This window comes from Gadus morhua, chromosome 8 (assembly GCF_902167405.1).
Source record: "Gadus morhua chromosome 8, gadMor3.0, whole genome shotgun sequence".
Classification (NCBI taxonomy): Eukaryota; Metazoa; Chordata; class Actinopteri; order Gadiformes; family Gadidae; genus Gadus; species Gadus morhua.
Genome location: NC_044055.1, coordinates 1 through 245,000, shown reverse-complemented (window position 1 = coordinate 245,000; position 245,000 = coordinate 1). Strand labels below are relative to the sequence as shown.

Below are 245,000 nucleotides of genomic sequence, written 5' to 3'. Positions count from 1 at the left end.
AGAGGAGAGAGGAGGAAGAGGAGGAAGAGGAGGAAGAGGAGCCTCTCTCTCTCTCTCTGTGGAGGAGAGGTGTGGATGGGAGCATGCAAATCATTTATTTCCACAGTCAAGGTCCGTAATGCATATGGAGGGAGCTATCTCCTTGATGTGTGTGTGTGTGTGTGTGTGTGTGTGTGTGTGTGTGTGTGTGTGTGTGTGTGTGTGTGTGTGTGTGTGTGTGTGTGTGTGTGTGTGTGTGTGTGTGTGTGTGTGTGTGTGTGTGTTAGGGTGGGTGTGTGAGGGGTTTTATTGGCTCAATCTAGCATTGAGAGATAAGGTACCTAATGATTCACATCACATCGGTCAGTTTCATTGATTTATTGATTGATTTAATTTTTTATATAAAATATGAAACAGCACCCTGTGTCATACATTAAAATACATAACTAGTCAGGGATAACACAATAAAGCCCAAAGGCTTGTTCCCATTGAGTCCCCCGAGTGCCTGGGCACATCTCAGGACTTAATAACTACTGGGTATTAATAATTACTGGGTATTAATAACTACTGGGTATTAATAACTACTGGGTATTAATAACTACTGGGTATTAATAACTACTGGGTATTTATAACTACTGGGTATTAATAACTACTGGGTATTTATAACTACTGGGTATTAATAACTACTGGGTATTAATAACTACTGGGTATTTATAACTACTGGGTATTAATAACTACTGGGTATTAATAACTACTGGGTATTAATAACTACTGGGTATTAATAACTACTGGGTATTTTGTCCGTTGTTTTGTATGAGTGTGTGTTTGTGTTGTGGTGTTAGTCAAACTAATATCCTAATTAGAGGATAATATATATATCTTTGTGTTCCTTATGGACAGGACAGTGGGTCATACCACAACGGAGAACCAAACAGATGCACAGGGTCAGAATGGAACCCGTGTCTCCAGGGGGGGTAACGCCAGCGTGTCTCCAGGGGGGGTAACGCCAGCGTGTCTCCAGGGGGGGTAACGCCAGCGTGTTGAGCGGCTGCGTGTCGGGGGCTGCGTGTCGGGCGGCTACCTGTCGGGCGGCTACCTGTCGGCGGCTACCTGTCGGGCGGCTGCATGTCGCGCGGCTACGTGTTGCGCCTGCGAACTGTCCCGGCGCCGTGACGCTGCCCTACCTTTCGTTTGGACTTGAAGACGTTGCAGCGGAACACGTTGCTCTGGCCGTCGCGGGCGATGTAGCTGAAGATCTTCAGGTCCTGAGCGTCGTGGGACACGTAGAAGATCCTGGAGGCGGGGCGTCAGAGACACGTGGTTAGCGTACGCCCCGCAGCCAGCAGAGGAACATGTTGTTGTTTTATCGGTTACTTAAAGGTCCCGCATCGTAGCAACAGGGGCGAGTAACGTCGGCTGCTGCCCGCTGGGTGGGCTGGTACACTGCAGCCCAGGAGCACATTGCCCCTCTGACTGTGAACAGCGCTGCCTCTACATCGAGACCTCCAACACCACGGACGACCCCGTTCCACCCTCAAGGCAGATTAAAGAGAGACGCTTCACGATGCGAAAGCAGCGAGCAATCGCTGGGTTCCTATTGGTCACAATGACAAGACACCGCCCCCTGCTGGCCAGGAGGGCCCCGACCCAGGGGCCCTCCTGGCCAGCAGGGGGCCGCTGGGTCGGGCCGGGCCCTGTTCCTCCTCTACAGGGCGTTCCCTTCATGGCGTCTAACGATGACGGTCATTAATCACCTGTAGATGGGGTCCTGGGCCACCAGGGCGGCGCTGTCGTCCCAGGACCACTCCTTCCTCTGCAAGCACCAGGGCACAAACATGAAGACCTTCAGGAACCCAACGCCCAGAAAACAAAGAGGATCAAATCCGCTGCACACGACTGACCTTCCTCTTCTTACGCAAGATCACCCGGACGAAGTCCGTCGACACGATGATGTTGACCTTCTTCTTCTTCACGTTCTTCAGTTTGAACTCGTACTGCAGAGAGAGGAGAATCTTATTCAGTTCAGTTCAGTTCAGTTCAATTCAATTCAAATTTTAAATAAATCTAATTAAATTAAATTAAATTAAATTAAACTTGATCTACAGCCAAGGCTGTCTCACTTTGCTCAACACAAACATACTACTACATAACGTGCGTATTGTATGGAGATATTATGGAAGAAGGCGTTGTGAGTTCAGCGTCCGTGTTGCAGTGAGGGAGAAGCTCTGGTCACCAGCAGCATGTGTATACGGAATGCTATCTCCATCTCAATTCATTATAGAGACAAGATAATATGTCTCTATAATAAGAAGAAATAGAGCACTCTCTCAACCCAACTGTGTGTGCTGAGAACGATGCTATGGTCCTACGCTCGCTTTCCTTAAGGTGTCAAGTCTTTCAGACAGGCGCTACATAGCCGGAGACCAACGCATGACACGGACAGTGATTCCTCCTTCAAGAAGCCCCGCGTCAGGGCCAACGAGCCCAGGTCAGAGAGCCGATACCCAACAGGCCGCGGCTTCAGCCTCTGCCCTGTGAGGCCGACACGCAGGGGAGAGACTGAGGGAGAGGAGACCAACGCTGGGGGAGAGGAGACCAACGCTGGGGGAGAGGAGACCAACGCTGGGGGAGAGGAGACCAACGCTGGGGGAGAGGAGACCAACGCTGGGGGAGAGGAGACCAACGCTGGGGAGAGGAGACCAACGCTGGGGGAGAGGAGACCAACGCTGGGGAGAGGAGACCAACGCTGGGGGAGAGGAGACCAACGCTGGGGGAGAGGAGACCAACGCTGGGGGAGACCAACGCTGGGGGAGAGGAGACCAACGCTGGGGGAGAGGAGACCAACGCTGGGGGAGAGGAGACCAACGCTGGGGGAGAGGAGACCAACGCTGGGGGAGAGGAGACCAACGCTGGGGGAGACCAACGCTGGGGGAGAGGAGACCAACGCTGGGGGAGAGGAGACCAACGCTGGGGGAGAGGAGACCAACGCTGGGGGAGAGGAGACCAACGCTGGGGGAGAGGAGACCAACGCTGGGGGAGAGGAGACCAACGCTGGGGGAGACCAACGCTGGGGGAGAGGAGACCAACGCTGGGGGAGACCAACGCTGGGGGAGAGGAGACCAACGCTGGGGGAGACCAACGCTGGGGGAGACCAACGCTGGGGGAGAGGAGACCAACGCTGGGGGAGAGGAGACCAACGCTGGGGGAGACCAACGCTGGGGGAGAGGAGACCAACGCTGGGGGAGACCAACGCTGGGGGAGACCAACGCTGGGGGAGAGGAGACCAACGCTGGGAGAGACCAACGCTGGGGGAGAGGAGACCAACGCTGGGGGAGAGGAGACCAACGCTGGGGGAGAGTAGACCAACGCTGGGGGAGAGGAGACCAACGCTGGGGGAGAGGAGACCAACGCTGGGGGAGACCAACGCTGGGGGAGACCAACGCTGGGGGAGACCAACGCTGGGGGAGAGGAGACCAACGCTGGGGGAGAGTAGACCAACGCTGGGGGAGACCAACACTGGGGGAGACCAACGCTGGGAGAGACCAACGCTGGGGGAGACCAACGCTGGGGGAGACCAACGCTGGGAGAGACCAACGCTGGGGGAGACCAACGCTGGGGGAGACCAACGCTGGGAGAGACCAACGCTGGGGGAGACCAACGCTGGGGGAGACCAACGCTGGGGCAGAGGAGACCAACGCTGGGGGAGACCAACGCTGGGGCAGAGGAGACCAACGCTGGGGGAGAGGAGACCAACGCTGGGGGAGACCAACACTGGGGGAGAGGAGACCAACGCTGGGGGAGACCAACGCTGGGGGAGAGGAGACCAACGCTGGGGGAGACCAACGCTGGGGGAGAGGAGACCAACGCTGGGGGAGAGGAGACCAACGCTGGGGGAGAGGAGACCAACGCTGGGGGAGAGGAGACCAACGCTGGGGGAGAGGAGACCAACGCTGGGGGAGAGGAGACCAACGCTGGGGGAGCCGTTGGTCTCCACAGACGCACCCGGAGCCTCAGCAGCTCAGCTCTACCTGCTTTTGGCGCATCAGTAGGCAAACAATTATACAGTCTATAATATTGATTCCCTCTTATGTACTTTGTTTGTGTGTTTATGCGCATACCTGCGTGTCTGTGTGTGTGTGTGCGTTTGTTCATAAACTGAGATTCTCTGTGTGTGTGTGTGTGTGTGCGCAATAATGTGTGTCTGTTTGTGTGTGTGTGCGCGTATGTGTGTGTGTGTCGGTGTGTGCGTGTGTGTGCGTGCGTGTGTGTCGGTGTGTGCGTGTGTGTGCGTGTGTGTGTGTCAGTGTGGGTACGTGATATAGTTTACTGTAGTGATATAGACTACCACCCCAAACTAGACTAGTCTACACCAGACTTAACTACACTAGCATCATAACCTCACACAGACAACCTTCCAGGCTATGGGTGGGTGGTGTTACCGCACTGGGGGGGGGGGGTCACCCACTGAGACGGGGGGGGGGGGGGTCACCCACTGAGACGGGGGGGGTCACCCACTGAGACGGGGGGGCGGGGGGGGTCACCCACTGAGACAGGGGGGGGCGGGGGGGGGTCACCCACTGAGACGGGGGGGTCACCCACTGAGACGGGGGGGGGGTCACCCACTGAGACGGGGGGGGTCACCCACTAAGACGGGGGGGGTCACCCACTGAGACGGGGGGGGTCACCCACTGAGACGGGGGGCGGGGGGGGGTCACCCACTGAGACAGGGGGGGGGCGGGGGGGGGTCACCCACTGAGACGGGGGGGTCACCCACTGAGACGGGGGGGGGTCACCCACTGAGACGGGGGGGGTCACCCACTAAGACGGGGGGGGTCACCCACTGAGACGGGGGGGGGGGTCACCCACTGAGACGGGGGGGGGCACCCACTGAGACGGGGGGGGGGGGGTCACCCACTGAGACGGGGGGGGGGGGGGTCACCCACTGAGACGGGGGGGGTCACCCACTAAGACGGGGGGGGTCACCCACTGAGACGGGGGGGGTCACCCACTAAGACGGGGGGGGTCACCCACTGAGACGGGGGGGGTCACCCACTAAGACGGGGGGGTACAGCCCCACCTCCCGCTGACATCAGAGGATCTGTTCCTGTCGATCAGCCCAGCTGCCCCCCCCCCCCCCTACGGCTCCAGACAACACGCTGATCCTCTCCGACGGCCGCTACGGGGACACAGCGTCCCGCCGCGCGCTGGATTAGACCACGAGGGCAGGAAGGAACTGATGGTTCAGAGTATAATCTGGAGTTAGGAGACTGTGACGGACGAGGAGGAGATACCAACGCTCGCTTGAGATTCTGAGAATAATCTCACAGACTGTAATCCCCTCGTATCTCATGATTTAGGCATTATACAGTATATACAGCCTTAACATAATCATTATACAGTATATAGAGCCTTAACATAATCATTATACAGTATATAGAGCCTTAACATAATCATTATACAGTATATAGAGCCTTAACATAATCATTATACAGTATATAGAGCCTTAACATAATCATTATACAGTATATAGAGCCTTAACATAATCATTATACAGTATATAGAGCCTTAACATAATCATTATACAGTATATAGAGCCTTAACATAATCATTATACAGTATATAGAGCCTTAACATAATCATTATACAGTATATAGAGCCTTAACATAATCATTATACAGTATATAGAGCCTTAACATCATTATACAGTATATAGAGCCTTAACATCATTATACAGTGTAAATACAGAGCCTTAATATCATGTCTTAGAAATCAGCAGGATGCATGACAGACTGGTTCCCATGGATAATAATTAATGCAGAAGGTGGGAGTGACTAAGGGTTCTTTAGACATATGCATAGCAAATTAAGTGAAACAGAGAGAGATGGGGGAGAGAGGATGAGAGGGGGGAGGGGGCAAGGGTTGGAGAGTGTCTGGGGATGGAGGGATGGAGGGATAGAGGGATAGAGGGATAGAGAGAGAGAGAGAGAGAGAGAGAGAGAGAGAGAGAGAGAGAGAGAGAGAGAGAGAGAGAGAGAGAGAGAGAGAGAGAGAGGAGAGAGGAGAGAGGGAGAGAGGGAGAGAGGGAGAGAGAGAGAGTGCTCACGAAAACATTTTCTGTTTTAAAAGAATATAAAAAAAAACGATGCACAATAATGTCACAAACACAAACAGTTGTACGGGTCGGTTATCAATAGTTGGTTACCTAGTTACTAGTTCAGAAGGGTCACTTATGTCACTTACCCGTATTCTCCTCATTGCAGCTACTATCTCCATTCGGCTGCCTGGCCGACCCACCTCCAAACTGCCAATGTACTGCACATTCCATGAGGAAAGAAAGAAAAAGAGAAAAAGAGAAATCCTAATTCTATGAACATAAAATACTCCCAGCTAGCATCATAAGGTCCAGTCTCAAATCGCCCACCAGAAGGAGAAAGCGTACTGATGATCATAATAATAACTGCATGACACCACTATGTGTCACTTCAAATGATCTGTTGCAGCAGGAATACGTTTACCTTCGCCTCGAAGCACACCCCATGTTGAAACACGTCCTCGTTGTGCATGGGGATCCTCAAATCGTGTACATCGTCCACTAAATTGTACTTTGTTACGCCTGGCATTGCTTCAACGACGGCGTGCGACTTGTCACCGCCGCCACACTTGTTTTATGACAACGCTAGTGACCCGCACGAATGCGCATCGCGCTCAACATCGCCACGCGCACGCTGATTTGCGCGAGTCTGCGCCCAGAGGTCATTTGAGGTTGGAAGAACTGGGCGACGGACTGATTGATCGATGTATTGGGAACAATTAAATCGATCTTTAAGTGATCCCTTAGCTTCTTCCCCCCACTCTCTCCGTTGTTCAACGACACGAAGACACCCGAAGGGCTGGGATGGATGCTGTAGGGTTTCCGATGACGCACGTAGCTGAAGACACGCGTGTTGTCATGTCTCTATAATCATGCAATACTCCCGATAAACGTCCACTTATATCCATACAGGGCAGAGCATTGAATACAACATTAAAACAAGCCCAATACTGCAGCCGTTTATGTTGTTCAGTAGCAGGCAGCCTGTTGTAGACGCAAGCCCCCCCCCCCCCCCCTTCCCCCTTCTTAGGACAGTACAGCTACAGTTGGTGTATGACGATGGTATGACATCTAGTGGCAGGATACTGTACTGCAACAGGTACTTTATCACTGCTGTCGCGGTGCAAAGTTTGTCTTCAGGTAATGTAAGATAGGGGGTTGTAAAAGTCCTACTGTTGCACTGAGTGAATAATGACCAATGTCTTATAACTGAAGAATAAAAGTAAGTTAGCCTATTTAAATCTAAATATTACCAACAGATTATTTACGATTATTCATTTGCTAGTGATTGCTGTTACTTACTTTAAGATATTGATGGTTTTGTATCAACGCCTATCTTTCCCGACAGAGGTCAGTATAACTCTAGTTTCCAGACTCAGTCAGAAAAGACTTGAAAGATATTAGGGCTAAGACCCACCAACGTGATTGTTCGACACCATTGAAACTCTCAAACAAATAAAAATTGAAATGGATGTAAAGAAACTCCGGGTCATTTTTGAACTTCATGTGGGACCTCGTCGCCACGCCGTGTCGCCTTCCAGATGATATCAACCAGATGATATCTCCTCTTCTCATCCTTCCCGAGCCAGACGGGACACAGCACCCAGGCACCTTTCCAGATAATACAGTCAGAATATAGGCCTACTTATATACAGGCTGTATTCCCGCCCATATCAGACGGCCCTTCCTTTCTAAATAAACGTAATCCGAGCGTTGGGACGACGATACTTTTACACATGAAATCGTGCACATTTTGATTTTATTTGAAATGATTATTTTTGACCATCTCAATTCCCCACTAGAAGAACGGAGCCAGGCCCCGCCGTCGAGGTTTCCTAATAGGCTATGTATGCAAATACATAACTCACACATCATTAATCATTATATCATTCGTATGCCATAGCATCTTTCTAATTTAAATTTAAAATAAATGTAATGAGATAAACTTGGAAGACTACTGGCTTAATATAGCGCTTGCTTATCTGTGCTTCAGACTGAAGATATTCTCGTGCTCATTGCCAGCAGGTATTTTCCTACACAAAGAATCTTGAACGTATTATGGCACACTGTGAATACAATTTATATTGTAATTAGGCCTACCGCACGGATGAAAACGCCGATACACCTTCCACACGTTGGTTGCACGGTGCTTCAGTACGGTTACAAGTGAGGTCGTTTACACGGCAATAACAATTACGCTGGACAATGAAGAAGCAAGGTCTGACTTTCTGTTATTAACGGTGTGAGGGTATCTCCGTGTCGGCCACGTTTTCCCTTCAGGCTCAATAAGTCGACGAATGGCATGTAACAACAATATCCCACATGTGTTTATTTGGGATGAAATTAACGACCGTTTACATTACAGTCCATGATATAGGCCTGTTAGGCCTATATGTGTGGAATGTTTCACATTGAATGGTTTAACATCCAACACCCAATGAGAACCTACTATCCAATCAATAAACCCACACATTGAACAACCAGTACATCATTTTGTCAATCCAATAAATAGATAAATTAATCATCCACACATTTCGGCTGTAGCCTACATTTCCATTCCTGTTGAAGCTCTCCGGAACTCCTCAAACCTATTTTTACTTCTGCTTCAGAGAGGTTTTGGGAGGGGTCCTTTTAAAATGTCGAAAGTCTTCTTCTTCCTAATATTCGGCGCTGCCAGGGCCAGGGGGAAGGGGGTGTTCCCCGGGACCTCAGCCGGACCGAGCTCCCTGCCGCTCTCAGGACCGCAGAGTCGCTCACTATCTTCCGAAAAGGACTCAAGACTCACCTGTTCAGGGTCCACCTCGACACTGCATAGCCACCCTCCCCCTTCTGGCCACCATTGTACACTGTATTGTATTGTATTGTATTGTATTGTATTGTATTGTATTGTATTATAGTACTTAACTGTGTAGCAACTGCAGTAGGCCTACCTGCTATCATGGCTGTAACACGGGGAATTGGTTAGCCTAGCGATTGTGGTAGGCCTACTTGCACTTGGTTCTATGAACATCCTTTCTGTACCGACAGCGATATATTGATGCACTTCTTATGACAAATGTACTTATTGTAAGTCGCTTTGGATAAAATCTTTCTGCTGAATGCCCTAAATGTAAATTTAAAGGTCCAGGGGAGTGTTATAGGTCCATCCGGGGGTGTTCCCCGCTGCCCTGGGTTTTCCAGGGTCACTGAAACCCAGCCCCCAGACCAAACCAATCAAACATCCAACCACGCTCCCTGGTTCCAGACTTCTGGACCTAATGTGTTATGTATTAAGAAAATAAAGTGTTGCTAATAAAAACAAACTAAAAACAGATCTTTAATTAACATCGTGCTGTACGCCATACCTTGTCAAAGTCAAGACGCAGTCTACTGTAGGCTACGACTTCAACTGTAACCACAGTGACTCATCTTCGCCACGATCGATGTATTTCCCTCGTGGACCTTTACTTTGACAGGAGAGCAACAGTAGGCGCCAATTAGCAGCGGTAACGACAGGAGGAGGAGTAGGGGCCCAAGGTGTAATGCTCAGACCACAAATCAATAAACCGTTTTATGGGATCAGAGAGGAGTGACGAGAGGTTTAGGTGCGGAAACGTGGTTCTTAAACCAATCTTGCGTTTAAAAATACGACCGCCGCACGTGATGTCGTGATTCACGTTGTCTCCGCACATGTCACCGCTGCTCAGCGCTGCCCAGTTTGTTCCCTTGGCAACCTGGTAACCATGGCTTTGGCGCTCTCATGCGTTTTTTTTATGCACTCTTGAAAACCTAAGTGTAATTTTGAAATCTATCGGCCGCGTTTCGTGGCGTATGAGCAGGCCTGGTGTGACTCAGGCGGCCACCAGGCCATCGGGCTCTAACTTATTAGTCCCCAATGATATCTCTGACACAGAGAGACTTCCAACGGCTCCATGATGACTGTCACTGTGTGACACTCAGAGAGACTCGGCTCCATGTGACCCACGCTCATCATGGACTAGTCTAAAGAATGACTTCCCAGATGTAAGGGGTATTTTTATCAGATAGAAGAGGGAACATATGTGCAACGAGAAGGGAATGTTTTAATGAGGCAGCAGAGGATTAGATTAATTTGGGTTATTTTAAATAATAAATATTTTGTTTGAAAGATCATTGTATTCCAATTTATTTAAAAGTAGGGACTATACACTTACACCGTAACATACCATCTGCCTCCGAATCCAGCAATCGTCACCTAAATAAACAAGATTTAGCATAAATAAATATATATAGAGTGAAATAAATGGGATATTAATTGGAAATTGATGATAAATGACATTAATCACTTTTTAATTGCTTCTTTCACATCTGTATCTTACCAGAATATTTCCAAATCTATTTAATTTGATTAAATTTGATTGAACTACAATGACAACATTGACTGAGGATTTCTGTACTTTCCAACAGTCTCTTCAAGTCATTCAGGCCTTCCTCTATTTTTGGTTTTCTCTGTGACACTACATCATGTTTCTTTCTGACAGATAATCCCTACCCCAAAAGTCACTATTTTCGTCCCAGTTGAGCGGGTTAGCGAAACCTGGAGGAGGAAGTGCTTCATGTGACCGAACGGCGGGCTGTGGTAATGTAAAGTCACCACACTGTGTGAGAGTTATTGATGCCAAACTTATTTCCCCTTGTATGACATATCGAGAGCCCACACACACGCTCACACACACAGACACACAGACACACACACACACACACACACACACACACACACACACACACACACACACACACACACACACACACACACACACACACACACAGACATACACACACACACGCACACAAACAAACACACACACGGTCATACACAAAGAGACACAGACTCACACAAACACACACACACACATACACACACAGACACAGACTCACACAAACAAACACAAACATACACACACAGAAACAGACATGCACACAAACACACAACCACACACACACACACCCGCACACAAACAAACACACGCTCATACACACACAGACACAGACTTACACACACGCAAACAAACACACACACAGACACACACACACACACACACAAACAAACACAAGTACAGAGTGTTAAACACACACACACACACACACACACACACACACACACACACACACACACACATCGTTAGACAAACACATACCACACTACAATTATACATATATACACACACACACGCACACACACACACACACACACATCCAGACACACACACACATGCACACGCACAAATTCACTCACACACACACACACACACACACACACACACACCGGTATGTAAATGTCTACACAGGGGGCTAGTCCGCTGGGTTGCCATGGCGAGGTGGAGGAGCGTAGGAGGAGGAAGGGGGGGGGGGGGGGGGGTGGACCTCGGAGAGGATGGACGTATGGACGGGAGGGAGTGAATGGAAGTGTACGTGAGTCACAGCCCCCCTCCCCCCACGTGCAGACACACGTTAGGCGACTGCACCGTCGTCATGGAGACCGCCCCTCGCCCTCCACACAGATGTTTGCTGGTGAGAAACATGTGACGGTGATTCCTCTTTGTTTGGATGGCACACACACACACACACACACACACACACACACACACACACACACACACACACACCCACCGTCGTTGTGGTCTGTGCGTAAGGCTTCATTAAGGGGGCTCCATCCATCCACACACTGAACCCCTCAGAGAAACACACTATATCGTTATTCCGAACACAGTAAGGATTTTTATTCAGCAAATTTTTGCATCCAGCATTTCGAGTAAAAAAATATCAAATAGTGATAAACATTATTTTCATTTGAAACAGCAAACATTTAAATAGTGTTGTAAAAATATATATTTAATAATATATAAATATAATAATATTAAGAAATAATAACAAATAATAAATATTCCTTTTAAAAAGGTAGTGCTTCTAACGGTAAAAGCTTTAATTTGACATTCTGCTCGTTGTACAGTTCAATAAATACATTCAGTTGTAAATCATTCCAGAATCTGGTAAAAGCTTTAGTTGAGCTGAACTGGCAATCGCAAACAATCCTTCATATAGTATACAGTGAACTCATATCAATGAGTTCACTGTATACTTTAATAAATAAATCAGTTCAGTGGTAAATCATCCAATAGTACACTGGGCCTACGCTTCGCTTAAACTGAGGTGGCTTTGGTCCTCAGCCCTTCACACACGTGGCTCACATCCAATGAGTTCACTGAACACGCAATAAATAAATCAGTTCAGTGGTAACGTCGTTCTGGAACGCCGCTTCCTCCAGAGGTCTAGAGTCTCATGTGCCCCCCGTCCAGCAGCGCCCCTTCCTGGATGAGTGGGGGCCCCTCTGAGACGAGGGCCCCCCTGAGACGAGGGCCCCCCTGAGACGAGGGCCCCTCTGAGACGAGGGCCCCCCTGAGACGAGGGCCCCCCTGAGACGAGGGCCCCTCTGAGACGAGGGCCCCCCTGAGACGAGGGCCCCCCTGAGACGAGGGCCCCCCTGAGACGAGGGCCCCCCTGAGACGAGGGCCCCCCTGAGACGAGGGCCCCTCTGAGACGAGGGCCCCCCTGAGACGAGGGCCCCTCTGAGACGAGGGCCCCCCTGAGACGAGGGCCCCCCTGCGTCTCGTGGCTGCCGGGGTAGGCCGAGGGCCGGCTGGCGGGCCCCCAGCCGGTGGGCCCCCAGCCGGCTGTGGCAGGGCTTCAGTTTGATCGGTTGCAGCTGTTTGAGTGGCCGTCTGTTTAGCGGGTCTTGGCGGTCCCGACCAGCTCCAGGTAGGCGGGGCTCTTGAGGAAGCGGGGGTAGGAGTCCCTCTGCATCAGGCCGTGGATCTTGGCCTGGGCCAGGTCGAAGGTGGCGGGGCCCGCCTGCCCCAGCCCGTCGCGGGTCAGCGCCTTGGTCGCGTGGTCCAGGTTCACCTGCCAGGGGAAGACGTACGGTGTTGTTAGTACCACAGGGTCAGCAGGGCGCTTTAGGGGGAACAGTGGGTATCACCGCCTCACGCTGGATGCTACATTGAGTCGTTTGGCAGATGCCGTTTATCCGAGCTAACTGTCGAGTTAGGTTGCAAGACCAAGTTTATGGAATCAAACAACTTGAGTGGAGAGTAGCTATAGGCTTCTTTAAAACTCTTTACAACTCTAAAAATAACCCCCAAAAAAATGTAACACACACACAAAAAGTCATGATGTGATAAATCATTGTTTGCATTATGTACTTATGTCCACACAAGGATTGTATCCGCTTGTATCATCCAGTCACCCGATGGTCACTGACTCACTCACTCACTCACGCCCCTGTGCTGTTTACCTCTCTGGGTGCGTCCGCGCTGATGAACTCCTGGTAGATCTTCTGGGCCTTAGCCGGCAGCTGGGAGGTGTTGGTGGCTCGGTAGTCCTCACAGGCCAGGTAGAAAGCTATATTCTCCTCACTGAACTCGGAGTGCAGGAAGGCTCTGAACAAACACAGTCCATCTGGAGAGAGAGCGAGGAGGAGGGGCAATAGAGGATTAGGATTTTAGCAGCTTTGAGAGTTTAAGGTGAAAAGTTTGAAACACTGCGTCTAAACTTTGCATGTCAAGGAGAGATTTACTTACTTGGGCTGGACAGAAGGTCCTCGAAGGACCGGCTCCAATTCAAGGGCTCGTTCCTGTTCAACCTGCGACAGGTGAAGAAAGCAAGGTTAGAAACATGGACGGAGACAGATGGCTGACCTGTATCAGACATGGTGGAGGTGGAATAGCAGCTCATTGTTTTCCTCCTTGTCTTTTTATTCATACCTTTGCGTGTTGGCTTTGTTCGAGTGTCCCATGATGCCGGTGTGGTCCTGCCTGAGCCTCAAGCCACTGAACAGAGCTCTCAGTTGCTTCGCCCTGGAGGAGTGAAAGGTAAAGAAAGAGAATCGCTTTAGAATTGGGTGCATTCCCACATCAACTTCCCCATGAAACCACAAGAGAAAGCTGTGTTTCACGACAGCATGGTTTCAGTACTGCTTATGCAGAGAGAGAGAGAGAGAGAGAGAGAGAGAGAGAGAGAGAGAGAGAGAGAGAGAGAGAGAGAGAGAGAGAGAGAGAGAGAGAGAGAGAGAGAGAGAGAGAGAGAACTAACTGATAAAAACTAACGCAAAACTTATACACTGAAAACTAGCAGAAAAAACTAAACATACCTTTCAAGACAGGTGAGGGGCAGTGCATCTAGTCCTCTGCACATGATCAGGGGAGCAAAGTTATCCAGTGTGCTGGTGGTATCTCCACAGAGCCGGCAGAGCAGAGCAGAGCAGAGCAGAGGGGGAGATGTTGGCAGCTGTGGTTGCTGTGGAGCTCTGCTTGCTGGGTGTGATGAACTGCCTTTTATAAGACTGTCTCCTCCGTGACATCACGCATCTCGGCCAATGGGGCGAGGGAATGCATTAGGATAAGAACACAGAACTCTTTAACCCTAGGCTGCCTCCTTTGGATGTAGCGCGTGTGTGTGTGTGTGTGTGTGTGTGTGTGTGTGTGTGTGTGTGTGTGTGTGTGTGTGTGTGTGTGTGTGTGTGTGTGTGTGTGTGTGTGCGTGCGTGCGTGCGTGCGTGCGTGCGTGCGTGCGTGTGTGTGTGTGAGACACATGTTCAACAAGGGGTTCTTCTGTGCATGAGAATATATAATATGAATAGTTATAAATCGAGATGTAGTTGAATATTATTTGCATCGAGTTTTGTGTCTGTATGTATGTGAGTGTGGTCGTTTGTGTGTTATATTGTATGTTAGCCTGTATTTGTGTGTGTTTGTGTGTTTTTTTGCTTGCGCAATATGGGTTTGTCAGTAATTGGGTCTATATGTGTGTGTGTGTGTGTGTGTGTGTGTGTGTGTATGGGAGTGAGTGTGTAAGTGTGTGTGTATTTAAGGTTTTGTGTGGGTGTGTGTGTGTCACTGTCATATTATTAAATGTTGTGGTTAAATCAAACCCCTAAGTTGCCACGACAATCAGTCACACTTCCTGTCAGCAAACCTTCCTGTAGGCAGTCGCCGGCCAACAGGCTGAGGGTGTGTGTGTGCGCTGGCGTGTGTGCGTGCGTGTGCCTACAGTGTGTGCATGAGCCTGAGTGTGTGTGTGTGTGTGTGTGTGTGTGTGTGTGTGTGTGGGGGGGTGTGTGGGGGTGTGTGTGCGTGTGTGTGTGTCCGGATATGTGTGCGTGTTTGTGTGTGTGGGGAGTCCGGGAAGGGAGACAAGGAACGCAGAGGTCCTTTTGGGAATATTGGGAGACTGCCGCTTCCAGAGAAAGTCTCAACAATAGTGGGGGGATCAGGGAGGGGGGATCAGGGAGGGGGGGCACTTCCAAGTGAAATAGCGGTTAGAAAATAGTGCCACTTCCTATTAGTGTGTTGGTCCCTGACGGGGCTCTGAACCCGGACACGGACCCCGGACACGAAGACCACTTGACTTTCTGTCTGGAGGGTTGGACAATGTGGGTTCCAACTGGGGGGTGTTGGAGAGGTTTCTGAGTGAAACCAGTTGCTTCGTATTGGTGAAGAACAGGCAAGCCTACTTATAAGCCAACTGATTTGTTTCGGATCTGTGCTAATTGCCTTTTACTTCTTGCGGTAGCATTGCTCTCTATAAACTTCGGACCTTTAGCATACACTTGACCTTTTGAAATATCACAATTACTTTATTTAAATTTGAATGTCTATTATTATTTAAAATTAAAACAGAATTATTTCCTTGTTTTATATATATAAGGTAAGGTATCAAGGAGCCTAACTGCTGGAAGGGTTGTCGCCACAATTCATCCAATATTCAGGCATCTTCTTAATACCCATCAAGCTTCTGGGTACATTACTATGGATGTATAGATAGTGACTGGGTACATGTACTATCTAATATCTGATATCTATATTGTTTTATTCAAACCACTGCTAACTGCTTGAGTCTCATTCAAATTCTGTTTACCTCGCCAAATAAACCCAACCATGACTACCATAACCATACCATAACCAGCCTGGCCCTGGGGTAGCCTCCAGCTTGTTCAATGGCACACATTAATAATAATAGCTAAGAAGACCAAATTGTTGTCCGTGTTCCACACCCATCTCTTTGAAGGTAATGGTCCATATTTAACAGCCTTATCAGCCGAATGGGCACCGCATTACCCATGTGATGTGTGTTGTGTGTTGTACCTGCTAAACATTGCTGTTGTAATCATCATCATTCAGCCATCTTACGGTCATTACAAAAGGTTTGGGTGTGTGGATGCCAGTTTGCAACATAAGCAAACTAGGTCAGTTATACAAGAAATGGTCATTCAGTGGTCAAATTTAATCAAAAGATAATTATGTACCCTTCCTCATAGTTTATAAAGCTTGCCTGGACACTGTGTTATTTGTCTCTTTGTGTAATTTTGGAATGAGATTGAAGCACTGCTTTTTACTCTAAATGACCGCTGTTTGGCATCGGGCCAATGCTAGGTCAATGTAGCACAACCGCTGAATGTATATGTATATATATATATATATATATATATAGTTTCATTATTGTGATTTTCCTTTACATTTATTTATTTGTGTCTATTTATTTGTTTATTTATAAATTAGCATAGACAGTCCTGCCGGGGATCTCTTTCATTTTTTAAAACTCAAATTCAATTCAATGAAATATGGCTGCTTATAATAGAAACCCTTCCTCTGGAGGTTAGGGTTAGGGTTAGTGACAGTGACAGATATCAGCTCAGCCAGCAGGTCCAGAGCTGTCCCTGACTCAGCTGAACAGCTTCCTGCTAAGCGACGGTACTAAGATGAGTGGCCTCGCCTCAGAGCACTTCACTTGCTGGATAGCCGTCCAGTCCCCTGGAAACAGCAGAGACCTCGGACTGATTCCCAAACCCCTTGACCCATACATGGCCGGCCTCCAGGAAGGACTTCCTCCCTAGCTCCTCGCTTTAAATGGAGTCCCGTGATCCCACTGAATGCATCCAGTCCATCATAGCCATGATCCATGGCTTTTCTGATCCCCTTCCGTGCATTGTTAGGACGAGGTACGATAATCCTTCTACAGGTAAAGAGGAAACACGAAGAAGAAGATGTCTTTATGAATCCCCATGGAAAACTCTGGTCTGCATTTAACCCTTCCTACACCAGGAGCAGGGGGCGGCCAATAAGGTGCTCTTTGGGGTTGGAGAGTTTGAAGTCCAAGAAGACCCGTTACCTGTTGTCCTGCATATTGGACTGGCTAGGTACCATTCTGGCACACAGAGGGGGAAGGCGCGGTACAAGCCTTAACGACAACGGCCTGCTGACGTCCGTCCCTCTGCCAGCGAAACACGAGCCTGGTACGCACTCTCAGGTTCCCAGCACGCCCCTGGAAACCACTCACAGCCCCCAAGGAGCCCTGACCACCCATCAATGTCTGGTGAAGCCCATCCTGGTTCTGATCTGGGCAGGTGCTCACGGTGATATCGACAAAAACAGGTGGCAGGAGAGAAGATACCTCACGTGAATGAACCATTTCTTTATAATGTTCCGGTGCTCCTACAGATGCGTAGGCAGTACAACAGCTGCTGGTTTTCAATGTAGTCAGACCATCTTTAAATTCATGGTTTGTGTTACAGTGGCCGTAGATCCTCTATATTTTCATATATAAACTTTAATCATAATTAAAGTAGAGAAGCAAAAGAAAATGATGACGACATATTTGATGATTTAATCTCTTCATAAACCCATTCCCCTCTGAGTCTGGTCCCTGTTGGGGACACAGGAGGCTCATTTGCATGGTTGATGACCCCTAGGTGTCTTCCTAGAATAATATTATGCAATATTAATTGGGGACAGCCAACGAATAACAATTTGAGCTTCTCTTTTTCAGAGAAGACTCAGTGGGGGGCTTAATGAGAATGCCCTCGCTAACATTCCCAACAGATATTGCTGTGGATGGGCTAGCACTGAGCTGCTGATTGGGAACATTGTCAGTGACCTATCCGGACTAAAGAACATTTAAAGGAATTGATTAGAGAGCCCGTTGGCGTTGGCGGTGGTGGTGGTGGTGGTGGCGGCGGTGGTGGTGGCGGTGGTGGTGGTGGTGGTGGCGAAAGTATACACATTCTTTACTCAAGTAGAAGTAGAGATACTGGGGCGCCCCAGGGGCTCAGCGGGCAGAGCCTGTACCATAAAGGCTCAGTCCTAAACGCAGAGTCCTCCCCTCTGTCTCCCATACCTCCCTTCTCTCTCCCATACCTCCCCTCTGTCTCTCCCCTCTCTCTCCCATACCTCCCCTCTGTCTCCCATACCTCCCCTCTCTCTCCCCCCTCTCTCTCCCATACCTCCCCTCTCTCTCCTCTCTCTCTCCCCTACCTTCCTCTCTATCTCCCCTCTCTCTCCCCTACCTTCCTCTCTATCTCCCCTCTATCTCCCCTACCTTCCTCTCTATCTCCCCTCTCTCTCCCCTACCTTCCTCTCTATCTCCCCTCTCTCTCCCCTACCTTCCTCTCTAACTCCCCTCTCTCTCACCTACCTTCCTCTCTATCTCCCCTCTCTCTCCCCTCTCTCTCCCCTCTCTATCTCCCCTCTCTCTCACCTACCTTCCTCTCTATCTCCCCTCTCTCTCCCCTCTCTATCTCCCCTCTCTCTCACCTACCTTCCTCTCTATCTCACTCTGTAATAAAGCATTAAAATAAATCTTTTAAAAAAAAGAAGTAGAGATACTTATGTAGAAACACTTTTTTATTTCAGTGAAAGTGGAAAAGAACAGGCTTTGAAATTAAAAAAAGTATCTCTCTGACATTTCTACGGGCAGTTTCTGTGGAAAGCTTAATCTGAAAAAACTAACTCTCAGTTTATATTAATATATTCGAAGGGTCCCCCTCTCGGCTCCGTCTGATTGGTTGATTATTTTAGGTCTTTCGTGCCTGATATGCCCTGATGCACTCCATAGGGGACCGTCCTTTCTAAATGTTATGGACCTATTCATTTAGGGTTAGGGGTTAGGGTTAGGGTTAGGGCTAACCCTAACCGTCTGGATGTTGGGAAAGCGCTTAATGATAATTCCCCTCAAAGGCATTTGCCTGTACTTTCGTTTCCATATAGAAAGTATTTGTACTTCATTACCTCCCACCCCTACTGCTAATTTATCGGCTGATATTCGGTCACGCGGTCACCTCATAGGAAAAAGACTCACAGGGCGAGCGGAAAAAAAGACTTAGTTTTGGTAAACGAGTCCAGAGTGATTTATTAGGAAGGTAAAGGTGATTTGCAGCTGGATTGATGTCACTACCAGTATGGTATTGATGTAAAAGCTCCAGGCTTGACACACATCAGCAGAAATACATACATAATATACATCACAGTGCTTTGCTTGTAATAATAATGTGAAACCTGTCTTATAAAGTAAGGGGTAAGAGAAGCGTAGTTGCAAGGGTGTTGGTTTGATTCCCATGCCCATGGCCTTGCTGTAAACATCATTGACCCAAATGCCCCTCTCCTCAATTACCTACATTCATTTGTATCCGTTTTAGCAAAGTATATTTTTTTATAAAAGGTCTCCGAGACATCCTGTATTTAAAAACCAACAACTGACTGCCTAAACGAGCAAATCACAATTATTGAGTCGTGGAGCAATTGGATTAAGTTCATCGGTACATTGATATTACCGGCAGATAATGATTGGGTAAAAACAATCTATGTGGAAACGGATGCAGAAATGTCAATGTTGTGGTCGTAAACATTTTCAGAGCTAGAAAGGGGTCAGGGGCAAAAACAGGTTGGGAGCCAATGCATCCCAATAATAATGTTATTACGGCTGTGCGAACCACAGGGAGAATAGGACTCAATAGCACAACTCAATGCATCCCAATAATAATGTTATTACGGCTGTGCCAACCACAGGGAGAATAGGACTCAATAGCACAACTCAATGCATCCCAATAATAATGTTATTACGGCTGTGCCAACCACAGGGAGAATAGGACTCAATAGCACAACTCAATGCATCCCAATAATAATGTTATTACGGCTGTGCCAACCACAGGGAGAATAGGACTCAACAGCACAACTCGGAGGCAAAAGTCTGGATAGCAAGAATGGTCTTTGCTAGAAGATGTAGGGCTAAGCACACTGTTCACATTTAAAAAACAAAATCTCCCATTTAAATAAAATACAAAACACAAAACACGTGGAAGGTGGGATGAGCCCTCGTGGAATGGGATGAAGGTGGGATGAGCCCTCGTGGAATGGGATGAAGGTGGGATGAGCCCCCAGAGGAATGGGATGAAGGTGGGATGAGCCCTCGTGGAATGGGATGAAGGTGGGATGAGCCCTCGTGGAATGGGATGAAAGTGGGATGAGCCCTCGTGGAATGGGATGAAGGTGGGATGAGCCCTCGTGGAATGGGATGAAGGTGGGATGAGCCCCCAGAGGAATGGGATGAAGGTGGGATGAGCCCTCGTGGAATGGGATGAAGGTGGGATGAGCCCTCGTGGAATGGGATGAAGGTGGGATGAGCCCTCGTGGAATGGGATGAAGGTGGGATGAGCCCTCGTGGAATGGGATGAAGGTGGGATGAGCCTCCAGAGGAATGGGATGAAGGTGGGATCAGCCCCCAGAGGGGGGTTCCACGATGAGCCCCCAGAGGGGGGTTCCACGATGAGCCCCCAGAGGGGGGTTCCACGATGAGCCCCCAGAGGGGGGTTCCACGATGAGCCCCCAGAGGGGGGTTCCACGAGGAACTCTGTCCGGGTCTGGGATCAAGACAGCGAAGACCGGTCTCCAGCTCCAGCTCCTGGTTAGGGTTAGGGTCATCACCCCCATCAGCCCCATCAGCCCCATCAGCCCCATCACCCCCATCAGCCCCATCACCCCCATCACCCCCATCACCCCCATCAGCCCCATCAGCCCCATCACCCCCATCACCCCCATCAGCCCCATCAGCCCCATCAGCCCCATCACCCCCATCAGCCCCATCACCCCCATCAGCCCCATCACCCCCATCACCCCCATCACCCCCATCAGCCCCATCAGCCCCATCACCCCCATCACCCCCATCAGCCCCATCACCCCCATCACCCCCATCAGCCCCATCACCCCCATCAGCCCCATCACCCCCATCAGCCCCATCACCCCATCAGCCCCATCACCCCCATCACCCCCATCAGCCCCATCACCCCCATCAGCCCCATCACCCCCAGTCCAACGGCCGCTCTGACCGCCCGTTGGACTGGGGGTGATGCCAGAGGAGAGACCGCCCGTTGGACTGGGGGTGATGCCAGAGGGGAGACCGTCCGTTGGACTGGGGGTGATGCCAGAGGAGAGACCGTCCGTTGGACTGGGGGTGATGCCAGAGGAGAGACCGTCCGTTGGACTGGGGGTGATGCCAGAGGAGATACCGTCCGTTGGACTGGGGGTGATGCCAGAGGAGAGACCGTCCGTTGGACTGGGGGTGATGCCAGAGGAGAGACCGTCCGTTGGACTGGGGGTGATGCCAGAGGAGAGACCGTCCGTTGGACTGGGGGTGATGCCAGAGGAGAGACCGTCCGTTGGACTGGGGGTGATGCCATTGGAGAGACCGGCTGTGGCGCAGAGAAGCAAACGAAAGGCCTGCCAGAACCGGGGCCCGATGGATGACCTGCGCTGGTTCGGGGCAAAGCCCTCGGTACTAGAACACCAACAGCTGCCTGTCTGACCCCTTCCTCAATGCCCCAAGGGACCACCCACCATGCAGGGAGGGGGCAGGATGTTGTTGTGGGGCCTCGGAGCTTGTTTCAAAACTCTCTGAGAATGTCATTCCCCAGACCCTGAAACATAGCTGGAGAATAGGTGAGACCGAAAGGCCTCATGCCTTAACATCACCGTATTATAAGCATTGCTAAGATCTAGCTTGGAAAATATCTTGCCAACTTGCAAGAGCTTGAAAGCAGAGGAGTTTAGAGGAAGGGGGTTCAGAGGAAGGGGGTTCAGAGGAACGGGGTTCAGAGGAACGGGGTTCAGAGGAAGGGGGTTCAGAGGAAGGAGGTTCAGAGGAAGGGGGTTTAGAGGAACGGGGTTCAGAGGAACGGGGTTCAGAGGAAGGGGGTTCAGAGGAAGGGGGTTCAGAGGAAGGGGGTTCAGAGGAAGGGGGTTCAGAGTAAGGGGGTTCAGAGGAAGGGGTACCGGTTCAGAGGAAGGTGGTTCAGAGGAAGGGGGTTTAGAGGAAGGGGTACCGGTTCAGAGGAAGGGGGTTCAGAGGAAGGGGGTTCAGAGGAAGGGGGTTCAGAGGAAGGGGGTTCAGAGGAAGGGGGTTCAGAGGAAGGGGGTTCAGAGGAAGGGGGTTCAGAGGAAGGGGGTTCAGAGGAAGGGGGTTCAGAGGAAGGGGGTTTAGAGGAAGGGGGTTCAGAGGAAGGGGGTTCAGAGGAAGGGGGTTCAGAGGAAGGGGGTTCAGAGGAAGGGGGTTCAGAGGAAGGGGGTTCAGAGGAAGGGGGTTTAGAGGAAGGGGGTTCAGAGGAAGGGGGTTCAGAGGAAGGGGGTTCAGAGGAAGGGGGTTCAGAGGAACGGGGTTCAGAGGAAGGGGGTTCAGAGGAAGGGGGTTTCAGAGGAACGGGGTTCAGAGGAACGGGGTTCAGAGGAAGGGGTACCGGTTCAGAGGAAGGGGGTTTAGAGGAAGGGGGTTTAGAGGAGGGGGGTTTAGAGGAACGGGGTTTAGAGGAAGGGGGTTCAGAGGAAGGGGGTTCAGAGGAAGGGGGTTTAGAGGAAGGGGGTTCAGAGGAAGGGGGTTCAGAGGAAGGGGGTTCAGAGGAGGGGGGTTCAGAGGAAGGGGGTTCAGAGGAAGGGGGTTTAGAGGAAGGGGGTTCAGAGGAAGGGGGTTCAGAGGAAGGGGGTTCAGAGGAGGGGGGTTCAGAGGAAGGGGGTTCAGAGGAACGGGGTTCAGAGGAAGGGGGTTCAGAGGAAGGGGGTTTAGAGGAAGGGGGTTCAGAGGAACGGGGTTCAGAGGAAGGGGGTTCAGAGGAAGGGGGTTCAGTCAATTCAAGGAGGCAGCGACTTATCCTTCTTTACCAACTAAGATGAACCCTGCTCCCATCGAGGAAGACGACGGAGGAATGATGCCGGAAGCAAGGGAAGAGAAGATATATTCTTTCGTTGACTCCCTCTCTGGCGCTGACAGTGAGCAGACCTCTGGGAGCTGAGGTTCGTCAACTCCCTCTCTGGCGCTGACAGTAAGTAGACCTCTGGGAGCTGAGGTTCTGGGGAACAGATCAAAGGAACCATCAAAGGGTCGGTGAGGAGGCAGGGAGATGGCACAAGCCTCGCTAAACCCCTCCCCCAGGTCGGGGTGACTGGACGGAACCCCGGAGAGGCCCAGTAGAGGGTTAGGGTTAGGGTTAGGACCGCGAGATGGGAAGAGGGCGAGGTGTGACCATTATGGGATGGTTATTGGGGACAGCCAGGGAGTAACAATATGAGCTTCTTCTTTTCAAAGAACACACCGGGGGGGGTTAATGAGAATGCCCTCGCTGCCCTCTCTACAAATATGGCCGCGGCATGGCTGGCAACGCAGCGGCACGGCGCTGCTAATTGGGAACATTGTCAGAAACCTATCCGTAGACGCTTCCTTTAAACTATAGGGTTTAAAGAATTGATTATAAATTAGTTGCTGCTAATATATCGGCTGATATACTGTCATGTGGGGATAACCAAGAGGGTGAGCAGGAAAGAAGACTAAGCAAAGTGTTGGATTACGGTGTCCATGGATTTTACTGGAGGAGTCCAGAGTGTTTTATTAGGAACGCAAACTGTTACTGCTGCTGGAGAGATGTCCCTACCAGTGTCATAGCGATGAAAAAGCTCCAGGCTTGACACACATCAACTGAAATACATGCATAACAGTGCTTGTAATAATAACGTTAAGCCTGTACTTGTTAACGTAAGGGATAGGTATAGAGGCACGGGCGTTGTACCCCCACACTAATGAGCAAAATGCAGCCATCTACACTCTTCGTAATGAGCTGTACTTTTTAATGAGCTGTAACTTTAAAATACTAGCGGGGAAAACAAATACATAGTCAGAAGGCAATGCCAACAGATCACAACCACCTGGATCCGATATAAAGACATGTCAGAAGAATACTTTGGTAAAAGAGTGAGCATACAGATATTTGGTGGTCTTCCATTCTGGCTCATAGCAGCAGAGCAAGAGAGGAACGCCCGCGGAAAACATTAATCCAGCTTGAGCAACATATACAGGCATTGTTGAACCGTCATTAAAAATATTTGTTCTGGACCACAAAAACAAGATCCCCCTGGCCAGCCCTGAACTACACAGAGGCAGGTTGTGAGGCTCTGAATCAGAGCTGCTCAGACGTGTTCGTCATTGGTTGGTAACACCTTCCACGGGGAGCGTAGGCGGCCACGCCGAACAGAAAAGGAGAAACCCTCTCTTGCTACAAACAATGGATGTATGGCAGGTAGGTCTGCCCCCGTAGCAACCAGCCTCCTGCCCGGGCGCGACTGACATCAGCGTGCGCTACGGGAGTGACTAACCGCCACAGGTTCATCTCTGTACGCTGGGGTTTTTCTGGCCGCGTAACCATGGCACCGTGAAACGTCCGTCAAACGAATGGTGATGTTAAACCACGACTCTCAGTTACATTCAAGTCTGAATGCTTTTCATTTTGAACCGTGTCCTCATGTTGCTGAACAGGTGCTCACGTGTTCAGTCGGCTCAGGTCTATTCGTTTTGTGCCACCCTGAGTCACAGTTAAAGCCTCAAATGGCTTCACAGGTCTACATTACATGTTAACCACCTAACTCTAAGCCCTCTAAAGGGCCCCACCTTAGCCTACATCCAAGGGAGGAATCATGATAACATATACATAAGAGGGATCCTCCCTCTTTTCAGTGCAATAGGTGTTGAATGAAGTGGGATTGGTTCCATCAATCATAGGCCCAAAGGTTAGGATAACATTACCATCACAGTATGATAAATTGTAGCAGAATCATCCTCTCATTCTGGTTTGAAGCACAGCCTTCATAATAAATCTGGCGTGCAAACACACACACACATACACACACGCGCGCACAAACATATCGGACTCGCACACGAGTGCAGGGCAGACGCACACTAGCGCACACACACACACACACACACACACACACACACACACACACACACACACACACACACACACACACACACACACACACACACACACACACACCACTGCAGACGTGCGCGCGCAGACACATATCCACTTGCCTGCCTGGAGGGCGGCTGGTCGTATTCTACTTTACAGTAAACGGATGAATCTTTGTCATCTTTCTGAAGCCCGTTATGTTTAAAAATGTATAAATCATTCCACCGAACATCGATAAAAAAGCCCTTGGTTGGAAACCCCCGGCCTCTCCCTCCCACACTGCCCCGACCCCCAAGGGACAGGAACCACAAGCCACAGCGATGTCCGGGAATAGCTGTCCCCCCCCCCCCCGCTGGGGTTTAAAGACCAGGACTCTGGTCCCGATATCCTTCACTGTACGATGTGACGCATACATGATACCGGACAGTTGGAAGATAGGGGTAAGAATACATCCGGTCGGCAACAGAATATCACAGATGGATATCGGTGATCTGGAGCTTCTAGAGCTTCATTCATTGTGAAAAGGCCCAGACAGCATCAGTAGTCCCTTGCCACCAGAGTAATAATATCCTGGCTACGCCCCTGGGGCAGCACCATGTGGTCAAACTGATCATCGAATCGATACAGCAGTGCGATGGGTTCATAATCTTGTGACGTCAGCGCCATAATGAAAATACACTATACACACTATTCAGTGGTCTGTCTGCCATTCTAAAGGACAATGAGCAGCATACGCTAAGACTCCGGAGAGGAAGCTGCGTGGGCCGGAACAGACTCGCGTACATGCCAATCAGTGCCTCAAGGTCCATCGGGTGCAGAAGCTGCACGGTGAAGCCCACCGGAACCTGCACAAAGGTTCCTGCTGCTCAGATTTTTGTCCTAATTTGGTCTATTTTTGACGTTTCTGCTTGTGTCTGAAATGTATCGAAATGAAGAAACACAGAAAGGAAGATATCGCTGATATAATAATAAAGAAACATTTGAATAAATCAACTGGGAGATTTTTTTCACCGTTTAAAAAAAAATCACTCATATAGTGGGAGTTACATATCGTATTAAAAACGTCACATTAGTAAACATAAACGCATGTGTTTATTTTATTATGTAAATCCAAACGGTTCCACTCTCTGCCAGCAGACGGCAGTAATGCAACACTGTCATTGTTGTTCGACGCTTCAAAGCAAGCAAGAAGAACATTTTCGTCAGCAGTAGTAATCAGTGCACATTTGACCATTTAAATCTGCAACCAGTTCTTCGCAGTGAAAGGTAATAAACAAATCACGTGTCTGAACAATATCTCACCTTGAGCCAGATTCGTCTATATTTCTATACCTTTCAAATGAAAAAGATGTTGTGTTTTCGTCCTGCAGCATCTTGTGGCTAATTTTAACCGCTAACTGAACTGGTGGTTCTCTAAATAACCAGTGCATTTAGTAAAACCACCATAAGTACTGACAGTTTTAGACCTTTTGTTTACAATGCGGGATAGGTGACAATGTGTCCGAAGCTACTAAAACCATGACACGGGGACTAGGTCATCTACCGCCAGGGTTCATTTCATGGCCTAGCACTTTGAAGCCGCAGTTTGTTTTTAACAAGTGCGCATCCAACCTTTTGTGGAGCATATTTGAAATAGTGCGATGAATCAATGGGTTCATTATATTTTAACCTGTTTATAACTAGGATGAAACTCTGTTTAATTGTGAATGTGTCTCATGTCCTTCGTCTTATTATTATCCTGTTATGTAACTTGGTTATAATGGTCTTTTTTTAGATATCTCATCCAAGGAGTGCCCCATGGACTCTCCCCTCCAATCCAAGAGGGTCGACCGGCGACGCAAGCCCTCGAAGCGCAGCCCTAATCAGTCGAGCACCCCCCCTCAGAAAGACGCCTACGCACGCCTCCTGGCTCAGCACCACAGCAGCAAGTTCAGGTCCTACCTGGAGCAGTACGTTCAGGAGTCCCCCGCGCAGGCGGACGACAGCGGCCCTGCCTCGCCCTCCACGCAGACCCACAGCGAGCGTGTGGACATTCCCCAAGCACCTGAAGGCCGGAACCAGGCCGCCGCCGTCGACCTCTCGGACTCCAGCGACTTCTCCCCCTGCTCCGCTAAGGGTCGGTGTGAGGACAGCGCGCTGTCTCTGTACATGGAGAAGCTGAACGGGCGGGGCGGGGGCGGGGGGGCCCTGCCTCCCCAGGACGTGGACAGGAAGCAGGGGGTGTGCGAGCGGCGCGGCCAGCGGCGGGACACGGCCACCAGCCATGACGGGGACGTGGACTCCGCCGAGGAGAACGGCTCCTCCCACAAACCCTCGGACGCCAAGCCGCCGCCACCGCCGCCGCAGCAGAGGCAGCCAAAGAGAAACAAAGGCCCCCACAGAGACTGCCCCCTCCAGCTGGACGCCCAGCCCTCCCCCCTCCAGCCCAACGCGGTGGCCCAGGATCCGGAGAAGAGGAGGAGGCAGCAGCAGAAGAACCTGCTGGAGGAGAACCGGGGCGCCGAGGTCTCGAGCCCCAAGGGCCCGCTGGGTAAAGCCAAACACGTGCAGAAAGCTCCAGGTAAACACAAGGCTGTTATCCACCTGACTCAAGGCTACAATTCACCTGACTCTGGGTCAGATTTAACCCTAACCCTAACCCTAACCCTAACTCAAGGCTATAATCCACCTGACTCTGGGTCAGGGTCAGGGTTAAACCTAACCCTAACTCAAGGCTGTTATCCACCTGACTCTGGGTCAGGGTTAGGGTTAAACCTAACCCTAACCCTGACCCAAGGCTGTTATCCACCTGGTTCTGGATCCAGTAAGCCCACAACACAACTCGTCATGCGTTTAGGTTCACATTTGAGTTGTTTTATCCAAAGCGACGCACAGTGCCATGTATTTTTATTAGGGGTTACATGAATGATGCTGGCAGGTTCACAGCAGAAATGGCGAGTTGAACCCAGTATTTATTTATTAAATTATTTAGGATGGTAGTTTAATCCCTTTAGCCGCTAGACTAACCTGATTAATGCCTTTAAAAATGTTTGTCTTCTGTCTGGACAGCAATGGTCGTGTCTGTTTTGCTCTTCCTCCACTCCAGGGAACTCCCCCGGTGATAAGAACCTGAAGAACCGAGGAGGCCGGGGCTTCAAGAAGCAGGTGTTTGAGGCCTACATGAGCCACGAGGTCGTCTCCCAGGGGCTGAAGAGAGGAGAGCTGCTCCAGGTAAGGTGTTTGAGGCCTACATGAGCCACGAGGTCGTCTCCCAGGGGCTGAAGAGAGGAGAGCTGCTCCAGGTAAGGTGTTTGAGGCCTACATGAGCCACGAGGTCGTCTCCCAGGGGCTGAAGAGAGGAGAGCTGCTCCAGGTAAGGTGTTTGAGGCCTACATGAGCCACGAGGTCGTCTCCCAGGGGCTGAAGAGAGGAGAGCTGCTCCAGGTAAGGTCGGAAGAACACCATCCTGGCTGTGGCTTTGATGTGGCCATTAAAACCAGCATCCGTCCAGCATGGGTTGAGTCAACTAAACGTGTGTGGTAGGGTTTGCTGTAGGGCTGGGCGATATGACGATATATATCGTGTGATGATATAAAAATGTCTATCGTTTGATATTATCCTCTATCGTTTATATCGTCTTGTCGCAAATCACACTCTTTACGGTAATATTTTACGTAATTTGGACGACGCTTTACATTCTTCCACACGGCACATGAACACAACGCAAACAAACATGGAGAGTGAACGTGACAATTCTGAATAGGAGAAGGACTCCCACGACCAGCCAGGACAAAGTGAGCTCGTACCTAAAAGAGCGGCTACGAAGTAAACCTTTCCATGTGGACACTTTATATAAACTACCGTAATTTTCGGACTATAACACGTGCCTTTTTTTTTCTTATCTTTCGATTCTGCGTCTTATATAACGGTGAGGCAGAGGACGGCTGATTTGGAACGGAACAACAGCTGTTCGCTTTCACAGGGAAAAACTAAGGAACTTCAACCTACTTAGGCCTACTAATTAACCTTCAAAAGCTATTAAATCTTCAACAAAATATGCAGATACTGTCAAAATCGGTTCCAGGGAGTGTATAGGGATTATTAATGTTGTTTTTTATGGTGTTTTTTTTCTGGAACGAGTATTCGAATATTTGCTCGGAAAAATCTAGGAAGTATTTTAAGCCTGAAAGATGGCATATGGGCCAGCCCTAATGGTTATTAAACATTAAAACACCTGTGATTTATAGTCCAGTGCGGCTTATGTACACATCATTCAATTTAGCTGCTGTGGCTTATACTCCGATGCTCCTTATAGTGCGGAAAATACGGTATTTATTCATTGAATTTACAGAAAATGTGCTATATCGTGATATATATCGTTATCGGGATATGTATGACCTATATTGGGATATGATATTTTGGTCATATCGCCCAGCCCTAGTTTGCTGTAATCTGTACATTCCAGTTAAACTTTGAGACTACACAGCTGTTGCATGGGTTTGTTATGTATTGGTCTGATAAGATGTGCTAAGTGTACAAAGTTAATATTTTATATTCTTTCCCCCAGGGCCCGCTAAGAATCAACCCGAAGAATTACAATGATGCCTTCATCCCCTCTCCTGTGAGCTCCTTCCTTCTAATTACCTTCTCATTTACTAACGAGTAAATTACTATTCGATTGTTCATTTCTGACACCTGGAGATATTGATCACTATTATAAATGTCTCACATTACACAACCTCAAAAACGACTTAAGCTGAAAATAATGACTTGGTTCTGCAGGACGGAATGAGGGACATATTCCTGGACGGCATTGTGTCCCGGAACCGGGCCCTGAACGGAGACGTGGTGGTGGTGCAGCTCCTCCCCCGCGAGCAGTGGAAGGTAAGGCCCGGGGGGCCCAGAGAACAGGGCTGGGGGGCCCAGAGAACAGGGCCTGGGGGGCCCAGAGAACAGGCCCTGGGGGGCCCAGCAGAGGGGGGTTATGGGGCCCCAGCAGAGGGGGGTTATGGGGCCCCAGCAGAGGGGGGTTATGGGGCCCCAGCAGAGGGGGGTTATGGGGCCCCAGCAGAGGGGGTTTTATGGGGCCCCAGCAGAGGGGGGTTATGGGGCCCCAGCAGAGGGGGGTTATGGGGCCCCAGCAGAGGGGGGTTATGGGGCCCCAGCAGAGGGGGTTTTATGGGGCCCCAGCAGAGTGGGGTTATGGGGCCCCAGCAGAGTGGGTTATGGGGCCCCATCAGAGTGGGTTATGGGGCCCCATCAGAGTGGGTTATGCGGCCCCATCAGAGTGGGTTATGGGGCCCCAGCAGAGTGGGTCATGGGGCCCCAGCAGAGGGGGGTTATGGGGCCCCAGCAGAGTGGGTTATGGGGCCCCAGCAGAGTGGGTTATGCGGCCCAGACATGTTTACGGTCCAGCTACGTATAGCAGTATCTATCAGTCCTTGATGGGTTCATGGCGGGACTTGGTTCATAAGCTTTGGATGTGGTCTTAACTGCATCACATTGTTTTAAACGTCAGCGCTCATAGTTCTGTACCTTCAGCAAAAGGGACATAAACTCAAAGGTTGATGTGATGTCCGTGCTGCGCTACAAAGAGGGACGGGACAGACGCGCATCCTTCAGCAGCAGGGGAGGGACTGGCCGTAGGTAGACTGGGCATCGGGCATCGAACCCAGACCCTTTTGGGCTGGGCCTGGAACACCCTAACCCCTGCACTACCCCCCTGACCCCCACCGGTCCGGTCCGCCCGCAGGTGGTGAGGTCGGACACGGACTGTGAGGTGAGCAGTGAGTCGGAGCTCCAGGCGGGACGGGCCCCGCAGCGCAGGAAGTCCCCCCAGAAGAAGAGGGCGGTCCTGGAGGAGCAGCACAGCGACGGGGACGACCTGCCCGCCAGGGTGGCGGCGCTCGGCCTCGGGGCCACAGGTACGGGCGGGGGGCAGCTTCAGGTACCGGGGGAGTCCTCCGCTCTCTGGATCTATGACCACCAGGCGGTAGCCCGTTGGTGGATATATGGGTTGTGGTTGGTCAGTGCCCTCTCAGTCTGGGTTGCAATTGGCTGACAGTTCTTTCTTTGTGACCGCTTTTCTGTTCTTTGTCCCGTTGAACCGATGGGTTCCCGTCCGGCTTGCGCCCTATCGTGTTATGTAGTTTGATCCCCTCGTTCTGGTTTGTGTTCTTCTTCTCCTCCCAGAGAACGGCAAGCGTGGCAGAGCTCTGGAGGACCTGAGCTCTGACGGGGACGTCCTCCAACGGACGGCCAAAGTAGGCATAACTAGAGTTGGATCTTTCTGTTGGTAATTCCCATGATGCATTGGGAGCCATAAAGTTGTTGAGTTCGAGATCCAGGGTGGCCGAGCTCGGCTATATAGTAACATAGGGTCCAGGTTGGAGATGTTATTGGGTTTGAAATGGTTGACGTTGAGGCAAAGTGTTTGAAGTTTAGGGAATCGTAGGGATCTTTAAAAAACCATCGCTGGAACCTCCACCACCAGGTCCCTGTGGCTGTACACCCTTTCCCCTAACCCCATTAGTGTTCATTAGCCTAACTAATACCCTAACCCCATTAGTGTTCATTAGCCTAACTAATACCCTAACCCTAACCCCATTAGTGTTCATTAGCCTAACTAATACCCTTTCCCCTAACCCCATTAGTGTTCATTAGCCTAACTAATACCCTAACCCCATTAGTGTTCATTAGCCTAACTAATACCCTAACCCCATTAGTGTTCATTAGCCTAACTAATACCCTAACCCCATTAGTGTTCATTAGCCTAACTAATACCCTAACCCCATTAGTGTTCATTAGCCTAACTAATACCCTAACCCTAACCCCATTAGTGTTCATTAGCCTAACTAATACCCTAACCCCATTAGTGTTCATTAGCCTAACTAATACCCTAACCCCATTAGTGTTCATTAGCCTAACTAATACCCTAACCCCATTAGTGTTCATTAGCCTAACTAATACCCTAACCCTAACCCCATTAGTGTTCATTAGCCTAACTAATACCCTAACCCCATTAGTGTTCATTAGCCTAACTAATACCCTAACCCCATTAGTGTTCATTAGCCTAACTAATACCCAAACCCCATTAGTGTTCATTAGCCTAACTAATACCCTAACCCCATTAGTGTCCATTAGCCTAACTAATACCCTAACCCTAACCCCATTAGTGTTCATTAGCCTAACTAATACCCTAACCCCATTAGTGTTCATTAGCCTAACTAATACCCTAACCCCATTAGTGTTCATTAGCCTAACTAATACCCTAACCCCATTAGTGTTCATTAGCCTAACTAATACCCTAACCCCATTAGTGTTCATTAGCCTAACTAATACCCTAACCCCATTAGTGTTCATTAGCCTAACTAATACCCTAACCCCATTAGTGTTCATTAGCCTAACTAATACCCTGATACCCTAACCCCATTAGTGTTCATTAGCCTAACTAATACCCTAACCCCATTAGTGTTCATTAGCCTAACTAATACCCTAACCCCATTAGTGTTCATTAGCCTAACTAATACCCTAACCCCATTAGTGTTCATTAGCCTAACTAATACCCTAACCCCATTAGTGTTCATTAGCCTAACTAATACCCTAACCCCATTAGTGTTCATTAGCCTAACTAATACCCTAACCCCATTAGTGTTCATTAGCCTAACTAATACCCTAACCCTAACCCCATTAGTGTTCATTAGCCTAACTAATACCCTAACCCCATTAGTGTTCATTAGCCTAACTAATACCCTAACCCCATTAGTGTTCATTAGCCTAACTAATACCCTAACCCCATTAGTGTTCATTAGCCTAACTAATACCCTAACCCTAACCCCATTAGTGTTCATTAGCCTAACTAATACCCTAACCCCATTAGTGTTCATTAGCCTAACTAATACCCTAACCCTAACCCCATTAGTGTTCATTAGCCTAACTAATACCCTAACCCCATTAGTGTTCATTAGCCTAACTAATACCCTAACCCCATTATTGTTCATTAGCCTAACTAATACCCTAACCCTAACCCCATTAGTGTGCATTAGCCTAACTAATACCCTAACCCTAACCCCATTAGTGTTCATTAACCTAACTAATACCCTAACCCCATTAGTGTTCATTAGCCTAACTAATACCCTAACCCCATTAGTGTTCATTAGCCTAACTAATACCCTAACCCCATTAGTGTTCATTAGCCTAACTAATACCCTATCCCCATTAGTGTTCATTAGCCTAACTAATACCCTAACCCCATTAGAGTTCATTAGCCTAACTAATACCCTAATCCTAACCCCATTAGAGTTCATTAGCCTAATTTATACCCTAACCCCATTAGTGTTCATTAGCCTAAATAATACCCTAACCCTAACCCCATTAGTGTTCATTAGCCTAACTAATACCCTAACCCTAACCCCATTAGTGTTCATTAGCCTAACTAATACCCTAACCCTAACCCCATTAGTGTTCATTAGCCTAACTAATACCCTAACCCTAACCCCATTAGTGTTCATTAGCCTAACTAATACCCTAACCCTAACCCCATTAGTGTTCATTAGCCTAACTAATACCCTAACGCTAACCCCATTAGAGTTCATTAGCCTAACTAATACCCTAACGCTAACCCCAACCCCATTAGTGTTCATTAGCCTAACTAATACCCTAACCCTAACCCCATTAGTGTTCATTAGCCTAACTAATACCCTAACCCTAACCCCATTAGTGTTCATTAGCCTAACTAATACCCTAACGCTAACCCCATTAGTGTTCATTAGCCTAACTAATACCCTAATACCCTAACCCTAACCCCATTATTGTTCATTATCCCAACTAATACCCTAATACCCTAACCCCATTAGTGCTCATTAGCCTAACTAATACCCTAATACCCTAACCCCATTAGTGTTCATTCCAATAGAATGCAGGGGTTGACACTAAGGTTTCAAAAGCACTTGCCCATCGGGCAAGTACAGGTCAGGTTCAACTTGCCCGAATGTAATGTTCACTTGCCCAAATTATAATCAGAATCGTTTTGCCAGGCACCCGGCCTGGTTTTTGGGGGCTCAGAAAACCCATCCTAGCTCAGACTGAAGCTGAATGTTAGCTTCCACACATGTTGTGTTTAAAAAATAACAAACTTCTCCTTGTTTACTTATTTATCGAGCGGTCACATCGTGCCATGAAGTGATTTCGGTCCACCGTTGCAACCTATTAAAGCTATCGCCAAGTTATATGTGGACCTGCATGATTTTATGCAAATGTACTTAACTAAATGTCAGAGGTAGTAGCAAAGATATGTATTTTTTAACTTTCAAGTTTCTTGGAGCTCTAACTGAGTAATCACAATCGCGTTTCTAGTAGTGTTGTCAGTCACAATACTGGATTTTATAACTTCGACACTATACCTGGAAAAATATCGATATTCTATACCATTTTCGATATCGGGGGAAAAGTTTTTTTCAGGAAAGAACATACCCAAAGTAAATAGAGTATATCTCCACAACTGCAAGGGCGATAATGTCATCTTTGTGCCAAAAGAAAGATTGTTGTGAAAGTGAAATATTAAATGGGGATAATACTTGGTTAAAGTGAATAAAGCCATGGAACACAGCATAAGTGGAAGATAACATTACCACCTGAAATAATTATCAGTTGGTCGTTATCAGTTGGGAGCACTGTCTTACTATGGCACACAAATAAAGGTAGATATCTTACAATTTTGACACTTGACACCTCTATTTAAAGTTCAGGGCAAATATAATCAAATGCACCAAGCCAAACACTCGCAAATACACATATGGCCACTAGATTGCGCTGAAGAATATGTCTTCTGATTGAAGGCAATTTACCTATTTCCTAAGAAACCTTCTCTTATTCATTGATTGAAAACACCATGTTTAGTTGCAAAATTTGGCCCAGACACTGGATTATCTGTTTATGGTAGTTTCATTCGATCAGAATCAAGTTTGTGGACAAATATCACAAAGGTAAAACTTCATTTTTGGTTGTTAAAAGAAAAGGGGACGTTTCTTCTTAAGTTGTTATTTGTTTTAGTTTTAGCCACAGAATTATATGGTCTGGACTGTTGGAATAAGTGGAGGCTCAGCTTTCATGTAATATATAGTTTGTGAGGGTCCAATTTCGTGAAAAAGATTGCTATTGCTGTGCATGTGCACAGTTATGAAACCGAAAACTGTGTTCTTGCATATGACTTTCTTTGGTAATTTGCCTCAATCCAAAGTACTTCCAAACCGCACTCCTCCTTCTCTACTCCATTTTCTTTTTGTCTTAACCGTTCACGGAGGCGCTGCACTTGAGATGCTAGCTGTGTTGGCTAACCTTTAGCTAACACCTTCGAATCACTGCCAGAGACCGCACTGCGAGTGAGTGACAGAAGGCGGGGCTATATTCGCGCTGAAGCGATGCGTGTCTTGTTTACTCGCTTTCCGAGAAAAGAGAAGACGGCGCGCTGATCAATTGCAAATACTTCTATTTTGTGTGTTGCGGAACAAAAGGTTGTTCTGCAGTATATAAAAACACTTGAATAAATAGCCTTTATATTAACATCCACCCAAAATCCACTTGGCCGTTCAGGCAATCAGAAATCAATCTCAACTCCTTTAGCGGCCATCTGGTTCCAACGCCAGCCGGGCGCTAGACTCATTCCAGGCCTCGACATTAACGGTTACCCACTTGCCCGGGGCAACTAAAAGTAATATTTGGGCAAGTTGAGATTGATTTCTGGGTTCACCCAGCTGGCGTTGGAACCAGGTGGAACCCAGATGGCCGCACTGTGCTGGCCCAGAGGAGGTCAGCCCTCAGGACGGTGGTCTGACCTCTGGCCTCTGACCTCTGACCTCTGACCTGGCGGCAGGTGGTGTACATCGTTGAGCGGAAGCACTCCCGGGCCGTCACCGGGTTCCTCAAGCTCCTTCCAGACCTGCCCTTCGCCAAGTTCTCCCCGGTGGACCACCGCGTGCCACGCATCAACGTCCCGCTGGCTGACTGCCCCCCCGACTTCAGCTCGCGGCCCGCCGACTACGCCAACATCCTGTTCATCTGCCGCATCACCAGCTGGGCCGAGGACAGCAGCTTCGCCGAAGGGTGGGTGGTGGTGGTGGAGCTAGGGGAGAGGGGGGGATGGTGGGGGAGGGGGGGGGGTGAGGGGGGGGGGGGGTGGTGGTGGAGGAGCTGGGGGAGGGGGGGGGTGGTGGTGGTGGGGGGGTGGTGGTGTGGGAGGGGGGGGGGGGGAGGGGGGGGTGGTGGTGGAGGAGCTGGGGGAGGGGGGGGGTGGTGGTGGTGGAGCTAGGGGAGAGGGGGGGATGGTGGGGGAGGGGGGGTGGTGGTGTGGGAGGGGGGGGGGAGAGGGGGGGGTGGTGGTGGAGGAGCTGGGGGAGGGGGGGGGTGGTGGTGGTGGAGCTAGGGGAGAGGGGGGGATGGTGGGGGAGGGGGGGTGGTGGTGGGGGAGGGGGGGGGAGAGGGGGGGGGTGGGGGTTGAGAGGGGGGGGGTGGTGGAGGAGCTGGGGGAGGGGGAGGGGGGGGGTGGTGGAGGAGTAGAGGGGGTACGTGGAGGAGCTGGGGGAGGGGGGGGGTGGTGGTGGGGGAGAGGGGGTACGTGGAGGAGCTGGGGGAGGGGGGGGGTGGTGGTGGGGGAGAGGGGGTAGCTGGAGGAGCTGGGGGAGGGGGGGGTGGAGCAGAGGGGGAGAGGTGCTTTAAGGAGCTGGGGGAGGGGGGGGGAGCAGAGGGGGAGAGGTGCTTTAAGGAGCTGGGGGAGGGGGGGGGGAGCAGAGGGGGAGAGGTGCTTTAAGGAGCTGGGGGAGGGGGGGGGGGAGCAGAGAGGGAGAGGTGCTTTAAGGAGCTGGGTGGGGGTGGAGGAGCCGAGTTGGGGGTACATGGATACTGATGTATCAAGGACAATACTAAAGCCAGTGGGCTTTAGTATTGTGGGGGTACATGGATACTGATGTATCAAGGACAATACTAAAGCCAGTGGGCTACTTCCTGTTAAGGGGGTACATGGATACTGATGTATCAAGGACAATACTAAAGCCAGTGGGGTACTTCCTGTTAAGGGGGTACATGGATACTGATGTATCAAGGACAACACTAAAGCCAGTGGGCTACTTCCTGTTAAGGGGGTACATGGATACTGATGTATCAAGGACAATACTAAAGCCAGTGGGGTACTTCCTGTTAAAGGGGTAGTTCGGAATTTTGGACAGGGCCTGATTCCCAAGTGAGCATTGGTATACTTTATCATTGGAGACAGTTTAACACATTTCATTCAGTCCTTCTAGTTGCAGAGTTTGCTCGTGCTAGCGCACGGCAACGGGCAATGCTAGCCTGCTATTAAAAACAGTCTTACCCACTCCACAGTACACCCGAGGTAAATCAATTATAACGACAGACTATAGATTTAAATGTCTGTGTTGATAGAATAATGTTAGAAATAAACCAACCTTGCATTGCATTGCATTTTGAGGGAATTGCTGGGTCACAGCAGCAGTGTTATATTCCTGGTAGTAGGCATCCATGGTAGTAGGCTACGGCAGCGGCGGACTGATACCTAGGTTACCGGCTCGAGTTTGTTTACCTGCCGCTGTCATTGCTACAAACGCAGAGTACAGTGAACGAAGGAATTCTATTAGCGTATTCAATTAACAAGATATGGCCACGTTTGGAGGACTTAGCGATGCATCTGCTTTTGAAGACGATTATGAGGAATTTGTTGTATCCAACGAACAGTACATGTACGAGCCGGTGTTTTGATGTCCAAGCCAGCAGCAACAAGCCACAATCGAGTCCTTTCTGGATCTCGCACTGGAAATTGGGGGAAACTTTGTGGTGCCCATCTGTAGCGTATATTTCTACAATTTCTAAAAGCACACTGAACCACCATGTTGCCTAGTCGTTCAATTGCGCTTCTGTCCCACGCTTCTCTGTTTACGTTCTTGTGTCGTGATTCGGTTACAAAACTAACCGGCGCATAGTAAAATTCCACTTCTGCTGAGAAAGTAGTCCCTCGATGATTCATGCGATTCAAGGTTAGTTTTATTTCTAACATTATTCTATCAACACAGACATTTAAATCTATAGTCTGGCGTTATAATTGATTTACCTCGGGTGTACTGTTGAGTGGGTAAGACTGTTTTTAATAGCAGGCTAGCATTGCCCGTTGCCGTGCGCTAGCCTAGCACGAGCGAACTCTGCAACTAGAAGGACTGAATGAAATGTGTTGAAAACTGTCTCCAGTGATATAGAATACCATTGCTCACTTGGGAATCAGGCCCTAAGTCCACAATTCCGAACTACCCCTTTAAGGGGTGGTTTTGTTACCTTAGTTAGCAGTTTTATTTAGCATGGCTGTGTTTGAATTTTCTTTGTGGACACAAATATAACCATTGCCATGGAGATGAAAGTGTTGGTGATGAATTTGGTAGATAATTAATTGATAATAATATAAATAAGTCTGGATATCAGCACCAAAACATACCAGGATCAAATTGCATTTAGCAAGACAAGAACAACCTTCTGCTTAATTTAGATCATCCAACAAGCTAGTGAAGGCTCTCTCTGTCTCTCTGCCGCTGTCTCGTCTGTCTCCGTCTCCATCTGTCTGTCTTTGTGTATGTCTCTGTATCTGTGTCTCTGTCTCTGTCTGTCTCTCTTTACCTCTGTGTCTCCGTCTCTGTCTCTCTCTTTACCTCTGTGTCTCCGTCTGTCTCTGTCTTGGTGTCTCTCTTTATCTGTGTCTGTGTCTCTCTCTCTCTCTGTCTCTCTGTCTCTCTCTTTGTGTCTGTCAGTCTTTCTCTGTCTCTCTTTACCTCTGTGTCTCCGTCTCTGTCTGTCTCTCTCTTTACCTCTGTGTCTCCGTCTGTCTCTGTCTTGGTGTCTCTCTCTTTATCTGTCTCTGTCTCTCTGTCTCTCTCTCTGTGTTTGTCTGTCTGTCTGTCTGTGTCTGTCTGTCTCTCTGTGTCTCTCTCTGTGTGTCTCTCTGTCTGTGTCTGTCTGTCTGTCTCTGTCTCTGTCTCTCTGTGTCTCTCTCTCTGTCTGTCTCTCTGTCTGTCTGTCTGTGTCTCTCTCTGTCTGACTGTCTCTGTCTCTGTCTCTCTTTACCTCTGTGTCTCTCTCCCAGCTGTCTGGCTAAGACTCTGGGCCAGGCCGGAGAGATCGAGCCCGAGACGGAGGGCATCCTGATGGAGTACGACGTGGACTTCTCCGAGTTCCCCGCTGTGGTCCTGGACTGCCTGCCCACGGACCTTCCCTGGAGCGTCCCCCCCGCGGAGCTGGGCCGGCGGAAGGACCTGCGGTGAGACCCCCTCTGGAGGTCCACACACGCTGCACTCGTACCAGTACTCCCACTAAACGTCTCCCATCAACCCATACAAGTACTCCCAGTAAAGGTCCCCTCTGGGTTCACTCTGTTGGTGGTCTGTAGGGAGGAGTGCATCTTCACCATCGACCCCGCCACCGCCAGAGACCTGGACGACGCGCTGTCCTGCAAACAGCTGGCGGACGGTGAGCCTCTGGGCCGGGCGCCACCGCGGCCGGGCGCCACCGCGGCAGTCCCGCCGTGACCTTGGATGTTATCTGGCTGATCATGGATACCACTGGGCTGTGGCTTGGATAGGGTTACTTGGATGTCACTTGGCTGTTATTTGTCCGTTACCTGGCCATTATTTCCCGGTTAACTGACTGTTGCTATTATTTGGACTTTCCTTTTATGTCAGTATCTGTTTTCTGCGTGAGTATCTTTGTTAAACGGTTAACTGTGCGACCGCAGGTAACTTCGAGGTGGGCGTGCACATCGCAGACGTGAGCTACTTCGTGGAGGAGGGGAACGCGCTGGACGCCATCGCCAGCCAGAGAGCCACCAGCGTGTACATGGTTCAGAAGGTGAGTCTCACATCCACTGTACACCTCACTGTTCACATCCCTGTACACACCCCTGTTCACACGCCTGTACACCTCACTGTTCACATCCCTGTACACCTCACTGTTCACACCCCTGTACACCTCACTGTTCACATCCCTGTACACCTCACTGTTCACATCCCTGTACACCTCACTGTTCACACCCCTGAACACCTCACTGTTCACATCCCTGTACACCTCACTGTTCACATCCATGTACACCTCACTGTTCACACCCCTGTACACCTCACTGTTCACATCCCTGTACACCTCACTGTTCACATCCCTGTACACCTCACTGTTCACATCCCTGTACACCTCACTGTTCACACCCCTGTACACCTCACTGTTCACACCCCTGTACACCTCACTGTTCACATCTCTGTACACCTCACTGTTCACATCCCTGTACACCTCACTGTTCACATCCCTGTACACCTCACTGTTCACATCTCTGTACACCTCCCTGTTCACATCCCTGTACACCTCACTGTTCACATCCCTGTACACTTCACTGTTCACATCCCTGTACACCTCACTGTTCACACCCCTGTACACCTCACTGTTCACATCCCTGTACACCTCACTGTTCACACCCCTGTACACTTCACTGTTCACATCCCTGTACACCTCACTGTTCACATCCCTTCCCCGTTAACTTTCTGATAACCGGGGGGTGAAACCATCAGCAGCCCGAGTGGCTCCAGGGAGGTGGTGCCGTGAGGCCTGCCTCCCACTGCCCCCCAGGGAGGACTGGTTCACTGAGGGGGGGTCTGTGTGCTCCAGGTGGTCCCCATGCTGCCCCGACTGCTGTGTGAGGAGCTGTGCAGTCTGAACCCCCTCACCGAGCGCCTAACCTTCTCCGTGGTCTGGACCCTCAGCCCCCAGGGCAAGGTGAGGACCCCCTCTCACCGCCATCCCATAATAAGGATTTATCTTCATGTTCGCTATCTCTTGCTTCTATATTATAGCACAAAGAAGCAGTCGCTTTGGTTATGAAATGTCTGTGCTCTAAGGATTCTCACACCTGTTAGGGTGTCACCCGCCGTTCGGATGCACGGTCACTCGAGTCCCCGTGAAGCGTGGTCATGTGACACCTCACTGTGCGTTCACACCAAACGCGAAATTTTTCGCCCGTTCGCGTTGTCGCCAAAGTTTTGTCACGCCACATCTGTCGCTGTGCAAGTTTTGTCGAATTTGTCGCGCCACAACAAGATAACCACCATTGCATGTCTTTACCTTTTGTGGAAGAGGGAGAGACGTCGGAGGACCCGACGCAGTATATTCATAATATTGTAATGACCACGGAAGAGGCAGTGAATGAAGTATTGAATAGACAGAGATTCATTAGATAGGCCTACCTAATAAACCGTTGGAACACACAAGACCGGAAACCATAGCAACGCCGGTAAACAAGCTCCGAGAAGCCCAATCCCTACGAGAGCTCCCTGCGCTACGGCCACCCGGAGGCGCACAGAGCTGTTGGCCGTGATATTATATATACAAATATTATATCATATACTATTATATTATATATAGAGCTCCGGGAGTCGCAAACGGTAACAGTCACTTTCTCCTCCATGCTGCAGTTCACCCCGGACTGCACTGCACTGAGTTTGACGGTTGAACGCTGATTGGCTGTTACGTTACACATGTCACTCAGTGGCCACGCTGTTGAACGCTGATTGGCTGTCATCACGCGAAATTCGCGTCAAAGTTCAAATATTTCAACTTGAGCGAATTTGTCGCGCTACAAATCCTCATGAACGCGCTCGCCTGTGCATGGCAAAAGTGCGGCGCGATAAATCTAAACATGTCGCCAGTTTTCTCTCGCGAAAAATTCGCCCGATACGCGTCTATTCGTTCACTTTGTATGGGATCCTGTCGCCCCGTCGCGTTTGGTGTGAACACACAGTTACCCTGAGTCACTGAGGCGTGGTCATGTGACGCCTTCCCCTGAGTCACTGTGAAGCGTGGTCATGTGACGCCTTCCCCTGAGTCACTGTAAAGCGTGGTCATGTGACGTCCTCCCCAGATCCTCAGCGAGTGGTTCGGCCGCTCGGTGATCCGCTCCTGCGTGAAGCTGAGCTACGACCACGCCCAGAGCATGATCGACGGCCCCGACAGGCTGTTCTCCCCTGGGGAGCTGCCCTCCATGGACCCCCGCCACCCCCTGGACGAGGTCCACCAGGCCGTGCTGCGCCTGCACGCCCTGGCCCAGCAGCTCCGCCAGCAGCGCTTCGACGGCGGCGCCCTGCGGCTAGACCAGGTGGGAGGGGAGGGGGGGAGGGGAGGGAGGGGAGGGACGGGGGGGATGGGATAGGGGCGGGGGGGAGGGACGGGGTTGGAGGGTAGGGGAGAGGTGGGGTAGGGAGGGGGGGAGGGGCGGGGTAGGAGTTAGATAGTTGTATCAGCCATGGTGGTGAAGACGACTTCCACACTAACTCACAATGTCCCCAAACTACTCTTTTGTTCTGATTTTGATTGAGACCCTTGCAGCGGATATTACACATCCAGAAAAACGCGATTATGCGATCGCATAATTCAACGCATAATCAGCCTAAGTCCGCATATTCATGCGGGGGCCGCATCTTTTCAAATATGCCGCACTTTCACCGCATAAACTGCCAATTTCCGCGAAAAAAGCAGCCATTTCCCCCTGTTGCCATGGGAACATTATGAAGTGACGTAATTACGCGACGTGAACGTCATCGCAAACCCCGCGACGAAGGCAAGATGAAGCGGTCTCATTTGCCAACAAAGATAAGTGCAAAAGACCGTGCAAAGCAGTTTCAACAGCTTGCGCCTGTGGTCCAACAGCTGCGTGTTGGACCGCACCGCCTGTGGTCCAACACGCAGCTGTTGGACCACAGGCGGTCCACGCAGCTGTTGGACCACAGCTGTTGGACCACAGCTGTTGGACCACAGGCGGTGCGGTCCAACAGCTGTGGTCCAACAGCTGCGTGGACCGCCTGTGGTCCAACAGCTGTGGTCCAACAGCTGCGTGGACCGCCTGTGGTCCAACAGCTGCGTGTTGGACCACAGGCGGTGCGGTCCAACACGCAGCTGTTGGACCACAGGCGGTGCGGTCCAACAGCTGCGTGTTGGACCGCACCGCCTGTGGTCCAACACGCAGTTGTTGGACCGCAGGCGGTCCAACAACTGCGTGTCGGACCACAGGCGGAAGTCGACGCTGGAAAACCACTTTGCCGCAGCCAAACATGCAAGGATGGTTAAAGAGATGGACGTTGAGGGAGAGGGGATGGAGGATGAGGATGAGGAATGATTGGCTAGTGTTAGAGGCTGCAGTTAGTTTTCATTTGGACTGTTGTAGTTTCATTCAATGAGTTGATGCAACTTTACAGTTGTAAGATTAAACTTTTTTGCTACTCTTTTGAAAAGCTTCCTCTGTAAAACAGGAACTTTTATTTATTTATATTTTATTTATTCATTTTTTAGCATTCTGTTTGTAAAGCCACAGAGGTTGTACTCAATGTTTTGTAAGTTTGAGCCATGTTTTAAGGTCTCAAATAAAACAAGATGAGAACTTAAATATTCCAATTTACAATTAGGGCATTTAGCAGATGCTTTTATCCAAAGCGACTTACATCGTTTAATACACACATTGACACACAGACGGCAGAGTCAACCATGCAAGGCGACAGCCAGCTCGTCAGGTCAAATTGTAAATATTCAGAGCACTTTCTGTGATGTAGTATGCTTGTTTATCATAGAAAGTAATAAGAAATGACTCTTTACATTAAGGTAATAGCCTAGTGAGAACAGGGTGTTGGGGGAATCACTCTTTTCCCCTCTTTTTCAAACCCCAATTTTCGCACGTTCCCGCATTTTTAGCAAGTTCCCTGATTTCTTCACGAGTTCCCACAATTTCATCGCATAAAATTGCATAAATATGCCGCATATTTCATCGCATTTTTTAAGAAAACTTGCCGCATAATCAAGGATTTTTGGCAACATGAATCACAAAAAAACGCCGATTTTTCTGGAGGGACTGATTAAACCTTTTTAAATCCTTTCTGGAACAGAGAGGTTATTTCAGTATGCAATATGAACAGTCTGCCTTTGGTGAGTAATGCTGTTCCCAACCCCAGCTGAAGCTGTCCTTCACTCTGGACAAGGACAGCATGATGCCGCAGGGCTGCTACGTCTACCAGTACCGAGACAGCAACAAGTGAGTCACCATCTCCCCAGGCTCGTCCAATCACATCTCTGGATTTGAAAAAACAAACTTTTCCTCAAAACAGGAACCCCCACTTTATCACGACCATGAGAGAACCTGGTGTGATAGACTGAAGGGTTATAAACGCTGCGTAATGTTATAAACGCTGCGTAATGTTCTGGGTTCTGTCCTCCTCCTCCTCCTCCTCCTCCTCCCACTCGTCCTCTTCCTCCCCCCCTCGTCCTCCTCCTCCTCCCACTCGTCCTCCTCCTCCTCCTCCCTGCATAACGTTCCAGGGCCTGACCACCTCCTCCTCTTCCTCCCACTCCTCCTCCTCCTCGACCCACTCGTCGTCCTCCTCCTCCTCCTCCTCCACCCACCCACTCGTCCTCCTCGTCCTGCTCCTGCTCCTTCTCCCCCTCCTCCTTCTCCTCCCCCCCTCCCCCTCCTCCTCCTGCCCCTCCTCCCCCTCCTCCTCCGGCTCCTCCTCCCCCTCCTGCTCCTCCTCCTCCTCCTCCAGCACCCACCCATTCGTCGTCGTCGTCCTCCTCCTCCTCCTCCTCCACCCACCCACTCGTCCTCCTCGTCCTCCTCCTCCTCCCACTCCTCCTCCTCCTCCTCCCTGTGTAACGTTCCAGGCTCTGACCTCCTCCTCCTCCTCCTCCTCCCACTCCTCCTCGTCCTCCTCCACCCACCCACTCGTCCTCCTCCTCCTCCTCCTCCTCCCTGCGTAACGTTCCAGGCTCTGACCTCCTCCTCCTCCTCCTCCTCCTCTTCCTCCTCCCTGCGTAACGTTCCAGGCTCTGACCTCCTCCTCCTCTTCGTCTCCAGGCTGGTGGAGGAGTTCATGCTGCTGGCCAACATGGCGGTGGCCCACCAGATCTACCGCTCCTTCCCCCAGGAGGCCATGCTGCGCCGCCACCCCCCCCCCCCAGACCAAGATGGTGGACGAGCTGCAGGAGTTCTGCGACCAGATGGGCGTGGCCGTGGACCTGTCCTCCGCCGGGGCACTGCACGTCAGTACTGAGCGTCAGAGCGTAGCATCACAGGGTTAGCCCTACGCTAACTCTTATTACTGCACGTCAGTACTGAGCGTCAGAGAGTAGCATCACAGGGTTAGCCCTACGCTAACTCTTATTACTGCACGTCAGTACTGAGCGTCAGAGAGTAGCATCACAGGGTTAGCCCTACGCTAACTCTTATTACTGCACGTCAGTACTGAGCGTCAGAGAGTAGCATCACAGGGTTAGCCCTACGCTAACTCTTATTACTGCACGTCAGTACTGAGCGTCAGAGCGTAGCATCACAGGGTTAGCCCTACGCTAACTCTTATTACTGCACGTCAGTACTGAGCGTCAGAGCGTAGCATCACAGGGTTAGCCCTACGCTAACTCTTATTACTGCACGTCAGTACTGAGCGTCAGAGCGTAGCATCACAGGGTTAGCCCAACGCTAACTCTTATTACTGCACGTCAGTACTGAGCGTCAGAGCGTAGCATCACAGGGTTAGCCCTACGCTAACTCTTATTACTGCACGTCAGTACTGAGCGTCAGAGCGTAGCATCACAGGGTTAGCTCTACGCTAACTCTTATTACTGCACGTCAGTACTGAGCGTCAGAGCGTAGCATCACAGGGTTAGCTCTACGCTAACTCTTATTACTGCACGTCAGTACTGAGCGTCAGAGCGTAGCCTCACAGGGTTAGCCCTATGCTAACTCTTATTACTGCACGTCAGTACTGAGCGTCAGAGCGTAGCATCACAGGGTTAGCCCTATGCTAACTCTTATAACTGCATTAACTAATGCAAAGTAATGGTTAATAGACATTAGTTGACTGTTAACCATTGGTTAGTTCGAATTTTGTTAACGCATAGTACTGCATTAAGTAATGTGTTAATCATGATTTTAATGTCCTGATGTCTGATCATAAGAGGATGTGCACCTGTGTAATCTTTAAGATAAAGGTTTATGGTTTCAATCAAATAATCTGTTTTTATTACGGCCGTTCCAAAGTAGAAGATGAATTATTCCCGAAACCCGCAATAAAAAAGCAATCAAAAGTTAGTCTTGTCCCAGAATGTATCGCGCCGCTGATCCACGGTGTGTTTGTCACGGCCCCCCCCCCTGACCCCCCTGACCCCCCAGGCCAGTCTCCACCGCTCCCTGGGGGACGACCCGTACGCCGGCGCCAGGAAGGAGGTGCTCACCAAGATGTGCTCCAAACCCATGCAGGTCAGAGGTCGCCCACACAACCCCCAGTCTAACCCCCCCCCCAGTCTAACCCCCCCCCAGTCTAACCCCCCCCCCCAGTCTAACCCCCCCCAGTCTAACCCCCCCCAGTCTAACCCCCCCCCCCCCAGTCCAACACCCCCCCAGTCTAACCCCCCCCCCAGTCCAACACCCCCCCAGTCTAACCCCCCCCCCCCAGTCCAACCCCCCAGTAGCCTCTCCTTGAACAGTGCCGTCTGTTTCGTTATGTGACTGAGCCTCGTGCCCCCCCCCCCCACCAGATGGCGCTGTACTTCTGCACGGGGGCCCTGAAGGACGAGGCTCTGTTCCAGCACTACGCCCTCAACGTGCCGCGCTACACCCACTTCACCTCCCCCATCCGCCGCTACCCCGACCTGGTGGTGCACCGGCTGCTGGCTGCCTCACTCGGTACCCCCCCGTGTGTGTGTGTGTGTGTGTGCTGGTACTAAGTGTGTGTGTGTGTGTGTGCGCGCGCTGGTACTAAGTGTGTGTGTGTGTGCGCGCGCTGGTACTAAGTGTGTGTGTGTGTGTGCGCGCGCTGGTACTAAGTGTGTGTGTGTGTGTGTGTGTGTGCGCGCTGGTACTAAGTGTGTGTGTGTGCGCGCGCGCGCTGGTACTAAGTGTGTGTGTGCGCGCGCTGGTACTAAGTGTGTGTGTGCGCGCGCTGGTACTAAGTGTGTGTGTGCGCGCGCTGGTACTAAGTGTGTGTGTGTGTGCGCGCGCTGGTACTAAGTGTGTGTGTGTGTGCGCGCTGGTACTAAGTGTGTTTGTGTCCAGGTTGCGGGCCTGCTCTGGGCCTGGGTGTGGAGGCGGTCCAGAAGCAGGCCTCCCACTGCAACGACAGGAAGACGGCCTCCAAGAGGGTCCAGGAGCTCAGCAGCGAGCTCTTCTTCGGGGTGTTCGTCAGGGTGAGGGAAAAGTTGTCATGGTTACCACATGTGTCGTCATGGGGATCATAGCACCTTATTATGTTCACTGAAGTTGGGATTAGGAAAAGCAGTATTAGGGTTGTTGGGTTACAGTCTTAGGGCCGTTACATAGTCAACACGAGCAACGCGTGTAAACGACGCGAGTGACGCGCTTCCATTCATCGTCTACACAGCATACGCGAACATCGTGGGCAAAGCATGACATGCAATACAGCACTCACGCCATGGGTGGCAGCAGAGTCACCGGTGTTTTCGCGGGTGACATTCCAGGTGACATTCCGATCAAAGTGGCTACGGAAGAAGAGTGATGAGTCATCCGATATCTTCCCGACTCTCACCAAAACCGGCCCTTGTCAGGGAGCAGCTGGCAGATTATTTTTTGTCAGATGCTGGCATGTTTCCCCACCAGTACAATGTGCTACGATTGGGTATGCGCACTGACCAATAAATGTATACACATTGGTCACTTTGAAGCATGACTTTTGATTAATTAGTTATCATGTTACAGAAGTTACCTAATTTGGTTTACGTCAAACTCATTAATTCATATCCATATAAAATGTTTATACAACGAGCTACTGCTTTGACGGATGAATGAATTATTTAAGTGTAGGCCTATAGCCAAAGCTATAGCGCATAATGTCCACAGAAATTATATGGTAGGAAACATTATTACTCTCCGGGAACCGTCACCTTATCGTGGTGGAGAGGTTTGCGTGTCCCTGTGAACCTGAGAGCTGTGTTGTCTGGAGCCTTGTGCTCCTGGTAGGGTCTCTCATGGCAGAGTGGTCTCAGGTGAGAGGCCAGACTAAGAATGGTTCAAAAAACTCCAATGAATAACGGTAAAAGAGGAGATGTGACCCGGCCCGGAGGAAGCCCGGGGCCCCCGTCTGGAGCCAGGCCCAGACGGAGGGCTCGATGGCGAGCGCCTGGTGGCCGGGTTTGCCACGGAGCCCGGTCGGGCACAGCCAGAACAAACTACGTGGCACCCCCCCTCTCTTCATCCCATGGGCCCACCACCTGTGGGAAGACCCGTTGGGGTCGGGTGCGCAGCCACATGGGTGGCAGCGAAGGTCAGGGGTCTCGACGGACCAGACCCGGGCGGCAGAAGCTGGCTCTGGGGACGTGGAACGTCACCTCGCTGTGGGGAAAGGAACCGGAGCTTGTGAGGGAGGTGGAGCGCTATCAGTTAGATCTGGTGGGGCTTACCTCCACGCACAGTCTCAGCTCTGGTACCGTACTCCTGGATAAGGGTTGGACTCTATTCTTCTCCGGAGTTGCCGAGGGCGTGAGGCGCCGGGCGGGTGTGGGGATACTCATAAATCCCCGGCTGAGCGCCGCGGTGTTGGGAGTTTACCCCGGTAGACGAGAGGGTCGCCTCCCTGCGCCTAAGGGTTGTAGGGGGGAAAACTCTGACCGTTGTTTGTGCGTATGCACCAAACAGCAGCTCAGAGTACTCGGCCTTCTTGGAGACCCTGAATGGAGTCCTGTATGGGGCTCCAGTAGGGGACTCCGTAGTTCTGCTGGGAGACTTCAACGCCCACGTGGGCAACGATGGAGACACCTTGAGAGGCGTGGTGGGGAGGAACGGCCTCCCTGATCTAAACCCGAGCGGTCGTTTGTTATTGGACTTCTGTGCTAGTCATGGATTATCCATAACAAACACCATGTTCGAACATAAGGGTGCTCATAAGTGTACCTGGTACCAGAGTACCCTAGGCCGAAGATCGATGATCGATTTCGTGATCGTGTCATCTGATCTGAGGCCGCATGTTTTGGACACTCGGGTAAAGAGAGGGGCGGAACTGTCAACCGACCACCATCTGGTTGTGAGTTGGATCAGGGAATGGGGGAAATTTCCGGATGGACCTGGTAAGCCCAAACGAGTAGTGCGGGTGAACTGGGAACGTCTGGAGGAGGCCCCCGTCCTAGGTATCTTCAACTCACACCTCCGGCGGAGCTTTTCTGGCATTCCTGTGGAGGTTGGGGGCATTGAGCCGGAGTGGGCAAAAAGCCTCCATTGCTGAAGCTGCGGTGGCTAGCTGTGGCCTCAGGGTCTTAGGCTCCTCAAGGGGCGGTAACCCTCGGACACCGTGGTGGACACCGGTGGTCAGGGAAGCCGTCCGACTGAAGAAGGAGGCCTTCCGGGATATGATATCCTGGAGGACTCCTGACTCGGTTGCAAGGTACCGACAGGCTCGAAGGGCCGCAGCGGCTGCCGTGTCGGAGGCTAAGCAGCGGGTGTGGAAGAAGTTCGGAGAGGCCATGGAGAAGGACTTTCGGTCGGCACCAAAGTGTTTCTGGAAGACTATCCGGCACCTCAGGAGGGGGAAACGGGGAACCATCCAAGCTGTGTACAGTAAGGATGGGACTCTTGTTGACCTCAACTGAGGAGGTCGTCGGACGTTGGAAGGAACACTTTGAGGAACTCCTGAATCCGAATAACACGCCCTCTATGTTGGAGGCAGAGCTCGAGGTTGATGGTGTTTCATCGTCAATTTCCCTGGTGGAGGTCACTGAGGTAGTCAAACATCTCCGCAGTGGCAAAGCCCCAGGGATTGATGAGATCCAGCCAGAAATGCTAAAGGCTCTGGGTGTTGAGGGGCTGTCATGGTTGACACGCCTATTCAACATCGCGTGGGAGTCGGGTACAGTGCCAAAGGAGTGGCAAACCGGGGTGGTGGTTCCCCTGTTCAAAAAGGGGACCAGAGTGTGTGTGCCAATTACCGGGGTATCACACTTCTCAGCCTCCCTGGTAAAGTCTACTCCAAGGTGCTGGAAAGGAGGGTTCGGCCGATCGTCGAACCTCAGATTGAAGAGGAACAATGCGGTTTTCGCCCCGGATGTGGAACTACGGACCAGCTCTTCACTCTCGCAAGGATCCTGGAGGGGGCCTGGGAGTATGCCCATCCGGTCTACATGTGTTTTGTGGATCTGGAGAAGGCGTAAGACCGGGTCCCCCGGGAGAAACTGTGGGAGGTGCTGCGGGAGTATGGGGTAAGGGGGTCTATCCTCAGGGCCATCCAATCTTTGTACTCCCAAAGCGAGAGCTGTGTTCGTGTTCTCGGCAGCCAGTCAGTTTCGTTCTCAGTGGGTGCTGGTCTCCGCCAGGGCTGCGCCTTGTCACCAATCCTGTTTGTGATATACATGGACAGGATATCGAGGCGTAGTCGTGGTGGGGAGGGGTTGCAGTTCGGTGGTCTGAGGATCTCATCACTGCTTTTTGCAGATGATGTGGTCCTCATTTGATCATCGGCCTGTGACCTTCAGCACTCACTGGATTGGCTGGTGGCCGAGTGTGAAGCGGCTGGGATGAGGATCAGCACCGCTAAATCTGAGGCCATGACTCTTAGCAGGAAACCGGTGGATTGCTTACTCCGGGTAGGAAATGAGTCCTTAGCCCAAGTGAAGGAGTTCAAGTACCTCGGGGTCTTGTTCGCGAGTGAGGGTACTATGGAGCGTGAGATTGGCCGGAGAATCGGAGCAGCGGGGGCGGTATTGCGTTCGCTTTACCGCACCGTTGTAACGAAAAGAGAGCTGAGCCGCAAGGCAAAGCTCTCGATCTACCGGTCGATCTTCGTTCCTATCCTCACCTATGGTCATGAGGGCTGGGTGATGACCGAAAGGACGAGATCGCGGGTACAAGCGGCCGAGATGAGTTTTCTCAGAAGGGTGGCTGGCGTCTCCCTTAGGGATAGGGTGAGAAGCTCAGCCATCCGTGAGGAACTCGGATTAGAGCCGCTGCTCCTTTACTTAGAAAGGAGTCAGTTGAGGTGGTTCGGGCATCTGGTAAGGATGCCCACTGGGCGCCTTCCTTGGGAGGTGTTTCAGGCACGTCCAGTGGGGAGGAGACCTCGGGGAAGACCCAGGACTAGGTGGAGAGATTATATCTCACCCCCCGCGACCCGACCCCGGATAAGCGGATGACGATGAGGATGAGGATGAGGAAACATTATTAGAGAAAAGGGGTTTATTTATCAAATACAGAAACCACTCACGCTTTCAAATTTCATTCACTCAAAGAGGCTACTGAACTTATGTTTCACACAGAACATGAACACTTATGTTTCACACAGAACGTGAACACAAAACATTACGTAATTAATTAAAATAGGCTAACACTAAAACAAATAAGGCCAGTAATAGAACGAATATCGGGTGACAAGAAGATCATTAAAATGGCTCACAATCCCGCATCAAAATAGCACTTTTCCCCTGTGGAAGGGTTCGCATAAATTGGGACAGGTAATTAGTAAAAGAGACTTGAATGTCATTCTTATCACGTTGCCGCATCCTCTCATATGTTCTTCTGTAAATATAACCTATAGTGGAAATAATGTACAATATTTGCAGTATCGCCCCCACCGACAACGCATAGTATTGCATTGATCGGCGCGTCGCGTATCAAAAATTGGGAGGACGTGTTTTGCTACGCGTCGACGCATAATGGCGGCCGAAGCGTAGCGTTGCGTCGCGTAGCCTTCTGGACGCGTATGCGTAGCGATGCGTCGACTATGTAACAGCCCTTAGGGTGGTTGGGATCAGGGTAATGCGTAGCGATGCGTCGACTATGTAACAGCCCTTAGGGTGGTTGGGATCAGGGTAATGCGTAGCGATGCGTCGACTATGTAACAGCCCTTAGGGTGGTTGGGATCAGGGTAATGCGTAGCGATGCGTCGACTATGTAACAGCCCTTAGGGTGGTTGGGATCAGGGTAATGCGTAGCGATGCGTCGACTATGTAACAGCCCTTAGGGTGGTTGGGATCAGGGTAATGCGTAGCGATGCGTCGACTATGTAACAGCCCTTAGGGTGGTTGGGATCAGGGTAATGCGTAGCGATGCGTCGACTATGTAACAGCCCTTAGGGTGGTTGGGATCAGGGTAATGCGTAGCGATGCGTCGACTATGTAACAGCCCTTAGGGTGGTTGGGATCAGGGTAATGGCGGCCGTTCTACAGAGGTCTCTTACTGAAGGGGGGTGTGTGTGTGTGTGTGTGTGTTCTAGGAGTGTGGACCCCTGGAGTCTGAGGCCATGGTGTCGGGGGTTCTTGACGAGTCCTTTGACGTGCTGGTCCTCAGCTACGGCGTGCAGAAACGCATCTACTGCAAGGTGAGCTCCTGGTACCACCTCCTGGTACCCCCTCCGGGTACCAGGTGGTACCAGGAGGGGGTATCACCTCCTGGTACCACCAGGTGGTACCAGGAGGGGGTATCACCTCCTGGTACCACCTCCTGGTGGGCCATCATGCCAGGCAGGAAGCTGTATTGTGGGTTCAAACCGTGATGTCTGCCCTCTCCCCATAGGCTAAGAACATTGACCAGAGTTCACTACTCGTGTCCCATTGGCTAGATTCTTCTCCTCAACAACGAGCAATAATGAATATCAATTAATCTGTCTGTCTGTCTGTCTGTGTGTCTCTGTCTCTGTCTCTGTCCCTGTGTGTGTCTGTGTTCAGTCCATGGTGGGTCTGGAGTCCTTCCAGCACCACCGGGTGGGGAAGAGGGGAGAGATCACCCTGGTGTGGGCCCCGGAGGGCCCCGGAGGAGCTGCGGTCCGCCAGGTGAGAGAGAGAGAGAGAGTTAGAGTCTAATATATAGAGAGAGAGAGAGAGGGCGTTAGAGTCTAATATATAGAGAGAGAGAGAGAGAGAGAGAGAGGGGCGTTAGAGTCTAATATAGAGAGAGAGAGAGAGGGCGTTAGAGTCTAATATAGAGAGAGAGAGAGGGCGTTAGAGTCTAATATAGAGAGAGAGAGAGAGAGAGAGAGGGCGTTAGAGTCTAATATATAGAGAGAGAGAGAGGGCGTTAGAGTCTAATATATAGAGAGAGAGAGAGAGAGAGAGAGAGGGCGTTAGAGTCTAATATAGAGAGAGAAAGAGGGCGTTAGTCTAATATAGAGAGAGAGAGAGAGAGAGAGAGGGCGTTAGAGTCTAATATAGAGAGAGAGAGAGAGGGCGTTAGAGTCTAATATATAGAGAGAGAGAGAGAGAGAGAGAGGGCGTTAGAGTCTAATATAGAGAGAGAAAGAGGGCGTTAGTCTAATATAGAGAGAGAGAGAGAGGGCGTTAGAGTCTAATATATAGAGAGAGAGAGAGAGAGAGGGCGTTAGAGTCTAATATAGAGAGAGAGAGAGAGAGAGAGAGAGAGAGAGGGCGTTAGAGTCTAATATAGAGAGAGAGAGAGAGAGAGAGAGAGAGGGCGTTAGAGTCTAATATATAGAGAGAGAGAGAGGGCGTTAGAGTCTAATATATAGAGAGAGAGAGAGAGAGAGAGAGAGGGCGTTAGAGTCTAATATATAGAGAGAGAGAGAGAGAGAGAGAGAGAGAGAGAGGGCGTTAGAGTCTAATATAGAGAGAGAAAGAGGGCGTTAGTCTAATATAGAGAGAGAGAGAGAGGGCGTTAGAGTCTAATATATAGAGAGAGAGAGAGAGAGAGAGAGAGAGGGCGTTAGTCTAATATAGAGAGAGAGAGAGGGCGTTAGAGTCTAATATAGAGAGAGAGAGAGAGGGCGTTAGAGTCTAATATAGAGAGAGAGAGAGAGAGAGAGAGAGGGCGTTAGAGTCTAAGAGAGAGAGAGAGAGAGAGAGAGAGAGGGAGAGGGAGGGAGGGAGGGAGAGGGAGAGAGAGGGGGGGGGGGGGAGAGAGAGAGAGAGAGAGAGAGAGAGGGCGTTGGAGTCTAATACAGAGAGGATGGAGACAGAGAGAGAGGGCGTTGGAGTCTAATACAGAGAGGATGGAGACAGAGAGAGAGGGCGTTGGAGTCTAATACAGAGAGGATGGAGACAGAGAGAGAGGGCGTTGGAGTCTAATACAGAGAGGATGGAGACAGAGAGAGAGGGCGTTGGAGTCTAATACAGAAAGGATGGAGACAGAGAGAGAGGGCGTTGGAGTCTAATACAGAGAGGATGGAGACAGAGAGAGAGGGCGTTGGAGTCTAATACAGAGAGGATGGAGACAGAGAGAGAGGGCGTTGGAGTCTAATACAGAGAGGATGGAGACAGAGAGAGAGGGCGTTGGAGTCTAATACAGAGAGGATGGAGACAGAGAGAGAGGGCGTTGGAGTCTAATACAGAGAGGATGGAGACAGAGAGAGAGGGCGTTGGAGTCTAATACAGAGAGGATGGAGACAGAGAGAGAGGGCGTTGGAGTCTAATACAGAAAGGATGGAGACAGAGAGAGAGGGCGTTGGAGTCTAATACAGAGAGGATGGAGACAGAGAGAGAGGGCGTTGGAGTCTAATACAGAGAGGATGGAGACAGAGAGAGAGGGCGTTAGAGTCTAATACAGAGAGGATGGAGACAGAGAGAGAGGGCGTTAGTCTAATACAGAGAGGATGGAGACAGAGAGAGAGGGCGTTGGAGTCTAATACAGAGAGGATGGAGACAGAGAGAGCGCCCCCTGCTGGTTCGGCCTTCAGAATACTGTTGGTATTTCGGGGTGCTTCTGTCGACCAGTAACCCCTCCTGTCCACCCCGTCCTCCCTGCCCCTCCCTGCAGGTCATCTCCGTGTTCTCCTTGGTGGAGGTGCAGCTCCGAGCGGACGAGGCTGCCCTTAAGTACAGTGCCTTGCTCAAGAGGCCCCTGGACAAGGAAGCCTAAAGAACAAACGACCAAGTAACCTCATCACTGACATCCCGTGGACACATCTAGGGCAGCATACAAAGAAAAAGAATAGGAGTACTTTTACCTTGCTCCGTTGAATTGCACATGTTTTTAAGTTGTGATTTAGATGTTAGCGACAGTAGGATAGGACGGATGAAAATGTGATGGTTTGATTAGGGAGATGTTTAGTTGCAGTTAAAGGTAAAGTCAACTACTGTTTAACTCGCTGGCAGTTAAATCAACCTATCCGCCTTCTTTCCAAACGGGCCTTAGTATCATTAATGTCTGATAAATGTTTTGCATGCAAGCTTCTATACACCGTATAAAAGCAACTCAAACATATATTCAAACAAACCAGAAAATTCGTTAATTAACACATTATCTTATTAACACAGCCTGTTTTAACCAAAGTGACTTTTTTTGGTCATAATCCTTTTTAAAATCCTTGTTGGGTTTTTATGTGATCTGGTCATATGTTTGAAGACCGTAACATTTGGGGAATTGGACTTGATTTTGATTAATCTTTACACAGTTCAATTTAAACGAACAAAGCTGTCGGAGAAAGTTTGCATTTTGAGAATCATATTTTATATCCCAGCTTTCTGGATATTTGTCCGTGCCAATTTAAAGTCTGTGTTATCGGGAAACCAAAAATCATTTTAATTTGAAAGTGAAGATTTGCTTGTCAAATTGATTTCCTTCTTGTACATTGAGGTCCAGGCTGTTCTCAATATGCCTCTTATGTTTCTAAAAGGACTCGTACTCAACATGTTCAAGATACCCCGCCACCTAATGTAAAAATGATTTCTTTAAATAATGAATGTATTGACTTTTTTTTACCTCTACCATATTTTTCGTGCGTCAAATGTAGTTAATCTGTTGGATCCCAGAGGGAGTCTGACGACGGCTAGAGAGACTTGCACGAGTATAAAGACATTTCTTTTAATTCTTTAAAAGTTAAGTGTCTATTGTGGAGGAAATGCCTTGGACAAATGTTAACTGTCATTTTAAGTTGTGAAGAGGCCTTGAGATTCATGGTATTTAATGTGTACCGGAGTTCCTTGTTCTGCCTTTTTTCTAATTTATTTTGCGGAGGAGGGGGTCGCCCTTAGCTCAGTGTGCGGTAGAGCTACAGCGTTATCGAATCAGCTGTTAACGTTCTCGGTCTGTGACGTATTCATCTACGAACACGCTAAACTTATCCATAAGTTACGATTTAGGCTTTGTCTGATGTGCTTCAACGTACACTCAGGCCACTCCAACCACACATTATACTTCTACTGGTTCCGTTTTTTGTTGTTCATCTCCTTAAACACGTTCGCCGTCAAAGATGAATGGCATTTTAACCGCTTTTTTTTTATCTTTGTTTTTAAATTTGAACAAGGTTTGGGTCGATTCCCGTTACACATTTGTAGTATTATGTTCATGGACTGTGGTAAAGACTGGATATTTTATTTATTACAAACATAGTTACAGTTCATCGCACCTTTTTCCGTTATTTTAAAGTGCAGTATTTTAAAATATTTTTTTAAGGCTAAAGAGAAATGTGTATGTGTATTGACAGATCTTCAAAGCTTCAAATATATTCTCATCAGTTTCATTTACATTGCTAGGTTTCCTTGGTTTTCAAATGTGTGAAATTGTTTCTATTGAGTTATGCAAAAACAAACTGTATATTTAATCAGAACCATTTCACGCAGCGCCAATGTTTGAGGTCTTCATTAATTGTTCAATAAATCCATTGACACCAGCTGTCCTTTGCGGACAAGAACTCTGGCTCTTCACTTATGTATTGTCTTATTTATTCATTGTTAAGACTAAAGCAAGCCTTTTTTTTTTTCCAACTGGCAACTTAATTGATTCGTAGTCCTGTGACGTACATGTTGACATCACAGTTTTACAATTATTAATTACATCCTCTGCGTCTTCGGGAGGGTATATTTAAGATAATGGGCAAATGACGAATCTCATGTGTTCTTGATTATCATCCGGGTGTGTCTATTTATGAAATGAAACCATGATCCCCGTGGCACCGGGCTGTTTCTAGGTGCGTCTTCGGTCTACTTCGTGGGATTTAATATTAAGGTCAACATTGACCCGGGTCCACCTTTTGGTATTTAAATTGGAAACTTCTTTACTTTTATTAATGATGGTAGTACTCTAATGATAAATCTTAATTATAAAATTATCGGCATCAACCGTTTAGGTAAATGCATTATTTTAAGATCTTAATTTGTTGGTTGACTCATTTTTGACTAACGGAGGTATCACTTGAATTTACCAGCAAGCATTCCTACATTAAGTAGAATTGATTGCCTTTTAAGTTACATAATATAAAAAGATCACCATAAAATAAACAACGCATTGTGAATTGCACAGCGATCTCTTCAGGAACTCCCCCAGACCTCTGTAAGCTGCATCGCTCTTCCAGGAGTCCTGCTTTCTCAGCGACCCTGACGTCTTCCGCTGGGCGATGGATCTCCGCAGGTCAGGCTGAACACGCCCTCCTGCACTCGACCGCCCCCCCCCGCAGTTCTGTGAACTAAACTCTGCTTCCACGTCCGCACAGCAGGGCGTCCACCCTCCTAATGAGGCGAACAATGCCGTGGTTTACGGCGGCCATAAATACATGCTGAATGATAATTAAAATAAACGCAGCAACCAGTTAATTAAGTTCATCTATATTATATATAGAATGATCAGATTAACTGGTTGCTGTATGTTTTACAGGCCGCCTGGGGAAAAGTCCTTCCTGGCATTATTAATGCACACATGTATGTTTGAGTACACAACACCAGATAATACAAAGACGATGGGAAATAGTTTGATCACACTAATTGTTCACTCTGACCTACAGGTTTGCCTGTGCTCTGACGTGAGGCTCCAGTAGCAAAGCTTATTTAGGTTACGTATTTCTTTCGCCTTAGGTTTCTAGTACCTTCCCCGCCTTAGACTCACCCTTATCCACCAGCATACCGCATAGCACGCTTTGGAGTTTGTCCCAGAGAAGCCGGGAAGACTCACCCCTCAATTACTGGAGTCTTCATTTATAGACGCCTTTATGGTTTTATTACGGAGCCAGGGTCACAGCCAAGGTCCAACAGCGCTCTCTTGCTTTCTACCTTATTTTGTTTACGGTTTGTGTACAGTACATGTTCCTCATATTTGTACGAATATTTTGTATTTCAAGGATAAAATGTGTCCCAACGTTCATTTGTTTGTAAGTGTTCTGTAACAGTGATATATAAACTGTATATGCATATTATATTGTGTATATATTTTATAATATAATATTCTAAATATATATGTGTAGTGATTTTTCACATTTTGGATTTGGATGAATAAATAAAAGATACATAACTGAATGTGAATTCCTTTCTCAGGCGTTTGAAGTTGGAATCCAAGGCCTTCCTCTAAGCCAGCCCTTAAACCTAGTCTAACTAGTGAACCCAGAGGAAAAGGACCCCAATCAGGTCGTCCCCAGTGGCCCGCCCCGCCGCCCTGTGACCCGCTGGTTTACTACCCGCTGGTTTACTGTAAAGTCAGAGGGTTCTTCTCTTTTCCAACTCCTTCTTCGTGCAGCTTGAGGAAGTTCAAAGTCAAAGATCCATAAATGATCAGAATCTGGGTGCTATCAGCTGGGCCGTTCCTTTGCCCTCTCACTCTCCTGCCAGAAGGGAAGCAGACCACAGCTCGTCTCCCGGAGGTACCATCTGAGGTTCATTTAAATTGTCAGGATTGTCAGGTAAACCTGTCTTCTATCATGGCATGGTGATTATGTGCCAATAATCATTCTGCCATCGTTTCCCGACCATCGATTAATGGAAACTTGGGAAGTTAAACTTGATCATTTGAACATTTATTTTAGAGTCGACATTGGCAGGAGAAGCGTTTTATCTTCCTAGGTTCTTTTCATCGGTCTACATGTTTACATTCACTGCCAGGAGTGTATATTGCATATGTATATCGATGTGTTTCTGGAACGAGGTCATTCACTCCCTGCACATCTCTGACAGACCTGACAGACCGACTATGCCATCGAGCCAACCTCTGCTTTGTATGAAATAAGAAAAGCTGGGTGATGCTGCGAAAGGTAAGTCCTGACAACGTATGAGTGAATTGAACCGTTAAACACGACTGCTGGGTGATCTGTGATCAGTATTGGTGATCTGTGATCAGTATTGGTGATCACAGATCACGAAGCAGCATTGGTGTTGCTCAATGCTTTCTCCTGCAGCGGTGTCCTTTAAGAAGTCAGTTATTCAGTTATGGAAGAACCATAAGCCGCCAGGAAGGAAATAGTTGATCAGTGGTTTATCTTGAAGGCTTCATGACGCCAGCAGATTGACGTCATATTGATATTATATTTGATATTCAACATGATGTAACTGATGTTCATGCTTTGTGTGTCTCTTTGAAGGGGGAGTGGGTGTGGGTGGACTCCACAATAGGGGTCCCCATCGGGGCCAGGGTGAAGAAGGCCGATACTAACCAATGTCTGTTGGTGGACGATGAGGGGAAGGTAACTACACACACCATCCCTGTGTGTGTGTGCGTGTGTGTGTGTGTGTGTGTGTGTGTGTGTGTGTGTGTGTGTGTGTGTGTGTGTGTCAGAGATTGTGTGTGTCAGAGATTGTGTGTGCCAGTGTGTCTATATGTGTGTGCCAGTTTTAGTGTCTCTATATGTGGTGGTTTGAGATACCAAAACAACAAAAGAACTCCTTGTAAATACCGAGTGTCTCTCTTGAATACTGCTTGGACCCAGTTCTCTGTGGAGAAGTAAATATACGTGTTGTATATATTTGGAGTGCTGATGCGTTACCTGCAGGTTGGTGGATTGCTTGGTCGCACGGTTGCAAAGTTTTCAGCTTGTTGGTTGGTTACTTGGTTAGCTTGTTGGTTGGGTGGTTGGTTATTTGGTTAGCTTGTTGGTTGGTTGGTTGGTTAGTTTGTTGGTTAGTTATTTGGTTAGCTTGTTGGTTGGTTATTTGGTTAGCTTGTTGGCAGGGTTGCCAACAGTCACGCCCCTGGCGTGACTCTCACGCTTTCACCATCAATCTCACGCTGTCACGCACACGCAAGAAATGTCACGCCAAAATAAAAAATCCTCCCGTTCATTTTCTGCGGGAGCAGACTAACAGCTGTATCATCTGCCTACCTACACTGTGATCACGGCAGTATTCTCTGATCGTTGATTCGCTGAAAACCACGCACATGATACTAAGTTGCGTTTGAAAAGGTCAGAGAGAGTTCAGAGCCGGAGTCGGAGCCCACTGATGCGCGTTTGGCGATGGGTCGGTCGCGACCGATTCGTTCACAACGAATGAATCCCGAACGTGAACGACAAGAACTTGTTCCCCAAAACAAGAAGAGCTGGTTCTTTGATTCTTTTTTTTTTTAACATAAAACAAAAATATGGTTACGTAAATAAAATATACAAACGAACAGAGCTTCGTCTCCCCGCCACCGTATATCGATTGAGTCTACAACGTTCTCAAAAATTCAGCCAATGAGAGGTAGCAATGGTGTTGCCATGGCACCTGGGTAAACAAATGACAAGGTGGTACCGTCGAATTTGCGCGCTTTCTCTGTCTGACGTATCTTGGGTCATACCATTCGACGTGGGGGCACTAATATATCCCCCTACATTTCCGAAAATAGACTTGACCTCCATCTGTTTATTGGATAAACGCATTTCCCAATCCCATGAGCCTTTTCTCCATTCTACGTAAATTCAAGAACAAACAAAGAAATTAAACTGCAGTTCGTATTTTTTATTTATGACCATGAAAGTTCTTTAATGCCTGAATTATGAAGAATTAAATGTAAAGTAAAATAAAAATTATAAAAATAAAACCATGAATGACATATAGAGAGTAAGCAAGTGGTATAAATATTGGTCGGACGTTTGCCTATACAAAATAGTATATCTTGTCGATTTTCACAGGGGGTAGAGCTTAGCCCATGGTATATCTTGGAATACTTGAGAATCGGGCGAGCGGCACTTTTAAATTCCCCAAATCTGATTCAAGGTGGCCCAGATTGTACATTTTGAAAAAGCGTTTCCATTCTTTAGCTTTTTTTCATAGATGAGGCTTTATACTAAACGAGGACTATTTTGTTAGTACACTTTTTTAGGGTTAAGGGTCGTCCAAAAAATTAGCCGCTCACACTAATATTTTAGAGTCTCACTCCAGCCAAAGTCCCAAAGTTGGCAAGTTGGTTACTTGGTTAGCTTGTTGGTTGGTTGTTTGGTTAGCTTGTTGGTTGGTTGTTTGGTTAGCTTGTTGGTTGGTTATTTGGTTAGCTTGTTGGTTACTTTGTTAGCTTGTTAGTTGGTTGTTTGGTTAGCTTGTTGGTTGGTTATTTGGTTAGCTTCTTGGTTGGTTGGTTGGTTATTTGGTTGGCTTGTTGGGGGAGCGTGTCTATGTTCCCCGGGTCCTATGTTCCCCGGGTCCTATGTTCCCCTCTTTGTATGAGACTGGGGAACATAGGACCCTTTTTTTATGCGGGGGCATTCAAACCCGGTCTCCCAGATGTCAGTCGAGGACGTTAACCACTGCTCCAAGTTGGACACCTTGGCTGAATTGGAAACCTAGGCTTTTTGGTCAGTGGTTAGAGTTTGTCTTCCATGCCATGGGTGTGTTGTAGTTGATGGGCTGGCAGGTTCGAGACTTGTGAAGCCCTATGTTCCCATAATAGGTTAATAAAGTTTTTTTTTTTCCTGTGTTCCCCTCCTGAAGTCCAATACAAGACTAAGCTGACAATTAAATATATGTTTTGTAAATAAAGTGTGCCAGTGATTATTCAATAGATCAGCGACTCAATAGTTTCCGTTATTAGAGGTGAAAGTATAATGACATTTAGTTTTAAACTCTCCACAAGGGTGCACAATACAATGGAGAACAGGTAGGATAATAAAAGGAAGAGCTAAGCCTTGATGCAAGACAATATGATTAGGGGTGGGAATATACAAACATGAGTAATTCTAGATTTAAAAAGCAAAAAAATGAACTGCAAGGTAACCAGAAAGTAGCTGCTGTGCACATGTAAGTTTTGGGCTGCTTGAGCCAAGGTGCTCCATGCGACGATAGACCTGCTGGCCGTGCTGAGAGTCTACCGTAAAGATTGATAGATTGCGGGGAACATAGGACCCGGGGAACAATAGGGATGACCCCCTTGTGGGATGGTTGGTTAGCTTGTTGGTTATTTGGTGAGATGGTTGGTTGGTTGTTTCGTCAGCTTGTTGGTTATTTGGTTAGCTTGTTGGTTGGTTATCTTTATGGGGTCAGCCCTATTTTCCAACAGTTTAGGACATTTTCAAAATTAGGTCTTGTGTTCCTCATATTTCCCTTCCATTTATGCCCTATCCCAAAAGATTTTTGGAAGCACTTTATAGTAAATTAATGAGTAATCTTTTTGCACAATATTTGGTGAAAGCATAGCAGACAGGATTAGGGTTGGTGCTAACCCGAGCTCAATGCAAGATGTTGTGGCTCAAGTGAGGCCGGATCCAACGGTACCAGTGAGATGTGGGAACATAGGGCTAGGTTAGGGGTGAGAGGTTAGGGTTAGGGGTGAGAGGTTAGGGTTAGGGGTTAGAGGTTAGGGTTAGGGGTTAGAGGTTAGGGTTAAAGCTAGGGTTAGGGTTAGGGGTTAGAGGTTAGGGGTTAGGCTAGGGTTAGAGGTTAGGGTTAAAGCTAGGGTTAGGGTTAGGGGTTAGAGGTTAGGGTTAGGGGATAGAGGTTAGGGGTTAGGCTAGGGTTAGAGGTTAGGGGTTAGAGGTTAGGGTAAGGGGTTAGAGGTTAGGGTTAAAGCTGGGGTTAGGGTTAGGGGTTAGAGGTTAGGCTTTAGGCTAGGGTTAGGGGCTAGAGGTTAGGGCTAAGCGCCTGCGTCTGGTCCCCCAGGAGCGCGTGCTGAAGGCCGATCAGCAGGCCTCAGCCCGGCCCATGCACGCCACGTCGGTGGAGGGCGTGGACGACATGATCCAGCTGGGAGACCTGTCGGAGGCCGGCCTGCTCAGGAACCTGCTGGTGCGACACCGGAAGGGCCTGATCTACGTAGGTCCACGCACGCACGCACGCACGCACACGCGCACGGCACGCACACGCACACACACGGAGGGATGGTCGTTGGCCATGGTTCTTCTGATTCTGTCCGGTTTGAGTTTATGTTTGAAAACATGAAATCGTTTACAGCTGTTCGAGCTATGAATGTATCAAGCTATATATAGATACAAATAAGCCACGTTGGATAATAACATCTGATCTAAAGTCAATCTATGACGGATGAAGGGGAACCACGTGTTGTTGTCTTGCCAAAGCCGGGCGAATGGCAGCTTTGTGTTTCTGTGTGGGCTGATCGTCACGGCGACATGTAACTGTCCTCTGCACTACCACAGACATACACAGGATCTGTTCTGGTGGCAGTGAACCCGTACAAAGACCTGCCCCTCTACACCCAAGAACAGGTGAGGCTTTAAGGACTAGAATATGATTATGGATCATCTTTATTTATACAGCCTTTCAAAACAAAGTGGGCGGTAAAAGCTGATTCACAATGAAATGTTTTTTTTGTCTGTTTTCATGCTGAAGCTAAAGTAACTAAGGATAAATAGCTTCCTTGTAGACCTCGTTTGTGAATGCCCATTCGGTTCCCATTCTCTCCTGACCATCCCTGGTGAGATGGGATCCTCTTCTCATGCTTCCTTCTGAAGGTTTCCTTTCTCCGGATGAGGGTTTTCCATTCCTTCCTCAATAGGTTTCAGGGTGGCCTTGGACCGCTGGGCCTGACACCGTGTGTTGTTGTCTCCACCCACAGGTGAAGCTGTACCACGGACAGAAGCTTGGCGAGCTTCCTCCTCACGTGTTCGCCATCGCCGACACCTGCTACTACAACCTGAAGCGCTACGACACCGACCAGTGCTGCATCATCAGGTCCCACACACACACACACACACACACACACACACACACACACACACACACACACACACACACACACACACACCCCTTTAACCCCAGTATAAGGGAAGGGTTTACGTAAACACACCCACCCACAAACACACACTTAATGAGGGTGTCAGGGGATACACTTTATTACTGTTGTAATGGTTTTTATTCTGGTTTCCTTGAAAGAACAACCAGAGTTACTTATTCACTGATAACTCACTTTCTTGTCTTTATCTATTTCTACCATCCTGTTTCTCTCTGTCTCTCTGTCTCTCTGTCTCTCTGTCTCTCTCTCTCTCTCTCTCTCTCTGTCTCGCCCTCTCTCGCTGTTTCTGTCTCTCGCTCGCACTCACTCACTCACTCACTCACTCACTCACTCACTCACTCACTCTGTCTCTCTCTCAGTGGCGAGTCAGGAGCGGGGAAGACAGAGAGCTCCAAGCTGATCCTCCAGTACCTGGCTGCTATCAGCGGCCGGCGGTCCAACCTGGAGCAGCAGATCCTGGAGTCCAACCCAATCCTGGAGGGTACTAACAGAGACACTGAACCCCCTCCTGGAGGGTACTAACACAGACACTGAACCCCCTCCTGGAGGGTACTAACACAGACACTGAACCCCCTCCTGGAGGGTACTAACACAGACACTGAACCCCCTCCTGGAGGGCACTAACACAGACACTGAACCCCCTCCTGGAGGGCACTAACACAGACACTGAACCCCCTCCTGGAGGGCACTAACACAGACACTGAACCCCCTCCTGGAGGGCACTAACACAGACACTGAACCCCCTCCTGGAGGGTACTAACACAGACACTGAACCCCCTCCTGGAGGGTACTAACACAGACACTGAACCCCCTCCTGGAGGGTACTAACACAGACACTGAACCCCCTCCTGGAGGGTACTAACACAGACACTGAACCCCCTCCTGGAGGGTACTAACACAGACACTGAACCCCCTCCTGGAGGGTACTAACACAGACACTGAACCCCCTCCTGGAGGGTACTAACACAGACACTGAACCCCCTCCTGGAGGGTACTAACACAGACACTGAACCCCCTCCTGGAGGGTACTAACACAGACACTGAACCCCCTCCTGGAGGGTACTAACACAGACACTGAACCCCCTCCTGGAGGGTACTAACACAGACACTGAACCCCCTCCTGGAGGGTACTAACACAGACACTGAACCCCCTCCTGGAGGGTACTAACACAGACACTGAACCCCCTCCTGGAGGGTACTAACACAGACACTGAACCCCCTCCTGGAGGGTACTAACACAGACACTGAACCCCCTCCTGGAGGGCACTAACACAGACACTGAACCCCCTCCTGGAGGGCACTAACACAGACACTGAACCCCCTCCTGGAGGGCACTAACACAGACACTGAACCCCCTCCTGGAGGGCACTAACACAGACACTGAACCCCCTCCTGGAGGGCACTAACACAGACACTGAACCCCCTCCTGGAGGGCACTAACACAGACACTGAACCCCCTCCTGGAGGGCACTAACACAGACACTGAACCCCCTCCTGGAGGGCACTAACACAGACACTGAACCCCCTCCTGGAGGGCACTAACACAGACACTGAACCCCCTCCTGGAGGGCACTAACACAGACACTGAACCCCCTCCTGGAGGGCACTAACACAGACACTGAACCCCCTCCTGGAGGGTACTAACACAGACACTGAACCCCCTCCTGGAGGGTACTAACACAGACACTGAACCCCCTCCTGGAGGGTACTAACACAGACACTGAACCCCCTCCTGGAGGGTACTAACACAGACACTGAACCCCCTCCTGGAGGGTACTAACACAGACACTGAACCCCCTCCTGGAGGATACTAACACAGACACTGAACCCCCTCCTGGAGGGTACTAACACAGACACTGAACCCCCTCCTGGAGGGTACTAACACAGACACTGAACCCCCTCCTGGAGGGTACTAACACAGACACTGAACCCCCTCCTGGAGGGTACTAACACAGACACTGAACCCCCTCCTGGAGGGTACTAACACAGACACTGAACCCCCTCCTGGAGGGTACTAACACAGACACTGAACCCCCTCCTGGAGGGTACTAACACAGACACTGAACCCCCTCCTGGAGGGTACTAACACAGACACTGAACCCCCTCCTGGAGGGTACTAACACAGACACTGAACCCCCTCCTGGAGGGTACTAACACAGACACTGAACCCCCTCCTGGAGGGTACTAACACAGACACTGAACCCCCTCCTGGAGGGTACTAACACAGACACTGAACCCCCTCCTGGAGGGTACTAACACAGACACTGAACCCCCTCCTGGAGGGTACTAACACAGACACTGAACCCCCTCCTGGAGGGTACTAACACAGACACTGAACCCCCTCCTGGAGGGTACTAACACAGACACTGAACCCCCTCCTGGAGGGTACTAACACAGACACTGAACCCCCTCCTGGAGGGTACTAACACAGACACTGAACCCCCTCCTGGAGGGTACTAACACAGACACTGAACCCCCTCCTGGAGGGCACTAACACAGACACTGAACCCCCTCCTGGAGGGCACTAACACAGACACTGAACCCCCTCCTGGAGGGTACTAACACAGACACTGAACCCCCTCCTGGAGGGTACTAACACAGACACTGAACCCCCTCCTGGAGGGTACTAACACAGACACTGAACCCCCTCCTGGAGGGCACTAACACAGACACTGAACCCCCTCCTGGAGGGCACTAACACAGACACTGAACCCCCTCCTGGAGGGTACTAACACAGACACTGAACCCCCTCCTGGAGGGTACTAACACAGACACTGAACCCCCTCCTGGAGGGTACTAACACAGACACTGAACCCCCTCCTGGAGGGTACTAACACAGACACTGAACCCCCTCCTGGAGGGTACTAACACAGACACTGAACCCCCTCCTGGAGGGTACTAACACAGACACTGAACCCCCTCCTGGAGGGTACTAACACAGACACTGAACCCCCTCCTGGAGGGTACTAACACAGACACTGAACCCCCTCCTGGAGGGCACTAACACAGACACTGAACCCCCTCCTGGAGGGCACTAACACAGACACTGAACCCCCTCCTGGAGGGTACTAACACAGACACTGAACCCCCTCCTGGAGGGTACTAACACAGACACTGAACCCCCTCCTGGAGGGCACTAACACAGACACTGAACCCCCTCCTGGAGGGCACTAACACAGACACTGAACCCCCTCCTGGAGGGTACTAACACAGACACTGAACCCCCTCCTGGAGGGTACTAACACAGACACTGAACCCCCTCCTGGAGGGTACTAACACAGACACTGAACCCCCTCCTGGAGGGCACTAACACAGACACTGAACCCCCTCCTGGAGGGTACTAACACAGACACTGAACCCCCTCCTGGAGGGCACTAACACAGACACTGAACCCCCTCCTGGAGGGTACTAACACAGACACTGAACCCCCTCCTGGAGGGCACTAACACAGACACTGAACCCCCTCCTGGAGGGTACTAACACAGACACACTGAACCCCCTCCTGGAGGGCACTAACACAGACACTGAACCCCCTCCTGGAGGGTACTAACACAGACACTGAACCCCCTCCTGGAGGGTACTAACACAGACACTGAACCCCCTCCTGGAGGGTACTAACACAGACACTGAACCCCCTCCTGGAGGGTACTAACACAGACACTGAACCCCCTCCTGGAGGGCACTAACACAGACACTGAACCCCCTCCTGGAGGGTACTAACACAGACACTGAACCCCCTCCTGGAGGGTACTAACACAGACACTGAACCCCCTCCTGGAGGGTACTAACACAGACACTGAACCCCCTCCTGGAGGGTACTAACACAGACACTGAACCCCCTCCTGGAGGGTACTAACACAGACACTGAACCCCCTCCTGGAGGGTACTAACACAGACACTGAACCCCCTCCTGGAGGGCACTAACACAGACACTGAACCCCCTCCTGGAGGGTACTAACACAGACACTGAACCCCCTCCTGGAGGGTACTAACACAGACACTGAACCCCCTCCTGGAGGGTACTAACACAGACACTGAACCCCCTCCTGGAGGGTACTAACACAGACACTGAACCCCCTCCTGGAGGGTACTAACACAGACACTGAACCCCCTCCTGGAGGGTACTAACACAGACACTGAACCCCCTCCTGGAGAGTACTAACACAGACACTGAACCCCCTCCTGGAGGGTACTAACACAGACACTGAACCCCCTCCTGGAGGGTACTAACACAGACACTGAACCCCCTCCTGGAGGGTACTAACACAGACACTGAACCCCCTCCTGGAGGGTACTAACACAGACACTGAACCCCCTCCTGGAGGGTACTAACACAGACACTGAACCCCCTCCTGGAGGGTACTAACACAGACACTGAACCCCCTCCTGGAGGGCACTAACACAGACACTGAACCCCCTCCTGGAGGGCACTAACACAGACACTGAACCCCCTCCTGGAGGGCACTAACACAGACACTGAACCCCCTCCTGGAGGGTACTAACACAGACACTGAACCCCCTCCTGGAGGGTACTAACACAGACACTGAACCCCCTCCTGGAGGGTACTAACACAGACACTGAACCCCCTCCTGGAGGGCACTAACACAGACACTGAACCCCCTCCTGGAGGGCACTAACACAGACACTGAACCCCCTCCAGGAGGGTACTAACACAGACACTGAACCCCCTCCTGGAGGGTACTAACACAGACACTGAACCCCCTCCTGGAGGGTACTAACACAGACACTGAACCCCCTCCTGGAGGGCACTAACACAGACACTGAACCCCCTCCTGGAGGGCACTAACACAGACACTGAACCCCCTCCTGGAGGGCACTAACACAGACACTGAACCCCCTCCTGGAGGGCACTAACACAGACACTGAACCCCCTCCTGGAGGGTACTAACACAGACACTGAACCCCCTCCTGGAGGGTACTAACACAGACACTGAACCCCCTCCTGGAGGGTACTAACACAGACACTGAACCCCCTCCTGGAGGGTACTAACACAGACACTGAACCCCCTCCTGGAGGGTACTAACACAGACACTGAACCCCCTCCTGGAGGGTACTAACACAGACACACTGCAGTACTGACAGTACATCACCCAGAGGCAGGGGCAGTGCAATGAGGAGGGAGGGATGAATGCATGAGGAGGGAGGGATGAATGCATGAGGAGGGAGGGATGAATGCATGAGGAGGGAGGGATGAATGCATGAGGAGGGAGGGATGAATGCATGAGGAGGGAGGGATGAATGCATGAGGAGGGAGGGATGAATGCATGAGGAGGGAGGGATGAATGCATGAGGAGGGAGGGATGAATGCATGAGGAGGGAGGGATGAATGCATGAGGAGGGAGGGATGAATGCATGAGGAGGGAGGGATGAATGCATGAGGAGGGAGGGATGAATGCATGAGTTTTTCGATGGAGTGAGTGAATCGTTTGGGAGTGAGTGAGTGAAGGAGGGAGGGAATGAGTTTGAGTATGGGTGGGTGATTGAGTATGGGTGTGTTTTGATAGTTAGGGAGTGAGTTAGCGTGTGAGTGAGTGAGGGCGGGATGGAGTGAATAAGTGAATTTGTGCGTTATTGAGTAAGTAAGTATATTAAAGACTAAGCGGGGCGTTATGTCATGGAGCTAGTGAGCTGAAACTCATGAGCGCCTCCGTCCTCCCCCAGCCTTTGGGAACGCTAAAACCATCCGCAACGACAACTCCAGCCGCTTCGGGAAGTACCTGGAGATCTCCTTCAACCAGGACGGGGCCATCGAGGGGGCACGGGTGGAGCAGTACCTTCTGGAGAAGTGCCGTGTCTGTCACCAGGTGGGACCCCCCCCTCAATACGCCAGCAAGATGGAGGATCCATAAAATACCATACCTTTACCAGTCACATCCGTTACATGTATTTAACCTCTAGACCTCCGGGTTAAGCCCCCCATCACTGCCCCTCCCAGAGCTAAACTAAACTCAAATATTTGGTCGATATTTACTTTTATTTTATTTTACTTTGCTTTTCAAAACCTCGTCTTTTAAAAAAACATTTTTCTTTGGCTTCGTCAGAGAAACGTCATAATGAGTGAAATTAACCATTCTTCCTGTTATTTAACGGTATTGTTTTGGTAAACATTTGGGCTAAATGCTAACGACCCCCCCAGGCTGAGGCAGAAAGGAACTTCCACATCTTCTACTGTATGCTGGCCGGGCTGACAGCAGAGCAGAAGAAGAAGCTGAGTCTGAAAGATGCCAAAGCGTACAAGTTCCTCACTCGGGTATGGAACTCTCTGTTGGATGTTTGATTGTTCCAGTCCCGTCAAGTGTTATTGTGTATTAAGATTTTGTGAATTATAACCGAATCTCATACATACTGAAAATACCTCCCCATAAATACTTAGACTATAGCTCTTACTCATAGTCACAGGGCAAACAGTTGGTAAATGTACATTTGTTAGTTTCTTCGATGGTTAACCTCTGACCTATGAGCCGACTCCCCGGTCCCCCAGGGGGGCAGCATCGTGTGCAACGGTCGGGACGACGCCAAAGACTTCGGCCGCATCGGCAGCGCCCTGAAGGTCCTGACCTTCAGAGAGAGCCAGAGCTGGGAGATCTACAAGCTGCTGGCGGCCATCTTGCATCTGGGAAACATCAGCTTTGAAGGCAAGGCCTTCCTTCTGGAAGGGCTTCTGGAACGGCTCAGTTCTGGAAGCGAAAGCAGGCCACTGCTGTTTTAACGAAACAAGAATACTGTTTTTAACTATTGAGACTGAAATAGAGTATCACAAATTCAGTCCAGATAATTAGTATGGACCTACCCAAGTAAATAAAATGTATATTTTAAACTACGTTTAATGCATTAAAATTGTCTAGAAGATGTGGTTTGATGGATCTGTGCCTCTACAGAGACGTCCCAGAACAACATGGACAGCAGTAATGTCTGCAGCTCAGAACATTTCTCCCTGGCCTCCAGCATGCTGGAGGTAAGCTGACTGTTATCAGCCCACCTCACCCTCGCTCCTTCACAGGCAGGAAGCACAGGGACGCACTACCCTCAACTGAACTCTCTACACAGGGAGGGTAACAGAAGGCCCTCTACAGGGAGGGTAACAGAAGGCCCTCTACACAGGGAGGGTAACAGAAGGCCCTCTACAGGGAGGGTAACAGAAGGCCCTCTACAGGGAGGGTAACAGAAGGCCCTCTACAGGGAGGGTAACAGAAGGCCCACTACAGGGAGGGTAACAGAAGACCCTCTACACAGGGAGGGTAACAGAAGGCCCTCTACAGGGAGGGTAACAGAAGGCCCTCTACACAGGGAGGGTAACAGAAGGCCCTCTACACAGGGAGGGTAACAGAAGGCCCTCTACAGGGAGGGTAACAGAAGGCCCTCTACAGGGAGGGTAACAGAAGGCCCTCTACAGGGAGGGTAACAGAAGGCCCTCTACACAGGGAGGGTAACAGAAGGCCCTCTACAGGGAGGTTAACAGAAGGCCCACTACAGGGAGGGTAACAGAAGGCCCTCTACAGGGAGGGTAACAGAAGGCCCTCTACACAGGGAGGGTAACAGAAGGCCCACTACAGGGAGGGTAACAGAAGGCCCTCTACACAGGGAGGGTAACAGAAGGCCCACTACAGGGAGGGTAACAGAAGGCCCTCTACAGGGAGGGTAACAGAAGGCCCTCTACACAGGGAGGGTAACAGAAGGCCCTCTACAGGGAGGGTAACAGAAGGCCCTCTACACAGGGAGGGTAACAGAAGGCCCTCTACAGGGAGGGTAACAGAAGGCCCTCTACAGGGAGGGTAACAGAAGGCCCTCTACACAGGGAGGGTAACAGAAGGCCCTCTACACAGGGAGGGTAACAGAAGGCCCACTACACAGGGAGGGTAACAGAAGGCCCACTACACAGGGAGGGTAACAGAAGGCCCTCTACAGGGAGGGTAACAGAAGGCCCTCTACAGGGAGGGTAACAGAAGGCCCTCGACAGGGAGGGTAACAGAAGGCCCTCTACACAGGGAGGGTAACAGAAGGCCCTCTACAGGGAGGGTAACAGAAGGCCCTCTACACAGGGAGGGTAACAGAAGGCCCTCTACACAGGGAGGGTAACAGAAGGCCCTCTACAGGGAGGGTAACAGAAGGCCCTCTACACAGGGAGGGTAACAGAAGGCCCTCTACACAGGGAGGGTAACAGAAGGCCCTCTACAGGGAGGGTAACAGAAGGCCCTCTACAGGGAGGGTAACAGAAGGCCCTCTACAGGGAGGGTAACAGAAGGCCCTCTACACAGGGAGGACATAAGATGGAGATGAGGAGCAATGTGTGGGTCCAACATAGGGGATGTTAGGTGATGCCTACTCTCCACCTGAATACAGGTCTGCTGAACGTGGGTGCGTTTGTTTTACCCTCCAGGTGCCAGCGGACGTGCTGGAGAAGAGCATGACCCAGCGCTCCTTCCTGACCAACAGAGAGACCGTGACCAAGCCCCTCAACAAAGAGCAGGCTGCAGACTGCAGGGACGCCCTGGTCAAGGTATCAAACGCACCCCTCAATCTCTGTCAATGGACAGCAAAGGTGAAAGCAGGTGGAGAGGTCCTGTGTGCGCGTGACAGTGGGAACGTTGTGTATGTGTGGAACGTCCCAGGCCGTCTACAACAAGATGTTCCTGTGGATCGTGGGGAAGATCAACGGCATTATCGGCAAGGCGGTGAAAGAGGACTCTGGCTCCTCCCATCGCTCCATCGGCCTGCTGGACATATTCGGCTTTGAGAACTTCTTGATCAACAGGTAAAGACCGTTTCTGACCGCAGCCCGCGGCCGTCTATTTGACCATCTCATCAAAACTGTTGGTTTATGAGAGGGTGAGCTGACCCCATTCTACAAGGAGAACCTCTGCATTAAAGTGTTGGTTTATGAGAGGGTGAGCTGACCCCGTTCTACAAGGAGAACCTCTGCATTAAAGTGTTGGTTTATGAGAGGGTGAGCTGACCCCGTTCTACAAGGAGGACCTCTGCATTAAAGTGTTGGTTTATGAGAGGGTGAGCTGACCCCGTTCTACAAGGAGAACCTCTGCATTAAAGTGTTGGTTTATGAGAGGGTGAGCTCACCCCGTTCTACAAGGAGAACCTCTGCATTAAAGTGTTGGTTTATGAGAGTGTGAGCTCACCCCGTTCTACAAGGAGAACCTCTGCATTAGGCTACATGAGAGCGAGTGAGAGGGGCGTGGTCAAACGTTGCCAAACCCCAGGTCCCTCTAGCACGAGGTTAGGGTTAGGGCTAACCCTAACCCTAAACCCCAGGTCCTCTCTGGAAAAAAGCGATCTCGCCGAAAAGTAGAAGACTTTTTGTGTTTACAGAGAATTTCCACCAACATTAATTACCAACATTTATGAGCAACAGTAATAAATGTGAGGGTGCCTTCCCCTTTAACGTCAGCTGATGCTTTATTGCGGGGGGACAGTAATAAATGTGAGGGTGCCTTCCCTTTAACGTCGGCTGATGCTTTATTGCGGGGGACAGTTTCGAGCAGCTGTGCATCAACCTGGCCAATGAGAAGCTCCAGCAGTTCTTCGTGGTGAACATCTTCGAGCTGGAGCAGAAGGAGTACCTCCGGCAGGGCGTGGTCTGGGACAACATCACCTTCAGCGACAACAAGCCGACCCTGGAGCTCCTGGTGTCGAAGCCCTGCAACCTGCTGGCCATGATCGACGAGGAGAGCCAGTTCCCCAAGGTAGGGCCTGGGTACCCCTCGGAGCAGAGCGCTGGATCCCGCCCCTGGACCACTGTTTGGAGACGGTGGGACGGACTAGTGGAAGGGTTGGATGGATGGTGGATGAATGAATGAGTGGGTATATGGACGGATGAATTGGAGGTTCGATCTATGTATTGTTGGGAGGGTGGAGGATGGAGGGATGATGGAATAACAATGGATGGATACATGAATTGCAAGGGCGGATTGAGGGATGAATGGATGAGAGGACAGATGGGAGGACAGATGATTGATGGGTGGATGAATGGATGGATGATCTCTTCGTGTTTCTCGTCGTGTCCCAGGGCACGGATAGCACTATGCTGTACAAGATGAACCAGCAGCACAAGGAGAACAAAGGCTACGTCTCATCAAAGAATGAACACGACAGCCAATTTGGCATCAAACACTTTGCCGGACAAGTTTTCTACGACTCTAACGGTATCCAACACATTACCAGTCGAAACGGATCGTTCAAAACATTGTTCAACATGATTGGTGAAGTTAAGGAGCTTTTTTCTCTTTCAGGATTCTTGGAGAAAAACCGCGATGCCATCAGCTCCAACATCATCATGATGATCAGCATATCAAAGAATAAGTTGCTTCATGACATATTTAAGAGTGAACTTTCAAACAAAGGCGTGAAGAAGTCTGCGAACAACAAGGTCACCATAATAACTCCCACGCATTCCCTACGGGTATGTAAATTGTGTGGCAAACTTTGGGGATTTGATCAAAGGCAGTTCAGAGTGAACACAGATAGTGGTCTATGAGTAGCAGATCAGAGTCAGGCATCTTAACTTGGACGTTGATTAGAGGGGATTGAAGCCAGGACCTTCTGGCTCAAAACTCTTTTGGTCACATGCATGAGAACACCAGTACATTAAAAAGCCTTTCATAAACATGAAATGTTCAAAGTCCAGGCATCCTAAACTGTGCCCACAAGTAAAGAAATGTAGTACATATGATCAAAATAAAAGTAAAAATAATAAAAACGAGAGAGAGATAAAACAAAAAAAAGTGATTACCGCTGCTATTTAAATTGCTCCTGACCACTAACCGCTACAAGACACAGACAACCAAAACAAACCTGTTGTCGAGTCATTAGATCCAGTTTAGCCTCCAACCACCCCCCCCTAACCCCCCCCCCCCCCCCCCCTAACCCCCCCACCACCACCCCCCCTAACCCCCCCCCCCACTCTGCCCTACAGGCCATGGGGGACAAGAAGCAGATGCCCACGCTGAGCGGTCAGTTCCGCCGGTCGCTGGAGTCCCTGATGAAGGCTCTGGACGCCTGCCAGCCCTTCTTCATCCGCTGCTTCAAGCCCAACAAGGACAAGAACTCTGAGGTGAGCCGCAGGGCCAGCGCGCTGGGGTTACCCTTATCAGCATGCCGTCCGCAGCGTCCGCAGCGTCCGCAGCGTCTGAGGATTTAAGGTTCCTGAAAAACGGAAATAGGAATAAATAATAATAGTTACTCAAGATTTTTTCAACAGTTCAAAAGTACATAAGTGTTTTTACAATAAAGTAACACATTTATGCAAAACTGCATAAGTTCAGTCAGTTCATCAAAAAATTGGGGAGGGAGGGTTCCCTCCCAATAAGTTATTGGGGAGGGAACCCTCCCTCGGTGACCCCCCCCCCGGTGACTCCCCCCGGTGACTCCCCCCGGTGACTCCCCCCCGGTGACTCCCCCCCTTGACTCCCCATCGGTGACTCCCCCCGGTGACTCCCCCCGGTGATGCCCCACGTTGCCCACCACCACCGCTGAGTTGATCGTGACCCCCTCCCTGAGTTGACCTTGACCCCCTCCCTGAGTTGAAAAAAATAAGACTTTGAACGAAATGACTTGCACATACACAAGCAGCATTGTAGTGTGCGGTCAACTCCCTGAGTTGACCGTGACCCCCTCCCTGAGTTGACCGTGACCCCCTCCCTGAGTTGACCTCGACCCCCTCCCTGAGTTGACCGTGACCCCCTCCCTGAGTTGACCGTGACCCCCTCCCTGAGTTGACCGCTGCCCCCCTCCCTGAGTTGACCGTGACCCCTCCCTGAGTTGACCGTGACCCCCTCCCTGAGTTGACCGTGACCCCCTCCCTGAGTTGACCGTGACCCCCTCCCTGAGTTGACCGTGACCTCCTCCCCCAGGGCTTCGACAGAGAGCTGTGCATGGTGCAGCTGCGCTACTCTGGCATGATGGACACCGTGCGCATCAGGAAGTTGGGGTTCCCTATCCGCCACACCTTCAAAGACTTCATGTTCCGCTACAGAGTGCTGCTGAACACCGCTGTGTGTGACCCCAAAAAGGTGAGTCAGGGGGCTCTAGTTAGTCAGGGTTAGGGTTAGTCAGGGTTAGGGTGAGTCAGGGGGCTCTAGTTAGTCAGGGTTAGGGTGAGTCAGGGGGCTCTAGTTAGTCAGGGTTAGGGTTAGTCAGGGTTAGGGTGAGTCAGGGGGCTCTAGTTAGTCAGGGTTAGGGTGAGTCAGGTTTAGGGTGAGTCAGGGTTAGGGTGAGTCAGGGGGCTTTAGTTAGTCAGGGTTAGTGTGAGTCAGGGGGCTCTAGTTAGTCAGGGTTAGGGTGAGTCAGGGGGCTCTAGTTAGTCAGGGTTAGGGTGAGTCAGGTTTAGGGTGAGTCAGGGTTAGGGTGAGTCAGGGGGCTTTAGTTAGTCAGGGTTAGTGTGAGTCAGGGGGCTCTAGTTAGTCAGGGTTAGGGTGAGTCAGGGGGCTCTAGTTAGTCAGGGTTAGGGTGAGTCAGGGGGCTCTAGTTAGTCAGGGTTAGGGTTAGTCAGGGTTAGGGTGAGTCAGGGGGCTCTAGTTAGTCAGGGTTAGGGTGAGTCAGGGTTAGGGTGAGTCAGGGTTAGGGTGAGTCAGGGGGCTTTAGTTAGTCAGGGTTAGGGTGAGTCAGGGGGCTCTAGTTAGTCAGGGTTAGGGTGAGTCAGGGGGCTCTAGTTAGTCAGGGTTAGGGTGAGTCAGGGTTTGGGTGAGTCAGGGGGCTCTAGTTAGTCAGGGTTAGTCAGGGTTAGGGTGAGTCAGGGGGCTCTAGTTAGTCAGGGTTAGGGTTAGTCAGGGTTAGGGTGAGTCAGGGGGCTCTAGTTAGTCAGGGTTAGGGTGAGTCAGGGTTAGGGTGAGTCAGGGGGCTTTAGTTAGTCAGGGTTAGTCAGGGTTAGGGTGAGTCAGGGGGCTCTAGTTAGTCAGGGTTAGTGTGAGTCAGGGGGCTCTAGTTAGTCAGGGTTAGGGTGAGTCAGGGGGCTCTAGTTAGTCAGGGTTAGGGTGAGTCAGGGGGCTCTAGTTAGTCAGGGTTAGGGTGAGTCAGGGGGCTCTAGTTAGTCAGGGTTAGGGTGAGTCAGGGGGCTCTAGTTAGTCAGGGTTAGGGTGAGTCAGGGTTAGGGTGAGTCAGGGGGCTCTAGTTAGTCAGGGTTAGTCAGGGTTAGGGTGAGTCAGGGGGCTCTAGTTAGTCAGGGTTAGGGTTAGTAAGGGTTAGGGTGAGTCAGGGTGCTCTAGTTAGTCAGGGTTAGGGTGAGTCAGGGGGCTCTAGTTAGTCAGGGTTAGGGTGAGTCAGGGTTAGGGTGAGTCAGGGGGCTCTAGTTAGTCAGGGTTAGGGTTAGTCAGGGTTAGGGTGAGTCAGGGGGCTCTAGTTAGTCAGGGTTAGGGTGAGTCAGGGTTAGGGGGAGTCAGGGGGCTTTAGTTAGTCAGGGTTAGTGTGAGTCAGGGGGCTCTAGTTAGTCAGGGTTAGGGTTAGTCAGGGGGCTCTAGTTAGTCAGGGTTAGGGTGAGTCAGGGGGCTTTAGTTAGTCAGGGTTAGTGTGAGTCAGGGGGCTCTAGTTAGTCAGGGTTAGGGTTAGTCAGGGGGCTCTAGTTAGTCAGGGTTAGGGCTGAGTCAGGGTTAGGGTGAGTCAGGGGGCTTTAGTTAGTCAGGGTTAGGGTGAGTCAGGGGGCTTTAGTTAGTCAGGGTTAGGGTGAGTCAGGGGGCTCTAGTTAGTCAGGGTTAGGGTGAGCCAGGGGGCTCTAGTTAGTCAGGGTTAGGGTTTGTCAGGGGGCTCTAGTTAGTCAGGGTTAGGGTGAGTCAGGGTTAGTGTGAGTCAGGGGGCTTTAGTTAGTCAGGGTTAGGGTGAGTCAGGGGGCTCTAGTTAGTCAGGGTTAGGGTTAGTCAGGGGGCTCTAGTTAGTCAGGGTTAGTCAGGGTTAGGGTGAGTCAGGGGGCTCTAGTTAGTCAGGGTTAGTCAGGGTTAGGGTGAGTCAGGGGGCTCTAGTTAGTCAGGGTTAGGGTTAGTAAGGGTTAGGGTGAGTCAGGGTGCTCTAGTTAGTCAGGGTTAGGGTGAGTCAGGGGGCTCTAGTTAGTCAGGGTTAGGGTGAGTCAGGGTTAGGGTGAGTCAGGGGGCTCTAGTTAGTCAGGGTTAGGGTTAGTCAGGGTTAGGGTGAGTCAGGGGGCTCTAGTTAGTCAGGGTTAGGGTGAGTCAGGGTTAGGGGGAGTCAGGGGGCTTTAGTTAGTCAGGGTTAGTGTGAGTCAGGGGGCTCTAGTTAGTCAGGGTTAGGGTTAGTCAGGGGGCTCTAGTTAGTCAGGGTTAGGGTGAGTCAGGGGGCTTTAGTTAGTCAGGGTTAGTGTGAGTCAGGGGGCTCTAGTTAGTCAGGGTTAGGGTTAGTCAGGGGGCTCTAGTTAGTCAGGGTTAGGGTGAGTCAGGGTTAGGGTGAGTCAGGGGGCTTTAGTTAGTCAGGGTTAGGGTGAGTCAGGGGGCTTTAGTTAGTCAGGGTTAGGGTGAGTCAGGGGGCTCTAGTTAGTCAGGGTTAGGGTGAGCCAGGGGGCTCTAGTTAGTCAGGGTTAGGGTTAGTCAGGGGGCTCTAGTTAGTCAGGGTTAGGGTGAGTCAGGGTTAGTGTGAGTCAGGGGGCTTTAGTTAGTCAGGGTTAGGGTGAGTCAGGGGGCTCTAGTTAGTCAGGGTTAGGGTTAGTCAGGGGGCTCTAGTTAGTCAGGGTTAGTCAGGGTTAGGGTGAGTCAGGGGGCTCTAGTTAGTCAGGGTTAGGGTGAGTCAGGGTTAGGGTGAGTCAGGGGGCTCTAGTTAGTCAGGGTTAGGGTTAGAGAGAGGAATAGATTGTGTTGTTCAGGGGTCAGTATGTCATTGGATAGAACGGTATCATCAGTGTACGTTTGTGTTCAACATTTACGGTTAAAATATGGTATTATTGACAGAGCTAGAGGCAGACAGAATCAAAGACCTGGATGGATGGACAGACAGTCAGTGTGGTCAGATAAACGTGGATTACATGCGTGTTCTGTCCCAGCAGGAGTCAGACGGGGCCTGTTGCCAGGCCATCTGCACTGCTCTGATCCGTGGGAAGGATCAGTGGAAAGTGGGCAAGAGCAAGCTCTTCCTGAAGGTACGGCAACGGCACACAGCACCTCCATCATAACGGCCTCTGGTCTCCTCCCATCATTGGTCTGATCTAAACACACAACCAAGGAACTGATACTAAGGAGGTTACTGTGTGCTACTATTGAGCTACTAATCAGAGGCTTCATCCAAAGCCACTTGCCTTCAAGTCAGACACAAGTCTTTAGGGAGAGTAGGTGCTGAAGGATGCCTATAGGTTAAGCTGGGGACATTGGAAATCAAACCCAGAACCTCTAAAAAAATAATAAAAATGGGTGGCACAATAACATCTCAAAATTCATCTTTCAATTCACAACCTCATCTCTACTAAAACTGTCGTTGTTTGACCTTCCAACCCATAGGGTTAGGGTTAGGGTTAGTGTTGTGTTGACAGATTGTCCTGACCTGTGTTGTTTCAGGACGCACATGACTCCATCCTGGAGCAAGCCCGGGAACTGGCGCTGGCCAAAGTGGTACTGATCATCCAGAGAGTCATGTTTGGATTGCACGACAGGTACTGTATACTGGAACACACACACAGCGAGAGAGAGAGCCAAAGATCATCATATAGATGGCAAATACCGATGGGGGATTTAGTCTGTGAGGGAGCCAGGGATCGACTGAGTGGCTGAATGGGAGCGTTGGTGCGTGTGTCTGTTGGGGACATTGGAGTTTAAGTGCCAGTGAGTGATTGAGGCAGTGATATAATGAGTCAGCTGGTGTGTGTATTGACTCAGGCACACTGAGCCGCTCATCAGGCCTACTATCATGTAGTCCAGGTCACGTCCGCAGCAGACGGCAGGATGGCGTCTGCTGTCCGACTGTGAGTAATGGCGTCGGCCATTACTCACAGTCTTGTTATTAATCACAAGGCGTGTCCCTCCTCCTCTCGTAGGAGGAGCTACCTGAAGAAGAAGGCGGCGGTGAGGGTCCTACAGACCAACTGGAGGGCCTACAAGAAGCGTGAGCGAGGCCGAAAGGTAGGCCTCCACCTCCACCCAGTATCGGCCCCATCACAGCTACGTCACAGCTACGTCACAGCACCAGCCCACTGCCGTTAAGCTACGTCACAGCTACGTCACAGCACCAGCCCACTGCCGTTAAGCTACGTTACAGCTACGTCACAGCACCAGCCCACTGCCGTTGAGCTACGTCACAGAACCAGCCCACTGCCGTTAAGCTACGTCACAGCACCAGCCCACTGCCGTTAAGCTACGTCACAGCTACGTCACAGCACCAGCCCACTGCCGTTAAGCTACGTCACAGCACCAGCCCACTGCCGTTAAGCTACGTCACAGCTACGTCACAGCACCAGCCCACTGCCGTTAAGCTATTTCACAGAACCAGCCCACAGCCGTTAAGCTACGTCACAGCACCAGCCCACTGCCGTTAAGCTACGTCACAGCACCAGCCCACTGCCGTTAAGCTACGTCACAGAACCAGCCCACTGCCGTTAAGCTACGTCACAGCACCAGCCCACTGCCGTTAAGCTACGTCACAGAACCAGCCCACTGCCGTTAAGCTACGTCACAGCTACGTCACAGCACCAGCCCACTGCCGTTAAGCTACGTCACAGCACCAGCCCACTGCCGTTAAGCTACGTCACAGCTACGTCACAGCACCAGCCCACTGCCGTTAAGCTACGTCACAGCACCAGCCCACTGCCGTTTAGCTACGTCACAGCACCAGCCCACTGCCGTTAAGCTACGTCACAGCACCAGCCCACTGCCGTTAAGCTACGTCACAGCACCAGCCCACTGCCGTTAAGCTACGTCACAGCACCAGCCCACTGCCGTTAAGCTACGTCACAGAACCAGCCCACAGCCGTTAAGCTACGTCACAGCACCAGCCCACTGCCGTTAAGCTACGTCACAGAACCAGCCCACTGCCGTTAAGCTACGTCACAGCTACGTCACAGCACCAGCCCACTGCCGTTAAGCTACGTCACAGAACCAGCCCACTGCCGTTAAGCGACGTCACAGAACCAGCCCACTGCCGTTAAGCGACGTCACAGAACCAGCCCACTGCCGTTAAGCTACGTCACAGCACCAGCCCACTGCCGTTAAGCTACGTCACAGCACCAGCCCACTGCCGTTAAGCTACGTCACAGAACCATGTCGGACACAAGCGCGGCGTTATCACAGTGTGGCGTCAGTCCCATCGCCGGCTATCATAGCAGTATCAAAGTTCAGAGGAGGTTTCCTTTCCAGCACTCCTTAGTATCGTTAAGATAAACGTCAGCATAGTTTAATCAGAGCCCCACACACGCTCACCTAGCTGGGATTAGCTTCTGTGGCGAACTGATTTCCTGTGTTCCTGTTCAGCTCCGTCTCGGCTACGCGCGTCTCTCAGCTCGGGTCCGCGGCCGCCGACTCCAGCTGCTCTACGAGAAGCAGCGCAGCGCTGCCGTTGTCCTGCAGACACAGGTACTTTGATTATACTAAGAATGTACTGCGATCATACCGACATTATAGCAGAGTTATCCTAGTGCAATAACTGTCTGTCTGCATTCAGGAGCCTTCTGTTGGGCTGTGTTATTACATCGTGTGTCCTGGGTCTATGAACTGTGTTTAACTCTGAGCCCCATTTTCTGTGTCAATAAATATCCTCTCTGAGGACAATAAAGGACTATCTATGTCACTATGCACACAGTGGATTAGAAACAAGTAGATATGGCGATGGTGATGATGGGGTGATAACACCTGTCTACCTGTCCACCTGAAGGTTCGGGGCTACTTGGCCAGGAAGAGCTGGAAACAGCAGAAGGAAGACGCCTTCAATGCGGTAAGCCGGCCCTCGTCTTCCTCACAATTTACCAGGCTCAGAGGAAAGAGAATAATCCCGGTCATTATTAGTAGTATTGATGTTCAATGTTTTGAATCGAGCTTAATGGACATCTTAACCCATTCATATGCATGCTCTCTCTCTCTCTCTCTCTCTCTCTCTCTCTCTCTCTCTCTCTCTCTCTCTCTCTCTCTCTCTCTCTCTCTCTCTGTCTCTCTGTCTCTCTCTCTCTCTCTCTCTCTCTCTCTCTCTCTCTCTCTCTCTCTCATTCTCTCTCTCTCTGACTCTTTCTCTCCCTCCCTCCCTCCCTCCCCCTCTGCCACCCTTCCCCTCCCTCCTCTCCCTCCCTCCCCCTCCCTCCCTCTCTCCCTCCCTCCCCCCTCTCCCTCCCTCTCCCTCCTCTCCCTCCCTCCCTCCCCCTCCCTCCCTCCCCCCCACCCCCTCCCTCCCCCTCCCTCCCTCATCTCCCTCCCTCCCTCCCTCCTCTCCATCCCTCCCTCCCTCCCTCCCCCGCTCCATCTCTCCCTCTCTCCCTCCCTCCCCACTCTCCCTCCCTCCCCCCCACCCCCTCCCTCCCTCATCTCCCTCCCTCCCTCCCTCCCTCATCTCCCTCCCTCCCTCCCTCCTCTCCATCCCTCCCTCCCTCCCTCCCCCGCTCCATCTCTCCCTCCCTCCCTCCTTCCTCTCTCCCTCCCTCCCTCCCTCCCTCCTTCCCTCCCCCTCCCTCCCTCCCTCCGTCTCCCTCCCTCCCTCCCTCCGTCTCCCTCCCTCCCTCCCTCCGTCTCCCCCTTCGTCTCCCTCCCCAGGCCCGGGAGCAGGAGCTGCTGGCGCGGGCGCATCAGGAGCAGACTCTGGCGCTGGCAGCCATCGAGCTCCAGAAACTGGCCGACGCCGCTGCCGAATCACAGCGCGCCTCCCAGGAGCCTGAGCCAATCAGTGATGACGAGGACAGTGATGTGGGAGGCGACAACAAACCGGCTCCCCAGCTTGTTTCTGTGGCAGAGAGGGCGGCACCGAAGAACGTCAACAACTACCCGGTAACGAACGTCAACAACTACCCGGTAACAAAGTTAGAAAACATCCGTCTGTGTTTCTCCTCTTCACAGTAATGGCTTCAACATGTGGAGGAAGGTGACGTCATGGGAAGAGAGCGAGGGATGGGGGAGATATGCGCTCATGAGGAAAATAAACTAGAAATTAAAAGTTCAGAAAGTTAAACCTCCTTTGCCCCATCCTGCTTGCGGACTTGTGCCTCAGATGCTTATTAGCAAAACGCTCCCCTCACACGTTTAAATCCTTTTCTCTTGTTAACCCCTCCTTTAACCCGCCCATACATGGAGTTCCTGACCAACACGCCGGTTCTGCCCGTGTGTTTGATTTCCGAAGGTGGTGGAGATCGGTCACAAAGCGTTAAAAAACATCGCCGAGGAGACCTCCTCCTCCTCCTCCTCAGACATGGAGGAAGACCTCCCAAAGACCACCAAGACCCCGCCCTCTGCCGGCCCCGCCCCCCCGCCCCCCGGGAAGACGGAGGAAGTGGAGGAGAAGGAGAAGAAGAAGAAGAAGAAGGAGGAAGAGGAGGAGGAGGAACCCTTTAAGGAGGACAAGGAGTTCTCCTTCCAGAAGTTCTGCTCGCTGCACTTCCAGGGCGACGCCTCGCACACACACATCTCCCAGAGGCTGCGGGAGCCCCTGCTGGCCCACCAGGACGAGAGGGACAGCCTGGTGAGCCTCTAACCCCTAACCCTAACCCTAACCCACCAGGACGAGAGGGACAGCCTGGTGAGCCTCTAACCCCTAACCCTAACCCTAACCCACCAGGACGAGAGGGACAGCCTGGTGAGCCTCTAACCCCTAACCCTAACCCTAACCCACAAGGACGAGAGGGACAGCCTGGTGAGCCTCTAACCCCTAACCCTAACCCTAACCCACCAGGACGAGAGGGACAGCCTGGTGAGCCTCTTGAGGAACCTCTCACAGCGGCTTCTGTTTCCACATAGGGCCTTCCTCTTCTATCCTGTTCTGAGAACCTGATAGTTTCCCTTAGCTCTGGCCTTTGTTTTAAGTTTGCAATAGCCCCTCCATCGCAATGCTTTTATTTAGAAAAGAAGACCTAACTTTCTAAACATAATAATAACATGTTTTACACTCCAGTCACTTTTCTCAAAAGCAATCCACTGTGGGTGAGAGACCCATCGGTGGTCTGAGGACCACGTTGGGGACCGAACCCTAACCCTAACCCTAACCCTCCACTGTGGGTGAGAGACCCATCGGTGGTCTGAGGACCACGTTGAGGACCGAACCCTAACCCAGGGCCCTTCCAGCCTTCCGTCTGTTCACCTCTGCGTCCTCGCGGCCCTCTGTGTCCAGGCCTGTCTGACGGTGTGGTGGATCATCCTGCGCTTCATGGGGGACATGGTGGAGCCGCGAGCGCCGGACCCCTCCAACCCCCAGGCCCGCCGCACCTCCTCGGCCTACCACCCCTCCATGGTGCAGCGGCAGGGGCGGCGCCTCAGCAGTATGGTGGGCCTCGACCAGGTACCGTGGTGCTCACCCTCCTCGTCACCCTCCTCATCATGGTCATCATCAACGTGATGAGGAGGAGGAAGCACATTCATTTAGTGCACGTTTGAGGTGTGTGCTTTAACGCGTGCCTGTGGATGACCTCTAGAAAATCCTGAGGAAGAACAAGAAGAAGTACGGGGGAGGAAACAGAAGGGCGTCCACCATTCCAGAGGAGGTAAAGAGAGACCACGCTTCCTCTTGATTCCACAATAAGAGTTCCTGTGGACTCTTATTGTGAGGAGGTTATGGGTGAACTTGACCCAATGAGATGTTAAATGGATGTTTCAGCCAGAGGACGCCAGAGAAGAGGACGTCCTCATCGGGGAGGGACCTACGCTGGACCGACCTCTGACCCCCCTCGAGAAGCTGCACATCATCGTGGGCTACGGTCTGTCCCGACCAGGCATACGGTAAAACCACTACAGTCTTCATCAGTCACCCACCCAGAGATCTGAGACGAGGAAGAGGCTGAAATATGAAATATGAATTCATAACCCTAACCCTTACATTCATTTTGAGCCGTTAGTCACTCATAAAGCAAGGCGACAAATAAAATAGAGAACAGACATTTTTGAAGTGATCTTTCTTTTTAAGAGTTCATTTTCACAGCTTTATCTCGTTATTATAAGGATGATGTAGTAGCAACCCCATTGAGTGTTCAAGATGCTTTGTTCTCACTGTGTGTGTGTGTGTGTGTGTGTGCGTGTGCGTGTGTGTGTGTGTGCATGCGTGTGTTCGTGCTCCCAGGGATGAGATCTTCTGCCAGATCCTGAAGCAGCTGATGGGTAACGGGGACAAGGAGGTGTGTCTACGAGGGTGGACTCTGCTCTCCATGTGTCTCAGCAGCTTCCCGCCATCGCAGATACTCATCAAGGTCCGATGGCCCAGAAAGCCTTAGTCTGACCTACCTTCTCCCTACTTACTCAATAGCTCAACCCTCTTGCACAGGAATGATAACTAGCTTCTTAAAGCAGTGAGATCTGTGTGTGTGTGTAGTGGATGATGTAGCCTTTAGGTTCTGCTAATGCCACCAACACTGACACACATTCTATTGTATCATTTATCTTCGGCCCTGTTCTATTCTATTCTACTGTGTTCGATTATAATCTCTTCTATTCTATATTGTATGATATTCTGTATTCTATATTAATTTCTGTATGCTATTGCATGATGTTCTGTTCTATGATCCCCGTTCTATGTTCTACCCTTGCTGACCTTTATGCTGGTCCTACGTTGTGCTCCCAGTATCTGGAGAACTTCCTGCGTCGAGGCCCCAAAGGTTACGCAGCGTACTGTGCGGACCGCCTCCGCCGCACCGTAGCCAATGGGGAGCGAGAAGAGGTCCCCTGCGAGATGGAGCTGCAGGTACGTTGCACTGCGGCATGATGGGAAATCTGGAGGTCTCAAAGGGAATCGAACTCCACAGAATTGGTTGAAATGTAATTTGTTAGTTCTAATGCATATCCTTTAGGTTTGTACTTGATAAATATCTAATGTTAGATAGATGTTATCCACTATGGAGACAACTGAAGGGTATAAGAACCAAGGTCTTTTTAAAAGAGTATTCCTCAAGTGAGCACTATGCCTGCAGGGGTCTGATCTGTGATCTTGAATCGGTGTAATCTGTAGTAATCCCTGTCGTCTGTATTCCACGGCCAGGCCACCGAGTCCAAGAAGCCCATGGACGTGACGGTGTCTCTGATGGACGGCCGCAAGTTCACCCTGCAGGTGGACGCGGCCTGCACCTCTGGGGAGGTCCTCCGCGAGGTCGCCCAGAAGATCAACCTCACAGACACCTACGGCTTCTCCCTGTACATCAGCATCATGGAGAAGGTGATCCTAGTGGACCACAAGGTGGACCCTCTCTGGGTCCTGGGCGGTCTTAAGGACCAGAAGGTGGACCCTCTGGGTCCTGGGTGGTCTTAAGGACCAGAAGGTGGACCTAGTGGACCCTCTCTGGGTCCTGGGTGGTCTTAAGGACCAGAAGGTGGTCCCTCTCTGGGTCCTGGGTGGTCTTAAGGACCAGAAGGTGGACCTATGGACCCTCTCTGGGTCCTGGGTGGTCTTAAGGACCAGAAGGTTGACCCTCTCTGGGTCCTGGGTGTCTTAAGGACCAGAAGGTGGACCCTCTCTGGGTCCTGCGTGGTCTTAAGGACCAGAAGGTGGACCTAGTGGACCCTCTCTGGGTCCTGGGTGGTCTTAAGGACCAGAAGGTGGAGACATTGAGTTATGTGAGGGGTCCCTTTGGAACTGTCCTCACATAACTCCTCAGTGGTTAGGGGAGGGGTTCTCAACCTACAGGCCACAGAGTTTTAGAAATTAAGCCTACAAATGAAATGGATACAAATAATTATTTACTTACTTATTTACCTAACCCTAGAATTCAAAAGAGGGGCCGTCCCAACAACCCCCAGCCCAGGTCTCTATCATGCTTCATTCTTCATGCCACTGTCGCCACTTAGGTGGTAGACGTTCTTATTGACTTGAAGTTTCAACAGTGTATCCCAGTCGTGTTGTTAGGCTGCTACTGTCTTTAATCCACCTGTTTATATTCTTACTAACGGTCCAACAGTATCCCTGTTCATGAGTTTAGATGAGGCAGGACCATAGCAGACATAAGGAGTCTGTTAAACCCATCCCACGCCTCTCAGTTAGGGTTAGGGTTAGGGCTAACCCTAACCCCCATCCCACGCCTCCCGGTTCTATGATCCTGCTCTACGCGTCGTTCCTGTGTGTAGATGTGTGTAGATGTGTGTCTCACACTAAGCCCCCTGTGCCCCCCAGCGGTGGTCCCTGGGCAGCAGTGGGAAGCACGTGATGGACTCGGTGTCCCAGTGCGAGCACGCCGTGCGCCAGCAGGGCTCTGAGGAGAGCCGTGCCCCCTGGCAACTCTGGGTCCGCAAGGAGATGTTCACCCCGTGGCACGACTGCGCCGTCGACCCCGTGAGCACCGAGCTCATCTACCGCCAGGTGCTGCTGGGCCTGAAGGCCGAGGAGTACGTCTGCGACAAGGTAAAGAAACGGGTTAACTGATGACCCGTCACGCGCTAGTTAGGAAGGTATGGGAGAGAGGGGAGGTTAGGCCCGCGGGGGGGGGGCAGGGAGGGACCTGGTGGCTGGGCCAGGACGGAGCCGTAATGGGACACACTCCACCCGCTGGCCCCCACCTTAAGATGGTTCCTGATGAGCATTGTGAGTCGGTATGATCAAGACAAGGTAACCTAGGAAATGGAAAGGTAGAGCATGATACGGCTTTAGATAGGGTTCTTTTAGGAGCTGTGATAAAGTAAGGCGAGGTAACTACAGTCACGGATCCTAAGATAAGATACGGTTATAATAGTGTTTGGAGTTTAGAGTTCAGAGTTCAGTGCTCATTGTTCAGTGTTGTTCAGTGCTTAGTGTTCAGTGTTCAGTGCTTAGTGTTCAGTGTTCAGTGCTTAGTGTTCAGTGTTCAGTGCTTAGTGTTCAGTGTTCAGTGCTTAGTGTTCAGTGTTCAGTGCTCAGTGTTCAGTGTTCAGTGCTCAGTGTTCAGTGTTGTTCAGTGCTTAGTGTTCAGTGTTCAGTGCTCAGTGTTCAGTGTTCAGTGCTTAGTGTTCAGTGCTCAGAGTTCAGTGTTGTTCAGTGCTCAGTGTTCAGTGTTCAGTGCTCAGTGCTCATTGTTCAGTGTTGTTCAGTGCTCAGTGTTCAGTGTTGTTCAGTGCTTAGTGTTCAGTGCTCAGTGCTCAGTGTTCAGTGTTGTTCACTGCTTAGTGTTCAATGTTCAGTGTTCAGTGCTCATTGTTCAGTGCTTAGTGTTCAGTGTTCAGTGTTCAGTGTTCAGTGTTGTTCAGTGTTGTTCAGTGTTCAGTGCTCAGTGTTCAGTGTTGTTCAGTGCTTAGTGTTCAGTGTTCAGTGTTCAGTGTTGTTCAGTGCTTAGTGTTGTTCAGTGTTCAGTGTTCAGTGCTCAGTGTTCAGTGTTGTTCAGTGCTTAGTGTTCAGTGTTCAGTGCTAAGTGTTCACTGTTGTTCAGTGCTTAGTGTTCAGTGTTCAGTGCTCAGTGTTCAGTGTTGTTCAGTGCTTAGTGTTCAGTGTTCAGTGCTCAGTGTTCAGTGTTGTTCAGTGCTTAGTGTTCAGTGCTTAGAGTTCAGTGCTCAGTGCTCAGTGTTCAGTGCTCAGTGTTCAGTGTTGTTCAGTGCTTAGTGTTCAGTGCTCAGTGTTCAGTGCTCAGTGCTCAGTGTTCAGTGTTCAGTGCTCAGTGCTCAGTGCTCAGAGTTCAGTGCTTAGTGTTCAGTGTTCAGTGCTCAGAGTTCAGTGTTGTTCAGTGCTTAGAGTTCAGTGTTCAGAGTTCAGTGTTGTTCAGTGCTTAGAGTTCAGTGTTCAGAGTTCAGTGTTGTTCAGTGCTCAGAATTCAGTGTTGTTCAGTGCTTAGAGTTCAGAGTTCAGAGTTCAGTGTTGTTCAGTGCTTAGTGTTCAGAGTTCAGTGTTGTTCAGTGCTCAGAATTCAGTGTTGTTCAGTGCTTAGAGTTCAGAGTTCAGAGTTCAGTGTTGTTCAGTGCTTAGTGTTCAGTGTTCAGTGCTTAGAGTTCAGTGTTCAGAGTTCAGAGTTCAGTGCTTAGTGTTCAGTGTTCAGAGTTCAGAGTTCAGTGTTCAGTGCTCAGTGTTCAGAGTTCAGAGTTCAGTGCTTAGTGTTCAGTGTTCAGAGTTCAGCCTGGGTCCCCTAAGAACCTCAGCACACACACAAAGAGCTCTCCCTGGGGGGTCCTGATGGGGTCCTGATGGGGTACTGGGGGGGTCCTGATGGGGTCCTGATGGGGTACTGGGGGGGTCCTGATGGGGTCCTGGTGGGGTACTGGGGGGGTCCTGATGGGGTCCTGATGGGGTACTGATGGGGTCCTGATGGGGTACTGGTGGGGTCCTGATGGGGTCCTGGTGGGGTCCTGATGGGGTCCTGGTGGGGTCCTGATGGGGTACTGGGGGGGTCCTGATGGGGTCCTGATGGGGTCCTGATGGGGTACTGATGGGGTCCTGGTGTCCTGGTGTTCAGTGCTCAGTGTTCAGTGTTGTTCAGTGCTTAGTGTTCAGTGCTCAGTGCTCAGTGTTCAGTGTTGTTCACTGCTTAGTGTTCAATGTTCAGTGTTCAGTGCTCATTGTTCAGTGCTTAGTGTTCAGTGTTCAGTGTTCAGTGTTCAGTGTTGTTCAGTGTTGTTCAGTGTTCAGTGCTCAGTGTTCAGTGTTGTTCAGTGCTTAGTGTTCAGTGTTCAGTGTTCAGTGTTGTTCAGTGCTTAGTGTTGTTCAGTGTTCAGTGTTCAGTGCTCAGTGTTCAGTGTTGTTCAGTGCTTAGTGTTCAGTGTTCAGTGCTAAGTGTTCACTGTTGTTCAGTGCTTAGTGTTCAGTGTTCAGTGCTCAGTGTTCAGTGTTGTTCAGTGCTTAGTGTTCAGTGTTCAGTGCTCAGTGTTCAGTGTTGTTCAGTGCTTAGTGTTCAGTGCTTAGAGTTCAGTGCTCAGTGCTCAGTGTTCAGTGCTCAGTGTTCAGTGTTGTTCAGTGCTTAGTGTTCAGTGCTCAGTGTTCAGTGCTCAGTGCTCAGTGTTCAGTGTTCAGTGCTCAGTGCTCAGTGCTCAGAGTTCAGTGCTTAGTGTTCAGTGTTCAGTGCTCAGAGTTCAGTGTTGTTCAGTGCTTAGAGTTCAGTGTTCAGAGTTCAGTGTTGTTCAGTGCTTAGAGTTCAGTGTTCAGAGTTCAGTGTTGTTCAGTGCTCAGAATTCAGTGTTGTTCAGTGCTTAGAGTTCAGAGTTCAGAGTTCAGTGTTGTTCAGTGCTTAGTGTTCAGAGTTCAGTGTTGTTCAGTGCTCAGAATTCAGTGTTGTTCAGTGCTTAGAGTTCAGAGTTCAGAGTTCAGTGTTGTTCAGTGCTTAGTGTTCAGTGTTCAGTGCTTAGAGTTCAGTGTTCAGAGTTCAGAGTTCAGTGCTTAGTGTTCAGTGTTCAGAGTTCAGAGTTCAGTGTTCAGTGCTCAGTGTTCAGAGTTCAGAGTTCAGAGTTCAGAGTTCAGTGTTCAGTGTTCAGTGCTTAGAGTTCAGTGTTCAGAGTTCAGAGTTCAGAGTTCAGTGTTCAGTGCTTAGTGTTCAGTGTTCAGAGTTCAGAGTTCAGTGTTCAGTGCTCAGTGTTCAGAGTTCAGAGTTCAGTGCTTAGTGTTCAGTGTTCAGAGTTCAGCCTGGGTCCCCTAAGAACCTCAGCACACACACAAAGAGCTCTCCCTGGGGGGTCCTGATGGGGTCCTGATGGGGTACTGGGGGGGTCCTGATGGGGTCCTGATGGGGTACTGGGGGGGTCCTGATGGGGTCCTGGTGGGGTACTGGGGGGGTCCTGATGGGGTCCTGATGGGGTACTGATGGGGTCCTGATGGGGTACTGGTGGGGTCCTGATGGGGTCCTGGTGGGGTCCTGATGGGGTCCTGGTGGGGTCCTGATGGGGTACTGGGGGGGTCCTGATGGGGTCCTGATGGGGTCCTGATGGGGTACTGATGGGGTCCTGGTGGGGTACTGGGGGGGTCCTGATTGGGTCCTGATGGGGTACTGATGGGGTCCTGATGGGGTACTGGTGGGGTCCTGATGGGTCCTGATCGGGTACTGATGGGGTCCTGGTGGGGTCCTGATGGGGTCCTGGTGGGGTCCTGATGGGGTCCTGGTGGGGTCCTGATGGGGTACTGGTGGGGTCCTGATGGGGTCCTGGTGGGGTCCTGATGGGGTCCTGATGGGGTCCTGGTGGGGTCCTGATGGGGTCCTGATGGGGTACTGATGGGGTCCTGATGGGGTCCTGGTGGGGTCCTGATGGGGTACTGATGGGGTCCTGATGGGTCCTGATGGGGTACTGATGGGGTCCTGATGGGTCCTGATGGGGTACTGATGGGGTACTGATGGGGTCCTGATGGGTCCTGATGGGGTACTGATGGGGTCCTGATGGGTCCTGATGGGTCCTGATGGGGTACTGATGGGGTCCTGATGGGGTCCTGATGGGTCCTGATGGGGTACTGATGGGGTCCTGATGGGTCCTGATGGGTCCTGATGGGGTCCTGATGGGGTCCTGATGGGTCCTGATGGGGTACTGATGGGGTCCTGATGGGTCCTGATGGGGTCCTGATGGGTCCTGATGGGGTCCTGGTGGGGTCCTGATGGGGTACTGGTGGGGTCCTGATGGGGTACTGATGGGGTCCTGATGGGGTACTGATGGGGTACTGATGGGGTCCTGATGGGGTCCTGATGGGGTACTGATGGGGTCCTGATGGGGTACTGATGGGGTCCTGATGGGGTACTGATGGGGTACTGTTGGGGTCCTGATGGGTCTGCAGGAGGATGAGTACGCCCAGCTGGCTGCCAAGCACTACTTCGTCCAGTTCGGCGCGGAGAACACCCCCCAGAACACCCGCAGGGCCGTGGAGGACTGCATCACCAGCTCCCTCATAGACGCCAAGTCGCGGGCCAAGTGGAACCAGCTGGTCGGCTCCATTCACGCCCAGGTAAACTCTCCCCGTCGCCATGACGACCCCCAGCGCTCCGCGTCTTTGGAAACCAAGTCCGCAATTGACAGGTGTCAAAAAAGCCTATTTGATTGGACTGCAACGGGCTGTCATTGAGTTGAGTTGGAATCTGGTCAGATCTACATTTGGAGGATCTGTTAGAGGTTCTGTAGGCTCTGGATCTGTTAGAGGTTCTGTAGGCTCTGGATCTGTTAGAGGTTCTGTAGGCTCTGGATCTGTTAGAGGTTCTGTAGGCTCTGGATCTGGTAGACGTTCTGTAGGCTCTGGATCTGTTAGACGTTCTGTAGGCTCTGGATCTGTTAGAGGTTCTGTAGGCTCTGGATCTGTTAGACGTTCTGTAGGCTCTGGATCTGTTAGAGGTTCTGTAGGCTCTGGATCTGTTAGAGGTTCTGTAGGCTCTGGATCTGTTAGAGGTTCTGTAGGCTCTGGATCTGTTAGACGTTCTGTAGGCTCTGGATCTGTTAGAGGTTCTGTAGGCTCTGGATCTGTTAGAGGTTCTGTAGGCTCTGGATCCGTTAGAGGTTCTGTAGACTCTGGATCTGTAAGAGGTTCCGTAGGCTCTGGATCTGTTAGAGGTTCTGTAGGCTCTGGATCTGTTAGACGTTCTGTAGGCTCTGGATCTGTTAGACGCTCTATAGGCTCTGGATCTGGTAGACGTTCTATAGGCTCTGGATCTGGTAGACGTTCTGTAGGCTCTGGATCTGTTAGACGCTCTATAGGCTCTGGATCTGGTAGACGTTCTGTAGGCTCTGGATCTGTTAGACGTTCTGTAGGCTCTGGATCTGTTAGACTTTCTGCAGGCTATGGACGGCCACGTGCCGCTCTTTACGTGACGTAAACATGTGGCAGCCCTTCCTACTGGTCCTGTGCTCATTTGAACGGGACTTGATCTGGAATTGGCCTCAGGTTGGATAACCTCTGACCCTCGGTTCTACAGGGGCGATATCGCAGCAAGGACGTTGCAAAGGCCGGCCTCGTCGACTACGCCCGCCAAAAGTGGTCGCTGTTCTTCTCCAAGTTTTACGCTGTAACGATGCAGTCAGGTGGGGTTTTAAGCTAAGTCGTTTTTTATTCAAATCATGTGCCAGCCGTTTTATTAAAATTGTATTTAAAAAGAAAAATAATGGAGTAAAACGCAATCTCCATCATAGCACCACAGTAAAATAATTTAAATCCTGTAGCTTAAAGGGAAGCATCTTCTCCCAGGTCCCCCGCTGCCTCTAAGCAGGTTTGCTTTGGCCATCAACTCCACTGGAGTGTCCTTCATGGACGGCAAAGACACCAAGCTGCTGGAGATCCCCAACGTGGAGCTGACCGGAGCTACTGTGACCAGGTGAGGAGACGCCGAGCCCCCACCTCCGTGAGAAGGGCCCCGCATCACACAGGCCGGCCTCATAATGGTGGTTAGGGTTAGGGTTAGGGTTCTAACCCTAACCCTAACCCTAACCTGCATCACACAGGCCTTTCCATCGTAGCGATTGTAGCGAATGTATGAATGCGCACCTTTAATATAATTTAGTAAAATGGTGACAACCTGGGTTCATCTTCCCAATAAGAGCCTATCCCTTTGACTTCACAGGAGTGCTTGGCTGAAACATGATATATTTTACATAATTGGTTCAGCCATGCCCTCCTTTAGAGTTAAGGGGAAGGTCCTGCTGGAAGGTTGACGACGCTGAGACAATAAGTAAAGAACCCTTTGAGTTAGCTGACCAGTGACCAGTGGATCAGTGGGACCGTACCGTGGCAGTAACCTTAGGCTGCCCCCCCCCAGTGACTCCCGGCCTGTGGGGGGGTGCCTGAGGCTCTCCACCTTCCAGGACGAGTTCGTGCTGCGCTGTGCGGAGGCGGCGGAGGCGGCCAAGATGATCCAGACCAACCTGGAGGGGCTCCGGCAGCGTTCCCAGTACGCTGTGGCCATGCAGGAGCTGGGCCAGCCAGGTGGGGCGCGCACGCACGCACGCACGCACGCACGCACACACACACACACAGAGAGCCACACACACACACACATACACACTCTTTACAGTGTTATGGTCTTATTTTTAAGATTGTTAGAATGTGAATCACTATGTGACCTTTCCCTGTGAAAGCTGCAATGCTGAATATATTTTACTTACTTATTAACTCACTGACACTCAAGGAAACACACACACGCACACACACACACACACACACACACACACACACACACACACACACACACACACACACACACACACACACACACACACACACACACACACACACACACACACACACACACACACACACAGAGTGACACGCACACACCTACACACACACACACACACATACACACACTATACATGTACCATTCACTCTTTACTGCGTTATGGTCTAAGCTTTAACAATTTTATTTTTGTGAAGCACTATGGGACCTTGCTCTGTGAAAGGTACTTTACTTGCTGACTTATTTACAGTTATGAGAAAACACACACACACACACACACACGTTGTATAATTATAGTGTGTGTGTTTTCTGTGACACGCATTTACTAAGCAGTAGAACACATTACCTCTCTGTAATCGGGTCGGATTAGATAAGGTATCAGCCGCCCTGCTCTGTGAATGATTGTCTGTGTCTCCGTGGCGTCCCCTGTCCAACCCCCGTAGACGGCAGCTTTGGGCCCGGATCCAAGCAGTGCGTTGGGCTTGGATCGCCGTGGTGAGGGCGGGGTACCTGGCCCACACACTCAGCCAACACACTGCTGTCGGCAGCCTGCGTATCGTCTCAGCGTGGCTCGCAGCCCTATGCTATTATATGGGGATAGGGTTAGGGTTAACCCTAACCCTATCCCTATCGTCTCAGCGTGGCTCGCAGCCCTATGTTATTGTATAGGGTTAGGGTTAACCCTGACCCTATCCCTATCGTCTCAGCGTGGCTCACAGCCCTATGTTATTGTATAGGGTTAGGGTTAACCCTGACCCTATCCCTATCGTCTCAGCGTGGCTCGCAGCCCTATGTTATTGTATAGGGTTAGGGTTAACCCTGACCCTATCCCTATCGTCTCAGCGTGGCTCGCAGCCCTATGTTATTGTATGGGGATAGGGTTGGGGTTAACCCTAACCCTATCCCTATCGTCTCAGCGTGGCTCGCAGCCCTATGTTATTGTATAGGGTTAGGGTTCGGGTTAACCCTAAGGGTTAGGGTTAACCCTAACCCTAACCCTAACCCTTTCGTCTCAGCGTGGCTCGCAGCCCTATGCTATTGTATAGGGTAATTGTTGTTGTGAGTGTACCGGGGTGGTTGATCTCTAACCCGCCCTGGCAGACGACCCCAGCGTCCTGGTGTGCAAGCGGGGTGAACTGTTGGTGGTGGGGAGGGACGGGGACTTCTCCGCCGCCCGCCGGTGGAACACAGCCACCAACAACAACAGCGGCCTCAGCGGCACCGTCCAGATGAACACCATCCAGTTCCTGTCCACGCTGGACATGCCCAGCGAGGCCACCCTGGTACCTCCCACCGCTCATCTCCTCCTTAAATACTTGTTTTATTCTCTTTATCCTAGTTCTGTTCATTTAAAAAAAAAAAAAAGGAAGATATGGGGTTTGATTGTTATGTATTGTCCCGCTATGCATTGATGTTTTAATATTATTATTATTTTAAATGTTAGTAGTTTAATTTAATGTATACATATGTATACATATTATATATAAATCATGTTTTGTTTTTCTTATCGAATGGATGCAACGTTGAATCGATGTACCGGATACAATACCGCCCCCGTGTGGTCATACTGATGAATTTCACGTTGTCATTGAAGAATCTGCTGAATCCTGGTTACAACCAGCCGAGGGCGCTCGCTGGCCAGGGCCCCACACAGAGAGAGGAGGCCGTAGCCCCAGTCTCCATCAAAGAGTTCGCACTGGAGAACTTTGGGTAATTAATCAACCAAAAATCGATCCTGTAATATTAATTGTTTACGGTGCTATATTCCAACAATAACAACCACGTCAATTGGAAGTTTGTGGACCGTTTAATATTATTTATTAATATAAATATTATTATTGATTACTATCATCAATTATCACAAATGCGTATCGCTGTGTGACCAAATAATAAATAAAAAAATCGAAAAAATGTTTTGTTAAAAAAATCACCATCATTGAACTAAGAGCGTTTTCAAATATCTTTTCTGATTGGCTGGTGACATCACTGATACTAATATGAGCGCTAATATTATCAACCTGGCCCACTCTCTCTTCCTCCCAGTACCAGAACGGCAGGTAAGGACTTGAATCGGGTAGGAGCAACCCAATTGGCGTTCAGAGAGAGGCTGTGGGTCACTTCCAAGGAACCCCTCAAACAACCGCTGCTCAGAACTCTGACGAACAACTCGGAACTCAGCACGATAGCCTGCAACGCCTTCGTGGATATCCTTTCAATCACCCCAGTCGACTGCAGAGACAGCAACCCCTGTTGGTAGTCATTGGGTACTACATAGCAATGTGTTTGGGCTCATCCTTTGTGGGTTCACAGTTTAGTGCTCTCAGTTAAAATAATGGAAGCCAACAGAGAGGGGATGTATGGATTTGTCAAAGCAGCATTTCATTGATAAGATGAATTTAGATTTTTTTTTAAACTGTTGACATATGGTACCTTCTTGCCCTAGTTCAAAGCAACTAGCATATGCTTGCTAGTAGATATTTGTATGATAGATATACATATAGACAATAAGTGAGGGTGTTTTATTCTTGAATGGGCAGTAAAGGAGTGATTATACAACGGTCCTAGTCCTTGACCTTTGCCCTGGCCCTCACCCATCCTGAAGTACATGGGCGACTACCCCATCAAGCACGCCCGCAGCCCCATGGAGCTGACGGACCAGATCTTCGGGCCGGCCACACAGCATCCCGCCCTGCAGGACGAGATCTACTGCCAGATCATGAAGCAGATGACCAACAACCGCAACAGGTGTGTGCTTGTATGGGTAGGCTGGTGTTTGAATTGTGTGTGTGTAAAGTGTGTGTGTCTGTGTAAATAAGTGGTGTGTTTTAGGGTTCCTGTGTGCCTGTGTTTGGGTCAGTATGAGTGTGTGGCGGTGTGTGTGTGGGGAATGCCTGTAGGGGTTTAAGTGTGCTTGTGTTTGGATCGTTGGAGTGTGTTTGTGCAGGTGTGTGTATGTGTCTGTCTGTGCAAGTGTGTGTTTGTGTCTCCATGGTTTATGTACGGATTCAAGTGTGCCAGCGTCTGGATGGGAACCAGTGTGTGCGCGTGTGTGTGCGGGTATGTTAATGTGCTCTAGTGTTATGGTATGAGTGTGTGTATCTTTGTGCACATGCCCGGTATCTCCCACACACGGCCAGCGTCTCCAGTAGACTACTGTTGGATTCTTCCATTGTGTTGTATTTAGGGACTGCAGTCATCTCTAGATGTTTACCAACCGCTATACCAGAGTATTGACACTGATGACAGCACCAGGTCTGATCAATCACAACATGATCAGGAACATCACCTGTCCACTCATCCCCTCGCTCTGTTATCTCTCGCTCAATGCAAATCTCATTCTCTCTGTTTCTCCCTCTCTTCCCACCACTCTCTCTCCTTCTCCCACTCCCCTCATCTCTCCACTTCTCTCTTTCTCTGTTCGCCTCCCCTCTCTCTAAACCTCTCTCTCCATTCACCCCATCATTCTCTCTCTCTCTCTCTCTCTCTCTCTCTCTCCCTCTCCCTCTCTCTCTCTCTCTCTCTCTCTCTCTCTCTCTCTCTCTCTCTCTCTCTCTCTCTCTCTCTCTCTCTCTCTCTCTCTCTCTCTCTCTCTCTCTCTCTCTCTCTCTCTCCCTCTTTCCTTCTCCCTCCCTCTCTCTCTGTCCTCCCTCTCCCTCCCTCTCTCTCCCCCTCCCTCTCTCCCCCTCACCCTTCCTCTGTCTCCCTCTGTCTCCCTCCCTCCCTCCCTCTCCTCCCTCTCCCTCACTCTCGCCCTCTCCCTCCCCCTCCCTTCCTCTCTCTCTGTCCTCCCCCTCTCCCTCCCTCTGTCTCCCTCTCTATCTCTATCCCTCCCTCTCCTCCCCCTCCCTCCCTCCCTCTCCCTCCCCCTCTCTACCTCTCGCCCTCTCCATCCCCTCCCTCCCTCCCCCTCCCTTCCTCTCTCTCTCTGTCCTCCCCCCTCCCTCCCCCCCTCCCTCCCCCTCTCTCCCTCTCCTCACCCTCCCTCCCTTTCCCTCCCAGGGTGAGCATGGAGTTGGGCTGGCAGCTGTTGTGGTTGTGTACCGGTCTGTTCCCGCCCAGCAATAGCTTGGCCAAACACGCCCACCGCTTCCTGAAGTCTCGGCCCCGGGACCCGCTGGCCTCCGACTGCCTGAAGAGGCTCCAGAACATTTTGAGGTCAGTCATCAGATTAGTACTGGATTGCATTTAGTCTGATTACTCCTGGATTACATGTTATCAGATTACTAATGGATTACATGTTATCAGATTACTACTGGATTACATTTTGTCTGATTACTCTTGGATTACATTTTATCAGATTACTCCTGGATTACATGTTATCAGATTACTAATGGATTACATGTTATAAGATTACTACTGGAATACATATTATCAGATTAGTACTGGATGACATGCTATCAGATTAGTACTGGATTGCATTTAGTCTGATTACTTTTGGATTACATGTTATCAGATTACTACTGGATTACATGTTGTCAGATTACTACTGGATTACATGTTATCAGATTACTACTGGATTACATGTTATCAGATTACTACTGGATTACATATAATCAGATTAGTACTGGATAACATGTTCTCAGTTTAGTATTGGATTACATTTAGTCAGATTACTTTTGGATGACATGTTATCAGATTACTCCCGGATTACATGTTATCAGATTACTACTGGATAACATGTCAGGGTTATAAGGAATCAGGTTTCTAATGGAATCAGATACTAATGGAAACATGGAATCAGATTACTCATGGAATCAGATGAAATCATTCAAGGCATCCTGAAGCACCTGACTTGGTCCACCACTATTGTTAGATGCCAATACTGGTGGATCTGAAGGTTCTCTGAAGGTTCTCTCTGTATAAAGGTGTTATACAGTATGAAGCTAACCCTACGGTCCTTGCCTTGGTTTCTAACCTTGTCTTGTCTAACCCTAACCCTGTCCCTAGCTTGGAGCCCAGGGTTAGGGTTAGGGTAACCCTAACCCTAATCCTAACCCTCTCTTGGTGTTCCTAGCTTGGAGCCGAGGCAGCACCCACCGCACTACGCAGAGGTGGACGCCATCCACAGGAACAGCACCCAGATCTACCACAAGGTCACCTTCCCAAACGAGGCAGACGAAGTGAGACCCGACAATGGCAAATCGTCTTCTTCTTCGTCTTCTTCTTTGTCTTCTTGTCTTCTTCTTGTCTTCTTCTTTGTCCTCGTCGTCTTCTTCTTCATCTTCATCTTCTTCCTCGTCTTCTTCTGTTGTATGACTGGAGCCCTACTTTGATCACCTTCAATGTGGGGGAGCGCTGTGTTATACAGAACATAATAAGCATGATACTGCTTCCTTCATGATCTCCTCAGCTGTTCGAGGTCACGTCCACGACCACGATCAGAGACCTCTGCTCCACCATCGCTACTCAGCTCAACCTCAGCTCCCCAGACGGCTACGGCCTCTTCATGAAGACAGCCGTCAAGGTGAGGCCCGCCAAAGGTTCAAACCCCGATGTTGGCGGCCCTAACAGTGGATATCCCGACCGGCTGCCTAATGAAATGCATCCGAACAAGTATCCATGTTCTGGGGACCTAACTGCTTTCCAATTGCGACTTGGGACAGGAAACAAATTCTCCTCGCTGGTTCAGATTCAGTTCAAATAGTGTGAGTTAGTTAGGGTTAGTTAGTTAGGTTACCCTAACCCTAACCCTTTGTTTTTTTCTTCTGTGTTCAGGTCTCTAATCTGGACGATGAGATGTATTTCTTTGACAGCCTACGACAGAATGCGGAACCCCCGAAGAAAATAAAAAAAGCCAAAGAGGGTAATGTTCTCCTCTTTGATTCACATGCAAGGGAGTTATGTTGGCTTATCGGTTAGCTCTGGCGCTGCATAGCAACACAGTTAGCAGGGGATACATACCCGATTGTGGTCCTAGTATGTTTTTTCCACATTAGTGTCCACCGGGTTTCTCCTCATCGTGCCGACAGAGGTTTGGATAATCAAGCATGTTATGGTACTTCATTCACTTAGCATGTAAGTGCACTCAGGGTTATGGCGTATTAGCATGTTGAGGTACCAAGCATGTAGGTTTACTCAGAGTTGTAGCATATTAGCATTTGGAGGTTGGCCTGCTTAGCATGCTAGGGTCCCTCACGTGTCCGTTTGCTTAGCGTTGTAGAGTAATACCATGTAAGGCTACTTAAAGTGTCAGGGCACTGAGCGTGGTACTTGGCGACATCCTTAAACACGTTGATTTCCCAGCAACACCTTCTGCATTCCTGGTGTTCTTCATGAGGAAGCTTTGGTTCAACGTCATCCCTGGTAGAGACCTTACGGCTGACCTCACCTTCCATTACCCACAGGTATGGATGTCTCACATTCAACACTAATGTTTTTGAATTTCACTTTTGTATGGAAGTCTTACAATTAACATTTTTCTACATATACATCTCAATCCGCAGATGGAGGGGAATTTCTGCTCAGACGTTAAGACTGATTATTTAACTTAGAAGTAGTTCTGGTTTCAAGGATGATTGCATTATGTCAAAGTATACTAATAAAATGCTAAGTTAGAATGAACTTTATTAATCAGAGATGGGACATTTAGGAAACGGATTATGTCGTTGGCTTGGGAGAGCTTACTACATTTTCTTGAACATCAAATAAATCGTACAACAAAAGGGACGTTGGAGGGAAGGGGGAGAAGCTGGGCCACGAGGTTCAGAGTGTGAGAGCCGGCCCTGACGAGATGCCCTGACATCCCCAGGAGATGCCCCGGTATCTGCGAGGCTACCACAACTGCTCGAGGGAGGACATGATCGAGCTGGCCGCGCTGCTCTTCAGGATCCAGACGGACTCGGACCGCTCCCAGTTCGTCATGATCCCCAGGATGTTGAAGGAGCTCGTCCCAGATGACCAGATAGACCTCATGTCCAGCGACGAGTGGAAGAAGGTAGGGTCAGAGAGCGGAACAGAGCAGTTGGAAAGAGTTCAAAAGGCTTTCCCCCAAAGTGCCAGTGTAGAATAAGATGAATTCAGATATTCTGCCTATTTATTCCATCCTGAAGGATGTACTTCTCACAATTTCTCTGCTCAAGATATAACAATAATAATAAAAATGGAGAACATAAGTAAAACTATTTATTAGTCATCCCAGGTGGGAACCTGAGGTGTCACAGCTGAAGTGCACAACAGCAATAACGACGACACATGTTAGCCAAGTAACTGGTAGTATATACAGTAGCATATTCAAACATGTATCTTTACTCAAGTGAAGTAAACATATATTCAAAGCTGTGCGCTGTGTCTTCCTCCTCCGTAGAACATCATCTCATCCTACAACCAGCAGATGGGCATCACGGCCGACGAGGCCCGGGTCAACTTCCTGAAGGTCATCTCCTCCTGGCCCACCTTCGGCTGCACCTTCTTCGAAGTGAAGGTGAGCCATCGGCGTGCATTGTCCAGAACGGCGAAGAATAACCTAACCTAACCCTAACCCTAACCTAACCTAACCTAACCTAACCTAACCCAACCCTAACCCTAGGGTGAATCCAGAGGGCCATGCAGACGCTGAATCTCCATGCTGAACTGTGTGATTTAGGGTTAGGGTTAGGGTTAACTAACCCTAATCCCCATGCTGAACTGTGTGATTTAGGGTTAGGGTTAGGGTTAACTAACCCTAATCCCCATGCTGAACTGTGTGATTTACTCCGCAGCAAACATGTGAGCCAAGCTACCCGACCAACATGAGGATTGCCATCAGCAAAGTGGGCGTCAGCTTCATAGACCCAAAGACTAAGGTAAAGTGTCGGGTGTGGACAGCGCTTACATTTAGTCCGTCAGCGCACGCTTTCATCCAAAGCACATTACAAGAGAGGCTGAGGATAATGCAACTGCGTGCACTAAATGTCAAAGTAACTACAAAAAGCTCTCCATGAGCACGAAGGAAACTCTAGCAATCTGATGCTCTGTATTCAATATGACTGGTGTGTGTGAATGCCCCTCCTAATTTGTTAAGCGAACAGACAATGTTTTCAGATTCAATTATATACGTATTTGTCACATTATTTTTGTTTTGTTTTTTCAATACTGTTTTTAGTTTTTTTAATAACGTATCAAGTAATGTTGGGCAGGATAATGAATTGGCTTTGACTCCCAGCCAAACGCGGGTTCAATCCCCGACATCCATATCCTGCCTGCAGACATCCTCGAGCAAGCCTTCCAACTTACCTGCTCCTTAATGACATGTATCTGGAATCAGTGAAGGAGGTCTCTGACCGCTGGCCCGCTGGTGGCCTTAACAGTAAATAGCAGTAGTAATGCGTTCTCAATAATGTCCACCTTTCAGGAGCTACTGGTCATGCACCCCTTTGGCAAAATCACTGACTGGCAGACCGACAACCACCACTTCCACATGAGCATTGGGGGATTGGTCCAAGGAACATTCTCCTGTGAAACCCCTCTGGTGAATACTGGTGGTGACACTCTGATATCATACTGATCTTTTTCCAAAGACTTGCAGCTAGCAAAAGTATCGGAGCCTAAATCAAGTTTTGGTAAAATCCAACAGCTGACGTCGATGATATTGTACATTTAACCTGGTTCCTCTCTTTCTTTGCCCCCAGGGTTATAAAATGGAGGACCTTCTACTGTCCTACATCAGCATGTATGAGAAGGAACGGCTGTCCGTCTTACCGAGGAACCAGATGTTCTCCTGAGGAGAACATAAAGACATGCTTAGGATTTATTTTTTTGGGGGGATTTTATTTGGATCCCCATTAGCTGATGCAGAAGACATCAACTGCTTTTCCTGGGATCCACACATAACATATAACAAGACAAGAAATCAACATACAAGACAACAGATTAAAAAAAACAGGAAAAGAATGGATAACTAAACCATCAGCACGCAAAACAAACAAAAAATGACTTACTAATACTATTAACAATAATAACATAGCATGTAGCATAAAATACAATGGAACAATACTGTTCGCACCACTGATTGATTTTTGAAGGCTCTACTGGATAACATTTATTTTCTTTGTTTTTATTGATCAATCTTATTTTTTAATTTCTACAATTCCATTTCAAGTAATTTTCGTGTAATCGTGCAACAATGTAAAAGGGATTGCTTGTTTGTTTAGTGTTTTATCTTAAATCTGCCATGCATTTATTTATATACCAGTAATTGGCTTGTCATTGAATTAATTCCTGTGTTATTTTCATTATATTTCAATATCTGTAACATGTAGTAGCTATGTACATATAATACAATACCATAAAATATAACCTAAATGGTCCCTAAATGTTATATAATAGTAAACAATAGTAGTTATTTGGTACCTTTTTACTGATGTGTTTAAACTATCTAACAAACAAATGAGCAATGAGTATGAAAAAAATAAAAATGCACATATTTAAATTGCCAGCACTTTCCTCTCTATGCTTGGTTTTAATGAAGAAACAGGATGAATCTGAACATTATAATACAAGGCGTATTTATATACATCCTGTCATAATGGATTGATCATATTTAACCAAATGTAATTGGGTTTCAAGAAGAGAGAAACTGTACAATAGTCAATGTACGATTCTTGGAGAGCTTCAGGTTGGTTTGTTTCCACCCACGTACAAGCACGTCTTTTTATAAAGGGCAGCCAACTCTTGCTTTCCCCTGGACATCTTAAGCTCGGCAGGAACATGTACCTACACAGCCACACACACATGCGCACTGTAGCCTGCATTGCAATATGCTGATAATGAAATTCCAATTTCAAACCTGAAGTGACATGATAAGTGTGTGTGTGTGTGTGTGTGTGTGTGTGTGTGTGTGTGTGTGTGTGTGTGTGTGTGTGTGTGTGTGTGTGTGTGTGTGTGTGTGTGTGTGTGTGTGTGTGTGTGTGTACAGTCGACCACACTACGTGGGGCATGGCCTGCTTACACACTCCCTCATTGCCTGTCAAGACGATTGCTCTGTTACTATGGAAACCGAGCCCCCGAGCCCCCCCCCAAATAAAAATACATCCAGGTTACTATGGGCAGGTGCACATGGGGTGCAGCCTGATTGCACCTCAATCTGCACCCTGATGCAACACGGCTGCAAGTGAAATAACGGGCTGATCAAACCCTCCCATGCATTTGACGCCCATTGTTCAGGTGCTCTGCTAGGCACTGTTCATAGAGGCCGAAAAATGCATTAAGCTTGACACAATCCAGCCGGGCCCAGTGTACTACCAGCCTATACAATGCTACTATTTATTACTTTAGTAGGTTTATCTCTACTCCTTAGATAGCAGTATCTATTATTACGGTTAGTATTAACTTATTAGTATATTCTTCTTTGGCCGTTTTGGATGAAAACATTTTAATCTGCGAGCAACTAGTTTGTTAAAACGTGGGTGAATCTGGAGGTGAATATGTAACAGTAGGCTCGACACCAAGTGAACATTGTGGTCACCTTTCCCCAGATGAATGTAAAAGGCTGCACTGCACCAAATTTGGAACAAAAGACCTTCCATCGCAAGCCACACATCACCGTCCCACCTGCGCCGTGCACTCTCTCAACAACTTGCCTCTCAGCCCGCGACAATAGCATACTACCAAGGCAAGACCATGGCCCCACCTAAAGAAAATGGCACTCGTGCGCATGTACGTGGCCGCGCAGGCGCACACACACGCACGCACACAGACACACAGACACACACACACACACACACACACACACACACACACACACACGCACACACACGCACACGCACACACTTAAAAATATATAAATACGTTGAATGTAGGACCTGCCTAGTTATATAACTATTTTATATATTGATTCATCAATCATCTATATGCGAACTTTCATGAAATTTGTTATAAAAAAGAAAATAACTATCCGACTATAGTGCAAAAAACATGTTCTACTTTATATTTACTCATAGGCTTGAAAGCCTTCAAACTGCATAAACCAATACATCTCTGATATAAACATTAACTTCCGGCCATTTTCTGAGGTGTTTGTTGTTTTCCGCTGAGGAGAAACTGTTCTCGGGTCAACGTTGAGTTTGGTCTGCCAATAAACATAATCCAAATTTCGGAAGTGAGCAAAATGATCCTGGATCAGCGTGTGTGTGTTTGTGTGTGTGTGTGTGTGTGTGTGTCTTTGCGTTTGTGTGTCGGTGTCATGCCATCCCCCTCGCGCCTGCTAGGTGCGCCCCAGCCTCGCGATAGCCTCTTCCAGAATCAAAGCTCCCCTCGCGAACTGGATGCTGACAGACGCGCGGTCATCATGCAAAGGTTACATTGTATCCATTTCAGCGAATCTTACGTACGCGAAGAAGGCACTCTGCAGGACCGACACGTTATCAAAACGCGAGGCGGATAAACAAATATGCACTGAACACATTGGCCGCGGTTTTTTTTACTACACGAAGTGTTGAACGATGCACGCAAGTTTGGGATTTTGGATTTGATCGGATGGCGTTGTGTGTGCTGGCTTCGCTCGGCAGCAAAGTGGCTTCATGAGTGTCCAAAGTAACAGTGGAAGTGGTGGAAGTTTGGAGGCGACGCCATCTTGGTCACAGCTCTCCTCGTCCCCAACGATTACTCAACAACATATAACGGCGACCACCAAGACCAAGGAAGGTATATCGCGTACAAATGCACGGATAACATCAATCCCCTGACGTCGCCTCTTTCGCGATCATTTTTTTCGTAGTAGTTTTTGTGGGGGGCCATGATGACATGTCGACCAGCTGTTGGTGGAAGTAAAAATGGATGTCAAGTTCACTGATGCCGTGAATCGGAACCCAAACGTCAGCTGTCAGTTGGGTGGATTGCCGGCGTAGGAGCAGCAGCGAGCTACCGTGTTCCCTCACAAAGACACGGCTAGCCTCGCTGTGTTCGGGTGGTTGTTTTGGATTTCGCCGTTTCCCCGTACTTATGATCGAAATCGATCTATATTGCGCAGCACTTTTTGCTCCATTGTGTGTCTCCCTACACAAACACCCGAGTGGAGATAGAGACACCGTGTGTATGAATGTAACGCAAAGCACTCCCCCGGTGCTCTCAACTTAACACAAGGCCTTGGCTTTTACTTGTAGACATTGTAGACATTGTGTGGTAGCCTACATTTTGGTGTACTTTGCATATCGCCGACTGCAAAACTTTTAATCAAAACGAGCTACAAACTATGACCTCACCGGTGTACTAGAACTGTAACGTTAAAGGGTTTCAGCTTTGGACTATTGTCTCCTCGCTTTATTCCTCCACGGATGATCAATCGGACAAAGTTTAGGTAGTAAGCTGGCCTCATTCGTGGTGTTGTTTGACTAGGTAAAAAATGGAAGCTATTAACCACAATTAGGGTTCCCTAAGACAACCTTATTGTATACAGTGGCTTACTGTTTAACAGTGTAAGGCTGTTGTGTTATTATAGCCATTCTACCGTATAGAGCTGGGTAAAATATGATCGATAATGGCTATATATCTAACCAAGAAAACACCCATCCACGTTTCAACTTTGGTTAAGAGCAGCGATTCCTCGTCAGCCGAAAACACAACTACATATGTGTCATAGTTTCTGCATTCTGATGCTGCTTCACCCACCATACGTGTTCAGGAGAAGGCAGATTTTCTTATCATTCAGTACATTGACGTACATGTGTAGCCCAATGCCCTTTACTACAGAGCCCTAATCTATTTGTATTAGTATAACTGATACTAAGTGACCTCAGAACCTAATCAAACATCTTTAGACATGTCTCGCTCAATGTGCTTATTATCCTCCATCCTGTTGCTTTCCACCCAGACCCTAGGGAGGTGAAGTGTTTGCTTGCTGCCAGGCAAACAATTCATGGTTGTTGTTATTCTAAAATGGTAGGTAGGTGAGAGCCTGCTCAGCGTTGGAAGGAGCTTCTTTGTAGAGACTGATTTATTGATGCCCTCTGTCCGACACATCGTGCTAGTCTTGGGCCCTCAGTGGGACTGTTTTCCCTGATGTATGCCTCCTATTGAGGCCAGCAATACCAAACCTGTGTCTCTCTTGTTGTGGGGTAGCCAGGTCAAAGACCAGCAGCGTTGCCCTTTTAGCGTCTCTTCTTAAGCATCACTGCCTGAGCCGTCCGCCTTACCAGGAATCCTGATCAAGCTAGTATGGAATGCAGAACAATCCTAGTCCAGGATTGTTCTGCATTCCATACTAGCTTGGTTATAATACTGACCTGCCCGGTACACCTGTGAGCTGTTCTGGTTAGGTGAAGGGGTGGACCCCAGCCACTGGCTAACCTGTTAACCACTGTTATTGTTTAAACCTAACCTGGTTATGATGCACACTATGATAACCAACCTATTTGATATCCACTCTGTATTGGACATGATTTGTTATAGGGGTACCTGTCTTTATATTTTAGTCTATGGTATATTCAGCGTCCTCAACCAGTAGTGGTTGGGGGGTACACCAGGAATGGACTATCCTATTGAATTTCCCCCCGTTCTCTAAGTTATAGTAGTTAAGGGTACCTTAGCTCGCTGCATAGGATATCCACAGACTTAAAGCACGTCCTGGTTTAGGGGTACACGTCCTGGTTTAGGGGTACACGTCCTGGTTTAGGGGTACACGTCCTGGTTTAGGGGTACACCAGCTAACCTGTCAACCTTCCCAACGTCAGGGCCCATGGAGGAGCTGCACAGCCTGGACCCCCGGAGGCAGGAGCTGCTGGAGGCCAGGTTCATGGGGGCGGTCAGCGGGAACACGGGAGGCAGCACCGGGGGCGGCAGCACCGGGAGCGCCAGCGGGGGGGCCAAGGTAATGTGTGGGTTTACCGTGCGGTCGCCCACAGGCCGTGTGTCGGCATGGGGTTGATATGGACCGGGTGTAGGAGGATGGGTACACCACTGCTGCGGCAGCGTCCGTTATCACTTATTTTGAGGTAAAGGTGGCATTCTGTTAGCATCCGATGTTGTATTAGCGCTTGAGGAATTGAGATGGATGAAGAGCATTTAGAATGAACATTAGCCCATTTGTTGTCTGACAACCAAGGAGGCTCTTTGTTGTGGAGACGTCCTGCTGCTGCTTGGTATGATGGAGGCATTACTCCCTATGGAGAGGACAGTCAAAGATAGAGCAACACAGGTCTGCCTGCTACCTCTGTCGGCCTGTAGCATCATCAACCCAGTCAGCGAGCTGGCCCCAAGCTAAGAGAACACCATGAATGGGACCTGGCATAAACAAGGGACAGAGAACGTTTCAAAGTGGCCGTTTTGTTTTTCTTAGCTTGGCTGTTTATAGTCCTTGAGTGATACCAGACAAGTCTTACAAGAAAAGGGTATTTGTAGTTTTTGCTACGGCTGCCGAAAGGTACATTAGTGTCGGATGCCATTTCCTGATTAATTTCTATTTACTTTAGTTGTCAGGATATTGTTGTGACCACAGTTACATTTCGTCTGTTTGCTATGAACCTACAGGTACGTACGCTAGAGTATAGATAGATTAAACAAATACACGTGTGATTGAATAGCTGTGGCTTCATCCTTCAGGGGGACTTTTATGCATATTGAGTTGAGCTTAGCTGATAAAATGGAGCAGAGAATCATTCATTGATACAGCTTGATACATGGTTTAAGAAGGGACTTCTGAGCAATCTTTTTTCCCCGGTAGTTGTCTTGTTTAACATTGTCTATCGGCTATCTTCTTTTCACCCAACAGTTGAACGATATTAATCAGCAAGCTAATCAACATAACTGACCCAGTCTTCATCTGTATTGATGGTGCTTGGTTTATCACTTTGTTGTTTGATATATCTTCAAAAGAAAATTGTTCTAGTCAGGACTACCTGCAAAATATCTGTAATATATGTAAAATAAAGTATGTTTACCTTAACATTACTCGGATGCTTTTGGAGGGTTGAAAGGGACTTAAAAGAGACCTCATGGGTGGCTCGTTCCAGCATTGAAGAAGCATGCACGAGTAGCTAAACGTTAACCGGGCCCTGTGGCGTGTCCTCAGGGTCTGGCCAACGAGTGCTCCAACCACAGCTATGGCAGCCTGGGCTCCTCCAGTGACAAAGAGTCGGAGGTAAGTGGATAACACTCCCTTTCACATAGCTGCGCACACACACTCTACGAGCACCCTCCCTCCTAACACACACAGCGTGCACAGCAAGAGTTGGTGTCTGATGCTCACACCAGCACGAGCAGACACCGTAGCTTTAGAAGAGGCCTGCTGCTCCAGCCACAATCACACGCATATTAATGCTTCAATGCATGGACAAGTTATGAGTTATCCTGTTATAGGGTTAGGGTTAGGCTAACCCTAACCCTAACCCAAGTTATGAGTTATCCTGTTATAGGGTTAGGGTTAGGCTAACCCTAACCCTAACCCAAGTTATGAGTTATCCTGTTATAGGGTTAGGGTTAGGCTAACCCTAACCCTAACTAAAGTTATGAGTTATCCTGTTATCCGTTCACAGTATCCTGAAGGGATGTTTTATTGGCCTTCGACAGCAGGTTGGGGGAAAGGGAGGGGCGGTCTTTCTTTCTCCTTTCTAAATGACTGAATATTAAATGGCTCCCTCCTGCTGTGTGTCTGTCCTTCCCACTGTCTCCCCTCTCTCCAGAACTCTGATATGAAGAGGGGCAGCTCCCCTGCCTACTCGGTACGTACACCCCCCCCCCTCGATGTCCTTTACCTGCCTGTTCACGGAGGTTTTTAAAGCCTGTTATCTCCCGTGTTGTCTTACCCTCCCGGTTCTGTTGTTGTTGTTTCCTCGCCGTCCAGACCCCAGAGAAGAAGCACTCGGAGTCTTCCCGGGGGAGGAAGAGGAAAGCCGACACCCATTCGGACAGCAGCCAGGGTATGACGGACACTCCTCACAGCCAATCGCAGCACTCCGCTCGCGCTGGTCGTGGCAGCGCGAGTGAAATCCAGCTCTCGTTTTATTCCAAAATCATGTTAAAGTTGTTTATTTCTCTACTGCAGGGAAGACCTCTACGCGCGGGCCCAAAATCAGTGACTACTTTGACGTGAGTGTCCCTTCAAAAACAACAACTAAGGCAGCTCTTCTTGGTGTTAGGGTTAGGGCAAACCCTAACCATAGGGTTAGCCCTACCCTAACCCAACTAGGCAGCTCTTCCTGGTGTTAGTGTTAGGACTAACCCTAACCCTAACCCAACTAGGCAGCTCTTCTTGGTGTTAGTGTTAGGACTAACCCTAACCCAACTAAGGCAGCTCTTCTTGGTGTTAGGGTTAGGGCAAACCCTAACCATAGGGTTAGCCCTACCCTAACCCAACTAGGCAGCTCTTCTTGGTGTTAGTGTTAGGACTAACCCTAACCCAACTAAGGCAGCTCTTCTTGGTGTTAGTGTTAGGACTAACCCTAACACTAACCCAACTAGGCAGCTCTTCTTGGTGTTAGTGTTAGGACTAACCCTAACCCAACTAAGGCAGCTCTTCTTGGTGTTAGTGTTAGGACTAACCCTAACCCAACTAAGGCAGCTCTTCTTGGTGTTAGTGTTAGGACTAACCCTAACCCTAACCCAACTAGGCAGCTCTTCTTGGTGTTAGGACTAACCCTAACCCTAACCCAACTAGGCAGCTCTTCTTGGTGTTAGTGTTAGGACTAACCCTAACCCAACTAGGCAGCTCTTCTTGGTGTTAGGACTAACCCTAACCCAACTAAGGCAGCTCTTCTTGGTGTTAGTGTTAGGACTAACCCTAACCCTAACCCAACTAGGCAGCTCTTCTTGGTGTTAGGACTAACCCTAACCCTAACCCAACTAGGCAGCTCTTCTTGGTGTTAGTGTTAGGACTAACCCTAACCCAACTAGGCAGCTCTTCTTGGTGTTAGGACTAACCCTAACCCAACTAGGCAGCTCTTCTTGGTGTTAGTGTTAGGACTAACCCTAACCCAACTAGGCAGCTCTTCTTGGTGTTAGTGTTAGGACTAACCCTAACCCAACTAGGCAGCTCTTCTTGGTGTTAGTGTTAGGACTAACCCTAACCCTAACCCAACTAGGCAGCTCTTCTTGGTGTTAGGGTTAGGACTAACCCTAACCCTAACCCAACTAGGCAGCTCTTCTTGGTGTTAGTGTTAGGACTAACCCTAACCCTAACCCAACTAGGCAGCTCTTCTTGGTGTTAGGGTTAGGACTAACCCTAACCCTAACCCAACTAGGCAGCTCTTCTTGGTGTTAGTGTTAGGACTAACCCTAACCCAACTAGGCAGCTCTTCTTGGTGTTAGTGTTAGGACTAACCCTAACCCTAACCCAACTAGGCAGCTCTTCTTGGTGTTAGTGTTAGGACTAACCCTAACCCAACTAGGCAGCTCTTCTTGGTGTTAGTGTTAGGACTAACCCTAACCCTAACCCAACTAGGCAGCTCTTCTTGGTGTTAGTGTTAGGACTAACCCTAACCCTAACCCAACTAGGCAGCTCTTCTTGGTGTTAGTGTTAGGACTAACCCTAACCCAACTAGGCAGCTCTTCTTGGTGTGAGGGTTAGGACTAACCCTAACCCTAACCCAACTAGGCAGCTCTTCTTGGTGTTAGTGTTAGGACTAACCCTAACCCAACTAGGCAGCTCTTCTTGGTGTTAGTGTTAGGACTAACCCTAACCCAACTAGGCAGCTGTTCTTGGTGTTAGGGTTAGGACTAACCCTAACCCTAACCCAACTAGGCAGCTCTTCTTGGCGTAGGGTTAGCGCTCACCCTGGGGTGCTGCACCGTCCCCATGACCATCTGTTTCTCCCCCCCTCCTTCAGTTCCAGGGTGGGAATGGTTCCAGTCCTGGCAGGGGTGTCCCACCCGCCCGGCGCTCCCCACAGAGCTCCCACTCAGCTCCAGGCTCCATCGTAAGAACCCAGACAGGGTTGGGGTCAGGGTTAGGGTTAGCCCTAGTCCTAACCCTAACCCTAAGAACCCAGACAGGGTTAGGGTTAGCCCTAACCCTAACGCTAAGAACCCAGATAGGGTTGTGAACTATCTTGCCATTTAAAGTCGTAAAGGGATGTTAATTGTATTATTTTTCCTTCAGGTGCGACAGAACAGCTCCTCTCCTACCAGCCTGTGTTTTGGAGAACAGCTGATGAATCCTAAGGCCTTGTCCACCAAGTGTGTCCAGGTGAAACACACGTGAAACAGAAGGGAGAGTCATGTAACCTTTCCAAGGAGGCCGTTGGACAGCGAGCCAGCTAGCCATCAGAGGATTCTCATCCTTGCTCTCATAAACATGGCGGACGGAGGGGATTCATTATATCCATAGTATTAGAGTTTGTCTGAACTATAGTTTCACTGGTTTTAGAAGTACCACTGTCTGTATTGTCCCTCGTCATTTAATCTTATCAGGCTGTTCCGCTTGTGTCCAGTCCTGCCTCTGAAGTCCAATCCCACTCTGCTCCTCTCAGACGGAGCTGACGGGGCTGAAGCTGGCCGCGCTGGAGAGCAACAAGAGTCTGGACCTGGAGAAGAAGGAGGGCCGCATCGACGACCTGCTCAGGGTACTTTCTTTACATCCTTTGTGGTCACTGAGGCGACTGAAGGTACGTGATTCCAGCGATCGCGCTGTTTAAAACGAACCGTAGCCCTGTGTCAAAGACCAACTGCCTCTGATTGGTTCGAAATTAGAGCCCGTGATTTGTTCTTCAGGTCAGTCCCTGTTTGTAGGGCAAGTGACGTCATCTGACACCAATTTGAGCCAATCACCAACTGCGTTTGAAACAACCTGTGTGTGCTACCAAATCATGTGCTTTTCAGTGGGGTCTGACTTCTGAAGTGCAGACCTTGTTTTTATTCATCGTTGTGTTCCTGTTTCTCTCGACAGGCCAACTGTGACCTACGGCGTCAGATAGACGAGCAACAGAAGCTTCTGGAGAAGTACAAGGAGAGACTCAACAAGTGTATTACCATGAGCAAGAAGCTGCTCATAGAGAAGGTAACGTGTGTGTGTGTGTGTGTGTGTGTGTGTGTGTTAGTGTCGGGTTATACTTTCCAGTCCGGTCCGATCAAATTTGAATATTTAATACATTTGTCATACGGCGCTGCACAGTTCCACAACCGTTACTGTCAACATCCGGCCCCCTTCTTCTTCTACACCTCTTTTGCTGAACTGCGACTGACAGCATCCGGGATTATATACCAGTAACAGGGCTCTCCAGTCTCACGCATTCAGCGTGAGACACACGCAATTCAACCCATGCACACGCTCACACGCCACACTTCGTATTTCTCCCAGAGAGAAATGACCAGGATAGCGCCCACCAATTAGGGCCGCTGTTTAACAGTGTTACAGGTAGGAATCAAATGGGTTTCCCGTACGTCGGGTAACCAGACATCCTATTTTGCCTGGACATGCCCTCTTTTTGAGACACTTGTGTGGCGGAAAAATGTGTGGCGGAATTTCAAAATCGTCCGGGATTTTATTAAAGCCTCATTCAAGTTCACATTGAATTTGCATTGCGTTTCTCTGGGTCGTTCACAAACTAGTTAGGCTACGCCCTCCCCTACTCAGTTCTGTTCGCTTTGCATTGGTGGAAGTGAGTAGGGGGAGTGGTTAAGTAGAGCCTTCAGATTGGACGGTTTGACTTACTCAGTTACCGTCGTGTTTTGTATTTATTATTTAGGGGTCCAAGCCAACAGGTTGGATCCCTATTGTTTTTGTAAGGATTATTGGGTGTCAAGCAACTATGTTGCGAGACAACCTATTGTTATTGTACGAATTCTTATTATTATTATTATTATGCTGCCATTGGAGTCAATGGCAGCCCATAGAACCGCTTGGCGAAAAGTTGTGAAATTTGGCACACTTGTTCAGGACTGCCCCATTAGCCCATTAAGCCAATCTAAGGTCGCTAGCCCAACAGCTCTAGCGCCACCAACAGGTCAAAGTTGGGCATGCATTCATGTTCATAACTTTTGACCTATTCGACCAATTTTCACAAACCAGGTATCATTGGATTCCTTGAACCAAGCCCAGTTCAACACATCCTATGACGTCATTGCGCCATGACGTATATGTCCGCCATCTTGGTTTATGTCAAAAACCTTCAAAATGCTACTCCTATCACAAATCTTGTCCAATCATCTCGAAACTTGGCACACATGATCTTCTGGCCATCCTTGATGAAAAACATCGAATAGATTTGTCAAATTCAAAACCGTTTGCCCGCTAAAGCCAATCAAATTTTGCAGCGCAGCGGCCAAACCGGAAGTAAGCCCATATCTCAGCAGTTCTTTGACATATCATAACCAACCTTGGTACATAGACCCATGACCCCATAAAGGTTACACTGGATGAATTTGGTGACCTTTGACCTCTAGGTGGCGCTGTTATTAATGTCGATGTGTTTTGACTCCTTTCTCTTCACATGAGTCCATTTAAAACTTATTTTCAATGTCTAGTGATACTATTAGACCTCCCCGTATAGCTAGTATATTATTTCTTGCAGAAATATCCGCGACAGCCAATGATATTCGACCGCGAACCCGCCAAACCGGAAACACGCCAATATCTCAGCATCCCTTTGACATATCATAACCAAACTTGATACATAGACCCATAACATCATCAGGGGGACACTCAATGAATTTGGTGACCATTGACCTATAGGGGAAGCTATAATTAATGAAGACGTGTTTTAACTCCTCTCTCTTCACATGAGTACATTTCAAACTTATTTTTAATGTCTGAGGATACTGCCAGACCTCCTTATGTAGCTTATGAATTATTTCTCATTGCATCAGAACTTGGCCGCCATGTTGCAAGTTGTCAAAATCAGTTGAAAATTTCCACAGGCCACAAATTATGTCTGTGTTGTCTCTCCTGGCACTCATTTAATATTCTTACATTGATTTCTTAAATATGTATATGTAAAAACGGATGTGAATAATTACTTTACAGTTAAAATAAGCCAATGTATAAATTCATATTATTTTGCCGTTTTAGGTTTGTTATTATTTCACTTCCGGTTTAGTCACTTCCTGTGACGTAATTTCCTGTTAAAAATCTTACCTCTGTAGAAGGAATGGCAGACATGTGCATCTTCTGATTGTAATCCGCTAGCATCCACATGAAAGCATCTAAGAGGCAATGCCGTAAGTTTGTTTAATCAATGCAAGACATGTTTAAGATAATATATTAGAGTGGATTTATTTAAAAATAATGTTTGATGTGTTGTTAAAAACGTTTTGGTTAGCAATTGTGTACAAACTAAAATCAATGCAATTGGCATCAGAATGTCTTCATGCAGTGTTAGACAGTTCATATTATTATTTACAACTATGTACAACATGCTGTTTAGTCAAATGTACATTCAGTATTTTTGTATTCTTTTATTTGCAGTTTTCACCGTCTGTTCATGAGGAATTGTGACAGTAAATGGTCAACCTTACTACGACTCTGTCTTCATTGGCTACGGTTTAACTCTGTGTTAAGTCAGGGTTACAACACACTGCACGAGAACACTACAATGTCCAATCTTCATAGAACTTGGCAAAAATGATCTTCCGACCAAGCTGAACAAATGTATCAAACCGCTTTCTCAAATTCAAAACCGTTTGGCCGTGACAGCCAATCAAACTTGACGACGCTCATTAATGGGTAGACACTGCACTCGTGTGGCGACAAGCGGTACTTAATGTATACTACAACAATGACTATATTTACCATTACGCCGATTTACAATATAAACTTCAATTCCCGATGGATTAGATGCTTCACGAACCACCTCCAGAACGGGTGCTTGTTTACATTGTGTCTCTTTTAGGAATATTGTTCCGAATACCCCTATGTATTTGTGACATTTGTTCTGTCAGGCAGACTGTATTGCGCCCTTACCTCTAGGTGGGGTCCTTTTCCCATTTCCTCATCCCACCGGCTGTCGGTATTGCCGATTTCCGAGACGGTCGTCATGTAGCCCCCTGGCCGATTACGTCCGCCCGGCAAAATTAGCTTACCGAGTCCCATTATGCTTGACACCCACATTGCTGCTCGCAGCTATATTTATTATTATTATTATTATTCCAGCACTAAAAGTGTGCCCACACCCCAAACCGTAAATGGTGCCGACACGCAAATTCCATGACTAGATCCAGGTCCGTGAACACTACGCAGACGACAAAATCCAGACACGCCGGCCACTAGGTGGCGCTATACCAAGGAATACGCGTTTGGGGCTATAACTCCCACACCGAACCTCCCACAGTCAAAAACTTGTACGCACATATTCACTGGAGTCTGCTGCATCTTTTGGCATAGGCCACGCCCATTTGCGTCTATAATTTTTTTTCGCAAAATCGCGAAAACCGCAAAACTGTTTTTTCCCTTCTCCTCCCACATTTCTCGACCAATCAACACCAAACTTTGCACACGACATCTTCAGACGCACACGAAAAGAAAAACTCAAACACTTTTTGATCCGACCTTCGATTACGAAACGGTAGCATTTTGAATATTTGTCTATTAGCTACGTTTTACGTTGAAAATCCAAAATCCAGAAAAATACCAAAATTAGACATCGGATCAAGTCCAAATTTTACACACATGTCGGTGCTACCCTTAATGGCGTTCAATAAAAATATCGGAATATTTTGCCATTAGGGGGCGCAATAAACGACGAAATTGTATATCTTCTAATTGGCCCGAGGAATGTTCTTCAAACTCAATGGAAACCATCAAGGGGCAAACCCGAGTCTATATAAAAAATATGGCCAAGAATTATTAATGTGGGCGGGAGTTATTTGGCAAAGGAAAATATTCTTTGGAAAATTTCGCCACAGGGCGGCGCCAAAAAACGACGACATTGTGTATCTCCTATTTGGCCAATGTTCTGAAAACGCGTTTTAGGATATAACTCCCACACCGAAGCTCCCACAGTCAAAACCTTTATATCCACATGTTGTTCACGGTAGCGTTTTGAATACTTGCTTCGTGTTGTGCCGGCGAAACGCACATTTCTTGTTGCGTTGTGCCGGCGAAATGCACACTTCTTGGACCCCTGCATAACTGCTTGCAGTTCTAGTTTACCATTATTGTTTTATAGGGACAAACATTAACAAATTTCCCCTCCAGGGGATCGATAAAGTTTTACCTATTGAACAGAAAGAAACACTTGGTCATACTTTACACACTCTACCACAGCATTGGCCTGCTAAATGCCACAGATATATTTTCAGCATTGGAATGAATGCCACATTAATATAATTATGTTTTTGCACGTTTGCAACGTTTAAAAGTTCAGGGTATAAAGTTCAAGTATATGCCTCTACTTGTATTGCTTAAGCCAATAGCCTTTTGAGGCAGTTTTTTTTTCTGAATATTAGTGTTAAGGGCCGATAATGCTTACCATCATACGTTATGATGGTGTCGCCATGCATGTTGTTTTATTGTTAAAGGGATACTTCACCCATTTAGAACCGGCGTTCTATCATTATAAAATCGCTATTGTAATATAAATAAATATATAAATAAATATCAGTCTAAACCAGTCTCCCCTTGGCCCATTTTTTCTCATCTAATTTTCTCCCGAAATGACGTGAAATGACGCGTTTGACGTCATTTCGGGAGAAACCTCTTGTCCCGCTAGAAGGGCCGAGGACTACAACACACTTGGTGGCAAATTTTTCCACCAATAAGGAATGAGAGGGGGCGGGAGCTCGCGTACTGAGGGGGAATGGAGACCGATAGGTGGGCGGGGCAGCGAGAAAATGCACTGTGGTAGTTGGAGGTTTTCTTACTTTGAGCCAGAGAGACCATGAAAACACTCTTTCTGCCTTTTTTCAGGCTAGGATGAACCGATTTCAATTTTTTTCACATTTATAATACATTGAATTATGTAATTCATAAAACCTTCATATTCCCACCGGTGAAGTATCTCTTTAATATGTCAATTCGTTTTTTATTGAAAATACTTTGTATAGATGAATTATCCCCAAACTTGTCATCGTAACACCTTTGAAATAAACAGGACTTAACATGGCAGATACCAGTGTATTGTTTATCATATGCGGTAAGAGTGTAACACTTTCAACTCAGGTCCTTGGTAGCACCTACTTACAGTAAAAATCACTTCTGATGGAGAAAATGATGTGTATGAAAAACACTTTTCTTATCTATTCTTACTATTATATTGTTTAAAATGTACGCATATATAAAAAAAAGATAAGGGTATAAAAAGTGGCTGGTAAAAAAGATGAGCGGCTGGTGGGCAAAAAAGTAAATTTCCGTGTGTGTGTGTGTGTTTGCGTGTGTGTGTAGAGCACCCAGGAGAAGCAGTCGTGCCGGGAGAAGAGCATGCAGGACCGCCTGCGCCTCGGCCACTTCACCACGGTGAGGCACGGCGCGTCCTACACGGAGCAGTGGACGGACGGATACGCATTCCAGAACCTGGTCAAGTACGGGGACACACACACACACACACACACACACACACACACACACACACACACACACACACACACACACACACACACACACACACACACACACACACACACACACACACACACACACACACACACACACACACACACCACCACGTTTTGGACGGACGAACACAGTTCAGAATCGAGTCAAGTAGGGACGCACATGCATGCCTAAACACCGTCCTGCAGGCCTTTACTATTTGATGGAATATTTGCTATAACTTAATGTGGACTGTGAGGTTGACCGCAGGGGGACGTGACGTGCCATCGCAGCCCTAGGAGTTATTATCGGCCAATAAAGAATCTCATCTTTCAACAAATGGCATCGCTTTAAGTCACTTAATGGGAGTAGAAGGCAAATCCGAAAGTACATATTTTTTACTTTATCTTTAGTTTGGACTTATAAAGCCACACCTCTTCCAAAGCTAAAGCCTCGCACACGGGGCTTCACGTATCTCTGATCTGACCTCCGTCTGATCACTACTATTGGAAAGTAAAGAAACATGGAAATGATACCCAGCGTTTATTGATAACCCAATGAGGACAGACTTTGCTCCTTTACTTTATAACCTCTGTTCCCGCAAAGCCCTAAAATGGCTGCCTGTCGACGCACGGACCTCAACCTCATCGCTAGGCACCAGCTCTTAAAGGCCACATTGTGTGTGTGTGTGTGTGTGTGTGTGTGTAGGCAGCAGGAGGCCATCAACCAGCAGCGGGAGGACATTGAGCGCCAGAGGAAGCTGCTGGCCAAGCGCAAGCCCCCCAACCCGGCCTCGCCCTCGCTGGCCGTCACCGCGACCTCTGAGCCCAAGCAGCGCAAGACCAAGGTCGTCAACGGCAACGACCCCGACCCCTTCCTCAAGCCCTCTCTGCCACAGCTGTGAGTTCAAATCACTGTCTTAGTCATTGAAGCAGACGCTTGTATCCAAGGTGAGAGGGAACTGGACCAATGACATTAAGGAGGGGGCGGGGTCAGGGCGTCCTGCTCTCTGGGGGCGGGGTCAGGGCGTCCTGGGGGCGGGGTCAGGGTGTCCTGCCCTCTGGGGGCGGGGTCAGGGTGTCCTGGGGGCGGGGTCAGGGCGTCCTGCTCTCTGGGGGCGGGGTCAGGGCGTCCTGCTCTCTGGGGGCGGGGTCAGGGCGTCCTGGGGGCGGGGTCAGGGTGTCCTGCCCTCTGGGGGCGGGGTCAGGGTGTCCTGGGGGCGGGGTCAGGGCGTCCTGACCTCTGACCTCTTTGGCTACACAGTTCTATTAAGTGTTCCCAAACACATTTTGTTTGACTTGTTTGGTGTCAAAATCAAATGGAGCTGTAAGAAGGCTGATCCAGCCAAGCCCACTGAACCAAAAGGTTCATTGTTCTGCCACATATTCAATCCATGTATTTCCGTAGCTATTGGATACTTCAGATCTATTTTGACTTGACCCTGGAACAAATTGCAGTGGTATGCATGACTGATGCATGAGCTGTCCCAGATAGATGACTGATACTAGAGCAACCTGCCAGTTGGTACAGTCCACTGGGTAGGTCTGGTAGGCTGATCCATCCATACACCAGAGTGAACCCTTCCATCTATGATGTCGCTAACAGGTCGATCTTGAAGGGGCTTGCGATGATGAATGAAACTCTGACCTGGTGTTAGATGGAGGCCCTTTCAGACCAGGCCTGTCCGGCCACGGCTGCTTCTTTGTAATGTGCTGCTGTTGTGGTCGATGTTGAAGAGCTAACGCTGCTGTGTTGACAGGCTGTCCCTGGCCGAGTACCACGAACAGGAGGAGATCTTCAAGCTTCGCCTCGGCCATCTCAAGAAGGTAGGTCACGTCCGTGAAAGACAAGCAGAGGAATTGCAGTGATGCAAAGATAGAAAGCTGTTCTATGATTAGGCCTAATCAGATGCATGCCGGAGTCCCAAGTTCTGGTTCAATCCAGCCTACCTTGAGATGGCTATCTACCGGCCCCTTAATAGGATACAGGAACGGACAGACTGACTGTTCAGGAGGAGGAGGAACGGACAGACTGACTGTTCAGGAGGAGGAACGGACGGACTGACTGTTCAGGAGGAGGAACGGACAGACTGACTGTGTTCAGGAGGAGGAACGGACAGACTGACTGTGTTCAGGAGGAGGAACGGACGGACTGACTGTGTTCAGGAGGAGGAACGGACGGACTGACTGTTCAGGAGGAGGAACGGACGGACTGACTGTTCAGGAGGAGGAACGGACAGACTGACTGTTCAGGAGGAGGAACGGACGGACTGACTGTGTTCAGGAGGAGGAACGGACAGACTGACTGTTCAGGAGGAGGAACGGACAGACTGACTGTTCAGGAGGAGGAGGAACGGACAGACTGACTGTTCAGGAGGAGGAACGGACTGACTGACTGTTCAGGAGGAGGAACGGACAGACTGACTGTTCAGGAGGAGGAACGGACAGACTGACTGTTCAGGAGGAGGAGGAACGGACAGACTGACTGTTCAGGAGGAGGAGGAACGGACGGACTGACTGTTCAGGAGGAGGAGGAACGGACAGACTGACTGTTCAGGAGGAGGAACGGACAGACAGACTGACTGTGTTCAGGAGGAGGAACGGACGGACTGACTGTTCAGGAGGAGGAACGGACGGACTGACTGTGTTCAGGAGGAGGAACGGACGGACTGACTGTGTTCAGGAGGAGGAACGGACAGACTGACTGTGTTCAGGAGGAGGAACGGACGGACTGACTGTGTGTTTTCAGGAGGAAGCGGAGATCCAGGCGGAGCTGGAGCGGTTGGAGCGCGTGAGGAACCTCCACATCAGAGAGCTGAAGAGGATCAACAACGAGGACAGCTCCTCGTGAGTCCCGCCCCCAACACGCCACACACGCACACCTCCTCGTAGGCCACACCCCCAACACCCCCTACTCTATTGCATAGATCTTTAACATCAGTGTTCCTTGTGGTCGTTCCCAGGTTCAAAGACCACCCTACTCTGAATGAGAGGTACCTGCTGTTACACCTACTGGGCAGGGGCGGCTTCAGTGAAGTCTACAAGGTACCTGGCCGTGCGCTGTGGGCCTGCCTTCATCTAGCGCCCACCTTGGTTCTAAAAGCTAGCCGGAGTTCAGGACCAAGATGGACACCAGCTGAAAGGGGCCCAGTTTCTCATCCTTTCTGTGTTTATACAGTTGCTCTCTTTCATGGTTTTTAAAGTGTTTTTTCCTGGTGCGACTTGTAGGCTTTTGACCTGTTTGAGCAGCGCTACGCTGCGGTCAAAATCCACCAGCTCAACAAGAACTGGAGAGAGGAGAAGAAGGAGAACTACCACAAGTAGGGACGCCGGATGGACTCAGCACCGCCCTTGTTTCTGTTGTCCCATCCCATTGTTTCTGCCCACTTTGGGTTTTGAGATTCATTAAAGTATTACTTTAATGTACTTTGCTGTTGGGTTTAAGTCTACCTGCTCTCCAACACGTTTCCTGTTGAATCACCATGGTAACGGCTGTTCTCCTCTGCAGACATGCATGCAGAGAGTACCGGATACACAAGCAGCTGGACCATCCCAGAATAGTCAAACTCTACGACTATTTCTCCCTGGATACCGACACGTGAGTTCCTATGTGAACACTTGTGGGTTTGCCTCAATCGGTAGGGTGCATTCCAAAATGTTTGCCTACATCCTCTTACCTATTCACTATGCCCTCGCAGAAACAAGCAGTAGCAATCAGTGATCATTAGACATCCGACTAGTCTAATGACGCAGTCTAAGGGCGTATTCACACAAGGAAAGTCCTTTTGTTAGCTCTCTTTGGTCCGGACCAAAATACAATGTTTATTTTTTGGTTCGGTTCCTTTTCACATTGCAATTTTCGCAAAAGTCCCAGAGTTTAACAACAAACCCATATGTGTGCAATGATCGTTCAATCATTGGACAAAAAGGTCTGGGCCGGGGCAACACGGGGGGGGGGGGGGAGTGCCAGTAAAGTAAACGATCATGGATATCCAGCTATATGGATGATATACGTTGATCGGCGGACCGGTCGGTCCGACTCCTTCTCCCTCATCTTGGTGCTGAATGTGTGTTTTCCAGCATACTTTTTGCGTGCTTTGTCAGACCGTCGGGAGAACATGAGTCTTGACTCCACATGGAGCTAAGAGGAGATGTAACGTCGATTGGATATCAAATAGACGTTCTGTCTCCTCTAGGGCTGCAACTAACGATTATTTTAATAATCGATTAATCAGTCGATTAATCGATGAATCTGATAAAATGAGAAACATTTGTAATTGCCGCGTCTTTATTCAAAAACGGAACATTACTTCAAATTCACAGTGCAGACTGAAGTGTAAAAACACCAGGTTATTGCTCCAACGTCCCGGAACTATTAAAAGTAATATTAAATAATAAAAAAATAACACAAAAACATATAATGTATGATATATATATCTATATATATTAGGGGTGGGCCGTTATCTGCGTTAATGGCTGCGTTAACGCAAAACTTTTATCGCGCGTTAAAAAATATATCGCCGTTAATCTATTTTCAAACACTTCCTTGTTCGGACCCATCACGTAACAGAACTAACCAATCAGAAGCTAGAATTTAGACGGAGGTAAACGTGAGGCAGATTCAACAGAATATCCTGACTGTGTTAAATATGTAAACATGTAAATAGTAATAATTGTGTAACATTTGTACATTTCTAGCAAATTAACTCCAATATAAATTACATAAATTTGTTCTACAACTTTCAAATGTTTTAACTTCTAAACCTTTCATTATTATGGATTATTACACGGCTCTTCTCAATGCTGTAGACTGCTCCATTCACTTGCATGGGCCTTCCCAACATTCAGCTGTCAATTATTTTTGTTTATGCTCCGTTCACCTGCATGGGCACTTCACAACTTCCGGCGGTGAATTATATTTGATAATTCACCGTTGCTAAGTATAATTGACAGTTGTCAAGGTAAACAAAAGGATTTTTTGCCGTTTGCCATTTTAATCTAGATTAATCTAGATTAATGCCAAAATTAATTAAATAATAATGTATGCCCACCACTAATATATATATTAGTGCTGTCAAGCGATTAAAATATTTAATTGCGATTAATCGCATTAATGACATAGTTAACTTAATGTTTTTTCTATGCTAAATATCCCTTGGTTTCTTTGTCCCATTAATTTTTCTCATTTTAATGCTCTTATCAACATGGTGAAGTGCATCGGCTTGCCGTGTGCAAATGTTTTTTTATTGATCAACAACATTGGCATATACTGATCAAAACAGGACGATACAAAAAAAAACCTATAGTGCAATTAAACGATCAACATACAAACATACTGCCTTGAACATAGCAGTCAGGCTACTGCTTCTTTTTTTTCTTTTTTTTTTAATAAAATAATTGCGTTAATGGTGCGATAAAAAAATTAACGCCGTTAAAATAGGTTTGCGTTAACGCTGTTAATAACGCGTTTAACTGACAGCCCTAATTATATATATAATAACCCGGATTAACCCTATAGATAGATAGATAGATAGATAGATAGATAGATAGATAGATACACATTAGGGCTGTCAACGAATATTCGAAGTTCGAATATTCGTTCGAAATGTATCCAAAAACGCGAATTCGAACGTGAAAATTAATATTCGAATGTGAAAAAACACTCCCGCGGTACAAGCGCCTCTATCTGCTTTGTGAATGAGCCTCTGTCTGTTCGCGATGTCCCTCATAATATTCGAATGTGAAAAAACACTCCCGCGGTACAAGTGTAACAGACTAGTATTGTGAAGAGCGAATGTATTTTATCCCCTCGGGGTTTCCGTACTTGGATATAGGTATTCCAGCTCGGCTATGCCATTCAATAAGCATCCGAAGTAGAGCTCAGGGAGCTAGTAGTCTGGCTGGTGAAAGCTGCTATAACGCAATGTTCTCGGCAAAGTCCGAGACAGCTTTTTTTTCATGAATCCGAACGGTGCGTAGTGCTGGCCCTTTCGCTGGCATGGTGGAAGACGTAGGCGACATGCATTTTTTTCTTTATCGATTTTAATAGGCCTTCTCGATAAATGGTAAGCAAAGCAAGGAACGTTACCACTAGCATACTTTGTAACATTCAGAAGCGGGCGTCTTCTTCAGATTACTATAGTTTGCGCGCTTGCAGGTGTGGTGGTGAAATGCAAGCGATACAAAGTTGTAGCTTTTCATGATTAGGCCTCCACGTTACTGGGCTGTTTATATGATATATATATATCCCACTAATTTGAACCATGGTTTTGTCGCATTATTGACATATTGACGGCAACTGCGTAAAATAGGCAACCAGATATTCGAATAGTTCGAATTCGTGATTTTTTTCCAAACGAACATTCGAATGTCATTTTTGAGCAATTTTGACAGCCCTAATACACATACAGTATATAAGGGATGTCCATGGTTAACCGGTCAAACCTATTGATACCATTTTCGAGACTCCTTGAAATAGAACTTGTATTATTGCTTTAATTGCTGATAAGATGATCATAGTTCAAGATAGGACGTTAAACAGGTCATAATTCCATCTTTACTATCTATTTTTTATTGCTGGGAAAACAAGTTTTCAACAAAATCTCACATTTCTGTTGCATTTGAACACATCAATCATATTACTGAGCCGACCTGAACGCATCACATTTGACACTGTTTGCGAATTTTTAACTAGCTCTATATCCTGCCGATTTTAACATGGATTTTAAAACTGCATAACTATTTTTAACTGACGGGACTTTCTACACCGTCCGGTTGTGTGATTACTTCCGAGCCCGTCTGCACACCGTCTGCAGCAGCAGCAGCTGACGAGAGTTTTCGGTTGGACTAGACGGATACCTGGTTGAAGGAGTTTTTTTTAACCCAAAGACAGTGAAGGTACAACACTTTTATATAGGCCTACAGTCCAGTGCTAAGACATGACCAAAATACAAGCTGTGGTCGCTCACACTAAAGCTCGCTGTTGGCGTGCATGAACCATGAACCAACCTGTCGGCGGCTGGCTGTAAACAGTGCCGCGACTACGAGTGACGTATTGATCGCGCGACTCAACGAATCGATGACCAAATTCGTTGCCAACACTTTTAGTAATCGATTTTTATCAATTTTATCGATTCGTTGTTGCGGCCCTAGTCTCCTCTTTGTTCCATGTTGAGCCACGACTCATTTTCACCCGACGGTCCGATAATGTGCTGTAATCTTTGAGTTACCGCTTATCAAACAATAATTCCCATAATGCACACGGTGCCTGTTACGTCCAAAGCGTCACATGATTTTGAGAGCTGGATCAGACCGAGGTGCGGTCGCTTTCACCTTTCAAGCGAACCGCTCCAGGGTTTGTTTGGAAGCGAGCCCAAATGGTCCGCACCAGCGATATTTTTTTTGTTTTGGTTCGAACCAAACAAGGCAGGTGTGAATACTCCCTAGAATCCACATTCTGCATAGTATACATGTGGTCCCTCGGCCAAAAGCTGGTTTGGTGGCCTCGTTAGTATGCTTCTGTAGCTCTCCTTATTCTGGGTAGACTGTCGATCGAGGAGAACCACTGAAGGTTGAGGACGCCAGGGCGCGCAGAGAGGTCATTGGAATGCAGCCCTAGTGATGTCTTTATCTAGGTCACCAGTGCCCTAGCCGTGGTGCCCAGTAGACCTGGGGTAGTGTTGTCCTGGTATTAACTCTCTGATCGGGGCCAGGTTCTGCACGGTGCTGGAGTTCTGCGAGGGCAACGACCTGGACTTCTACCTGAAGCAGAACAAGCTGATGTCGGAGAAGGAGGCTCGCTCCATCGTCATGCAGATCGTCAACGCCCTACGCTACCTCAACGAGATCAAACCCCCCATCATCCACTACGACCTCAAACCTGGTGGGTCTCCACCCAACCCGCCGCACTATACACCTTCACTCACTACACCTTAGTGTAGTGAGTAATCCTAACCCTAACTATACCCTAATCCTCTCAATCTGCCTACTATAACAACCATCAGCTCCTCCCGTCTAGCTACACCCCCACCCCCTCCATCCACATACCTTAATACTCCAATCATGCTGGATCATTTGGTTCTAAGCGAGTAGAAAGGAGGTGCACTCCTTGGTCTTTAAGGAGAAGCTGTTATTCCGGGAGACTTGGAGTGCATTTGGACCCAGGGCATTGAGGAGCAGCTAGGCTGTCCCAACCCCATAGCCACTACAGTGACCTGTAGTGGCTATGGGTTAGAGATAGGCTAACCCTAACCATGGCTATGGGTTAGAGTTAGGCTTAGGGTTAGGCTAACCCTAACCATAGCCACTACAGTGACCTGTAGTGGCTATGGGTTAGAGATAGGGTTAGGCTAACCCTAACCATAACCACTACAGTGACCAGTAGGGGTTAGGGTTAGGGTTAGCCTAACTCTAACCCTAACCCATAGCCACTAATCAGACTATGTGACATTAAATGTGTCTGATTCACATCCACCAAAAACCATCAGGACTCGCGCGTCTCCCAGTAGCGACATGCGCGGCTCCCAGTAGGGACATGCGCGGCTCCCAGTAGGGACACGCGCGGCTCCCAGTAGGGACACGCGCGGCTCCCAGTAGGGACACGCGCGGCTCCCAGTAGGGACACGCGCGGCTCCCAGTAGGGACAGACGCATTAGGAGCTGTCACAGGACTGTAATGGGATGGAATCTTCTGCTGGGTCTAATGGGAACGTGAAGGGCTCTTGGTCACATGACCAGAAACCCTCTGTCCTATAGTAAAGGTGTGTGTGTGTGTGTGTGTGTGTGTGTGTGTAGGTAACATCCTCCTGGTGGACGGCACGGCCTGCGGCGAGATCAAGATCACGGACTTCGGCCTCTCCAAGATCATGGACGACGATAACTACGGCGCCGACGGCATGGACCTGACCTCTCAGGGGGCCGGCACCTACTGGTGGGACGGGGCGCTGCACGCACGCCGGGGTTCGCCTGGTAACCGGGGTTCCCCTGGTAACCGGGTTGCCATGGCGACCCCTTTTTAGATTTGATACCCCATCTTCTGACTTTGTAGTCGGAGGGCGCCCCGATAAGTAGCGACAGGATGCAGACTAAAGGCGTGGTGGTTCACCCTGAGGGCCATCTGTCAATAGCCACTGGTGAATCATTCAGACACAGGCCGTCCAGCAGCAGGCTGAGCCCTGACCCACTGCTGAAGGGGTTCAAACCCGGGCCCTTAGCGCTGCCCCGTCCTGCCTCTGTGGCTGACTGGTCCTGAGGCACTGACCAGGTGTGTGTGTGTGTGTGTGTGTGTTAGGTACCTGCCCCCAGAGTGCTTCGTGGTGGGGAAGGAGCCTCCTAAGATCTCCAACAAGGTGGACGTCTGGTCTGTAGGAGTCATCTTCTTCCAGTGCCTCTATGGACGCAAGGTACGGACCGGGGGCCGTCTGCCCCCCTGACCCTGACCCTGACCCTAATCCTGTGTGTCCTGTCCTGCTTTACACACGTTATTCACATCATGGCTCGAGGTGGTTGGCAGCAGATCGTGGAGAGAATCCTTACAGCTCATTAGTATTCAAACCTTATTAACTACTTAATATGAATAAAACGGTCAAATGGGATTTCTCACAATACATGATACGGAGATGAACTAGCCACAGAGGTTCTAACTAGGGATGATATGGAGATGAACTAGCCACAGAGGTTCTAACTAGGGATGATATGGAGATGAACTAGCCACAGAGGTTCTAACTAGGGATGATATGGAGATGAACTAGCCACTGAGGTTCTAACTAGGGATGATATGGAGATGAACTAGCCACAGAGGTTCTAACTAGGGATGATATGGAGATGAACTAGCCACAGAGGTTAACTAGGGATGATATGGAGATGAACTAGCCACAGAGGTTAACTAGGGATGCACCGAATTTTCGGCCACCGAAAATGGCCCCAAAGCGCCTTTTTTTTTTTGTTGAAAAAACGCATCAAAAATAAAACAGTGCAAAGACAAACTGACAAACTTTTTTTTAAATCAAATAGGCCTAAAGATGACGGCGATTCATTTTTTTTTATTACTGGAAAAAAATAGTAAAAAATAACTGTTGCCGGTGTGCAACACCAACACCGGTAATACCGTATACCGCGGCAATCCTAAATGGTACTAATAATTGGCATAATTTCTTTCGTTTCGGTTTTCGGTTTCCTCATTTTCGGTTTTCGGATTCGGCCAAGAATTTTCATTTCAGTGCATTCCTAGTTCTAACCCACCAAGGATTTGTTTATTTTTATTTACTATATATTACCAAAATGTATTCCTTCAGCATTTGAGAAGCGGAGGAGAGCAGATCATCAGTTATTATTGTCTGACGATCGACGAATCGATGGCATTTAACCGGAACACTTCTCACAACACACATATTCAGTGGATGCGTAGAAACCTTTTTTTGAGAAATTAAACCATTTAAGAAATGGTAGCGGGCAAACGGTCAACAAAGGACCACCCGCCCAGGCAACCACAAGTTTTAGTTTCTATCTCCCTGGTGATCGAACCTTCAGGTCACGATACTCGAATTGTCACGAATTGTTAAAGCTGTGTGTATGGTATTGGACCCGCCCATAAGACATGTGAAGATCCTCCACTAGGCCTATGAGATCGGGTTCTGAGAGGTGGTCTCTGTCCCTCTCTAACCCTAACCCTCTGTCTCTGTCCGTCTGTCTCTGTCCCTCTGTCTCTGTCCGTCTGTCTCTGTCCGTCTGTCTCTGTCCGTCTGTCTCTGTCCCTCTGTCTCTGTCCCTCTGTCTCTGTCCGTCTGTCCCTCTCCCTCTGTCCGTCTCTCTGTCCCTCTGTCTCTGTCCCTCTGTCTCTGTCCCTCTGTCCGTCTGTCTCTGTCCGTCTGTCCCTCTGTCTCTGTCCCTCTCTAACCCTAACCCTCTGTCCGTCTGTCTCTGTCCGTCTGTCTCTGTCCGTCTGTCCCTCTGTCTCTGTCCCTCTGTCTCTGTCCCTCTGTCTCTGTCCCTCTGTCTCTGTCCCTCTGTCCGTCTGTCTCTGTCCCTCTGTCTCTGTCCCTCTGTCTCTCTGTCTCTGTCCGTCTGTCTCTGTCTGTCTGTCTCTGTCCCTCTGTCTCTGTCCCTCTGTCTCTGTCCGTCTGTCTCTGTCCGTCTGTCTCTGTCCGTCTGTCCCTCTGTCTCTGTCCCTCTGTCTCTGTCCGTCTGTCCCTCTGTCTCTGTCCCTCTGTCTCTGTCCGTCTGTCTCTGTCCCTCTGTCTCTGTCCCTCTGTCTCTCTGTCTCTGTCCTTCTGTCTCTGTCCGTCTGTCCCTCTGTCTCTGTCCCTCTGTCTCTCTTTCTCTGTCCCTCTATCTCTGTCCCTCTGTCTCTGTCCCACTGTCTCTGTCTGTCTGTCCCTCTGTCTCTGTCCGTCTGTCCCTCTGTCTCTCTGTCCCTCTGTCTCTGTCCCTCTGTCTCTCTGTCTCTGTCCCTCTGTCTCTGTCTGTATGTCCCTCTGTCTCTGTCCGTCTGTCCCTCTGTCTCTGTCCCTCTGTCTCTGTCCCTCTGTCTCTGTCCCTCTGTCTCTCTGTCTCTGTCCCTCTGTCTCTGTCCCTCTGTCTCTGTCTCTCTGTCTCTCTGTCTCTGTCCCTCTGTCCGTCTGTCCCTCTGTCTCTGTCCCTGTCCGTCTGTCCCTCTGTCTCTGTCCCTCTGTCCGTCTGTCCGTCTGTCTCTGTCCCTCTGTCTCTGTCCCTCTGTCTCTCTGTCCCTCTGTCTCTGTCCCTCTGTCTCTGTCCCTCTGTCTCTCTGTCCCTCTCCCTCTGTCCCTCTGTCTCTGTCCGTCTGTCTCTGTCCGTCTGTCTCTGTCCCTCTGTCTCTGTCCCTCTCCCTCTGTCCGTCTGTCTCTGTCCCTCTGTCCCTCTCCCTCTGTCCGTCTGTCTCTGTCCGTCTGTCCCTCTCCCTCTGTCCGTCTGTCTCTGTCCCTCTCCCTCTGTCCGTCTGTCTCTGTCCGTCTGTCCCTCTCCCTCTGTCCGTCTGTCTCTGTCCGTCTGTCCCTCTCCCTCTGTCCCTCTGTCTCTGTCCCTCTGTCTCTGTCTCTCTTTCCCTCTGTCTCTGTCCCTCTGTCTCTCTGTCCCTCTGTCCGTCTGTCCCTCTGTCTCTGTCCGTCTGTCTCTGTCCGTCTGTCTCTGTCCCTCTGTCTCTGTCCCTCTGTCCGTCTGTCTCTGTCCGTCTGTCCCTCTCCCTCTGTCCGTCTGTCTCTGTCCGTCTGTCCCTCTCCCTCTGTCCGTCTGTCCCTCTCCCTCTGTCCGTCTGTCTCTGTCCCTCTCCCTCTGTCCCTCTGACTGTCCATCTCTAACCCTCTGTCTCTGTCCCTCTGTCTCTGTCCGTCTGTCCCCAGCCCTTTGGACACAACCAGTCCCAGCAGGACATTCTCCAGGAGAACACCATCCTGAAGGCCACAGAGGTCCAGTTCCCCGCCAAACCGCAGGCCAGTACGGAGGCCAAGGTACTCACTCACTCACTCACTCACTCACTCACTCACTCACTCACTCACTCACTCACTCACTCACTCACTCACTCACTCACTCACTCACTCACTCACTCACTCATGTATAAACCACAAGTGAGCTTTCCTCTTCCTAGAACTGTGTAATTTGGTGGCATCTAGTGGAACAGACTTGGCTGTAGAATCTAATGTTCTGTGTGTTTTTAATTGCTTTATAAGCCCATGAAAACAAGAATTGTTGGTTGTTTTCTTGATCTTCCAATGACCTCTTCCAGTGAGCCGACTAGCCCAGGCCGATAATCAACAATGGAGAGGACGTGTTTTCAATTGAGCATTTAAATTGCTTTCCACCTTGTAAGCGCCAACCCATAGTGGTACACACCAGAGATGGAGATTAACTGTTTTGCCCATCATTTGACACTTTTTATCCGCTATATATTTTTTTAATATATGCGTACATTTAAAACGATATAATGGGTAAGAAAAGTGTTTTTTCATACACATTTTTACTGTAAGTAGGTGCTACCAAGGAACTGAGTTGAAAATGTTACACTCTTACCGCATATGATAAACAATACACTGGTGTCTGCCATGTTAAGTCATGTTTATTTAAAATGTGTTACAATGACAAGTTTGGGGATAATTCATCTATACAAAGTATTTTCAATAAAAAACGAATTGACATGTTAAAAAAAAGGATTAACATGCATGGCGACTAGGGCTGTAACGATACGCGTATCAAACCGAAAATCGCGATACTCAAAGCCACGAACCTGTCTCGCGGTGTGAGAAGGCAGAAGCGCGATATGCCCTTTCTACTCTTCGGTCAAATTGTCCGATTGAAATTTGCTAATAATTTGTCTAATTTTAGCTATACTTTAATAGTATTCTTTCGGTTCAAATCTGTTCAGTGTTCCAAATTATTTGTTATTAAATGTTACATCAAGATAATTGGTATTTAAGTGTTGTTTAAATAAAATGCTTTTTAAATTTAAAAGAATCGTGGGATGTATCGAACCGTGGGTCAAAAATCGTGATACAAACCGAATCGTGAATTTGTGTATCGTTACAGCCCTAATGGCGACACCATCATAAGTCAATAGGAACATTTGTTTTTTTATATTTACATGTCACTGCATACAAATGTGTCCGCAGACATGGTAACTAACGTATGATGGTAAGCATTATTGGCCCTTAACACTAATATTCAGAAAAAAACACTGCCTCAAAAGGCTATTGGCTTAAGCCACACAAGTAGAGGCATATACTTGAACTTTATACCCTGAACTTTTAAACGTTGCAAACATGCAAAAACATAATTATATATTTATGTGGCATTCAGTCCAATGCTGAAAATATATCTGTGGCATTCAGTAGGCCAATGCTGTGGTAGAGTGTGTAAAGTATGACCAAGTGTTTTCTTTCTGTTCAATAGGTAAAACTTTATCGATCCCCTGCAGGGGAAATTTGTTAATGTTTGTCCCTATAAAACAATAATGGTAAAATAATAAATGCAAAACACGACGGTAACTGAGTAAGTCAAACCGTCCAATCTGAAGCCTCTACTTAACCACTCCCCCTACTCACTTCCACCAATGCAAAGCGATCAGAACTGAGTAGGGGAGGGCATAGCAGGACTAGCAGGTTCAGTCCAGTCTGAACCTGCTAGTCCACATTCTGAACCTGCTAGTCCACATTCTGAACCTGCTAGTCCAGTCTGAACCTGCTAGTCCAGTCTGAACCTGCTAGTCCACAGTCTGAACCTGCTAGTCCACAGTCTGAACCTGCTAGTCCACAGTCTGAACCTGCTAGTCCACAGTCTGAACCTGCTAGTCCAGTCTGAACCTGCTAGTCCACAGTCTGAACCTGCTAGTCCAGTCTGAACCTGCTAGTCCAGTCTGAACCTGCTAGTCCAGTCTGAACCTGCTGGTCCAGTCTGAACCTGCTGGTCCAGTCTGAACCTGCTAGTCCACAGTCTGAACCTGCTAGTCCAGTCTGAACCTGCTGGTCCTGTCTGAACCTGCTAGTCCACATTCTGAACCTGCTAGTCCACATTCTGAACCTGCTAGTCCACATTCTGAACCTGCTAGTCCAGTCTGAACCTGCTAGTCCAGTCTGAACCTGCTGGTCCAGTCTGAACCTGCTAGTCCAGTCTGAACCTGCTAGTCCAGTCTGAACCTGCTGGTCCACAGTCTGAACCTGCTGGTCCACAGTCTGAACCTGCTGGTCCAGTCTGAACCTGCTGGTCCATAGTCTGAACCTGCTAGTCCAGTCTGAACCTGCTGGTCCACAGTCTGAACCTGCTGGTCCACAGTCTGAACCTGCTGGTCCAGTCTGAACCTGCTGGTCCAGTCTGAACCTGCTGGTCCACAGTCTGAACCTGCTGGTCCACAGTCTGAACCTGCTGGTCCACAGTCTGAACCTGCTGGTCCACAGTCTGAACCTGCTGGTCCACAGTCTGAACCTGCTGGTCCACAGTCTGAACCTGCTGGTCCACAGTCTGAACCTGCTGGTCCACAGTCTGAACCTGCTGGTCCACAGTCTGAACCTGCTGGTCCAGTCTGAACCTGCTAGTCCACAGTCTGAACCTGCTAGTCCACAGTCTGAACCTGCTAGTCCACAGTCTGAACCTGCTAGTCCAGTATATCAACATGCCCCCCCCCCTCCAGGCGTTCATCCGGCGCTGTCTGGCGTACCGGAAGGAGGACCGCTTCGACGTCCACCAGCTGGGGGCGGACGCCTACCTGCTGCCCCACATGAGACGCTCCAACTCCTCCGGCTCCCTGCAGCCCGCCTCCTCCTCGCTCTCCACATACTGATTGGCTCCCCTGGACATGACTGACGACGCGCTCCGGCCAATCCCGCAACGGGTTGGTGGATGAAACGGGTGGGGCTGGATAGAGGGGGGGTTGAGGGGGGGTTGGGGGGTGGAACAGCCGTCCGGCTGGGGTGCCCCCCCTCAGAGAGTAGATAGACTGGAGCAGAGTAGGTGGTGAGGGGGGCCGGGGGCCGGGGGCGCTGGAGGAGGGACTGGGTTTGCTGCCGGGTGGGCCGGGGGGTGCGAGGTCACTCTGACCTTGAAGCTCGCCCCCGATGTGTTTTCAAACTCCTAACCACCTCCACCAGCCTCGCCCTCACCACCAGCCCCGCCCCCACCACCAGCCCCGCCCTCTTTCCTCGTTAAACCCCAGCAGACACTTGATACCGGCCGTGGCAGCGACCTGATAACCTTTAAGCCCCGCCCCCAGCGCTTTGGAGCTCCAGCCAATGGCGGTCTTTCTCCCTGTGTGGATGGAAGAGAAGAGGAAGCAAGACTGCTTCAGGCAGTTGACCCCCCCACCCCTTCCCCCCCACACAGTGTTGAGGAGCAGGCCCAGAGCCCCCGGGGAGAGCAACATGGCCGAGGCTACGCAAGACCAGTGACGGTGCTTTCATCTCAGACTGGACCTTCTTCGCGGAATGCATGTGGCTTGGCTTGGGGGTTGGGGGGGATTCTAGTTCATTGTGGTGGGAAGGTGATGTAAGTCCCCCCCCCCCCACTTGGCGAATGGAGATCCATGGCTGTTTCTAGGGCTCTCTTTGGCGGCAGTTGAGGCTCTGACACAAACCAGAGGCCCCCCAAACCCCCCCCCCCCACCCGTTTTGCTTTAGTTCTTTCTTCTGTTCACGTGCTGTGGAGCGCGGCCCGTGCGTTTGTCTTACAGCGATCCGCTGGTCCACATAGAGGTACTTGAGGCCCAGGCTGTATACAAGCTACCGCGTTGCCGTCACAGTAAAAGAAAATGTAAACGAGAAAACAAGCCTGCTCTCCGATGACCGTCATCGACGACGCCATCCCGAGGGGACTTCCCCCCAAGGGTTGGATCAAGTGTTACAGATTTTTACACATTTTCCTTTTGCATCACAGGATTATTTCAAGGACAGGAGTGGGGCCAGGGGGGGGGGGGGGGCGTGGATGTACATTTCATAAGTAGGAGCCGAGCGGTGGCAGAACCCGATGAATCCCACTCTAACCGTGTGTTCCTCCGGCTCTGGGGGGGGCGCTTGTCATTTTTGCTGCTACAAAATGTTTGCTTTTAGTTGTGTGACGTGTGGACGCCTTCCGCCTAGAAACATACATACTTGAAATGCGTTAAGAGAGAACTTTTATTTGGTTCTTTTTTTTTTTATTTCCACACAGAAATATCGACTTTCACTGGCAGTCCCAGAGAGCATTTGTCATTGGTGTCAATTGTTCGGGCTTCGTGTAGAAGTTTCAACGATCGTTGTTAGGTAGCAAGTCCCCCCGCCCCCCCCCGGTGTGTTGTGCGATGATGCTAAAAGGGGATGTTGATACGTTTCAGTTTAAGAAACCAAATGAAGAGACAACAGGATAAGGGTTGTGCTTTTAAGATGCTAGTCTCGATGCCAACATATGCTAACCTTCCCTAAAATATTAAATGGAAGAAAAGCATTATTATGTGGGAGTGCGGGTGGATGTGGGGGTGGATGTGCACGTGTTATGTAGTGCCCCTTTGAGCTTGAGACCCCCTGGATCATGACCTGAATGAGTGTTATACCGGGGTGGAAGTTAAGATCCTACAGATAAAATGGTGCACTCTGCTGACCGATACTACATTGAAGTCTTAATTGCTGTTTAGTGCTGAAGCCCTTGCAGACGTCAAAGGAAAAGGATTTACGAGTTGTCAACGGCCCTGCGTCAGGATAATGTTGTTGGATCTCTTCAGGTTTTGTAGAAGGGATTCCGATTACTGCCGCTCAGTAATGGCTCATGGCGACATGCAAAGGGCCAAATGAATCAATCTACTTTGTACTCACTATGGATTCCAATTTAGTTGACCTGCTTATGAGTTCAGGCTCTCTGTCTCCTTTGCTGTCAAACACACCCTTCCCCTCCGATTCTGTTTTACCCCTTCCTCCTTAATTTGAGGACACCTGTATGAAGTGTGTGTTGGCATCGGGCACATCCCTGACTGTTGGTGACATCACAAGACAGGTGGAACTACTGCGCAAAGGCAGGTCATGTCATTCATATGCAATAAAGATTGCCTTACAAGTCCTACAACATGTGTTTTGTGTGTGGATAGCATGTTATTGTTTAGTGTAATGTTTCAACTGTACAGGAAGCTTCCATCTTGGGTTTGCATTCGATGAATCGCCCACAGGTTAAATGCATGCAAACCCCACATCTGGCTTTTAAGGCGCGGTTGGGCTCTCCTTTAACATGGATCTGATTTGAAAGTACCCAGATGCAGGACATAGAAAAAGGTTGTTTTATTTGTACAAACAGTGCCACCATTTTCAAATATGGCCTGTCAAAGTGGTGAGTAAAAAAAACAAAAAGGGGAAAAACGCAAAATTATATTGTTTTTTATTTCTCACGCTGTACAATATTTTCAGAAAGTTGTGCCACACTGACATAATGGCCCGTGAGATATAATTGCAACTCTGGTATTCTATAGATTTTTGGCCCTGGCCAGGAGTAGTGACATTTTCAACCTAAACAAACATTTTTGTAACCAGACACCCCATTTTCTGCTTCATCTATACTCTGACCACGCACAGCAGCAGTACAGTAGAATGTGGACGCACTAGTCACTAGGCACTAGTGTAACCTGCCTCCGGTCCTTCCTTCTAACTGCTGCTTTTTTTTTGGCAGTTACTCTCAGGCTTCGGAAGGCTATCGTAGCCTTCTCAAAGTTTACAAAGACAACAAAAATAAGAATGGACAGACATGTCTTAACAATTTCATACACATGCGGTGCAAAATAATGCAGAATCATTCATGGTGTGGAAAGAGCACACAAAAAATCTAGGAAATAGGTTAATAAATGCCAGAATCTATTGGTCAGGGGTCTACCCACTAGTAGTGAATTGAAACATTTAAGTTAAACAAAAGAAAGCCCAGATGAAACCAAAGGATTGTCATACGAGGAAATGGGATTCCTCGCTACCTTGGCGAAGCCATGTCCTTTCCTCCTTGCATTAGCGCTAGCTACGGTTAGCTCCAGGGGGAAGGGAGGCCCGGATGGAACCAGGCGTCCGCCTGCCTGCTCCCCCCACACGCCCTGCGACCTTGGAGGGGGGGGCTCTGTGGCTACGTTAGCCGTTAGCACATGTGACACCGAGCTGCACTCAGTCACCCCCTTAACCAATAAATAGAGAGGGAGAGATTAGGTTAAAGAAAGAGGTCCACTGAAGACAGAATCTGGGGTGTGTTTTGGTTCCATGGTCCTTCTCCTTCACCGTTACGACGATGGCGTTCCGGCGTGCTCCGGTGTTTCCCTGCTGTCTGTCGGTAGCGTTTCCCTGGCGGCCGCCGAGCAATCCTCAGCGGGCAAAGAGACGGCGGCGGGCGCGGGACACACGGCGGCTGGCGGGGGGGTGAACATGGGGGGTCCGGTGGCCCCCTGGGGCAGGAGCGGGCCGAGCTGGGACGGAAGCATCGGGAGCGGGGGCAGCGGGGGCAGGCCCGGGAAGCTCAGGGGAGGGAGGGACCCCAGGGGAGGGAACGCTGGGATTGGACGAGATGACAGAGACAGAACCTTATTTATAAACCGACTAATAGGATAATGAACCCCTTAACTATGAAAAAGATGTGCACGTTGTTCAACAGAGGAGCCTCAAATGAGGGCGATATATCCAAATGGTCCATTAACTTTACGACTTCTTAGTATCTTCTGCATATTTCATATATACACCTTTCATCTCTCTGTTTTTAGAGTGCATTAATGACCCCTCGTCAAAGGACTCTCCCCCTGAACAGACTGACCCTAACGACCATGAGACCCGGGACTGACCTAGCGCTCCAGTGGGGGGTGGTAGGGCCCCCAGCCCGGCCAGGGACATGGCGCTGAGGTCCGGGAACGCCAGGTTGAGGTTGGCCAGGTTAGCCGGCAGCGGCATCAAACCTGCGACACAAAACCACCATGAGAAACCCTGGCTGGTGTGAGATGGAGTGACCCGTGACGTGTGTTAGTGCGCGCTACCTGGCAGCGTGGTGGCGGGGGGGTTAAACGCCGGCAGGGGGGCGAGGGCGGGGCCGGCCGAGGAGCTGGGGAGGAGGGGGGCGGTGGGGGGTCCTGCCAGAGGGAACACACGTTAGCATTGTGGATAACAGGGAACCCCTGGAGTCTAGGCTTAGGGTTAACCCTAACCCTAGACTTGAGTTAGGGTTAACCCTAACCCTAGTCTAGGGTTAACCCTAACCCTAGACTAGAGTTAGGGTTAACCCTAACCCTAGTCTAGGGTTAGGGTTAACCCTAAGCCTGCCAGAGGGAACACACGTCAGTATTATGGATAACAGGGAACCCCTGGAGTCTAGGAGAGAACAGGAGACAGGATACCAGTCTGGAGCTCTGAGGGGAGGGTGGGCGGGGCTGAGCTGATGGACAGGCCTGCCAGCGAATCCTGTAGCCCGGCAGGGAGGGCTGCCGAGACGGGCGGGGGTGAGACTGCAGAGAGCTGCACCTGAAGCAGAGGGGAGGTAACGAGGTCATTAGAGGAGAGGAGGTAATGAGGTCATTAGAGTGATGATGCTGAGCAGGTAGTCTCAACTACGGTCAAACACATCCTGTGTGTGTGTGTGTGTGTGTGTGTGTGTGTGTGTGTGTGTGTGTGTGTGTGTGTGTGTGTGTGTACCTCGGTGAACCCGTCCTTCAGCGGACTGGAGGGCTCGCTGGGAGTGTTGCCGTGGAAACTGATCTTCTTGCCCTCCTCGAAGGGCCGGGTGGGGATCCTGTGGAGATATCCGTAGCCAATCCCGCAGCCAAGGCTGGAAGCAAACAAGACCGGAATGTCGGCGTTCCGAGTGGAAATCAAGCCAAAACTGAGCTCTACTACATCAAAGCCTTTCTAGAATGTTCTGTTCCCTCTCTGGTCTAGAAAAATTGTGTTGACAAATAAAGACTGCTGTGTGCAGCCAGGCACATTAACGGATCACTAGCTGTCGGGAATTCCAATTCAACAATTCAACTTGCAATTTGACCTGCAATCAAGACACATAAGGGCTTAGTCCTTGATGTGGGCTGCTATGGTCCTGTGTGCCAGGCATGTGTGCGTGTTACCTTCCCTCTCCGCCCCAGGCCCCGTTGGGAGTGATGACCACCTCTCTGCAGTTGTCCGTGTCCGTGTTGTAAACATACAGCTTCAGGCCCTTCCCCTCGTGGGTCTCGATCAGAGAGAACAGGTCCTCTGACTGACATGGGGACAGGAGGAGACCAAGGGAATCGACAGAGTTCCAATAGAGCGCTAACGGAGTTCTAATGGAGTTTCACTACATTTCTAATGGACATGTACATTAGCTGGCTAAAACTGCCCAGCCAGGCTCATTCGATCTGGCCCCCTAATCATCCTCCTGTATAATTGGCTGGCTCATTAATTCCCTCACTCTCCAACTCAAGCTGGTGTGTGGTGAGCGTTCTGGCGCAGATTGGCTGCCGTGCATCACCCCAGTGGGTGCTACACACTGGTGGTGGTGAGTAAGGTCCCCCCTTCATTGTAAAGCGTCTTTGAGTGTCTAGAAAAGTGCTATATAAATTCAATCCATCATTATTATTAGGCCACCATTTTTTGGTGACGTCACTGATTCCGATTGAATCTTGTGCAAAACATTCTAACTGTTGTATCTATATTGATCCATACGGCTGTTCACTGGCACTCTGACCGTCCTATATCAGTGTCCCGGAGGACCAATCCCTCCCAAATCCCTTCAACGTTTAGTCAAGCGCTGGTTTCCTGTTTTACTAAGAAAGGCGTTGAGGCCGTCACACCCATTTCTCCCATTGTCTTTTAATACAGAATCATAAAAGCAAACAGTATGACTAAAGGATGGCACCGCTTTAGAATGGACAGTGAGATGAGGCTGAGAGAGAGCGGAAAGTCCTCAATGTTGCTGACCTCTGACCCCATCACCTACCTCATTCATGACCGTGTCGGCCCCTATGATGTAGTCTGTGTGCGGCCGCAGGCCCGCCAGCGCCGCAGGAGAGTTGGGCTCAACATCCTGTGGACCAAAAAGTCAAAAGGTTCAGCCAATGCAAATTCCTAATAATTAAAAAGGGATAATTAACTTATTATACATTTCAGTGGTATATCAGTTACTTACCAGCACGTGCCAGACATTTTCATTGGCTCCCTCGAAGCTGCAGAATCTAATCGAGACCCCCAGCAAGCCCTGGCCCCCCCACATGTTGCTAGGGGTGACGGAGGCTTCCCTCAGCTCCAGGGTCTTGGAGGAGTAGACCAGCATTCGCACTGGCTTCTCCACGCTGGCCTTCAACAGGTCCTTCAGCGTGTCGTTGTCCTTATTCTGATGTGGCGGTCGAGGTACATGTCGATGTTTAGCATATTATTTTTTGTTTTGTGTCTACTCCCTCCACGGCGCCGCAACTTACCAGTCTCGTGTTGTTTATTGACACGATGAAGTCGAAGAACGGCTCCAGCCCCGCCCGGTGTCCCGGCGAGTTCTCCTGAACCTGCAGGAGGGAAGACGGACTTTTACGCTCCAGCTGACCGAGTTGATGCACCGCTGTGATTTCATTTCTAACAATGATCATTATCCTCAATAGGGACCATAAGCCTTACGTTAAATGTCATCAAACGGGATATGTCTCGTTTCAGTACTGTTGTAGCCATCATACAATTGTGTTTTCAAATTTCTAAGCTTGGGAAAGAATTGACCAGACAGCCGTCTAACAGGAACCCGATGGCAGACAAGTTGTTTCTACTGGACTAACAGCTGAGCGGACCCAACCTCTTCGCTCACCTGAACCGTCATCAGGTTAGCCGACTAGCATAGTGAAGTCAGTCTGGTACTCATTGACAACATTTTCTGCTACGGGTTTCAAGAGTAACATGATCATTAGTGGGAGAAAAATGAACATGCATAACTCGAAAATAATCAACAAGGCGAGAATTAAATCCCAAGAATGAATGCACAATTCTATGCATCCTCGTTGAGGCCACAGATGACATCTCCGGCCTCAAATCCATATCCGTAGCGTCGAATGCTCCACCGATGCTAAGCTAGAGGCTAACTTCAGGGGTAAATAGATCCAGAAACTCACTCGAAGAACATGGTAGCCCTCAGAACCACCACCCGGTATCTCCACGCTCTGCGATCCTCCCATGCTTCGGAGGTGAAAGGTTTGATTAGGGTTCAATGGTTTTATTTTTCTCCAGGAAAGGTGAGATGGTTTGCACAGACAAACCGGTACACGTCGCCAAGTAACTAGCCGGCGATGCGCATGCGCCATTACGTGGCAGGAAATAGTTTTTTTTTTCTTTTTTTCCAATTATCATACATTCCTGGAATGATGATTATGAATTAATAACTATTCCTTGTAGTGCATTTACCCTTCTTTTGTTTTTAATGTACATACGTGCACTGTTCATTCAATTGGTTAGTTATTGTTTTAAAGAAGGCTATGCTTCTTTACTGACCTAAAGATATAAATAAATAAGACGTGTGCCCGTGTGTCACACACACACACGCGCGCGCGCGCGCGCGCACGCACACGCACACACACACACACACACACACACACACACACACACACACACACACACGATGCTTTGCTAGACCTATCCTATTTGACAAGAGGGTACACTGAGGCTGAAGAGTGTAGACCCCGATTGATTTTGGACAGCTTCTATGTTGTGCTTTTTGTTGTTTTTATGATCTTAATGTTTGTGGTACTTTTAGGCGTAGTTTTCATATTTAATTCAAATAATATACCGTGATTAACTGTAGCTATTTATATGCTCCTATCAAGCGGGGTTAGGGTGGTTAGGGGGGGGCTATGGGTGCCTGAACAATAGTGATGGCAGTCCGACACTGATGCCGCCTTCAAAACAGCTCGGAGGTTCGGAATCTCTAGCTCTTGCGTGTCTTTATGTAAACCAACATTTACACACCCATACCCTCACCCACACCCACCCTCACCAACACCCACACCCACCCACACACCCACACCCATACCCTCACCCACACCCACCCTCACTAACACCCACACCCACACCCACAAACACCAGCTGAGGAAAAAAACCTTCATGTTTGCCCGAGTCCGTGCGACCTTCCCCCAAGGTGACCAGTTCGATCCCCACTCAGAACCGAGGCGATGGTCGAGGGTCCTTCAGAAGGACCCCTTCTCCCGAGGCGCGCACTGCCCTGTCGGGCCGGCACCGCCGTCGGCGAGTGTATTATAATGATGCAAGGTTTATTCCAATGGAGAAAAATGCTGAACGAAAAGAGTTGAGAATATAAAATCTCTAAAATAATGCTTGTATACTAGCATTGTTACAAACTAACTGTTTGTATAAATGTCTAATTCTTAATTGTTTTAAATTTATTGAAGTAAAGCAAGAAATGCAGCCTCGATGCATGTTATCCATTTATCCACTTGTGAATTGTGCTGCTCAGTTATTAGCAGACATAAATTATCATTATATACATTATATGATGTCACTTTGACAGACTGAAGTTTACATTTACATTTAGGCTATTTAGCAGACGCATTTATCTAACTACAATAACTTTTTACCAAACTATCAAAAGCCTGCATGACTCGATTTGATATTTCTATGGAAGGACTACATCCGTGAATAACTGCATTGGGTGAGTACAGACAACATGTTTGATTTAACTGTTTGACCTCATATTCGAACAACAATTACAATTATCCTCATGCTTATTCCGACTGAGTAAAGTATTTAATTTTTTATTAGTTATTTTTGTCTTCAATGTCAACTTTGAAACACCTTGCTCAGTATGGTATTTCTATGTGGTTGTATAATATGCGTTTACTTGTGTCTTTTATCAAACTGCCGGTCAGGTATAAAAGTCCAATGGCGCCATCTAGTGTAAAAACAAGTCAGTAAATCAATTAGAATTCTAATGTAATCTAAAAACCACAACTTGACATTCAAAATAAATAAGAACTGTATATAAAATAATACAAATAAAATAATAAATAAAAAATTCAACGCAACTCTGACGTCTCCCAGCTGGTGGGGAGCCACTGCCATCAAGCGTTTCAGACGTCCACACGAATCTGCCTCGTGCCCACTGCACCGTCAGTCAACGGACGTGGGAAGGCGTGGCTGACGGATGGGGGAGTAGTCTTTGCAGATGCATCCGTCAGCCAATCAAATCGGTTCGCGGGTTCTTCCCGCTTCTTCCTGCTTGTTGCGAGGCAAGATGACCCGCTTTCCCGCTTTCCAGTATCGTCAGAGCCCGAGTCGCGTCACAGTGCTTACATTTGCATACGCGATCTGATTGGATGACGGAACCGTCGCTGCTGAAAAAGTTGAACATTTTTCAACTTTCTGACGGTGGCCATCGCTCCAACTGAACGGACGGATCCACAATGCATTGCGCGTCCGTCCCCATTCAAAGTCAATGGGCAACGGTCAACTGACGGAGGTAGTGGGCACGGGGCGTAACGCCTCGTGCCCACTGCACCGTCAGTCAACGGACGTGGATTAGATTAGATTAGATTAGAAAACTTTATTTATCCCAAAATGGGCAATTTCGTTCACAGTTTCCAGTCTCACATAATAGATTACTTAATAAATACAATAAATAGCAATAGGAGGTAGACAAAAACATATATCAAAGGCAATCCAACACACACATTTAACTCACAATTCATTTCAGCCCGTCAGTAACAACCACCCTGCCCCCGGAAACACCCAGCAACACTGGTGTGCTCTCCACCTACTCCTTACTTTTGTCATCATTTAGTAACCTGATGGTTGCAGGGATAAAAGAGTGGGAATACCTCATTGTTCTTGTCCTGATTGAACAGTAGCGCCGCCCTGAAGGCATTAGTTTAAATTCTTTACTGAGGACATGGTCAGGCTGACTGATAATGCATTTGGCTTTCTGGACTGCTTGTTTGTTCCACAATGAACTTATGCTCTTGAGCTGGATGCCAGTGATCTTAGAGCAGATCTTCACAATTTTATTTAAACTATTCATGTCTTTAACTGACAGACTGTTAGTCCAGCATGTAAAGGAAAAAGTTAAAAGACTCTCAATGAAAGATTGGTAAAAAATTCTCAAAATAACTTTAGAGACACTGAAAGAGTTCAGCATTCTCAACAGGTGAACTCTTTGTTGTCCCTTTTTAACAATTACCTCTGTATTTGTATGGAATTTAAGATGGTTATCAAATACTGTGCCTAGATATTTGTAGGTGTCCACAAGTTGGACTTCCTCCCCATGGATGATACTTGGTTTGAGCGCTCCCTTCACTTTCCTAAAATCTATGACTAGCTCCTTTGTTTTTTCTATATTTAGATCTAAGAAGTTGTTATCACACCAATTAACAAACAATGTCAAAGCAAGGCCATGGCTGCAATGTGGACCTTGGAAAAGGGACAGCAACGCAGTGTCGTCCGAGAATTTAGCTAGATAACTTCCCTGTTGAGAGGACCTACAGCTATCTGTGTACAAAATGAACAACAGGGGTGAGAGTACGCACCCTTGAGGTGAACCAGTGTTTGAGGTAATGGCCTGGGACAAGTGTCCATTCACAGAGACCCTCTGAGTTCTGTCTGTTAAGAAGTTTAAAAGCAACAACAGTATCTGATGGGGTAACTCAAACTCAGCAGCTAGTCTCTCAATTAAAATATGTGGCTGCATCTTATTGAAAGCAGAAGAAAAGTCTGCAAATAACAATCTAGCATGAGATCCAGGCTTTTCTAAATGTTTATACATTGTGTCTAAAAGGAAGAGTTTTGCATCATCTACACCTTTCCCAGTTTGATAAGCAAACTGCAATGGGTCAAGTTTACCACTGACCAGGGACATGATTTCATCCTTAATAATTTTCTCAAAAATCTTCATTACTAAGGATGTAAGTGCTACTGGTCTGAAGTCTTTTAGCTCTTGGGGATTTTTTGATTTCGCTAGTGGTATTATAGTGGACCTCTTCCATATCTGAGGTATCTGGCCTTTCTTAGCACACATATTAAAGAGTGGAGTGAATACCACACTGAGCTGGTCAGCACAGTAACGCAGTGTGCGTCCGCAAACAGCATCAGGGCCTGCAGCTTTCATAATATTAACTCTCTTAAACAGAGTTGTTACTACTTCCTGGGCTATCACAATGTCATTGTGAGGGACAAGAGAGTCCCTCCACATAGAAATGTTCTCAGAGAAATCAGATGATTCAAAACGTGAGTAAAACATATTAAAAGCATTTGACAAATCAGGGACATCAATACCTTTAACAGTTATTGGCTGCCTGGATTCACTAGAACACTGATTTATGGATGCCATTGACTTAATTCCCCTCCATGCAGCTCTGAGATCCCCCCCACTATACCGTTCTTCAACCTTCTCTCTATATTTCATTTTGGCCTTCCTAATCTCTTTTTTCACTTCCTTGGAGACAGCTTTTTTCTCCCAAGGGTCCCCAGTGTAAAATGTCCTCTTTTTCTTATTTATCACTGATTTAAGTTCTTTAGTAACCCATGGTTTATTATTTGGGTAATGGACAGAGATCCTGGTTGGGATGACTGAGTCGACACAGAATGTAATATATGATGAAACAGTATCTGCCTCCGTGGGAAGGCGTGGCTGACGGATGGGGGAGTAGTCTTTGCATAGGCATCCGTCGGCCAATCAAATCGCTTCGCCGGGTTCTTCCCGCTTCTTCCTGCTTGTTGCGATGCAAGATTACCCGCTTTCCCGCTTTCCAGTATCGTCAGAGCCCGAGTCGCGTCACAGTGCTTAAATTTGCATGCGCGATCTGATTGGATGACGGAACCGTACTGCCGAAAAGGTTGAACATTTTTCAACTTTCTGACGGTGGCGAACGCTCCAACTGAACGGACGGATCCACAATGCATTGCGCGTCCGTCCCCATTCAAAGTCAATGGGCAACGGTCAACTGACGGAGGTAGTGGGCACGGGGCGTAACACGAAACCGCATAGGCAGGGCCGCTGACAGGTTTGGCTGGGCCCGGGACAAAATTCTCTCAATGGGCCCCCCCCCCCCCCAAAAAAAAAACTCTGACTCTTCCTCTACTCTGGGGGATGGATCCACTCCTCCTGAATAACTGTCTTTCTCTCTCTCTCCCTTCACTCTCCTCCCCTTCTCTCTCACTGGTAGCCTGTTCTTCCTCTCTCTCATCCTCTTTGGTAGCCTGTTCTTCCTCTCTCTCATCCTGTTTGGTAGCCTGTTCTTCTTCTCTCTCATCCTCTCTAGCCTTTCCTATAAAGGTGAACATATTTCGATAAAAAGGGCTATATCTAAATTAACAGGGGTCAAAATGAACCATTTCAAAAAGAACAAATTGAAAACCCCTTAATTTGACGATTTAACACAGAAAAGAATAGACTGATCAACTTGGCTAACTCTATCCCAAAGACTACAAAAGTTTAAAAATCTAAGTTGTTTTTTTTTGTTCCCAAAATTGTCAAACGCCGAAACACAACCACAGAATTCCCTTGTGCAGCTCCCAAACACATGACGTCGGGATGACAAGCCCATTTATTACGGATAAACCAAAAGGATTATTTACAACTTTAATTGGATAGGCTATGGATATGGACTGAGTGAAGTTATGGCTTTCAGAATCATACCACAATAAAACTCACGCTATTGTATTCACTTAGAGCTCATTAACTGCACATTTCATCAACCATTTTTCACTTGACCAAGGGGAATCATGTCAAGGGTACTTTTATTTATCGCCAGACCCGCGTTTATGTCCGCTGAACTTCCAGAGAATGTTTGGGGAACAAGGCGGAGCCCATTCATCTGGCGAGTTTCAAGTTAACGGCAATCAGAAACTAAGTTACAGGCTACGCCAAAACGTCACGTTTATAACCCATTCGTTACATCCAACTCTATCTAAATGGCAATTTCACATGTTGCCATGCAACTGGCTTATTTTAAACCATGAGCCGCGTTACACTGGCTGTAATTCAGCTGACTGGGAATGATTCTCAAATCAATTCAGCCTGATTGGAGTGCGCAGCGCGTGCCTGCCTGAAACATTTGATTTGGACATGGGCCTATTTGCGGGGTAATGTGCATATTCTAAGATTCAATTAGATATAGGCGTATGAAACACAGTGTAATAAAGCCGTTGTGGTTATCAAATTATTCAATGCCCCCTGTCTGTCTGATATTGATCTCCGTGTGACTTGCTCATGTGGTGCTGCGCTAATATGTTTGACACGCCGTCTGTGCCTGTGTTACTTGACGACGGGGCTGGAAAAAGTTGGCCGTGTCTTACCTGGCTGTGCTGCACAGCTGCCTTTACTGGTACCGGCTGCAGCATCACCCGAGTCTTTTCTGAAATATTTATAAATATTTCTAAAGAGATCCCCTCAGACTTTCGGCTTCTTCCTCTCTTTTTCGCCTTTCTTTTTTTTTCAGGGCTCCTGACTTGTGCATGTTGAATCAACTCGCGCACTGACCACTAATGGAATGATGTCGTCTTTTTTCTTCTCCAAAGACCAAACCATTTTGGCATAGGGGTGATAGGGGGTTATTGGCCGTTTTTTTAAGGGCAATGAAGGCAAACAATCTAGGAGTCATTAATTGATTGCAAATAAAGCAGTTTTCTTCTCTAAATCAACACATTTTGAAGTATACATACAATAATTAATCCCAACTTCATGGGGGTCCAGTTATGGGCCCCCCCCCATTCCAGGGCCAGTCCAGGGCCCGGGACAACGTACCCGTTTGTCCCCCCCTGTCGGCGGGCCTGCGCATAGGTACGGATAGATTTGAAACCACCTCCGAGGGTGGTTTCAGAAATGTGTGGTTTCGGGCACCGGATTCGCCAGCTCCGTCTGGACGGTCGGTCGAACGGACACATTTTGGAAATTGTTCATATACACTGTTTATAAATCGATAGAGCACACTATATTGAGTTTGTTTATATGGGATGAAAAAATATGGAATGGCGAATAAAAAATTGCCCTTATTCATTACGCAGTAGGTATAATAGTTAAGCAATAGATCACGCCAGGCTGTGGTATGTGCTCATTATACCACTGTTAAGGGGCGTTGTCCGGCCCCGACGCACAGCGGAGGGCCGGCGTCCCCCTTCACAGTGGTATAATGAGCACATGCCACTGACTGAAGTGATCTATTGCTTTTATACAACGGTTACTGTTATGGCGAAACGAAAGTCATAGACACACTACATTTAAAAAGAAACCAAGAAAGTCAAAATAGCCGTTTAATTAAAGAATACAAAAAAGTAGTCCCTCCTGGCTGCCGCTATTCATCGACGGTCGCTATGCAACACACTTTAGCGTCCCTCCGTGAGAAGGCTCCGATAGAGCGGTTCGCCGGCAATTTATCCTATGGAGCAGTTCACTCGCCGTGTGCCTAAGCTTTCGTTAGTCTCTCGAGCGCCTTGCTCACTCCCGGAGTAACAACATTTACACGCTCTCCATCATCCAACATATGTTTTACTTTGTACCTGTTTCTACTTCCAGGCGCGGAGTGATATGCAAACTTTCACAAAATGATCGGGCGTCATAGCAGTTATGTATACGCTCATTATACAACCGTTGGGAACCAATCAGATCGCTGGATTTAGGTCCCCCGTTGTATAATATGTGATATATTCCTCTGGCGGTCAATTAATCAGGAACAGGGTTTCTAGTGGCAGCTTTCCAGCGGCCACTTCTGGGAGCGGATACAACCGGACAACGCTCGTCGTAAATTATAGGTCTATTTATTTGTTCCTTCTTAGTCAATAATAAACATAGATGTCCCTATCGCATTAACGCGGTTGAAAAATTGTTTGCCACTTCCGCCCCACATGGTCATAGGTAACCCATCAATACATCAAGTCACTTCCGCCCCACATGGTCATAGGTAACCCATCAATACATCAAGCCACTTCCGCCCCACATGGTCATAGGTAACCCATCAATACATCAAGTCACAACGTCTGACGTCCCACTCCATTGGCCAGACAGTTTTTAGTATTATTTTTATTATTATGATTATTTTGCCGCCATCAGGTTATTGCTTTTTATTTTTTTAATACTGCCACCGCCGTCTAGTGGCGAATTAGGGTTATTGCGTTTTTAGTTTCATAACACTGCCGTTTTTTTAAAGGGTTAGGGCCCGGGGTAGGGTAAGGATAGGGGGTTTTAACCGAAGTGCACCCCGGTGCAGGCCATTTCCGGTGAATATCTTTTGACAGGAAGGTGCCAGAGATATGGGAGGCAGACGTGGCCCCCCAAAAGGCAGGAGCGGCTTTCCGACAGTGCCATGCCCGAGTCCGTGCGACCTTCCCCTCCACGAGGTGTGGAGTTGGGCATCACATACGCTGAAGGCCGTAGCGGCTTTGCACAGCCAAATCCTGGTTAGGGTTAGGGTTAGGTGTAATTCAGTATCCCAAAGATCTCCCCACATCGTCCGCCGACTTCGCAGTTAAGATAGAGATCTAAGGCAAGGCACGGGCCGGCGCTTGTTACTCTTGGTGTTAATGTCCACATGCATTTTGACCCAAAAACTAGGAAAAGATTGGAAGTGATCTTCGTATTCTAATCGGGATTTTCAGGTAGAAAGTCTTTTCGTATTCTGGTTGGGATTTTTAGATAGAAAAGTTTTTTTATATGTTTGAACCTGTTTATGTTTGCTGAAAAATCTCTTGAAAGATTGCAGGGCACGTCATCAGTCGTGGACCCCGGGATCATCGAGTGTTTCTGCCATTATCAGCCACTCTCTCTCATTTCGATGACTGTTCAACCTTGTTGAGACATAACAATGTGTTAGATTTCAGCTTATTTCTAAACTGTTCGGACAGACTCTGCGTTGTGTATTTTCAGTCGTAGTAGTAATTCTTGAAGTCGAAATCAAAGCAGCTTGACAGGTTGGATTAGAGGGTTGAATAGATGGTTTATTCCAGGATGTACAGCGAGATACAGACTTAGGTTGAATAATCTATAGTGGACCTGGTGGTCGATGACTTGTTCCTCGGCTGTCGAAACCCTCTACTCGTCGAACCAAAGGGTTGGGGCGAGTATTATACAAAAAGGGGATACATGAATAACACGTGAACAGACGCACTCTCAGCCTTGATAAGGTATTTGGCCCTGGCTATGTCCCGGAGGACCAGGTCGGTTCAACCTTGTTGAGACATAACAATGGCAGAATGTTAAGGATAACACCTTGTATCAGTATGAGAGGCCCTGGCCTGTTCCTAGACTAGAAATGTGAACAACAGAGAGACACTAAAATACACCAACATTCTACATTCCTCCCTCTTGATCATACTAAACATAGTTTAAAGATCACCAACAAAAAGAGAATTCAGTGTATTTTCTGGTGACCCATTAATAATTAACTAAATCAATGAAAGAAAGCATAAAAGGCAATAGGACAAGTAAATTCAAATCATACACAAGTAAACCAGGTGTAGGCCACTATAATAAAGAAAATAACAAACTCATTAGGTTACTCATGATTAAAACATTTTTAAAGAATCAAGAAAGTCAACTGTCGAGACACCTCCCTCTGCTTGGCACAACATCACAGACAATACTGCATGACAGTTGGTTTTGAGTAGCAGTTGCAACAGAGTTATTTTCCAGTTGATGGCCACCGCAGGTGTGATGGGGGATGAGGATGAAAGTTCGTAGTAGGGCGTCAGGACAAACACAGACACAGTTCAGTTCAAGGACTCCTCCCAAGGACTCAACAAGTGTCCGTGTCTCCTGGATCTCCCAGGTACAATGAAACATGAAACAAAGAAAAGGTGCAGTATCAGTCATGGGGGAGGCATTGTCACAGCCTCCAACATTAATAATAATCAAAATGATTCGATAAACAATGAAAAATGATCATACAAAAATAAATCGCTTGACTCGAAAAATTGTTATATCAGTAATCAGTAATCAGTCATCATAGTTCTCAATAAACCTTGTGTGAATGAATGAATGATTGAACCTTTGTTCAAAAATAAAACAAAACAAACAAAATGTTCTAAAGCTGAGCAGTTGTGTCAAGAAGGAACCAACATGAACTTAGATAGGCAGTGACAAAAGTCCTAGCATCTTTCGAAGACTAACCTCTTGTGAAAATAAAGGAATGAAAATAACAAACACTCAAACACTCCCTACTCTTCACCCCGTATCAGTTAGTTTGCGTGCCAAATCTAACGGGTGTCATTCCAAGTTGGTGTTATTGTTGGTTTCCAACACTGAATCGCACAGGCGGCTGAGTTCTTCAACACTCTTCGCCTGTAACTTCTTCAATCGTTCCCTCATTTTGTCTGAGCGGTTTTCTTCCCCTACTCTCTCGTTGGAGCGGTCACGGTACATCTTTCGAGGGGCTTTACATTCTCTTATCCAGTGCCCAATTTGTCCACAGTTGTGGCATGGTCGAGGTTCTTTCTGTCTGACTGGCTGGGGGAATCGTCCTCTGTCCCTTTTGGACTGGGGGAATCGTCCTCTGTCCCTGTTGGACTGGGGGAATCTTTCTCGTTCCCTGGCCATTTCCTTCTTCTCGTCAGCCAGGAATCGAATCCTGACTTCTTCATCTCGATCCACCTTTTCTCCGAACTCCTTGATCGCTGCCATTGTGCTGCTTTGGTTGTCCCAGCCGGAAGCCTTGTCTTCACTCCCCTTCGGATCTCCGGCAGTACCTGCTGGATATACATGGTCTTCAAAGGCAAGTCCTGTGACTGGTCGATGTTGTCCATATCATATTCAGTTTGGCCTGAGTACAGCAAATAACATTCGAAGAAGTGCTCGTTGAACTGGTCCAGACCCTCGTCTTCCTTCTGCATACAACGAGTGATTGTTGTCCAGTTGACTTGTGCCTTGGAGTGCTTTTGGATCCACGCCTTTATGGCCTCCCATCCCTTCTCTGGTCTCATTCCGTCTTCTCCAAGGGCATCTTCCACCTCGTATCGAATCTGGGTGCGCTCAGTGCTGCTCAGGTGTTTGAACAATATGGCAAGCCCATCGTAGGGGTGGAGTTCGTACAGAAGCATCAGTTGTTTCAGTTTCATCCATGGCTGTAGGCCTGCTCTCCTCGGGTGGTCGATTTCCGTACTCCATCTTTCGATGTCCTTCGGGCTGGAGGGTTCATAAAGGATTGTGCGTCCCTCCGCGCTTTCCATCTTCTTCAAGGGCCTGAGGTTAACTATTTCGTCTTTCTCATCTTTGGTCATCATGTGTGGTGTTGCTGCGCCTCCCATCACACTGCAGTGTGGTTGTTTGTTGTCATCAAATCCTCCAATGCGTGATTCATTCTTAGTCACTGTTCCAGGCCTCACCTCGGGGGGTTGTTGTGGGATCTGGATCGCATCATGATTAGCATAGTCAGGTGGGGCAGATGGATTTCCCTTCCGTGGCACGTGGGGGGTACTGCAGATGACCGGATCACTGTGTCTCGACTCCTGTAAACCACCAGGGAAGATGTATTCCCCATCTGGGCCACACAATGGCAGTTTGGGGTACATGCGACCATAGACTCCCAAGGTTCCTCCTCCTTTTCCTTGGTCACCCCCCCTTGGGGGCCCTGAGTCGAGGGGGCGGGCCGCTATCAGTCCTTCTCCGACTAGCGTCGTGTGTAGGTCTGTGAACTTCCTCTGCTCTTTGTTCCGAGTCGCTTCATCCTTGAACAAACGAATTTCGTCGGCAAGCAGTTTGATTTGCTCTCTAATTTTTTTCAGAGCAGTTGTCTTTTCCAATTCATCTCTCTTTTTGTTACAGAGTCTCGCTAACTGAATAAAGATCAATCTCTCTAACCTCCACTTCAAAAACATCTTGTTCCTTTGGTTCAGATTGCTATCCTTTTCCTCCTCCTCTGCCTTCTTCCTGCCTTTACCTTTCGGCATTTTTTCTATCTTTTTCTATCTGTAAAGTAACTAAAACTAGCGACCAATCGCTGCTTAGAAAGAAACAAATAGACGCCTCCCACGGAGCTCGGTATGCCAACAACAGATGATGGCACACTTTTCCCTTCTTCGATTAAGAACAATGTATGTGATTCCTCGGCGGGGATCAAAACAATATCTGATTCCTCGGCGGGGATCAAAACAACATAGCACAAACAAAAACTCTAGCGATTCATGTAACCTCACCAGTGAATTCAATACAAATACGGTTTCACTCCTTGTCCAACAAGTCGTAAAACAAAAGCCCTGAGCAAACCAGACGTCTTAAGTTATATTCAGGACACGTATCAACATTGACAAACTAGCAAAGATGAACAAATCACTTGAATGACATGCTATTACAATATTCTAGGACTCAATCCCAGCTCAAAGGCCTTATTCAACAAACAATATTCTAGGACTCAAACCCAGACCAAAGGCCTTATTCAACAAACAATATTCTAGGACTCAAACCCAGACCAAAGGCCTTATTCAACAAACAATATTCTAGGACTCAAACCCAGACCAAAGGCCTTATTCAACAAACAATCAATAGTTTCATATGGCGTATATTCAGTGATTATTACACAAACTCTTAATCACTAATACAGGTCCTCACTTCGTCAAGCTCTTAATGACACAACTTCATTACTCAGCAAATGTAGTGCAGCCTAATAGTAAAACAAATAATAATAATCACAGTTATGTGTGTGTAGATTATTTTAAGATTACTTTCTTGTTCTTTTCTCTTGGTCGAGAGTGTGGAATGAGATTCAGTCACCGTTGATTCCCATGTGGTGCATAGAGATGCGCTGGTTCAGCCGCGTTGTGGATGCGGGTCCCTCAGCAGGGCAGGCGTTGATCAGACGTCTTCCCAGGCAGGGCGCGCGCTCTTCTCGGTCACAGGGCAATCTTCAGAGGCAATCGTCTTCTCACTCCTCTCTCTTCAAGACGGTGTCACGGCACCAAATGTTAGATTTCAGCTTATTTCTAAATTGTTCGGACAGACTCTGCGTTGTGTATTTTCAGTCGTAGTAGTAATTCTTGAAGTCGAAATCAAAGCAGCTTGACAGGTTGGATTAGAGGGTTGAATAGATGGTTTATTCCAGGATGTACAGCGAGATACAGACTTAGGTTGAATAATCTATAGTGGACCCGGTGGTCGATGACTTGTTCCTTGGCTGTCGAAACCCTCTACTCGTCGAACCAAAGGGTTGGGGCGAGTATTATACAAAAAGGGGATAGATGAATAACACGTGAACAGACGCACTCTCAGCCTTGATAAGGTATTTGGCCCTGGCTATGTCCCGGAGGACCCGGTCGGTTCAACCTTGTTGAGGCATAACAATGGCAGAACACCTTGTATCAGTATGAGAGGCCCTTGCCTGTTCCTAGACTAGAAATGTGAACAACAGAGAGACACTAAAATACACCAACATTCTACAGGTTAGGTGTAATTCAGTATCCCAAAGATCTCCCCACATCGTCCGCCGACTTCGCAGTTAAGATAGAGATCTAAGGCAAGGCACGGGCCGGCGCTTGTTACTCTTGGTGTTAATGTCCACATGCATTTTGACCCAAAAACTAGGAAAAGATTGGAAGTGATCTTCGTATTCTAATCGGGATTTTCAGGTAGAAAGTCTTTTCGTATTCTGGTTGGGATTTTTAGATAGAAAAGTTTTTTTATATGTTTGAACCTGTTTATGTTTGCTGAAAAATCTCTTGAAAGATTGCAGGGCACGTCATCAGTCGTGGACCCCGGGATCATCGAGTGTTTCTGCCATTATCAGGAGACACCCTCACCCGAGGGAGGCCCACCCGAGGTCGATAAACTCTCGGGTCATGTCCCATAACCCATCAAGAACCTTTTCTTTAAATGTACGATTTCCATGGTTTAGGGATCAGGGCTATAGACACGGGTTAAGGTTAGGGACAAAGGGGTTAGGGTTGGGGTTAGGGTTAGGGGTTAGGGCTAGGGTTAGGGTCAGAGTGAGGGTGAGGGTCAAAGTGAGGGTTAGGGTCAGGGTGGAGTAGCAACTAAAGAAAAAGATGGACCTGTAACCTTTGCAACCTTCAAACCCAAAAAAATATAATCAAAAGAAATATGTGATATTTTATGCAAAAGTAAATAAAACATAGATGATAAGGACAAAAAAACATCCTCAGTGAGGAAGGGAGAGGTTATAGTTAGGGGAGGGGGAGGGAGAGGTTATGGTTAGTAGAGGGGAAGGGGGAGGTTATAGTTAGGAGAGGGGAAGGGAGAGGTTATAGTTAGGGGAGGGGGAGGGAGAGGTTATGGTTAGGAGAGGGGAAGGGAGAGGTTATAGTTAGGGGAGGGGGAGGGAGAGGTTATGGTTAGTAGAGGGGAAGGGGGAGGTTATAGTTAGGAGAGGGGAAGGGGGAGGTTATCAGTGATGTTGCTAGGTACGCGTCCTGCGTCCCTGACGCATTAAAATCTGAAAGGACGCACTAAACTCACTATCCATGCGTCCCGGGGACGCATCTCATTTTCCCCATGAAAAACGATACATAGTGAACATTAAACAACTCGTGTTTAATCACAGTAACTGGCCAAAGAAACCTTCTTGTGAGCAGATCGGACAAGCCCTGTTTCAATCCTCTGCGCATCTACTTGGCGCAGACGTGATCCCCTGTACAAAGTATCGCGACATGCTAATTTAGCCGCTACCAAAACAACTAGCTCGTCACCGCTGATTTCATTTCAACAATTAAGAATACGAACTTCATAGTAAATAAACCCACGTTTCCACTGCTCGATGCTGTGCTCATTCGTGTCGAATGAGCAAATCAAACAGGATTTTTTTGCAATCCTTCTGATTGAATATATGTACATTTATGACAAAATCGTGAGGACTAGGCTTGTGACACACACACACACACACACACAAATGTGGCGCTCGCGCGGTAATAGCTCATTGGCGCCACCTAGTGATCATTATGTGCAAATGCACAGCCTCTCATTAAAAGGACTTGGGGGTCATTTGACCCCTCTTGCGGCGCTAGGAGTAAGTAAAAATGGCCCGGCGTTTCTAGTGTTAAACATGAACGGTTGAGTACTCCAGCTCTAACCATATCATACCACCATCAAGGAGTTTAACACTATTAATTTAATTTAAGAAATAGAATAATAATAAAAAAGAAACACATTTTTTAAACTGGGGAGTCGACTCGGGACCCATTGAATTTGTCAGGGACCCACCCAACTCGCCACCTGTGGGTTCCGGGGACTCACTACATTGAAAACCTATCAACATCACTGGGTTATAGTTAGGGGAGGGGGAGGGAGAGGTTATGGTTAGGAGAGGGGGAGGGAGAGGTTATAGTTAGGAGAGGGGAAGGGAGAGGTTATGGTTAGGAGAGGGGGAGGGAGAGGTTATGGTTAGTAGAGGGGAAGGGGGAGGTTATAGTTAGGAGAGGGGAAGGGGGAGGTTATAGTTAGGGGAGGGGGAGGGAGAGGTTATGGTTAGGAGAGGGGGAGGGAGAGGTTAAGGTTATGGGAGGGGGAGGGAGATCCACTGGTCTCAAGGCCAAAGAGAGACAGGTTCCAGATCCACCTCATTGAATTAAAGTGCTGCTTGATAGCCTTATTGAGGGGGCCTAATTAAAGTGCTGCTTGATAGCCTTATTGAGGGGGCCTAATTAAAGTGCTGCTTGATAGCCTTATTGAGGGGGCCTAATTAAAGTGCTGCTTGATAGCCTTATTGAGGGGGCCTAATTAAAGTGCTGCTTGATAGCCTTATTGAGGGGGCCTAATTAAAGTGCTGCTTGATAGCCTTATTGAGGGGGCCTAATTAAAGTGCTGCTTGATAGCCTTATTGAGGGGGCCTAATTAAAGTGCTGCTTGATAGCCTTATTGAGGGGGCCTAATTAAAGTGCTGCTTGATAGCCTTATTGAGGGGCCCTAATTAAAGTGCTGCTTGATAAGCTTATTGAGGGGGCCTAATTAAAGTGCTGCTTGATAGCCTTATTGAGGGGGCCTAATTAAAGTGCTGCTTGATAGCCTTATTGAGGGGGCCTAATTAAAGTGCTGCTTGATAGCCTTATTGAGGGGCCCTAATTAAAGTGCTGCTTGATAGCCTTATTGAGGGGCCCTAATTAAAGTGCTGCTTGATAGCCTTATTGAGGGGGCCTAATTAAAGTGCTGCTTGATAGCCTTATTGAGGGGCCCTAATTAAAGTGCTGCTTGATAGCCTTATTGAGGGGGCCTAATTAAAGTGCTGCTTGATAGCCTTATTGAGGAGGCCTCATTGAATTAAAGTGCTGCTTGATAGCCTTATTGAGGGGGCCTAATTAAAGTGCTGCTTGATAGCCTTATTGAGGGGCCTCATTAAAGTGCTGCTTGATAGCCTTATTGAGGGGGCCAAATTAAAGTGCTGCTTGATAGCCTTATTGAGGGGGCCTAATTAAAGTGCTGCTTGATAGCCTTATTGAGGGGGCCTAATTAAAGTGCTGCTTGATAGCCTTATTGAGGGGGCCTAATTAAAGTGCTGTTTGATAGCCTTATTGAGGGGGCCTAATTAAAGTGCTGCTTGATAGCCTTATTGAGGGGGCCTAATTAAAGTGCTGCTTGATAGCCTTATTGAGGGGGCCTAATTAAAGTGCTGCTTGATAGCCTTATTGAGGGGGCCTAATTAAAGTGCTGCTTGATAAACTTATTGAGGGGGCCTAATTAAAGTGCTGCTTGATAGCCTTATTGAGGGGCCCTAATTAAAGTGCTGCTTGATAGCCTTATTGAGGGGGGCTAATTAAAGTGCTGCTTGATAGCCTTATTGAGGGGGCCTAATTAAAGTGCTGCTTGATAGCCTTATTGAGGGGCCCTAATTAAGGTGTTGCTTGATAGCCTTATTGAGGGGGCCTAATTAAAGTGCTGCTTGATAGCCTTATTGAGGGGCCCTAATTAAAGTGTTGCTTGATAGCCTTATTGAGGGGGCCTAATTAAAGTGCTGCTTGATAGCCTTATTGAGGAGGCCTCATTGAATTAAAGTGCTGCTTGATAGTGTTACGTATTTTAGGAACACAAGCTGTATTTCCCTCACTTAACCAATAGGGGGTAGGACCAAACATATAAGCCGTAAATACTACACATAGCCACAAGGGGAGCAGGACATTACTGAAGGCTGCAATAGATACTTTAGCCACAGAGGGCAGCACCACAGACCAGGCGAGGAAAACCGAGGATTACGTCACACCGGTTCCTCTCCAAGTCTTCCGGTCCTCGCTGAGCCCATAAGAAGCCTCCAGCTCGTGGAGGCGGGTTAGAACTCTCTCGGCAGCGATTAGACATAGGTGGGTTTATGCCTTTGATCAGCTAGGACAGGGGTGTCAAACTCAAATATAGAGTGGGCCAAAATTAAAAAATTTGACAAAGTCGCGGGCCAACATTGATATTTATTGAAAAAATTTACCTAAACAAGTTTGAACAATATGGAACTATATGGAATATGGAACATGGATATAACTTAATATTGCTTAATATTGCACACATGCAAAATCGAATTTCAAATGAAAAACCACATCAATGGCATTCATTTCTTCAATAAAATTTTCATAAAAATCGTATGCCTTTCTTTATATGCAGCCTAATTTAAATGTACATTTAACAGTCATATTCCACAGGCTAATAATACATTTCAAATAAAATAAAATAACAATAAACCGATTGACTCAAGCCCATACCTTGGACTAGAAAAAAAAGTGCATAAAGACAACTTTAATTAATTGTAGCTCAGTTTGCTACACAGTACACACTGATCTGAACATCTACTCTGTGTTCAAACCAGATACCTGGCATCTCTTCTTAGACGCAAGTGCATCGATATCTGGGCTCAGGCTCTGAGAAGAGGAAATCCTCAAGATCGCGCAAAGGTGTTCGTCTGTCAGACGACTCCTGTGACACATTTTGGTCATCTTCATGGAGGAGAACAGTTGCTCACACAGTTAAGTGTTGCCGAACATGGAGAGCATCTGAGCAGCTTGGATGCGGAGCTGAGGCATTGTGTCTGGGATGAATTGTGGAAACTGTGCAGGACCCACAGCATCATATTTCGACTTCAGCGTGGCACTACACTGGAGTTCAATCAGCTCCATTTGGAGGTTGGTAGGGACGTTTTCCACGTCAACTGTAAATGGATTGCTGAGCAGTTCAAACCTACATTTCTGGACATCAAAGTCGGCAAATCGACGGGTAAACTCGGCGCGCAGTGCGCCGAGCTTTTGAGCAAACTGTGCACATGGGAACACGGCGGTAGAGATCTGCGTTGTAATTGTTTGGCAGCAGGGGAAATGGCCCAGGTTTCCTTGCAGCATCTGATTCTCCCACAGGCACAATTTTGTTTTAAAAGCCCTCACTGCAGCGTACATGTCTGTGATGATACGCTCCCGCCCCTGAAGCTGCCGGTTCAGCGCATCGAGATGGCTCGTGATGTCACACAGAAAAGTCAGCTCACACAGAAACTGTTGCTCCCGGAGCTCTGCTGTGTCTTTCCCTTTGTTTTCAAGAAACTGACATATTTCCTCATGGAGCTCGAAACATCTGTTCAGTACTTTTCCTCAGCTTAACCATCTCACCTCTGTGTGATAAGGCACGTCTGCGTGTTCCGAGCCACACTCCTCCAAAAGAGACTTGAACCGGCGGTGATTTAGACCTTTGGCTCTTATAAAGTTAACTACTCGTGTTATTGTGGTCACAACATGTTCCATCTTTAGGGCTTTGCCACACAGTGCCTCTTGATGTATAATGCAGTGATAAACAGTAAGCTCACCCACACAGTTCTCCTCCCGCATCTTCTCCCGTACCCTGCCCACCAGTCCACTCTTTTGACCGCACATCGCTGGCGCACCGTCTGTCGTTAATCCCGCGAGTTTATCCCAAGTCAGCTTCATTTCAGCGACACATTTGGAAACCTCTTCAAATATGTCCTTTCCCGTGGTTGTGCCATGCATTGCTTTAAATCCCAAAAGTTCCTCCGTAACACACAGATTTGAGTCCACTCCACGGATGAAGACTGCTAGCTGGGCAGTGTCAGACGTGTCGCTGCTCTCATCCACAGCCAGGGAGAATGCAACGAAATCTTTTCCCTTTTCCATCAGCTGTTCATACAGATTGGTGGCGAGATCACATGTGCGATCAGCTACTGTGTTTCTGCTCAGGCTCACATTTGAAAATGCTTGCCTTTTCTCTGGGCACACGATGTCACAAACTTTCATCATGCACTTTTTCACGAACTCACCCTCATTGAAGGGCCGGCCTGATTTTGCGATCTCTGCTGCCACAAAAAAACTCGCCTTTACAGCAGCCTCACTTTGTGCTATCACTTTTTTGAACATAGTCTGTTGTGAAACCAAACTTCTTTTCATCTCCTCTACTTTCTGGTGCCTTTGAGTCATGTCCATGTCCTTGAACTTGTCGTGGTGTTTCGTTTCATAGTGTCTTCTAATGTTGTACTCTTTGGTTATAGCCACGTTGGCTCCACATAAACATGTAGGTATGTCTTTTACGTGTGTAAACAGATATTCTGTCTCCCACTTCTCCAGAAAGCTCCTGTTTTTTGCCTTTCTTTTCGCCATTTTTGGGATGAGTAGCACAGTGCCAGTAGCAGTCACTGTCAACAGAGGGCACGCCAGGTAGGTGTTTCGCGCCAAAGCACGAGCAGAGCATTCTGGGATTTGTAGTATTAGCAGCACATGCGCTGTATAATACCGGCGGGCAAGAAAAAAAATAAATAAAAATACCGGCGGGCCAGCTCTAGTAGTCATTGGGTATTGCCTCGCGGGCCAAATATAATTACACTGCGGGCCATATTTGGCCCGCGGGCCACAGTTTGACACCCCTGAGCTAGGAGAATACTCGCACGTGCTTAGAACACATCTTCAATCTCTCTTTAGTTCAGAGCATCAGTTTACCATACCGAAAATACTTTATACAAATAAAGTCTCTTTAAAGCTATTCCTTTGGATTCGACCCCTCTTTCCCTGAAGAACTCTGCAATTGGTGACCCGTGACGTTCTTGGAAAGTTCCGGACCGAGACTAGAACTCTGTATAGTTAGACATAGTCACATTTAGGTGAATAGCTTGTGCTGCCTTCGACTGGTTGAGAGGACGTGTGGTCTCGGCCTGATTTGAAATTCATACAGCCGGTTAGATAAACGGCCTAGGATACGCTAACAGATTGAAATTAAATAACGAGCTGACGAAGTAAAGGGCTAGGAGTGTGTTTTATATGGGTTTGTAGATAGACTGTATCCAATCCCGCCTAGATCTAATGTTTGTACCACGTGGGAAACGTATTACCTGTGGTTTTTGTGTTATATGGTGATAAGCTCCGAAGTTCAGCCGGGCCACCATAAGGTATATTTATAACCGACCATAAACTTCCAACCTCTTACGGTGGGGGAAGGAAAGGTCAAGTTTTTAACGTTAATCTAGCTTAGTTGCATATTAAACCGGAGGCTTGGCCGTCGTTTGCCAAGGAGTTCAAATTGAATTGATCCCTCACAGCCCGGTTCATGTAACATCTAATGTGCAATTTTGATTAGTATAGAACGCAGCCGTAGAGGTAGACTTACGCAGTATTAACCCATCTGCTTCAAGTGCCTCGCTAACCCGCCGTGGGGACAAACTTGCAGGAATCTCATAGATCCAATACAGTGCGTTTGGCCGGTGCTACCTAGGTCAAAACTAGTTCGTTTCTACAGCATTTTGGATGTACCACGTGGTGTACGATTTAAAGGGTTTGTTCATACCTTCACAGTCGTTATAGTCGGACCCCTTTTCTGAAACAAACGCCATTGCTCGAGAGCAACAGGGGGCCTCAACTTAAGTGTTACATCCTCTCTCTCTCCCTCTCTCTCTATATCCCCCTCTCTCTCTCCCTCCCCCTCTCCCTCTCTCTCCCTCCCCCTCTCCCTCTCTCCCCCTCTCCCCCTCTCCCCCTCTCCTCTCTCCCTCTCTCCCCCTCCCCCTCTCTCTCACTCTCACTCACTCATCTCCCTCTCTCTCTCTCTCTCTCTCTCTCACTCACTCATCTCCCTCTCTCTCTCTCACTCACCTTGACTCTCTCTCTCTCTCTCTCTCTCTCTCTCTCTCTCTCTCTCTCTCTCTCTCTCTCTCTCTCTCTCTCTCTCTCTCTCTATATCCCTCTCTCTCACTCTCTCTCTCTCTCTCTCTCTCTCTCTCTCTCTCTCTCCTGCAAGTCGGTAGGGAATGAATGGTCAGTCTTTTGTTAAGACTGCATAACCTCTGACCTAGGCAAAAGCAGATCTCTCTCTCGGCGCCGGTGCCATCTTGTGGCCTGGTTGCGCAGTCCGATAGGACTGGAACAACTCGAATAGTTGTTGTACTTTTTCTCCCATACCCTAAAAAAAGAAAGAAATAAAAAAAAAAAACCTTTGATAACCCCAACCCTTTTGTCTTTGTCTCTACAGATCCGGTCGTAAACTCCTTTTGATAACCCCAATCCTTTTGTCCCTGTCTCTATAGATCCGGTCGTCAGACCCCCCCCCCCCCCTCCCCATCCTTTTGTCCCAATATCGCAAACCCTATCATAAACTCACCCCCCCCTCCCCACCCTTCTGTCCCTGTCCCCACATCCTATCATAAACCCCCCTTCCCACCCTTTTCATCTCTCTCCGCAGGTCCTGGAGCAAAACCCCCCCACCCCTTTTTATTTTTTTTACACTTCGCCACCTTAAGGGTGCGTCCCATTTCTACCCCTTACACCTCCCCCTTACCCCTCCCCCTTGGTTTGAAGGGGTAAGGGTGTCCCAATTCTCATTTTGGTTAAGGGGTAGGGCGAAGACAAAAGACTACGTAGCCCTTGAAACGAAGCGAAAACGTAGCTTGAAACGAAGCTATCCAAGGACCACACTTCAAAGGGAGGGCTTCGAGGAAAATCCGGCCGAAAATGCATTTTTACTAGTTGTTATCATTCGGACTCATGATGTAAAGTTGACTGTATATTCAGCTCGAAGTCATACACGGACAATGCGATCTCTGAGCTCGATAAAACATGACATAACGGTAAATAGCCGTTGAACTATACATACAAGATTTTGGCGCGCTCTAGTGGCCAAGCGAAATCACCATCATCATCAACAGCATCATTATCAACAGCAGCGATGGCTCAAACAAAGGAAATGCACAAATGTAAGTATTTTCAGCACTTTAATTACGGCAGACAGGTGTAATAAAACTATTTTCGAGCGGTTTTTAATTGTGAAGTTAGTTTTGAATCACTAGTCAAGTTTGTTTTGATTCACTAGTCAAGTTTGTTTTGAATCACTAGAAGCCGATGCTAATGTGTTCCGTTATCGCTATTTGTTGAGATAGATATCCGATAACCCTTGACATGACATGTTAAGGTTTCAAGTAAAATTTGTGTGCAGTGGATTTGCTTACTACTACTATTCCTTGGTTGATTATACCAGCGCACTGCTTTGATATCGGTAAAGCTGCCAGCTAGGCTACGTCGCTCGCCTGTCAAACTGAAGATTTCCTTTCCACTTTTACCTCAGGGACACCACAGGAGACCAGACGCCTCATTAATTTCAGGTCGACCAGGGACAATGAGTTTCTCAGGTCAAAAATGATCGCCCGAAAACAGTGGGAGTGAGTCTTACGTTGTTCAATCTTTTCATTCTTGCGTCTGTTTTCTACTTTGGTATTTCTGTGTTGAGCTCAATAGCCCACTGAATGTCTGTGTCGTTATACTGTACGTTGGCTGTGATGTAGGCTTTTTCTGGAAGAAATGGGGATGGAGGGAAAAGTTACAAGGCAACAGGCTTCTAAGAAGTGGGAAAACCTCAAAAAGAAGTACAAGGTATGTGTCTAGTTTGAAATAAACAATTACCAATTGCCTAATGAATGTATCAACCAAACGAGACCATTGTTTTTGTTGTAATTGAGTATTTGCGCGCGTGTGTGTGTGTGTGTGTGTGTGTGTGTGTGTGTGTGTGTGTGTGTGTGTGTGTGTGTGTGTGTGTGTGTGTGTGTGTGTGTGTGTGTGTGTCTGTTTGTTCTTTCAGGATTTGAGGACTCCCAAAACTGGGTCGGGGACGGAAAGTGGGGAGGTGACTGTGGCGACGTGGCAGTATTACGATTTGATGCATGAGGTTCTTGGTGCCCGGCCAGCAATCGACCCACCAGTCTTGTGTCCTCGATTCAAGAAGACCCCATGGTTATCCTCATGGTGAGGGTGATGTGGTTTCATGAATTTCACTAACTGCTATTCAATAATGTTTCATGAGATATTAGCTGAACATTTCTAAAGAAAATGACTTCTAACAACTGACTTGCATTGTTTCTTTAGGAGATGGTGGAGCCCTACAACCAAGCACCCCCGACAGCAGCCAGCACCCCACTCAGTGGTGTAGTCTACGTGATACGCAGGTATACGCCGTATACCCACTAGGAACGCACCAGGATTTGCGTATACCCACTTAAAAATGTGCACGGATACGTATCAATCGTCTTGTGACAGATCTTTCACTTCTGTGTTTATTTTTCGGAAATATCGGTTGGGTATAACTGCAATAAAATACTTTAAGCAGGGGAAGTTATCTCCTACATTCACCATTCATAAAATTCCCGCTGCGCGCTCGCGCTCTGCCCTGTCTCTGTTACGAAGCGCGAAGCTGCCCCTGCATCTCTGCACGTTAGTTGGCGGGCCGAGCCCCTCCTTCTCGCGTGTGTGTGCCTGTGTGTGCGTGCGTGTGCGTGCGTGTGTGTGCGTGTGTGTGTGTGTGGCCAGTCCTCCCGTATTAATGTGTAAACCACATAATAAGTAGTCAACAGAAGACAATGTTTTAATCCCACTTTATATCTCCTTGTTACTTTTAGATGAGAACCCCTGGCCAGCCTTTCAGACTGGGTGTCAGGCTAGGGAATTTAAAAACAGGCATCCTTGGTTAGAGTGGAGGGAAAAAAAGTTATAGGTAAATGTCAGCCAACATACAGTTGGTATACACAATTGAAATTCATAATGTTAATCACTATGCAAATGAGAGTATAGCTAATTCATGGTCATTTTTAAGGTACAGTAATTTCACACTTTTACACAATTCAATTACTGTATGGTATGTTAGATAACAACAGTAAGAGCTCAAATTAGAGCAATTGAAAGAGTGAAACATTAGTCTCCTGTCATCTCCTTCTCATGCACTGGTTAGCCATGGATGTAAACAGTTCATTCAATTATTTTGAGTAGATTTTGTCCTTGTTTAGCATGTGCTATTGCTACTATAGATATACAAAGGAGAACTTGTAATTTTTGTGTTCTATTTGTTCATACTGTTATTAAAACTGGTTCTTTCCATGATTGTTGATAATCGTTATACTCTTAAATCAGCGGGTTGTAGACCCGGTTGGTGAGTGTGGTGCGACACCCCATAAGCGCCACACACGTACACGTACCGGTCGGACGGGTTTGTAGGAGGCTGGGAGGGAATCATCACAGTATACCCACTACAATAACATAGACTACACCACTGCCCAGTAAGCCATGTATGGCAACGTGCACGTCAGAGTAGCGTCCTGCCAGCAGCGGGCCCGTCTCCCTCCCGCCGTAGTGCTTAGCTATGACGTCGAACAGCAGTCTCTTGGGCCCCTCCCCCGCGGCGGCGGCCCCGGGCCCCGCCCCCGCGGTGGCCCCGAGCCCCTCCCCCGCGGCGGCGGCCAGCTGCCCCCCCACCGCTACGATCAGCCGGTCGGGGAGGAGCTTGTCGTGACAATTTCTCTATTAGATATTGCGTCTGAGACAGATGAGATCTTTAGATGCAAAAAAGCACACAATACTTGTTGACAATTAGTGGTCATATATTTGTAATAAAAGTACGAACAAAGATACATCACAACATGCACCAACGAACAACATAACAGGCATACATTACAATAATCTGAGGCCTCAGATGGGAGCTTCTCTTTGCGTGGTACTTCATTCTCTGAAGGTACGCTGGGGAGAAGTCCACTGAGTGTTTGAATCAATGAGTTCATATTCACTTCAGTTGGCAGTGGAGGGGCGAACGTTCACACTTTAAATGACCCAAAAGGAGAGCAGAAGGCAGACACTATATAAAATTACACAGAATAGCAACAAAACTTAAATTCATATAGACCAAAACAATACAACATGTAGATTTTCCATCACAATCCCCCCTTTGATTATTTATAATCACAAAATTATGCAACCTTTAGGATTAAAATGATCACTTAATCACAACATGCATATGTTCATAATCTACTATGTCCAACCATGGCCTCCAAGTACAGATATTTATACCACCGTTCGCTTTTACAGAAGGTAGCATAAAATCACCTAACCTGGAAAAATACAATTAAACTTCCATCACACTATCAATCCCGAACACGCTAAACTTAAGATTAATGATGTTGAAATTGAGCGTGTAAATGAAAATACATTTTTGGGAACCATAATCGATAATAAACTTAACTGGAAGCCACAGATAAATAATATAAAATCTAAAATATCAAAAACCATTGCAATATTGTATAAAATTAAAAATATTTTAAATCAGAACTCACTATATATATTGTATTGCTCCCTCATTCTTCCTTACATCACCTACTGTGTTGAGGTATGGGGTAATGCATATAAAACAAACATCAACCAAATTTTTTTACTGCAAAAAAAAGCCATAAGAATTATAAATCATGCTTACTATTGTGCAACAACAAATCCTCTTTTCATTAAACTCCACGCATTGAAATTTGAAGATCTAGCTGTCCTCAGAACGGCAGTTGTAATGTACAAGGCACACCACAGAACACTTCCGCACTGCATCCAGGAGCTGTTTGGGGCTAGAGATGGTCACTACCAATTAAGAGGCGCACATATGTTTAGAAGTGCAGGGGCAAGAACGGACACTAAGAGCAGGTGCATTTCCGTTAAAGGTATCAACATCTGGAACAAATTGGACTGTGAACTAAAAACGTGCAACTCCATTAAAAAATTCAAAAGGAATTTCAAAACCAAGGTCATAGAAAGATATAAAGCGTCATTATGACTTTTTTCTTTTATTTTTTCGAATATTATATTGTATTATGTGTTGTGTTATATTATGTTATCTTATGTTGTATTCATGGTATATTATGTTTATAGTATATTATATTCATATTTACGGTATATTATATTTATAGTATTGCGTCATCTTATGTTACATTGTATTATGTTATATTGTATCTTATTATATTATATTCTGTTACGTTATGTTATGCTATGTTTTGTATTTGTAGAAAATGATATATTTTGAGACGTTAAAGTATGATTATATATATTATATTTTTAGTGTATTATATTAATAGTATATTATCTTGTTATATTGTATCTTGTTATATTATATTATGTATTTGTAGAGAGCTATATATTTGTAAACGTTAGAAAAAAAAATATATATATATATACAGTATATGTATTTTTCTTTTATAAATAAATACAAATATATATATAAATAAATATATAATTGATAATGGTAAATGAAGGTGTTAATAATGAAAAAATCCTATTATTGTAAAAAGGGTCGGCATAATAAGCCTCGGCTTCAGCCTAGACCTTTTCGGCCATTATTTTTATTACTATTTTTTTTTTTATTGACCGTATGTATGTGCTGTGCTTTGATGGACCGAAATAAATATATCTACTACTACTACTACTACTACTAATCCCATCAGATAGTGGTCCAGGGCTGGCATCCATTCTGAATGATGTCGATTCTGGCCTCATCTCTCCCCAGGCCAGAGACAGTCTTTTGGGCCTGGTTCTGACGTGATTGTGTGTGTAAGGGTGAGTTACTTGCACTTCACCCTGGTTTCAGTGTGGGGTGACGGCCAGGGGGGTTGGGTCGGAAGTGACCTTTGTTGTTGGTGATGGTGCCCGCTTGCAGTGGCTGGCGTGGGTCTGGGTAGCACTCTTAGCTACCTTGCTGTGATCCACAGGACTTGGAAAGATTCAAACCACCTTGGTGAATTCCAGGCACGTCTTCGATAGTAATCCATGTATCGTTGAGTTGCCCTTCCTTGGGCTGTATCTGCAGTTGCCTTGGCTTGTTGTCCCGTAGATGTTGTTCTCTACGGGACCACTCTCCCTCTCTACTGTCCCACCACTCCGAGGCTGGTACGCACAATGGTTGCGTGGACGTTCATTAATTCACCTTCTTGCCATTTGGCCATAAAACATTAACAAAATATCATAATATAAAAATCTGCATTTTCAATATTAGGCAACACACTTCTGTTGTCCCCGTCACGTTGTCAGTCGGGGGTCAGTCGGGGTTATGTCATGGCTGTGTGATATGGTTGACCATTAAATTGGTTGTGATAGATTGTAAAAATCGAGTATCCACTGTCTACAATAGCCCGTTGTTTACTATAACCATATATAATAAATATACATAATAACCATATATAATATTACATTTAGCTGATCAGGTCGCGTAAGGCTGGTGAGAACCATACAACAATAATTTGGATGTGGTGCTTGTGTGCGTTGTGACGTTGAGACCATTTTGCGTGTTTGTGTCATGGTGCTCATACCTCCTCCTTGGACCTGGTCTGCTCCTGCGTACCGTCAATGCGAATGCCCCCTTCCACCTCTGCCTCTTGGATGATCCACAGTCACTTCACGGGAAGGTGCGAACTGCCAGCCGGCCCTTCCATTGTCTTTGTCGATTATTTTGGGAGAATCGTTGAACCAAGGATCCATGACGCCACAACGAAAGCAGGCCTGCCTCTGTGCTTTCCCACTTTCCTGTGGTCGTCCTTGCCGTCCGGCGCCTCAACGAACATTATATCAGCTTGGTCTCTCCCGGGAATGTCGCCTTGAATACGACCCCACCGTAGGCCCAGTTTGACTTGGCGTGGTTCGCCGATGGGTGATGGGCCATTTCCAGACTGGCTGTAGCGAGGGATTCCCCTCCCACTGCAATTGGGTCCGGGAGACATTCTGCTATGTCCTTAATGTCACTGGGTCTCCATGCACGGAAAACGTATGCCGGACTGCCATAACCCCTGTTGCGCTGTTAGCGGGTGCCTCCTTTGCCGTGAGGTCTGGATAGAGGTTGAATGATGGGGCGGCGGCCTGGGCGTTGTCGTCATACGGTGGAGGTGAAAGGGGATTCGCACGCGGTCCGCCGGTGCAGTCCAGGTCCGGGTCTACATCTCGGGTGAAATCGAGATTAAAAATACCTACACTCTCTACGCTCTCTGTCCCTGGCTGATTTTTTTTCTCTATCCTGGCCCCAACAACCGTTTAAGCTAAAACGTTTAAGCCCAGTTTATACCAATATTTCACTATGTTTCTCCCGATTTATTATACATTTTTAGATCCATACACACTATTAGTTATTATTTAACAAATTATCTAATATCGCCGAAACCTCCTTGTTACTACACATATATACATATATTTATTAATGAATGCCTATTATTATTATTTATTTATATATGACCCCAACAGCGCTTAACGGGTTTCCCTTTACCGTTTTGACAGACCCTCCTGCCCTTTCTGTTACATATATAACCTATATATATTGACGGAACTTTACCGGAGTTGCTTTACCGTATGTTCCTATAACAAAGTTTGAACGTGGCCGATTGTTCGAATATACGTTCCCAAAACAGTATATACCGTTTTCGTAACGGATTTATTGTAGCTTAAACAAGTATTGTGATCTCACCTGCTCGAATTCTTTTTCCCTCTGGATACCGTACTGAAGAACCACTAGTTTATCCCCCACAGGCACCCCCTCCTCGTCCCCATTAGTCTGGTTACAGTCACCTGGAGGCGAGGTAGAGCTTTGGGACTGCGACCGAATCCTCAGACCTGTCTTGGAGCGATATTTCGTAGAATCTTCAGGTTAGGTATCCCGGACGAGCCCCCAACTGTCGTGACAATTTCTCTATTAGATATTGCGTCTGGGACAGATGAGATCTTTAGATGCAAAAAAGCACACAATACTTGTTGACAATTAGTGGTCATATATTTGTAATAAAAGTACGAACAAAGATACATCACAACATGCACCAACAAACAACATAACAGGCATACATTACAATAATCTGAGGCCTCAGATGGGAGCTTCTCTTTGCGTGGTACTTCATTCTCTGAAGGTACGCTGGGGAGAAGTCCACTGAGTGTTTGAATCAATGAGTTCATATTCACTTCAGTTGGCACCAATACTAAAAGTCTTTGTTCACCAGATGGTTATCTTTACAGTTGAAGCCCCGAGGCTAAGGTGGGGTCGGCGGCCGTGCCATGTAACTCTCTGACTTTGTTTACGCTAGCCAGAGTGTCGTAGAACAGGCCCATACTTCAAAGCATTGCTTGGGAGATGACACACGAGAAGATAGGAACAGGCAGGCAATAAAATGCATCACACGACTCTCGAACGTTCACACTTTAAATGACCCAAAAGGAGAGCAGAAGGCAGACACTATATAAAATTACACAGAATAGCAACAAAACTTAAATTCATATAGACCAAAACAATACAACATGTAGATTTTCCATTACAAGCTCCAGGCAGTCGGCTGCTGCCAGGAGCCAGTCGTCCAGACTGAGTCAGACAGACGGACGGACAGAGAGAGAGAGGCACAAAGACAGACAGACGGACACACAGAGAGAGAGAGAGGCACAAAGACAGACAGACAGACAGAGAGAGAGAGGGAGAGAGAGGCACAAAGACAGACTGACGACACAGAGAGAGAGAGAGAGATAGAGGCACAAAGACAGACAGACGGACACACAGAGAGAGAGAGAGAGAGAGAGGCACAAAGACAGACTGACGGACACACAGAGAGAGAGAGAGGCACAAAGACAGACAGACAGAGAGAGAGAGAGAGAGAGAGGCCCAAAGACAGACAGACGGAAACACAGAGAGAGAGAGAGAGAGAGAGAGAGAGAGAGAGAGAGAGAGAGAGAGAGAGAGAGAGAGAGAGAGAGAGAGAGAGAGAGAGAGAGAGGCACAAAGACAGACAGACAGACAGACAGACAGAGAGAGAGAGAGAGAGGCACAAAGACAGACAGACGGACACACAGAGAGAGAGAGAGAGAGAGAGAGAGGCACAAAGACAGACAGACGGACACACACAGAGAGAGAGAGAGGCACAAAGACAAACAGACAGACAGAGAGAGAGAGAGAGAGAGAGAGAGAGAGAGAGAGAGAGAGAGAGAGGCACAAAAACAGACAGACGGACACAGAGAGAGAGAGAGAGAGGCACAAAGACAGACAGACGGACACACAGAGAGAGAGAGAGAGAGAGGCACAAAGACAGACAGACGGACACACAGAGAGAGAGAGGCACAAAGACAGACAGACAGACAGACAGACAGACAGACAGACAGACAGACAGACAGACAGACAGACAGACAGACAGAGAGAGAGAGAGAGAGGCCCAAAGACAGACAGACGGACAGACAGAGAGAGAGAGAGAGAGAGAGAGAGAGAGAGAGAGAGAGAGAGAGAGAGAGAGAGAGAGAGAGAGAGAGAGAGAGAGAGAGAGAGAGAGAGAGAGAGACAGACGGACACACAGAGAGAGAGAGAGGCACAAAGACAGACAGACGGACACACAGAGAGAGAGAGAGAGGCACAAAGACAGACAGACGGACACACAGAGAGAGATAGAGGCACAAAGACAGACAGACGGACAGAGAGAGAGAGAGAGAGAGAGAGAGAGGCACAAAGACAGACAGACGGACAGACAGACGGACACACAGAGAGAGAGAGACACAGACAGACAGCGAGAATACATCAGAATACATTATCACAAAATAAACGTGAGCTCCGTTGAAGTTAATCACAGTGAAATTGTTAATCAAATCTAAATACCACGGAAAAGGAAAAAGAACATTTAAAGGTTGTATAGGTGATTTGCTTTTTTGGCCATTTTTGCAAAATTACTTGAAATCCTTATCATAACCCGCTTACAGCCACTGAGTTAGAAGTACTGACATGAAAATTAAACAAGTCAATCATCTGTGGAACGGGCAGGGCTCGAAAAACTCCAGCCAATCATTTTCATTGCCACCGAGTTGCATTGGACAGTAAGTACGTCAATCAAACGGTCGTACTGCACTCCCCCTCCCCCGCGCCCCGCGCGCGACCCCTTCGTGCAGTACTCGTGACCCAGAGCTCGTGACCCAGAGCAAGCTCCTGTTTGTTGTTATCCTGCGGTAGCTACTGGAACTAGTTAATCCACATTTGGACCTAGCAGTAGAAGACAATTTCCATGGCAGACAAGACGCCACCATCTCCACCACCACCACCACCACCAGCAAAGAGAAGGAAAACTCTTTTTCAGAGAGTAATTGATAATAAAAACGCTGAAAGAGAAAAACTGAAATCAAGAATAATCCTAGGCGCTGCTTTCGAACGTTGGCGGCAACTGAAGGACGAGAAGGGTCTAAAAACCGATGCTTGTGTGGCGGTTGACCTAGTTTCAAAGTTTATACCGTTTATACTCGGTAATACCGGTGTGGAGACGAGTGTATTACTCGGTGTGAAAATGTCCACACCGCGGCAACCCTAGTGAAAACCAGGACTTCCAATACAATTATATGAAACAAACATACATTTTCTAAAAATAGTAATGATTTATGTGACCGTTTAATGTTTATAACATCTGGTCCAACCATTGCAGCGAGAACGTATTCTCAGCAGGGGGTGCTGGGAAAAAAAAAAACTCAGCCTGCACTAGACTCGCAACTCGTTACATTGATAAAAAAAGATGTATAGCAGCGCAGCTCAATTACACCAGTGCATGCGCGGACAGATGAAAATCGATCGTTCACATCCAGCTGCTCACAGAACAAGTTTAGCGCACCACCGCTACCCTCACACTTTTTCATATAACCTTTTTTCAGCACTAGGTCATATGAGCATTAAATAAATGCTGCGTCTCAAAATGCCTTGGACAGCAGCGAGGATGACTCGCTTTGCCACGGGCCGAAACAGTTCGGAGCGACCACAGCCAGAGCGAACACAGCGGGGCAGAGGAGTGTCAGGAATAGTCTTTGGTGTACACATCAGTACGGCCTATTTGCACTACTGTTTAGTGGCAATGCAGTGTTTTATTCGATGCCTTTTTATTTTCGTATATTATTTCAATGAATACAATTTATTTATTCATAAAAAACGGATCTGGTCTTCAAATCTTTTTTCCAAATATAGGTCGTCTTACAATGGGGTTTGTGTTTATATTCGGACCAATACGGTACAGCGGGCGCTCACATGACGTTAAGCATTTCCTGGTGCATAATGTGACGCTTCAGAACCTAAAATCCCGTTTCTCCCCGTTGACACGACAACACATAACCGGCGTTTTCAGAAATCTCCACTTTGGCCGGAGTTTTTAGAAATGATCGTTTTCTGTGATAAGACAGGGCCTCGGACAGGGGGTGTTGCAGCACCCCCAGCACTCCTACTTCCCGCGGTACTGGGTGCAACTTACAGCTGAATGTAGTGCCATGTTGTTAAACGAAAACCTACGCTAGCCTGGCTCGCTCTCGCGCATCTCTGTTCGCGCTCGTGCATGATTGCGCGTCCAGGTACTTGGAATGGGTGGAGTCAGAGTCAGCGTTGAAGGAGAGGGGGTAGGACCATTTGAGTTGTGTATTTTCAAAATCTGCTGGCGTTTCGCAAATCACCTACCCAACCTTTAATAATAATAATGGATTGAATTTATATAGCGCTTTTCTGGACACTCGAAGACACTTTACAGTGGAGGGGGGACCTCTCTCACCACCACCAGTGGAGGGGGGACCTCTCACCACCACCAGTGGAGGGGGGACCTCTCTCACCACCACCAGTGGAGGGGGGACCTCTCACCACCACCAGTGGAGGGGGGACCTCTCTCACCACCACCAGTGGAGGGGGGACCTCTCACCACCACCAGTGGAGGGGGGACCTCTCTCACCACCACCAGTGGAGGGGGGACCTCTCACCACCACCAGTGGAGGGGGGACCTCTCACCCCCACCAGTGGAGGGGGGACCCCTCTCACCACCACCAGTGGAGGGGGGACCCCTCTCACCACCACCAGTGGAGGGGGGACCCCTCTCACCACCACCAGTGGAGGGGGGATCTCTCACCACCACCAGTGGAAGGGGGACCTCTCTCACCACCACCGGTGGAGGGGGGACCTCTCTCACCACCACCGGTGGAGGGGGGACCTCTCTCACCACCACCGGTGGAGGGGGGACCTCTCTCACCACCACCGGTGGAGGGGGGACCTCTCACCACCACCGGTGGAAGGGGGACCTCTCTCACCACCACCGGTGGAGGGGGGACCTCTCTCACCACCACCGTTGGAGGGGGGACCTCTCACCACCACCAGTGTGACGCACCCACTGGGGTGACGCACGGCAGCCGGTCTGCGCCAGAGCGCTCACCACACACCAGCGTTCCCCCAAGAAAATCTCAAGGTGGTCAAGGAGTGGGGGGGGGGGGGTCTTCGGTGAGCAATAATATATACAACCATTTGCTGCCGTTTCAATTCCATTCAAAAAGTTTTATGGCACGACTATTGTAACACTACACGACTATGGCACGACTATTAACACTATTACAGATGCATTATTTATCTTTATTTTTGTAGTTGATGGAAGCATGTTTTCTTTCCCTACGAGAGTTTTTCTCTTAGGTTTGTTTTCATACATTGGTAGTCAAGGCGGGGCCATACTGTTGTTAAGGCCTTAGCCATACAGTGCTGGGGAAACACTGCACCAGCTGGAGGTGGAGAGTGAGGGCATTAATGAGCCAGCCAATTATACAGGAGGATGATTATGATTATCTTTTCTTCCATGTATCCCCAATGTAAGTTGGCCTGACTTGCAACTAATAAAGGTAAACTTGTCATTAATATGTGCCATAATGCATAGGCAGCACACAGATCATTCTCAGACACTAGGGGTGTAACGATACGTGTATTTGTACTGACATTTTTCGGTTGGGGTCTAACTGTTCGATGCTCGTTTCTTTTCGGTGCGTACCGATTATTTTTTTCATTTTTTTATTTTAATTTAAGAAATTTTGATTATCACACTTGGAGTGTCTTGTCTTGTACCGAAAAACCTTCTGAACTGTGAACGAGGTACGTGCTTAATCGTGACTTTTGTGCATGGCTACACCACTATCAGACACTATGATACCACATCCTGTTTTTGTGAGACAGACGTTCCTTTGTGAGACAGACATATCCACCTGAAGATTATGGATTATGGCGGGGCGGATTCATTCAGCGGAGGTGGGGGGGGGGGCACCAGTGGAGGGAAAAAAAGTTATAGGTAAATGTCAGCCAACATACAGTTGGTATACACAATTTAAATTCATAATGTTAATCACTATGCAAATGAGAGTATAGCTAATTCATGGTCATTTTTAAGGTACAGTAATTTCCCACTTTTACACAATTCAATTACTGTATGGTATGTTAGATAACAACAGTAAGAGCTCAAATTAGAGCAATTGAAAGAGTGAAACATTAGTCTCCTGTCATCTCCTTCTCATGCACTGGTTAGCCATGGATGTAAACAGTTCATTCAATTATTTTGAGTAGATTTTGTCCTTGTTTAGCATGTGCTATTGCTACTATAGATATACAAAGGAGAACTTGTAATTTTTGTGTTCTATTTGTTCATACTGTTATTAAAACTGGTTCTTTCCATGATTGTTGATAATCGTTATACTCTTAAATCAGCGGGTTGTAGACCCGGTTGGTGAGTGTGGTGCGACACCCGATAAGCGCCACACACGTACACGTACCGGTCGGACGGGTTTGTAGGAGGCTGGGAGGGAATCATCACAGTATACCCACTACAATAAAATAGACTACACCACTGCTCCACTCTAACCAAGGATGCCTGTTTTTAAATTCCCTAGCCTGACACCCAGTCTGAAAGGCTGGCCAGGGGTTCTCATCTAAAAGTAACAAGGAGATATAAAGTGGGATTAAAACATTGTCTTCTGTTGACTACTTATTATGTGGTTTACACATTAATACGGGAGGACTGGCCACACACACACACACACGCACACACACGCACGCACACGCACGCACACACAGGCACACACACGCGAGAAGGAGGGGCTCGGCCCGCCAACTAACGTGCAGAGATGCAGGGCAGCTTCGCGCTTCGTAACAGAGACAGGGCAGAGCGCGAGCGCGCAGCGGGAATTTTATGAATGGTGAATGTAGGAGATAACTTCCCCTGCTTAAAGTATTTTATTGCAGTTATACCCAACCGATATTTCCGAAAAATAAACACAGAAGTGAAAGATCTGTCACAAGACGATTGATACGTATCCGTGCACATTTTTAAGTGGGTATACGCAAATCCTGGTGCGTTCCTAGTGGGTATACGGCGTATACCTGCGTATCACGTAGACTACACCACTGGGTGGCGGTTGTCGATCACGTGACTAGCGGCGGGCGGTTGGTGAGAAGGGGTCAAACACTTATCAAACTTGATCAAACAGGAATTCTTACTTCCTCATTGGCTAAACGGGTTATTATCTAGTGTGTGTGCTGCTTTAAGATAGCATCAACTAAGAGAAGTAGCGTAGCCATGATTATTCAGCAGGGTGGACTTCTGCAAAGTAGGGTAGGCCACTAGATATAGGCAGTACAGTAATGACCCAAAATTAAATAACTCGTCAGATTGAACCGCTACATGGAGGAGAAAGGGATTATGGCGGGGCGGACTCCCGGACAACGGCGGAGTCAGCTCCGGGAACTGACTCCTGCTGGAGTGGTTTCTCTGACGTCTCTGGTACTTCCACAACAAGTAAAGACTGGCAATTGTTGAGAATGAATTGGCACAAGAGAAAGATGGCGGCCACAAGAGGAAGCCTCTCTCAAACTCGTACACTACTATACTTCCTCACATACACTACTATACAGTACTCTAACAGTACTATACTCTCTCACATACAGTACTATGCTCTCAGACATACACTCTGATACATACATGGAAAAGGAGTATGATAGTGTGAGTATATGAGTATAGTGGTGTATATGCAGGGTGCGATTTGTGAAAAAACCAGAGGGGGGGATAATTTTGAGAGACATTTTATTCAGGAAAAATAACCACACAACAGTGTGAAAACTTATGAAAACAGTTGATCTTGTGACCTTGTGTATCTAAACCTTACACTTTTTGCAGAAATATTTTCTCATAGCTAATATTGTTTTTAAATGTGCCAAATAAAAAAAAATATATATTTTTTCCCGATATCAGTTCAACAGAAAATACGAAATACCACAATGTGCTGCCAAGACGTTTTTTTTTATTTTTATGGGTTAATCGGGTAGACTATAGGTCAGACTACGAAAACAGTCCGCACTGATGACGCACTTCAGTCTCTTTTTTTTGCTTTCCTGTTGGCGGATCGATAGCAGCGTGGTGACCCTGCTTCAACCACATCTCTGCAAATCTGCGGGCCGGGAAGGAAGCAACATCTGGTGCATTTACAGAGATGAAAAGCAGATTGTGCAGTGTGGACACATTCATTCTGTTTCTGCCATCTGTAAGAATGTGGTTCATGGCGCTGAAACCTCTTTCACACTCGGCTGTGGACACTAGGAGCGTGGAGACAGCGGTGAGAACTTTGCGCATACTCTCTCCTGTGCCACCGTGACATTTAAACTCATCGAACTCCTTCAGGAGTATGGGACTGGTTGCGGCCTCAACAGCAAGATTTTTGTGTATGGCGAGAAGTTTTTCATCGCCGTAGAGGATGCGCTCGTCTTCATCAGATGGCCAGTTTGATGGATTTAGAGCGGCGGCGGCAGAGATTATCCCGTTGTCATCCAGCCTGCGCTCACGCGCGACGCCTCTGACTCGCTCCCGGTAGATCAAAATCACAGCACAATCAAAATGAAGACGGACCCTGTGTATTTTGGTTGTTAATTATTACGATGTAATGGTGAAAATACTTTGGGTGGGGGGGATAATTTTTATCCCCACCGAGGATAAAAATAATTCAGCGGAGGGTAGGACGTGTAAACCAGAGGGGGGGATAATCCCCACCATCCCCACCGGCAAATCGCACCCTGTGTATATGCGAGATTATAATAGTATGTGTAAGACCAAGTATGAATTATGTCCAAGGCAGGGCCTCATGTGTGTGTGTGTGTGTGTGTGTGTGTGTGTGTGTGTGTGTGTGTGTGTGTGTGTGTGTGTGTGTGTGTGTGTGTGTGTGTGTGTGTGTGTGTGTGTGTGTGTGTGGTTTACCGGCTTTGGAGAGGAAGGAGGAAGACGAGGGGGCGCGGTCGTCCAGTGCGAGGGCCAGAGATGGCTGCAGGTTGATCCTCCTCAGCAGCCTCGCCACGCCTCTCTCTGAAGGGCCGACCGCCAGCGGGTTGGAGAAGGTCCTCAGCTCATGTTGCCTGGAAACATTCAAACCGATACCCTTCATAAGAATATTGGATTGCATTCATTTTCCCAAAGCCCCAAGATGCACGACTGTCAGGACGCGCCAAAAACTATCCAATCAGAGAGCGGGGGCTGATTAGGGGCCCGTGTTGGTACAATAACCGGATCCAGGGGACCGAGGTCCTGAGCACTGATTGGTTGATTGAACAGAGGCATTGACATTTGAAAACATCTTAGAGCACAAATCACTCTCTCTCTGATAATGGCTATGCTACTTCTTACAAATTAATCTCAAATATCGCTCATAGATCCTAACCCTAACACCTGCAAGGTTATCTTAAATGGAGTTAGATTACCCACCGGGATACCTTCTTCTTCTTTGATTCAAGCTCACCTTGGGTCACATTTTCGCTGTCACAGTCCTTTGAAAGGGAGCTGCTTAGTGACTTACACTCCAGAAAACGGTAGAGGCTGCAGCTACCGTCTTCAAAGGCTGTGTCCTTATCCCGACGGAAAAGCTTCGTGCCCACAGACTCAAACACTTTTGCCTCCATCAGTGCTCGGCACAGACGTGCGGCTTTCGGGCGTGACACTTCGCTGGCACAAAACACCACATTCTGCATCAAGTAACTGAGAACGGCGTCCACCGCGTCGGACCCGGTGAAGCAGTCGGAGTGGACGCGCAGGTGCTTTCGCCGACTACGAACCTCGACCTGAGCCTGCAGCGCTTGGATGATATTCCGCCACAAGTGTGTCGCACGAAAGGGTCCAGAGAGCCCTAGTGATGAACATACAAAATACAGGGACATTAAATAAAATGTATACATATAGTTAGACATCCAACTTTGAATTTTAGTACCATTTCAACTCTATAAGATGAATACCTTATGGTCAGATCAAGTCAATTGTATTTGTATTGCCCTTTGTCGCAGTTAGTCTAAAAGGGCCTCACAGGGCACCTTTTAAGACACCCCTAAAACTAGCCCCGCAAAAGGAAAAAGTCCAAGGAACATCAAGGAAGATGCCATGAGAAGGAGCGCAGAAAGAGGGATCCAGCTTATAGAGATAGTGAGGAGTGAAATGGGTGCCATAATGGACAACAATAACTGTAGCATTACAGATCAAACAGTATTAAGTAAAATTGTATTGCTAGAAAATAGAAAATGGTGGTGTAGGGGTAGAAGCATTAAGAGTCCATAGGGAACACCAATATATAAAATGCATGAATACCCTTCCATCGGATCCATTATTATCTACTATCATCATTATTATTGTGCAGTAACAATGCAAAACTGTCATTGATCAAGGATCCTGTGTGTTGTTGTAAATGTCGGAGCGGCCGTTTTAGTATCGACTTAGTAACTACTAGTAACTACTAGTTTAGATGTGTTGGCTTGGGATGGTTCAACCTAACCCTGCGTTCACACCAAAAGATGCAAAAAGTTGCCGCGCAGCACGATCCTATTCAAAGTGAATGTAGAGACGCGTTGCGGGTTTGCTGCCGGACCACTTGCTGCCGAGAAAACCGGCAGCAAAATTTGATTTGCAGCGCAGCACGCCCGTGCCTGCTGCCGGGCATGGGCGGCGGGCGCGTTCACGTATTTTGCGGCGCGACAAATGCTGCTCGAGTTTAAATATTTCAACTTTTCGGCAGCAAACGCGTGATGACAGCCAATCAGCGTTCAACAGCGTTGCCAAAGCTGTGTTTTGCGTCCCCTTCAAAGCTGCATCCATATATGCATGGCATGCCGAGCAGGCGATTTGTTACGATGGCCCATTTTTAACAGTAGGTAACGTGTTTACGTGGGTGAATAATTTAACTGTTTTTCACCACTTTACTATCTCTCTTGTAAACCAATCCTTGCAGACATTTGGAAATAAACATGTCCTCTGCCGTTGTCCCATGTCCATTGTGACAACATTGGGCAATGTTGCCGTGTCATGTTTTTGCTGGTTTTGTTTGGGTATTGTGTATCATTGTGTGTGTGTGTGTGTGTGTGTGTGTGTGTGTGTGTGTGTGTGTGTGTGTGTGTGTGTGTGTGTGTGTGTGTGTGTGTGTGTGTGTGTGTGTCACTGAGCTGAGCCAAATGCCTGGCCAGGGGAGGAGAAACTTTTGCGGCGCAGCAAAGGTTTTGCGGCGCAGCAGAAGTTTTGCTGCGCCGCAAAACTTCGGCGACAACGCGTACGGGCAGCAAATGCATCTTTTGGTGTGAACGCAGGGTAATGCGTTTATTCAAAATACATACTGACCAATTTGAATATTTTCATGAAAACTCAGAGTTTGGCTATTCAGCCTTCTAAACTGAGGAGTCAAATCTACCGCCATCATTACTGGCTTCTTCCTCTGTGGAGAATTGTTGGGAAACGCGTTGCAAGGAATGTGGGAATGCGCCATCCATTGGCCAAAAAGGAAAATGTTAAAGGTCCCATGACATGAAAATCTCACTTTATGAGGTTTTCTAACATAAATATGAGTTCCCCTAGCTAGTCCTCCAGTGACTAAAACTTACGTTTGGTGTAAAACGAGCACTAGCTGTTCTGCTCGCCTTTGAAAAAACGGAAGCTCAAGTGTGCTGATTTGGAATGTCTGTGTTTAGGACGTCAGTATCTAAGCTCCTCCCCTTACTCTGCCTGGCCCGCCCAGAGACGTTGGCCCGCCAATGAGACTCGACCGTGCGAGCGCCACATGTGTGTGTGTGAATACACACACTGTAACGCAAGTGTTTCTTGTCGGTTCTTTGACGTCTCTTGTATTTCCACAACGAGACTGTCGTGGGGGTTATCTGAGCCATGGTTGAGAAGGAATTGGGGGAAAGGAACTTTGGCTTTGACTCGCTGAAGTACATGAACTGCACATGCCGCCGGTTGCCGCGAGGCACCATCGCCCGGCAGCGGGCAGCCGGCAGCAGGCAGCGCGCGTTTCAGTCGACTTCAGGTTAATGTGAAAGTGGAAGAAGCAGAGACGTCGCAGAACCCGAAAAAGTCGTTTGTGATTCATAATATCGTCTGGAGGCGCACACAGCTTTTGGCCATGATAATATGTATTATATGATATAGATATCTATGTATTATATGATATTATTTAGATATAGAGCTCCAGGACTGTAACGCAAGTGTTGTATACTTCCTTGTTATTTGGATAACCGTTCTGCTTTTGGTGTTATGGCGCATAACACGTCGGACTCTCGTCTCTGGTATTTCTACAACAAGACTCGTATTGGGGGTTATCTCAGCCAAGGTTGAGAATGAATTGGGGGGAAGGAACTTTGGCTTTGACTCCCTCAAGAACATGAACCACGACATGGAGGAGAAAGGGATTGTTGGCGGCGAATGTCTCCCGCTTGAGCCCCGCTGAGGGACCACCGCCGGAGGCGAAGGTGCCTAAGCGCTGCCCGGCAACGATCCCTTTCTCCTCCTTGTCGCGGTTCAGTCTACTTCACATTGATGTGGTCGTTGAAGAACCAGGAACGTCGGAGAACCCAACGCGGTCGTTTGAGATTCATAATATCGCCTCACACAGCTTTTGGCCGTGATAATATATATTATATGATATAGGCCTAGATATATATATGTAGGCTATATGATAATATTTAGATATAGAGCTCCAGGACTCCCGTGTGTTCTAGAATATTTACAGAACACGGCTAAAGGCTGTGTGCGCCTCGCCATTGCGATACATCCACTGTAAACAGAGCGCATGGTACCGTGGCTGCAAGCTTCTCAGGGCCACACCCCCACCCTCCTCCTTGACCCGCCTCGCTCCTCCTCATTTGCATTATAGCTACAGACACCAAAACAGCGCATTTGGGGGAAGCTCAATGTGCTCGGAGTGGCTGTAACTCTGCACCACGGCTGAATTTCGGGAACGTCTTTGAATGCTGTGTTAGTTGCCCACTAATACCTATATTAAAGAATACATAAAATAGCATGTCATGGGACCTTTAATACACAAAGAACAAAAAAAGAAAACAAACATTAATAACACACAGGCCAACCAATGATAGATAAGGAGACATTTCTGGACTGGTAACAATGCAGTGGCAGATTAAAGTAGCACTCCCATTATTGGTTTAATGGCCACCTGTAATTTTCCTACAAGGCCACATATTTGCACACACAAATGGATATGTATAAATGTAAAATAAATCCAATAACAAAAGTAAGTTTCACAAACACATTTCTGATCCACACAAGGGACTTTGGACTGCAGTCATGTGAAAACGATTGAGGCATCTGATTGGCTACAGAGAGTTCCTTGTTGAAAATAATGCATTTGTGAATCCATCCACGTCAGGAGAGTCTCAAAAATCCAAATATAAATACAGACCGTCGCACACAAATGCAAACAAGCGTCTTTTAAATTCAAGTTTAACAGTTTGTATATAAATGTAACAACATCCAAGTACATTTGGATGAAAATTGCAAGTATTTTTTTCGTTTATATATTTATGGATTTATATTACATTTATTTAAAACAAGACACATTTGCGTGTGGATCAGAAATGTGTTTGTGTAAACTTACTTTTGTTGATGGATTTATTTTACATTTATTCATACCAATATCCATTTGTGTGTGCATTGAAATGTATTAGTGAGAAGAGAGTAATTTATATATAAATCACAAAATTTGTGATTTATATATAAATTTATTATTATTATTATTATTATCATTATTATTATTATTATTATTATTATTATTATCATTATTATTATTATTATTATTATTATTATTATTATTATCATTATTATTATTATTATCATTATTATTATTATTATTATTATTATTATTATTATTATTATTATTATTATCATTATTATTATTATTATTATTATTATTATTATTATTATTATTATTATTATTATTATTATTATTATTATTATTATTATCCTTCAGGGGGGGAGATGTTGGAAGGTTGTAGAGCAAAAATGCCCACTTCCAGGTAACTCTGAATAGTGTAAATTAGAAAAGAAAGAGTGTCATACATAACAAACTATTGCGGATGTAACCTAATAATATACAACTCATTTGGGAGAAATCCATCGCATTCTAATATAGCCCTGCCGAGCAAACGGAGGTTTGATTTGTAATCATCCCGAGGCGTGACGGACAAATCCTAATCGATCCGGTTCAAAAAGCGTCCCTACCCTGCTTTGCCACCTGCGGCAGTCAAGAGCCGCAATTGCTGCTATGCGCAGCCTGGATCGCGTGCGTATATAAACTCAGCAATGCGCTTCAAAAAGACTCACTTGGATGGAGGAGACCTGGTCAACACAACTCAAACCTCCTTGTTTGTAAAAAGGAAAATACTATTCGTGTAATTATTGTCATGATTGGGCAACACTGCAGCCATTGGAGACCCCTTGGTGAAATTGATAACGTTTGGGAAGCAGTAAAGTATCTCACAGAAGAGACACGCAGGTGTTCACTATTTAACACCTGTGCGATGTACGAGTGACGAGTCCATGGGCTAGTGACATACTCTCAAGATTTGGAACTGTAACATTGAAGAAAGAAAGATTATAAGGTCAGTGAATATCTGGACAATGAGAAAACCAACAACATATGATTAAAATAAATAACTTCTGACATTATACAATAGAATAAGTTTAAAAACAGGTGGAACGAAAAGGCAAAATTGAGGAAGTGGTTATTGTGTACGTTAAAAGTTGCTGTACTTTGCCCAAAATATAAATTATTTCAAAATATTTATTCCGCATTGCCAATATAGCCTACTAATTCAGTGAACTAATCAGTTAGAAAGCTAATGAATTCTCTAGTTTTCTTTGTTTAATTCTACCTCTCAAATAAATCTAGGCTATGATTAAGATTTAAAACAATTTAAAACGCAGTTCCTTTTCTGGAAATTTTTGATAGGTACTCCTTAACCTGGTAACATAATTAAAGTTAGATTTGATTTGGTGAAATTGTCCCACCCACCATGGTGTGTGTGTGTGTGTGTGTGTGTGTGTGTGTGTGTGTGTGTGTGTGTGTGTGTGTGTGTGTGTGTGTGTGTGTGTGTGTGTGTGTGTGTGTGTGTGTGTGTGTGAGAGTAAAACTAACTGCAGGTGCAACAGGATATTCTTGAAATAACCACAATTTTTGCGGCTTGTATTATTTCCAAAGGAGCCCGTTTTGCGCCATCAATCGCATGTCTTCCGCCTATATATATTTTTTCCAATTGATGTGTGGGTTGATTGGTGTTGCTTGATTCATTCACTGGGAACATAAGGGGCGTTACAGAAAGAGGGCATTATTACAAATATTATGGTTCTTTCCATCTTTTAACAGTTAGTTGAAAACGTATGCAGCCTACAGCCTTATGACTTGGTCCTGCATTGTACTTGATGTACTATGTATGGCTGAAACACGTCAGGCTTCCTGGTGATTAAAGTAACGATGTGTACCATTTCAACCATAGATGGTAGCTCAAAATAAACTGCTCAATGCTGATTGATAGTGATTTCAATAATGTTATCAGAATAACATTGTATCGCCCAAACCTTCACCCTAACCATATCACTTCTGAAAAAGAAGCCAATGCTGACCAGCCTGTTTTTCAACCAGAGTTTCACCATCGCCACTCCACTCAGGACCGATACTGATCTGTTACACCTGTGTGTGTGTGTGTGTGTGTGTGTGTGTGTGTGTGTGTGTGTGTGTGTGTGTGTGTGTGTGTGTGTGTGTGTGTGTGTGTGTGTGTGTGTGGAAAGAAAGAGAAAGATGAATAAGTAACTTTTCAATTCAAACCTTATCAAGAAGTCACAATAGTTAACTGGAGCCTGGCAGGTTCCTACTCTCTGTAATGCTACCTTTTGTTTCCTTTAGCAAAGCATCTAAAAACGAACTGCGTGTTTGCAAGATGTTGTTGTGTGTGGTGTTGGCCTAAAATGGCCTTATGTAGCCTTCATTTGAAACTTAAGTAGAATTTCCTGCTCTGCCAACCATTTCACAAACTTTTTTCCACACCTTTGCCAGTTATTTGATATGGCGGAAGGAGGAAGGCTATCCAGTCACATCGTTACTTTAATCCTGTTGATTAGAATGATGTGTACCATTTCAACCATAGATGGTAGCTCAAAATAAACGGTGCTCAATGCTGATTGATAGTGATTTCAATAATGTTATCAGAATAACATTGTATCGCCCAAACCTTCACCCTAACCCTATCACTTCTGAAAAAGAAGCTAATGCTGGCCAGCCTGTTTTTCAACCAGAGAATCACCATCGCCACTCCACTCAGGCCCGATACTGATCTGTTACACCTGTGTGTGTGTGTGTGTGTGTGTGTGTGTGTGTGTGTGTGTGTGTGTGTGTGTGTGTGTGTGTGTGTGTGTGTGTGTGTGTGTGTGTGTGTGTGTGTGTGTGTGGAAAGAAAGAGAAAGATGAATAAGTAACTTTTCAATTCAAACCTTATCAAGAAGTCACAATAGTTAACTGGAGCCTGGCAGGTTCCTACTCTCTGTAATGCTACCTTTTGTTTCCTTTAGCAAAGCATCTAAAAACGAACTGCGTGTTTGCAAGATGTTGTTGTGTGTGGTGTTGGCCTAAAATGGCCTTATGTAGCCTTCATTTGAAACTTAAGTAGAATTTCCTGCTCTGCCAACCATTTCACAAACTTTTTTCCACACCTTTGCCAGTTATTTGATATGGCGGAAGGAGGAAGGCTATCCAGTCACATCGTTACTTTAATCCTGTTGATTAGAATGATGTGTACCATTTCAACCATAGATGGTAGCTCAAAATAAACGGTGCTCAATGCTGATTGATAGTGATTTCAATAATGTTATCAGAATAACATTGTATCGCCCAAACCTTCACCCTAACCCTATCACTTCTGAAAAAGAAGCTAATGCTGGCCAGCCTGTTTTTCAACCAGAGAATCACCATCGCCACTCCACTCAGGCCCGATACTGATCTGTTACACCTGTGTGTGTGTGTGTGTGTGTGTGTGTGTGTGTGTGTGTGTGTGTGTGTGTGTGTGTGTGTGTGTGTGTGTGTGTGTGTGTGTGTGTGTGTGTGTGTGTGTGTGTGTGGAAAGAAAGAGAAAGATGAATAAGTAACTTTTCAATTCAAACCTTATCAAGAAGTCACAATAGTTAACTGGAGCCTGGCAGGTTCCTACTCTCTGTAATGCTACCTTTTGTTTCCTTTAGCAAAGCATCTAAAAACGAACTGCGTGTTTGCAAGATGTTGTTGTGTGTGGTGTTGGCCTAAAATGGCCTTATGTAGCCTTCATTTGAAACTTAAGTAGAATTTCCTGCTCTGCCAACCATTTCACAAACTTTTTTCCACACCTTTGCCAGTTATTTGTTATGGCGGAAGGAGGAAGGCTATCCAGTCACATCGTTACTTTAATCCTGTTGATTAGAATGATGTGTACCATTTCAACCATAGATGGTAGCTCAAAATAAACGGTGCTCAATGCTGATTGATAGTGATTTCAATAATGTTATCAGAATAACATTGTATCGCCCAAACCTTCACCCTAACCCTATCACTTCTGAAAAAGAAGCTAATGCTGGCCAGCCTGTTTTTCAACCAGAGAATCACCATCGCCACTCCACTCAGGCCCGATACTGATCTGTTACACCTGTGTGTGTGTGTGTGTGTGTGTGTGTGTGTGTGTGTGTGTGTGTGTGTGTGTGTGTGTGTGTGTGTGTGGAAAGAAAGAGAAAGATGAATAAGTAGCTTTTCAGTTCAAACTGTATCAAGAAGTCACAATAGTAAACTGGAGCCTGGCAGGTTCCTACTCTCTGTAATGCTACCTTTTGTTTCCTTGAGCAAAGCATCTAAAAACGAACTGCGTGTTTGCAAGATGTTGTTGTGTGTGGTGTTGGCCTAAAATGGCCTTATGTAGCCCTCATTTGAAACTTGAATAGAATTTCCTGCTCTGCCAACCTGTTGAGTTTTATCAGCAGAGTGGTGCTGCTGACGATGCAGGAAGGAGGCTGACGACTTCTCTCATTATAGGACATTTATTTCAGAACAATGAAATGTGGCCATCTGCAGGTTGGGTTGAGCGCGGACTGTTTGAATATGAAAAACGTCACGCATAAAAATGTCCATGTACGGGAAGTCCATTAGGTCACAATACAATACATGAACATTCATTACATTAATTATTGTGTGTGCTCTTGCGTCCTCTTGTGTCGCTAAGAGTAAACAATATTTACAGTCATGTAACCTGAGAACATAAAAAATAGGCTTACATTTTAACACAACCATTTCACAAATGGTTTTCCACACCTTTGCCAGTTATTTATTATGGCGGAAGGAGGAAGGCTATCCAGTCACACTCAGCATCCACCCCTAGCCTAATTACCCGAAGGTGTGGTTTTGGCGTTACGTGGAATTTGATGTTCGAAATTCATGGCACTCTCACAGGTTGAAACGCTCTCATGGGACTAAATGAGAGTGCCATCTCCCTTCCCCTTTAAGTCCCATGAGAGCATTTCAACCTGACATGTTGATATTTTGACAGCGCGTATAGTCTCCGATGAGGCAGATCGCATGAATTTTGAACATCAAATGGCTCAGTCTATGGCCAAATAATATGCCCTAATTCACACATGGAATAGCGTTTTCTTCTACAACTTCCGAAATACTGAGACGTCACGTAAATTGCGGCAAAGAAAACTTAACACACATATATGATATGCGGTCCTGTGGCCGCAACTGTGGGTTTATTTAATGATATTCAGCAATACATTAACACTGTTGCATATTCTCGAAGAAAGTTGTCCAATCCCGGGTTGCTTTAACTCACTTCATTTATTATAAAGTCGTCGGCATGTTTCGGTATGGTAACTGAAGCTATACGGAGGGAATTGTTTCTAACGCGAGTGAGAGGAAAATACCGTGATCTACTTCAAGCCCCCCGGGCTAAGGCCCGGGTGGCTTGCTGCGCCGTCTACCTATTGATCTCTGGCCTGTTCACTCGACGTCCTCCGTACAGGACGTCAAGTGGGTGTGGCCTATGAAGTGGGCGTTGCCTAGTGGGCGTGGCCGGGGTGACGTTATGGCTTCGGCTTCTTCACTTAATTAAAGGTGAAGAGGGAGCAGCCTTCAATAACATCATGCTCCCCTTGTGGCTATGTGAGGGTAACGCAGCTTATATGTTTGGTCCTGCATCATTGGGTCTATGTGTGGGTGGCTTAGATTCTTAAAATACGTAACAACACACATCGTTTCTTACCAGTATTGTATACATTATCGTTATCGACTTGTGTTCATAATATGCATTAGGAGGGAGACATTAATCTTTTCTCACGATCAAATACTCATCAATCCTAAAAGTTAGGGGCTACACGATGTCTGCATCAGGAAAATATGTGTTTGCTGTAGGCCTACGGTGTTTGCAGATGCATTGATTTATGTACAACTTATTAACGCTGTATCAGCTGTTCTTTCCCAAATAATTTAGCCAACGTTATCGTTTAGGCCTACCCAAAAACGAGATTTTGTTTTGGAAGGTTTTGATCGAGTTGATCGTTGTTATTATTTTTTTGAGTTTATCATTGAGTTTATCGTTGTTATTATTATTATTATTATTATTATTATTATTATTATTATTATTATTATTTTAACGCATGGCATAGTGTAACGGTTGTGATCTGGTCAAAAGGACTGAAAGACAGGACAAACACATTGGTATCTTTCAAAGGTATATTTGTGATTACAGCAGGATCACACATGTCCCGTCAACCGGTTCTTACCATCTTTTAGTTCACACCAAAAGCTGTAAATGATGCAATTGCTTTTCCATTTAAAGGAGCGCGCTTTTTGCCTGCACGCTCGTAGTTGAGGCAAGTGATGCTGCTGATGACGAGCCACAAAAACACAAGATAGTCATAAGTTTGGTCAATCGAAGAAGAATAATAAGCATAAATACATGCAACACTGAATAACTAATTAATGGAGCCATTGCTTATATGCTAGATTACAGCTTAGTTGATCGCTATCGTGTGCGTGTGCGTGTGTGTGTGTGTGTGTGTGTGTGTGTGTGTGTGTGTGTGTATGTGTACTGTTTATTATGGAAAAGATCCCCTCAACGTGAGCATTTGTGCCAGGCAGACACACGGCAAACTGACAAATTAGAAATAGATTTTTGTGCGGTATTTCACTGCTTCTGAAATGCGCGCACATCTCCACCCACCGCTCGTCCGCTGGTTTCCAACAGCATTCCACTTTGCGACTATCCCTGTTGCGTAATGCGGATTGTTTATGCCCTCATACATTGTTGAAATCATATGCTGGATGCTTTATTCTTTCAATGTGTTTTTTAGTTAATGATCGGTGTTATAATAAGACCACGTTGGCTATGCAACCGCGGACAAATACGATGCCCTGCAATAGCCGCAATTATTCTCTCACGCACCATGATGAAGGAACAAATGTGTGGTAGGAACTGTAAAGTTATGTATTTATAAATAAACAACTTTGGATATTTCTAAGTAGGTTTCTTTATTTTACCAGCCTTCATGGTTCTCCCGTTACACTTGTTCTGTCGTTCTCAGCTCCATCTGATCTAGTAATCAACACTTCCACCTAGTGGTCATATCATATAATATATATACAGAACATGCATATCATTACATCCTCCTTTCTCTGAGGTTAAAAGTAAAATAATAGTAGGCCCAAGGCTATATCAAGACTAGACCTGAAAGCTACACCTAAAGCCATTAAACACAGTTAGGGCTACCACACCTAAAGCTTTTCTTACAGGTAAACAAGGTAAACAATTAATCCCTTCTTTCAGATAACAGGTTTTAGAAAGTAACCTTAATTGACTGTACTGTGTAAATTAACTGTACTATTTCTCTTTCAGGTAACAGTGGTAATGTACTGTAAAACCTCTTCTTTCAGGTAACACCAGTAAGTAACGGTAGGTAATAAAGTAAGTAACAGATATGCAAAAGTAGCAATAAACAGGATATCCTCTTATTTCAGGAAACCAAGGTAATAAACAGTATTTTTTTTATTTATTTTTTTCAATGTTACCATAACCTTTACTTTAAGACTATTCTCAGGTTAAGCAGAAATCACATATGTAAACAACAAATACTCTCACAAGTCCATCATCACTCTTGATCTTCTAGCTCTGCTAGACTTACGGCAGACAGGTGACCCTGTCTCTGATTTTGGTGTCTGATGCTCTGTGGGCTGCACATCCTGGTATGCGTCAGGAGGGTTTGTTACTTCTGCGTGTGACTGCTTTCTAAATGTCTCTTGAGTCCTGAGTAGGCATCTGCGGTTCCTCCGAAATACATGTCCATCCTCCGTTCTGACTGTGTACGACCTCGGACCGACCTCTTTGAGCACCACTGCTTTTCTGTTCCATGTGTGGGGCTCTTCGATTCTGACCACGTCGTGTTCTGAGAGAGGTGTGAGACTCCTGGCCGTCTTGTCATGATGCTTCTGTGCCCACTTCAGCTGTATGTGCTTTTGTGTGAGTGCTCAGTTTTTCTTCTTTCTTGGCATGTGTGGTAATGTGTTGCGCAGTTTTCGGTTCATGAGGAGCTCTGAAGGTGATGCTCCACATCCCAGAGGAGAAGACCGATAGGTCCACAGTGCAAGGTAAGGGTCTGATTTTGTCTCTGCAGCCTTTTTTAGAAGTCTTTTAACGAGTTCCACTCCTTTCTCTGCCTTACCATTCGCCTTTGGATAGAGAGGGCTCGATGTAGTGTGTTGGAACCCATACTCCTCTGCAAACATTTAAAACTCTTGGCTGCTGTACTGCGGACCATTATCACCTTGGACTATCTGGGGCATGCCATGTCTGCCAAAGATGCTTTTCATGCGAGTTATAACAGCACTGGCAGATGTGCTGTTCAGTTGTGCTTCTTCAGGCAACCTGGTCTCACAGAAATCCGTGAAATGACTACGGACGAATAACTCGAAATCCGTGGACACATCACGGAAACACGCCGATTTCCGTGATGTGGCCACGGAATTCGCTCCAATGCAAGTTAATGACGCTGATGTTCCGTGGCTCACACACGGATCCCCGTTTCAACGAGCGAGTCGACCACGGGGGCTTAACTCAAAACCCGGGGTGGTCTCACTGAAACACTTAAATTGTCCTTGTGTCCACGGAAGTTGCTCCAATGCAAGTAAATGACAATGATATTCTGTGGCACACACACAGATTCCCGTTTCAATCTGTGTGTGTGCTCCCGTTTCAATCTGTGTGTGTGCCACATTTGACCACAGCGGGGGCTTAACTCAAAATCCGTGGTGGTCTGACGGAATCACTTCAATTGTCCGTGATGTGGCCACGGAATTTGCTCCAATGCAAGTAAATTACACTGTTATTCCGTGGCTCACACACGGATATCGGCGTGTTCCGTGATGTGGCCACGGATTTTGAGTTAAGCGTCCGACCGTAGTCATTTCACGGATTCCTGTGAGACCATGTTGCTTCAGGATAGTTTGAGTGATAATCAAGTTTCGCTGCCACTGCCTGCAGTGTCTCATCTTGTTCAGTTTCCTGTGAAATCTTCTTGAGCACCATGTCTGACACGGGGAGAGAAGAGACAATTAAGTTTACATTCCTTTCAAGCTCTTTTGACGATTTTGTTTTATGCCTCTCTTCATTGCACAGCTGCTTGGGGCGGCGCAGTTGCTCGAGACAGTGCATCAGCCAGGACTATGTATTTCCCTGGCGTGTAGATTAGAGCAAGCAGAGCAAGCTTCTGTTTTTTGTTATCCTGCGGTAGCTACTGGAGCTAGTTTACTAGCTAATTCACATTTGGACCTTGCACTAGAATACAACCCTAAACTCCAACCTAGCTAGCCTGGCTCACTCTTGCGCATCTGTGTTTGCGCTCGTGTGTGATTGCGCGTCCCTGTACTTGGAATGGGTGGAGTCAGAGTCAGCGTTGAAGGAGAGGGGGTAGGACCATTTGAGTTGCGTATTTTCAAAATCTGCTGGCGTATCGCAAATCACATATCCAACCTTTAATCCAACATTAAAAAAGTCATTTCGAGTCATCTGTCTCAAGTCTAAGTCAAGTCTCAAGTCATGAAGACCAAGTCAAAGTCAAGTCGAGTCTTTTATCAGTGTTAGTCAAGCAAGTCTCAAGTCCTCAAATTTGCGACTCGAGTCTGACTCGAGTCAAGTCATGTGACTCGAGTCCCCCATGTCTGGATCTCTGTGACCCCAAACTGACATTTGCTTTCTTTCAGTTTCAGACCGCTCAACGGAATCCTTTTCAGGAGATTCAGCAGCCTTTCATTATGTTGTGCTAGTGTTGAGCCCCATACTATTAAATCATCGATGTACACACGGGTGTCCTCTAGCCCCTCTATGATCGATTCCATCGCCCTATGAAAAATCTCGGGGGCCGATTTTATTCCAAATGGCAATCGAAGAAAACTGTATCTTCCAAAAGGTGTGTTGGATGTGCAATACTTGCTACTCTCAGAGTCCAGTTTCAGTTGCCAGAAACCATGAGATGCATCTAGTTTGCTAAAATATCTCGCCCCTGCCATTTCACTTGTGATCTCTTCCCTTTTTGTTATCTGGTAATGCTCTCTTTTAATGTTCTCATTGAGATCTTTGGGGTCTAGGCACACTCTTAACTCACCATTGGGTTTTTTCACAGATGTGATGGAGCTTTTTTAAGACTGTTGAGCTGGTAGACCCTCTTGACCAGCTCCAGGTCCTCACATGCTCTGTCCCAGAGCAATGATTCGTGGTCATCAGGAACCACTACAAACATGAGGTTTTGTGTCTTGCCTCTCACACACATTTTAAGCCGGCACACCCCCTTGGTTTCAATTGGCTGTCCATTATATGTTTTCAGTGGGACAGTGCGTTTCTGTATTTTTGGCTTCTCTTTAAGTGCTTTAATGTCCTTTAAACTGATCAGGTTGGCTTTTGCCCCTGTGTCTAGTCTGAACAACACCACTGTCCCATTAACTAACAGAGGTGCCACCCATTTATCTGTTTGCACTGCATTGACTGGCCGTACAGTCTCATCTGCCTTGACTGGCTGTCCAGTCTCCTCTATTTCACTGCCCCCCTCAGTAACCATGTAACCACAAACTCGGGATCACTCTGCGAATCGCTGTCATCCGTTTCATTACATTCAGTCCATGAGGAAGCTGTCAACGCCTCTCCTTCACGTTGCAGTCGTGATCTAAAAACGTACCTTTTGTAGGTCTCATTCTTTTTAGCAAGACAACGTTCATCAAACTGCTTGAGTACTGCATCCAGCTTGTTCTTGTCTTCTTCAGGGTCAAAAGTGAATGTGTTATACACCTCTATTGCTTCGGTCACGCAACAGTTAGCAACAGTGCTATTTTTCTCTTGTTAGACGTCTCCGACACACCGATAGCTGCGAGGTACAGCTCAAACTGCTGTTTAAAAGTCTTCCAGTTGGCGTTGAGGTTCTCGGTAAGTTTTAGAGTCCCTGGTGGCTTTATAGAATCCACTCCTGGTACCATGTAAAGTTATGTAATTATAAATAAACAACTTTGGATATTTCTAAGTAGGTGTCTTTATTTTACCAGCCTTCATGGTTCTTCCGTTACACTTGTTCTGTCGTTCTCAAGTCTAGCTCCATCTGATCTAGTAATCAACACTGCCACCTAGTGGTCATAACAAGATACAAGATACAAGATCGTTTATTGTCATATACACAATGGAAACATAGTTTACACTGGGCAATGAAATCCTTAATTTGCAAGTTCCCTTCACACAAAATATACTTAAAATAAAAGTAGATAAATAAGCTAAACTACTAAAAATATCTGTACAAAGAGCAGAGTTTAGTTCAACAAAAACAGTTAAATATATGGTGCTGTTTAGCATGTGCAATGTTCGCATACAGCAGAAGGCCCTGAAAGACATTGAAACATAGACGTTTTTGAATGTATAAATTGGATGTTGAATATTATTAGAATATTATTATGTCTAGCTGCAGACATCCACCCACACGCTCCAGACATCCACCCACACGCACTTCCGCTGCAGACAGAAACATCCACCCACACGCCGGTGTAAGTACCATATCGGCTCGGCTTCCAGATCGGCTCGGGGTCCGTCGTCTGCTGATTACGTTACACAATATCATTGGCTGTACGCTTGAATGGGCGTACATTGTGATTGGCTGTACGTCAGACAGTTGTGATTGGCTGTTTTGTGCTGTAGCTCTGGCTGTAGTCATAACAACCACGAGGCAACAGCGAGCACATGTGTGAGCGCGAGTAGGTCTATGTCTAGTTTCGGTTTGTGTTGCCAGATTGGGCATATGTCCCGTTTTTCCAGCCTAACGTGATTCAAAGTAGCCAAATCGGGCTGAAAATGTGCCCAATCTGGCAACACGGATGGCTTATCTTAACAGCCAAGATTATTCCGAGGGATGTTTTGTTTTTAGAAGAAAACTATCCATACAGATAGGTTGGGAATGGTCTATGTTCAAAATGAAAGATCATTATAGGCTCTTTAATTTAAGCAATAAAAAACCTTATTGCTGTAGATAGCGTATTGTGTGACGTTATCAGCAGACGACGGACCCCGAGCCGATCTGGAAGCCGAGCCGATATGGTACTTACACCGGAAATCGGATAATAAAAAAAAAAAAAAAAATCGGGCGTTACGTAATGTGTTTGCATAAATGAACGGGCGTTAAGTAATGTGTTTACATAAATGAACGAAATAAATTAAGTTATAAAATCGGATAAACACTTCCGGTTTTGGACTGAAGACCTGACGCTCGCTGTTGACTTTAAGCTGGAGCTTATGGCTCTTCTCTTTCTGTAAATACACACACCTTATTCAGAATTCCCTCTGTGTTATACTGCAATCATCTCAATTTAATATTTGATAGGACACAAACTGATACTCGTATTCTAAAGCTGAAGGGCATCAGAGATTGAGGCTAATAATTATTTTAAATACTATGTATGAGTGGACAGGAATAGTTAGAACAATTCCCCTTTAGCTTCACCTTTTCTGACATTTATATTAGGTCTAGCCATGTTACATTCTGTTGTCTTAATATCATAAGGTTCGACTGCATTCCAACATAATTTATCATATGTTATTAGCACTTTTGCATTCCTAAATTCTTACTCTGAACCATCATTAATTTAATATCTGGCTCTAATTGTCTATAATTTGTGTTTTACCTTGTGCTGCTGGACCACCTTATTTGCCCATATTTAAATACGACAAACTCAAGTCTGTGTTTTAACTTAGCTCTGTGTGTAACCAAAGTGAATAAGTAAAGTCATACAAAAAATCTATACATTGTAAACGTTATAACACTTTATTAAGAACACTCAACAGATAACTGAACTCAGAACCTCAACACACACACACACACACACACACACACACACACACACACACACACACACACACACACACACACACACACACACACACACACACACACACACACACACACACACACACACACACACACACACACAGCAATGTCACTGGCTGTCCACCCAGCGACCCAGAAACATGGCGTTGACCCGAAGATCCTCCTCAGCTGCCATGTTAAGGAAGACCTCCATGTCTTCCTGAAAATCAAATGTGAAGAGCAGGGGATACTTTTCTTCTTCATCAGTTGAAGAACGTATCCTTTCCAGGAGCTCCTGCTGTTCTTTTGCGTCCATATTCGGAAATGCGGGCTCGACCACCTTCCCCCTGAGCAAACCTGCATTCTGACGCAGCCAGGCAACTCCAGCCACAATGTTGTCAAGTGGCCCCTGTTTAATGGAAAATGAAATGCCACCAAGTTGGAATCATTTTATATTCAATTATATTATTTTTGCAACCAGTTAGTTACTTAAACTAAGACTTGGAACTGCAGACAAGCCCATCCAGATAATAACACATCAAATTAGACAACAACGGCACTGTGGTGGGAAACATAACTGGAGGGGGTAAGTCTGTCTACAGAGAGGAGGTCCTGAAGCTGTTGAACACTGAGTGAGTTGAACACCAGAATAATTTTGTCCTCTTTAAATACTTAAAATAATGAAAGACCATCACACCTAGGAGGATGGCACATTCTTTACAAAAGATTATTGTCATGACTATTATTATTATCATTGATCTTTGTGTCTAAGATCAATGCAGGCAAAAGATAGAGGAAAATAAGTCAGTGACTTATAAAAGTAAGCAGACAAACATTCAGAAATATTGTCTACAGACATGTACACACACATTCTTATATTCTTTCTACACACATACATATATCACCTTTAAATGTCATGGAATGTTTTATGTAGGATTCCAGGTGGCACTGAAGCTTTGTGTTTACGGTTGGTTTAAAAGTTGGGCATAGGGGGCAGTGGAAAAGTGTGCAGCAAGTTGTGCAGCGTTTGACTTCTGGCTTTGAATCATCCCTAAAAATCGAGTGATGCATCTACAAAAGACAGATTTTTTTTTTACAATTGATGTTGTAATTGTAGAAAAAATTAAGATCAAAGACGATAAATTCTCACAACACAGCAAACTATTTAAAGGCCGGTAATTCAGTAGTGGTTGTAGTCTAGACGAAAAAGGCTGAAATAGAAAAACGTAACATTTATTAGGGGTGTGCAGCAATTATTGTCCCTTCAGAGCATCAACTTTAACTATTATTGGCATATAAGTAATGATGAGATATATTTCTACCTCATACTGTACTTTACATCTGTTTCTCTCTGTCATTCTATGTTTTATGAACTGTCTGAGCCCCAGCACCCTATTGACTGGGGGACATTGAACATTTAGAATCTGAGACAGGATAGTAGGCTATTACATAACAGTAATTCATTAACTTTTATCAGTTTTATTACATTTTTCATCTTTTACCCCTTTTAACTGAACTAAGTGCTATGATCTCTGAGTTATAAACAGATTGTATGAACTAAACAGGCAGATCGAATATTTAACGATTGATTTTGTCTATTGAATAATATCACACTTCTCAGCCACCGCTGCGGAGATGAACAGCTGATAGGTGCAACTCTAGTTAAAGCGAAACGAGCTGCGTCAATTCAATTCGTGCTAATTATTTTATTACAACTTAACTCTGTTTTGGACTACAGATGACTGTCAAAAGTCCAAATCTTAAAATCGTTTACACTCGCAACACATCTACAAATCTTTAAAATCGTTTAATAAGACCGACTATAGGCTACACAACGTTTACAAAAAACATTTGCCTATCTTGCAAAAATGACACCTAGCTAGCGTTTGCCACCGTCAGTGTGGATTAAAACAACAAATGCTTCATATTGGTGTAACGTTCTGTTATTTGTTTGATGAAAAAATCTAAACTTAATGAAACTAATAGATCGGTAAAGAAATGCAAGTCACGTGCATTTATAATTGTATCGCTGTATTTTGAATAGTCACCTACCATAACCTCCAAATGCAGCTGAGCCGAACGTCACATCTTCGTGCAGTGAGTCCCGTTGTTACACTGAATTCTGCGACCCACCGAAAAGTGTGACCCGAGGGGGCGCTGTTGAATAATGTGCAACTCGCGCTCCAGACATCCACCAGCACGCAATTTCCGGCGTGTGGGTGGATGTTTCTGTCTGCAGCGGAAGTGCGTGTGGGTGGATGTCTGGAGCGTGTGGGTGGATGTCTGCAGCCAGACCCCTCTCGAACGGAGTGTTCCACAGCATTGAGAAGACCCGTGTAATAAAGGCCTATAATATTTCTGTTCATGGCATAGATTTCTCCTCAGATTAGGCCAATAAACCAATGGTAAAATAAAAATAAAAATGCTTGATCAAAGGCCCGGCCCGAGTATAGTGGTGGGAAATATCGGCCCGACCCGGCCCGCGTCGGGCTCGGGCAGAGAATCTAAACACTGACTGGAACTACTTTGCAGGTGTCTGTAGGGCTATATCAGGAGTTAATGCACGCACTGCAGCCAATCAGAATACGAGTATTCCCCCAGACCGTGGTCTAAACAATATTATTCACGAGTTATAATCAACCCCTACACATCAATATTAATGATAACCCTGTGGAAATTGCAATAAGTGAGGGATAAAATTTCGCACGTTGAGCACACAGTTGTGTGACTCGTTAATTTAGTAAGAGAGAAACAGGAAATCAAAACGTGCTGAAAGTAAACAAATCCCGCATGGGCTCTGACGTCATGAGACACTCGTAATCCTTAAAGGGACAGCGATCCCTGAACCACCAAGACAGTAAACGACATGCCTAACACAATTGAAAGAACAACACATAACAAAATACTGAGGTGAATTATGTTACACTCACTGCAACCCATTAAATACGGTATGATTTCTAGATGTCATGGCAACGTCCGCTCGCGACACTGGACTTGCGATCGAGGCATCGACGCGGACGTTCATTCACATAGCCAAAAACAAGAGAATAGATGGCTAGATAAAATAAACATCAAGACATACAATTCTCAAAAGAACAGATGAAGCAGCTACCCTTTTTTCCTTCGCGGTTTGCCTACAGAGCAGCGCACCTGCATTTAATATATCCGTGTATTGTCACAATTTCTCAGTATCAAAGGTGAAAGTAGAAACGGGTGGCCAAAAGCTGTCATATTGTTAGTTATCACAGACAATTTTAAGTAGAAACGGGTGGCCAAAAGCTGTCATTTGTTAGTTAACACAGACAATTTTCAACAATGAATGATCTGTACGGAGCTCCATAAGGGACATTAGGGAGAACGCTCCCGGACAGAACCTTAGTTTGGAAGTCATGCTTAGTGACACGACAAATAGCCTACTTCCAATTGAAATACAAATATTAGAAAATAGGCCTACGTGTCCCTGCTCACGTTTCAATAGATTAAATAACGTGACAGTGTCACATATTTTCGTGAGACCAGGTTCGAGCGTGTGCATGGGTTGAATTGCGTGTGTCTCACGCCGAATGCATGAGACATGAGAGCCCTGTACTTACGTAACACAAACCAGCACCGCAAACGTTCTCTCCCGCTTGAGATGACGTCTTTCTTTATAGGTTCATGGGTCTGATTCGCCGATTTCCCATGCTGATATCCCCGGAGATTCTCGGGCATCTTCGACAATTTGGCTATAGATATTCTCATTACACGCTAAATAATATAATTATAGCCTAATTTAAATATATAGCCTATATATATATATATATATATATATATATATATATAGGCAATATATATAATTAGGCAATATATATATAGCATTTGTGGTTTTGGCATAAACACAACTAGGGTGCACTGTACTATCTGCGCACACCCTTTCTGAAGCCTCTCTCTCGCTCTCTCTCTCTCTCTGTCCCTCCCTCTCTCTCTTTCTCTCTCTCTCGTACCGTTTTGTGGAGCACGTTAATTGTCTGAGAACACTCACATTTCGTTCTGTGTTGCACGCAAAGACTATCGTGCTCTGGAACATGCTTCAATAGATTAACGTTCGTGCGCAGGAGCACGCAATCGGGTGATACCGGGTTGGAATATGCCGGGATGGATGTTAGCTGGCAAACCTGTGTCAATTTCTGATGAAGAGAGTTTTTGAAGACATAGGGCTGTGTCAATCTCCTCCATTTGTGAGTTTGACACGCAGTGACGAAGTCAGTTTAAGATGTTTATCAGCTCTACATTCCTTGTCAAAGACTTGACACTAAATGGGAGAATGACATGCTTGGAAGGTCTGATTCTTCCACATGTCACCACATATACCATTTCTTGACCAAGAGATTGGACAAGCCGCTGAACTTGAAAGCCTAGATAGCAAAGGAAGACACTGAGCGACTCTAGAATGGTAGGACATTCTACTTCTGGTTTAACATCAGGTGGCCAGGCTTGAGGTACATCCTGAATCTTGATGTCTTTTCTCAATCGAATAGCTGCTCTTGCTACAGCATCTTGAATGTCAATACTTTTCAAATTGTGGTTTTCTTTGGCAGGTTCCCTCATGGACAGGTTATCTGGGTAGAGGGGTTTTCCGTTATCATCGGGGAAGATGTGCAGGGCTCCACCAAACAGCTCCAGCTTTCGTCTTTTTGGTTGATTCCGTGACTTGGTTATTCCTTTGGAGTACATTGCAGCAACCAGTCTAGAAGTTAGATCAGTCATTAATATCATTTTAGCATTGGCAAAAAGCTTCACCCTGATGAACTGGAATATTTAATCTAATGACGGTTTTACAGCAGCTTCATACTGGGCTTCAGCCTCATGTTCGTCGCAGCCTAACACCTCTTTAGGAATGTCCTCTTTTGTGTGCAACCCATAGCAAGATCTATGGTAGTGTCCCTCAGCTGCTACAAGGTCTCTACTCACAATAGCCAGGATTCTGCTGTCCATTTTCTTTGTGGCTGTACTAAGGACCGTTTCATTTGCTTGCAGTTCTCGACACTGTAGCAATTTCTCTTTCATATTTTGTCCCTTTATATATTTGTCAATTTTCTGCCATAATCTGCCCTCTGTCATAAGTCCGGTTCCTGAGACGCCGTCTCTCTTCTCTCTTAGACGTGTTCTCTTCAGCAGAACCACAAGCACTTTGCTTTTCTTTTTCAAGGATGCCATTAGGAAGTTTCTTCGTAGTGAAGATGCTACGACACAGTTCCTGTGGTAGTAGATTGTTGGAATCTACACTAGAGTCTACACCTTGAATTGAAACCAGCTTTTCTCTATCATCAGAGCAGTGGATAATGCTGTCCATTTTTGGTTGCTTTTGTTGTGGATTTACTTGTCCACTGGTGGCCATGATCATGCAGTTTAACTAGAAACATAATCAGAAAACATAAATCAAAACATATCTTAACTAATGTTTTAACATGTAGCCTACATTAACAGCTTGTTTAATATGAAGTTTGTACTTTTTATAGATTTATTAAACAGAAATACATAACCAATACTACTACTTACCTTAGTAGATGATCATGACAAATTGTAGCCTGGTTATTGCCAGGAGACTGCTGTCATTTTCTTCAGCACAAGATTCCTGATCAACGGGCACAGTTCAAATGATTCTGTATGCAATTGGATATTCCTTCAACAAATCAGATCGAACCAGCTGATAGCACGCCAAGGGGAAAAGCCAGCTTGGTGATTGACTCCAGTAACAGCGGATCAGAAACAGGAAGAAAAGTATTGCTTCTCTCCAGCCCCTGCTGCAGGGAGGATTCAGACCACAGGCAGACCGGGCGGGGGCTACCCAGTCTAGACAGACCACCGGCAGACCGGGCGCGGGGTACCCAGTCTAGACAGACCGCCGGCAGACCGGGCGGGGGCTACCCAGTCTAGACAGACCACCGGCAGACCGGGCGGGGGGTACCCAGTCTAGACAGACCACCGGCAGACCGGGCGGGGGGTACCCAGTCTAGACAGACCGCCGGCAGACCGGGCGGGGGGTACCCAGTCTAGACAGACCGCCGGCAGACCGGGCGGGGGGTACCCAGTCTAGACAGACCACCGGCAGACCGGGCGGGGGGTACCCAGTCTAGACAGACCGCCGGCAGACCGGGCGCGGGGTACCCAGTCTAGACAGACCACCGGCAGACCGGGCGGGGGGTACCCAGTCTAGACAGACCGCCGGCAGACCGGGCGCGGGGTACCCAGTCTAGACAGACCACCGGCAGACCGGGCGCGGGGTACCCAGTCTAGACAGACCGCCGGCAGACCGGGCGCGGGGTACCCAGTCTAGACAGACCGCCGGCAGACCGGGCGGGGGCTACCCAGTCTAGACAGACCGCCGGCAGACCGGGCGCGGGGTACCCAGTCTAGACAGACCGCCGGCAGACCGGGCGGGGGGTACCCAGTCTAGACAGACCGCCGGCAGACCGGGCGGGGGGTACCCAGTCTAGACAGACCGCCGGCAGACCGGGCGGGGGGTACCCAGTCTAGACAGACCGCCGGCAGACCGGGCGGGGGGTACCCAGTCTAGACAGACCGCCGGCAGACCGGGCGGGGGGTACCCAGTCTAGACAGACCGCCGGCAGACCGGGCGGGGGGTACCCAGTCTAGACAGACCGCCGGCAGACCGGGCGGGGGGTACCCAGTCTAGACAGACCGCCGGCAGACCGGGCGGGGGGTACCCAGTCTAGACAGACCGCCGGCAGACCGGGCGGGGGGTACCCAGTCTAGACAGACCGCCGGCAGACCGGGCGGGGGGTACCCAGTCTAGACAGACCGCCGGCAGACCGGGCGGGGGGTACCCAGTCTAGACAAATTGGTGACCTGAAATGTTTGGCAGCATGGAAAAAATTAACTAAAAACTAAACCTGAGTTAACTAGTTTTTAGGGCCAAAATGATTCGAACAGAGGAATTGTGCACCGATTTGAACAGAACAAAAGGGTTAACAGGAAAAAATGGAAGAGCGGTACCACTTCCTCCAAGAATACACTCCCTGCCGCTCCCTCCGCTCAACCTCTGCAGGACTACTATGTATCCCTACATCACGACTCACTACAATGGGTGCCCGGTCATTCAGCCGTTCAGCACCCAGGCTCTGGAACTCCCTCCCCCCACACATAAAACAGTCAGACACCCTTACAACCTTCAAGTCACAACTCAAAACTCACCTGTTCAAACTCGCACACAACGTCTAACGTGATTGTTTGTTTGTTTTGTTTTGTCTTGTTTTTGTTTTATTTATTTTTTATTAGGTGAATAAAGGTGAGAAGTTATTTACCATATTTAGTCATAGTTTCGTGAATAACGTCTGTCTAATATATGGCTGAAAATCCCCCCCTCAAATTAAATAATATAAACAAATTATACATTTCCTGAATCCTTACTGTAATTTCACCAAAAGCTATAAAGCGTTTCGAGCAATAAACGCCCCTTCACTTTCTATTATACTTACGCGATAAAGCGATAGGAGCGATAAAACGCTTGAGCGACAGCTCTAAAGCTGTAAAGCTGCAAATGAGAGTTGAAAACCACTCAACTCTAAGAAAAGGAGCTAGAAGCTTTGCGGCTGTAAATGACCACCAGCCAATCGGAATGTAGATGTCTCTCGCCGGCGTGGGTCCCAGTAAACATACGTGCAAGAGCTGTGAGCTGTGAATATTTTTGACAGCGTTGCGTTTTGAGCTATTCTGCATTCCAGTTTTTGTATTTTGTATCTCTGATGTTTCTTGAAGCCACAGGACAAAAAAGGAAACAGATGATTTAGGCGGAAATAAAAAAAGAAGGAAATGAAGGGTTTGAAGTGCTCCCGTGTCCCCTTTAGTGGTCACACATACTCACAAAGGGCTTAAAATAAAGCTCTGAGTGCCCCCTTAAAAAATTGACCAAGCATGATAATATAAAACATTGGCATGCGTCCTGAAAATTAGCCAATATCAAGATATGCTCCAGCATCTAAAATGCATATTTTTTAATGGGGGAGGGTAACTTTAACGGCTGATAAGGCAAATTTAACATCTGGACTGGCCAGTGGGGTATATAATCTCTGAACACAATTCAAGCAACAAGTGAATAAAACAAACTGAACTGTAATATTTCCGCATCTCTCCTTTGTCTTCTAGGTCCGCCATGATGTTTCTGGTTCAGTGGACTCCCTATCAACGCGCCGGCTTCTGCACCGTCATTGTATTGTGTTCACTCGCTGTTTTCTTTGCGTACAACAGCGTCAACATCAACTCGAATTATGACATCTTCAAAATTCTTCGCCCTCCAGGCATCTCTGAAGAGGTCAACAGAAATGACTCAGAGGTCCAAGTTTTTGAGGAGCAAATAAGGCAGGAGATGAGGAATCTCACGGCGGTGCCCACTAATAGGACGATAATATTGATCTGGTTGTGGCCTTTCAATTACAAATTTAGCCCAGAATGCATTGGATCTGATTTGAGCGGACTACACTTTACCGACAACAGATCCCTGTATAACCAGGCTCACCTGGTCTTCTTCCATCACAGGGATATCCGGACTGATCTTTCCAACATGCCCAAGGAGCCACGACCATGGTTTCAGAAATGGGTGTGGATGAACAAAGAGTCCCCTGCTAATTGCCATCGAATACCTCAGGCCACTAGCCTGTTCAATTTAACAAACAACTACAGGCTGGATTCGACGGTGCCAGGACGATACGGAGAAATAGCTCAACGCAAAACCCCCAAGGATGATTTTAAATTACCAGCTAAGGACAAACTGGTATGTTGGATTGTTAGTAACTGGAACCAAAATTACAAAAGAGTCCATTTCTACAATGAACTGAAAAAGCATATCCATATTCATACTTATGGGGCCGCATTTGGATTGAAAGTTAGCAGAGATGAGGGAGTCCAGTTAATTACTAGCTGTAAGTTCTACCTGTCCTTTGAGAACTCCATCTTTAAAGACTACATCACAGAGAAGGTTTACAATCCCCTGTCAATGGGAACAGTGCCAGTTGTTCTAGGTCCTTCTAGAAATAATTATGAGGAGCACATTCCTGGTAGTTCATTCATCCACTTCGAGGACTTTGATACTCCAAAGAAGCTTGCTGACAGACTACACTACCTCGACCGGAATCAAGAAGAGTACATGAGTTACTTTCTCTGGAGACGGGAATTTGTGGCCAAACATGGAGGGTGGGGCATGGATGTTTGCCGTACATACAAATATATGAAAAACGCCCCTGGATTCCAAACAATTAACGATCTAAACAAATGGTTCTGGGGTTAAGAAAAAAGGGTTAGGGCTAGGTTTGCAATTTTGGATAAACCTTTGGGTAATAATTTGCCACCTTTGGGTGCAGTATCACGATTGGGTTTATTAGTAGTTTGGGGTATTGGTATCCACCTAATAATAGTCATATGTTTTTTTATACAATAACGAAATGGTCATATAAGAAAAATGGGCTAACTGCTCCAGTTTAATTGGCCAATATTCCTCAAACGGAACTAAGTAAAACAAATTCTGTTCTATGATTTTTGTGAGGCTTGGTTTTAAGATTTTATGTGGTGATTTTGGTGAATTTTAGATTATTTTTGTAGCCTGTGAATCATTTTATCATGTTTAGCTTTGATATGAAATTGTGGGAAAATTATAAATTTTTAGGGCATAAGACCCGGGTTTTATAAACGCTTCTGTTTTTTAGAGATTAATATTCTGAAAGAATTTTGAGTCCCGGTCACTCTGGTGAGGAGAAATAAGCCTAATTCATGATTTTTTACAATAGCGCCACCTTTGGGTGCAGTACCACACATTTGGGTTTATGGTAGTGGGGGTTATTGATAACAATGGCTGAAAGGTTTAAGAGTTTTCGACTTACGGTATAGGCCGCAGTAGGACTTTTGCATACTGCAGCCTTCGCTGCTTGGACCCCTGGGAGGGCAAGAGTCAAACTCGCAATGGTCCAAACACCCCCCCCCCCCCCCCAGGATCCCTTGCGGCACCCTGAACGGTGGCCACAATATGTTTATTTAATATAGCGCCTTTCTCATACTCAAGGTCGCTTTACAGTGTCATGAGCTCACACAGAACAAGACAGCACAGCAAAAAATAAAGATAAAAAAAAAAATAATAATAATAATATATACAATGGAATGAATGGAATGGAAGGGAATAGTATAGTCAAGCTTTCTTTGGGATGATCATTTATAATATTGGACAATCGGGGATAATACATGTTTTATGTTGACCTGATCCTACTGTTGGCAGGTTTAGGGGGATTTTATATTATTCCTTTTGCCTTACTCCTTTTTATGCACCTATGTATCCACCATTAGATTTTCATTACGAAAACTGTATTTTGTCAATGTAAATGTGAGCATATATTTAGTCAGACATGTTCGATGTTCATAGTTGATTAAAGTTCTGATAAAACATAATTTTGTTGGGTTGTAGATGCAGTCCTGGACCTCACATCCTCTTCTCACACATTGTCTGCGCTACATTTATTTTAAAAATGAGTCAACCGTAAAATAATTCCAAAACCCCTGTGCACCAGTACTACAAAATAAACACTGGAACACACACTCATGCACGCGCACGCGAACAATCGCACACGCATACACACGCGCGCGCCAGGGATGGAAATTAACACCCGCCACACGCCATTTGCGGGTGGATTTGTATGGTGGCGGGTGAATTGTGTCACTTCACCCGCCACTGTGGCGGGTAATACTTTCCAGTCAGGTCCGATCAAATGTGCATATCTAATACATTCGTTATACGGCGCTGCACAGTTCCACAACCATTACTGTCAACATCCGGGCCCCTTCTTCCTCTACGCCTCTTTTGCTGAACTGCGACTGTCAATATCCGGGATAATATCGGTAACAGGGCTCTCAAGTCTCACGCGTTCGGCGTGAGACACACGCAATTCAACCAGGCCCCCAGGATAGGCGCTTACTTCCGCAATCCACCAGTGCTCAGAGGCCAAGCCTGGTATTGCAGCTGTTTAAGCTGGCAGTGGACGGGGGTCCGTCATTTATGTGGCCCAGAAGTAGATATCGCCGTCCACTCCAATACAAGTGGGGAACAGGATTGTGTCTCCGCAAAAAATGTCTGGATATCAATCAAAGGCTCATAATTATATTTCTACCCTGTTCTAAAAAAAATATTTTTTTTCTTTTCAAAACGCCTCCTCAAGCGTTTTATTAGCAGTTTATGTTGGGTGGGCAGCTGAAAGGAGTCGTACTGAAACAAACGGCTCCTTGCTATGGACCTATTTTGAAGTGCACGGCTCAATTAACTTCCGAATTAAATTAAATTCCGAATTAACTTCCATTAACTCCATTAACTTCCAAAGTCTGAGATTTGTCCTTTTACTGAACATGAATGGCGTTGAACACGGATATATAACGCACATATCATTGAAATAGCTGTAACAGCCAGGCACGGACGTATTGATTACCTGAATGATTATGGGAGACCTACGTAATTTTCATAATATTGTTAATTGTCTAAAATTAACACTTCAGTTGCGTTGGTAGGTATTTCATTTTCATTTGCTTGTTTAGCTATGTATGACAGGGTTATGGTTAGCTATGTATGACAGTTGACAATGTTGGTGTATTACAATTCATTATTTGGGTAGGCTACTCCAACTTCGTTGCTGGTCGATATGTAAACATTTACTTTTATATAAATTATTGATTGCATTTTTCGTAAATAGTTAGTTGGAAGGAATCTGTTTCTTAAGCAATAACATTGAACTGAATTTTTTAGGCCTACATACGTTAACTATGTTAGAAAGGATGGAAAAAATGATCAACTCTTTTGTCAGAAAGTGGCTCGGAGTCCCACGCTGCCTAAGCAGCGTGGCCTTGTATGGGAAGGGCATTGTAGAGTTGCCCATATCTAATCTGACAGAAGAATTTAAATGTGCTAAGGTTAGACTGGAGATGACTCTTACTCAGTCCAAGGACCCAGTGGTGAGGAGGGTTGCACCCACAGTTAACGCAGGGAGGAAATGGAAACCAAAACAAGCGGTCCAGCAAGCTAAATCGGCACTTAGACATAGAGATATTATGGGCCATGTTCAGCACGGGCGGGGGGGCTTAGGGAGGGACGTAGGTAAACCCTCGTGGGGTAAGGCTTCTGCAGGGGAAAGGAGAAAAATGGTAGTGGAGGAAATACATAGGCAGGAGGAGATTGTAAGATGTACTAAGGCAGTGTCACAGGCAAAACAAGGGCAGTGGGTGAATTGGGAGGGAGTGGAGAAGAAGAAGATAAAGTGGAGAGATCTATGGAGCATGGAGGCTAGCAGGATCAGATTTATGATAGGTGCCACTTATGATGTGCTCCCATCTCCCCAGAACTTAAATCAGTGGTATGGTGAGGATGAGACATGCACACTATGTTCCTGTGTATGCAGCCTCCGCCATATCCTATCAGGGTGCAAGGTAAGTCTCTCCCAGGGGCGGTATACGTGGCGTCACAACCAGGTATTGAAACGTTTGGCAGAGGCTGTTGATGATAAACGGGGAGAAGCTAATTCATCAGCCGCTAGTAAAGAGGGTAGGCAAATTAACTTTGTGCATCAGGGGGAAAAGGCTAGACCATTTAGAGGCAGGCACAGAGTCGGGCAGCTAAGTAATTGAGGAGCCTGGGAATTGAAGGCGGATCTTATTCAGCAGGTTGTTGTGCCTCCACACATTGTTAGCACTCGGCTAAGACCAGATATGCTATTGTGGTCAGACTTAGAGAAGATTGTTTATTTTATTGAACTTACAGTTCCTTGGGAAGACAGAGTTGAAGTAGCTAATGAGCTTAAGAAAGCGAAGTATGCTGAGATGGCTGAAGAGGCAGCACAGAGAGGCTGGAGTTCGCGACTAAGGCCTATTGAAATCGGTGCACGGGGGTTTGTGGCTAGATCTGCTATTAGCTTGCTGACTGAACTGGGTATTTGTGGACGAAGTCTGAGGCAGGCGGTTAGTAACATGTCCGTGGCAGCAGAACGAGCAAGTGAATGGCTGTGGGTAAGGAGAAAACATACTTCCTGGGGTGCAAGCTGAGGTAAGCCAGCTGTGCTAACGTGAGCTAATATGCCAACGTGTTTGTGTGGTCAGGGTTAGGGGTAGGGCTAGGGGTACGATGCAGGAAAGAATGTTTAGATGCATTAAATGTGGCAATGTGGTGGCAGCATTGAGGGGGGTGAATCCAGGACGCTGGTTTCATTGTTAAGCCTTCAGGAGGTGTCGTGGGCCTAACTTAAACGAAACATCTGTGAAAGAGGGTGCCCACTTGATAACCCCAATGATATTCTGCTTACTGCTTACTGCTGTATTTACTGCTGTTAGTTGGGCTAGTTGTCTCGTGTTTTTTTTCACCTTTGGTTGGTAGCTCAGTAGCCAGCGTGCTTATAAGGTTGGTTTGGACAGGGGCTTCTGAATATGTGTTTTCCTTGGATTTTGGCACAAGGGATTATAACATCTGATCCTGTGTATTAATGAATTACTATGGTATTATATGGAGCAATCTTACATATTTATGAAGTTTCCAGATCAATAAAGTTCTATCTCTTTTTATTTGAACTGCCTGTATGTCCTATGATTATAGTATTACAGTGTGTACCTTGGTTATCAGCTATCATAGAATGGTGTCCAAATGGCTGCATGTGTAAGAAATAGGATTTGAACCAAGTGTTACAATAAAAAAAGCTAGATATAGAGTGGGTGACTTTATCAGTATACTCAATCGAGATGGCCACAATAATAACCGCTCTTAGATGGGTTGTAGATACTAAGTTTTATAACAGATAATTCAATACGTGAAGATTTGGTGATAGAGGTAAAGCATCTTCTTTTAAATATTATAAGCCTTGGTTTAGTTATTCAGTTCTGTTGGATTCCAGCCCACCATGGAATATATGGCAATGAAATTGCCGATAAATTAGCTAAAAGATACTAACCTAATTAGAAGAATTTAACCTTAAGTATATGTATATATATTTTTTTATTTTTTATTTATTCATTTATTTTGTTAGTTTGTTTTATTTTGTTTCGCTAGTTTGGTTTTTTCTTTGAATTTATTGTTATGATTCAAAGTATCATTTGCCAACGTCCTTGTCACAAACTCCTGTGTAGTAGTCAAGTAGGTGGCGGTATATGGGGAAAAACTATGGTCCACCACTAAACTAGAAAAAGAAGAAGATCTCTGCATCCGGTACGTCACGGAATAGGTCACGTGTCTTGGCCCCATAACGCGGAAGCAAATCGCTCCTGTATGTTACCCTGCGCCACTGAGCAGTTTGCATAGGAATGAATGGGCGGCCATTTTCCAGTCTGTGGTCCATCCTTTAATATGTCCATGAATTCAACCCATGCACACGCTCACACGCCACACGTAGGGTAACCAGACGTCCTCTTTTGCCCGGACATGCGCTCTTTTTGACACACTTTTAAAAAATGTGTGTCGGAATTTCAAAATCGTCCGGGATTTTATTAAAGCCTCATATATGTTCACATTGAATTTGAGTTGCATTTCTCTGGGTCGTTCACAAACTAGTTAGGCTACGCCCTCCCCTACTCAGTTCTGTTCGCTTCGCATTGGTGGAAGTGAGTAGGGGGAGTGGTTAAGTAGAGCCTTCAGATTGGACGGTTTGACTTACTCAGTTACCGTCGTGTTTTGTATTTATTATTTTACCACGTAGCGATGCGTCGACTATGTAAGGGCCCTTATTGTTTTATAGGGACAAACATTAACAAATTTCTCCTACAGGGGATTGATAAAGTTCTATCTATTGAACAGAAAGAAACACTGGGTCATACTTTACACACTTTACCACAGCATTGGCCTACTGAATGCCACAGATATATTTTCAGCATTGGACTGAATGCCACACATATTTTCTTCTGAATATTAGTGTTATGGGCATATAATGCTTACTATCATACGTTAGTTACCATGTCTGTGTGGACACATTTGTATGCAGTCACATGTAAATACAAAAAAACAAATGTTCCTATTGACTTATGATGGTGTAGCCATGCATGTTGTTTTATTATTAATATGTCAATTCGTTTTTTAATGAAAATACTTTGTATAGATAAATTATCCCCAAACTTGTCATCGTAACACCAACTGACTATTATATTGTTTAAAATGTACGCATATATTAAAAAATATATAGCGTATAAAATGTGGCTGGTAAAAAAGACGAGTGGCTGGTGGGCAAAAAAGTTAATTTCCATCTCTGGCGCGCGCGCGCACACACACACACACACACACACACACACACACACACACACACACACACACACACACACACACTTCCAAAACATGGTGCAAAGTCTCTTACCACATGAATTATACTATTAATGACAGAGAAGCTTAACGCTCTCGGAAACAGACATCATAATGAGCTGCTGGCCAGATGGGGTTCCACCAGGGGCGGACTGGGACAAAAAATCGGCCCGGGCATTTTGAACCAGACCGGCCCACTAAATTCGATAACACACCTTTTCAGTCTTTTTGGTCTCTCGAATGTCTACACCAACCAGGCTTTTAGCTAGCAGGGCGTCTGCCCTATAGTCTACTAAAAAATAAGAAGAAATGGGACGCCCTACTTTTAGGCAGGACGGCCTAAAGACGCCCTATTTTTCTCCCGTTTTACCTGTTAACTTCGCTGAATGTGATCAAAATTCACCGTTTCAGTCGCTTCAGTGCTTAGCGAAGTCTAGAATCATACATATGCCCTGCCAATTAGAAAATAGCATTGCTGTATTCCCGCTACAACAACGTTACATCATGATTCCAACGAAACATTGATTCACGGGCTCGCAGAAGCTACAGAAGACAGCTGTCTCACCGCACGTCACTGAACCTACTACTTTATGAGTTCAACAAGAGTTTGTGTGTTATGGTGGTGGTCTTAATTAATCTAAATTCAATACAATACAATATACATCATACACTTTAAAGTTGTGTAGAAAGTTGTTTCTTTTTGTTAAAGTTGTTACTTGAATTTTGTACCTTGTTACCTAGTTTCAGTTACACTCACTGTTATTATGCATTAAATTACTAAACATATAAATAAATCAGTGTAATTGCAATATTACCTAAAAACGATCAAGTGCTGTACAAAAAATCCTAGCTAAAAGCCTGACTCCAACTGTGCAACTATTTTCCACATACCTCTTAAGCCATGCAATGAGTTAATAGCAATCAGTGAGAGTGGACGCATTATACACTTCCAAAAGGTGTTATTTATTAACAAAAAAAGTATACTCCACGTCCATCACAGTAATGGGTAGAGTTCATCCGACTGGGTGTGTACCTGCGTTTAATAGAAGAGAAAGACAAAAAATAGAAGACAAAGACAAAGAATAGAAAAGAGAATAAATGATGGATCAGATGTTACTCTACTGTATCAAGAGTAGTACCCACTAAATTGTGAACTGAATTCATTTTTTGTGGTGGAGGTGGTGTGGTTCCCGCCGCATCTTGCAGCACTTCGCACGCCAGTGCTACCACTGTTTTCACGTCTTCATAAATGAACATCATAACATCATCATACAGTACACCATGGCACATAAATGACACCACCCTATCCTGGGCGGTGGGCTGTCGGACTAATGACTTTCTTGTTGTCGGAGTATAGGGCTATCATAATTCGGTATCTGGACCGCGCACCAATGGGCTAACCGGCTAGCCCACCACTCAAACACACAACATTAGAGTGTAGGCTAACGGCTGGCTGTTTCAGAGTAGAGTAGGCTGAGGGCTAGCAACAGCTACAGACTTGTCTTGTATTTACAATGCAAACGAACTTGGCCATAGAACATAGGTCCTAAGTCAAACATATTTTAGAGACGTTTTAATTCATGATCAGTAAGCTTACCGTAGGTCGTTGTATCGTATCGCCACCAGCATCACTGGGCCTCATGGGTTGAGCGCATGCGTAGAACTGGGTGCCGCGTTGCGTGTATGTATGCAAATCCAAATTCTCTACCTCAATCCGCACAATTGAGAACACTTCGGCTGTGTAAGAACCAATTTAGAGGCGTTTATTAATAAGGTGGAGATCTTTTCTTACTTTGGACTTCCGAAGTCTGTAAAACACATATTAGAAGACACTTAAAAAAAAATCGAAAAATAGTCACCATGAGTGTGAAGACCGATTGCGAGTAGCAGTATAAAATTCAGTCAGTCAGTCAGTCAGTCAATCAGTCAGTCAGTCAGATTAAGATAGGTATAGCTCTTGGAGAAAATTATGCTTGTGCCGCTGTGTTAATCATTTCGGCTGATGCGATGATGGGCCGGTACATGATAGTGATGGGCCGGTGGAATTATGTTTTCGGCCATCGGCCCACCGGGGATGTCCCCGGTATTCCCGATGGCCAGTCCGCCCCTGGGTTCCACACATACAAACACACTGTGGCGTAAGTGACCGACGAGAGGCTTAACGCTTTGACACGCATAATATGTATATGAGCATGCTCCGTCCTTTCACCAAAATATCGGATGTATTTAGAGCATCCAATTAAAAAGGAGAGAGAGAGAGGGAGGGAGAGAGAGAGAGAGAGAGAGAGAGAGAGAGAGAGAGAGAGAGAGAGAGAGAGAGAGAGAGAGAGAGAGAGAGAGAGAGAGAGAGAGAGAGAGAGAGAGAGGGAGGGAGAGGGAGAGGGAGAGGGAGAGAGGGAGAGAGAGAGAGAGACGGAATCTTCATAAAGGGATATCCTGTTCCGTTACATAATTTGGACATTGCTCTGTCAAGCCTTTCGTAAAAACTCAATATCAATTCCCCTCTCGTTGTTATTTTGTCATATATTCATTATTATCGCTCAGGGGACTATTAACTGGCGTACTGGCGTTTGCTTTTAATCAGTCACCAGAAGTGGGTAAGTATGCAGGCAAGACAGAGTAAAAATGTTTGCTCAGGACAACATGTTAATGTGTATTGACATGTATTCACAATAAAACTATGCAACCAGGGACTCTGCTGATAACGCAGATTACCAGACAACTCGTCGAATAGTCAGTGGCACCCAAGTTTCAGGTAGGCAGCTGCAAATACGTTTTATAATCACGATATTGTATTGTATTTATCACTTTGTATGAAGAAAAAAAAGTTTGGATGACAAAGTTATTGTTTGCCGTACGCTCTGTTAGACTAGTTGTTTAATACACTAACAATATATAATAATGTGACTAACCCTAACCCTAATATACAATATATATAGGGGCACGACGTTTCGTAATGCTGATTATATGCAATATGTCATCATTGGTCAGTTATGTATGGAAGGCTTTACGCTCCGCTAAAGTTCCCCGTCATGTGAACCAGCCACTGAAAGGGAGAAAGACTTGGGCTTTTATTAATTGTTTACATAACTCGCCACGCGCCCGAGCACGCTCTCTGTGTTGATCTTGGTTTTGGTTTCCTTTTCCCAATAAGCTATGTTGTCGTTTCAGTGACTGTGTGTAGGGGGGTATTGAAGTCCATCATTTGGGAGTGCACAATAAGCACACCGTAGTTGGAATGTATATTGTTTCCTTAGATAAAGTTCACTAGGATCCCTAAATTATAATCGTGTGTGTGTGTGTGTGTGTGTGTGTGTGTGTGTGTGTGTGTGTGTGTGTGTGTGCGTGTGTGTGTGTGCTCACCCTGACCAGCTGTGAGCCAATGGAGGAGCCAGTGGTAGCAGGACCTGGGGCCAGTCTGCTGGTTAACCGAGGAACGACTCTTAACAACACACTTTGGGTTTGTTTGATTGGAAAGGTGTAGCTTCGGTGTAGGGTGGGTTAGCTCAGGTGGTAGAGCAGTTGTCTCGAAACCGAAAGGTTGCTAGTTCGATCCACAGCTCCTCCTAGCTGTTTGTTGATGTGTCCCTGAGCAAGACACTTATCCCTAACTGCTCCTGATGTAAGTCGCTTTGGATAAAAGCATCTGCTAAATGCCCTAATTGTAATTGGTGTAAGTCACATGCAAAACTCTGGGCTGCTTTGGTGACTTTGGTCACGAGTCATTTTAAGATTTATTCCAGGATTGCATTGTAATCGGAAAGTTGCTAGTTCGATCCGCAACCCATCCTAGCTGACTCCTAGCTGGGTGACTCTGCCGTGAATGTGTGAATGTGTTTATGAATGAACCGTTGTAAGTTGCTTTGGATTAAAGCGTCTGCTTAATGCCCTAAATGTAAACGAATAGGACCCAATGATTTTGTAAAAGATGGAAATCCTTGCATGTGCAGAAACCCTGATGACAATGAAAACCGCTATGCATCATAGCGGGATATAGTGAGTAAATAAAGTGCCTCATCTGTTGTACACTGTTTTTACCTTGCATTTTGGGTATTAACTAGTGCACCATGCAGGGAACCCTGTAACACTCATTCAGCGGTAGGCAGCTTTAACAGATTTGATTTGTTCAAACCATAGGAGGAAGTTACCAAGTCGTGCCGGGACAGACATGGACGCTGGACCAACCCCTGGCCCACATGGCAGTTCCCTTCCAATGCCAGGCTGCTCAAGTTCCTGCTGTGGGACACAGACAACAGCAACGTGCCAACCAGCAAAGAGGTACGCTATTAAGAACTTATATACCCCTAGTAAACGGTTATCTAACTACTATATAATAGCAGGCCTGTCCGACAAGTTACTCTGAAAAGTTGGTCAGTGCGAATGTGCCAAGCAGCCTGCAGCTCACCCACACATACACCGCACCCATGCACGCACACACGCACACATCTACACAACGCATACACACCCACACACGCGCGCGGGCCAGAGATGGAAATGAACTTTTTTGCCAACCAGCCACTGTGGCAGGTAGATTTAAACAATATAATAGTAACAATCGATAAGAAAAGTATTTTTCATACACATAATTTTTGGATTTTCACTGTAAATAGGTGCTACCAAGGAACTGAGTTGAAAATGTTACACTCTTGCCGCATATGATAAACAATACACTGGTATCTGCCATGTTAAGTCCTGTTTATTTCAAAGGTGTTACGATGACAAGTTTGGGGATAATTTATCAAGTATTTTCAATAAAAAACAAATTGACGTATTGACAATAAAACAACATGCATGGCTACACCACCATAAGTCAATAGGATTTTTTTTTTTTTATATTTACATGTGACTGCATACAAATGTGTCGACAGACATGGTAACTAACGTATGATAGTAAGCCTTATTGGCCCTTAACACTAATATTCAGAAATAAACACTGCCTCAAAATGCTATTGGCTTAAGAAATACAAGTAGAGGCATATACTTGAACTTTATACCCTGAACTTTTAAACGTTGCAAACGTGCAAAAACATAATTATATATTTACTCGGCATTCAGTCCAATGCTGAAAATATATCTGTGGCATTCAGTAGGCCAATGCTTTGGTAAAGTGTGTAAAGTATGACCAAGAGTTTCTTTCTGTTCAATATATAGAAATGTATCAATCCCCTATAGGAGAAATTTGTTAATGTTTGTCCCCACAAAACAATAATGGTAAAATAATAAATACAAAACACGACTGTAACTGAGTAAATCAAACCGTCCAATCTGAAGGCTCTACTTAACCACGCCCCCTACTCACTTCCACCAATGCAAAGCAAACAGAACTGAGTAGGGGAGGGCGTAGCCTTACTAGTAGTGATGGGATTTTCGGCTCCTTTGCGAGATGCGGCTCTAATGGCTCTTCTTACTGTGGAGAGCCGGCTCTTTCGGCTCCCCATACACATGTTTTACATTATTAATTAATTAATAGCTTAAACCTAATTTTATAACATTTTGTTTCATTATTGACATTGTTAAGCACTTATGAGTAAAAATGCAGCATAACAATGCTTTATGAATAAAACCTTTAGTACAAAATAGCAGTCTGACGTAGCATTAAAATGAGTCCAGATTTTGCTCCGTTTTCTGTCACCACTCATTATCACACAGGCCTATTCAATTGTCACACTGACTCCCCTTCTTTATGCCGTGTGTGCTTCTTGACTGCTGCGTGCGTTACTGTGCATTGACACCTGCCCACGAACGCTATACAGCTTGGCCAATTGCCTGCGTTTCCAAAAAAAAAGTGGAGAGAAACTTTTTTTTCAGTGTTTTCCCGGCACATTATTAATTGAAAGCTGCGTGTGATTGGTCAGATGTGTGGAGCACACGCTTGACACGAGGGCAGTGGAGACATTAAGGCACCGACGGAGGAAAAAAAAACCCTCTGCTTTACCGTCAGGCAGAACGCGCAAGGAGAGAGAGGGGGAGGGGGAGGGGCGGGAGAGAGAGAGTGAGAGTGAGAGGGGGAGGGGCGGGAGAGAGAGAGTGAGAGTGAGAGGGGGAGGGGGAGGGCAGGGGGAGAGACAGCGAGGCACCGCAGGAGAAAGGAACCGAAAAGCAGAGCACAAGCACAGCGACAGGGAGGCGGAGAGAGCGAAAAACTGAAAAAAAAAAACGGCTCCCAAATAGGATCTTAAAACGGCTCCCATCGTAGAGCCGGTACCAATCGTTCACGTCAAAGAGCCGGCTCTTTGAGCCGGATCGTTCGCGACCGACACATCACTACTAACTAGTTTGTGAATGACCCAGAGAAGCGCAACGCAAATTCAATGTGAACATGAATGAGGCTTTAATAAAATCCCAGACGATCTTTTAAACTCCGCCACACATATTTTAAAAGTGTCTCAAAAAGAGGGCATGGCCGGGCAAAACCGGACGTCTGGTTACCCGACGTACGGGAAACCCATTTGATTCCTACCTGTAACACTGTTAAATAGCGTCCCAAATTGGTGGGCGCTATCCTGGTAATTTCTCTGCGGCAGAAATACGAAGTGTGGCGTGTGAGCGTGTGAATGGGTTGAATTGCGTGTGTCAAACGCCGAATGCGTGAGACTTGAGAGCCCTGTTACAGGTATATTATCCCGCATGGTTACAGTCGCAGTTCAGCAAAAGAGGCGTAGAAGAAGAAGGGGACCGGATTTTGACAGTAATGGTTGTGGGACTGTGCAGCGCCGTATGACAAATGTATTAAATATGCAAATTTGATCTGACCTGACTGGAAAGTGTTACCCGACACAGTGGCAGGTGAAGTGACACGATTCACCTGCCACCATTCAAATCCACCCGCAAATGGCGTGTGGCGGGTGTTAATTTCCATCCCTGGCGCGCGCTGACGCAGTCATTTCAAAACAAAGGCATCGCAGGACCCCGCCGACAGCTTAGAGCGCGGAACGGGCCAGGTCTTCTGTCCCAGCCCGGCCCGCGTCCGACAGAGAAGTAACGGAGCCCGACCCGAGCCCGACACAGCTAGATTTTTTCTCATACTAATGACATACTAATGCACAATGAGCGCGCGTTAGCAGGGAGCACTCTTGTGCTCGCTGCTAACACGCGCTAATTGTGCAGAATCGTAACCAATTGAAATTCACATGCTGCCAGAAAAAAGGCCACGATAACGATAAATTCCACAAAATGACACCAGAGGTTCTGAGGTTCTGTAGGACGGGTATGAAATTCTGATCAACAGCAAAGTGAAATAAACCGTAACTCTAAAGCAGCGCTAACGCCAACTTTCGCCCTGATGTGACCGAACCGACCACAACCCCAGCATCATTTCTGAATATTTGTCCGAACCCGTCAGGCTCGGGTCGGGTTTCCATGCTCTTATACCCACACGCCGCACACACATGCACACACATGCACGTGCAGACACACTCTGCACACACTCGCATGCGGACGCAGACGATGAAAGACAACGGCAAGATCGATCCAGCATCCCACAATGTCTTGCGATATTGATATCCCTTCCGTGCGTGGTGAATTATGTCTAGAGAGTCCACCACAAGACTACACTTTGTTGCTCAATTGTAATATTACTCTCCTTGAGGCTCCCCAAATGTCTTTGCACTTTGTTGCTCAAACTTAATATTACTCTCCTCCTTGAGCCTTGTAATAACCAATAATGTATTAACGGTCAATAACGTAATAACTGCCAATAACGTAATAATTTAAATGTAATAAAGCCAATAACGTAGTAAATTGCCAACAATGTAATGACGTATTATGTTATTGGATGGTAATTAAGTTATTGGCCTTGTATTAAAGATATCCTTTGAAAATGTAATAACTGAGGTATGACTTTATTTTATTTTCAATTTCTGGAGAGAAACTGTCACACTTGGCCTTAATATTGCATCTTGCAACATATGCTTAAATACCTGGTCAATTTGGATTTATATGTAACTCTTAGGATTCCAGTATACTACTCTGTGTATCCAACTCCATGACCATGCAGACACTTCGACAGAGTCGGGAGCCTTTCGAAGTTGTGCGTTGCAGTTTTCAGTATGGTATTGCAATTCAATTCTGGATCATTAGGGGCCGCGGGAAAGAGACGTTAGCTGAAAAACCCACAATCTAATACTCAAAGGGTCAAGAAGGACTTTGAAAGATTAAGGCTTTATTAAAACTTGCGTTTTAATAAAGTTTGTTTGCAAAGAACTTGCGCAGAGTCCCGACGTATCCACTTAAATCCCCCAGGGTGTGGCCCCCCCTAACATACCCTCAGCCAATCACAACGCTCTAACCTACAGGGATCCCGTTGCCATTAGCATACTTATCTTCCCGCCCCGTATTCCCAGACCGTCACACTCAAAAGACATCAACATGACGGTACAAAAGTTACATCTTGCACATCTTTATTTTTATTTTAATAACTTTATCACATTATTGGCAATTCATTACATTATTTGCCGTTATTACATTATTGGTTGCTACAAGCTTCCCGAAATGTCTTGCTATATTGATATATCCCCTCCCCCCTGCTGACTGTTTTAGTTTAGTTTTATTTTTCTAATATTTTGTGTGTATGCAATGGGTGATGTAGGCTACTGCTGCCTGTCTTGGCCAGGTCACCTGAAGAGATGTTTAATCTCAATGACGTATTCTTCTGGTATAAAATAAACATCTTAAACTCTCACGACAGGTAGCAAATGTACAAACCGCAATCTTGTACAAACCCTCAAACCCCCCCCCCCCATCCCCCTCCCCCACATAAGCCTGTGCTTTATTTCACTATAGTTAGGTAGGTTGCTGCCTTAGCCAGATTTGTATGTAGGTCAAGGAAGAAGTGTGACTGTTTTCATGATGTGGGTTTTTCAGAAAAAGCCAGGTCAGCCGGATGTCAGGTTTCATGTGAATGAGGAAACACTCTAAGTACTGCTGTCTCGCTGGTTAAATGTGGTCTCGTATGGTGGCTCTATGTTTGTGATACAGAAAAGAGAAGTTTCAAATTTCGTAAAAGTTGAATGTAGACACACTGGATCTCAATGTTGTACCGTGCTGATACATGCAACCTGTTGGTTTCAGAGTAAAATATGCTGAACGTGTGCGGATGCCATTTTTGGTTGTTAACCTTGCACACTGCAATAACACTTTATTAGCTTTTTTACAGCAGCAGAAAGAATATAGAGGTACAAAGTTTGGTTAAAAAACGTAAATAACGGTATTAAAATTGGCTTTTGTAATTAGTAAATATTGTACTTTTGTAATTAATATTAAATGATTTGCCCATGGTCATGTTGTAATGAAAAAAGTGTCCAAAGGGCGGCAGTGTCTGCAGACTTCTGTCTGGTGTTAAATAAGGGTTAGGGTTAGGGTTAGGGTTAGGACAATCAACAATTAACGACGCCACCGTGTCGTCGCTGGCACGGGCCATCATCAGGCGAAACCTCGGGGGTCCCCGGCCCAACCCAACGTTCAAGCCAAGGGGTTGCCATGTTCCCAGCCTGACAATCCATATCCTTTCAGCCCTGCGCCGTTGGGCGGTGGACCAAAAAGGGTTTGCTTCGAGCACAGACGCGGAAAGGGCCTGCCATCCGTGTTCAACAAAATGCGCAACCACAGGTAGGTGAGCGTCTCTTTTGTGTGTGATGTTGTATCTGTGCTGGTAGAAGCGGACACGAACTGTATTCCCCGTTTCTCCCACGTATTGGAGATCACAGGTAAGGCAGCGGATAAGGTACACACAATTTCTCGTGTTAAGATCGGCATGGCGATCAGTGGGGAAAACGTTCCCATTGTTCCGGTTTCGGGCCCACGGGATAAAGTTATAAAAATAAGAGAGTCTGTTGACTCTGGGCTCCGACAGGGGGCGTAGTTTGGCCCTCACTAACAGATCTCTAATATTCTTGTTCCTCCTGTAGGCCGCGATAATGCCGTAGTCAGGAAGGTAAGTGGTAGAGTCCAGGAGGTGTTGAAAGTTCGCCCTGACCAGTCGGGTCAGGCGAGCGGAGGAGGTGGAATATGTCGTCACAAAAGGTATACGGTGTCCCTCAACAGGCGGACGCACTAATTTGAACACCTTAAGCGAAAGACGGCGGGCCGAACGCGAATAACCCCTGAGGGCAAGAGCCTCAAACAGAACCCTGACCGCTTGCCAGAAATCAGAGGTTCTGGAACAGATCCGTTGAAACCGTAGGAGTTGTGATTTTAGTAGTCCTGCGAATGTGTGTTTCGGGTGAAAGCTGCTCGCATGCAAGAGCGCGTGTGTGTCTGTGGGTTTAAAAAAGACTTTGACTTCCAACGTGAGGGACGTTGCGAAGTCAGGTCCTTTAAACGTTGTAGTGTCCAGGAAGTCTACCGATGAAAAGTGCTTGCACGATTTGAGCGTGATGGACGGATCGTGCGTGTTTAGGATATTTAGAAAACAATCGAATTCCGCTTCCGAGTGTTGCCAGATACCCCAAATATCATCCAAATGGCGCATGTAAGAAAGGGGGCGTAGAGGACAGGCGGCGAGCGCCGAAGTCTCCCACTGTGCCATGAAAAGGTTGGCATACGAGGGAGCGAACTTCTTCCCCATAGCCATGCCCTTGACTTGGAGGAAGAACTCCTCGTTAAAGAGGAAATCGTTGCGAGTGAGATTAATCTCCAGAAAACGAAGAAGTTCGTCGTCGGGGCGCGTGACGTCAGGACAGGCATTGAACGCATTACGCACTGCTCGCATGCCCCCAGCGATATCGATGTTAGTGTACAAGCTGTCCACGTCCATAGTGAAGAGGAAAGCGTGTACAGGGATTCTAAGAGCGCGGACCTTGGCAACGAAGTCGTAGGTATCTTTAACATAGCTCGCATGGGAGATGGATAACGGATAGAGGTAGTAATCTATGTATTCGGCCGTGTGGTAGGTTTCACTGCTGCAGTCCGAGACTATGGGACGACCAGGTGGGATCTTAAAGGGTTCGCTCCAGGCCACAGGCTCCTTATGAATCTTGGGTAACATATAGAAGAGCCTGGGCCTGGGTTGGGCATCCCCAAGGAGGTAATCCCGCTGCGCGCGCGTAATATATTTTTTCCTCCACAGGGAGTGGATCAAGTCGACGATCATCGGAACGGTCTCAGTATATATGGGAGCCTCTAGTTTGGAATAGTAGCGCGTGTCATGCAGCTGTCTGTGGCCCTCCCATATATACTGAGACCTGTCCATGATGACGACAGCGCTGCCCTTGTCGGCAAGGGCAGCGACCTTTCCTCGACCCTCGGGTAAGGGGGTTGATTTCGTTGAGCGACCGTGTGGGGGACGGCTCCACGCAAAACGTTAATGATCCTTCCGCAGGTTCACCTACGGAAACCTTGTTACGACTTTTACTTCCTCTAGATAGTCAAGTTTGATCGTCTTCTCGGCACGCTTGATCACAATGTCAACGTTACCGATCAGTTCGCGGAGAGCCTCCGACTCCTCAGGAAGGAGGTTGGCTGGGGCCCGGTCGATCCTGAACGCATCACGGTAGTACAGAAGGTCAGCGTTGACCAGATGTGTGACCTCTGGCGGAATGTCATCCTCGGGTGGGACCCAGGAGGATTTGTTGGTGAAAGGTAATTTCTCCGACGGGGGGTGATCACGGAAATGGACGGCTAGTTTCACCCTGCGGTGGTATTGTTGCAAGTCCGAGCGCACCTGTTGATACAACTCACACGGGTCTATGTCTGTCGAGGGGATAAACGTGAGACCTTTGTCCAGGACGGAGAATTGCGCCGCGGTGAGTTGAAAGGACGGAGATAAATTGATAACCGAGCGGCTCCCTCGAGGCGTTTCTCGGGACGCGGGAGCACTTAGTTTAAATAACGAACCCATTGGTTAAAAAGGAGCGCCGCCGTGTCCCTAGACCAGTGGATGTTGTCCCGATTGGTTACGAATGACTTGCTGGGCAGCCCGGGGATCGATTCATATCGGGTGGCGATAAAGGCGTTGAGCTTAGAGAGAAGCTCTTGTTCCCTGAACGGGAGCGCGTGCGAGTAATTGATTTCAGGAATTAAGAGCGCTGCGCAAGGGAACGCGATGCGCGCCCACTTGACAGCGGCCTGGATGTTACGGAAGCAAGCCTGTTCTATTTTGTTGCCTCTCTCGTTGATGCCGAAGGCCAAGACCAGCTTGCGAACCTGAGTGTTGATAGTGGTCTTGGCCAGGACCCCGGAGGCGTGTCGGAAGCACGCGCCCGGGTAGCCGTCAATCTGGAGACCAGGTACACTATATTCGGCGAAACGCAGGACGTTCGAGTCCCCTATGATTAAAAGCAGTTCCCTCGGTTGCAAGCGCCACTCTCGGCATTTCTTACCCGTGCTGGGGTGTCTTGTGGGTCGAGCGAGGGTCGCAGTCGGGTTTGGAGTCGGGGAGGCGGGGCCGGTCGGGTTCCGCGCGTCAGTGGCCGCGTCATCCTTCTCCGAGTAGGCTCGGGTAACCCTGGGAACGGGGGGAGGCGAGGACGGCCCGGGGTTGGGCGTGGCTGCGCCTCGTCGGCGGAGGCGACAGGAAGCGAGCCTGGTTCTGCGAGCCAGCGGTGTGGTGCTCCGGGGGGTCTCCAGGGTGGCCAGACGCGGAGGAGAGGGGATGGGGGGCACGGGAGAGGAGGAGGGGGAGGCGGGGGGGATGGGGGGGCACACGGGAGGAGAGGACGGGGAGGAGGAGAAGGCCAGCGAGAAAGTGGGAGACGGCAGCCTGGACGGGGAGCGCCGGTCAGCAGGGGACGGGGAGTGCCGGTCAGCAGGGGCCACTCCCATGTCAGGGGCCGCGGGTTGGGTGAAGCGTGGTAGCACAGCTCCAGGAGCAGGGTTAGGGTTAGGGTTAGGGTTAGGGTTAGGTTAAGAGCCATCTACCACTTTTGAAAAACGGTTTTTTTTGGGCTAGTTCGAGAACCGAGTGGATCATGGGAATTCTTTTACCACCCACGGATAGGTCTAGGACCAGCGGACTTGCTCAAAAAATGTGGCGCCCCTGGTGTTTTTTTTGGGTACTGCAATTTCAATTTTTAAGTTTAAAAGTGAAGCGTTTTTCTTTCTTATTGGATCATGGGAATTCTGAATAGTGCCAGTTGTAGCCCTTGGTCCCCTCTACATCCCCTAGAAATTTGGTGCAATTTGGAGCCCCAAGTTTTAACATTGGACGACTTTTAAAATCGACCTCACGGGGGAAGGGGGTGGATCATGGGATCGTGGTTGGGGTTGGGTGGTAGGATTTTATGAGGCCGACCTTTGTGCAAAATTTTGGCCACCTGGTGGCTTGTTTTGGTATAGAAAATCCCATTTTCATTTTTTTTTTTTTTTTTTCTAAGTGTGGAGTCAACAAAATTTGTTAGTGAAAAAATAAGTTCCCACAGAAAGTGTCTAGGAGCACGTTTTAGGCCATTTCGAGTCTTTTTTTTTTTTCTTTTTTTTTTGATAAGAAATTTGAAATTTTCATTTTGTTTTTTCTTTTTTTTCATACCTCCTTTTTTCTGGGCTCGGTCCGACCCTGAATCTGCAAGAATTATGTTTCTAGCCCCTTCCTAGGCCGAGAAAATAACTTAAAACCGATCAAAATTTTTCTTTTTTTTTTTCTTTTTTTTCCTTTTTTTTTCATACCTTTTTTTTGCTGGGCTTGGTCCGACCCTGGATCTGCAAGAATTATGTTTCTAGCCCCTTCCTAGGCCGAGAAAATAGCTTAAAACCAATTAGGGTTAGGGTCAGGGTTAGGGTAGGTTAAGAGCCATCTACCACTTTTGAAAAACGGTTTTTTTGAGCTAGTTCAGGCATACAGAGGGGCGTGGGAATTCGGCGACCACCCTCGGATAGGTCTAGGCCCAGCGGACTTGCTCAAAAAATTTGGTGCCCCTGGTGGTTTTTTTGGGTACTGCAATTTCGATTTTAAAACTTAAAAGTGAAGCGTTTTTTTTTTACAGAGGGGCGTGGGAATTTGGGATAGTGCCAGTGGTAGCCCTTGGTCCCCTCTTCATCCCCTAGAAATTTGGAGCAATTTGGAGCCACAAGTTTTAACATTGGACGACTTTTAAAATCGACCTCACGGGGGCAGGGGGAGGGGCATGGGATCATGGTTGGGGTTGGGTGGTAGGATTTTATGAGGCCGACCTTTGTGCAGAATTTTGGCCACCTGGTGGCTTGTTTTGGTATAGAAATTCTCATTTTCATTTTTTTTTTTTTTTTTTTCTAAGTGTGGAGTCAAACAAAAATTGTTAGTGAAAAAATAAGTTCCCACAAAAAGTGTCTAGGAGCACGTTTTAGGCCATTTCGAGTCTTTTTTCTTTTTGATAAGAAATTTGAAAATTTCAAATTTTTTTTGTTTTTTTTTCATAATTAGAAATTTTAAAATTCATTCAATTTTTTTTTTTTTTCAAGATGGCGCCACCCATGGCTGCTGTGAAAACGTAATTTCCCCCAAATAGATTTCCCCCATTGACAATGCATGGAGAGGCGGTTATTGCACTTACTTGGTTTGCACTTACTTGGTTTGGTGAAGTTGTCTGGCAGTCGATCGGGTAGTCTGTGTTGGCTCAAGTCATGTCATGACCCATTCACTGGGTCAAATTGTTTGGGTTAGGGTTTTTTTTTTTTTTTTTTTTTTTTTTTTTCATACCTTTTTTTTGCCGGGCTCGGTCCGACCCTGAATCTGCAATAATTATGTTTCTAGCCCCTTCCTAGGCCGAGAAAATAACTTAAAACCGATCAAAATTGTTCTTTTTTTTTTTTCTTTTTTTTGTTTTTTTTTTCATACCTTTTTTTTGCTGGGCTTGGTCCGACCCTGAATCTGCAAGAATTATGTTTCTAGCCCCTTCCTAGGCCGAGAAAATAGCTTAAAACCAATTAGGGTTAGGGTTAGGGTAGGTTAAGAGCCATCTACCACTTTTGAAAAACGGTTTTTTTTGAGCTAGTTCGAGAACTGAGCGGTGCATGGGAATTCGGCGACCACCCTCGGATAGGTCTAGGCCCAGCGGACTTGCTCAAAAAATGTGGCGCCCCTGGCGGTTTTTTTGGGTACTGCAATTTCGATTTTAAAAGTTCAAAGTGAAGCGTTTTTTTTTTTTGAGCGGTGCATGGGAATTCGGAATAGTCCCAGATGTTCCCCTTGGGCCCCTCTTCATCCCCTAGAAATTTGGCGCCCCTAGTGGCAACTTTTTTTAACATGGGAAAACAGCTATAATCGACCTCACGGGAGCTGAGGGAGGGTCATGGGAACAAGGTTCCTATGGTTGGTAGGTATTTATGAGGCGGACCTTTGTGCAAAATTTTGGCCACCTGGTGGCTTGTTTTGGTATAGAAAATCGCATTTGAAGTTTTTCACTAAACGCGGGAAAAAGGGGTGTTACCAATATTTAATTTTGACAAAAATTTGTGTGGAAGGGTTTGTAGGCTCCTTCGACATGTGTGGAAAGTTTTGGAGTTCTAGCTCACTTCCTTCACATAGCTACCGTTGACTCCAATGTAAAAATACTTAGAAAATTTTGTGAAAATGTTGTGAAAATTTGACAGAAAGTGTCTAGGAGCACGTTTTTGGCCATTTTGAGTCGTTTGGTGGTGGTCTGTGGTGCACTTTTTTGGTACATTCTAACCCTAACCCTTTTTAAAAAAAAATTGATAATTGATTTTTTTTATTTTTTTTATTGTATGTTTCTTTTTGCTGGGCTTGATCCGACCCTGAATCTGCAGAAATTATGTTTCTAGCCCCTTCCTAGGCCGAGAAAATAACTTAAAACCGATCCAAATTAATTGACGTATGTTTAGGTTATTAAAAATAGAAGGGAGACAGGTAGAGGCTTCAAAACATTTTTGGAGAGTGTTTTAGAGCCCCCTGAGTCAGTCTGCACTGAGTCCGACGTCATTTTGCCCAAAATAGATTTCCCCCATTGACAATGCATGGAGAGGCGGTTATTGCACTTAATTGGTTTGGTGAAGTTTTATTTTTATATTTTTTGCTGGGCTCGGTCCGACCCTGAATCTGCAGGAATTCTGTTTCTAGCCCCTTCCTAGGCCGAGAAAATAACTTAAAACCAATCCAAATAGAGATTTTTAATTTGGTCTTAATTTGGTCACCGTTGGTAAGTGACCGTGGTATAAGCGGGAGTTAAGCGGGATAATGCCCTTTGAGGTGTCATTTAGCAGGAATTAATGGACGAAGTGGAGGCGTGAACCGTCCGAAGGACGGTTGCCTCCGCGAAGTCCATTAATTCCTGATAATCGACACCTCAAAGGGCATTACCCCGTTTATACCACGGTCACTGGGAACTTCACACTGGATTTCAAGCAACTCGGATTTAGCTTCCTCCAGACTTAATCAGCAATATTAAAACGACAAAAGGCTTGCAATATTTCAGTTGATGTGTAATGAATCCAGAATGTATGACATTTTCATGTTTTTAGTTGCATTACAGAAAATAAAGTCCTGTATCTATCGTGTTGGGAGTAACGCGTTACAAAAGTGGCTATCTATCCTATCTATTCTATCTATTCTGTCTATCTATCTATCTATCTACCTTACTTACCTGTGCTTACAGGACTGTCTCAGGAAATTAGAATATTGTGATAAAGTCCTTTATTTTCTGTAATGCAACTAAAAACATGAAAATGTCATACATTCTGGATTCATCAAAATCGGACTGACCGGGAGCTCTCCAGTGTGTGTGTGTGTGTGTGTGTGGCCTTTTCCTTTTTATTAACTTGGTCATTCATGACTAATTATACAAAAGTTAACCACTATTTTTTTTTCAGATGGCCGAAACAAGTGGCTACACGACGGGGGGGATGTCGCAGGACTCCACCCTCATCCTGTCCAGAACTGTAAGTTACACCCTATTGCCACATTTTATGTTACAAGTCTCAATGTAAACTTAGTTCTAAATACATTATATACATATGTACACATACAATGTTTTTTTTTAAAGGAGGAGGCCCCCGCTCCCCAGCTGCGTCCCCAGCTGGCTCCGCAGCCCCCTCCTCAGCCTGCTCCCCCTCAACTACCCCCGGCTGAGGAGGGGGACGAGGAGGGATATTTGGGAGATGATGAGGGGGATGATTGAATTATTTTTTTATGTTTGTTTTTGTATATAGTTGTGTGGTTTCGTTTAAATAATAATAAAATCGTTTTTATTATAAAATTGGTGTGGAAGGTTTTCTCTTAAATAAGGGTTAGTGTTAAGATGGGATAGCCACTCGGGTTAAGGTTAGGGAATAAGGCTAAAGGTTAAGGTAAGGATTTAGATAAGTGGTAGGGATAGCTACTCGGGTTAAGGTTAGGGAATAAGGCTAAAGGTTAAGGTTAGGATTTAGATCAGTGGTGGGGATAGCCACTCGGGTTAAGGTTAGGGAATAAGGCTAAAGGTTAAGGTTAGGATTAAGATTAGGTTAAGGGTTAGGATTAAGATTAAGATTAAGGGTAGGGTTAGGTTAAGAGCATTTTACCACTTTTGAAAAACGTTTTTTTTTTAGCTTTTTTTTCATACCTTCTTTTTTCTGGGCTCGGTCCGACCCTGAATCTGCAAGAATTATGTTTCTAGCCCCTTCCTAGGCCGAGAAAATAACTTAAAACCGATCAAAAATTTTCTTTTTTTTTTTTCTTTTTTTTTTCATACCTTTTTTTTGCTGGGCTTGGTCCGACCCTGAATCTGCAAGAATTATGTTTCTAGCCCCTTCCTAGGCCGAGAAAATAGCTTAAAACCAATTAGGGCTAGGGTTAGGGTAGGTTAAGAGCCATCTACCACTTTTGAAAAACGGTTTTTTTGGGCTAGTTCGAGAACCGAGTGGATCATGGGAATTCTTTTACCACCCACGGATAGGTCTAGGACCAGCGGACTTGCTCAAAAAATGTGGCGCCCCTGGTGTTTTTTTTGGGTACTGCAATTTCAATTTTTAAGTTTAAAAGTGAAGCGTTTTTCTTTCTTATTGGATCATGGGAATTCTGAATAGTGCCAGTTGTAGCCCTTGGTCCCCTCTACATCCCCTAGAAATTTGGTGCAATTTGGAGCCCCAAGTTTTAACATTGGACGACTTTTAAAATCGACCTCACGGGGGAAGGGGGTGGATCATGGGATCGTGGTTGGGGTTGGGTGGTAGGATTTTATGAGGCCGACCTTTGTGCAAAATTTTGGCCACCTGGTGGCTTGTTTTGGTATAGAAAATCCCATTTTCATTTTTTTTTTTTTTTTTTCTAAGTGTGGAGTCAACAAAATTTGTTAGTGAAAAAATAAGTTCCCACAGAAAGTGTCTAGGAGCACGTTTTAGGGTTAGGGTTAGGGTTAGGGTTAGGGTTAAGGTTTGAGGCCAATTTAACATGGAGTTTAATACCCGATTTGGAAAGTCAAGATTCAGCTCGACTGACCCCCCTCCAATTTGGACTTTTTGACAGAGTGTCACCATTGAAGTAGTTTAAAGTCGGACCTTCGAAGTCTGAAGTTGGACCCTGGATTTGGATGTTGAAGTTGGATGCTCGAATTTGGATGCTGAATTTGGATGTTGGAAATTTGTACTCCCGTACTAAAGGGCGGCAGCACTGAGTCCAAAAAATGTACGTCTGGATTTGGAAGTGTAATTCGAAAAACCTCTAGGGGCAGTAGTGCTCCATGGTAAAACTAAACATCAGTAATTTGGAAGTTGAAAATGTATTCAAACACTAAGTCCACCGACAGCAATCGGTTCATGTCTACGATTTGGAAGTTGGAAGTAGGTACATTTCCTGAAGTTGGAAGTTGGAAGTAGGTTAAAAATCAATGTATAATCTAAGTCCACCAACAGCAATTGGCTGATGTCTACAATTTGGAAGTTGGAAGTAGGTAAATGTCCTGAAGTTGGAAGTTGGTTAAAAATCAATGCATAGTCTAAGTTTTGTCAGAATTTTTGTCAGAGTGTCACTATTGAATATATGTCAATTTGGAAGCTGGAAGTAGGTAAATGTCCTGAAGTTGGAAGTTTTGTCAGAATTTTTGTCAGAGTGTCACCATTGAACATATGTAGATTTGGAAGCTGGAAGTAGGTAAATGTCCTGAAGTTGGAAGTTGGAAGTAGGTTAAAAATCAATGTATAATCTAAGTCCACCAACAGCAATTGGCTGATGTCTACAATTTGGAAGTTGGAAGTAGGTAAATGTCCTGAAGTTGGAAGTTGGTTAAAAATCAATGTATAGTCTAAGTTTTGTCTGAATTTTTGTCAGAGTGTCACCATTGAATATATGTCAATTTGGAAGCTGGAAGTAGGTAAATGTCCTGAAGTTGCAAGTTTTGTCAGAATTTTTGTCAGAGTGTCACCATTGAACATATGTAGATTTGGAAGTTGGAAGTTGGAATTTGTCAGTGTCACCATTGAACATATGTAGATTTGGAAGTTGGAATTTGGAAGTGTGACCATTGAACAAGTGTGGATTTGGAAGTTGGAATTTGTCATTGTCACCATTGAACATGTGTAGATTTGGAATCTTCCCCATTGACAATAAATGTAGAGGCGGTTGTTGCACTTACTTTGTTTGGTGAAGTTGTCTGTTAGTCTATCGGGTAGTCTGTGTTGGCTCCAAGCTCTAACATGAATGAAAAAATAGATGAATAGCTTTGTTATTACAGTATACATTCCCACTATGTACTTTTCTGTTCTAATTCACTATTCTGTCTGTTCCAGCGTGTTGCGGGGGTGCTGGACTGGATGCCTGGACTCTCCTCATGGATATCCGGCCAGATCCCATTCACAGTTTTATTATAATGTGCAGCTATTTACCTGTGTGTCAATTGTGGCACCCATTGCACTCCTGACCATCCCTGGTAGTATTGACCCATCTTAATTATTATTATTATTATTTATAGTGCATTGGTCTTTTCTATTTTCTTTCTGTACACAGTATTTGTGTATCCGTTTTATATTTGTCTAAATTAGTCATGCATGTTCGTGTTTTTGTTATTTGTTCCTTTTATTCCTGGTGGGGCCTCTTGGACCAGATCAATATTGTAAATAAGAAACTGTTCTTAATGTTTATTAAGGTTAAATAAATAAAAAGTAAAAGACTGCTCTCTCAGCATTCACTGGGTCAAATTGTTTGTTTGCACACCTGCATACAATTACTGACTGATTATAAGGCTTTTCATCACTACCACATTTCAAGACGATTCCTCATGCATTTAATACACCTGACGTAAAATAAGTCAATCTTCGGTTGTCCCGGTGGTGCACTGGATAGAGCGTATCACTGAAGGCCAGGCCTCACCATAGCAACAGGGGTTCGAATCCTGACTGTGTCACATAAATATATTTATACATTTTCTTCTCCATTGCTCACAATATAGGTTTAGGCTACGTAGCATTGATTGATCCAATTTCAGAACAATGCTTTCAGTAACTCATTTAAACATATATGCACTGGGAGGAAATGCCCAAAACAGAATAAAGCCCATTGAACATATGTAGCTTAGGAAGATGGATTTCCACATTGACAATAAATGTAGAGGCGGTTATTGCACTTACTTGGTTTGGTGAAGTTGTCTGATAGTCCATCGGGTAGTCTGTGTTGGCTCCAAGCTCTAACATCCATGCAAAAATAGATGAAAATTGATAGAAATGTCAAAAATAAGAATTCAATGCTCAAGAGTATCAAAGTGTGTATTGAGCAGTAAAAAACTCTGCTCTCTCAGCATTCACTGGGTCAAAATGTTTGTTTGCACACCTGCATACAATCACTACTCACTACCACATTTCAAGACGATTCCTCATGCATTTTAAATTAAGTAAAACAAGTGATACTCCGTTGTCCCGGTGGTACACTGGGTAGAGTGTGTACCAATAAAGCCTAGGCCTCACCACAGCGACCAGGGTTCGAATCCAGGCTGCGTCCTTTGAATCTTTAAAAAAAGAAAAGATTATTAATGAAGTAAAATTGCTCAAACATGTTGTGTCAAGCAGGTTAGCCCCGGTGGTTCACCGGGTAGAGCGAATACCATGAAGGTCTTGTCCTTGATGCAGCTACCAAGGTTTGAAAAATGCTTGGGGAAAATAACATGTGGGTTACATTAGTTCCAATAGAAAAGTGACATTAACAAGGATTTTTTTTTCTGTTGGGCCAAACAGGCAGACTCTCAGATATGTTGTTCATGTGAACAATGGGGACGCGTGAATGCGTTTTGAAACCATCCGCTATCTCGAAAGGTCACAGAATTAGTAGGTTAGTGTTTTCCCCATTCACTTATATTGCCTTATGGAAGCACCTTTCACCCTCTGTAAAAAGCCAAGGAAAAGGTTTTTCGGTCCGAGTTCGAGATATGTTGTAGCACCAACAACCTTCTCTTTGGGCTATAAGTTTGGAGCTTCAGCCTCTTAAGATGGCAGAGCGACACCGTTGAACGCTTCCCAAAGGTCAATAGGTCAAGGAAGGCCTTCCAAAACGAGACCAGTACCCAATCTGGAAGTCAAACCAAACAGTCTGCTTTTGGAAGCACCTTTCAGCCTCTCTAAAAGACTAACGAAAAGCCGTTTCTTTCTGTGCTTGAGATATGGTGTTGCAACAACAGCCATCTATTTTGGGTATAGGTTTGGTGCTTCAGTCTATTAAGATGGCTGCGTGGCAAAGCTTAAGGCTTCCAAAAGGCCTATGGGCTTCCAAAAAGGGACCAGTACCCAATCTGGAAGTCAAACCAAACAGTCTGCTTTTGGAAGCACCTTTCAGCCTCTCTAAAAGACCAACGAAAAGCTGTTTCTTTCTGAGCTTGAGATATGGTGTTGCATCAACAGCCATCTATTTTGGGTATAGGTTTGGTGCTTCAGTCTATTAAGATGGCCGCGTGGCAAAGCTTAAGGCTTCCAAAAGGCCTATGGGCTTCCAAAAAGAGACCAGTACCCAATCTGGAAGTGACTACCATTCCACAATTAAATGACAGAAATGCCCCAAAATAAGACACTGGGCTATTTAAGGGATGGCGAACAGGCCTCAATTGTCAAATTTAACATTTTGTTTCGTGTAGTGTTCCAAATTTGATTTCTATATCAAGAAATAGTGCTTTCTATTAATGAAGACATGTGCTGGAAAGAGCTCATTCAGACCTTTCCAAAACACTTGGCCTCATTCCTGTAGGCCTTTATTTCACAAAGTTATAAGGGTTCAAAGTTGACCTTTCGGGGGAGGGGTTAGGGTGACCATTGGCGACCCCGAGGTCCTAGAGGGCTGAGATTTGGAGTGGAGGTCCCAGTCAGACCCTGTGAATAGCCCGTCGAGTCTCGGGGCGGTGACACCTTCCTGTCTCATATTTGTTTTTTCGCCCAATGCTGATTGAGAAGCCCTTGGGGGTTACACTTCTGAGGAGATCTGAGTCGAAAAAGAGATCATAGCAAGGAATTTTTTTTCTGTTGTGTCAAATGGGCCGTCTGTCGGATATGTCGTTCATGGGAACAATGGGGACGCGTGAATGCGTTTTGAAACCATCCGCTATCTCGAAAGGTCACAAACTTTGTAGGTTAGGGTTTCCCCAACCTCCCCCATTCACTTATATTGCCTTATGGAAGCACCTTTCACCCTCTGTAAAAAGCCAAGGAAAAGGTTTTTCTGCCCGAGCTTGAGGTATGTTGTAGCACCAACAAGCTTCTCTTTGGGCTATAAGTTTGGAGCTTCAGCCTCTTAAGATGGCAGAGCGGCTCCATTGAACGCTTCGCAAAGAGGTTAGGGTTTTCCCCAACCACTTATATTGCCTTATGGAAGCACCTTTCACCCTCTGTAAAAAGCCAAGGAAAAGGTTTTTCGGTCCGAGCTTGAGGTATGTTGTAGCACCAACAAACTTCTCTTTGGGCTATAAGTTTGGAGCTTCAGCCTCTTAAGATGGCAGAGTGACACCGTTGAACGCTTCCCAAAGGTCAATAGGTCAAGGAAGGCCTTCCAAAACGAGACCAGTACCCAATCTGGAAGTCAAACCAAACAGTCTGCTTTTGGAAGCACCTTTCAGCCTCTGTAAAAGACCAACGAAAAGCTGTTTCTTTCTGAGCTTGATATATGGTGTTGCATCAACAGCCATCTATTTTGGGTATAGGTTTGGTGCTTCAGTCTGTCAAGATGGCCGCGTGGCAAAGCTTAAGGCTTCCAAAAGGCATATGGGCTTCCAAAAAGAGACCAGTACCCAATCTGGAAGTCAAACCAAACAGTCTGCTTTTGGAAGCACCTTTCAGCCTCTCTAAAAGACCAACGAAAAGCTGTTTCTTTCTGAGCTTGATATATGTTGTTGCATCAACAGCCATCTATCTTGGGTATAGGTTTGGTGCTTCAGTCTATTAAGATGGCCGCGTGGCAAAGCTTAAGGCTTCCAAAAGGCCTATGGGCTTCCAAAAAGAGACCAGTACCCAATCTGGAAGTCAAACCAAACAGTCTGCTTTTGGAAGCACCTTTCAACCTCTCTAAAAGACCAACGAAAAGCTGTTTCTTTCTGAGCTTGATATATGTTGTTGCATCAACAGCCATCTATTTTGGGTATAGGTTTGGTGCTTCAGTCTATTAAGATGGCCGCGTGGCAAAGCTTAAGGCTTCCAAAAGGCCTATGGGCTTCCAAAAAGAGACCAGTACTCAATCTGGAAGTGACTACCATTACAAAATGAAACGACAGAAATGCCCCAAAAGAAGACACTGGGCTATATAAGGGATGGCGAACAGGCCTCAATTGTCAAATTTAACATTTTGTTTCATAAAGTGTTCCAAATTTGATTTCTATATCAAGAAATAGTGCTTTCTATTAATGAAGACATGTGCTGGAAAGAGCTCATTAAGACCTTTCCAAAACACTTGGCCTCATTCCTGTAGGCCTTTATTTCACAAAGTTATAAGGGTTCAAAGTTGACCTTTCGGGGGAGGGGTTAGGGTGACCATTGGCGACCCCGACGTCCTAGAGGGCTGAGATTCGGAGTGGAGATCCTAATCAGACCCTGTGAATAGCCCGTCGAGTCTCGGGGCGGTGACACCTTCCTGTCTCATATTTGTTTTTTCGCCCAATGCTGATTGAGAAGCCCTTGGGGGTTACACTTCTGAGTAGATCTGAGTCGAAAAAGAGACCTTAGCAAGGAATTTTTTTTCTGTTGTGTCAAATGGGCCGTCTGTCGGATATGTCGTTCATGGGAACAATGGGGACGCGTGAATGCGTTTTGAAACCATCCGCTATCTCGAAAGGTCACAAACTTTGTAGGTTAGGGTTTCCCCAACCTCCCCCATTCACTTATATTGCCTTATGGAAGCACCTTTCACCCTCTGTAAAAAGCCAAGGAAAAGGTTTTTCTGTCCGAGCTTGAGGTATGTTGTAGCACCAACAAGCTTCTCTTTGGGCTATAAGTTTGGAGCTTCAGCCTCTTAAGATGGCAGAGCGGCTCCATTGAACGCTTCGCAAAGAGGTTAGGGTTTTCCCCAACCACTTATATTGCCTTATGGAAGCACCTTTCACCCTCTGTAAAAAGCCAAGGAAAAGGTTTTTCGGTCCGAGTTCGAGATATGTTGTAGCACCAACAACCTTCTCTTTGGGCTATAAGTTTGGAGCTTCAGCCTCTTAAGATGGCAGAGCGACACCGTTGAACGCTTCCCAAAGGTCAATAGGTCAAGGAAGGCCTTCCAAAACGAGACCAGTACCCAATCTGGAAGTCAAACCAAACAGTCTGCTTTTGGAAGCACCTTTCAGCCTCTCTAAAAGACCAACGAAAAGCTGTTTCTTTCTGAGCTTGAGATATGTTGTTGCATCAACAGCCATCTATTTTGGGTATAGGTTTGGTGCTTCAGTCTATTAAGATGGCCGCGCGGCAAAGCTTAAGGCTTCCAAAAGGCCTATGGGCTTCCAAAAAGAGACCAGTACCCAATCTGGAAGTCAAACCAAACAGTCTGCTTTTGGAAGCACCTTTCAGCCTCTCTAAAAGACCAACGAAAAGATGTTTCTTTCTGAGCTTGATATATGTTGTTGCATCAACAGCCATCTATTTTGGGTATAGGTTTGGTGCTTCAGTCTATTAAGATGGCTGCGTGGCAAAGCTTAAGGCTTCCAAAAGGCCTATGGGCTTCCAAAAAGAGACCAGTACCCAATCTGGAAGTGAATACCATTCCACAATGAAACGACAGAAATGCCCCAAAATAAGACACTGGGCTATTTAAGGGATGGCGAACAGGCCTCAATTGTCAAATTTAACATTTCGTTTCGTAAAGTGTTCCAAATTTGATTTCTATATCAAGAAATAGTGCTTTCTGTTAATGAAGACATGTGCTGGAAAGAGCTCATTAAGACCTTTCCAAAACACTTGGCCTCATTCCTGTAGGCCTTTATTTCACAAAGCTATAAGGGTTCAAAGTTGACCTTTCGGGGGAGGGGTTAGGGTGACCATTGGCGACCCCGAGGTCCTAGGGGGCTGAGATTCGGAGTGGAGGTCCCAGTCAGACCCTGTGAATAGCCCGTCGAGTCTCGGGGCGGTGACACCTTCCTGTCTCATATTTGTTTTTTCGCCCAATGCTGATTGAGAAGCCCTTGGGGGTTACACTTCTGAGTAGATCTGAGTCGAAAAAGAGACCTTAGCAAGGATTTTTTTTTCTGTTGTGTCAAATGGGCCGTCTGTCGGATATGTCGTTCATGGGAACAATGGGGACGCGTGAATGCGTTTTGAATCCATCCGCTATCTCGAAAGGTCACAAACTTTGTAGGTTAGGGTTTCCCCAACCTCCCCCATTCACTTATATTGCCTTATGGAAGCACCTTTCACCCTCTGTAAAAAGCCAAGGAAAAGGTTTTTCGGTCCGAGCTTGAGGTATGTTGTAGCACCAACGACCTTCTCTTTGGGCTATACGTTTGGAGCTTCAGCCTCTTAAGATGGCAGAGCGACACCATTGAACGCTTCCCAAAGGTCAATAGGTCAAGGAAGGCCTTCCAAAAAGAGACCAGTACCCAATCTGGAAGTCAAACCAAACAGTCTGCTATTGGAAGCACCTTTCAGCCTCTCTAAAAGACCAACGAAAAGCTGTTTCTTTCTGAGCTTGAGATATGTTGTTGCATCAACAGCCATCTATTTTGGGTATAGGTTTGGTGCTTCAGTCTATTAAGTTGGCCGCGTGGCAAAGCTTAAGGCTTCCAAAAGGCCTATGGGCTTCCAAAAAGAGACCAGTACCCAATCTGGAAGTCAAACCAAACAGTCTGCTTTTGGAAGCACCTTTCAGCCTCTCTAAAAGACCAACGAAAAGCTGTTTCTTTCTGAGCTTGATATATGTTGTTGCATCAACCGCCATCTATTTTGGGTATAGGTTTGGTGCTTCAGTCTATTAAGATGGCCGGGTAGGAAAGCTTAAGGCTTCCAAAAGGCCTATGGGCTTCCAAAAAGAGACCAGTACCCAATCTGGAAGTGACTACCATTCCACAATGAAACGACAGAAATGCCCCAAAATAAGACACTGGGCTATTTAATGGATGGCGAACAGGCCTCAATTGTCAAATTTAACTTTTCGTTTCATAAAGTGTTCCAAATTTGATTTCTATATCAAGAAATAGTGCTTTCTATTAATGAAGACATGTGCTGGAAAGAGCTCATTCGGACCTTTCCAAAACACTTGGCCTCATTCCTGTAGGCCTTTATTTCACAAAGTTATAAGGGTTCAAAGTTGACCTTTCGGGGGAGGAGTTAGGGTGACCATTGGCGACCCCGAGGTCCTAGAGGGCTGAGATTCGGAGTGGAGGTCCTAGTCAGACCCTGTGAATAGCCCGTCGAGTCTCGGGGCGGTGACACCTTCCTGTCTCATATTTGTTTTTTCGCCCAATACTGATTGAGAAGCCCTTGGGGTTTACACTTCTGAGTAGATCTGAGTCGAAAAAGTGACCTTAGCAAGGAATTTTTTTTCTGTTGTGTCAAATGGGCCGTCTGTCGGATATGTCGTTCATGGGAACAATGGGGACGCGTGAATGCGTTTTGAAACCATCCGCTATCTCGAAAGGTCACAAACTTTGTAGGTTAGGGTTTCCCCAACCTCCCCCATTCACTTTTATTGCCTTATGGAAGCACCTTTCACCCTCTGTAAAAAGCCAAGGAAAAGGTTTTTCTGCCCGAGCTTGAGGTATGTTGTAGCACCAACAAGCTTCTCTTTGGGCTATAAGTTTGGAGCTTCAGCCTCTCAAGATGGCAGAGCGGCTCCATTGAACGCTTCGCAAAGAGGTTAGGGTTTTCCCCAACCACTTATATTGCCTTATGGAAGCACCTTTCACCCTCTGTAAAAAGCCAAGGAAAAGGTTTTTCGGTCCGAGCTTGAGGTATGTTGTAGCACCAACATCCTTCTCTTTGGGCTATAAGTTTGGAGCTTCAGCCTCTTAAGATGGCAGGGCGACACCATTGAACGCTTAGGGTTAGGGTTAGGGTTAGGGTTAGGGTTAGGGTTAGGGTTAGGGTTAGGGTTAGGGTTAGGGTTAGGGTTAGGGTTAGGGTTAGGGTTAGGGTTAGGGTTAGGGTTAGGGTTAGGGTTAGGGTTAGGGTTAGGGTTAGGGTTAGGGTTAGGGTTAGGGTTAGGGTTAGGGTTAGGGTTAGGGTTAGGTTAGGGTTAGGGTTAGGGTTAGGGTTAGGGTTAGGGTTAGGGTTAGGGTTAGGGTTAGGGTTAGGGTTAGGGTTAGGGTTAGGGTTAGGGTTAGGGTTAGGGTTAGGGTTAGGGTTAGGGTTAGGGTTAGGGTTAGGGTTAGGGTTAGGGTTAGGGTTAGGGTTAGGGTTAGGGTTAGGGTTAGGGTTAGGGTTAGGAAAATTGAAATATCTCATGGATCTCCCCACGTCGTCCGACGACTTCGCAGTTAGGATAGAGATCCAAGGCAAGGCACTGGCCGGCGCTTGTTATTCATGGTCTTAATGTCCTCATATGCTTTGACCCGTTCCTTAGAAAGAGCTTTCGTTTTTCCAGTTTGGATTTTTCCAGGTCGATGCGTTGTTTGTTTTGGTTTTTAAGACAGGATCGATTTTTCCTTCGTTTGTTCGGTTGGTATTAAGATGGGATAGAATTTCCGTTAGTGCTACTCGGTTGGTTTTAAGATAGGATAGATTTCTCTTTGTTTGTTCGGTTGGTGTTAAAACAGGAAAGTTTTTTCCTTTTTAGTGTTATTCGGTTGGTTTTAAGAAAGGATAGATTTTATTTTTTGTTTTTTTATATTTTAAAGTTTTGGTTTATATTATTTTGAAAAATCTCTTCAAGAATTGCAGGACATGTCATCAGTTGTGGTCCCCAGGATCATCGAGCGTTTCGGCCGTTATCACAAGACACTCTCACCCGAGGGAGGCCCTCCCGAGGTCGATCAACTCCCGGGAATGTCCTACAACTCATCAAGAACTCTTTCCTTTTTATAAGGTTTGTTTGGTTGGTGTTAAAATAGGGACGATTTTTCCTTTTAGTGTTACTCGGTTGGTCTTAGGAGAGGATAGATTTTTTCTTTGTTTGTTCGGTTGGTGTTAAGATGGGATAGCCACTCGGGTTAAGGTTAGGGAATAAGGCTAAAGGTTAAGGTTAGGATTTCGATAAGTGGTAGGAATAGCCACTCAGGTTAAGGTTAGGGAATAAGGCTAAAAGGTTAAGGTTAGGATTTAGATAAGTGGTGGGGATAGCCACTCGGGTTAAGGTTAGGGAATAAGGCTAAAGGTTAAGGTAAGGATTTAGATAAGTGGTAGGGATAGCTACTCGGGTTAAGGTTAGGGAATAAGGCTAAAGGTTAAGGTTAGGATTTAGATTTAGATAAGTGGTAGGGATGAAGTCTAAAGAGAATTGTTCCATACATTGCATAAACCCAGGAAATGTTAAAACAATTACAAAATAACCTGTACCTCATACATAGCATAGCATCAAGTAATTAAATATAGTTTAGTTTTAAATAAAGTAATAAAAAAATAATAAATACTTACCTCAGAGTTGTCCGTCGCCTTCGTTGGTCATTTTGGAATGATAACTATGAAATCTAAGGGAGGGAATAGTATCTAACGTGTGTGAGAGAAATATAGTAGAGCTACTTCGAGATGCAACCTCTCTGCGTGCCTGGCTATGTGTTCTGCCCTCCAATCTCTCTGTCGACTTTTATAGGGTCAAGTGGGCGTGGCTAACGTGACGTAATTGTTCCTCCCTCCTTGCCCGTTTAATGGTGTTTGATCCCGCTTCCTAGTGGCTATGTGAGGGTTATTCAATTTGTATGTTAGATCCTGCTTCCTAGTGACTATGTGGGGGCAGTTTATGTGTTTAAAATCCGTAATAATATTATTCTAAATAAATACAAAGTGTTTTTAGGATTGGGTTTAGGGAATAAAGCTAAAGATTAGGTTTTGGGATTAAAATCGAACTTTTTAAATTTTAAATGTTGAAAGGTTTAGGTTTAGAGAGAGTGAGAAGAGTGGGGTAAGGGAGAGTGGGGAGTCAGAGGTAAGGAGGCGTGCGATGTCTGTCGCTACATCCTCCCCTGCCTGTCTGGGCTTCTCTGATATCCTATTCACACCTCAAACCCAGAGGGCAGAGGGGTGATAGGACGTTGAAGGGTATAGAGTTAGAGAAAGATAGAAGAGTGGGGTAAGGGAGGGTGGGGAGTCAGAGGTAAGGAGGCGTGCGATGTCTGTCGCTACATCCTCCCCTGCCTGTCTGGGCTTCTCTGATATCCTATTCACACCTCAAACCCAGAGGGCAGAGGGGTGATAGGACGTTAAAGGGTATAGGATTAGAGAGAGCGAGATGAGGTTGGAGGTTTAGGACGTTTTTCAGGTAAATTTCCCGTTAGTGTTCCACGGTTGGTTTTTAAGATAGGATAGATTTATCGTTGGTACTTCTCGGTTGGTTTTTTAAGAGAGAGTAGATTTCTTATCGTTCGGTTGGTGTTAAGATGGGAAAGATTTTCCATTAATGTTGTTCGGTTGGTTTTAAGATAGGAGAGATTTCTCGTTAGTGCTCCACGGGGCTTAGGTCTAGAGAGAGTTAGAGGAGAGGGGGGGTGGGGAGTCAGAGGTAAGGAGGCGTGCGATGTCTGTCGCTACATCCTCCCCTGCCTGTCTGGGCTTCTCTGATATCCTATTCACACCTCAAACCCAGAGGGCAGAGGGGTGATAGGACGTTGAAGGGTATAGAGTTAGAGAGAGATAGAAGAATGGGGTAAGGGAGGGTGGGGAGTCAGAGGTAAGGAGGCGTGCGATGTCTGTCGCTACATCCTCCCCTGCCTGTCTGGGCTTCTCTGATATCCTATTCACCCCTCAAACCCAGAGGGCAGAGGGGTGATAGGACGTTAAAGGGTATAGGATTAGAGAGAGCGAGATGAGGTTGGAGGTTTAGGAAGTTTTCAGATAAATTTCTCGTTAGTGCTCCACGGTTGGTTTTTAAGATAGGATAGAATTCTCATCGTTCAAGTTTTCCAGGTTGGTATTTGTTTGTTCCTTTTTTAAGGTTGGTGTGGGGTCAAAGACAACTTGGGTTCAAAAAAGACCAGATGGTCCGAGGGCTCTGGCAGGGTTAGGAAAATTGAAATATCTCATGGATCTCCCCACGTCGTCCGACGACTTCGCAGTTAGGATAGAGATCCAAGGCAAGGCACTGGCCGGCGCTTGTTATTCATGGTCTTAATGTCCTCATATGCTTTGACCCGTTCCTTAGAAAGAGCTTTCGTTTTTCCAGTTTGGATTTTTCCAGGTCGATGCGTTGTTTGTTTTGGTTTTTAAGACAGGATCGATTTTTCCTTCGTTTGTTCGGTTGGTATTAAGATGGGATAGAATTTCCGTTAGTGCTACTCGGTTGGTTTTAAGATAGGATAGATTTCTCTTTGTTTGTTCGGTTGGTGTTAAAACAGGAAAGTTTTTTCCTTTTTAGTGTTATTCGGTTGGTTTTAAGAAAGGATAGATTTTATTTTTTGTTTTTTTATATTTTAAAGTTTTGGTTTATATTATTTTGAAAAATCTCTTCAAGAATTGCAGGACATGTCATCAGTTGTGGTCCCCAGGATCATCGAGCGTTTCGGCCGTTATCACAAGACACTCTCACCCGAGGGAGGCCCTCCCGAGGTCGATCAACTCCCGGGAATGTCCTACAACTCATCAAGAACTCTTTCCTTTTTATAAGGTTTGTTTGGTTGGTGTTAAAATAGGGACGATTTTTCCTTTTAGTGTTACTCGGTTGGTCTTAGGAGAGGATAGATTTTTTCTTTGTTTGTTCGGTTGGTGTTAAGATGGGATAGCCACTCGGGTTAAGGTTAGGGAATAAGGCTAAAGGTTAAGGTTAGGATTTCGATAAGTGGTAGGAATAGCCACTCAGGTTAAGGTTAGGGAATAAGGCTAAAAGGTTAAGGTTAGGATTTAGATAAGTGGTGGGGATAGCCACTCGGGTTAAGGTTAGGGAATAAGGCTAAAGGTTAAGGTAAGGATTTAGATAAGTGGTAGGGATAGCTACTCGGGTTAAGGTTAGGGAATAAGGCTAAAGGTTAAGGTTAGGATTTAGATTTAGATAAGTGGTAGGGATGAAGTCTAAAGAGAATTGTTCCATACATTGCATAAACCCAGGAAATGTTAAAACAATTACAAAATAACCTGTACCTCATACATAGCATAGCATCAAGTAATTAAATATAGTTTAGTTTTAAATAAAGTAATAAAAAAATAATAAATACTTACCTCAGAGTTGTCCGTCGCCTTCGTTGGTCATTTTGGAATGATAACTATGAAATCTAAGGGAGGGAATAGTATCTAACGTGTGTGAGAGAAATATAGTAGAGCTACTTCGAGATGCAACCTCTCTGCGTGCCTGGCTATGTGTTCTGCCCTCCAATCTCTCTGTCGACTTTTATAGGGTCAAGTGGGCGTGGCTAACGTGACGTAATTGTTCCTCCCTCCTTGCCCGTTTAATGGTGTTTGATCCCGCTTCCTAGTGGCTATGTGAGGGTTATTCAATTTGTATGTTAGATCCTGCTTCCTAGTGACTATGTGGGGGCAGTTTATGTGTTTAAAATCCGTAATAATATTATTCTAAATAAATACAAAGTGTTTTTAGGATTGGGTTTAGGGAATAAAGCTAAAGATTAGGTTTTGGGATTAAAATCGAACTTTTTAAATTTTAAATGTTGAAAGGTTTAGGTTTAGAGAGAGTGAGAAGAGTGGGGTAAGGGAGAGTGGGGAGTCAGAGGTAAGGAGGCGTGCGATGTCTGTCGCTACATCCTCCCCTGCCTGTCTGGGCTTCTCTGATATCCTATTCACACCTCAAACCCAGAGGGCAGAGGGGTGATAGGACGTTGAAGGGTATAGAGTTAGAGAAAGATAGAAGAATGGGGTAAGGGAGGGTGGGGAGTCAGAGGTAAGGAGGCGTGCGATGTCTGTCGCTACATCCTCCCCTGCCTGTCTGGGCTTCTCTGATATCCTATTCACACCTCAAACCCAGAGGGCAGAGGGGTGATAGGACGTTAAAGGGTATAGGATTAGAGAGAGCGAGATGAGGTTGGAGGTTTAGGACGTTTTTCAGGTAAATTTCCCGTTAGTGTTCCACGGTTGGTTTTTAAGATAGGATAGATTTATCGTTGGTACTTCTCGGTTGGTTTTTTAAGAGAGAGTAGATTTCTTATCGTTCGGTTGGTGTTAAGATGGGAAAGATTTTCCATTAATGTTGTTCGGTTGGTTTTAAGATAGGAGAGATTTCTCGTTAGTGCTCCACGGGGCTTAGGTCTAGAGAGAGTTAGAGGAGAGGGGGGGTGGGGAGTCAGAGGTAAGGAGGCGTGCGATGTCTGTCGCTACATCCTCCCCTGCCTGTCTGGGCTTCTCTGATATCCTATTCACACCTCAAACCCAGAGGGCAGAGGGGTGATAGGACGTTGAAGGGTATAGAGTTAGAGAGAGATAGAAGAATGGGGTAAGGGAGGGTGGGGAGTCAGAGGTAAGGAGGCGTGCGATGTCTGTCGCTACATCCTCCCCTGCCTGTCTGGGCTTCTCTGATATCCTATTCACCCCTCAAACCCAGAGGGCAGAGGGGTGATAGGACGTTAAAGGGTATAGGATTAGAGAGAGCGAGATGAGGTTGGAGGTTTAGGAAGTTTTCAGATAAATTTCTCGTTAGTGCTCCACGGTTGGTTTTTAAGATAGGATAGAATTCTCATCGTTCAAGTTTTCCAGGTTGGTATTTGTTTGTTCCTTTTTTAAGGTTGGTGTGGGGTCAAAGACAACTTGGGTTCAAAAAAGACCAGATGGTCCGAGGGCTCTGGCAGGGTTAGGAAAATTGAAATATCTCATGGATCTCCCCACGTCGTCCGACGACTTCGCAGTTAGGATAGAGATCCAAGGCAAGGCACTGGCCGGCGCTTGTTATTCATGGTCTTAATGTCCTCATATGCTTTGACCCGTTCCTTAGAAAGAGCTTTCGTTTTTCCAGTTTGGATTTTTCCAGGTCGATGCGTTGTTTGTTTTGGTTTTTAAGACAGGATCGATTTTTCCTTCGTTTGTTCGGTTGGTATTAAGATGGGATAGAATTTCCGTTAGTGCTACTCGGTTGGTTTTAAGATAGGATAGATTTCTCTTTGTTTGTTCGGTTGGTGTTAAAACAGGAAAGTTTTTTCCTTTTTAGTGTTATTCGGTTGGTTTTAAGAAAGGATAGATTTTATTTTTTGTTTTTTTATATTTTAAAGTTTTGGTTTATATTATTTTGAAAAATCTCTTCAAGAATTGCAGGACATGTCATCAGTTGTGGTCCCCAGGATCATCGAGCGTTTCGGCCGTTATCACAAGACACTCTCACCCGAGGGAGGCCCTCCCGAGGTCGATCAACTCCCGGGAATGTCCTACAACTCATCAAGAACTCTTTCCTTTTTATAAGGTTTGTTTGGTTGGTGTTAAAATAGGGACGATTTTTCCTTTTAGTGTTACTCGGTTGGTCTTAGGAGAGGATAGATTTTTTCTTTGTTTGTTCGGTTGGTGTTAAGATGGGATAGCCACTCGGGTTAAGGTTAGGGAATAAGGCTAAAGGTTAAGGTTAGGATTTCGATAAGTGGTAGGAATAGCCACTCAGGTTAAGGTTAGGGAATAAGGCTAAAAGGTTAAGGTTAGGATTTAGATAAGTGGTGGGGATAGCCACTCGGGTTAAGGTTAGGGAATAAGGCTAAAGGTTAAGGTAAGGATTTAGATAAGTGGTAGGGATAGCTACTCGGGTTAAGGTTAGGGAATAAGGCTAAAGGTTAAGGTTAGGATTTAGATTTAGATAAGTGGTAGGGAT

General features: G+C 47.0%; 8 protein-coding genes and 1 long non-coding RNA gene across 12 annotated transcripts in view; 5 read left to right on the top strand and 4 right to left on the bottom strand.

Moving 5' to 3' along the window:
- LOC115549402 (carboxyl-terminal PDZ ligand of neuronal nitric oxide synthase protein) overlaps nucleotides 1-7,070 on the bottom strand; it is a 27,431-nt gene extending 20,361 nt beyond the window's left edge. Inside the window, exons 1-5 of the mRNA XM_030364550.1 lie at nucleotides 6,495-7,070; nucleotides 6,220-6,291; nucleotides 1,881-1,973; nucleotides 1,734-1,792; nucleotides 1,164-1,272 (exon numbers count right to left, since the gene is read on the bottom strand). Coding sequence (XP_030220410.1) covers nucleotides 1,164-1,272; nucleotides 1,734-1,792; nucleotides 1,881-1,973; nucleotides 6,220-6,291; nucleotides 6,495-6,599 — 438 coding nt within the window. The 5' untranslated portion in view covers nucleotides 6,600-7,070. The remainder of the gene's footprint in view (nucleotides 1-1,163; nucleotides 1,273-1,733; nucleotides 1,793-1,880; nucleotides 1,974-6,219; nucleotides 6,292-6,494) is intronic.
- A 4,716-nt stretch (nucleotides 7,071-11,786) lies between these two features.
- Nucleotides 11,787-14,406, bottom strand: LOC115549500 (regulator of G-protein signaling 5-like). Its single transcript, XM_030364745.1, has 5 exons — nucleotides 14,235-14,406; nucleotides 13,849-13,941; nucleotides 13,666-13,727; nucleotides 13,380-13,543; nucleotides 11,787-12,988 (listed from the first exon to the last, which is right to left on the bottom strand). The coding sequence occupies exons 1-5, from the start codon at nucleotides 14,276-14,278 to the stop codon at nucleotides 12,812-12,814; spliced, it is 540 nt and encodes a 179-aa protein (XP_030220605.1). The 5' UTR covers nucleotides 14,279-14,406; the 3' UTR covers nucleotides 11,787-12,811.
- An 11,885-nt stretch (nucleotides 14,407-26,291) lies between these two features.
- dis3l2 (DIS3 like 3'-5' exoribonuclease 2) lies at nucleotides 26,292-56,774 on the top strand. Its single transcript, XM_030363797.1, is given in 22 exon segments — nucleotides 26,292-26,405; nucleotides 26,914-27,699; nucleotides 28,225-28,349; nucleotides 29,686-29,739; nucleotides 29,901-30,002; nucleotides 30,871-31,042; nucleotides 31,311-31,381; nucleotides 35,989-36,218; nucleotides 39,250-39,423; nucleotides 39,553-39,632; nucleotides 39,898-40,010; nucleotides 40,815-40,922; nucleotides 42,064-42,297; nucleotides 44,141-44,220; nucleotides 45,040-45,130; nucleotides 45,132-45,224; nucleotides 46,354-46,440; nucleotides 46,719-46,866; nucleotides 47,236-47,366; nucleotides 52,394-52,498; nucleotides 52,845-52,949; nucleotides 54,886-56,774. Coding segments are annotated over 21 exon segments (3,168 nt in total). The 5' UTR covers nucleotides 26,292-26,405; nucleotides 26,914-26,936; the 3' UTR covers nucleotides 54,988-56,774.
- A 1,790-nt stretch (nucleotides 56,775-58,564) lies between these two features.
- On the top strand, nucleotides 58,565-103,543 carry LOC115549294 (unconventional myosin-VIIa). 3 transcript variants are annotated; one of them, XM_030364428.1, is made up of 50 exons: nucleotides 58,565-58,696; nucleotides 59,007-59,083; nucleotides 59,411-59,512; nucleotides 62,898-63,050; nucleotides 63,392-63,460; nucleotides 63,811-63,926; nucleotides 64,347-64,468; nucleotides 69,672-69,814; nucleotides 70,147-70,260; nucleotides 70,492-70,645; nucleotides 70,889-70,965; nucleotides 72,388-72,507; nucleotides 72,620-72,762; nucleotides 73,495-73,705; nucleotides 74,029-74,164; nucleotides 74,252-74,421; nucleotides 74,935-75,072; nucleotides 75,872-76,030; nucleotides 78,997-79,089; nucleotides 79,502-79,596; nucleotides 79,978-80,062; nucleotides 81,407-81,508; nucleotides 81,807-81,866; nucleotides 82,673-82,903; nucleotides 83,253-83,591; nucleotides 84,237-84,404; nucleotides 84,538-84,606; nucleotides 84,720-84,841; nucleotides 85,179-85,305; nucleotides 85,677-85,796; nucleotides 86,091-86,264; nucleotides 87,216-87,443; nucleotides 91,749-91,916; nucleotides 92,875-92,980; nucleotides 93,144-93,270; nucleotides 93,712-93,878; nucleotides 95,230-95,411; nucleotides 95,723-95,838; nucleotides 96,172-96,332; nucleotides 96,720-96,873; nucleotides 98,128-98,283; nucleotides 99,143-99,248; nucleotides 99,479-99,592; nucleotides 99,844-99,931; nucleotides 100,372-100,472; nucleotides 100,877-101,062; nucleotides 101,432-101,548; nucleotides 101,826-101,909; nucleotides 102,458-102,574; nucleotides 102,735-103,543. In XM_030364428.1, exons 2-50 carry the CDS (start codon nucleotides 59,072-59,074, stop codon nucleotides 102,825-102,827), a joined length of 6,495 nt encoding a protein of 2,164 aa, XP_030220288.1. In that variant the 5' UTR covers nucleotides 58,565-58,696; nucleotides 59,007-59,071; the 3' UTR covers nucleotides 102,828-103,543. The 3 variants fall into 3 exon arrangements, with proteins under 3 accessions (XP_030220288.1, XP_030220289.1, XP_030220287.1); XM_030364429.1 differs by having other exon boundaries at nucleotides 58,565-58,735; nucleotides 59,016-59,083; XM_030364427.1 differs by having other exon boundaries at nucleotides 58,565-58,735.
- A 1,725-nt stretch (nucleotides 103,544-105,268) lies between these two features.
- On the top strand, nucleotides 105,269-136,021 carry LOC115548614 (serine/threonine-protein kinase tousled-like 1-B). Its single transcript, XM_030363368.1, has 22 exons — nucleotides 105,269-105,747; nucleotides 107,772-107,908; nucleotides 109,109-109,177; nucleotides 109,719-109,757; nucleotides 109,880-109,955; nucleotides 110,081-110,124; nucleotides 111,861-111,950; nucleotides 112,133-112,219; nucleotides 112,503-112,595; nucleotides 112,919-113,029; nucleotides 118,349-118,485; nucleotides 119,204-119,395; nucleotides 120,255-120,321; nucleotides 121,244-121,341; nucleotides 121,458-121,539; nucleotides 121,723-121,814; nucleotides 122,003-122,092; nucleotides 126,207-126,376; nucleotides 127,287-127,422; nucleotides 127,783-127,894; nucleotides 130,847-130,954; nucleotides 133,624-136,021. The coding sequence occupies exons 1-22, from the start codon at nucleotides 105,624-105,626 to the stop codon at nucleotides 133,771-133,773; spliced, it is 2,304 nt and encodes a 767-aa protein (XP_030219228.1). The 5' UTR covers nucleotides 105,269-105,623; the 3' UTR covers nucleotides 133,774-136,021.
- A 188-nt stretch (nucleotides 136,022-136,209) lies between these two features.
- LOC115548615 (Golgi reassembly-stacking protein 2) lies at nucleotides 136,210-141,202 on the bottom strand. The gene is made up of 10 exons (XM_030363369.1): nucleotides 141,022-141,202; nucleotides 140,350-140,430; nucleotides 140,061-140,264; nucleotides 139,872-139,958; nucleotides 139,021-139,151; nucleotides 138,596-138,728; nucleotides 138,301-138,424; nucleotides 137,944-138,036; nucleotides 137,755-137,865; nucleotides 136,210-137,468 (listed from the first exon to the last, which is right to left on the bottom strand). The coding sequence occupies exons 1-10, from the start codon at nucleotides 141,082-141,084 to the stop codon at nucleotides 137,203-137,205; spliced, it is 1,293 nt and encodes a 430-aa protein (XP_030219229.1). The 5' UTR covers nucleotides 141,085-141,202; the 3' UTR covers nucleotides 136,210-137,202.
- A 21,441-nt stretch (nucleotides 141,203-162,643) lies between these two features.
- LOC115549010 (uncharacterized) lies at nucleotides 162,644-163,979 on the top strand. The gene is made up of 4 exons (XR_003977681.1): nucleotides 162,644-162,993; nucleotides 163,362-163,455; nucleotides 163,579-163,666; nucleotides 163,872-163,979. It is a non-coding gene; the product is annotated as an uncharacterized LOC115549010 (long non-coding RNA).
- A 172-nt stretch (nucleotides 163,980-164,151) lies between these two features.
- Nucleotides 164,152-180,559, bottom strand: LOC115548560 (DEP domain-containing protein 4-like). Its single transcript, XM_030363302.1, has 7 exons — nucleotides 180,481-180,559; nucleotides 178,591-179,008; nucleotides 178,097-178,244; nucleotides 176,595-176,647; nucleotides 170,372-170,414; nucleotides 165,329-165,562; nucleotides 164,152-164,169 (listed from the first exon to the last, which is right to left on the bottom strand). Exons 1-7 carry the CDS (start codon nucleotides 180,557-180,559, stop codon nucleotides 164,152-164,154), a joined length of 993 nt encoding a protein of 330 aa, XP_030219162.1.
- A 2,912-nt stretch (nucleotides 180,560-183,471) lies between these two features.
- On the top strand, nucleotides 183,472-205,980 carry LOC115549130 (alpha-(1,3)-fucosyltransferase 9). 2 transcript variants are annotated; one of them, XM_030364146.1, is made up of 2 exons: nucleotides 183,472-183,755; nucleotides 203,695-205,980. In XM_030364146.1, the coding sequence occupies exon 2, from the start codon at nucleotides 203,702-203,704 to the stop codon at nucleotides 204,830-204,832; it is 1,131 nt and encodes a 376-aa protein (XP_030220006.1). In that variant the 5' UTR covers nucleotides 183,472-183,755; nucleotides 203,695-203,701; the 3' UTR covers nucleotides 204,833-205,980. The 2 variants fall into 2 exon arrangements, with proteins under 2 accessions (XP_030220006.1, XP_030220007.1); XM_030364147.1 differs by lacking the exon at nucleotides 183,472-183,755 and adding an exon at nucleotides 188,831-190,807.
- Nucleotides 205,981-245,000: the final 39,020 nt, after the last annotated feature.

Bases quoted from the DNA above. Each gene is read 5' to 3' on its own strand.
- LOC115549500 (XM_030364745.1), bottom strand. From the start codon at position 14,278: ATGTGCAGAGGACTAGATGCACTGCCCCTCACCTGTCTTGAAAG. The intron at 13,942-14,234 runs GTATGTTTAGTT...TCACTCCTCCAG, and splicing joins CCCCTCACCTGTCTTGAAAG to GGCGAAGCAACTGAGAGCTC. The intron at 12,989-13,379 runs GTAAACAGCACA...TTCCCCTGGCAG, and splicing joins GCGCGGACGCACCCAGAGAG to GTGAACCTGGACCACGCGAC.
- LOC115549294 (XM_030364428.1), top strand. The intron at 64,469-69,671 runs GTACTAACAGAG...GTCCTCCCCCAG, and splicing joins GTCCAACCCAATCCTGGAGG to CCTTTGGGAACGCTAAAACC. The intron at 81,867-82,672 runs GTAAGCCGGCCC...CTCCCTCCCCAG, and splicing joins AGGAAGACGCCTTCAATGCG to GCCCGGGAGCAGGAGCTGCT.
- LOC115548614 (XM_030363368.1), top strand. From the start codon at position 105,624: ATGAGTGTCCAAAGTAACAGTGGAAGTGGTGGAAGTTTGGAGGCGACG. The intron at 112,220-112,502 runs GTGAAACACACG...TGCTCCTCTCAG, and splicing joins TGTCCACCAAGTGTGTCCAG to ACGGAGCTGACGGGGCTGAA. The intron at 121,540-121,722 runs GTACCTGGCCGT...TGCGACTTGTAG, and splicing joins GCTTCAGTGAAGTCTACAAG to GCTTTTGACCTGTTTGAGCA.
- LOC115548615 (XM_030363369.1), bottom strand. From the start codon at position 141,084: ATGGGAGGATCGCAGAGCGTGGAGATACCGGGTGGTGGTTCTGAGGGC. The intron at 139,959-140,060 runs GTAAGTAACTGA...TTTGGTCCACAG, and splicing joins AAAATGTCTGGCACGTGCTG to GATGTTGAGCCCAACTCTCC. The intron at 138,425-138,595 runs GTACACACACAC...CCTCTGCTTCAG, and splicing joins TGAAGGACGGGTTCACCGAG to GTGCAGCTCTCTGCAGTCTC.
- LOC115548560 (XM_030363302.1), bottom strand. From the start codon at position 180,559: ATGATGGCGGTAGATTTGACTCCTCAGTTTAGAAGGCTGAATAGCCAA. The intron at 176,648-178,096 runs AAAGCCGGTAAA...AACAATTGCCAG, and splicing joins CGTCTTCCTCCTTCCTCTCC to TCTTTACTTGTTGTGGAAGT. The intron at 170,415-176,594 runs GTCAGTTCCCGG...TGTCTGACTCAG, and splicing joins GAGAAACCACTCCAGCAGGA to TCTGGACGACTGGCTCCTGG.
- LOC115549130 (XM_030364146.1), top strand. From the start codon at position 203,702: ATGATGTTTCTGGTTCAGTGGACTCCCTATCAACGCGCCGGCTTCTGC.